Source organism: Micromys minutus (genome assembly GCF_963924665.1).
Source record: "Micromys minutus genome assembly, chromosome: 23".
NCBI lineage: Eukaryota > Metazoa > Chordata > Mammalia > Rodentia > Muridae > Micromys > Micromys minutus.
Window position 1 is genome coordinate 23912812 of NC_137958.1, and position 288358 is coordinate 24201169.

Consider the following 288358-nt stretch of genomic DNA (forward strand, 5'->3'; position numbering starts at 1 on the left):
CACTTTTATGACATAAATGTCTGAGTACTTTATAAAAATAAATTATGTTGATTATCAAATATTCAACCAGACACTTTGAGATTAATTTTTAAAATGTTCATATTTACGATAATGCCAAATTTGCATTATAAAGTATTTAAAGTATTGATGAAAGAATTTTGAGTCCCAGCATAAATACATATGGCAAAATGCATTATTTTCATAATTTATTAAGAAAAATCTTGAAGATATTATCAAATTTTAAAGGGATTCATTCATTTTCTGAAATCTAGTAATCCCTTTACTATTTATAAACTAAGAATTAATTTTATCAGTTAGACCATGTGATCATACTTTTAACATTGTTGGGAATAAATTCAGTTTTAAAGATAGATTATCTTACTATCTGGCCCTGTAGGTAGCATGGTATATGATATGTGTTGTACCAGTCAGAAAACTATTTAATTTCATTTCAGATAATCAAGAGAGTATACACAGAGGAAGTTTCCTTTAGGATGACAGAGGCCAGACATCTGCCTAACATCTGAAAGCATAATCATCAACATTAAACATCCATGACTTTTCTGTAGCTTAGATGTATCTTGGTAAAAAAAAACCAAAAAAAAAAACCAAAACAAAACAACAACAACAACAACAACAAAAAACCTTGTCCTAAAACTTGTCCTAAAAATGAGTACCTCTAGATTCAGTCTTCCACACCAGGAAACAAAACTGATTCTATTTCTAGCAGTTTATCTCCATCCCAGAAATATTTAATTATTATAAATAGAATCTTCAAACTTCACGTGTATTATCGACATATTTGTCATCAAACAATAATATGCAATCTTCAATGAAAAAAGTGCTACTTTCTTTCAGATATACAAAGTTGAGCCTATAAAATGGTACCTGCATATACTTCATGAAATTAGCATTCATTATTTTGAAAATAGATGTTTAAGACAGAATGTTTTCTTTGAGCCTAATATGGTATCAGGATGAACAGTAAGCATATGACACTTTGTAACAATGAGATTAATTTTCTATGTATGACGAATGTCATGTGTCAAGAAAATTCTAATCCATGTGAGCAAAGAAAGCCATCTCAAAATTTTCTGAAATACCAACATTGCCAGACTGGGGTTTCGGTAGAGCTTTAAACTCAAAGACTGGCATGTTTTTCTGATTTTATCTCTCAAAAGAAAAACTAGGGAAATGAATACTTATGATTGAATTAATAAAGACTGAATTCACCTAAGCAATAGAAACCCTCAGCCATATGATTCTGTTCTCCATCAGCTACAGCTTATTGCCTCTATAAATAAGGGTCCTCGTTAGACCGTTCCATCTAAACAATAACTTCCAGGAAATGATTCACAGATTATATTTCTGATTCATCATGGCAGAACTATATCCTGTGTCTATTTTTATCTCTCACAGGGGAAACTTCTAAATTGTTCTGGTTGGATGGTCTCTGGGCACAAAGGAAGAACAAACCCAGTATATACAATTGTGGCTTAAAACAGTGTAGAACAAGACTACCCTTGCAGCTACTCCTGTGCAAATGTAACCATTTAAATAAAATGTAGCTATCCTTTTAAAGCTTGCAGTGTAAGGCTACAACTGATTGAGAAAAGTGGAGCCAAACACCTAGAAATTCACATCTAACTTTTTAATAAAGTTGTCTTATTATGACTCAGAGAGTTTTGAAAGATGTTCAAGTGTAATTTTATTTAATCACTTTCATTTCTATGTCTTTATTATTCTTTGTCTTTACACATCTTCCAAGAAATAACCAATTTTGCTGAAATGGAACCTTTTCAAATCAATTCATTAACATGGAGCATTAGTGATGGTGAGAGTCAAGTGAACCATTCAGTCCTAGCAAAAGGTTTATGTCCAACAATTTCACAGCTCTAATTTTTATGATGAGATGGGAAGTATACATTAGAATATAAATTCAGCCTTGATGTTGATGCCCATTGGGTTTCCTAATTACAGCCATCTAATTTATAAACAATACTTGCCACAGTCCCTGAAAGAGAAATTGTTGTGAAACTGTATATGGCTCTCATGCAGCTACTTCTCATAGTGAGCATGCCAGCATTTCTGTCATCTCTGAAATGGTAACAGAGTGAAAAAAAAGTTTTTGAAATATGAGCATGGAGGTAATGAGATCAATAAATGTCAGCTAGAAAAAGTAATCACACCTCCTGAGACTCACTGACCTTTCAACAAATTCCAGAAATAATAGAGTAGCTTAGGGTGAAGAATTCTTTAACAATGAGAAACTGATACAATTATAAGAATAAAAGAAAGCAGAGATTGCCCTATGATATCAAAAACATTGCCTATAAAGGTAATTTTGACACAACAATTTATTCCCTCGATTTTTCTTCTAAGGTCACCACCAACATAGATCACAAATCTCTAGTCTTTATAGAGACATGGATTCCATTGGAGCCTCCTTAATACTGGTACCTGCTTTGTAAACCTTTGGTTTACTTCTAATGTTTATCATATAAAAACAGTTTAATAAGACATTTGGTTTATTAAAATGCCTTAGCTGAAAAATAATCTCTTTCTGGGACTTGTGAAATCCTCTATCAGTATCAGACTCTGATCTGAAAAGGCTCAATTTAAACAAGTATCATAAAGAGAATTTAATTAGTTTTTCTTTTTGAATTAGCAAACAAAGTAATTCATTATGGCATTTTTATTGTTAGCTCTTTGAAAATTCCATATCTGAATATAATTGTTACTTTCTCCCCAGAGTCTCCTTTGTCTCCCTCCCGCTGTCTTCACCCCACACTACCTGGTTTGTTTTCATTAGTTTTGGTTTTGTCCTGTGAACAAACACACATGCATTACAATTTAGGAACCGCATATGAACAAAAATGTGTTTTTCATTCAGAATATATTACATCATTTAAGTTAACTTCCACACTCATCTATATTTATACAAATTCCATTTTTCTTTATGTCCATACAAATTTAATCAATTTATTTAAACAGATGCACTTAACACTATATTGGTACTATTCATTGGAGCCCTGTGAGTTTATTAATTGATACACAACCAAAGACAGCTACTCTTCCTTTCCCTGATTCTATCCATATGAAGCAATGTATTAGTGAACGGTAGACCTGCCTTCATCTCTTTGTCCATTCTTGTCTAAATGTTGATCATTATTACATTTTTAATTGTCTCCATCCCCCAGTCCCCTTTCCAAGCCTCCTACCAAACCCTATACTGCATTCTCCAAGAATTCTTCACTTCATTTTTGTGCTACATATATTCTCTTACACTCTTACTTTTCTTCCCATGTTTAAGTTTATATTCTAGTTTTATGTCTAGTTTCTAGTTTCATGATCAGTATCTGAGTAAATTCTCTCTCTCTCTCTCTCTCTCTCTCTCTCTCTCTCTCTCTGTCTGTCTATCTATCTCTACTCTTTCTAAAATGTAAGCTTCAAAAACTAGACAAAAGCATCAAGTATTTTTAATTCAGAATATATTACCTCACTTATATTAAGTTCCAAATCTATCCATTTTCCTACAGATTTTCATAATATTATTTTTCTTCTTCCATATGCAAAAGTCCATTATGTTTCTAAAGAGCATTTTAATATATTCATCTGAGGATAAGCATCTAGTCTAGTCCAATTTCTGTGATTAAGACTTACAATGCCGAGGACGCAGAGCAGAGTCTGGCCCATCTGCTACCCGGAATGGCAGCTCATAGAGGCTGAGCAACTGGCGACTTCAGGACAACTACCTGAAGTAAGAGCTGAACAATGACAGAAATATTCATAATAATGTGGACTAGAAAAATCTAAGAAGACCTCAGTTCTATAGAAAGAACTACAGGCAATGAAACAATTCTGAGAACTGGAGAAAGTCTTCAGAGAGGAATGCACATATTGGTTATTGAATACCAAATGGTCATCCCTGAAAATATACAAATTGTGCCTGGTGTATTTAACTTTTTAGAAATATATATGTATATACATATACAATTAATGAAAAAAGAAAAAATAATTTTGAAAGAAAAAAAAAAGGACACATGGGAGGATGTGAAGGGAAGAAAGGGAAAAAGGAAATTAGGTAATTACAATATATAAAGAAATAATGAAAAATATATTTACTGGTGACTTGTATTTCTTCTTTGGAAACTGGCTGTACCTTTGTTGAAATTCTCTCTCTCTCTCTCTCTCTCTCTCTCTCTCTCTCTCTCTCTCTCTCTCTGTGTGTGTTTGTGTGTGTAGATTTTGCTGGTCTGTTTCAATTTTAGATTTTAAAACCTACATCAATTATTATTTTCTCTCATTCATTGTGATTTTTACTCTGATGATTGTTTCATTGTCGCTGTACAGAAGCATTTTAATTCATATCATTATATTTGACTATTATTGGAGTTACTTCCTGTGCTATTGGAGTCCTTTTCAGAGAATTTTTGCCTGGTCCTATGCTAAGTATTTTTTCTTGTTTCTCTCTTACCATTTCAGTTTTAAAACATACGTTGATGTTTTAGATTTATTTTAAATTGGTTTTTGTATAGAATAACAAATATGAAGCTAATGTCATTCTTCATGTAGATATTCAGTTTTGACAAAATCATGTGTTAAAGAAGCTATTTTTTTCCAATGCCAATTGTTAATCCTCTGTATCTTTCTATGCTTACGTCTAGGACTTCCATCCCATTCCACTGCAGCCATATCCATCACGGTGCCAGCTCCACACTGATTTTGCTACTAACGTGCTGTAGTATAATTTGAGGCATGCTATGTAATATTTACAACAGTGTTTCTTATTCTTAGGATAGCTTTGACTACTGTCGGCCTCTTTCATTCCCGTACAAACTTAAATATATTTTTCTGTTTTTTTCGTTTTTGGTTAGGAATGTCATTAGAATATTGATAGAAATTGCATTGAGTAGATTATCTTATGTAACATTAAATAGAGCGTAAAAGGAAACAGGATTAGGTATGGGGTGGTACAGGAGAGAAGTCCATCTCCTTTTCCCTTAGTAACTTTTTTCCCGTTTCCCCACTTAGGATCTATCTACTTTCCCTTTAGATAGCTTTCATAGGATACTTTTTTACTACTTAGTAATAAACATTATGGTCACTTTTCTAAGTGTCCTTTTTTTTTCTTCCTGCTATATCCAAAAAGGAAGAATGGATATATACAACAATATACACACAATAAAGGCTACAAACAACACCCCTCAGGTTCATAGCTATTATCCTTTATAAATCTTAATTCAATACGGGTCAAGGAATAGGGATGCTAAATATATGATAAAGAGAAAGTACAGAATAGGCTTGAACTCATAGGCACAAGAAAAGACTTTCTTAATATACCCTAAATAGCACAGACATTATGAGGAGTGATTAATATATGGGGCTTCATAAAGCTAAGAATCTTCCTATACAGTAAAGAACACCATCAATGACAACTATGAAAGCCAAAAGTATTTGTAGAAATTTAATCCAAGAATTATTAATTTGGGTCTATTTGTTTTCATTGGCTTCTTTTGAGAATATGTCATTATTGTCCATCTTTTCAAAGAATTAGCTCTAAGATTCTGTGGCACTTTTGTACCTTGACTTGTTCTGTTCCAATTTGTATTTCCTTGATCTCCTTTGGTTGTCTTATTGCACTAGCTAAAACTAGTTATGGCGAGCATTGACATCTTTGTTTTGTTCCCAATATTAGTGGGATTTCTTCAATTTCTCTATTTAATTTTATATTGGCCCTTGGTTTGCTGTAAATTCCTTTTATTATGTTTACATAAAGGTCTTGAATTCCTGATCTCTTCAATACTTTTAACAGCCTACTTTATTGTGGTAAATGATGGCTTTTGTCATTTCTTATATCATTACATTCTTTCCTCATTTTTTTGTTATTTATTCCTATCTGCTGGATTTCAGTTGAGTTTGTTCTCGTTTTTCAAAATTCTTGGAGTGTATCACAAAGTTATTTATGTTCTTTCTAATTATTTAATGTAGGTCAACTATATGATGTTATCTTGTATGGCTTTAGAACACATTTTGTTCACTGGAAGAACAGAATCAACACATATGCTTTTAAAGAGTTTATTAGGTCATCTTATACAATACAGTCTAGATAGTCTAACACTGTCTGTCATTTACCTGGAGAGTCCAAGACCCCAGGAGATGCTCAGTGCAGAAGCCTAGATGCCTCAGCAGTTATAATCTACCAAACGATTCTCAGCAAATTCTCAGAGACCTGCTAGTCTTCAGTGAACATCAGAAGTCTAAAGAAGCTAGATTCCAAGATCAGAAAAGAAAATTATTAGAGGTACTGCCAGTCACGTGCAACAGATGAAAGCAACTAGGCAAACTGGAAAATCTGTGCATTCAGACAGCCTTATATCTGGACTGTTGACGTTTAGCATGGAACTGATTGTTTTCACATTGCTATTGAAAAGAGTAATGAAGGTAACTCAAGAAGATATATCGGGCAGTTGATACTGTGCTGTGTTTTTAGTGTGTACATTTGTGGGGAAAGGCATGTATACATGAGTACAGGTATCTACAGAGGCCAGAGGCATCATATATTCAAATTACATAAACAAGAAAATAACCCCCATACACAGCCAGTGGTTAAACTAATCCAGATAATTTTAACTGTTCCCAGAGAGTGTCCTTTGAGATATTCCAGATTTCTTCAAGTTAACAATCAATATTAACTATTACCGAGTGTAAGGCATATAAATGTAAACAGACATATATAACAGAAATATAGCAGATATAACATAGAAAGTAAAACATTATAAGAATATTTATAAGCTGATTACTACCTGAAAGGAATAATCTCATCTCTGAGAATATATAGCAGTTTGTAGATATCACACACAAAAGTACAAATACCAAAAATATCTCTATTGTTTGTTCTGAAGACTAGAAGATAATGAAAGCTCAAACAAGATGAGAATTCAAGTATTACGCTAAAATAGTATGTTAAACTTAAAATTTACAGCAGAAACATAATAGAACAACAATAACAACAACAAAGCAAAAGCAGAAGCAAATAATATACTTAGATAATCTCAACATCAACCCTTTGCAGATTTTGCTAAATGTCAAGAGATTTAATGTGACAATTGCAAAGATGCTGTTACAGAAATGATCTGAAGGATCAAGCAGGGCCAAATATAAATTAGGTATAACAGATATGCCTTCAATAACAATGCAGAGAGTCTGAAGGTTAAGAGAAAAAATATGCAATACAAACAGTTAAGGAAAAAGTTGGTACAAGCTAAAGAGGATTTCCAGAGTTCAGAAACAGTTCATAAAATTTAGATGACCAACTCATCAAGAAGGCAGAACAGCTATCAATATGTTTCACATAATGATGAAGCTTTGAAGTAAATTAAGCCAGAAAGACTGGGACTCCAGAGAGAAACCTGAGATTGCACAATCATTGTAGGACATTTACCAGGCGTTTTGCAAACTGATTGCGTAATAAAACTGAGTCATAGGTGGTTAAAAAACACTGTTCAGCATGTTAACACGATTACTATGTATAAAGTGTTATACTTTATACCACAAAATAGCATTCCTTTAAAATATATAGAGTATTTGTTGAGATATATTCTCTTCTCTGGCATAAAATGAATCTCAAAGTTTGCAAGATTATGGGCTATCGGTGTAGGAGCTAAGATACCTTAATACAGCCATTAGCAGCCGGCTGACTTTGAACAATTTATATTCTCTCTCCAAGTGTCATAAGGACATCAGTATTGTCAAATACCCAAGTTTGTTTAGAGCATTGGATGGCAACAAAACTGAAAGACCTAGTTCTTGTCTTAAATTCAGAAAAAAAAAAAAACTATTAAGTTGTTAAAAACCAAAATTTGTTTTCCTTTTCCCAAATTGAGAAGCATTTTGTAAGCAGTAAGGGCATGCTAACTTGTAAACCAGGTCACCTTAAACTATATCTTTATAAAGCAACACATGTGGGAGATCAGGAAGATGTGCAAGAGGGTAATGGCATTTCATGCAAAGCCCGAAGACATAGATTTGAGTTCCAAGACATACATGATAGAAGGAATGGATTCCTTCAAGTTGCTCTGACCTACCCCCAACAATCAAGATACACACACACACACACACACACACACACAATCAAATATAATTATTGCATTTAAATTTCACTTAACAACCCATTTCTTTATATATTTCTCAGCTAAGGTATCTTGCAAATAAAACTTTACTATTAGTCACACCTGTTTCAGAAGCCAATGAAAGTGAATGCATTCAATATTGAAAGCTGCAGTTCCCAATGGCAAGACAGAAGCCAGTATGCCGCCAGCACCCTTTAAAGCATATAAAACAGATTTCTGCAAAATGTGTTTAAATTATAGCATTAGAGTTAGATCTGATCACTTGCTGATGCAAAGTATGAGAATTTGAGGCAACACCTAACACAAGTAATGACTTACAGTACAAAATATAAAATTTAGGCATGGCATGGAAGAGGTCTAGAGATTGCTTAGTGGCAAAGAATACTAGCTGCTTTTCCGTGGAGAAGAATTCAATTTAGATTACCCATCTCATGACTCACAATCATGGGTAATTCAAATTCCAATGGGTTTGACACCTTTAGGGCTCTCTTGGTAGATATTACATGCTTAAGAAACACAGACATACATACAGGCAAAATATCCTTTACCAAACAATTAATTATTTGTTTAAAAATGGAATAGAATAGAATAGAATAGAGCAAATACAAGGAGAGGAGACAAACAGACAGAGAAGAGAGGAGCAGGGACATGAGATACATACAAGATGTATGAGCGAAAAATAACACAAATATGTTTGTCTGAAAAGTAGTATTAGTTCATTGGTCTGTCCTGATGACTCAGTGGTTAAGAACACTAATTGCTCTTCTGGAAGAGAGAGCTCAATTCCCAGCACCCACATGAAAATTTACAACCATCTATAGATCAAATCCCAGGAGATACTAGGCCTTTCTGAACTTCATGGTTGTTGCACAAAATATGGTGCACACATAAACATTTAAACAAAAAATACCTATGTAAGTATAAAATAAAGAAATAACTGAAAAAATAAAGTTAATAACAACAAAATATTGAACATTATTGTACATTAAATAAAGTAACAGAACTAACTCAATAAAGAACTATATAAAAATCATAGTGTGTTTTATGCTACCATATGCATTGCTAAATATTTAAGAAAAATTATTTTGTTTCTAAATACATGCCTTCTTGACTATTATTTTTAAATTTCTAGATAACTCTCAAGACTGGAAATTGAGGTTTAAAAACACCTCTGCTGTCTTGACACTCTAAAACCTGAAAGCAAATTTAGAATTGTGATTTTTCAGAATCACAAAGAGCAAAGCATTGATCTTTCTGGGAAGAGCCACAAAATGCAACTCTACTTTCCAAAATTAATATTGTCGACCTAATGCATTTTTTTTTCTATTAAATGTGGTATGTGACATTTTCCTGCTTCACCTAGGGATCTACCCCATATGTAGCCACCAAACCCAAGCATTATTGCTGATGACAAGAAGTGATTACTGGCAGGAACCAGATATTAATGCCATCTCAAAGGCTCTGCCAGAGTCATACAGATAAGGTGAGGGTTTTTGCAGCAACCAATCAGACTGAACACAGGGACCCAAAGGAAGAAGCCAGAAAAAAAAACTAAAGGAGCTAAAAAGTGTTTGTAACCCCATGGAAAGTATATCAACCAACCAAACCTTCAATAGATTTCAGGATCTAAAACACCAACCAATGAGCACACATGGAGAGACCCATGGCTCCAGGTGCATATGTACCAGAGGATAGCATTTTCTGGCATCAATGGGAGGAGAGGCCTTTGGTACAGTAAAGGAACAATTTTCCCAGTGTGGGGAAATGCCAAGGTGCTGAGGTGAAGAGGGTAATTGGGAGAGGGAGTACCTTCATAGAACCATGGAGAGCGCAAGGAGAGATGGAAATCAAGAGAAAGGAGATACCATTTGAAATGTAGATATAAAGAATATCCAATTTAGAAAGAAAGAAAGAAAGAAAGAAAGAAGGAAGGAAAGAAAAAAGAAAGAAAGAAAAAAAGAAAGAAAGAAAGAAAGGAAGGAACGAAGGAAGGAAGGAAGGAAGGAAGGAAGAAAAGAAAAGTATAAGAAAAATCAGCATCAATTGAAAGGACACTAATGTTTTCACACCAATATTTTCTGATGTTTCTTAAAGTGTATAATAATTTTGCAAGGCCAATTACTAGGAAAAGCATAATTATATGACACATCTATGACCTCTAAAAGACTTAGTGAAAACATAGGGATCAAATTATTTTACTTTGATTTTCATATAGATCAAATTTCAATCCCCAATGTTTAAAAAGTGCAGATGACATTACTACCTGATTTGTTTGTATAACATACTTTAGGTATGATACAGGTTTCACTTGTGACTTAGAGAAAATGAATGCATATGATTTTGTTGTTTTTTTTTTTATATATATAATGTACCTGATTTAGCTATCCAAGTAGAAAATTCTTCCATACATAGGTTTTGAATGCATGTAACTGTAAATTTATCACCTAGAAGTTACAAAACACAGTTGTATAGGTTATAATCTCGAAGAGAATACTAATCTGTGTGTGCTTAGTATAGCTGCCATATGCTAACAACTGAAAGTTATTATAAAAAGCAATATTTAATCACTTATCAACCACTGGGATTTTCTGAGGCATAGATGTAGAATTACATTTTTAGAAACCATATTAAGAATACAAACAAATACCAAGAAGGCAATGTGATATTGTGTATGACATCTCTCAAGTAACTAAATATAATTTTTCATACATGTACTTGAATTTTTTATGAGCTTTAAAACCCATGCCTCACTTGAATTTTAGACATGGCTGCTGACACTTTTATGTGTATAATACCAGGTGTCTACACTGGCCCAAAGTAACAATGCATTTGGTGACTGTGTATGAGGATAAATAGTAAACTACATAAGGGGAAGTACCAGCAATACTCACACTTTTTCAATAAACCTAAAGGGCTGGGTTAGAAATTCCTCACTGAAAATTTCAATAGATTTGCATATGTTTTGAATATATTTATAAGCATTTTCTTTTTGGCAGGACAGTAGCAATGTTACAGATTGGATCTGAAATGACTGTCATAAACCACATTCTAAAGTCTTAAACTCACTGGTTTGCGGCATTTTAGAAACATGGTAAAGATTTTAGGAGAAGGGGCTAATATGGAGGATCTTTGGAGAATTGCGTTTGAAAGAAATATTGAAACTCTGTTCCTTTTTCTTTCTCTGCATCCAAGAGACATGACATCAGCATGTGATCACTGTGACCCCAGCCAGAGTTGACACAATCACAGAAACAATGGAGTCAAATGAGAATGGACTCAAATCTCTGTAAACGTGAGCCACTATAAACCTTTTCTTTTTTAAGTTGCTTATCTCAAGGTATTTGTCACAGAGATGGAGGGCCGGTTGTCATACAACATTTTACAACCTCAATTTAGAACTTGGAAGAAAGAGAGAAGAGGTTTAATACTTATCCAGTTCCACACAGGCATGAACAGTTGTATATTTCAAACTGTAACTGATGCAAGAGAACCACTTAGATTTTGAACTGTGATGCTTTGATATGTATAACTTTCTTTTCATTGCTTTAACTCAGTACATTTAAATGAGAAATGGTCAAAAGCATCTGGTTAAGAAAGAAAAAGAAGCACTGAGCTAGGACACTACTTTCCCTCCTAACAATTAGATCAATTTAGGCATCAAGTCTAAAGATTGTGCCCAGCCGACTCTGTTCATCAGCATTCCATTTTCCATGTCATGCTTTCATTGATACCTTAATTATTTTAATATTACATTTCTTTCTTTATATAGAACAGCATGTGTTTGAAGACAAATCACAACGTCCATGAGTCAGTTCTTTCCTTCCACCAATTAGGTTCTGGGTAGTGAACACAAAAATATGCCAGACTTGCTGATAGGCACTTTTATCCACTGAGTAATCTTGACAAATATATATTAATATCTTGACATTTTATTTGCAATTTTTTTCTTTACCTGACTTGGAAATGACAATATAAAAATAGAAACACATTGACAGCTATCAAAGACAAATGATTTTTAAAATAAGGGTACATAATAGAAGCAGGTATTTGTTTTGTATTTGGGAATAGTCACTAATAATGCCTCAAATGCAAGATAGTGTGTGTGTGTGTGTGTGTGTGTGTGTGTGTGTGTGTGTGTGTGTGTGTGATTCCAAGGCTTGGTTTATAACTTAGCTTCTTTAAAGTATTGTCACCTTATTATCACCATCTTGTCATCTCATTTCATCTTAAAACAACCATTGTAATTAATTCCCACTGGAAAACATACCACATGCAAAGCTGGTAAAAATATGATCACCATTTCTTCATCCATTAGCCAAATTCAATTGATATACATAACAGACTACAGCCACAACTTAGTATCTATAAAAATCTAAAACCTATAAGCAGTCTCAGTGTTATATAAATCCCCACTCAATGTATTTAAACACACCAGGAATCCTCATGAATCTATCTCCATAAAGGTAGAAAATCCACTGTTTGTCTTTTAGTACTTTTAGAAATTAGAGAATTTCATTTTATACTGATTCTTGAATTTCATAGAAAAATTTTATTTCTCTTGAGGAAAATGCATGATCTCCTTATGATTTAGGTGTTCAAGATAGCAAAGATACATACATGTGCCACCTGGCCTATGACTTAGACACTTCATCCCTATATGATGGCTTGCAGACTTAAAGAAAAAAGCTGGTGGCAACAATTCATGCTACAATTGGGCTTATTACTTGTATTGATATTGCTAATTTTCAAAACTGGAGCCTAAGTTTTTGCTTCACGTTACACCAGTCAAGTCCGGCAGGCATAGAATGCTCATGCCTGCTCTACATTTAGTCTGAAAATACAGTCAGAAGGCTAGAGGTCTGTCTATCTGGGATGGGATTTTTTTTGTTGACCCTAAAGGTATTACTCATTATAAGACTAGAAATAGATATTTACTTTTGTGTGACATGATCATGGGTAAGAATAAAAACCTAACCTACATCATTCATTAAAATTTCCAGATAATAATGATAGCTTTCAGTGTATTTTTAATTTTTTTTTAAATGACTTAACGGAAATGTGAAACATAAAGAAAATTTCCGAACAATTAATTTGAGAATTTTTTTGCATCAAACATTCCCTAATTATGTCCCCAAATTGCTAGTTTTATACAAGTAGTTTATACAAAAGCTCTACTGTAATAAACATAGGTTATACATGTCTTTGAAACTGGATAGATTTAATCAACAAGATTTGAAATTTTAGAAAAAAATATTGGACTAGAATTTTCAGCTGTACATGTCTGACTTTAACCTCTTAATTCAGAATAGTCTCCATTGTTAAAAAAATTGATGACATTAAACAATTTTATTGTTTGTAATTTATTATGATTTATTTAGGCGTAAAATAATTAACTATTGTGGGTCTGAAGGGTAAAAGATGGAAATTCAAGAGGTTGATGTCAGTTTAAGCCCAGATGGTTATGCAAATTACTGTTAACTGGTAGGTACATTCTGAACTCCCAATTATAAATCCACTTTTATCTGGACACACCACAACAGGGCAGATGTGCAAAACTCCTGGAACACCCCAAACTCCACCCCCAGAAGAGAAGGTGGCATAGACTCTAGCCAGATCAGCCACTCCCTAAGTCCCTCCCCTGTACACACACATAGCATTAGAAAAACAACTATGACCAATCTTAGAGGCAAAGGAATGGGAATCCAGTGGTTGTATCCTCAGCTGTTTAAAACAGAGCAGAGCAAAGGAGAGAAGTGCTGATTTGTGGTCCAGACTCCTTCCTTTTCTGTGAACACTTTAATTTCAGCACTCCACTAAGTATTGGCCTCTCCAGAGTTCACAGGCCTGGCAGCACCCTGCAAGGATTTGTTCCCATGCCTCCCAGCTTGAACTCAAGTGGGCCAGGTGGAGAGCCTCAGAAACTGCCTTCCCTTGGGACCTGCAGTGTGGAGCTACCTTCCCTCAGAGAAGCAGAGTGGGGCCCCCCTCATTTTCTTCCTCAGCTTCTTTCATCTACACTACTGAAACCTTTCCCACATGTTCAGTGATTTATTGGCCTTTTTCCTTCATTATTATTATATGCATAAATGTATGTATGTCTGTGTGTATAAAGACTGTATTTACATGTTTATATTCCTCCCCAAAATTTAAAAATTAAACACCCAGTCACCAAAATATTCTGCAGGTCTTACTGGCAGTTGGTATATAGGAAAATGAAAATAGATCCAGTTTTGTAACCTTGCACAGAGCTCAAGTCCAAATGGATCAAGGACATCAACATAAAACCAGATACACTGAATCTAACAAAAGAGAGCATGGGAAAGGGTCTTAAATTCATTGGCATGGGGAAAATTTCCTAAGCAAAACACCAATGACTCAGGCTCTAAGATGAAGAACTGAAAGTGGGACCTTTGAAACTAAAAAGCTTCTGTAAGGCAAAGGACATAATCAATAAGACAAATTGGCAAACTAGACACTAAAAAAATCTTCACTAACCTCATATATACAGGGTTAATGTGCAAATTATATAAAGAACTAAAGAAGCTAACCTCCAAATAACCCAAACAACCCAATCCAAAAATGGGGAGTAGAGCTAAACAACAATTTTACAACAGAGGAATTTCAATTTGTAGGGAAGCACATAAAGAAATGTCCAAAGTCCTTAGTGACCAGGGAAATCGAAATCATAATGACCCCAAGATTACAAATTACACCAATCAGAATGGATAAGATCAAAACCTCAGGTAATAGCACATGTTGGTGGGGATATAGAAAAAGAGAAACATTCCTCCACTGCTGGTGGGATTGCAAACTGGCACAATAACATTGGAAATCAATCTGAATGTTCCTTTGAAAATTGGAAATAGGTCTACCTGAAGACCCAGCTATAACACTCTTGGGTTTATACCCAAAAGTTGCCCCAACCATGCCACAGGGGCATATGCTTCACTGTGTTCATTGTGGCCTGACCTTTGACAGCCAGGAGCTGGAAACAAGTCAGATGCCCCTCTATGGAAGAATGGATAAAGAAAATATGGTTTATTTACACAATGGAAGACTATTTAGCTATTAAAAATGAGGACATCAAGTGTTATGCAGGCAAATTAATGGAGCTAGAAATGTTATACTGCATGTGGTAATTCAGACTGAAAAGTACATGCCTGGAATGTACTTACTAATATGTGGATATTGGCCAAAAAGTACAAAATACCCAGGCTAAAGTCAACAGAACTCACAAGGGTTAACAAGCTGAATGGCCCCAATGAGGATGCTTCAATCCCACTTTGAAGGGAGAAAGCAATCACTGGAGGCAGAGAAAGGGAGGAACCTTGGTGGGAGAGGGGAACAGGGAAGGAGAACATGATCAAGTATTGGGGGAACAGAAGGGAAACCCTAAGGGCCTGTAAAATGAATGGAAATTTGTAACCTTGGCTGGTGGAATGGGGACATCTCTAGAATGAGCCAGAGACCTGGGAGGTAACAGACTCTCAAGACACAAAGGGAGAAACTTTAGATGAAGTGCCCAACAGTGGGAAGAGGAAACTTGTAGAGCCCACCTCCAGTAGAAAGACAGGGCAACAAGTGGAGGGAAGAATTTCCTATCTGGCAGTCAAAGACTCTGATCCAGAACTGTTCCTTGTCTAAAAAAACTGCAAAAACAAAACTGGAGAAGAGACTGAGTGAAAGTAAATCCTGTGACTGGTCCAACATGGGATCCATCTCAAGGGGAGGCAGTTCCATGGCCTAACATAACTGATGCTACGGTGTGCTTACAGACTGGAGACTAGCATAACTGTCCTCTGAGAGGCTCTAAAAGCAGCTGACTGAGTTATGCAGATACTCATAGCCAACCCATGGACTGAAGTCAGAGATACCTGTGGTTCAACTAAGGAAAAGGTGGAAGAAGCTGTGGTGGAGGGTGACCCCATAGGAAAAACAGCAGGCTCAGCTAACCTTGACCCCTGACCTGAACCACGAACTGAACCACAAACCAGGCAGCATACATAAGGTGGTCCAAAGCCCAATTCTTATACAGTAGAGGACTGCCTGATCTGACCTCAGTTTAGAGAAGAAAGCCTAGACACTGAAAGCCTCAGGGAGTGGGGAGCTCTGGAGACAGGGGAATAATGGGGAAGACATCTTCTTGGATATAGAGGGAGGGGGAATATGATGAAGAATTGTGGGAGGGAAGAGATGGAGGGGAAGTTAATGACTGGATTGTTAAAAATAAAAGCAATTAAAAAATCTCATAATAGCAGTAGCAAAACTAACAAACAAACAAAACAAAAAAGCTGAGCTTGTGACAAAGAACTATGCCCATAGACAGTACATATCATATATGACATCATGAGTAAAATACATATTAATACTTTACAGTGCCAAAGTGAATAAAGTGATTATCACAAAAAGAAAAATAAGTTTTAATTGAACAGTGGACACTTAAATTTTCATTGGTTAAAATGCTTAATTCTTTCTCCAGTTAAGCATAATAAATATTCCCCTCCATATTTCCTTTCTGAACACTAACCCTAGAGGGGTTAATTAATTTCTCTCACTTTTAAATTTTATAAATGGCAACTGTAAAATCTAACAAGTTCTCTTGTAACTCAAATTATACAGCTTTTCAGTTTTAATAGTTAGATTTAAATAGAACATAATGTTTCCTTCTTTGTCAGTAACAAAACCTTCAAATATTAAAAGCATTTTTCCTTTAAGCAGAAATATTTATAAACTTTTCAGTTTTTAGATATTATCTTTAAACATGTTAACAACAATAGAGTATAAGAAAGTATCTAACAGTTTCAAGTGACTAGACAAAATAAAATTGAGACAGAGAGGATTCTACTTTAACATCTAAGTCTGAATCAGACATTCCAGACAGGACTATAGGTGGAAATTTGGGCTTTATCTGTATAGAATTCAATGAGTAAATGCAGACAATTATCCACCGAGAATACTAGCATGTAGTGTCTCCAACAGGTCAAGAAAGTGAACAAGTTTCTAGGAAATGGAGATCATGACATGACATCTTTCCATTAAAGTAAAACAATGAAAACAGTTTCAAGAAACACATAGCTAGAGTTTCCTCAAACTACAAAAGCACTCAGTGTAAGGAGGAGCTGGAACAGGAAGAGAGGTACACTAAAAATAATGAAATCAACTGAAGATCATACACAGAACAACTAGCATAGTTGCCCCAACACCACCACTATGTTTGCTCAGCACAAGCATCAAGCTATCTTCTTCCCCAATCTCCTTTATGTAAACAATACATATATTATTAGTAAAGTTAGAATAGAAGATACTTCCAGAATATTATTCTTTCCATATGCCACTTACGAGAGTCTACCACCTGAACTTCAGTTCTTCATTTGCTCATTCAGTCTGTCTGATGTTACAACAGAAATAGAAAACACACTAGACCCTTGGAGCAACAAAAAATAGGTGAAGGTAATTGGACATTATGAAAGCAATGGGCATAATGAAGTAGCAGAATCCATACTGGGCTTTCAAAAATAATTCATAATTCAAATGATGCACAAGTTTCTACTTCCACAGCAAATAAGGCTATGGTCACTAATGAAATAAAGCACAGAGATAAAGGATCAGAAAAAGGACTATTTCTCTTTGCTTATTAACAAAAATAATAAAAGTTCAGAGATCATTCATTCTTGCAAAGATTCCTACTTGTTTCGCAGGAAAAAGGCAAAGATGTGAAGAAGATGGCCTTTCTCTATACCATGCAAATTGAATTAACACCTAAAATATTGAGTGCTAGAAAGTTTAAAGGATACATAAGTCAAGTGTTTCCAGACAGTACAAAGTAAGGTTAAAAATGTTTACTGATGCTGACCCAAATTCATCTCCTACCGCATGAAACTCCTCATGCATTAGGACTCCATACCTCAACACACAGCCAAAATACAAAGAAGCACACATAGAAACAATAACATTTCTGTTGTAGTTCTCTTCAGCCCTCAACTGGACATAAGTCTTGTGAGAAGATGGAAACTCACCCAAGGAATTATTACTAAAAGATTGTCCTTTGGGGTTTTCCTTGGTATATATTAAAGATTTCTGATTGATGTAAGAGTGGATGGTGTCAGATCTAAGTAGGTGAACTTAGGTTGTAAAAAAATAAATCTAGCTAAGGAAACTAGTGAGCAGAATTTGTTAATGTGCTCTATGTTTCGGTCTTTGCTTGAGTTCCTTCAGTAACTCCTCCACCCCCCAAAGAATTCTAATCTGTAGGATAAAACAAACTATCTCCTTCCCAATTTTCTCTTGGTCATCCTGTTTATCACAGCAATAGAAAGTAAAGTAGTACAATCAATTCTAACATAACACAAACAGTTCTACAAACCTCTCTTCCTGGTCTACCACTTAATCATCATTAAGAAAAGGCAAAGATGGTTCTGGCCTCCATCTGTGCCCAGACCTAGAGCCGGCTCACCACCATTAGGACTTACAGCTTGCCCACAGAGAGCTGAGCACCCAGGAACCCCAGGAGAGCTCTCCCTCCAGAGCTCACAGGTGAGTCCCCATTTTTTATCCACTGACTATCCAAGGAGAGACTGACCAGTACTCTTGGAGCTTAGGTATCATTGTGCTGCCTGGGAACAGATTTTCAGGCCTCCATTTGGGCCCAGTGCAAGAGCTGACACACTACGATCATACTCACAGGCTGCCGACAGAGAGCTGAGTACCCTCCTGAGCCTACCAGTGTAACTCTACTTTCTCTCCATGGAATGTCCACGGAGAGACCTATAAGAACTCTCAGGGCACTGATATCACAGTGCTACCTGGGACCTGACCCTTCCTGACACCACCTGTACCCAAGATAGAGTCGGACCTCAAACATCAGAACTCACAGTCTGCTCGCAGAGAGCTGAACATTCTGGAGCAATCTCTCTCCTGAGTCCATGGACCCACAGACCCACAGGAGAGACAAGCTCCAGTCAGAGGCAACAAGACCAAATAGCATCACAGATAACAAGATGGCAAAAGGCAAGCATACCATGAGAATCTATGCAACAGAAACCAAGACAACCTGGCAACATCAGGACCCAGATTTCCCATCACAGACAGTAGTGGATACTGCAATACACCAGAAAAATAAGATTTGGTCTTAAAATCATACCTCATATTGATGATGGAGGGCCTCAAGAAGCACATGAATAACTCCCTTAAAAAAATAGAGGGGGACACAAGTAAACAAGTAGAAACCCTTAAAGAATTACAGGAAAGCATGAGCAAACAGGTGAAGAAATTGAACAAAACCATCCATATTCTAAAAACAGAAATAGAAACAAACAAAAAAAAAAAAAAAAACACAAAGAGAGAAAACACTAGATATAGAAAGCCTAAAAAAAAAAGAGATCAAGAGACATAGACTCAAGTATCACCAACAGAATAAAAGAGATGGAAAAGAAAATCTCAGGGGCAGAAGACAGCATAAGAAACATTAACACAACAGGCAGAGAAAATGCAAAAATCCGAAAGTTCCTAACACAAAACATCCAAGAATCCAGGACACAGTAAAAGACCAATCCTAAGGATCATACATAGGTGTAGAAGAGAGTGAAGACACCCAACTAAAAGGCCTAGGAAATATCTTCAACAAAATCGTGGAAGAAAACTTCCCTAACCTAAAGAAAGAGATGACCATGAACACACAAGAAGCCTACAGAACTTCAGATAGATTGGACCAGAAGAGAAATTCTTCCTGACATATAATAGTCAAAACACCAAATGTTCAAAAATATTAAAAGCAGTAAGAGAAATGTCAAGTAACACATCAAGGCAGACAGATCAGAATTATACCAAATTTCTCAATGGAGACTATAAATGCAAGAATATCCTAGTCAGACATCATACAGATCCTAAGAGCACACAAATGACAGCCCATGTTTCATATCCAGCAAAACTCTCAATTAACATAGATAGACCAAGACATTCTAGGACAAAACCAAATATACACAATATCTGTCCAAAAATCCAACCTTACAAAGGATAATGGATGGAAAACCCCAGCAAAAGGAGGAAAAGTATACCTTAGGAAAAGGAAGAATGTAATCTTCTTTTAACAAAACCAAAAGAAGAGAGGCAAACAAACATAATCTACATCTATCAACAAAAGTAACAAGAAGCAACAATCATTATTCGTTAAATACTCTTAACATCAATGGATTCAATTCCCCAATAAAAAGACATAGATCATCAGACTGCATACATAAATAGGACTCAGCATTTTGCTGAATACAGGAAACTCATTACAGTGACAAAGACAGACACTACTGCAGAGTTAACAGGCTGGAAAAAATTTTTCCAAGCAAATGATTCCAAGAAAGAAGCTGCAGTAGCCATTCTAATATCAAATAAATAGATTTTCAACCAAAAATTATCAAAAAATAAGGAAGGACACATTTTACTCATCAAACATAAAAATCTATCAAGATGAACACTCAATTCTAAACACCTATGCTCTAAATATAAGGGTACCCACATTCATAAACAAAACTCTACTAAAGCTCAAAGCAGTTATTGCATGGCACACAATAATAGTGAAACACATCAACACTCCTCTTTTATCAATGGACAGATCACAGAATCATAAACTGTACGGAGACACATTGAAACTGACAAATTATGATCAAAATGGATTTTACAGACATTGATAGAACATTTCATCCTAAAACAAAAGAATATACCTTCTCCTCAACCTCACAGTACCTTCTCCAAAATTGACCATATAGTTGCTTACATGTCAGGCCTCAACAGATACAGGAAGACCGAAATACTCCCATGCATTCTATCAAATCACCATGGATTAAGGCTGGTCTTCAATAAACAACAACAACAAAAACAACAAAAAAGCTCACATACACATGAAAGCTGAACAATGCTTTACTTGATGATAACTTGGTCAAGAAAGAAATAAAGAAAGAAATCAAAGACTTAGAATTTAATGCAAACAAAGCGCAACATACCCAAACCTATGGGATACAATGAATGTAATTCTAAGAGGAAAACTCACATCTCTGAGTGCCTCCAAAAAGAAACTGAAAAGAGCTAACAGCATGACAGCACACCTGAAAGCTCTAGGAAAAAAAAAAAAAAAGTAGATACACCCAAGAGGAGTAAGTGGCAGAAAATAATCAAACTCAGAGCTGAAATCTGCCAAGTAGAAACAAAAAGAACTGTACAAAGAATCAACAAAACCTGGTACTGGTTCTCTGAGAAAATTAAAAAGATCAATAAACCCTTACCCAGACTAACTAGAGGGCACAGAGAAAGTATCCAAATTATCAAAATAATAAATGAAACTCAGGAAATTCAAGAAGTCATCAGATCCTATTCCAAAAGCCTATACTCAGAGAAACTGTAAAATCTAGAGGAAATGAACAATTTTCTAGACAGAATTGAGGTACAAAATTCAAATTGAGTTCAATTAAACCATCTAAATAGTTCCACAACCCCTAAAGAAGTGGAAGCAGCCATCAAAAGTCTCCCAACCAAAAACAGCCCAGGACCAAATGGGTTTAGTGGAGAATTCTATTGAACATTTTTAAAAGACACAAAACAAAACTCTTCAAACCAGTCCACAAAATAGAGATGAACACTACCCATCTCCTTCGTCAAAGCCATAGTTATGCTCATCCATAAACCACAAAACAAAAATACAATGAGAGAGAACTCCAGACCCGTTTTCCTCATGAATATCAATGCATAAAGACTCAACAAAATTATTCAAAACCTAATCCAAGAACACATAAAAAGATCATTCAACATGTTCAAGTAGCCTTCATTCCAGGGATGCAAAATGGGTCAATATATAAAAATCTATCAAAGTAATCACTATATAAACAAACTCAAATGAAAAATCCACATCTCATAGATGCTAAGAAAGCATTTCTAAAAATTCAAGAACCCCTCATGTTAAAAGTCTTGGAAAGATCAGGAAATCCAGCTTCACACTTGAACATAGTAAGAACAATATACAGCAAACCAGTAGCAACCATAAAAAGAAATGGTGAAAAATTTGAAGCAATTCAGCTAAAATCAGAAACTAGACAAAGTTGCTCATTCTCCCCCTACATATTCAATATAGTACTGGAAGTACTAAACAGAGTAGTTAGACAGAAAAGGAAGTCAAAGGTTTATAAATTAGAAAAGAAAATGTCAAAATAACACTATTTGCATATGAAATGATAGTACTTAAGTAACCACCAAAGTAACAGCAGAAACTCCTACAGCTAAAAAGCACTTTAAGCAAACTGGTTGGATATAACATGAACTCAAACAAATCAGTAGCTTTCCTCTACTCAAAGGATCAATAGGCTGAGAAAGAAATTAAGGAATTGATAGCATTCACAATAGTCACGAATAATATAAAGGACCTTGATGTGACCGTAACCAAGCAAGCAAAAGATCATTATGACAGAAATGTCACATTTCTGAAGAAAGAATTTGAGAAAGATTTCAGAAGATGGAAATATCTCCCATAGTCATGGATTAAATAGAGTATTATAGTAAAAATGGCCATCTTGCCAAAAAAAAAAAAAAAATCTACAAATTCAATACAATTCCCTTCAAAACTCCAGCTCAATTCTTCATTGAGCTAGAAAGAGCAATTTTCAAATCCATTTTGAATAACATAAAAACTAGGATATTGAAAACTATACTCAACAATAAAAGCACTTCTGAGGGTCTCACCCTCCCTGACCTCAAGCTGTACTACAGATCAATCGTGATAAAAAATGCATGTTATTGGTACACTGACAAGCATGTAGATGAATGGAATACAATTGAAGACCCAGAAATGAACCCACACACCTATGGTCACTTGATCTTTGACAAAGGAACTAAAAACAGTCGATGAAAAAAAGACAGCATCTTCATCAATGGTGCTGGTTCAACTGGCAGTCAGTATGCAGAAGATTGTTAATCTATCCTTTCTGTTTTCCTTGTACTAAGCTCAAGTCCAAGTGAATAAAAATCCTCCACATGAACCAGGTACATTGAAACTAACTGAACAGAAAGTGTGGAAGAGCTTACAACACATAGGCACAGGAGAAATTTTCCTAAACAGAACAACAAAGGCTTATGCCCTAAGATCAAGAATTGGCAAATGGTACCTCATATAATTGCAAAGCTTCTGTAAAGCAAAGGACGCTTTCAATAGGACAAAATGGCAACCAAGAGATTGGGAAAGGATCTTAACCAAACCAATATCTGATAGAGGGCTAATATCCAATATATAAAAATAACTCAAAAAGGTAAACTCCAGGGAATCAAATAATCCTATTTTAAATGAGGTATGGAGCTAAAGAGGAATTCTCAACTGAGGAATACAGAATGACTGAGAAGCACCTAAAGAAATGCTCAACATTTCTAGTCATCACTGAAATGAAAATCAAAGCAACCCTGAGATTCTGTTCACACATTCAGGCAGAATAACTAAATCAAAAACTCAGGTGACAGCAGATGCTGACAAGGGTGTGGAGAAAGAGGAACATTCCTCCACTGTTTGTGGTGTTGGCTGGTACAACTGCTCTGGAAATTAGTCTGTTGGTTTGTCAGAAAATTAAACATAGTACTACCTAAAGACTCAGCAATTTCACTACTGAGTATATACCCCAAAGATGCTCCAACATATAATAAGGGCACATGCTCCACCATGTTCATAGCAGCCTTGTTTATAATAGTCAGAAGCTGGAAATAACCCAAATGTCCTTCATCAGAGGAATGGATAAAGAAATTGTGGTACACTTACACAGTGGAGTGCAACTTAGCTATTAGAAACAATGACTTCATGAAATTCTTAGGGAAATGGATACAATTAGAAGGTATAATCCTGAGTGAGATAACCCAGTCTTAGAAGAACACATATTTTTCAAATTGACTGATAAGCAGATATTAGCCCAAAATGCTCAGAATATCTGTAAAACAATCCACAGACCTTATGAAATTCAAAAAGAAGAAACATCATAATGTCCATGCCTCAGTCCTTCTTATAAGGGAGAAGAAAACACTTAAGAAAGGAAATACAGAGACAAGGAGAGGAGCAGGTATTAAAGAAAAGTGCATCTAGAGACTGCCTCATATAGGGATCTATCTCGTATGCAGCCACCAAACCCAAGTACTATTGCTGGTGCCAAGAAGTGCTTACTGGAAGAAGCTTGATATAAATGCTTCCTTAAAGGCTCTGCCAGAGCCGTACTGATATAGAAGATGTTTGCAGTTAACCAGAGGTCTGAACAGGGGACCCCAATGAAGGAGCTAGAGAAAGGACTGAAGGAACTGATAGGGTGTTCAACCTTATGGGCAGAACAATATTATCAACCAACCAAACCCTCCAGTCCTCTCATGGACTAAACCACCAATCAATATGTAGCAGAGGATGACATTGTCTAGCATCAGTGGGAAGATAGACCTAATGTCCTGTGAAGCCTCATTTTCCCAGTGTAGAGAAATGCCAAGGTGACAAATTGGGAGAGGGTGGTTGGGAGGGGAGCACCTCCATAGAAGCAAGGGTTGAGGGGATGGGAGTGGTGGGAAAGTGGATAACAATTGATATGTAAATACAAAGCATATCCAATAAAAAATTTAAAAATTTGAAAACTGTAAATAATAATCTAAAATTTTGGATATAGAGAATTCAAGGTATATAATAAAAGCTTAATGAAAGTGAATAACAAACAGACAATCTAAATTTTAAAAAACAAAAGGACAAGGAATATTTGATATAAAAACAGATATATGGAAAGAAAATGATAACTAAGTTATGAAAATAGGAAAGCTATTAGAAAGTGTTATCAGACAAGAAGAAACCATTTTCAGGATAGCTTCATTGAGTTACTCTGTATTCATTAAGTCTGAGAATCTTGGGAAAGGTACCATTGGCAGAGCAGGAAAGGATTTGAGAAATTTACACAGCTGTTAAATTAAATGGCAATAAAATCTTACAGTTTAGAGAAAAAGAAGAGTGAAGGAGACAGCATAAAGTTAATCTCAGAAGATACAGCCTCCAAATATTCAAAGCCACAGAAAACTAGAATCGCTCTAGTAGAGCACACAAGACTCTTGGGGAAAAGCCTTGGGAGAAGGGGAGCCTCACTTACAAGTAAGAAAAAGGTATAAATGTCAAAGTGCTGGAAACATTTCTCCTAGAAGCCAGAAGAGTCTTACTTTCTTTCTCTCTTTCTTTCTCATTCTTTCTTTCTTTCTTTCTTTCCTTTCTTTCTTTTCTTCTTTCTTTTGTTTTCATTAAATCATCACCTTTATTTAAATTCTGAAAGTAGCCCCTCTTACTGATCCCCCTCCCCAGTTTTTTACCCCATTCACCTACCCCCACCTCTGAGAAGCTCCTCTCTCACCTGCCTACCTATCTCCACCTTACCCAAGTTTCTACAGAATTAAGCACATTCTATCTAACTGAGGCTAGAAAAGGCAGTCCTCTGCTACACATGTACTCTGAGCCATGGAGCAGCCCACATATGCTTCTTGGTTGGCGTGGTCCCAGCTAGTTCTAAGATGTCTGGGTCAGTTGGCACTGTTGTTCTTTTGATGGGGTTACAGTTCCCCTCTGCTCCTTAAATCTTTCCCTAAATCTTCCATAGGAGTTCCTGACCTCAGTCTAATGGTTGAATTAAGTACCTACAGTTTTTCATTCAGTGCCAGGTGGAGACTCTCAGAAAATAGCATCAGTAATAGTGTTAGGGTTTGGTGTACACAAATGGAATGGATCCCTACTTAGGCAAAGTTCATGATGTCCTAATTTGTAACAGCTGAATAGCATTTCAAGTGTAAATGAATCACATTTTCTATATCCATTCTTTGAATGAGGGGCATCTGGGTTGTTTCCAGCTTCTGGTTATTACAAATAAAGCTGCTATGAACATAGTTACCCATGTGTCCTTGTAGTATTGTGAGGCATCTTTTGGGTATATGCCCAGGAGCATTATTGCTTGGTGTTACAGTAAATAATAAAGATGGCTTAATCTTCTATTGGCCCCGTCGGTCTAACTCCATGAATGCAGCTCTAGTGAGAAGCCAAGCACACACATGCGGTCCCCATACCACATGTCACTCCAGGTTGCCTTTAAGAACTCTGGTTCACACCACTGCCTCTTTGCTGTTTATGTCCTAGGTGGATTCGACAGCCCCAGAGTGTTGTTTTCCCTCACGTCCCCTTGGCATGTTGTCTCCAAGCCTTAGAAACACACATCCCAACTCTGTTGCAGGTTTTATGAGGTCTTCCAGCACCCCTTCTGAATTCAATCAAGTATTCACATCAAAGAACATAACAAGCTACTCTGATTCAACTGGCATAACGTAATTTATTAACCTTTAGAAGTAAAATCATTTTGTACAACTGTATCTCTTATAAAACATTCATAATAACCTTATTTATGAAGAGATGCACCAAGAGAAACATAAATGTCTGCCTCCATTTCCCCGGGAATCTCCTCCTCTTCCTGCCTTCAGTTCCACTCCTCCATCTTTCCATGCCTATCTAGCTCATACCCAATCATGTATTACATTAACATAAATCTAGAACTTGCTCTTCAGGTAGATCTATTTCCCATTCTCTGAAGAACTGCCAGATTGATTTGCAGTGTGGTTGTAACAATTTACAATCCCACCATCAATGGAGGAGTGTTTCTCTTTCTCTACATTCTCCCAAGCAGGTACTGGCACTTGAATTTTTAATCTTAGTCATTCTGCTTGGTGTAAGGTGGAATCTCAGGGTTGGTTTGATTTGATTTTCATTTCCCTGATCACTAAGAATGAGGAACAGTTCTGTAAGTGCTCTTCAGCCATTCAAGAGTCCTCTGTTTAGAATTCTGTTTAGTTCTGAACCCCAGTTTTAATTTGGTTATTGGTTTTTGGAAGTCACCAAAAGAAACTTAAAACAAAGAAAGAAAGACAGACAGATAGGAAGAAAGAAAGAAAATAGAAAGAAAGAAACAAACAAAGAAAGAAAGAATGAAAGGAAGGAAGGACGAAAAAAAGAAAGAAAGGAAGGAAGGAAGGAAGGAAGGAAGGAAGGAAGGAAGGAACTCAGACCTTGCTCATTCCTTGACAATGAGCATAATTTAGTTTTGTTTCTAGTTTTTCACTTTCAAAGTCAATCCGAAATCATAAAATACTCTTATGAGTGTGATTGGGGCTTTGTTTCAGTTAATTTTTACTTGTTTTGAGACAAGGTCTAGTCATGTAGCCCATGAACTCACAAAGCTAGTCATATACCAAGTTTTCGATCTATGATTATAGCTATGTAAGACTACTCCAGACTGAAAACAGTTTAAATGTTGGTCTAAATATATAAAATATCACTATTGTCATATACAAAAAATTACTGGCTGAATCTTGGCCACAGGCACTAGCCAACAACTTATCAGCACTCCAAGAAACCAGTAGTTTTATCAAAAGTAAGTGTATTTAAGCAGATTAACTTGTCTTTGATCCTGTTTGTCAGGAAAAAGAAAAGAACATGGGATATATGGTCACAATTTCAGAAAATAGATTATGTGTGTCAAAAATTTAACAACATAAAATTCAGGGAGACTAAGAGATGATCAAAACCAGAAAGCAGGCAGAGGTAGTGGAAGAAGTAGGTATTATCTTTTTATTTATGAGATAGTGAGTAAGTCATTATCTCATAAGTAGGGAACCTATTGTTTGTGGCAATTCTTATGGCAATAAAGACTATATACAATTTAAAAAATGATATATCAATATAGAATTGGAATTGCAGAAAAGAACACTGTGTTAACTTAATAAAAAAGTAGAAATATTTGCAAGGAATAAAAGGAAAAGTTAATGACATCATCTTCATAGTCCATACTCCATCAGTAATTACAAAATGTCTTCCCTTTTCCTTTGGTGCTGAGGATTCAGTCATGCCTACTGAACATATGGCAAGAAGCCTAGTTGAAGGCATCTCATTGTCATATGTCCTCTGTTACCTCTCTACAACAGTCATATTTGTTTTCTGACAGACTATTCTTCAAACCAGTGCCATAGTCTCACACATGAATTCTATAGTCCAAAGAGAGAAAAGATGGAGCTTTGGAGGTGGGCATCAGGAAACATTCAAATGAAACTGCATAGGACAGGATGATTTGTATGCAGAAGTAATAGAGAGATCCAGGTAGAAAGCCTGCTGCTTTCTGTAGGGCTCTTGGTGTGACCTAAAATCTCACTACCCTGGAAACTCATAGAGGGCATCTTCAAGGACAGGCTTATCAATGCAGCTGCTCAAGATCCTGCTAAGACACTGCCTTTGACAGACAGCACCGTAGCAACTGCCTCTGCTACAGACAGTCATAGCTCCTAAAATAAAGGAGCTCCTCATACTAAACTTCAGCTTGGCCAGCTCAAACCCATTTGAAGCACATAGCCCTTCAAAGTCATTTCAGCCCCAAATGACCCCTCTAGGTCATCTGACCCTGTATATAGATCAACATTGTGATACATTGGTTCTCAACCTCTTGCTTCTGCTTTAATGAAATAAGATAAAGCATAAGGCCACCTGTGTTATCCCCTAGGCTTCTCAGCAATAGTCTATGCAGTAAACTTATTCTCAACATCCTTGATGATGTATCGATGTCTGCTGATATTCTAATGGTATATACATATTTAAATGCTAGACAAGTGTCAGTGGTGTTTTGTTTTTGTAATGCACAAAACACAAATATTTTATCAGTGTAAAAGATCCATGATCTATCTATTCAGCAGCAGAATTCACATGGCCATTTTCCTAACAGGTTTCCTTTTCTCTTATTTCACTCTGCCTTCTTACTTTGTAATTTTTGCCACTGGAGGGTTACCTTTACTTAACATGTATCTCTAAATATGAGAACTCATATTGGCTTTTCATATATGGAAAGTACTGTCCTTAATTTACAGCCATGTCTGCTTTCTAGTAGTCATGTACTTTAATCTCATTTGTTTCTTTATAGTGTAATGGTACTATTGCTGACTAGGCAAAAAGACATACTCAAAAACAGGGCTATTGATTTGTAAAACATATACAACTTCTTAACAAATGATAATAAATTTTTCATACCTGTCATATTAATAAGATTATGATAACTAGCTTGCAAATATTATAGCACATACTCTTGGTATTTTGGTAATAAATATAGAAAATAAGCCTTTTTATTGCTCAGAATATGTCAACAGAGATAATTGCTTGAGTTTATTATCTAAATAACAGTTTTCTACACTTTATTTTTACAATCAATACCAATAAAAACAATAATTTATGGAACATCTCCTTCAAAGTGCTATCTTAAAATATTTAAAATATTTCTCACCAAGGCAGGGGGATGGGATCAGAAGATGCACTGTTAAAATGGTGGGCTACTCTCCTGGTACCACCTTGAGCAATCAATCAGTCAGCAGTGTATGGCAAGCACAAATCATATTTTTTGTGCTGCAAAATGAAAGCTGATCTTAAGTAAACTGCAATTGACTTTGACAGTAGAGCTCTACCTACAGAGCAATAATAACTAGTGCTTCCTGCACATGGATGTATTGGATATAATTGTCACCTGTGTCAATATCAAGCTCCCAGAGTTATAGTGAGGTTTAGTGCAGAAATATTAAAATCGGTAGTTCGTTGCTTAGCATTTGATGAAAACCCTATGGGATGTTGGGAAATGTAAATTTAACCCACAGGCTCAAGTGTTTTAACACTTGTCCCCCAACTAGAAAAGCTGTTCCGAGAAGCTGTACCAGATTAAGGACACAGTGTCCTTAAGAGAAGAAGTAGGATGCTTTGATGTTATAACTGCCTTATGTTCTGGTCTCATCTTGTTTCCTGGCCATCCACACTTTGAAGAGTACTACATAGACTTCTATTGCTATGCCTTCTGTAGAATCATGACTGAAATTCCTCTGAAATCATGAACAAAAACAATTAAATAGTAACTTTTTCATTAATTAATTTATTTATTCACTTTACATCCTGATCACTGCCCTCTTCCTCCTTTCCTCCCAGTCCCACCCTATCAAATTCCTCCTCGAGTACTCCCTCTACTTCTCCTCAGAGAAGGAGAAACCTGCCTTGAGTACTACCCTACCTTGTTATATCCAGTCCCAGCAGGCCTAAACACATCCTCTCCCACCGAGGTCCAACCAGGGAATTCAGTTAGGGAAAGGAAATCCAGTGGCAGGTAATAGAGTCGAAAGATCCCCCAGTATAATTGTTAAAGAACCCATATGAAGACCAAGCTGTACATCTGCTCCAAATGTGTAGCATGCCTAGGTCTATCCCCTGTATACTCTTTGGTTGATAGTTCAGTATCTGTGAGCTCACATGATCCCAGGTTATTTGATTATGTAGGAATTCTTGTAATGTCCTTGATCCCTCTGGCTCACTCAATCCTATCTGCCCACCCTCCTTCAAGACTCTCTGAGCTCTGCTTTTGTTTGACTGTAGACATCTGCATCTGTTTCCCTCTGCTACTGGATGAAGCCTTCCAGCAGACAACTATGCTAGGTTCTTGTCTGCAAGCACAGCAGAGTATCATTAATAATGCCAGGGGATGAATGTCTTTTTCACATGGAATGGGTCTCAAGTTGGGCCTGTTGGTTGCCCACTCCCTTAGTCTCTGATTCTTCTTTATCCCTGTGCAGATTGTATGCAGGACAAATTTTGGATTGAAGATTTTATGGCCTGATTGATGTTTCCCTCCTACAACTGAAAGTCCTTCTCAGCTAGGGTCACCCCCATTGATTCCCTGTAACCTGCCCTGTCTCAGGTCTCTAGCTAGTCCCTAAGATGTTCCCCACTAATTTCTATTCTCCCTCCTAGCCCTCTTTTGACCCTCCTTTGCCCATACATGACTGCCATCCCAGGTTACTTCTACATTCCCTCTCGCACCCAGTTCCATGTCTTCATCTACCCCCAATGAATAATTTGTTTCCCTTACCCATCTTCCTTTGTGACCTTGTTATTATTTAGGTTGATGTGGGGTCTGTGGATTATAGCATGGGATCCTGTACTTTATGGCTAATCTTTAATCATAAGTGAACACATACTGTCCATGTTTTCCTAGGTCTGGGTTACATTACTCAAGATTATATTTCTAGTTCTATCCATTTTCCTGCACATTTCATGATCTTCTTGTTTTCAATAGATTAATTTTCTGTATCCATTGCTCAGTTGAGGGGTGTTTGGGTTATTCCCGGTTTCTGGCTACTATGAATAAAGCTACTATGAACATAGTTGAGAAAATGTCCTTGTGCTAGAGTGGGACATCATTTGGGTATATGCCCAGGAGTTGTACAGGTAGTTCTTGAGTTAGAATTATTCTCAATTTTCTGAGAAACCATCAAATTTAATTCCAAAGTGGGTTTACAAGTTTGCCCTCTCAGCAGCAATGAAAGAGTATTCCCCTTGCTCCACATTCTTGTTAGCATGTGCTATCACTTGAGTTTTTGATCTTGACAATTTTGATAAGTTTAATGAGTTTTCATCATGTATTTTGCCACAGAAATGAGAAAAATAATAAATATAGTTCCAAGAGTGGGTTGTGATGGAATGTCTACCATAATGAATAAAAGGTTAAGTTATTAAAATTTCAGGTATTATGAATTCAAGTGTGAATGCCATGCTTGTGGGAACATCAATCTTGTTTAATTTTACGTCTATTTTCAGGAGATAGAGCTAGATTTAAGGTTTATGTTTTATGTTTAATATATATTTAAAAGGCAATTTAAAAAGCACTTCATGTGAGTCCATTAAGGTTATCCATGTCAAGGAGTCTGAATATGCTGCAATACCACAAAATAGTAGAAAGTAAAAAAGATCCTTTTTTTTTTTTTTTTTTTCCCTGTTACCTCAGGCACAAACCAATTTCATCACCAATAAGCAACAAATAACCACACTGTGAGGATTCCTAAACAAATGAACAAACAAATAAGAGTATACAAGCACACCTTCTTGATGATCTGCCTTGGCTTCCTTTGCTGTTGCTAGGGTAAAATTCTACCACAGAAACATCTTATGATTAAAAGATCTTCAGTTTGACCCACAGTTCATGAGGACACTCTATAACAGTGGGGAAGCCAACCTGGTCATATGCATGCAAAGTCAGGAACAGATAAAGAACAATACCTGCTGTTTCTCTGCTCCCTTTCTCTACTGAGACTACCCAACATCCCAAGCAGGGCGTGATTACACCTACAGAGGACCAGTCTTTCCAACCAAGTTAAGAAAATCAAGAAATTTGTCATCTAAGAATTGATAATAAATTTTTAAATGATTTATTCTCTCGAATATTACATCCTGACCACTGTTTCCCTCCACTCTCTGTCCTCTACATCCTTCATCCTTCCCCACTGCTCCCTCAAATCCTCTCTACCTCTATTTTTCTTGGAAAATGACAGAATCCCAGGAATAGCAACCAAACATGGCACATCATGTTGTAATATGATTGATTAGGCAGCGTTCTTAATATTAAAGATGGAATATATGACCCAGTAGGAGGGCAAACTTCTCTAAAGCAGGCAAAAGCATCAGAAAATTTTAAGTTGAAAATTAACACTAATAATTATGGATAACTTTCATCTAAGATTTTGTTTTTTGCTTCTATGTTGATGAACACCTCTGACATTGATTTCTCTTAAATACAAATACGATGAAATCCAGCTTTCTCAAATATATTGGCAAATCACAAAGTGCTTTCTTTTCTAACAAATATGCAATTGCCATGCCTATTGTTGCTCTGAGCAAACACTTGTCACTGCAGAAACCAGGGACAGAACAAACATACACTACTCACACAATTTGTATCTCTCAGAAACACAGAGAAATGCTAAACATTTCAAATGTATAAAAAATTATACATTACATTTCTTTAAGCCATAAAGCCATAATATCTCCAGGAGAAATAATCATTTTATCAAAACTTAGCTTTTCACTCATATTATTTAGTATTTTAAAGTTCATGAACTAACTATAGACATTTCACCTTTTCCCACAAATATGTTAATTTCTGCATATCACAAAATAATTTTACAGGCATCACTCTATAGTTTTCAAGTTTGTTTACTTGAAAAAAAGTGTGACCAGCTTTCGAGAGCCTGGCCCAACCACCAGCCGGAAAGGCGGCTCCAGCCAGAAAGGCGGCTCATACAGGCTGAGCTACTGAGACCTGGAACAGATCCTAGGAACTTCTGTTCCCACCCGGAGAGGACTTCAGGTCGCAGAGCAGAGCCTGGCCCAACCACCAGCCGGAAAGGCGGCTCCAGCCAGAAAGGCGGCTCCTACAGGCTGAGCAACTGGTGAGTGGGAAACCTAGGCTGCGGGGGAGCAGAGGGATCTCTGCGTAGTGCACACGGAAAGGGCACCCCCTGCCCTGACCTGCCCTGTCCTCCCCGATCCAGTAACCGGGAACAGATCTTAGGAACTTCTGTTCCCACCCGGAGAGGACTTCAGGTCGCAGAGGAGAGCCTGGCCCAACCAACCAGCCGGAAAGGCGGCTCGTACAGGCTGAGCTACTGTGACCAGGAACAAATCTTAGGAACATCTGTTCCCACCCAGAGGTGACTTCAGTACGCAGAGCAGAGCCTGGCCCAGCTGCCACCCGGAACCTGGGCTGCTGTGGAGTAAAGAGATCTCTGAGGAGTGCACACGGAAAGTGTACCAGGGACACAGACCAGATACAAGGGAAAGGCAAGAACATATCACTGACAACAAAATGGCAAGAGGAAAGAGAAAGAGTATATCCCAAGGAAACCAAGACAATCTAGCAACACCAGAACCCAGCTCTCCGATAGTAGCAAACATAGGAATTCCAAACACTCCAGAGAAAGAAGACACAGACCTGAAAACATGCCTCAAGACGCTGATAGAGTTACTTAAACAAGAAAGGGAGGAAAAGCAAAAAGATTCAGAAGCTTTTAAAGAAGAAACAAGAAAAACACTCAAAGAACTCAAAGAACGAGACGAAAACAGAACCAAGGAAATAAAGGAATGGAAGAGGGAAATTAAAACAGAAATTGACACAATAAAAAAAGCGCTAAAAGAGATAACCCTAGAGTCAGAACACCAAAAAAAGAAATCAGGAGTCACAGAAGCAAGCATTTCCAACAGATTACAAGATATCGAGGAGAGAATCTCGGGGGCAGAAGACAACATTGCAAACATAGACAAAACAGCCAGAGAAGATGCAAAAAACAAAAAGCTCCTAACCCAAAATGTCCAGGAAATACAAGACACAATGAGAAGACCGAACCTAAGGATAATAGGAATAGAAGAGGGAGAAGAGTATCAACTAAGAGGCACAGTAAATATCTTCAACAAAATCATAGAAGAAAACTTCCCTACCCTCAAGAATGAGATGACCACGAGCATAAAAGAAGCCTTCAGAACTCCAAATAGGTTGGACCAGAAAAGAAATACCTCCCGACACATAATAGTAAAAACATCAAGTGCCCAAAGTAAAGAAAGAATACTAAACGCAGTAAGGGAAAAATGTCAGGTAACATATAAAGGCAGACCAATCAGACTCACACCCGATTTCTCAACAGAGACTATGAAAGCTAGAAGAGCCTGGACAGACATCATGCACTCCTTAAGAGAGCACAAGTGCCAGCCCAAGCTGCTATACCCAGCAAAACTATCAATCACCATAGATGGAGAGACAAAGATATTTCAAGACAAATCAAAATTCACACAATATCTGACCACAAACCCAGCACTACAACGAATTATAGGTGGAAAACCCAATACAAGGAGGGAAAATACAGCCTAGTAAAAACAAGAAAACTCCTAAACAAAAAAACTAAAAGAAGAAAAAAAAAAACACGGACACAACTCAACCAAAAAAAGCAAAAATGGCAGGATACAGAAACTACTATTCCTTGATATCTATTAACATAAATGGGCTCAACTCCCCAATAAAGAGACACAGACTATCAGACTGGATACATAAACAAAATCCAGCCTTTTGCTGCATACAGGAAACTCATCTCAGAGACAGAGACAGACACTATCTCACAGTAAAAGGGTGGGAAAAAAACTTCCAAGCAAACAGCTCCAAGAAGCAAGCTGGAGTGGCTATTCTAATATCGAATAAAGTAAATTTCCAACCAAAAGTTATCAAAGAAGATAAAGAAGGACACTTTTTACTCATTACCGGGGAAATCTGTCAGGAGGCACTCTCAATCCTTAACATATATGCTCCAAATAAAAAAATCACCCACATTCATAAAAGAAACTCTACTAAAGCTCAAAAAATACATCTCACCCCACACAATAATAGTGGGAGACTTTAACACCCCACTCTCACCAATGGACAGATCAGGAAAACAAAAACTGAACAAGGACACTGCAAAACTAACAGAGACTTTGAACCAACTAGAATTAATAGATATATAAAGAACATACTATCCTAAAGTAAAGGAATACACCTTCTTCTCACCACCCCATGGCACCTTCTCGAAAATTGACCACATAATTGGACACAGAACCAGCCTTCATCGATATAAGAAGATTGAAATACTCCCATGCATCCTCTCAGATCACCATGGTCTACGGCTGGTCTTTAACAACAACAAAGACAACAAAATGCCCACATACACATGGAAACTAAACAACACTCTGCTAAAGGATAGCAGGGTCAAAGAAGAAATAAAGAAAGAAATTAAGAATTTTCTAGAATTCAACGAAAACGAAAACACAACATACCCAAACCTATGGGATGCAATGAAAGCAGTATTGAGAGGAAAACTCATTGCCCTAAGTGCTTCCAAGAAGAAACTGGAGAGAGCTCACATCAGCAACCTGACAGCACAGCTAAAAGCCCTAGAACAAAAGGAAGCAGATTTACCCAAAAGAAGTAGACGGCAAGAAATAATCAAAATTAGGGCAGAAATAGACCAAATAGAAACAAAAAAAAACCATTGAAAAAATCAACAAAACAAAGAGTTGGTTCTTTGAGAAAATCAACAAGATTGATAAACCCCTAGCCAGACTAACTAAAGGGCAAAGAGAGAGTATCCAAATTAACAAAATCAGAAAGGAAAGTGGTGACATAACAACTGAAACTAAGGAAATTCAAGAAATCATCAGATCCTACTACAAAAACTTATACTCTACAAAATTGGAAAATCTGGAGGAAATGGACGAATTCCTAGACAGATACAAGGTACCAAAGTTGAACCAGGACCAAGTAAACCATCTAAATAACCCTATAACACCTAAAGAAATAGAAGAAGTCATCAAAAGCCTCCCAACCAAAAAAAGCCCAGGTCCAGACGGGTTCAGTGCAGAATTTTATCAGACATTTATTGGGGATATAACACCAATATTCACCAAGCTATTCCAAAAGATAGAATCAGATGGAATATTACCCAACTCATTTTTTGAGGCTACAATAACCCTCGTACCTAAGCCACACAAAGACCCTACAAGGAAAGAGAACTTCAGACCAATCTCACTTATGAACATTGATGCAAAAATACTCAACAAAATCCTTGCAAACCGAATCCAAGAACACATCAAAACCATCATTCATCATGACCAAGTAGGCTTCATCCCTGGGATGCAGGGATGGTTTAACATAAGGAAATCCATCAATGTAATCCACCATATAAACATACTTAAAGACCAAAATCACATGGTCATCTCACTAGACTCTGAGAAAGCATTCGACAAAATCCAACACCCCTTCATGTTAAAAGTCCTGGAAAGAACAGGAATCCAAGGCCCATATTTAAACATAATAAAAGCAATATACAGCAAACCAACAGCCAACATCAAACTTAATGGCGAGAAACTTGAAGCAATCTCACTAAAATCAGGGACTCGACAAGGCTGCCCACTTTCTCCCTACCTATTCAACATAGTACTGGAAGTCCTGGCTGGAGCAATTAGACAGCAAAAGGAAATCAAGGGGATACAAATCGGAAAGGAAGAGATAAAAACATCACTCTTTGCCGATGACATGATAGTGTACTTGAGTGACCCCAAAAATTCCACCAGAGAACTCCTACAGCTGATAAACAAGTTCATCAAAGTGGCCGGATACAAAATTAACTCAAACAAATCAGTAGCCTTTCTATACTCAAAAAACAAACATGTGGAGAAAGAAATTGGGGAAAAGGTACCCTTCACAATAGTTACAAAAACTATGAAATACCTTGGTGTGACTCTAACTAAGGAAGTGAAGGACCTGTATGACAAGAACTTCAAACCTCTAAAGAAAGAAATTGAGGAAGATCTCAGAAAATGGAAAGATCTCCCATGCTCATGGATTGGAAATATCAACATCTTAAAAATGGCCATCCTACCAAAAGCAATCTACAGATTCAATGCAATCCCCATCAAAATTCCAACCCAGTTCTTCATGGAATTGGAAAGATCAATGTGCAATTTCATCTGGAATAACAAAAGACCTAGAATAGCGAAATCCATCCTCAACAACAAAAAAACATCTGCGGGAATCACTATCCCTGACCTCAAGCTATATTACAAGGCAATTGTGCTGAAAACTGCATGGTACTGGTACAGAAATAGGCAAGTGGATCAATGGAATAGAATAGAAGATCCAGAAATGAGCCCTCATGTATATGGTCACCTGATTTTTGACAAAGGAGCAGTAAACATTCAATGGAAAAAAGACAGCCTATTCAACAAATGGTGCTGGTCCAACTGGCACTCAACATGCAAAAGAATGAAAATAGACCCGTTCTTATCTCCTTGTACAAAGCTCAAGTGTAAGTGGATTAAAGATCTCCACATTAAACCTGATACACTGGAATTATTATATGAGAAAGTAGGGAAAACCTTAGAACACATAGGCACAGGAGAAAATTTCCTGAACAAAACACCAATGGCTCAAGCTCTAAGGTCAAAGATTAACAAATGGGACTTAATGAGATTGCAAAGTTTCTGTAAGGCTAAGGACATCGTCAAGAAAACAAAACGGCAACCAACAGAATGGGAAAAGATCTTTACCAACACCACATCAGATAGAGGCCTAATATCTAAGGTGTACAAGGAACTCAAAAAGCTCGACACCAGAGAATCAAATAACCCTATTAAAAAATGGGGTACAGAGCTAAACAAATCTTTCCAGTTGAGGAACTCCGAATGGCCGAAAAACATCTGAGGAAGTGCTCGACATCCTTAGCCATCAGAGAAATGCAAATCTAAACAACCCTAAGATTTCACCTCACTCCAGTCAGATTGGCCAAGATCCAAAACTCAGATGACAGCACATGCTGGCGAGGCTGCGGAGAAATAGGAACACTTCTCCACTGTTGGTGGGGTTGCAAGCTAATACAACCACTCTGGAAATCGGTCTGGCGATACCTCAGAAAATTGGATATAGTACTACCTGAAGACCCAGCTATTCCACTTCTGGGCATATACCCAAGAGACACTTTAATACACAACAAAGATATATGCACCACAATGTTCATAGCGGCTCTATTTATAATAGCCAGAAGCTGGAAGGAACTCAGATGTCCTTCAGAAGACGAATGGATACAAAAATTGTGGTACATATACACAATGGAATACTACTCAGCCACCAGAAACAATGACTTAACCAAATTCCTAAGAAAATGGCTGCATCTAGAGAAGATCATCCTAAGTGAGATAACCCAGTCACAAAAGAACAGACATAATATGCAGTCACTGATAGTGGGATGCTAACCCCAGAGGCTTGCACTCCCCCAGAAACAACTCACAGACTGTATGAAGTCCAAGAAATAAAGAAAACAAACACTATACATATATTCACAAAAAAAAAAAATAAAATAAATGGACTGACTCATGCATTGATGATAACAAGCTGAAGAGAAAAAAGAACAGAAGCAGGAGACCTACAAGGAATGTAGCCCAGGCTCTGGCCAGGCATGAGTCTTCATCAGTGATTGTGGAGAATGACCTGCCTGGAGAGAGGTTGTGTTTGTGAAATTAGTGACTCCCGCAGAGGAGAACCCACAACCAAAGGGAAGAAAATGTTAAAGGATGAAGGGAAAAAGTACTGACATTTTATATAAATGTTTATTAATCCTGAATGTACCCTGAGGGTGGCAGACAGGCAGACAGACAGGAAGACAAACAGGAATGATGCGCATTGTTATGCATGTTGCATATAGATGATGTGTCACTCATATAATAGAGTTCATGCTGAATTTATATGTTTACTAACCATAAAGTAATCTGTCAAATGAAAAAAATAAAAATAAAAAAAAAAATAAAAGGAAAAAAAGTGTGACCAGCTTTTTCTGATCCAATTAACCTTAGCGCAATCATTTTAATTCTCCTTGATCTCATCAGTATAATTTTTTCTAACACAGAGAGGTAGGAAATCCCTTCCAAGAATCTCCAAATTATTGATGTGGTTTAACTTAATTTTCCGTTTAGACGTCATGACTGAAAAACACATTTCCTAATGTGACACATTTCTTTGCATCTAAAATAATGATGTTAAACTCCTCAGAATCCAAGGCCTCACATTCACACAATTCCACTTTTATCTCTGTCACCATTTTGTCAAGCAATGTCCCCTCACTGTGTCATAATTAGAAATTGAGCTTTGTATTTTCTGAATGTGCTCTTTGTGAGTGCAAAGAAGAATTAAGAGAAGAGGAGCAGAAGAGAAGCAACACAGAGCAAGTGCCAGCATCAGCACACTGAGGGCGTCAAGTCCCCCTTCAAAATCTGCCAAATGGGTCTCCAGAAAATGTGGGCAGTATAATATTACAAGCCATATTTCAGGTGAAAATTTAGTATTGTTTACTAATATTAGCAAAATTAACCCTGTAATATTTAAAATTAACAGTCTATTAAAATGCCATTGCGATGCTTATTTCTTTGACCAAGCAATTGCCAGGGACAAAATGAAGAAGTTATGTTATTAACAAAGCTTGTGTATGTATCTAGTGAACACAAAGAAATGCTGACAATTTAAAGAATTTTACATAAGAATCCAAACAATGCAGTTTCTTCCAATTCTCATTCTCACTGTAATCTTACTTTTAGCTGAAATTCACAGAAATGTTTTGCCACACCAAGAGAATTGATAATGTTGCTACAAGTGGCTCAAATGAAAATACTGTTAAAATAAATTTCATTTTTTATTCAGCTAATATTTCCTAAAGGATAATATTAATTCAATATCTATCACAAATTATTTTATAATATTAATATAACCATACCAATTGATATCATGTCAAATGTGAAACAAGTCTTTAACATGATCTCAAGAAACATTTAAAACAAATATTCTGGAATTATAATCATGAGGGGGTAGGGAGAGAAGGGAGGAGAGAGAAGGGGAGGGGGAGTGGGAGAGGGAGAGGGATAAGGAGGAGGTAAAGGATGTATAAAGGAGAGTAGAAAGAGGAAGAAAGAGATGTTTTATTAAAATTTATATAAATGTACATGAGTTTATATATTCATATAAAAATTAATATTAACTTAAATAATATTTTAATAAATAAAAATAAATTGCCAGAAAATAATTAATTCTCATAATACAGACTCAAAATAAGAGACTACTTCAAAGAAGGAAAGGATTCAGTGGTAAAACTTGTCAAAGTTCACTGGTAGAAAAGTAATTTAGTTTCTGCTAGGATTGGGACACAGGGATTTAAGCAAGGATTACTCTAAGAGAAGCTGGTGAGATGAAAACTTTCCAAACCTTATTCAGGTCTGTATGACATGAAGTATAACCCCACTGCCCAAACAACGCTCACAAGGAAAGGGAAACCGAGCAATAACACTGGGGAATAGTAAGAGCAAGCACATGGGGAGGTAAAACTTGCTGGGGTTTCTCAAAGAGGCTGTGAAAATCACCAGCCTTCTGACACATGGAATCACACACAGTGCTGAGGCTCTTTCTGGTGGACATACGTGGCTTAATGTGGCTACTGCCAAGCTTTTGTTTCAGTTCAGAGTCAGTTACTGCAGTAGTTAGGAAGGGAAGACTCCAGATGCATGGGAGACCACAGTTCTGAAGTAGTCAGTGCTGTCATGCTCTCCTCTCCATCCTGTAATTCTTATTTACGAATAAACAAAAACCAGAATGTAAGTGAAAATTCTAATATTGTGTGTTATCTTTACACAGGGAGAGACGCTGGTGTTGAGCTAAAGAACAGAGCAGATTGCTCGGATCCATTGAGAAATGGTTCAGATAAGTCCTCGCAGTTCTAGTTACCTACCTACTTACCTATCTAACTACTTACATTTTATTTATTGTAATTCGAAATCCTTGCGTTTATCTTTGTGAGGGTTGAAGGGAAGTACGAGACAGAAATTTTTAAAAAGTTGGAAGGAATTAGTTCTTCTCAAGCTATGGAAGGTCCTAATAGAATGAGTTATGAAAAAGATGAATTGTTTTTCTTCAATAAAGAAATAATAAGCAAGGAGACTTAAGAGTGGGGAAACACAGACATAATATGCAGTCACTGATAGTGGGATGCTAACCCCAGAGGCTTGCACTACCCCAGAAACAATTCACAGACTGTATGAAGTCCAAGAAATAAAGAAAACAAAACAAAACAAAAAAATATTTACACAACAAGAAAACTTTAACTATTTCCATGTTACATTTTGTTTTACATGTACTTTAGCTCATTGTAACTATTAAGTTTTCAAGGCATAAAATCAAACCTTGAAAATAATCAAGTAATGACTAAAAAATATATTCATATAGTTTTATGTAAAAATTATGTTAAAATCTGAAAAAAAGTACTGACAGAAAATGTATAATTTTAAGCAAAAAAATGTTTAAAATCTGTACATTTATCTGTTTTGTAAAATAAAGTTGTTTAAAAAAATAAATAAATAAAACTTACTAAACTGTAAAAAAAAATTGCTGTCTAAAAGTAAAAAAAAAAAAAAAAAAAAAAAAAAAAAGAGTGGGGAAACAAAGAAATTCAACTAACATTCAAAACAATCTCTAACAAACAGTTGTTCATTCAGTTACCTCTCCCTTTTGGATCTGGGTTACCTCACTCAGGATGATGTTTTTTACTTTAATCCATTTGCTTGCATATTCTGTGAAGTCCTTGTTAATAAGTTGGTAGTTTTCCATTATGTAAATGAATATTGGCATCATCCGTTCTTCGGTTGTTTCTACCTTCTGGCCATTACATTATGAATAAAACTACTATGAACTTAGTGGTGCATGTTTTCTCGTGGTATGGTAGAGCATCTTTTGGGTATATGCTCAGGGTTGATACATCTTTGCCTTCAGGTAGAAATATTGCTAATTATATGAGAAACTGCCAGATTAAATTTCAAAGTGGTTGTACAAATTTGCAGTCCCATTAAGAATGATGGAGTGTTTTCCTTATTCCACAGCCTCTCTAGCATGTGCTATCACTGAGGTTTTTTATCTTAGCCATTCAGATAGGTATAAGAAATCTCAGTGTTGTGTTGGTTTGTTTGCCTGATGACTAAGGTTGTTGGACATCTAAATGCTTCTCTGCCATTAGAGATTTCTCTTTTAAGAATTCTCTCTTTAGCTCTGTAACTCATTCTTTGATTTAGTGATTTGGTTTGTTGGTGTCTAACTTCTTCAGTTGTTTATAAATTTGAATATTAGCCCTCTATTGGATGTAGGCATGATTTTTTTTTCCAATTCTGCAGGCTACAGTTTTATCCCACTGGCAGGGTGCTTTACAGAAGCTCTTCAGTTTCATGAGGTCCCATTTCTTATTTGTTGATCTTAGTACCTGAGCTGTCAGTGTTCTGTTCAGGAATTAGTCTCCTGTGCCAGTGTGTTCAAGGTTATTTAGGTTATTTCTCAAGTTCTCTTCTATTATATTTAGTGTTTCTGGCTTTAGGTGGAGGTGTTTGATTCACTTGAACTTGGGTTTTGTGTAGAGTGATAAATGTGAATCTCTTTGTATTCTTCTGCATGCAGACACCCAGTTAGATCAGCTCCATTTGTTGAAGATGCTTTCTTTTTTCCATTGTATATATGGTTTTGAGTTCGTTGCCAAAAAATCAAGTGTCTATAGGTGTGTGGGTTTATTTCAGGATCTCTGATTCAATGCAACCTGTCTGCTTCTGTACCAACACTTACTCATTTATATGTGGATATTAGTGATAAAGTACAGGACACCGAGGCTATAATAACAATGAACTCCCAAACGAGTATGCTTGAAACTCACTCACAATAGGAAATAAGACAGCCATACAACGCAGATGAAGGGAGGGAAGCAGGTGGGAAAGGGTATAGGGAGGAGAATAGGAGAGGAATCAGGATCAGGTGTGGATAGAGACAAGGAGAGCAGGCCCAAAGAGTGGATGAAAATCATGGTCTTCGGCGTGGGCAGAGGACATCTATGTAACATTCCAGAGATCTGGGATGGGGAGGCTCCCAGAAGCCTATGAGGTTGACTCCAGCAGAAGCTTCTAGCAGAGAAGGATATGTCTTGACCTCCCATATCCAGGTAGAACTCCCAATGGAAGTAAAAGACACCAACCTTCCCACAGAACCTTCTACTTGCAAATTGTCCTACCTACAAGGAGGATGGGGACAATGATAGAGCTGTGTAGCGGTGAGGTGCTGATTGTAAGATCTGATTCTCTAATTAGTTTTTGAATTTGTCAATCAAGAAGGCCGGGAGCCAATTGCTGGGCAGAAGAGACAAGTAGGCCCTCTGGGTCCCGGGAGAAAAAGGAGAAGCAGAAAAAGAATAGGGGCTTTTTCGCCAGGCTTTGGAACGAGGAGCAGGAAACAATCAGGTAAAATCTCGGGGAAGATAGAACCAGCAGCATTCAGTGGATAGCCAAGAAGGTTGTCTGAGGCTAGCTGATACAGGCTAGCTGATCGGGTTTAGGGCAGGAGATTCTGTGTGCTCAGCGATTGTGCTAGCCGACAGTTCTAAAGTAATAAAGCAGAGGATTCAAAGGCATCATGTGGGACTGGTACCCCTCCAGGAGCAAAGGCAGGTAAGAAAGAAGCCAGATCTGTGATGGTGGCTTGAAGAAGCTAAGCTGGGAAGAAAAAGGGAACCAACAGGGGCCATGGTGCAGATAGCAGCTCCAGGGTCTCAGTTCCCAGGCAAAGGCTTTGGCCAATGGAGAGCAACAGCTCCTGGGCCAGCCTGGAGAGGGGCTGGTGATAGCAGATCCCAGAGCTAAACCAGGAGGAACCAGAGCTTGAACTGCAGATTTTGGGAAAGGGGGTAACATGATTTTATTTTAAGTACCCACTGCAGAGCAGAGATTGGACAGCAGGAGGCACATGGGGAAGGGGCTGTTACCAACCATCCCATCCCATCCTATAGGCAAAACAAATCCCTGACAATATTAGTAATAATATGTTATGCTTACAGACAGGAGCCTAGCAAAACTGTCCTCTGAGAGGCTTTCACTCGGCAGCTGACTAAACCAGATGCAGAAACCCACAGCCAAACATTGTATTTAACTTGAGGAGTCCTGCGGAAGAATTGTGGGAAGGATTGAGGGACTCTGGGGGAGGGATTGGAAGTCCGCAGGAAGACCAACAAACACAATTGGCCTGGACCCTTGAAGGCTCCCAGAAATTGAACCATCTACCAAAGAGCATACATGGGCCAACCTAACCCCCACATCCCTGCTCTGCATATATGTAGCAGAAGCACAGCTTGTTATTTGTGTGGATCCCTAAATAATTGGAGCTGGGCGGGGTGGGGGTAGTTATCCCAAAAGCTGTTGCCTGTCTGTGATTCCTTTCTGTTAATGCTGAGCTGTCTCATCTGGCCTTAGTGGTCCTGCAGTGAGGTGATGTGCCAGGAAGGCTGATACCTAATGGAGGAGGGAGGGACAAAGGGAGGCACTGATAGGAAGGGAGACTGAGATCAGATGTAAAGTGAATAAATAAACATATTAATAGAAAAAAATAGTTAATTCTCCACAAAAATGAAACAAAACAAAACAACATAGCAACATGGCATACAAGAATGGAAGCCCTGGGGTTTGAGATGACTGAATACTTGGGAGTGCTTACCTTTATGCAGAATATCCTGCCTGGGTTCCCAGCACCCACATCACATTGTCTGGGAGCTCATAACTACCTTACCTCTAGCTCCAAGAGTTTCCAAAATTTCTGATATCACCAGACTTTCACATGCTCATACCCATGTATACATATGCACCTGTACACATAAATAAAAATGAGAAAAATTAATAATGTTTCTAGATTAAAGAAACAGAGAAGGAGAGAAACTGGCATTTTAGTCTTTAAAAATAACTTCAGTACCTTAGCTGCTTATATTCAATTTTCTGTAAAATTATTATTTTTTTCTTCAAGGAGACAGATTATAGAATAGATTTAAACCAGACAGAGAAATTTAAAAACAAAAATCCCCTGGTTGAGCAATAGCTGTGAGGCTCAAACTATATTTGAACAGAAGGAAGTCTTATTCGTACTTAGAGGTCTTGAATGACTGTGCCTTCATCTGTGTAAAGGTTAAGAAGTAACCTACTTTTTATGTGTTTTACCTGTCAGGGTCTGGAACAGCTGTCATCATTTGATGAAGAGATTTTTAATTATACTAAATCAAAATACTTTTATGTTGCTTCCTGGTCACATATTAGCGGTGACATCAGGAACGACTTTCTTTAATGGCATCTTTAGAAGTTCCCTCTCTCATAATGTTTGCCAAGGCTTTTTCTTTTCTTTTAGAATTTTTTTTTCTTTTTTTAAGCCTACAGGTCCTTTATGTAGATTTATATAGATTATCACTTTGTTTTTATGGGATTCCTTGGTGTCCAGACAAGGGCAACAGTAGCGATTTCCTATGCCCTTCTTTGGGCTCCTCTTCCTTTTTGTCTGCTTTGTTCTAGTCAGGTGTGTTTTGTTTGATTTGTCTTATTTATATTTGGAGAAAGGAAAGAGAAAATGAAATGCTATAGATGTATTATGATCTCGAAATATTTTTGAAGGCAAAAAAATCTAAAATAAATTTCGGTATCTTTGAGTCCTTTATTCTTTTTTTTTTTTTTTTTTTAATTTTTTTAAACGACTTTATTTTGCAAAACAAAGATAAATGTAAAGATGTTAAACATTTTTTGCTTAAAATTATACATTTTTGTCAGTACTGTCTTTCCAGACATTAAAATAAATTTTACATAAAACCATGTGAATATGTTTTTTAGTCAGTACTTGATTTTTTTCAAGGGCTTGACAGTATGCATTGAAAACATACTAGTTGCAATAAGCGTAAAGTACATGCAAAACAAAATGCAACATGGAAATAGTAAAAGTCTTCTTGTTTTGTGAATATATGTATATTTTTTGTTTTCTTTATTTCTTGGACTTCATACTGTCTGTGAGTTGTTTCTGGGGGAGTGCAAGCCTCTGGGGTTAGCATCCCACTATCAGTGACTGCATATTATGTCTGTTCTTTTGTGACTGGGTTATCTCACTCAGGATGATCTTCTCTAGATGCAGCCATTTTCTTAAGAATTTGGTTAAGTCATTGTTTCTGGTGGCTGAGTAGTATTCCATTGTGTATATGTACCACAATTTTTGTATCCATTCGTCTTCTGAAGGACATCTGGGTTCCTTCCAGCTTCTGGCTATTATAAATAGAGCCGCTATGAACATTGTGGTGCATTTATCTTTGTTGTGTATTAAGTGTCTCTGGGGTATATGCCCAGAAGTGGAATAGCTGGGTCTTCAGGTAGTACTATATCCAATTTTCTGAGGTATCGCCAGACAGATTTCCAGAGTGGTTGTATTAGCTTGCAACCCCACCAACAGTGGAGAAGTGTTCCTATTTCTCCCCAGCCTCGCCAGCATGTGCTGTCATCTGAGTTTTGGATCTTGGCCAATCTGACTGGTGTGAGGTGGAATCTTAGGGTTGTTTTGATTTGCATTTCCCTGATGGCTAAGGATGTCGAGCACTTCCTCAGATGTTTTTCGGCCATTCGGTGTTCCTCAACTGAAAATGATTTGTTTAGCTCTGTACCCCATTTTTTAATAGGGTTATTTGATTCTCTGGTGTCTAGCTTTTTGAGTTCCTTGTACACCTTGATATTAGGCCTCTATCTGATGTGGTGTTGGTAAAGATCTTTTCCCATTCTGTTGGTTGCCGTTTTGTTTTCTTGACGATGTCCTTAGCCTTACAGAAACTTTGCAATCTCATTAAGTCCCATTTGTTAATCTTTGACCTTAGAGCTTGAGCCATTGGTGTTTTGTTCAGGAAATTTTCTCCTGTGCCTATGTGTTCTAAGGTTTTCCCTACTTTCTCATCTAATAGTTCCAGTGTATCTGGTTTAATGTGGAGATCTTTAATCCACTTACACTTGAGCTTTGTACAAGGACATAAGAACGGGTCTATTTTCATTCTTGTGCATGTTGAGTGGCAGTTGGACCAGCACCATTTGTTGAATAGGCTGTCCTTTTTCTATTGAATGTTTACTGCTCCTTTGTCAAAAATCAGGTGACCATATACATGAGGGCTCATTTCTGGATCTTCTATTCTATTCCATTGATCCACTTGCCTATTTCTGTACCAGTACCATGCAGTTTTCAGCACAATTGCCTTGTAATATAGCTTGAGGTCAGGGATAGTGATTCCCGCAGATGTTTTTTTGTTGTTGAGGATGGATTTCGCTATTCTAGGTCTTTTGTTATTCCATATGAAATTGCACATTGATCTTTCCAATTCCATGAAGAACTGGGTTGGAATTTTGATGGGGATTGCATTGAATCTGTAGATTGCTTTTGGTAATATGTCCATTTTTAAGATGTTGATCTTTCCAATCCATGAGCATGGGAGATCTTTCCATTTTCTGAGATCCTCCTCAATTTCTTTCTTTAGAGGTTTGAAGTTCTTCTCATACAGGTCCTTAACTTCCTTAGTTAGAGTCACACCAAGGTATTTCATAGTTTTTGTAACGATTGTGAAGGGTACCTTTTCCCTAATTTCTTTCTCCACATGTTTGTCCTTTGAGTATAGGAAGGCTACTGATTTGTTTGAGTTAATTTTGTATCCGGCCACTTTGCTGAACTTGTTTATCAGCTGTAGGAGTTCTCTGGTGGAATTTTTGGGGTCACTCAAGTACACTATCATGTCATCGGCAAAGAGTGATGTTTTTATCTCTTCCTTTCTGATTTGTATCCACTTGATCTACTTTTGCTGTCTAATTGCTCCAGCCAGGACTTCCAGTACTATGTTGAATAGGTAGGGAGAGAGTGGGCAGCCTTGTCGAGTCCCTGATTTTAGTGGGATTGCTTCAAGTTTTTCGCCATTAAGTTTGATGTTGGCTGTTGGTTTGCTGCATATTGCTTTTATTATGTTTAAATATGGGCCTTAGATGCCTGTTCTTTCCAGGACTTTTAACATGAAGGGGTGTTGGATTTTGTCGAATGCTTTCTCAGCGTCTAGTGAGATGACCATGTGATTTTGGTCTTTAAGTTTGTTTATATGGTGTATTACATTGATGGATTTCCTTATGTTAAACCATCCCTGTATCCCAGGGATGAAGCCTACTTGGTCATGATGAATGATGGTTTTGATGTGTTCTTGGATTCGGTTTGCAAGGATTTTGTTGAGTATTTTTGCATCAATGTTCATAAGTGAGATTGGTCTGAAGTTCTCTTTCCTTGTAGGGTCTTTGTGTGGCTTAGGTATGAGGGTTATTGTAGCCTCAAAAAATGAGTTGGGTAATATTCCATCTGATTCTATCTTTTGGAATAATTTGGCGAATATTGGTGTTATATCCCCAATAAATGTCTGATAAAATTCTGCACTGAACCCGTCTGGACCTGGGCTTTTTTTGGTTGGGAGGCTTTTGATGACTTCTTCTATTTCTTTAGGTGTTATAGGGTTATTTAGATGGTTTACTTGGTCCTGGTTAAACTTTGGGACCTTGTATCTGTCTAGGAATTCGTCTATTTCCTCCAGATTTTCCAATTTTGTGGAGTATAAGTTTTTGTAGTAGGATCTGATGATTTCTTGAATTTCCTTAGTTTCAGTTGTTATGTCCCCACTTTCCTTTCTGATTTTGTTAATTTGGATACTCTCTCTTTGCCCTTTAGTTAGTCTGGCTAGGGGTTTATCAATCTTGTTGATTTTCTCAAAGAACCAACTCTTTGTTTTGTTGATTTTTTCAATGGTTTTTTTTGTTTCTATTTGGTCTATTTCTGCCCTAATTTTGATTATTCCTTGCCGTCTACTCTTTTTGGGTATATCTGCTTCCTTTTGTTCTACGGCTTTTAGCTGTGCTGTCAGGTTGCTAATGTGAGCTCTCTCCAGTTTCTATTTGGAAGCACTTAGGGCAATGAGTTTTCCTCTCAATACTGCTTTCATTGCTTCCCATAGGTTTGGGTATGTTGTGTTATCATTTTCCTTGAATTGTAGAAAGTCCTTTATTTCTTTCTTTATTTCTTCTTTGACCCTGCTATCCTTTAACAGAGCGTTGTTTAGTTTCCATGTGTATGTGGGCATTTTGTTGTCTTTGTTGTTGTTAAAGACCAGCCGTAGACCATGGTGATCTGAGAGGATGCATGGGAGTATTTCAATCTTCTTATATCGATGAAGGCTCGTTCTGTGTCCAATTATGTGGTCAATTTTCGAGAAGGTGCCATGGGGTGGTGAGAAGAAGGTGTATTCTTTTACTTTAGGATAGTATGTTCTGTATATATCTATTAATTCTAGTTGGTTCAAAGTCTCTGCTAGTTTTGCAGTGTCCTTGTTCAGTTTCTGTTTCCCTGATCTGTCCATTGGTGAGAGTGGGGTGTTAAAGTCTCCCACTATTATTGTGTGGGGTGAAATGTATTTTTTGAGCTTTAGTAGAGTTTCTTTTATGAATGTGGGTGATTTTTTTATTTGGAGCATATATGTTAAGGATTGAGAGTTCCTCCTGACAGATTTCCCCAGTAATGAGTAAAAAGTGTCCTTCTTTATCTTTTTTGATAACTTTTGGTTGGAAGTTTACTTTATTCGATATTAGAATAGCCACTCCAGCTTGCTTCTTAAAGCTGTTTGCTTGGAAGTTTTTTTCCCACCCTTTTACTCTGAGATAGTGTCTGTCTCTGTCTCTGAGATGAGTTTCCTGTATGCAGCAAAAGGCTGGATTTTGTTTATGTATCCAGTCTGATAGTCTATGTCTCTTTATTGGGGAGTTGAGACCATTTATGTTAATAGATATCAAGGAATAATTGTTTCTGTTTCCTGCCATTTTTGCTTTTTTGGGTTGAGTTGTGTCTGTGTTTTTTTCTTCTTTTAGTTTTCTTGTTTAGGAGTTTTCTTGTTTTTATTATGCTGTATTTTCCCTCCTTGAATTGGGTTTTCCACCTATAATTCGTTGTAGTGCTGGGTTTGTGGTCAGATATTGTGTGAATTTTAATTTGCCTTGAAATATCTTTGTCTCTCCATCGATGGTGATTGATAGTTTTGCTGGGTATAGCAGCTTGGGCTGGCATTTGTGCTCTCTTAAGGAGTGCATGATGTCTGTCCAGGCTCTTCTAGCTTTCATAGTCTCTGTTGAGAAATCGGGTGTGAGTCTGATTGGTCTGCCTTTATATGTTACCTGACATTTTTCCCTTACTGCTTTTAGTATTCTTTCTTTACTTTGGGCACTTGATGTTTTTACTATTATGAGTCGGGAGGTATTTCTTTTCTGGTCCAACCTATTTGGAGTTCTGAAGGCTTCTTTTATGCTCGTGGTCATCTCATTCTTGAGGGTAGGGAAGTTTTCTTCTATGATTTTGTTGAAGATATTTACTGTGCCTCTTAGTTGATACTCTTCTCCCTCTTCTATTCCTATTTTCCTTAGGTTCGGTCTTCTCATTGTGTCTTGTATTTCCTGGACGTTTTGGGTTAGGATCTTTTTGTTTTTTGCATCTTCTCTGGCTGTTTTGTCTATGTTTGCAATGTTGTCTTCTGCCCCCGAGATTCTCTCCTCGATCTCTTGTAATCTGTTGGAAATGCTTGCTTCTGTGACTCCTGATTTCTTTTTTTGGTGTTCTGACTCTAGGGTTATCTCTTTTAGCGCTTTCTTTATTGTGTCAATTTCTGTTTTAATTTCCCTCTTCAATTCCTTTATTTCTTTGGTTCTGTTTTCGTCTCGTTCTTTGAGTTCTTTGAGTGTTTTTCTTGTTTCTTCTTTAAAAGCTTCTGAATCTTTTTGCTTTTCCTCCCCTTCTTGTTTAAGTAACTCTATCAGCGTCTTGAGGCATGATTTCAGGTCTGTGTCTTCTTTCTCTGGAGTGTTTGGAATTCCGATGTTTGCTACTATCGGAGAGCTGGGTTCTGGTGTTGCTAGATTGTCTTGGTTTCCTTGGGATATACTCTTTCTCTTTCCTCTTGCCATTTTGTTGTCAGTGATATGTTCTTGCCTTTCCCTTGTATCTGGTCTGTGTCCCTGGTACACTTTCCGTGTGCACTCCGCAGAGATCTCTCTACTCTCCGGCAGCCCAGGTTCCGGGTGGCAGCTGGGCCAGGCTCCACTCTGCGTACTGAAGTTGCCTCCGGGTGGGAACAGACGTTCCTAAGATCTGTTCCTGGTCACAGATGCTCAGCCTCTCTGAGCCACCTTTCCGGCTGGCAGTTGGGCCAGGCTCTGCTCTGTGTCCTGAAGTCGTCTCAGGGTGGGAACAGAAATTCCTAAGATCTGTTCCCAGTCACTGGATCGGGGAGGACAGGCAGGTCAGGGCAGGGGGTGCCCTTTCCCTGTGCACTCCGCAGAGATCCCTCTGCTCCCCCGCAGTCTAGGTCTCCCACTCACCAGTTGCTCAGCCTGTTCGAGCCGCCTTTCCGGCTGGCTGTTGGGCCAGGCTCTGCTCTGTGTCCTGAAGTCGTCTCAGGGTGGGAACAGAAATTCCTAAGATCTGTTCCCAGTCACTGGATCGGGGATGACAGGGCAGGTCAGGGCAGGGGGTGCCCTTTCCGTGTTCACTCCGCAGAGATCCCTCTGCTCCCCCACAGTCTAGGTCTCCCACTCACCAGTTGCTCAGCCTTCTCGAGCCGCCTTTCCGGCTGGCTGTTGGGCCAGGCTCTGCTCTGTGTCCTGAAGTCGTCTCCGGGTGGGAACAGAAGTTCCTAAGATCTGTTCCTGGTCACTGGATCGGGGAGGACAGGGCAGGTCAGGGCAGGGGGTGCCCTTTCTGTGTGCACTCCGCAGAGATCCCTCTGATCCCCCGCAGCCTAGGTCTCCCACTCACCAGTTGCTCAGCCTGTACCAGCCGCCTTTCCGGCTGGCAGTTGGGCCAGGCTCCGCTCTGCGTCCTGAAGTCGTCTCCGGGTGGGAACAGAAGTTCCTAAGATCTGATCCAGGTCACAGTTGCTCAGCCTGTACGAGCCGGTTTCCAGCTGGCTGTTGGGCCAGGCTCTCCCTTTATTCTTAATGCAATTGTCTATTTAACAAAACTAGAATTTCTTGGTATACTATAGGGGGGAGATAGAGAAAACAAGCTGGAGGCATTTGAAGTATCACAACATATTAGGCACTCAAAGGAAAAAAGAAAAAGAAAACTCTAATAGAACCAGCTGAAAAGGCAAGGTAACTAATTCAGAAATGCCCCTAATGTTAAAAGTTGAGGTGACAAGATAAATAAAGCAGTGCTAGATTATAAGCCAAGTTCTAAAGTAAATATACACAAGACTGTGGTGGTTAAATAAATTCCCAAGGAGGTGTCGATGTCCCCTGCAAGAACATTACAGATAATGTGGAGAATGATCTCTGTTCAGGAAGACAGCAGTTTCACTGGGGGTAGTGCTTTTTTTAACTTACTTCAGATAACAGAGAATGAAATCGGGATATAGCAGCCTGCTTGACAGTAAAGAGCTTATAGCAAACATGACCTTAATCAAGTGCTGAAACACAATCAGAACTAACGGGTTGACATGAGTATCAATGAGAATGTCACTGAGCATCATGCTTGACATGATAAATAGTGGTGAAAAAGTCACATTGTCTCTGTAGACATACAGTCCTTGTCTAATGATGAGGATTAAGAAAATTTGTCTATCAGACAAATTCAAAATGCTGCACATTAATAAACTAGCTAATAAACTAGCTAGGCTGCATTCTTAAAATCCATCCAGGTCATCAAGAACAAGGAAAGGTTTGGTAAACATGTCAGAGGAGGCTACAGAGAAATGTAAGGACTATGTGAAATGTGATAACTTAGAACATTATCTGAAAAACTAGGAACATTCAAGTAAATGAAAAATTGAATAGAAACACAACAATGGTAGAACAGCATCCAGATAATATCATGTAGATTTTGTGACCCAGGAGAAGCCATCTGGCTGAGAGTTATGAAGACCTTGCTGAACCACCTACGCAATTCTTCCATAAACCTTTAATTACCACATATCGGAAGCCTGTCACATTGTTGTTTCTACTATTATCCCTCTTCCTCATATGACAAATACAGCATTATAATGATAATATATTTTAAATCAATTTTAGAAAAAGCATTTATAGAAAGAATTATGTTAACTGAAATACACAGTGTAAATCTTTAAAAAGAATATTGAATTGCATAAGGTTATAATATATCTCTGAAAGTTTGTGTCCAAATCTCACTTTCAAGACCACCTAAATAGTCTACACAGTGCCTTTATTACAGAGAAAAGCAAGATTTGTGCCAGAAATACACAGTTTTGCACAATGGCTTCAGATCCGATGCAGCACATTTTGAAAGTTTACATTGCTTACTATTTAGCATTCTCTCTCTTTGAAAAGACAAATTTCATGCTAATATCTTAATATTTAACAGCTCCTTAGACTATCTGTCTTCATCTAATTTTCCCAAAAGCCTAAAAGCTATTGGGATCACTTCAATATTTAAGGTTAAAGGGGGAGAGTCAAGAAAAAGGATGAGGATTAAACCTCTATGTCACCAAGCAGTACTAGCAGGAAGATCTGGAAAATACTGCTCAGAACTGTCAGCCTGGCATCTGCTAAATCCTTTCTGTGTAACTAACTGACTTGATAAACTGCAATTACATTTGCAGTAAAATGTCCTAGAGAGGAAAGGTATTGACCCTGTTAAAATGAAAAATTGCCAAGACACTTTTTGAAAGACATTTTTGGCCATCCTTAAATAATTAAAGTATGAGTGTAGCTCCTCTAACTGTGTAATTCTTGAAATCGTGTTTTAAGAACAAAAGTTTTTAAAGTAGATTAACATGTCTTCACTAAGGGCAAAGAAAACAGCTCAATAAATGTAAAATCAAACTGTACTATTAAAACAGCATCCTACTTCAAAAATTATGGTCAATAGAATTGATTGGATAATTCTAAAATTTTAACTTTTTTTCTTGTGATAATTAAGTTTATAAGCAATCACTAAAATTTTTAGTTCAAGGGGCTAAAGAGATAACTCTGGTGTAGTTTCCAGTATCTACATGGTGACCCCCAGCCCTCTGTATCTCCTGTTCATGGGATTTCAATATTTTTGTCTGGCTCCATGCTACCTGGCTTGAATATGTTGCAATATATCCAAAAAATAAAAAAAATAAAAAAGACATTTGTGTACTGTAATGAAATTATACACCTACTAAATACTTTACAATTAATTTAGTGTGTTTTTGAATCAAAATTACCCATGTATAAGTCTCTAGAGGCATATAAATATTCAGAGAAAAAGCAATAATTTCCTTCCTGACTGTAATCTTCTTTTCCCATTTAAAAACAATCAAGGTCAATTAATTTATCAGTTAGACTGATACTTTGATATGTAAGTCTAGGTTCTTGCAGGTGAGTGTATGTATTCTATCATAAAAGTAAACAATTTTGGATCAGAGGCAGAACTACCTCATGGTAGTATCTCTTACAGATCCAGGAGTATTTGTATTATAATAGAGGGTCACTACAATTATGAAGCATGTGGCTTATATAGGAGCTGCCTCATTCATGTTCTAGAGATGACTATAAAAGAAACAGAATCCAAGAGCTTCAGTTAGAGAAAGAGCTGTGCTATTAAAAACGGGGAGATTTCTTCTATCAAAACTAGACCATGTTCCTCTGTGGACTTTTAAGAAAAGGTGGTATTGTTACATCTTTAACTTGAGATAAAAGTAAATGGCTCTACCTAGAAAGTGAGGTACAAGTCTTACAGCCTAACAATATAAAGAGCAGATGTTGAGAAAATATTCTATATTTCTTTGTGGCATGCCAACTTCCATTCAGAGTGTCTTGCAGAAGTATCAAACATTCCCACTTGTCCTCTATACAGACTACATTTCAAAATGATGCATCATTGATGTTACAAATTCTAATGTAAAAATTTTAGTTACTGCTGACATATTCTTTCACCCTATCCCTATTTGCATATTGTACACATGTACAACTTCAAAGGTATTGTATCAAATTTTTAGTAGATATTTACAACTTATTTTTATGCTACATGTAAATGAACATGCTTATTAAGTAATATAACAAACAATATTATCTCACTATTTCTCCCTACTTTGGAGTTTTTTAGTTATCATGATTTAAAACCCACATTTTATCCTCACTTAATCATGACTTAAGTCAAAAAGTGAAAGTAAGGTTGGTGTGCCAGTGTAACCCTAAGACCCAATCATTCAGGAACTGAAAGCATGAAGATCTATGGAGAGTTGCAACATAATTTTGTGTCTCTCAAAAATACTTAGAGGGTAGAAAAGTAAAAACAGTCTATCCACTTCACCTTCGAAAGAACTCTTCAGAGATGTGATTTGTTTCAATCCCAGAAAGTGGTTCTGTAGGCTACAGTAGACATTTCCTTCCACTTCAGATTAGCAGATGGCACTACATTGAGGGCCTGATACTTACTCTGTCCTATAATCATTCTCAGTCTCTGTTCTCTTACCTTGGGGTCTTATCTTTCCTAATGCTATACAGAAATAAGGAGGAGATGTGTGTCAGAGTGGTGAACTACAAGGCTCACGGTACTGAATTACCAAACAATGCAGAAGGTTATCACTTCTCTATGACTTCTTGAAATATAAAACCAAAAAAAAGCATCTTAATATTTAGGCTATTTTTTTCTTTAAATTTCACCCATTTTTTTTTCATTTCAACTCATATCTGGCAGACAAAACATACCCAGGCAAGGTTGAGCCAGTCTGAATGGAAATTGGAAAGCCACAATGGGTTATAGAAACCCATTCCAACAGTAAATTCTCTTAACTACTACACAGGATATGTCCTCATCCCTTCACTTGAAACAAAGTTCCTTTTTAATGAATCCATTGTCTTTCACTTTTCTTCCCCTTTCTGAGTCTGTTTTCTGTGCTTGTTCCATTTATCTGTGTCCTGACTTACTCTTTCTTTGGAATTTTTAAGATACTGTCCCCTTCATTCTGGTTTCCATTAGTAGTTTGAGGATCATGGACATTCTGAGGCTTTATATTCCTAGCAAATTGATGTTACTCCTGCAAGGCTGCAAGATCATTTTGTCTTAAGTATTATATGAACAAAGTCCTTGTTTTCATAAGTCAAAAAACTGAAAAAAAAGTTCTAGAATTTTATATCAATTACTACATAATTGTATTTAATTATTTACTCTCTTTATTTTACCTTGTTTTGGAACTCCTTCATGAAGGAATTTGTTTAAGAAGCTCCTTAGTTCACTGTGATTTCTTTTTTAGTAGACATATGAATGGTTTGTTTGTTTGTTCAATGTTCTGTCATCTGAGATATGTATTCAAGTTTCTTCTTGATTTTTGACAGTCATTTTAACATGTATAGCACATTTCTGTCTTTTGAATCATAATTTTATGAAACCAAATAATATTTACTACATTATTTTTCTATTGTTATGATAAAATTCTCTGACCAAAAGCAACATAAGAAAGGTTTATATATATATTATTTGATATATATGTATATATGTAATGCTCTATATATATAATATATATATATATATATATATATATATATATATATATATATATATATATATAATTTTGTATTAAAATCCTAGAGAGTAAATTCTATCATAGTGGAGAAAGCATGAAATAATCAAATGGCCAAAGGAGCAGGAAGCTGTCTGATAACATTTTCTTTCACACACATGAAGCAGAGAAATAGAATCAGAAAACAGGAGGCTATGAGCCCTCAAAGCTGGTGCTCAGGAATCTATCATCTCTAGCAAGTCTTCATGATCTCAGGGTTTCATAGTCTCCTTGAAGATCACCACTAATGCCAGGGCAAGTGTTCAAATACCTGCACCTATGTGCCTTTTCCCAACCAAACCACCACATTTGTGGTGTCACCTTCTATCTCTCTCCATGAAGTAGGAAATTGGGGTAAAGGCAGGTTTTTTGTTTGGTTTGTATAATCTTGTCTTCTGTTTCCTTCATAAAGCCTCTTCCTCAAAGCAGTTGTTATAATCAACTTACTGTTAGAAACTAGGAAAACTCGTTAAGGTCCTCTTGTGAGCATGGAATTTTCTGTAATGTTAACATTTCTAGTCATTTGGCAAAGCCATTTTCCCTTGAACTGATTCAAATATACAAAGACTGCAAGGATGAAGTAAGGTTTAAGTTTGCAGGAAGAAGGAAGAGAATGTAGAAAACCCCAAACAGACATGGCAGGTTTCATCTCATACAAGATAAGTGGTGGCTCCAGATCTGCCTGCACATGATGAGGACATAGAATCTGGACACACTATTGATCGAGTTCAGAACACATGAACCTGAAGAGAACGGGCCACTTTTGAAACTGTATGGGTTTGTTGTTTCTTTTAACAGTTACTGGGTGTCTAGTGTAAGTGGCATCTGTTTGCTTCAGCAGATCCCCAATAGCAACTTTGAGCTCACTTTGACCCTTTAGTATCTAAAAAATAAATCTCCGGTTTTACTTTCAGTACAACTAATTCCAAAGTCTCTATTGTCTCATTTTATGCTATGCTGACTTTGTAAAACATTGTGACAGGTGTTATAAATGGATGATATGTGTATCATAAATTCATCTCAGATAAGTTATAAAATGTCGTCCATTATACTTTGGTTATGGGCTCATGTTGAATTGGTCTCAAAAGAGCTCAGTAACAATAGATGCTAAAGTCAAAAGGATAAATGTAGATATAGTGGTTGTCAGTCACCAAGTCTGTGATACACAGACCTGACCGTAAAATATGTTTAATATCTTTTGTGATATCTCATAAATCTATCCAAGACAATATAAAACTACCTCATTTGAAGCATACAGTTGCAACCCTGTATCTGGGGATTTTATATCTGTGGATTCAGATAAGAAAGAAGTTAATAAAAGAGTCTGTACTAAGAATGTACAGATAGTTTTCTCTATACTGATACAGCATGAAAACTATTCAAATAACACTTATACTTTATATGATAATGAAAGAAACGTAGATATGACTTAAAGCAAAGAGGAGGAATCATTTAAGCTATGTCAAATACTACACCAATTTATATAAGTATTAGTATGCCTGAATATTTTTCTGTGCACAGGGTCTCCTAGACCCAATCCTTTATGGATATCAGGGTACATCTGCACTACGACATAAGGCAATGGAAAATTGTGGATATAAAATATGGAAATCATAGATCCTTTTTCTTCTTGAAAGAGTCTATTTGAGAGGGCAAAAGTCTCATGAAATGTTCAAAATTAGTGCATTCTATTTTAAAAGGCTTGCATTAAATGCAAAACAGCCTAGCTCCAGGTGAGATATTTAGAAGAAGCTGGTTGGGTGCAGGAGGCTTGTCTCAAACACTGAAGAGTGACTCAGTTTTTAGAATGGCAGAAGAAATTAGAAAGCTTAATTCTTAGGTAGAGATCTCAATAGACCAAACCAATGCAATGATGCCCACAAGGTCATGACAGTGTCATAAGGAAGTGAAATGACAGGAAGACTTATGTGGCTTAGAACAAGGGCACATGAGATCTCTACATAGAGAAGAGATCAAGGTGGTTAAATGTTTTGGGTATGGATTCATACTAGAAATATCAGTGTGTGGAGACAGTTACAAAAGGGAGTGGGAAAACTGAAATGTCCTTGGAGAGATGGGCTGAGGATTATAGTATGAATGAAGCAATAAACTCTGAAAGCTAGAAAGGGTAATCAAAATGTGCTGTATAAGAAGTTGCTAAAAAGAAATGAAAATGGATGACAAGATGTCAACTAGAAAAAAGGCATAGGAACCTGGGCTTAACTTTATGTTTTCCTGGACACATGACAGTGGAGAAATAGAGAAAGGCATCTCCATAACATAAGAGAAAAATTGACAAGGTTTTACATCAAGTACATCACAGGGAGCTAAAAAGTCCTCAGATTTTTCGAACTAGTTTCAGGATTAGATTACCCAAAAACCATTTTAATTATCATTTGTCAATGCAATCTCTCTTCTAGCCCACCACACACCAGAAGAAGGGGAAAAGAAAGGTTTATAGAAAGCAGGGCTTGTGGATCTGTTTATAAATAGTGCTTTGTGGTGATTCCAATTTTTGTTGTCAGCAGTCCAGTCCACTAACCAAACATCACACATGAATCAGCAGCTGTGTCTATATCCAGGAGAAACCTTGAGGATCTGCCAATAGGCTTGTGTGGAAGTGGCGAGGAGTGGTGGGAATACCACCAGAAGTTCTTTAGGTCTTTCCTCTTTACAGTCACACAAGTGATAATCAGCAAAGAAAGCAAAGTGAACCAATGCAAGAATGTTGTCAGCAACAACCAGACTCAGTGACACTCAGCAATGACCATCAAAGAGTTGCAAGGCAAACCAATGCAAGAGCGTTGTCCACTATCAGTTGAGCTATACTTCAACTCTTTACAAACATCACATACCCACACTGTTTCCAGAAAACATAATGTGCCTGTTCTCATCAAAACCTCTTCATACCTGTCTGCTTCAGCAAAACATCTTCTCTTGAGTTACAGAAAAACATCACATGTCACAAATGAGCCTTCAACAAAACCAGAACTTTACACCCTGTTATGTCACCAGAAATATTTGTAAAGTTCCAAACCTAAGATACAAAATGTCTTAATCACTCTCATTAAACAGGTTACATACCTTGTTAAGTTGAATTTTCTTGCGTCTTACAAACTTAATGTTTCTATGTCATTTTATAAGGTATTTAGGGACTTGTCTAATCATTTTATTTTGATTAATATTTGTCTTAAGAAAACAACTTGAAAAACTAGACTCAGGCCTGTTTAGAACTAAAGAAATTTAATTAAGTACAGAAATAAATCTAATTACTTATAATTTTATCCTTCTAATGTTCAAAATAAAGAGCAGCCTCTCATAATTCAATAGAAAATAATAAGTAGGTACTTATGTATAATTCACTGCAATCGTAATAGAGTCATTCATAAAAATGTTGTGTACCTACTATTCACCAGGCACTAGACCAAATGCTGAAGACAGAAAGTAGTAAGACAGTCGCCCTTCCTCCAGATTAACAGATTGGACAAAGGGAGCAGTCAGATTACACAGCAACCTGTGTTACCTCTGTCAGTGAAGAAATGAATGAAGCAGGACTTGCCAAAAGTGGTATACTTATTATTTAAGTGAAATTAACTCTGGTCTTTTACTCCCAATTCATTTATTGCTTTTTTAAAAATTTTTTTCAAACCCAATATCTAATTCATTATCAAAGCTCATTGTCTTTGGTTTCACAACATATTTTGAACATGGCCGAGTCTCATTTATTCCAGTAACACAAAATGATTCAAATTCTAATCATGTCGCCCATGAAACCATTGCAACAGCTTTTTCTCTGATCTTCCTGCTTCCACCCCTGTGTTCTCGAAGCAATCGTGTGTTTTTAAAATTAAATAATATCACTTTTATCTTCTGATCAAAGCCTATGCCCACTTAGAGAGTGCAAACTTCTAATGATGACATAAGAAACGCTCCGTAGATTGTGTTCAGCTTCCCTTGTGTGAATCACATGCCGGACATTCTACAACCAAAATCACACTCATCATAGAATCCGACACTTTCTCTTCCCTTTGCTGTATGTAGGCCTCTAAGATTGCCTCTTCATTGGGGTCACATAGACATCCTTCAGTGCAATTTTTTTCTTTTCAAATAACCTATAAGAGGCATCTTGCCCCCCCCATCAATCTTCAATCATGTTTTACACTCTTTATTTGCTTATCATTAGTTTCTATGTGACAAAAAAACAAGCCAGAGCAGCAAAAATTTAGTAGATTTACTCACCTGTGACATTCATTCCTAGAATTGATATGCATAGGACACCTACAGTCAGTGAATTTGGCAGTAAAACATGACTGACAGCCTACTTAAGTGAGTCAATAAACAGGGTGAGTATTGAAGTGTTATCCACACCCTTGTTATACCCACTGAGTCTTCTGCATATAAACCTCTAAAGGCTTAAGAACTACATGTGTAACTATTTTTCATTCTAACCTTTAAGTAGGATTTTATAGAGATTTTGAATTGGAAAGGTTATGCAAATCATATTAGAATTTTTTAAGACAGAAGAGGGTGCTTTTATAAACTCACTGAGAACCTATTTTTTCTATACTTTTTACTGCTATCAGCTTCATGTAGATGCCATGTAAAATTTCATGCCCCATTTTCGTTCTTAATATTCACCTCTAAGTCATGTTACATATACCTCTCTAATGCACCAGTGTGTCTATGTAGGGGATTATATACATCCTGCTTTAGGCATGCTTTGTGATGTATTTTAGAAACACTTGTTCTGTCTGACCTCACACAGGCTGAAAGTTGAGAGGTACAGTGATAAGACTAGTCAGAAGCTCAGATTCTGCCAGGAAAGACTGCTTAGTTTTGAATGCTACCTTTCTCAGCTTGCTAGCTTTATGATCTAAAAACAGAAATCTCTTTCCAAATAGGAAGTGTTTCAGACTCCTATTTGGAAAAAGAAAATTATGGACACACAAATTTATGAGGCTTATTATGAGAAATAAATTAGAGGAATACAAATAAAATGCTTAAGACAATACTTCACAAAGTTTTGAACAAATATAAATGGTAGCTGTTAATAAATGAAAATAAAACTCAGATAGAATGCACATATGAACATTTCAAATGCTTAACAGTATGAGTAAAAAGTGGTAATTATTGCATTTCTTGATTATATTCTCTCTCTCTTTCTCTCTCTCTCTGTCTCTCTGTCTCTCTCTCTCTCTCTCTCTCTCTCTCTCTCTCTCTCTCTCTCTCTATCTCTCTCTCTCTCTCTCTCTCTCTCTCTCTCTGTGTGTGTGTGTGTGTCTGTGTCTCTGTCTGTGTGTCTGTGGTGTATGTACATGTACTCTCTGTGTATTACCAGTGGGTCCTTTTCTATAACTCTCAACGTTGTTGTCAAGAGTCAGGCTTTCTCACTACCTGGAAACTTTCCAGCCCAGCTAGGATACCCAGTCAGGTAATGCTCAGGACTTTTCATTCTGTCCCAGCTGGGATTATTGACACGTGGGGACAGGTTTTATGTAGGAATGAGACATTAAAACTCAGAACCTCACAATTACAGAGAAAGCACTCTTACTGATTGAGCCATCTCTGGACCTCCATGACTGGGTGATTTAAAATTTTTACATTATAAGCAGTACATTCAACTCCTTTATTTATTAATTAGAACAATCTATTATTTAAAATAGTTATTTGAATACTTACTAATGCTATTTCTTTAATGTTATAACTTTTATAAGACAATTATTTTATGCTATACAGATTTTATGGTACACATTTTTTTTTCATTTTGTATTTACCTATCAGTTTATGCTTTAACTATTTTCAGTCTATTTCTATACATTCTCTAGAATTTTACTTGAGATTCTACACTAATCCCATTTTCTAAAAATTACTTGGGTAGGTGGTGATATTTGAGAATTAACTTTGAGTATCTCTGGAATCTTTTTTCTCACTCTCATTTATTTAAATTTCCTTTCATATTTTCCTCTTTATGTTATTTCTTTCATACTGAATCTATATGTGTATGGTTGTAGAACTGGTGCATAAGTTAAGAGTGTTTACTGCTGTTGCAAAGGACCCAAGCTTGGTTCCTAGCACCCACATCAGATCCTTCCCAAGTGCCTGTAGCTTCACCCCTAAAGGATTAAAAAGGTCTCTGACGTCCACAGATCACACACACACACACACACACACACACACACACACACACACACACACACACGCACACACACACACACACATACACACACACACACATAAATGAAGTTTTACGGGAGAAAAACGAGTTCTGAAAATGACTGCCTCCTCTCTCAGAGTACCTGGGTTAGATGTCTGGGTTAGAGTCTCAGAGCAACCTGTAACTTCTATTCTAGGGGATCTGATACACTCTTCTGACTTCCACAGGTACCAGAAACACATAGCAACCAGAAATTCATGGATCAAACCATTCACACAATAAAAGTAAATAAAGATATAAATTAAAAAATATAAAGTTTCAATGTAAGCATATGACATATTTTATATGCAACTGCATACACATAATTACATAATTTTAAAATTTTAAATGAGCTAAATACGCTAAATTCATGGCAATGTTAAATATGTAAGCTTGTTAATATATTAATTATATATATATATATATATATATATATATGTATATATATATATATATATATATATATATATATATATATTTCAGTTGATTTGACTGTGAGGACAAAGACTGCCCAGGTATGGGCTTTTCCCCCAATTGGTCCGGCCAATTGAACCTAGAAATTTTCCACATATAATGATCCCAATTAAAAGCAGAAAGCACTGTGGAGAAGGCTCCTGCAGTGTTTGCTGCTGCAGATGATCTCACAACTCTATCAGCTTCATGCTCCAAGTGTGATTGTGCATGAGTCTGTTACTAATATCTCCACTCCAATAAGCCAGCAAGGTACAGAACAACAAGGGGACAATTAGAAATATCACAGAGTCAAGCAACTTGTGAAGTCTGATTTTCTTTAACCATCTAATGTGTTTTACCTCTGCTCGTTTTCAAAGCCTGCACTTTCATTAACACAGAAAGAATATAGGATTTTAAGAATTATACAAAGTCTAGCTGCTCATCGCTTGACCTCTCTGATGTTGATGAGCTTGAACTATTTGAGCCAAAATGAATTTAAGTATCATGTCTTGAGCCCTTCTTAAAGAAACTATCCAAATATTATTTTACACCTTTCTGTTGGTGTAGATGGTCAATGAACACTTGTATAGGTAGAAGAATGAACTTGCAGGAGCACCACTAAGAATTAACCTGTTTATGGGAACCCAAGAAAGATGTCAAGGCTAAGGCCAATGCTCCTTCTGAGGGCTGAAGAAATAGGTCAGAGATGAGGAGCACTGACTGCTGATGCAGAAGACCTGGGCTATACTTCCTGGGATCCTCATGGTGCCTCAAAACCATGAGAAACTGCAGTACTAGGGGATTCCCCCCTTCTGGCCTGCACTGACAATTGCACATGGTGCATATGAAAACATTCGGGCAATACATGCATGTAAACCGCTTTTAAAAAGCAAAAACAAAACACATAAAATATCATTTGGAACAGTATAGAAATCTCTGTGGGATATGCAAGCTTATAACAGTTTTTGTTTTGTTTTGTTTTGTTTTCATTTACTGAGCATTATCCATTTAAGTTCCTTTTGACAAAATTCTTCCTAGCCAAATCTACTATAGTGGCATAAGTCTATCTCATCATAAATTATCTTTTAATGACATATAAACACTAAACCTAAATTTCTGGTTTATATTTGTATTGAAATATTCAGAGGGTTTTGGTAAATTTTTGCCCACCGGTATGGACTGTTCATATTTTTATTTTCTTTCTGGTTTTGAGCTTTGAAAATATTTATAGCTGATCTTCTGATTTTGTTAGTAATGAGAATATTTAAAAATCTCCTTAGATTATCTTATGGAAATTCAATTTAATTGATGTTTTAAATAGAATTTCAATACTTTGGGGCTTTCAGAGCTGACCACTGTGTATGGACAACCAATAAGAGGGCTCATCTCTGCGACAGCCTAATTCTCCACCTTTCAGGAGTTACTAGTTGCCTATTGTTCTCTAAGAGTAGGACCCCATACAGTTTTTTTTTTTCTTCCTTGTAAATATATCCTCTAATAATTCAATTCTCTCTCTCTTTCTTGCTTATGTAGCCAGTGTGGCTGTGCTAGATAGTTGTATATCAGCTTGACCCAAACTAAAGTCATCTGAGAGGAAGGAACGTCAATTAAGAAAATGTCTCCATAATACACTAGGACCCTGACTCTTAAAGTCTTTCTGCCTATACTTCTATGATGCTCCCTTAGCCATGGATTCGAAAAAATAAAACCACAGACTATGCAAATTAATGGACCTAGAAAATATTATATTGAGAACTGAGATGTTATCTAGACCCAGAAAAGAAATGTTGCATGATGATTTTCTTCTGTAGTACCTAGTTCCAAATTCTCAGATATGGATATACAATTTGAAGTAACCATGGAAACCAGGAAATTCTAAAGGGGCTATAGGCATGCAGAAGAGGAGAATTTGACTTTGAGAAGGATTGAAGAACAGGGGTAATATAAAGAGGAAAAGAGAAAATGAAGAGGAGGCTACAATTGAATAGCAAGCAGGGTAAAGAGGTTAATACATATAAAGAAAGAAGGGATGAAGAAACATAAATAAAATTTAAATATGGAAGTTAAACCAGTTGATCTGACAACACTCTCCATATGAACTATAGATTAGCACAAACCCCAGTACCAGACATGAGAAATTATTTTTCTAAATTTTTGCGCAGAGTAATCCAAGTGATTCGCAAGCAATATAGATTATTCATGGAGTTCTTGGTTGCCCTCATGGATTGAGGGTGGGACCTTAATGCTGGAGAAATGGCATAGTTAATCCATAAGACTCAGATGATTAAAGCATCTTTCCTGTATTCTAGCCTTCAGGGTACCAAAAACTACTCTGCAAGGTGGCAGGAGAGGAAAGTGATTAAGCAGTCCTACCAAGCTGCAATGTCTGCAATACATATAAACCATGACAACAACCAGTGTTTCAAGATACACATTGAAATGTAATAACTCACATTCACAATTTGGTAATCAATAGCTCTCTAATTGGGTTTAAAGCCCACCCACAGGCAGAAAATCATGCTTAATAAAGAAAGCAATCAGCTTCCTGGACCTGGTGAGGGTCTATGAGAACTATCTAATGTCTGCATCAACCACTTTGCTAGGCCATAGTAATTACTTAATCCAATATAAATTTTATATTTATACCCACATGTAAGTGTAGCAGCAACTTATCATCAAGGAAGCCTTGCTTTACAGCAAATACAGACATAAAGAAACAATAAATCCCATATTTCATAAAAAAGAAATATGCTTTAGAACATAAGTATATATTAAATAAATTTAAATCAATATCTGACTTATTGACTAGGCATATTCAGTATCAAAGGGCAATATGAGAGACATATTTTCAATTTGTATTAAAGCACTTTGCTACATTATAGTTAAATAGTCTAGAAAATGTTATAAGAAAACAGATACTTTCTGTATATCTTCATCAGTTGACTATATTAAGAATATTCAAAATTTTATTTCAGCACTTCCATTGTTTCAGGTTTCACAGTGAGGTCTTTGGTTTATTTGATTGTAGTCAGTGTAATAGATATGAGTATAATTTCATATGTCTAATTGTGGACACTCAATTCCCCAAGCATCTTATTAAAGATATTGTCTTTCTTCAAGTTTGCATGTTTGGTATCTTTGTCAGGTATCAGGTGTGTGCTGACAAGTCTTAAGTCAACTTTAAAAACTAGAGTCAACTGATAAAAGGGAACTTTAATTGAAATAATGCATTAAGAAGATCCAGCTGTAGGACATTTTCTTAACTAATTATTGATAGATAAGGACCCAGCCCATTCTGGATGGTTCTACTCCTGGGCTGGAGCTTCTGGTTCTGTAAGAAATCAGGCTGATCAAGCTATAAAGAGCAAGCTAGTAAGCAGCACCTCTCCATGGAAACCCCTGTCTCAGGTTCCTGCTTGTTTGAGTTTCTCCCATGGCTTTCCTCAATGGACTCTAATTCAGGACATGGAAGACAAATAAACCCTCTCCTCCCCAAGTTGTTTTTTTTTATTATATTGTTTAATCACACCAGTAGTGAGCTCCTCCAACCCAAGGAGGTTATAAGTTTTGTGCCATTATATTTGTGTTTTCTATTTTGCTCCATTGATCTGCATGTCTATACCTCAGTACTATGGTGTTTTTTGGTTTTTTGTTTTTGTTTTTGTTTTTTTCTTACTGTTTTGCATTTTACTGGAACTCTGGCATGGTAATCCTGCTAGCATTGCACATTATGCTCAAGACTTCCTTGAACATATGAGGGTGTTTAGTGCTTCCATATGAACTTTAGGATTTTTTTCTATTTCTCTGAAGGTTATCAGGAGATTTTAAATCTGATTGCATTGATTATGCAAATTGATTTTGTTATTGTAAACATTCCTTAATGTTCACCTGTCAATTTATGAGCATAGGTCTTTTTATCTTTTAGATCTTTGCTTCTTTTCTAGTAGAGCTTTCATTTCTGTTTAGGTAGATTTATTGCTAGATGTATTATTGTATTGTATTGCAAGCTATTGTGAAGAAAGAGTATGCCCATGATCTTTCTCACAAATTTTTTATTGTAATAGGAAAACTACTAACTTTTTAAAGTTGATTTTGTACTCTGTAACTTTGGTGAAAGTGTTGATTATTTCTACAAGTTCTCTAGTAAAATTGTTAGGATCTTTTTTGTATAAAATTATAGCATCTACAAATTAGGATTTTTTTTCTTTTCCTATTTGTATATACCTTTAACTTACCCTTTTTTCTCACACATATGATAATATCAATTGATATGACAATATGCACAGTAGAAATCCAACATTGTTTCACAATTAGATGAAGACCATCCAACAGTCGATGCTATCTGAGAGGTACACTGTGAGATTTCTAGGTAGACTTCAGATCAAGTTCCGTAAAAGAAAGGTTTTCCTAGACCATATCAATCAAGTATTCTAGTTTTCTTAGAAGGAATGTAAGTTATCTATCATGCACAAATCTTCAAAAAACTTGTTATCAGGGCTTATTCACAGATAGTAAATTATCTCTCACCGAGATTCATTGCAAAGGTAAATAGTTCACATTTGAGTATCTGTTGTCTCCTATTTTTCACTATGTCAGCAGGGCTTTCTAGATTCTGAATATACTTTTTTATACTGATGAGATGCTAATTGTCAGAGTAATAAAATAGCATATATAAAAGAATACGATTCATAATGTCTGATAACGCACAACATTGGGAACTCAAGTGAAACCACAGAAGCCGAATTTTCTAATGCGATTTGACTTATCACTAGGGATTCTACAGACAGACAAGGCTACAGATACATTTTAACACACCTCATTGCTATCATCCAGTTAGCTGTCACAAGTCTTTCTGCCAACTCAAGGGTAGAACACAGGGTTTCAGATTTCTAGTTACTAGCCATAGGGAGAACTTAGGCTTTAAAAATAAAACTGGAAAGTGGATAGAGTATCATGTGTTCTTTAGAGATCTTTCTTTAGTAAAACCACTTAAAACTCAACAAGTAAACACAACTTAACAAGGCTCAGAAAATAAATGACTCGAAAGTCTATGGTAGTTCCCTAAAGCAACTAGATTCACAAAGCCTCTCTGCAATCTCATATAAGCAGTTACTAAAAGATATACGTGGAACTATTAATATGACTGTGAGTCTCGAGTTGTTACAGGGATGCAGTTTTCGTGAGTTATATCCTAGTCTGGGCTAGAGTTTACTGCCAACTCTCCAGAATTAAAGGGTACAAAAGTAGGTTTAAACAGGGTAACATGACAGAGGAATCTGTCTCAGAAATACAAATGATGGCGTTGCTCTCCCAGATTTTAAAATAAGAAGTACAAAAACATACTAAAGAAAGCATGCTCCTTTTTCAGCTCCAATACCATCAAACTACTTTATTGACGTCTGAAAAAAATATATCTTTGCATTATATTTTTGGCATAAAGACAAATTTAAGAATGGAAGAGGTTATAAATTTTAGAGTCTGCCAAACATATTGCAGTAAATATGAGCAAATTTTTCCCATTCTGATACATCATTCTACAGAAGTCTCTCAGAAGCCATTTTTCTTTGTATACAGTATAACATGCTAATACTTATTATAAACATTGAGCATGTTGGATGAATTTGATGATAGATTAAAGGAACTTAGCACAAAAATTCATTACTAATTCTTTATATTATATTCTCACAACAAAAAAATCTATGGATAATTAATAAGTACACTTTAGAATGTTCATTATATTGGTAAGAAAAACCTTTTATCCCTGCATGAATAGTTTATATTTATTTTCTGATAATTTTGGTCAAACCCACTTCAAATGCTGCAGAAGTTTGAGTCTGTTATTTTTTTTTTTTTTTTTTTTTTTTTTTTTGGATGAAGACATTGCTTGCCTGTAGTTGTACATGATCTGTGAAGACTACAGTGGAACTCTTTTCCAGGCCGATGCACCAACTCCAGGAGAAAGGGTAATAGCTGACATGTTCCTGCTGGCACATCGGAGGCAAAGGATTACTCTGCTCTAGTATATGGTTGGTCTTTATTCATTTCTACACCTTCTTTTCACACATCAGTGCCCCAATAAAGACATGCTTAAAGAAAACTGTGCCAACTACAAGGTGAGAATGAAGAGGAACCCTCCACCTAGCCCTCTCAGAACCACATAGAATACAGAGCAGAGAGATCATTGCCAGCCATTTTGGCTCACTGGAAATTAAAGTCTTACAAAAATGCAGATTTACTGAGAAATGAGATTGTTTTAATAATAAAATTTCTTGTCTTTGAAAACATTTATTTATTTATTTATTAGTTTATATGTGTTCATGTGCCTTTATAAGCTTGTAGTAACACATGCATGCCAGTCTTCATAGATGCTGGAAGAAAGAACTAGACTCCCAGTCACTGAGGTTATGAGCAGCCATTTGGGCAGTGGGAAGTAAATCTGGATACTTTCTAAGAGCATAAAATGGTCATAAGAGCTGAGCCATCTCTCCAGCTCCACAATAATATTTTCTAGATACTTATAATGTTACCATACAAACTCTGAACAACATAGTTTGATATCACCAAAGTCTTGGGATCTACCCTGAGAAACACTTTAACACATGATAGAAAATTATAAAATTATATTTATCAAATTTCACTGTGGATAAGTATTTTTGTATATTTACACAAGCTTAAAATGGTCAATCCTGTATTGTTGTACTTTAGAATATAAATATTACTTTTTACATATTCAATTTTTTTGGATATTTTTATTGATTTACATTTCAAATGTTAACCCCTTTCCCAGTCCCCCCCCACACAAAAAATCCCCTATTCCATCCTACCACTGCTTCTATGAGGTTGCTCTCCCACCTTTCACCTCTTCCCTCCTGGCATTCCCTTACACTGAGGCATCAAGCCTTCACAGGATCAAGGGCCTCTCCCAGTATTGGTGCCAGATAAGGCCATTCTATGTTACATATGCAACTGGAGCCATGTGTACTCTTTGGTTGGTAGTTTAGTCCTTGAGAGATCTGGCAGTGTGGAGCGGGGGGGTATAGGGCTGGGGGTTGAGGGTTCTAATTGGTTGATGATTGATATTGTTTTTCTTCCTTTGGGGTTGCAAACCCTTCAGTCCTATACTCTGATCTCTAACTACTCCACTAGGGTCCTAGTGCTCAGTCTAATGGGTTGGCTGAAAGCATCTGCCTCTGTATTTGTAAGACTCTGGCTTGTGTGTGGAATGATAATTCAAATATGTGTTTATTCAAATGGGTAAAATTCCAATGGACATTTTTTTCATATTACTTAAAGCAATGTTGAAGACACTTCGAATTTCCATTGTGATGTTAAAATGAAAACAATTATCATTTCTTTCATTAAGAGCAAAAAATCCAGACAAACTAAAAGTCAGTGATTTTTCTGAACCCTTCAATTACAAAAATCTAAGACAATTCACAACCTCAAACCTAAAGAGATACAGGTATTGCTACTAGCTTGGTCAAAAATTAATCTATTTTTATAAACATAAATTTGTAATGCCTTCTAAATATTATTTTCAGGAAAAAATTTTGAACCATGAATTACTAACAAAATTAGTAATATGATCTTTTTGTTATTAAATTAATTAGTTAAGTAATCTTTATGGACTAAATAGCTTTTGCAATAAGAAAATCAAAAAGTGAAAATTCTACTATTTGGAAATGAATAAATAAAGCATCTTTATTCAAATATGGCATGACTATCCCAGTTTATTTCTTCGATATCATGATAAGAGAGTGACCAAAAGCAAAACAGGGAGGAAGGATGGATTACATTTTACAAGTTATAGTACACCATCAAGGAAAGCTAGGACAGAAATGCAGGTAGAAATCTGGAGGCAGAATGTAAGCAAATACCATTCTTCCCTTCTTATGTTTACCTGAATTTCTTATGTCATACAGAACCATTTATCTAGGAATAGTATGACCCACAGTAGACTGGATCTTCTGAAAAATTGGTAATCAAGAAAAGGTACCACAGACAGGACAGGACTACAAAAAAAATGTAATTAAGTTTATCCCCTCCTATGGTGTGAAGTTGACAATTAAGATTATACATCACACTGTTTACACAATTAAAACACTGACAAAACTTACCTGAACCTAATAACACAGGATTATTAAAGTCATTGAAGTCAAGGTCAATTAATCACCTGGCTTTAAGATACCAACTTGACACAATTGTAATTTAAAATAAAAATAGTATAATATGAAAACCTGAAGCAACTAGCCACAGATACTTAAATAATCTATACAGAAAACTGAACATTTGTCAAGCAAATAAATGTATAAATAAGCTCTAAACTGTTCTGTATTCATGGTTTAGATGGTCTAATATTTTAAAAATATTTTTTTCATAGGCTTGAACTCATTGGCACAGAAAAAGACTTTTTGAAGAGAACACTGTTAGCAGAGGCACTAAGATCAATCATAAATGGAACTTCATAAAACTGAAAAGCCTCTGCATGGCAAAAGACACAATCATTTGTACAGTATGACACCCCAAAGAATAGGAAAATATTTATGTCAACAACATGTTTGATAAAGGGCTACTATCAAAAATATATAAATAAGTCAAGAATCTATACATCTAGTAAGAAATAACTCAAATTTTTTTAAGTGATGTACAGATCTAAACAGAAAATTCTCACAGAGGAATGTCAAATAACAGAGAACCAATTAAAGAAATTTGCAACATCCTTAGCCATTAGGGGAATGCAAATCAAAATTATTTTGAGATGTTATCCCTTTACCCTGACCTGCTCCCATCCCCCTCCCCTTCCAGTTGCTTTCACAAAGGTGCACTCTCTCCATATCACCCACTCCACCCCGTTGCCTTGGCATTCCCCTACATTGGAAACCATGCCCTCTCTGGAACAAAATCTTCTTCTCACATTGATGCCAGACACTGCTGTCTTCAGCTACCTACACAACTGGATCAATAGGTCTCTCAAAGTGCGCACAAAGGTTGGTGTTTTACTGCACTAGAGTTTTGGAGAGTTTGGGTGGTTGATAATGTTGTTATCTTCCCATGAGGTTGCAATCTCTTTCAGCTCCTTAGGTCCTCTCTTTTGAAACCTCATTTGGATCCCCAAGTTCAGAGTGATGGCTAACTGCAAACATGTTCAGCTGTATCTATATGACTCTAGCATAGTCCCTGAGGGGTCATCTCTGTCTGCTTCCTGCCAGTAAGTACTTCTTGGGATCAGCTATAGTGCTTGGATTTGGTGACTACATATGTGGTAGATCCCCAGGTGAGGCAGCTTCTGAGTGATCATTTCTTCAGTCCCTGTTCCTCTATTTGATCTTGCATTTCTTCCCATGAAAGTTTTATTCTCTTTTCTAAGAAGAACTGAGGCATTTCCATTTTGGCCTTCCTTCTTTTTGAGCTTCACAATGTCTGTGAATTCTTTCCTGGGTATTGGGTATTCAGAGCTTTCTGGAGCTAGTATCCACTTATCAGTGAGTGCATACAATAAGGGTGGTACATTTACACAATGGAATACTACTCAGCTATTAGAAACAATGAGTTCATGAAATCAGTAGGCAAGTGTATGGAACTAGAGACTATTATCCTGAGTGAGGTAACCCAGTCACTAAATATGTTTTCTAATACTGCACTTCAAAAAAAAAATGTGCAAGGGCTCTTAGAGAAATATATGATTCTAGGACCAGGGTAGAAAATACAAAACATAAACCCAGGGGTTACTGTGATGTAGAAAGTAAAGGATGTGGAGGGATTAAAGGAGCGAAAGAGGAGCAGTGGTTCTGATTCCTAAACGAGATCAGTGGTACCCAGGGGTCAGTGAAAGATGCTCCATAGGAAAGATAGAATAAGTTGAGCTATAAATACATTATTATGTGATCCTTGTTGAAAAGTGTAAGAAAAATACTTGAGTCCATACTGGTAAATGCAAATGATTGAATGAGATAAAATGGATAGTCATTCACACAGTTAAATTCAAATAATATATGGAGCTAGCATACCTTCATGAAGCAAGCACATCCCACCTTACTCCTTAAGCCTGAGTGGGGTATAGCTATAACTATCCAAAGTGTTTAACATAGAAAGATAGGAGGTGATGTCAGTTGTGGAGGTATCTACAGAATATAGTCTCAACCAACTGATTAAAATTAACATCAACAATCAAACATATTGTTAGTGTATGTACCCCGGTGTAGAATGAGAACACAGGTTACCTTCATGATCTCTTGACGAAAAGAAAATCGTGCACATGCATAGGAGTGCACACAAAATCTCATTTTAGGACATCATCAAATAAAACCAGGAAAGCAATACTGTATAAAGTATCATCTGATTAGGAATAATCAAAATGTTGAAATCCTCAAAAGTGAGACAAAAGAGTGTTGCAGTCACAAGGCGCAAAAGGCGTTGGTGGAGCAACAACAGCTGCAGAGAGTCTTAGAGAGCATGATGCTGAAGCACAAAAGACATCTGAGAGGAAAAGATCAGGAATCTAAGTAATGTATAAGCTTTTCTTAACAATGTATAGTGTTGGTGCAACAATATGGCAAATACAGTTCACTAAGCCATGATATTAACAATTAGGTGAAATATATAAGGTATCTCTATTTTACAAGACATTATTTTGAAAGTTTGGAACTACTCTAAATTTTAATGTATAAGAAAACATTGCACCACTAAAGCTTTTCTTGTAGCCTGTGTAGATTTCCCTATAAACATTTGTAAATAATTTATATTCGAGACTCAAATGCTCACTTAAGTATCCTTTAAAAGAATTTAAGTTAGAATTTGTAGTTAAATTTTGTCTATGGATACTTGCTTTATTAACATTTTTTTTTACTGTTCTTGCACTCCTCCGTTTGTTTTGGTTGTTTTATTTTCTACTAGGAAATATATTCTTGGAAAGCCAATTTCTTTACAACTCTCTCTCTCTCTCTCCCTCTCTCTCCCTCTCTCTCTCTCTCTCTCTCTCTCTCTCTCTCTCTCTCTCTCTCTCTCTCCACTCTCTCTCTCTCTCTCTCTCTCTCTCTCTCTGTGTGTGTGTGTGTGTGTGTGTGAGAGAGAGAGAGAGAGAGAGAGAGAGAGATATCACTTAAATCACAAACTCTTGATGCTTTTCTTAACAATCAGCCTGTTTCAGTATGAGGCACCAGAGTGTGATGTTATGATACCATTTTTAAATAAAAATGAAAATGGAATCAGTATATAACGTCTTATATTGTAATAGAATTGTCATTTTGACAGGATTTTTAAAGTGGATTCTAGAACATGAAGCAATTCTTCACCTGTAAGAAAATCCTGTGAATAGAAAAACATGTGGCTTCCATTTCAGAGATAGCAGTTTGAATCTAATTTGCCAGCTTTTACATTTCCCTGACATTGATGCTGTACCATCAACATACACATGTGCATTTTAAATACTATATAATTTCTTACAAAGTATTCATCTTCCATGTGAATGCTATCACCAAGAGTCAACTCCACTATATCTTTCTTTCTAATTACTGATCTTCAGCGTTTTTCTTTAGCAATTCTAAATAGACATAAGAAGCCCACTCCACTCCAAGGCTGCTCCCATGAAGGTGGTCCTCTTGAGCAGTACCTTTTGCTAGGTCACAGCAGAATAGCCCAAGCTTCCTCGTAGAAGAGATGCAGATGAGTACTAAATATACTCTGAGTTCTGTGAGAACGTCAAGGCAGTGGTAGCTTGGGGTCAGGAAGCAATGGATTTTTTCTCATGTGTCTACTTCCACAGGGCATGTGTCAGGTCATGAAACTAATAGTTTTCCAGGCGAAGGTCATATCAATAGGTAAGTGTAGATAAAACATGGGGTCTCTTATGAAATAAATCTATGACTGTGGGATTTGGCATATCTTCCAGGACATCAGAAAGTGTTTCTTCAGCTATGAGCTTTGTTCGAGCATTTCATCTCTAGCTTTGTTATTTCCCGTATGATTCTCCAGTCTTCCCTCAAATGGACATCCTCCAGATGCAAGTTTCTACTATAATCTTTAGATCCCAAGTGGCTATGTTTGGTCATATGGTCTTTCTTGTTTTATAATTTGGTTCAGTGTGAGTTACACAACTTGTTCCAGTGTCCACAAAATTTTATAGGAAGTAGCCAATAGCAAGTCTAGTGGAGGCTTAGCATGCATGTGAAGTAATCAAAAGGATTTGCACTATGTGCTAGTAATTTTACACATATGTGGTGATGACCCAACTTCAGCCAGAGATCAAAGTTTCCCTTATTGTACAATATTAGTGGTTTTAAAAGTAGTTTCTTGGAAAGGAGCTACTCCTTTGGATGACAGAGAATTACAGTTATGGTGTGCTCATCTTTAAGATAAAAATTATGTGCTCCTTGCTCCACTCTGGACTTTTCTCTGACATTATGTGCATTGCTCGAATCAAAAAAATATAATGGGTTATATGTCTATATATTAGTGTAATAAAAACAAAGACACAATAATACCTATACATAGCTCAATTCCACAAAATGGATAGCTCCTGACTGACCACTATATAGTATTTCTACCAAATCGACTTTTTGTACGGTGGTATAAACATGATTTATAAATCACAGATTCAAATATATATATATATATATATATATATATATATATATATATATATATATATATATATATTTATGTTTAGTTGCACAAAGCTATGTCCCAAAAAAGGAAATTAATGATATAAAATATTAAGAAGTATGAATGAGGATATCTTTTAGTGAAAAAAAAAAAAAAAAAAAAAAAAAAAAAAAACAGGATTAACAAGAAACCTGCAAAGCTACTCCATATAAGGAGGCAGTCATACTAAGTGAGAAATCTCCTGCCTTTTCTCCAAATTTAATCCCCCATTCTCACATCCAACTCTGTAGCAGATCACTTGCTGTAGTCTGCCCGACACCTTCCACCCTCAATTTTTAGTGAATCACTATGATCTTCTCTCCTAAACTTCCTTCTAACTCAGACAGCAATTCTAATCTCAATTTTATCAGGAATCCCATGAGAACCCTCCACCTATACCTACAAGAGAGTCAAGTGGGAATATGAAGCAGGTGGGTGAGCTTCAGATTTTTACTCTCCCTCCTCTCCTCCATATCCATTAACTCAGTCCCATCTCAAACTCTGTAGCAGACTAACTGTTGTAGCCTCTCCTTGATCTCTGTCCCAGTTCCCAGGGACTAAGCAGATCCTGGAGGAATACTCTCCTTTCCTCCATCCTGAGGAAAACCTTCAGCATGCCTCACAGTCCTAACCCATCCTTATTTTTAATTGTAAGCTTCCAATATCTAGAAAACACCTACAAAACAAAGGTAAGATTGGATATCAGCACCTGTAATAACAATCATTCCCCTTGCAGATGCCTAGACTCCAATGCAAAACCACAAAAGTCAGGACAGTAGTCTGCATGTGAACCACCAACCCTCTCATAATAGGCTCTAATAGCTGAAGCATATATATAAACCTTAAAATGGTCCTTAAGACTATGATAGAAGTCCTTAAAGAGGAGTTGAATAAATCTCTTAAATTAAAATATAAAAAGACAAAGAGCATAAGGAGATGAATAGAACCATTTAAGACCTGAAAATACACAAAGAATTAATAAAGAAAATCTGAACTGACAGAAATCAGGAAATGAGAAAAGTTAGCCTCACCCATAGAATACAAGAGGTAAATAAAAGAATCTCATGCATTGAAGATATTAACAACGAGATGGATACTTCAGTAAAAGAAAATGCTAAATGTAAATAAATAAATAAAACAATAAAAACTGGCACAAAATATCCAGGAATTCTGGGAATCTGGAACATTATGAAAAGTTTAATAATAGAATAATAAGAATAACAGAGGTGGAGTATAGATTAAAGGCACAGAAGATATCATCAAAAACATATAGAAGGCGTGCTAGAGTCACTGTCGCCAAGCTCTGGTTACGCTGCTGCTAGCCCGTCGCGACCCCATAGTGCACTAGTGGTCCCAAAAGACTCAGTCCAAGATGGCAACCCTCAAGGACCGGCTGATTGTGAATCTAGTTAAGGAAGAACAGGTTCCCCAGAATAAGAACCCAGTTGTTGGGGTTGGTGCTGTTGGCATGGCTTGTGCCATCAGTATCTTAACGAAGGACTTGGCAGATGAGCCTGCCCCTGTTGAAGTCATGGAAGACAAGCTCAAGGGAGAGATGATGGATCTCCAGCATGGCAACCTTTTCCTCAGAACACCAAAGATTGTCTCAAGCAAAGACTATAGTGTGACTGCAAATTTCAAGCTGGTCATTGTCACAGCGGGGGGCCGTCAGCAAGAGGGAGAGAGCCGACTCAATTTGGTCCAGCGAAACGTGAACATCTTCAAGTTTATCATTCTGAACATTGTGAAGTACAGTCCTCATGGCAATCTGCTTATTGTCTCAAATCCAGTGGACATCTTGACCTACGTGTCTTGGAAAATCAGTGGCTTTCCCAAAAGCCGAGTTATTGGAAGTGGTTGCAATCTGGATTCAGCTCATTTCCTTTACCTGATGGGGGAAAGGCTGGGAGTTCACCTGCTGAGCTGTCACAGGTGGGTCCTGGGAGAACACGGAGACTCCAGTGTGCCTGTGTGGAGCAGTGTGAAAGTGGCTGGCGTCTCCCTGAAGTCTCTGATCCCAGACATGGGCACTGCTGGGGATAAGGAGCAGTGGAAGGAGGTCCACAAGCAGGTGGTTGACAGTGCATATGAGGTGATCAAGCTGAAAGGTTACACATCCTGGGCCATTGGCCTCTCGGTGGCAGACTTGGCCGAGAGCATAATGAAGAACCTGAGGAGGGTGCATCCCATTTCCACCATGATCAAGGGTCTCTATGGGATCAACGATGACATCTTCCTCAGTGTCCCCTGTATCCTGGGACAAAATGGGATCTCGGACGTTGTGAAGGTGACACTGACCCCTGAGGAAGAGACCCACCTGAAGAAGTGTGCAGATACCCTCTGGGGAATCGAGAAGGAGCTGCAGTTCTAAAGTCTCCCCAGTGTCCTAGCCCTTCACTGTTCAGGCTGCAGCAGGGTTTCCATGGAGACCACACACTTCTCATCTGAGCTGTGGTTAGTACAGTTGTGTTGGAGGGCTCTGGGGAAGATCTCAGTTCCCATAGCTCTACCCTGCTGCTAAATGGTACTTGTGTAGTGGTAACCTGGTTAGTGTGACAGTCCTACTGTCTCCAAGACACACTGCCAACTGTGTGCAGGCCCCGGTTTATCCTGTGAGCCTGCTGCATTCCTGCCCTGCGCACCCTTGCCAAACAAGCCTAGGCCACTGAGTTCACAGTGTGTAAGTCCACTATGCATATCTTGTGCATACATGTTCGACAGGATATTTTGTGTATTATGTGGCTGTAGTGTACATTGCACCATTATATGAAATGTAAGATCTGCATATGGATGATGGAACCAACCACTCAAGTGTCATGCCAATGAGAACACCAAATAAACCTCGAACAGTGAAAAAAAAAAAAAAAAAAAAAAAAGCAAATAGAAGAAAATTTCTCTAACATAAAGAAGGAGTTACCTATGAAGTTATAATAAATACATAGAACATTAAATAGGTTGGAACAAGAGGATTAATTGAAGGAGGAAGAGAGATGGGGAAAGAAGGAGAAGGAGGAGAGAGAGAGAGAGAGAGAGAGAGAGTGAGAGAGAGAGAGAGAGATTGAGAGAGAAAGAAGGAGGGAGGAAAGGAGGAAGGGAGGGAGGGAGGGAGGGAGGGAGGGAGGGAGGGAGGAGTGAGAGAAACAGATTTGGAAACTTCAAACAGTTTAAATATTCTAGTTCATAAATTACCACAACCATACTCTACATTTCATTCTCACGTGTCTTCCTTTTAAATATGAGTTCAAGCAATTTCTTTAAGATCTCCCAAAATTACTCATGCTTTTCTGCAATGCTTTGGTTGAAACTGAAACCATTTATCCTGTGTATATATGCTGTTCAGGGTATGTCAACAGTGGCCTTCTCATAACACAGGATCCATGTTAAACAGGTCCCTACATACTAGCATACTCTCATCTCACCCTGCAACTAATAAGAATTTGAATAGGCTGCACATTATAGATTGTCTGTCCTTCAGTTCCCATGGCACAGAGACGTCCAGTCACTTTTGCTGGACAAAGGAATTGCATTTTGCACACCTCTTCTATCAGCTCACTCTTGTACCCAGGCTCATAACCAAGGGAACTTTTGAGCAGCAGTGGAGGAGCCACTGCAGGGACTACACAGGCAGGAAGGAGGCAAGGGAAAGAAATGTGAGATATTCATTCATTCATTCATTCATTCATTCATTCTCTTTATCCTCTCCCTAAATTTTTTCTTCCTTCCCCTTCACAGCAGTTCCTCATATGTTTCTATGACCTGCTGCAATTGAGCAGAAAGGAGACATTTTGGGAATGGAGGTAAGGTTCATAAGACACTAAGTTAAACCAAAAAAATCCTACAATATAAAAATTCCACCTAGTATGATAACTATAAAAAACAACAAATGTTGCTTTGTGGATTTTTTCCTATGTGAAAGTCACTTACTTTAGCAGGCTTTAAGGCAACTTGCAAAGCAATAATGATAAAATGAATTGGCAAATGGTCCTGTTTCTAAGCTTCAATTAATAGAGCTGGAAGTATAGAAGAAAGAGAAGAAGGGGAGGAGATAGAAAAGGAGAAAGAGGAAGAAGAAGGATAATGAGGAGGAAGAGGAGGAAGAGAAATTGCATTATGACACTAGTCACCAACTGTTTGCATTCATGTCATTTTTTATACTTGGGGAACATTGGGTAAAGAGAATACTTGCAAATGACCTGAAGGGAAAATGAGCCAAAGCAGACTTCAGAACACACTGGAACTTTAGATGTATATTGTCATGGAGAAGATTTCACCTTTGCCCCCTATGCCTACCTAAGCTACTTTAGATAGTAATCATGAATCTAGGACATTTCTAGCCACCAAGAGATTAAAAGAGTCCAAGAATCCTAGAGTTGAAATAGCCATAACAGAAATTTTAGCCTTAAGAGGAACTGAGAAACGGAATGCAAACAGCATCGATAATCACATACCTGATATTAAATTAATATTTAACTCTAAATTCTAACTTTCGGGGTTGCAATAATAGCTAAAGCCAATAATAAAAAGGATTGTTGAAATATTAAAATCAGTGTCAAGCTCTCCCTTTCTGTTGGATGAGAAAGTGATACAGACAAGTCTTACTTAAACTTGAAGGAAAAAATTCTGTTTACATACTTGTGAATTTAAAGAATCTAATACTAGCCACTAAAGGATATAGTCTCAGATATGCAAACCAGCAGTGGAAATTACACAGGACAGGAGGGATCCCTACCTGAACTGAAGGCAAAAAGGAACAAGAGAGCAACAAGTGCATCACAAACCGAAGAGAAGATGGGTGAGCACATCTAAGGCACCACATAGAGTGTAAAGGGACTGACCAATCACAGCCCTGAAAGGACAGAAGCTGCTACAGGAGCATCCCTCACAAGATGAATGAAACTGTCTTGTCTAACTTCCCTCCAGGGGAGGTCTTGACAGACAGGTGCAACTTCCCCATTACATTGTGTCAGCCAAGGGGGAAAGGCTGAGGGCTGTAGACATCAGAGGCAACAGAGTTAAGAAGTAACATGAATGCAGTGTTTTCCTTGGGACTACTTAGAAATATATCTATTTTTGGAGGGGTAAAAGGGCAACCTATTAATTAAGACCAATTATTCTCTTTCCAATTACTGGCAACCAAAATAACACATTTTAAATTTTGAAAGTGAATTGTTGTTGAGTAGTAGTTGTTACACACATGCCCGTGAGTTACTCACACACACACACACACACACACACACACACACACACACACAGAGAAAGAGAGAGAGAGAGAGAGAGAGAGAGAGAGAGAGAGAGAGAGAGAGATTTCTTTTTGAGTGTTGCTCTGGTTCATTTGTAAAAATTGTCAAATAATTATTTTTCTGAGCCCAGGTTCAATGGAAACTGTGTAATCACCTACCTCCTCTTCATCTTTTATACCTTCTCAGTACTGAGTTTGTGTAGAGAGCTGCGAGGTGCTGTGCCCCAAAGATGGCGCTGGTTTCTGCCTTCCACCTCCTTAACGGTGAGGGCTCTCAGTAGTAAACAACTCCTTATTTGGCTGTGCCTGTTCAGCCTGCCTGCTTCCGCATTGAAGCAGCCTATCTGCAGGGCCCACGTGGCTTACAGGGGTTGGTGGGCGCAAGGGGATTTAAGCCTGTGTGGGCGTTCCCCCGGGAATGGAGACCAAGGCAGAAACAGAAGCACAAGCTTGTTCAAGGATCCTGAATAAACTGCTTGAAGAAGATCTTCCCCCGGTCCTGTCTTCCTTGCTGGTCGAGGTGGGGCGTGACAACTGGTGCGGGAACCGGGAATCTCCGCTCAAGATCAGAACTTCAAGCAGTCAGGGCAGTGCTGGAAAGTTCCCAAGGTAAGGTGGGACGATAAGGACCTCGGAGAAAAGCAGCAATAACGTTCCCAAGGTAAGTTGGGAGGATAAGGACCTCAGAGAAAAGAGGCTATAAGGTCTTGGGTAGTGAGCAAGGAAGTTTGCAACAGTAGCAAACTGAAAGTGAAAGGCCTCTCATGCCAGTAGCTAATCGAAAGTGAAAGGGCTCTCCCTGCAGTAGCAAAACAAAAGTAAAAGATTAAGATGGGAACTTCTCAGTTTCATCCAATTTTTCTGGCTCTTCAAGAGCTACTCTTGTCAAAGTAAACCTCAAAATGAAGACGAGCACCCTAGAAAGGTTTTTGGATGAGTGTGATACCATTGCACCTTGGTTCACAGTCTACGGAAACCTAACAGTGGCATGCTGGGATAAATTAGGGAAAGATCTGGATTTCGCTTGCAAAAGGTAGAGATAAGATAATATTAAAACACTTAATGATTTTCATAAATTATTGGGAGATATCAATTGGATTAAGTGTTATTTAAAATTACCAAATTATGAATTAAAGCCATCCTATAATATTTTGGCTGGAGATTCTGCTCTCCCAGTCAATTGACTGCTGAAGCAAGGGAAGCTTTAAGGAAAGTTGAAAAGGAGTTACAAAATGCTACCTTAAATCGATGGAAAGAGATTGCAGATATTAAGCTCTGCATATTAGCCACTTATTTGCAACCTACAGGGCTGTTATGGCAGGATGGCCCTCTACTTTGGATATATCCAAAAACTTCCCCAGCTAAGTCAGTAGAGCACTACCCTATATCTGTTGCAGAACTAGCTGAGAGTGGAGTTCAACAGTGCATACAATTTTTTGGCACAACTCCTGCCTCCATTATAGTGCCTTATACCAGCCAGCAGGTGACAGTTTTATGTGGCACTGTTGATGACTGGGCCATTCTTTGTTGTGGATTCCCAGGAGAAATAGATAACCATTATCCAAAACATCCATTATTGATGTTTTTCAAGGAACATCCGGTAATTTTTCCAAAGGTTACCTCCACTATTCCCGTTAGTGGAGGCCCTAATATCTTTACTGATGGATCTAAGACAGGCTGCGGGGCCTACATGATAGAGCAACAAGAGCCTGTGTTATACCAATATCACCCAGGTTCTCCTCAAGTTGTTGAGTGTAAGAGTGTAATAGAAGTGTTCAAAAATTGTTTCTTTCCTTTTAATTTAATTTCAGATTCAGCCTATGCTGTTAATGCTGTTAAAATATTGGAAGTGGATGGATCAATTAAACCTAGCAGCACACTGAGTGCCCTCTTGTAGGAATTGCAAAATTTGATTTGGCATAGGGATCAGAAATTTTTTTTTCATTTGCAAAATTTCATTATAAAATTTTATTAATAAAAATTCACTTAGAAATAATATTACACTTAAATTTTAAGTAATTAAAATAACTAGTTTTTTTTTTCATAGACCATCTTTTATTGGTAAAAGGGTGCCTAGAAACAATAAAAACCACAATGGGGTTTTTTAGAAGAAACAATAGTACACAAAACATCTAAAGGAGAAGCACAGTGTTTCTAATACACAGAATTTAATCAAACTCTTTCCACATGGTAAATAAGGAAGTAAAGAATTTGCAGGCAACAGTCCCCTGGTTGTCCAAGACTTTAGAAAAACATTTTAGAGAGTTTAACAGAAAGAAAAGAATGTTGTAGAAAATATCAATCAATACAGATTTTTTTTTCCAGTGCTTGGCTTTTTTTTCTTTTTTTTCCAGTGAGCAAAACATATATGTAATACAGGGTGTAACCCGGAATTTGTCAATGTGTTCTTGGTGTGTAAGGATTGAGCATGACTTTTTTTGTTTGTTAGTTTTGTTTTGTTTTGTTTTTTTTTATTGGACATCACACTGTCTGTGAGTTGTGTCTGGGGCAGTGCGAACCTCTGGGGTTAGCATCCCACTATCAGTGACTGCATATTATGTCTGCTCTTTTGTGACTGGGTTATCTCACTCAGGATGATATTCTCTAGATGCAGCCATTTTCTTAAGAATTTGATCAAGTCATTGTTTCTGGTAGCTGAGTAGTATTCCATTGCGTAAATGTACCACAATTTTTGTATCCATTCATCTTCTGAAGGACATCTGGGTTCCTTCCAACTTCTGGCTATTATAAATAGAGCCCCTATGAACATTGGGGTGCATATATCTTTGTTGTGTACTAAGGTGTCTCTGGGGTATATGCCCAGAAGTGAAATAGCTGGGTCTTCAGGTAGTATTATGTCCAATTTTCAGAGAAAGTGTTTTTCTTTCTCCTCAACCTCACCAGCATCTGTTGTCACCTGAGTTTTGGATCTTGGCCAATCTGACTGGTGTGAGGTGGAATCTCAGGGTTGTTTTGGTTTGCATTTCCCTGATGGCTAAGGATGTCGAGCACTTCCTCAGATATTTCTCAGCCATTCGATATTCCTCAACTGCGAAAGTTGTGTTTAGTTCTGTACCCCATTTTTTAATAGGGTTATTTGATTCTCTGGTGTCTAGCTTTTTGAGTTCTTTGTATACCTTAGATATTAGGCCTCTATCTGATGTGGAGTTGATAAAGATCTTTTCCCATTCTGTTGGCTGCCTTTTTGTTTTCTTGACAATGTCCTTAGCCTTACAGAAACTTTGCAATCTCATTAAGTCCCATTTGTTAATCTTTAACCTTAGAGCTTGAGCCATTGGTGTTTTGTTCAGAAAATTTTCTCCTGTGCCTATATGTTGTAAAGTTCTCCCTACTTTCTCATCTAATATTTTCAGTGTATCTAGTGTAATGTGGAGATCTTTGATCCACTTACACTTGAGCTTTGTACAAGGAGATAAGAAAGGGTCTATTTTCATTCTTTTGCATGCTGAGTGCCAGTTGGACCAGCACCATTTGTTGAATAGGCTGTCTTTTTTCCACTGAATGTTTACGGCTCCTTTGTCGAAAATCAGGTGACCATATACATGAGGGATCATTTCTGGATCTTCTATTCTATTCCATTGATCCACATGCCTATTTCTGTACCAGTACCATGCAGTTTTCAGCACAATTGCCTTGTAATATAGCTTGAGGTCAGGGATAGTGATTCCCACAGATGTTTTCTTGTTGTTGAGGATGGATTTCGCTATTCTGGGTCTTTTGTTGTTCCATATGAAATTGCACATTGATCTTTCCAATTCCATGAAGGAATGTGATGGAATTTTGATGGGGATTGCCTTGAATCTGTAGATTGCTATTGGTAGGATGGCCATTTTTAAAATGTTGATCTTTCCAATCCATGAGCAAGGGAGATCTTTCCATTTTCTGAGATCCTCCTCAATTTCCTTCTTTAGAGGTTTGAAGTTCTTGTCGTACAGGTCCTTCACTTGCTTAGTTAGAGTCACACCAAGGTATTTCATAGTTTTTGTGACGATTGTGAAGGGTACCTTTTCCCTAATTTCTTTCTCCACATGTTTGTCCTTTGAGTATAGGAAGGCTACTGATTTCTTTGAGTTAATTTTGTATCCAGCCACTTTGCTGAACTTGTTTATCAGCTGTAGGAGTTCTCTGGTGGAATTTTTGGGGTCACTTAAGTACACTATCATGTCATCAGCAAAGAGTAATGTTTTTATCTCTTCCTTTCCGATTTGTATCGCCTTGATCTCCTTTTGCTGTCTAATTGCTCCAGCCAGGACTTCCAGTACTATGTTGAATAGGTAGGGGGAGAGTGGGCAGCCTTGTTGAGTCCCTGATTTTAGTGGGATTGCTTCAAGTTTCCCACCATTAAGTTTGATGTTGGCTGTTGGTTTGCTGTATATTGCTTTTATTATGTTTAAATATGGACCTTGGATTCCTGTTCTTTCCAGGACTTTTAGCATGAAGGGGTGTTGAATTTTGTCAAATGCTTTCTCAGCATCTAGTGAGATGACCATGTGATTTTGTTCTTCGAGTTTGTTTATATGGTGGATTACATTGATGGATTTCCTTATATTAAACCATCCCTGCATCCCATGAAGGGGTGTTGAATTTTGTTTCCCCAGTAATGAATAAAAAGTGTCCTTCCTTATCTTTGTTGATAACTTTTGGTTGGAAATTTACTTTATTCGATATTAGGATAGCCACTTCAGCTTGCTTCTTGGGGTTGTTTGCTTGGAAGTTTTTTTTCCACCCTTTTACTCTGAGATAGTGTCTGTCTTTGTCTCTGAGATGAGTTTCCTGTATGCAGCAAAAGGCTGGATTTTGTTTATGTATCCAGTCTGATAGCCTAAGTCGGCCAATCTGCCACCTGGACCAGTGGAGGTCCAGGGACACAGACCAGAAACAAGGGAAAGGCAAGAACATATCACTGACAACAAGATGGCAAGAGGAAAGCAAAAGAGTATATCCCAAGGAAACCAAGACAACCTGGCAACACCAGAACCCAGCTCTTCCATAACAGCAAACATTGGAATGCCAAACACTCCAGAAAAAGAAGACACAGACCTGAAATCATACCTCAAGACGCTGATAGAGATACTTAAACAAGAACGGGAGGAAAAGCAAAAAGAATCAGAAGCTTTTAAAAAGGAAACAAGAAAAACACTCAAAGAACTCAAAGAACTAGAGAAAAACAGAACCGAAGCGACGAAGGAATGGAAAAGTGAATTTAAAATGGAAATTGACACAATAATAAAAACACTAAAAGAGATAACTTTAGAGGTAGAACACCTAAAAAAGAAACCAGGAGTCATAGAAGCAAGCATTTCCAATAGACTACAAGAGATGGAAGAGAGAATCTCGGGGGGCAGAAGACAACATTGTAAACATAGACAAAACAGCCAGAAAAGATGTAAAAAACAAAAAGCTCCTAACACAAAATGTCCAGAAAATCCAGGACACAATGAGAAGACTGAACCTAAGGATAATAGGAATAGAAGAGGGAGAAGAATATCAACTAAGAGGCACAGTAAATATCTTCAACAAAATCGTAAAAGAAAACTTCCCTACCCTTAAGAATGAGATGACCATGAGCATAAAAGAAGCCTTCAGAACTCCAAATAGGTTGGACCAGAAAAGAAATTCCTCCTGACACATAATAGTCAAAACACCAAGTGCCCAAGGCAAAGAAAAAATACTAAAACAGTAAGGGAAAAAGGTCAGTTAACATATAATGGCAGACCAATCAGAATCACACCCTCTTTCTCAACAGAGACTATGAAAGCTAGAAGATCCTGGGCAGATGTCATGCACACCCTAAGAGAGCACAAGTCCCAGCCCAAGTTGCTATACCCAGCAAAACTATCAATCACCATAGATGGAGAGATGAAGATATTTCAAGACAAATCAAAATTCATACAATATCTGACCACAAACCCAGCACTACAACAAATTATAGGCGGAAAACCCAATACAATGAGGGAAAATACATCCTAGTAAAAACAAGAAAACCAAAAGAAGAAAAAGACACAGACACAACTCAACCCACCAAAGCAATAATAGCAGGAAACAGAAACAACTATTCCTTGATATCTATTAACATAAATGGACTCAACTCCCCAATAAAGATACATAGGCTATCAGACTGGATACATAAACAAAATCTAGCATTTTGCTGCATACAGAAAACTCATCTCAGAGACAAAGACAGACACTATCTCAGAGTAAAAGGGTGGGAAAAAAACTTCCAAGCAAACAGCCCCAAGAAGCAAGCTGAAGTGGCTATTCTAATATTGAATGAAGTAAATTTCCAACCAAAAGTTATCAAAAAAGATAAGGAAGAACACTTTTTACTCATTACCAGGGAAATCTGTCAGGAGGAACTCTCAATCCTTACCATATATACTCCAAATAAGAAAGCACCCACATTAATAAAAGAAACCCTACTAAAGCTCAAAAAATAATTTCACACCACACAATAATAATGGGAGACTTTAATACCCCACTCTCTCCAATGGACAGATCATGGAAACAGAAACTGAACAAGGACACTGTAAAACAAGCAGAGACTTTGAAACAACTGAAATTAACAGATATCTACACAACATATCATCCTAAAGTAAAAGAATACACCTTCTTCTCATCACCCCATGGCACCTTCTCAAAAATTGACCACATAATTGGACACAGAATGAGCCTCAATAGATATAAGAAGATTGAAATTCTCCCATGCATCCTCTCAGATCACCATGGTCTATGGCTGGTCTTTAACAACAACAAAGAGAACAAAAAGCTCACATACACATGGAAACTAAACAACGCTCTGTTAAACCACAGCAGGGTCAAAGAAGAAATAAAGAAAGGAATTAAGGATTTTCTAGAATTCAATGAAAAGGAAAACACAACATACCCAAACCTATGGGATGCAATGAAAGCAGTACTGAGAGGAAAACTCATAGCCCTAAGTGCTTCCAAAAAGAAACTGGAGAGAGCTTACATCAGCAACTTGACAGCACAGTTAAAGGCTCTAGCATAAATAAAAGTGAAAACAGAATACAGCAATCCACTTAGGAGATAATAAAAGCAATTCTAAAGGAAATGTTTATAGCCTAAGCAACTACATTAAAAAATTAAAAGACAACAAGTAAATGACTTAATGATGCACCTCAAGAATTTGAAGAGGTGAAAACAGGACAAACCTCAACCCAGCAGATTCCAAGAAACTTCAAAAATCGAAGCATATAAAGAAATGGAAACAAAGAGAAGAAGACAAATGTTTGGTGAATGTAAGAGCTGGTTCTTCAGGAAGATAGGCAAGATTGACAGATCACTGGTGCAACTAACCAAACGAGACAGAGAGAAAGAGAGAGAGAGAGAGAGAGAGAGAGAGAGAGAGAGAGAGAGAGAGAGCGAGAGAGAGAGAGAGAGAGAGAGACTGTGCAGCAGACCCCAAAGAAACACAGAATGCTCTAAGTGAATACTTCAGAAACCTTTATTCTATTAAGGTAGAAATTGGAAATAAATGAATGAATTTTTTGATTCTTCCAAATCACCAAAGTTATTGGAATAGGTGTGTGTGCATGTGCATGCTCGCTTGTACACACATGTGTGCCCATGTGTATGAAGCTCATAAAGTAGTCTTTTCCATACATCTTTACATCCATTCTTGGTATTAGTTATTTCTCTCCAAATGCTCTGCCTTATGTCTTCATATTTCTCCTCTATGAATCTCTCCATTACTCTTCAGAAAGAAGTCATATTTAAAGTTTATAGCATAACATACTTGTAGAGCCCTAAACATTACCTAACATGAATACACCAGCATGAGGATGTCAGAGAACAAAAGACAGATACAGAAAGTCATGTGAGTGTGGCTTGATCAAATGAATAGGTAGGTTGTTTCTAATCATTTTTCCAAATGAATCTGTGCCTTCGAGTTCATAAGCATGTTAGTTTGTTCCTGAAGAGTTAGTCTGTAAGAAATTCTATTCCCCCAGGCTGTCCTGAAGGACATCACAGTATCATTTACACACAGTCACTCAGTACTTTTAACTTCTTCGGAATCTATCTGCTGTTAAAATTTTTTCCTGATATTTACGTTTTATGAAATTTAGTTTGCTTAAAAATATTTCAACAAGGGCTGGAGAGGTGTCTCAGCGGTAAAGAGCACTGACTGCTCTCTTCCAGAGGTCCTGAGTTCAATTCCCATCTACCTCATGATGGCTCACAACCATCTGTAATGGGATTTGATGTTCTCTTCTGATGTGTCTGAAGAGACCAAAAGTGTACTCGTAAATATAAAATAATTAAAAATATTTCAACAAATATATGTTATGTTTGTTGATCATTTAATGTCCTGGAAAATATTTTGATTATAAGTAAGATCCAATTGTATTACTAAAAAAATATATTATAAATAAGAAGGACAATTCTAAAGGTTTTTGAAGATATTGTGTGTCATGATACTGCTAAATTTAAAAAAAAAGAATAATTATAAACAGTTGGAGAGGACGAATGGGAACAATTATCTTTGTTAGTGTACCCGTGTGAATTCTTTGGTGTCTTTTAAACAGTAAAAGCAACATATGGACACTGTGAGATTAGAATGTTAAAACTGGAAGGGATGTAAATATCATCTATTCTAGTCACCATTACATTTTTCATGGATGAGAAAGCTGGGGCCTGAGGAGATGAAAGGTCTACCCAATAATCACAACAAGATATGGGCAGATCCAAGAATAAACCCAGGGTGTCCCAGTTGCTAGCCTTGGTCTTTCAAGAGATAGCACAGTATGTGCTGTCCATGCACCACGTCCCATCCTACTCACTGAATAGGTAAACGTGGTGAAAGCCGAGTCTTTGCTGAGCTGAAACAAAACCATTCAGTGCCTGGAGCAGCAGTGAGCACTGGATGGGCATTCACATTCAGCCACTGGCATAGACCAGCTGCATAAGACAGAAGAAAATGTGGTCAAACATTATCCAGACCACGAAGTTCTAAAAAGAATCCTTCCCATGTTTTCTTCTCCACGTAATAGAAGTAGAGGTTTTCAGATATGCCATATTAGGAACTGCTGCAGGGGCTTGAGATAAAGCTCAGCGAAGAATGTTTGTCGAGGATGCACAGTGCATGCACATTGTTTTGGGCTCTCTCCTCCTAGGCCCCAGAAAAAGAAGAAAGAAAATGAGAAACAGTGAAAAAGAAAGGAACAGAAGGGGTAGGAAGGGTGAAGAAAGGGGAGAAGAGTGAGTTAGCCTTCAATCATGATCCAAAGAACTTACACAGAAACAGAAAATGTTTGGCATCATAAAGACAATTTATCATGTAACGTGGCAATATTAAACCTCATAAATTCTCAGAATGCAAATTATAAGTTTTAAAATATAGGCATCTGGTAGATAAATGTGAGGCTCACTCTAAGAAAAATTGACTGGTAAAGTTAAGCAGAGCCTCTAAGCTGGATCTCCATGCACAGTCAATGGCAGTTGAAAAGTCTAACGTGCATCTTACCTTCTGACTATACTGCCATATAATCTCACATTGCTACTAAATATGAGAATTCACGGTGAACATTGATGAACATTCAAAAGGCTCAACCAAAATTCAACCGTAGATCTCAATCTCATTGAAAAATCATGTGATTTAAAACTATAATTCTACCCATTGCATGCTCATACTTTAAAAATGTGGTGACTTCCTGTGTCCCAGGGTTTGAAAAATAGATGCTCTTTTATGGTTCGGTTAAGCCATTTAAAAAAAATTTTTTTATTCATTCTTTGTGAATTTCACATCATGTACCCTGGTTCCCTCATCTTCTTGTCCTATTGTATTTGCCCTCTGCCCATGCAGCCTCACCCCAAAATAAAACACACACAGATACACACACACACATACACATACAGAGAGAGAGAGACAGAGACAGAGAAAGAGAGAGACAAGAAAGAGGAAAAAGAGACAGAGAGGAGAGAGAGGAGAGAAGAGAGAGACAGAGACAGAGAGAGACAGAGAGAAGAAAGAGAATAAACAAAACAAAGCACAGTGTGTCCCACAGTGTGTCCCTCTGTCCACATTTTCACTTGCTAATGTTCACTGCAAAGTATCATTGGTTTGGTTTGAGGTCTTTGGCTTCTGTGATACCATTAATATTATAATCCTCACTGGGACTCCTCTCTGATATTGTTATTGCCCTACGTCATGGATGTCGTGCAACTCTGGATCAGCACGAGTAGCCCTTTGAGAAACCCCAATAGTTCAGAGATGATGTAGGTTTTGGAATGGGCGAACTCAAAGCTCTGGATCTGGGCCAGCCTAACAGATAAGCTGATCAGTATGCCATCTCTCCCTTATCCAAACCACAAGGAAAAGCTCTTCAGCACTACTCTGGGTAGGCTGCACAGTGCCACCATCTGCATGACATAGTCATCTGTTCCTCTCTCATGCCCTCAGACCAGCTCACCAGCACCCATGCCACCAGAGCCAGCTCAATTATGCTACCAGTCAAGGTGAGGGACCACTAGAGAGGGACTGGGTATTTAGTGTATAGTATAGTTGGTATAGTTAACTGTGGCCCAGAGACAATCAGCAAATGGGAACCTGGAGAGATGGCTCAGTTATCCTGCAAGTACAAGGACCTGAGTTCAATCCCCTGTTCTCATGTAAAAAGCTAATCACAGCATCATATTCTTGTAATCCTACCACTGGGGGCGAGGGAGAGAGAGAATGAATGAACAGATGAGGGATGGGGATAGGAACGATACATAATTTGCATTGTGTACCTTCTTTTTCCTTTAAATTTTGAAAATAATTTAAGTATCACTAACAAGAGCTAGATGGGTGGAACTTAACCAAAGAACTTGAATAAATTCAATCGGAGTTTCCCAAGAAGGCTGAGGTGGGTGTGAAACTAAGAGAGTTGTACAGGAGTCCTGGGTAGGTGAGTGGCTGTCAGCGTACTTGGATGACCACAGCAGTCCCAGAGAGATGAGAGGCAGATGCTGCCCAAAGCAAAAGCAATGAGTTCACAAGTGGGCCTGAGACTGACAGGAGAAAGGAGGGTGGTTGAACTCAGCCATTTTGAATTCTTGAGTTTCTCAAATGCATGTTGATATACAGAATCCGGATCTATAATAAAACTCGACGAGTCTTGAGAATACCTTTTGATCTTAGTGAACATCACACATGCTTTATGCCGATAAGGTGAGGTGATGATTGTAACTGGGTGTAAAAACTAGTGCAAATAGGTACCCCCTTAGGAACCAATACACAGACTCTTTCAGATGTGCCTAACTGTACTGTCAGAGAGCAAATGTTGTAGAATCTTCAACATATCTATTTCCAAGTAACTCCAGAGAAATGTAAACTTAACAAAAAACCGAAAAACTAAAAACTATTCATAGTTTGTTTACATCCAACTAACAATGTCAATCTTACACTTGGTTACTATTTTTAAAAAATGACATAGACAAAAAGATGGTCCCATAATTGTCTACTTCAATGGTTGGATGAACAAAGCATAGTTTCCTTCCCAAAGTTGTTGCCATAAATAGTTAGACATCTTCAGAGACTTCCAAGGCTGTTGACTACTTGCTTCTCTCTAAACCTAAATGCTATCTTCTGTTTGATATATAGTCAATATGAGAATTACGCAATTTACACTCCAGTTACTTTAACCATAATTTTGAAATTATACCTGTAAATCTTATGGGTCTGAAAGCAGAAGGGCCTTCAAATCACCCCCATTTCTCCCAATATGTTAATTAACTGGACTGCTGTGAGTTCTCAGGAGATCAGTGTGTTCTGGCTGCTGTCTACCAGAGAGATGGATAAACACATAACCAGCCTCTATGATGAGGCAGGGGTGTTTATAGCAAAGAGTACTGGTACATTTTGTTGGTTGACTTATTGGTGGTTTGGTTTGGTTGGAAACAGAGTGTGACTGTGCAGTTCAGTTGCTCTCAAACTCACCACACTTCTGCCTCAACCCTGGAAATACCGGGTAGGTGTCACCATTCCTGTCTCCACGGGTAAGTTTTGCTTTTTAAATTTTAGTACTTTGCACCTCGAAGGGGAGGTAGGGGAAACCCCTATAATGTGCCAGAGACCTCGGAGTTGAGAGACTCTCAAGACTCAAAGGGAGGGACCATAGATAAAATGTCCAACACAAGGGAGAGAACTTGGAGAGTCCATCTCCAGTAGAAAGACAGGGCATCAAGTGGAGGGATGGGGCTGCCATCCAACAGTCAAAAACGCTGACCCAGAACTGTTCTTGTCTAAAAGAACTGCAGGGACAAAAAATAGAGAAGAGACTGAGGGATAGGAGGTCCAGTGTCTAGCCCAATATGGGATCCATCTCAAGGGGAGGCTCCAAGGCGAGACTATTACTCATGCTATGGTTTGCTTACAGACAGGAGACTAGCAGGGTTGTCCTCTGAGAGGCTCAACAAGCAGCTGACTGAGAAAGACACAGATACTTACACTCAACCAATGGACTGGAGTCAGGGACCCCTTTGGTTGAATTTGGGAACGGCTGTAAGACACTGAGGAGGGGGGCAGCCCCATAGGAAGAAAAGCAGTCTCAACAAACCCAGACTCCTGAGATCTGTCAGACACAGGGCCACCAACCAGGCAGCAAACAGTAGCTGATCTGAGGCCCCTACACATATACATCCTCTTGGAGAAAGGGAGGAGGAGGGATGGAATGAGGAACTGGGGGAGGGTAGACCAGGATGGAGATAACAACTTGACTGTAAGAAACTAAAAGTAATTTTGAAAAAATTACACTATGCTTAACCAGTAAATCTCTTAGTATTCTAGGTCTTCACTAGAGGTGGGTTTTGACCCTCTACCAATCTAAGTACATGTGACACTTTGTTAAAAGATAGTGGGTTGTTGCAGCTTACAGGCAGCAGTATTGGAGGACTCCTGAACATCCAGTGGCTAAAAGGCAAAAATACTAAATACATCCCAGACAGAACAGCACCTGAAAAGAGAGCTATCTGACACCGAAAGTCAATAGCACTGAGTATAAAAAACCTCCACCCTGTGTTGTAGAGATAATTGTATTTACGTTTCTCAAATTAGATTTGGAATTCTGGCTAGAACCCACACAGGAAGAAAGCTTCTGTTATCATATCTATTCCAAAGCTTAATTACTCTTTTAAGTATATCTTGACTACAATGCATTAGAAAGGAAAAATGTGATCGTGGCTTTTTTTTTTTTTTTTTTAATGTGCTTGAGTTTAATGTGGTTTGCATCTTTTCTCTAAGAAGCAGTTTTGCTTGTTTGAACTTCTAAGTCAAAAGATAATGAAATTCTTAGCAACAAAAACTGCTCAAGAGTTTACAAATTCTTCTTCTCAGCTACAAATCGCAGCCAGAATCTGTCCTTAGCTGTGACATGCTTTTCTGTATTATTTGATTCCTTATTTGAGGTGATGCCCTAGAGGTTAGTGAGGTAAATTATAGCACAATTAAAACTGCCAGTCATTTTCGTCCTGGATGGTTCATGGTGTGAAGACACAGACCTCGCTGACAAATGTCCGTAATCTTATTACAACCCATCAGGGGAAGTGCAGCTGAACAAACCTACCAAACATTTTGAATTCATTGAATCTCTCCACCATTACACAGAATTTTCTGATTCATTTTTTTTAACCATTATAAAACAATCATGCTCTTTTCCAGACAATTTCTCTTGGGAAAAAAAAAAAAAAAACACCTTGACTAACAAATCTGAGTCAAATGGAAATAAAAAGTAAATAAAATCCTGCCAAGAGAATCCACTGACCCCCTTGAACACCCTGGGGAATCCAACTAAATGAAGCCAGTGGGAAACATAGCATGGGACAGTTCAGGACTTTAGACTTGGTGATCTAGGGAGTAGTGCCTTCGATAAAATACTGCATTCTACAAGCAACATTTCATTGTTATCTGGAAGGAAGAATAAGTAAGATTTCTATCTAAGTTTTTGTTCTAACATGGCAGTTATAAGTTTAGAAGAAAAACTTCACAATAATATGGCAGTGCCCTGAGTCAACGTATATCAGAATATACTTTTTATATCGGTGCCCATGCACATGAACTGTCACAAACTGGTTTGAAATACCTCTGTGGCCATGTGTGTGCTTAAGGCAGCTTTGTCTTCTCTGGGATTTGTGCCACAGAGTACACACTTCAATTGCCTTTGGGAAAAGACTCTCAGAAAGCATCCCTTTTTTTTTTCAGGTTACACTATCTGTTGGGTCTTTACCATGACTTCTTCACCTTTTAGATGTTGGTCCTGATGATCAGAGCTTCTAACATTTCAAACTAACTGCAGCCCTCTGCAGGTGCCCCTCCCCCCCCCCCCAACTACCTTGTAAATGACCCTCTCTGTCCAGGACACAGGCCTAGCATATCAACGAACCTGAGGTACACTCTTGCTTTTCTTACCCTCTGGTACAGCCTTTCGAGAGTAGATTCAGCTCAGAATATGTGGACTGGATTCTCTCTCAGAGCCAGAAAGGTATGAAAGCTAACAACAAAAACTTTAGAACAGGATGCCCTGTGTTATTTTGTTTTTATGTCCATTGAGATTTTCCTGGATTCAACATTAATGTTTCCTGCCCTTTACAAGACTCACTAGAACATGTGCATCCTTTAGCTACTAAGAAAAAAAAGAAGAAATTTTAAGAACAGTTATATCAAATCACTTTTTTTCTTGAATGTTTCCAGGATAAGCTTTTTAAATGTTTTATCCCTTAGCAGTCACATACACAATGAATTTTAATCAGCTTCACCCTCTAGCCTCTCTAATCAACATCCCTCTGCTGCTGAAAGCTTTCTTTCCAATAAGATATGCCCCCTCCTTACGTGTGTGTGTGCGTGTGTGTGCGTGTGTGTGCGTGTGTGTGTGTGTGTGTGTGTGACCAGTAACTATTAACTGCCAATAACCCCTTAGGGTCTCATAAGCCTCTTTTTATTCCATGATGAAAGAGTGTGCAGGTGTTATACAGGTAATCAGAGATGCTATGAGAACATAAAAGCAATGGCCATCTTGTAGGTAGAAGTCTTTTTGTTTTTTTTTTTTTTTTGTTTTGTTTTTTTTTTTTTTTTTTTTTTTTTTGCAGGCAACTCCCCATCATATAGCTCTTACATTTTTTTACCCCCACTCCTACAATGTTTGCTGATCATGGAGCAGTGACTGAGGTGTCTTGTTTGGGACTGATCCCCCAGCAGTCAGTCACAGTAGCTGGACCGGTTATGAGCCTCAGCATCGACCACCACCCACTGCTTCTCTGGCTAATTCCAAGAGCAGTGCAGATCTATGGATGTAAATGCGGGTGTTTAGAAGGCAGTTTGTCTGTGTGTCTACTTAACATAACAATAGTAGTAGTTCTGTCCCTAGGACCTATGACCTCTGCAACTTACTGGCTCTTTACCAAGTTTACTATATAAGGCATGAGGTCTTTCCTGTGGTCCAGAGAAAGCTAGGTCTATAGCAGTTGCACTACCATTGTGCCTGTGGGAACAACCCTGCTGGCAGGTCACCATTGAGTCACCTCATTCGTATCTAGATAAAACCACTACTGACTTTTATCCAAAAGGGTCCTGAATGGCACTTTCTACACTATGAGAGTAGTGATGTAACTTCCATCTCTCTATCTTGACTTCTCCATATGCTGTGACCAAAAAGTATGGTGGGCAGCTAACAGCAGCAGTGGAAATGGCATGCGGTGTTTGGACACCGCTGGACTCTTCTGTGACCAGTAAGGGAAGTTTTCAACCGTTAGCACTGGGATTTTGTAACATAACATATGGCTTCTGGGATGTGCTTTAGCCATCCATACAGAGTATTTCTATTCAAACTTTGTTTTGATTATATTTTTTTCAATAAGCTCATAAAATTGCTGTGTTCATATGGCACCTTTAGTGTTGTTCATCATTCCACCTGCTCTGGCCCTTAGGCCTTACTCTTTCTTACCCCACCCCACTTAACCATTTTCGTCCCAAGTATTCCCCCTTTTACAAATTTACTGTGTACAGAAGTAGAAGTTTCTGGATAAATCAGGCGATGCAGACTCACAGGGTGTTTTGCTGATACACACACTCATGGTGTTTTGCTAAGGCAAGAGCCATGGAGGACATGTGATGCTTGGAGAGAGTATTAATAAAACTCAGTGGATAGTTACCAATTGCTTGCATAGTTAACTTTGCAACACTTTGTTGGTCTCCCATCTTCATTGTCACTGATCTTCACTTTGTTGAGAGAGGCCTAGCGGAGAACTTCTTTTGGCATCCCAGCTGGTCCTGATTGCTCCCACTGACTCTTGCCAATTTGATGGAGGCCTGGTTGTTTCTGTTGAATGGTGCCATCACTGTTGATTTATGTTTGGTGTCCTGACACTACTATACTAGAAAAGAGTATACTATCTCTTGTTCTCTGTATTTTGTTTGCTTGTGGCTTTCTGTAATGGTCTCAATCTATTGCAAAGCAAAGTTTCTTTGATGGCAGGCAAGTACCACAGTAATCTGTGGGTTTAAAGATGAATATTTAGAATGTACTTAGAAATTATGCTGGCTTAGTAAAGTTGTAGGTTCTCCTGACAAAGAGAGATTAGGATAACCCCAAAGAATTATTTCTAGAAAGGTCCACATCCCTTTGTCCTATTTACCATCTGTCTTGGGGTTTTACTGATGTGATCAGACACCATGACCAAGGAAACTCTTATAAAGAACATTTAATTGGAAGTGCCTTACAGGTTCAGGGGTTCAGCCATTACCATCAAGGTGGGATTGTGGCAGCATCCAGGCAGACATGGGGTGAGAGGAGCTGAGAGTTTTACCTCTTGTTCTGAAGGCGGCTAGAAGACTGGCTTCCAGGCAGCTAGGGAGAGGATATTAAAGCCCACGCCCACAGTGACATACCTACTCCCACAAGGACACACCTCCTAACAGTGCTATGCCCTAGGCTAAGCATATACAAACCATCACACCATCATTTCTCCCCTACCTTTGGATGGTGAGCTAGAAGTGGGGTCAAAGCATTTGAGAACTACATTTTTTGTCTATCTTAGCTGTTGATGAACATCTAGGCTGGTTCCATTTCCTGGCTATTGTGAATACAGCAGCAATAAAATTAGATGACCATGTATGTTTGTATTAAGATACACAGTCTTTGCTGGGTGTGTCCCAAAGTATTATGCTATTTTTTAGCTTCCTGTGGGACTTTTACACTGATTTCCACATCAGACCAGTTTACACTCCCACCAAAAGTGAATAATTGTTTTCCTTTCCCCAGGTCCATAATGACATTTGTTGTCATTTGGGTTCTTAATTCTAACTAGGGTAAAATAAACCATCAAATACTTTTGATTTTCAGTTCCCTGCTGGGATGTTAAACACTTACTAAAATATTTATTAGCCATTTGTATTTTTCTTCTGAAAAATTCTTTTCAGCTCAACAGTTCATTTTTAATAGAGTTGTTTGGGTTTTATACTTATTTTTTAAACTCTTAGTATACTTTAGACACTAATCTTCTAGTAAAGATTGTCTAATGCTGAAGGCTGCCTGTTCACTTAATGGTTTTCTTTGATATACAGGGATGTTTTTGTTTCATAAGGTCCCACTTATCAACCGTTGGTCTCATTTTATTTCCTCAGTGACTAGGGTCCTGATGAAATAATCTTTACCTAGTCCTCTATCTTCATAATCTATGACCTACTTTTTCCTCTAGAATGTTCTGGCCTACCATGGAGACCTTTAGGAATTCTAGAAGCACCATTTTAGTAAGTTAGTCATTGCAAACTTTTAAATCAAACGTATAATTACCATATAAATTGCTCATTTTCTCATTGCTACCAGCATAATCAATGTTATTTCTGTTGTTATTTAAAAACCTCAAAATAAAGACTTAACATGAGAAAACCCAAGCCTGTACTTTATGTATGTCTTCTCTATATATTTCAAACTACCTTTACCTCTCTAAGGACATTTCTTCCCCTCAAGAAAGCTGACCTAAAGAAAGCATCTCTCAGAGCTACACAGAGAACTAAGCAAAACAGCATAAGTAGACATTTGGCATGTTCACAACCCTGCTTATTTGGAGCCACTTTTTAAATGAAGTTTGATGATCTAGTTTGGCTCAACATTTTTGGAAATGGGAACATTGTGACTCACAGGAATTAGGGGATTTGTCCACACATAAGTTAGTATGTAGAGCACAGCTGAATTTGAAGTTTTCAAAACAAATGCATGAGACAATCAGATCCTTCTTCACCCTACCCATCTTTTCCCAGGCAGAGCCCTTGCAACTGAAGGCTTTTTTGAAGCTGTAAGGGAGTTTAGCTTCACCCCTGCCTGGCCAAGATTCCCTTAGTCCTTGTAGGTACTGATCTCCAACACACTCCCACTCACAAGTCCCCCAGCCACAGTCTCTTACTCCAACCCTCCCAGATGCTAAAATTAAATTATGGTTTCCTATCTCCAAATTCCATGCTCTTGGCACACCACTGCATGTGAACACAAGGGAAATTTTCTTCACAATAAAGTTGTATCTGCCTGCCAAGTTATCAGAAAATCTTTTAAGAATGCAAAACAGAACCTGTAACTTTAGATCATTGCAGGACAGCCTCAGATCTAGAAGAACAGAGCCTGAAGCTAAATGAAACACATAAATACTCTCTTCAATTTCAAGTGAAGAGTTGCAAAAATGAGATAAAACCAGCTCCTGCTGGGAAGGACCCTGCAACCAAAATGCCTAGGAGATCAACTTTCAGTTGTGGGGGAGGGCAGGAGCAGGGGCTTCCTATCCAGAAGCTTCTGCTTTCGGGCTCTGGGGAATATTAGCAAAGCATTTTACGAAGCAAAACAATGTGGCCAATGTCCTCCCAACCATTTCACAAAATGTCACCTTTGCAGCCTTGCCATCAAGACCTGTTCTCTTGACACACAACCTCTCAGAGCAGGCAGGCTTCTGCTGTGATTGGTCTTCTGAGGACACCTAGGTTAAACTAAGCCTAACACATTCTTTCACCGGCTATCTGTATATTTGAATCATGGACTCAGAGACTGTTGATCTCAATAATCAGACAGTGCAGGGAAGGAACCATGCAATGTCTGCTGAGCCTTACAGCAACTATGCTTCCTGAGACCCAGATGTATCTTCCTTGAGCTTTTTCTTTTTTAATGAATAATTAATTTTTAAAGCGCCAAAGAAGTGGACTGGAGCAGTCTAAGTAGGATTCTGTCATATGAAACCAAAAGAACTAAAACTGGTACCCTCCCTGAAGTTTTCTAGTTAGCTCCAGAAATGTTAATTCTGGCTTTTGGCAGAATGAATATCTATATAGACTTCTTTTCCTTATGGAGATGTTGATAAAACCAAAAGAAAACTTAAGGAGGAAAGACTCCACCTGTCCCAGTTCCATACACTAGGACCACAAGATCATGGACATGAGAAAAGTCTGTATCTTCAACAGAGATAAGTCAGAAGCAATGTCACTTTTCCTTTTCTTATTTCAACAATTTCTGTATTTGAAATTAGAATGTAATTACATTGTCCTTGTTCATTTAATTCCACGGCAAATGAGAAGGAAACATTTGAACACAGCCCATATGCTATGATGTAATAAGACAATATATCTTATCATGAAATATAATCGCAGCACGGCACCTGCTGTCCTGAAGATTTATCATGGCTAAAACTGTGACTCAGAAAAGACCTGGCCTGATAAAGTGTGAGCCGGTGCAGCACAGTGTGTTCCTAGATGCAGTACCGGGCGGAAGCTTCAGTGTGTTCGTAGATGCAGTACCTGGCAGAAGCTGCAGTGTGTTCGTGGATGCAGTACCGGGCGGAAGCTGCAGTGTGTTCCTGGATGCAGTACCGGGCAGAAGCTGCAGTGTGTTCCTAGATGCAGTACCGGGCGGAAGCTCTTAGTTAAAGTACTGGGCGGAAGCTGCACGTTTCATACTGTCCTTTGCAGTTTCTGGAAGCTCGCTCCACTATGGGCCAAAAAAAAAAAAAAAAAAAAAAAAAAAAAGTTAAGTGTCTTGAACAGCAGAGTAAAATGTATGTGCTGTGCAAGGAAACAACTATAGAACGAGATTCATATCCTGTTTGTCCCATGAGCTTTGATGAGGATGTCACTTCAATGCTTATTGGCTGACTAAAAGTGACACACCAAGTTTGTCCTTCAGCCTCGCTGGCTGACTAAACCTCAAGCCACCTTTATTTTTGTTTTGTAATACCATACATTTGCACAAGAGCAGAATAGAAACTCCCCAGTGGATGAACCCCTCCCAGAAAACCACAAAGTCACCAGGCAGATTTTTCTCCATGAGCATCGGGTTCGACATAAAATTTCAGAAGCACAAAGGAGCAAGTGTGGGATCTAAGGCTACGGGATGCACCGCACAGTGCGTGTTGGATGGTTTTCTGGGAGATAAGTGGGGTCGGACAACTAGCTATTGCTTTTCTTTAGAGAAATGACGAGCCATCAGCATGGTCTTCCTCTGTTCTGGTTGTAGGACACAGTTCACTCCAAGGTCTAGCCTGAGGATTGCAGTCAAGCTAGGACAAGGTCAAGATAATCTTGCAAATACACAACTTTAGGCTCTCGGCTACCTAATTTCCTTTGTGAAATTTCATCCTAACCACCATTTCTGTGGGTAAAATATAACAATGCAATATTGAAAAAGTCAATATACAGAAGCTTTCTAACGGATCTTCAATTTGAACTATTACAACTATTCCTCTCCAGCCTTAAACTCTGATCCTGTTTTATTCAAGGGCCATACAAATTACAATAACAAGAGAAGGCTCTGCTCAAGACAGGGTTCCTCTGCATAGCCCAGATATCCTGGAACTTGCTTTGTAGACTGGGCTGGCCTCAAACTCAGATATCCACCTGCCTCTGCCCCCCTCTCCTACCCCAAGTGTTTGAATTAAAAGTGTGCACCATACATGCCTGGCTCCTCCTGAATAGTTTTTAAAATATTGGTTAAAAACTTTTATTTATGTATTATGTAATATAATAATATATTATAAAATATTTTAATAATATAAAAATAAAAACACACTTTATTATTGAGGGGAAAAAACAGAATGTAATTACATCACTCACCCCCTTCTCTTCTTCATTCACTCCCATGCAGCCCCCACAGCCACTTCTTGCTCTCAGATTCATAGCCTTATTTCTTTAATTGTTGTGACACACATATATGTGTGTTCATGTGTTTATTTATTCTAAATATATAAATATAACCTGCTCCAAAACGTAATCAGAGCTTCCCAGTATGTTTCCAATTGAATCCAGTCTTTTTCACTTCCATGCACATATACCGCTCTGGTTTTCCCCTCAAACACACGGCTACATCTGGGTCTTTGCATTTACAGATCCCTATTGCACATTTATAAAGCCTACAAATAGATTTAGAGTACAGATCTCATCCCTTCAGTTCATCTCCTCAGAAAAGCCTTCCCTGAACTCTTCCCTAGAAAAGCAATATTCCTATTTTATCCTCACATCCCAGTTCATTTTTCTTGGCATTAACATTGTAAGACTGTTGCATATTTTTCAATTGTCTGTTACCCCCCACCAATTACAGTTTCAATCATGATCATGAACTTGCATGCTTTTGCTTATTGTCATGTTTACAGTGTGAAATGTAGAAAGTCCTCACATTATTCATTGGATAAAACAAATCAACAATTGAAACATTTCCATTTGCAAGTGCTATATGCAAATTTGGACTGTGTAAACCTCCTATCTGGGGTTGTACAATAGTAGACACATCTATCCTTAGGGGAAGAGTCCTGGGGCAGTTTCAGTATGCAGGGTTCACCTACTTCAGTCCAGTCTCACACAGACTTGCTATGGACTAAGCACCAGAGCATCCCAGACTTTGTAAAGGGAAGAAAACCTGTGAGACACTAGTGGAGAGGCTTTAATGACTGTAGCTGGAGCAGCACAACTCTGAGGTCTAATAAAGGGCATCCTAAGCTTAGGTGCAGAAGAGGAAGGGTAGACTCAGACAGAGGCCAAAGGAAACAGACCAATTCGTTATCTTAAAACATCCACCCTGACAGTGTAGGTTTTTTCTACGTGTCTCTTTCCAGTGTTAAATGGTTTTAATAGCACTGTGATGAGTTTATCTAATGTTTCAAAAATGGATTGGTTTTCCCCACCCATGAGAAAAATACAAAAGCAGAGAAGGCTAAGTCTTAAACTCACCTAAGTCTCATTGAAATAAGAATTGTACGTACACACACACAAACACAAACACACTCAGACACAGAAAGTGAGTGAGAGAGAGGGAGAGAGAGATAGAGAGATAGAGAGAGAGAGAGAGAGAGAGAGAGAGAGAGAGAGAGAGAGAGAGAGAGAGAGAGAACACACCTGGAGATGAACTCAAAAAGGAGAGTGCCCAAGTCTTTGTCTGGGAGAGAGAATAGCAGCAGGAAGTCAGCCATCTTAAATGGCCAACTGAAAAGTACACTAATCTACCCAGAGCCACTTTTCCCTGCCTGTCAGTGGTCTGCCTATCCTCAGTCTATTTTTCCAAAAATTCTATACACCATCACCAAGTGTATTCCCTTACAAGTACCATATGGGATGGGGGAGGGTTTGGATCTGTCTCCTTCCCTAATCTCACACTGCAAGCTAGTTTCTCTTAGGATCAAATGGAAAGGCAACTTTTCACACATTACATTTTGTCTGTGAGTTTCCCAACCTTCAAGCTCACTTGTTAGCATCAGACTCTACCAAGACAGTTGTTCAACTGCCATGCCTACCCATGCCACTGGGTTCTTGACTTCCTTTGAACAAATGGGTGCAAAGGCAGGTAGATAAATAGATCTGTATTCCAACTAGTTTGAGGATCATACAGATCGAATTGTTTCACACAACAACAAAAACATGAAAGATGTATTCTGAAAGAATAAAAAAATGATTATAATCTCCAATGAACAAAATATATATCAAACAGCTTGAAAATGCACTGCTTTGCAACCTAACAGTTTTACTTCTGGAATTTCTGTAAAGGCACTAATCATAGATGTGCAGACAGATTCCACTAAAAGAATGTTCTGTTTGCATGTAATTATAATCATATAAAAATTGGAGATGACATTAATGTCACACAATAGGGGCTGAGTAGAATTCGCTGTGAACAAGCATGCAAAGGAGTACAATAGAGCCATTAATGGGATGTGACAATATTTAGGAGGTTGGGAAGTAATTATAGTATAACCTTCAAGTTAAAATGCATTCTACTTTTAATGTATCACAATGCAAATTTATTTTAAATAAATATGTATTTGCACTCAAAAGAAGTCCAGAGGGTAATATAATGAATGTTATGAGGTTGCCCTTAAGTATTTGAATTCTATATAATTTTTGAGTATATTTATACCTGTACTCCAAAATCCTCCATAAGGAATGCTTATTACCATTTAATAAAAATGCTATGTATTTCAACACTATATTTTAAAGAGTAAGTATGGCCTTTTACTTGCAGAAGACTGAAGAGAAAAACATCTATTTACACCATGACAGAGAATAGTTTGTGTAATACTTCTCAAAGATATGGTCCTGTCTTGCCACCTTGACATGATAATAAATAACAACCACCTTTACAATGAAGCAGTGTCAGAGGGCTGTAGGGGGGAACCAGAGTAATATTAATGGTCCACAAACCACACATGGAGCAAATGTGAACGTTCTCTATAGAAGGATGCTGAAAGAATACACAAGGATAACTAAGACGCTGTAGTAATGACACCTTCTGAGGCGGCACGCATGGGCTATGTTTTTGAGTATTAAGGTACTGCTTGGTGCACTGCTTTCTGAAACACGCCAATAAGTATTTTAAGATTTTGTGCAACTATATCTGCATAACAACATCACAGGTAGTTCACGAATAAAAAATTGGGAGACATTTCACATTTAAAATCTTATTTTTATCAAATAACGATTTATAAAGGCTTAAGATTTAGGGCTATACACAGCCAAAAATGTAACAGCTTTCCTCTTATTTCTCCTTATTACAACTTTGGCTGTTCCTCAATTTATTTTCTTCATCTCACTATCATACCAAAAACTACCTTTTTTCACTTTTACATAGTAAATTTATAGATCTCTCCTCACCCAGCTACAGTACAGCCCATGTTATCTATTTTTTGCTACCTGGGAGTGGGATCTAAAGGAAATTGAGTCTTTGACTCATAAAGCCCCTGGTAAGCTTATGAACTCCTTGTTATTTAAATCACATTGAGAAAAACTGATTAAAGCAGAAAGGAGTTTCATGGGCTTAGTCTCTGTTTCTGTCTCATTTGTTGCAGAGAGGAATGTGATTAGCTGCACTTCAGCTGAGCCAGGGAATAATGTTCCTGAGACCTAAAAGTTGACTGTACAGAGGAGAAAGCAAAACCTAGGCTTTGTGCTCAAACCTGGGAAACTTGGGAAAGCATTCCAACCAGAGAGACCATACAAGCTAATGGTGGTGGACTGTTCCGACAGATGCCAGGTTGTTTTTCTCTGCTTATTTAGAGTCTCTTAACAACCTACTGTTGGTATGTTTTACTGAAGAAATAGCTCCTGGACAAGAGTTTAAATAAATATTAATAGAGAGGCTCAGGAATCTCCAATAATAGAGTAGGGAAGGATACAGAAAGGGAAGGAAGCCAATGAAAAACATTAAGCCAGTGTTTTAGGTTTAATTGTGTAACAAACACTTAGTGACAAAAAAACAAACAAACTTGTAGACTCTCTCAGGCTTTTGTGAACCATACAGATACTACTGTCTGGGCCTGCTATGGAGACTTCTACTTTCAATTGGGAACTCTGGAAGATCTAATTGCTCTTCACTATCCAAACAGAGTGATTGGTCTTGGGTGTTTTGGTAAGAAATCCTCACCTTGATATCATCTTTCATCTTCCAACAGAATGACTTAGACCTATAGTTCTCAACCTTCTTAACTGTCTGATTCTTTAATACAGTTTCTCATGGTGTAGTGACCCCAATCATAAAGTTAAGCTTCATTGCTATTCCATAACTGTAATTTCACTACTGTTATGATTCATGATATAAATTATGTTATATGCATGATATCTAATATTCAACCAAACCCCCGCAAAGTGGTCACAACCCACAGTTGTGTACAGCTAGCTCAGACTCCCAGAAACACCCCTCCCCCCAAAATTAAAAAAAACAAACAAAAACTTAATCCACAAATACTTTTCAAGACTCTGATTGGGTTATGTCTGCTAATTGCCCAAGGACAATATAAGCCTTGCTGACCAGGCTACCCTGTCCAGTTAGGGATCTTCAACTGTGCAAGAATAGAACACAATTTATGACTAGTTGATAGCTACCACCACCTAACATAACAAGTGATTTGAATATAATCTGATAAGGGAATTCTGTGTTAAACTAAACTTTAGAATTAAACCATTCACCCCTTCGGCTATTTATACAGGAACTCTAAGGTACTAGAAGGTTTCTTCAGGATGGCAAGAGGCCAGTCATTGTAGCAGACATTGGCAATTAGATTCTCTTATGAAAACTGGGTCTAATAAGGTCACTCTCTGCACTGGTGTTTCCATAAGGTCTACGAGGCATGGCCTGTGGATGAGACCAAACGGGCCAGGACTTGGGCGCTTACCTGCAGTAGCACAGGCCTTTTGGGAGAAAGAACAGCCAGATGAACACAAGGCCTGTAATCAGATGAAGGAGAGCTGAGCACATTCACCCTGACTGCATTCAAACCACTACATGCACAAGTACCCTCAACCCAGAGACACCATCTTCAGTGGCCCGTCCGTGGAAGAGAACAAGCTGATCCTGTCCGAAGACACTTTGGAAGAGTTTCAAGGGATGATTAAAAGCACGTGGGGGAAACTTCAAGAGAAGTTTGCACCCACAAGGCCCGAGGAAAAGCAGAAAGTCTGGGTTCCAGTTCTGTCCATCCATAGACCTGACAACTGTGATCTTCTGATGCTCATCACTTAAACTGCCCAGTTTCTCACACCCACACCCCCAAAAAAAGAAGTCTCTTGGGACAACAAGAATTAGTAAGTCCCAAGTATAGTTATGGGACATAGTATAAACTATAAAACCACACAGATTTATTGTTCAGACCCATTTTGATATCTGAGGTAAGTAGTGTCAACTACTTTCTTTTTAATCTAACTCACCTTGCCTTCTTCTTGATGTATTTTCTTCCTTCCTTCCTTCCTTCCTTCCTTCCTTCCTTCTTTACTTGTTTCCTTTTAACTCAGGAGACAGTAAAATTCTAAAAGAGGCATTGATAGCCTTCACTTCTTTTTGTTTTTTAAAGGATGCCATAGTCCCCGATAAGATCCCATTACACACACCTGAGAATTCAAACTATAAGTCAACTTGGTTACTAGATACGCTGATGCCTATGTAGATTGTTCTTCACACAAACATGGAACTCTGAGTCTGACTTGGAACACAAGTCACACTGATTTTTTTCATGACCATGAACAAGGCAATTGCCCCCTGCCTGGAAGCATTGCCAAGAGTCCTGGTAATATTACAGCAAGCACAGTTGAAGCAGGCATCAACAGCTGACCGGTTTGGAATTAGAAATGTAGGTATTTCTGTTTTCAAAACTGCTTTACTTCATCATGGTTGAACTGTCAGGGTTATGAACTCTGAAGCCAGATGTGGGAGTTTATATCCTGACTGGCAACAGCCCAGTTCTTGGGGTCACACTTTTCCTTCTATAAAATAAGAGTGGGAATATTACAGAACCAAAGGACTGTGGTAAACACTGACAGTCTGAGAGAAGATTGCACAGTATGGTAAGTTCTCACAGTTTGGTGTAGGAAATTATTATTCCTGCGTAATGACTGCCAGTCTATTAGCTTGAGATACTACAGATTATTTTAGGAACAAAACAGTGGAGAATATGTAAATATGGTTTATTTATATCCAGATATTAGCTTGGGAAAGTTGACTGTAAAAATTGGAAACAAGTGGCATTGACCTCAGTGGAGTGTAACTTTTTTTAGTGACTCTGGAGTTAAAATTGCATTCTCTATGGTATTTTCCATTTTCCACTCTCTGGTATTTCAGTTTATTAAAACATTGGAATGAACATTATCTTCACTGTCTTGACCTTCTTGACAAAAATAACATGTAACCAAGTCTTTTAATTAGACAGTTACAGAGGGGAAATATGTGCGTGTCGTTTCTGGATAATCTTCATCCAATCCTACCCTGTAGTCAAACTCCTTTCAGTATGAAAGTAAATAAAGGCTACTCTTGCAAACCTACCTGCAGATTTGTAAACTCAACAGGCTACCCTATCACTAGTCTAGTTCCTTGCTACTCCGTAGTTCTTGGTACAGAACATGGGGATCAGTGCTCTTGTCTAGAAAAATAGAGCTTCCTTGCGCCTAATGTTCTCTTGTCCGTTGTGTACATGTGAGGCATGAGTCCAGAGCAAGGAAGAATTATTAATCTCTAGAGAACTGTGAAGAGCCTCCTTCAAGCCCTATCATAAAAATCATGACCCCCCTGCTGTTTTTTCTCATTTGTGGCTAAATCAGCATATGGTGCAGCATTTAAATTAGTGCTTGACAAAGTAGCATGTGACATGTTGGAGAGATATCAATGCAGGCTACATTAAGGATGCTTTTCTCTGATAAATGATACTTATGCCACATGAATTACTTGAAGTGTGGTTCATTTGTCTTTTCAACTGTTTCAACTCGTGGCAGCTGCGCATCAGAAAATTCTAGCCTTAGTCCTGATGTTTGCTTCTTATTTTTCTTAAATTAACTCTACTCTTGGATACCCACGCTTGATAACTTAGAGACCCCACAGGATGGCATTAAACAATGGAGATAGAGGGTAGCAGTTGCTCAGTAGATGTGGGTGAAGACTAAGGTGCCATTTACACAATCCCTCTCACCCTTCCTTCCCAACTGGGGCCAACCAGACTGGCTCCCGAAAGAAGAAGGGCCATTCTGCCATCAGTGAGGTGGTGACTCGAGAATACACCATCAACATTCACAAGCCCATCCGTGGAGTGAGCTTCAAGAAGCCTGATCCTGGGACACTCAAACAAATTTGGAAATTTGCCATGAAGGAAATGGAACTCCAGATGTGCACATTGACACCAGGCTCAATAAAGTCGTCTGGGCCAAGGATGCTTCATATACCATTTGGGTACATTTGCCCAGAAAATGTTATGGTAGGAGGATTCACCAAACAAGCTCTACAAATTGGTAACTTATGTGCTTGTTACCACATTCAGGAATCTAGAGACAATCAATATGGATGAGAACTAACCTGCTGAATGTCAAGTAAAGGTGCAGAACTGCCAAAAAATTAAAAAATGCCATTTACTTGTATATTGACAATGGTTAAAACATAAATGCCTGTGTATTTTATGCAATTTTAAAAAACAAAAATTTTAAAGTACCAAATGAAAGTAATTTTGAGGGTTCTGGAGACATGCTCAGTGGTTTAAAGTATTTGCCATTCTCAAAATGAATAGTGGTTTAGTTCCAAGCACCCGAGTGGTGGCTTACATCTACCTGTAACTCCAGTCCAAGTGGATCTGGAACCCTTTTCTGGCCTCTTCAGGTATCAGCCATGCATGTAGGACAGTTACATTAGGCTAATGCAGGCAAAAATAAAATAAGATGTTTATAAAATCCTTTAAGTTCTTTTGAATGTGTTCTTATGCTTTGTTTGAACCAAAATAATTAATTACAAAGAGGTGTCACATTTTCTAGTTGCTTATAAGAAATATTTATATAAATGTTCAAAATCTCTCCTGTCTCTACTTCCTGCCTTTTCCAAGTATGTGGATTGATCAACAGAAACACAAATACTGTCCCTCTTTCTCTCTTAATTAATCAAAGTTCCCGAGCATCTCTCCACTTACCAGTGGTAACATTTCCCTAACAAACATCACCCATAAGCAGACAGTCATTTTTACTCATTCTGGAATTTTGTGCAGAACCTTATTGACTTAATATGCAGCAGTCAAAAGTCGTAAAAATACCTGTAAAGAACAGGAATAAATGGAGGTGAGATGGAAAACCTGATCAACAATTTCTGCTTCATTGCACTTTGATCGAGTGAAGAAAGGAGATTTTACTTGGGTGCCTCTTTTAAATTGGGCGCAGTTTTAAAGCACAGGCTTGGTGGAAACTAATGTAGCAGCTCATTTAACATGTGTTTCTCGTTGACCTTGTGCGGCACACGTTTGGTTCACCCAGCACATCTTCAGAAAAGAATGCTACACATGAGTGTGCTTTTTTACCTTTGGGTGAATGTGTCCTTAGAAGGCGCTCAAGCTTCCCCTCTGTACTTAATGTGTCATGAGAATCTATTTCTAGCCATTCCAAAGGTAGTTCAGTTGAAGTTTTCAATTACCATAGTGCATGGACTTCCTTCCTGTTCTCACCCTATTACCTAGGCCATACATTTTGCTAGTAAGACCTAGGTTACTTTGTGGAAGACTTGCTTATAAAAAATTAACTTTGGGATTTTTATTCAGTCATTAAATATTGTCTTTAACATCATGGGCTAAATTTTTGTTCAGAAATCTCCCTCAGTCTAGCATAGTATTTTGCACCTTCCTTGTCCCTGTTGATCACCAAGTAATTGATTACATGAGAAGCCTAATACATCTAAAATAAAAGGCTAACTATTCTAGCACCTGTCCACACAACCCTACAAAGGACTCATCTGGCAAAACTAAACACATAAACTTAAGTGTACCTTGAGACGTTCACTTAATCTAGCACCAAAATAAGCTTCTAGATAAATATAGAAAATAGAAGTTTCTAGGAAAGAAAGAAGTCAAATAACACTATGTGAAAATGATATGATAGTACACATAAACCACCTCAAAAATTCTACCAGATACCACCTACAGCTAGTAAATAACCTCAACAAAGTGGCAGGATATAAAATTAATTCAAACAAATCAGTAGCCTTCCTTTATACAAATGATAAACAGGCTAAGAAAGAAATTAGGGAAACAACATCCTTCACAGTAACCACAAATAATATAAAATATCTTGGCATAAATCTTACCAAGTAAGTGAAAGATCTGTACAACAAGGATTTCAAACCCCTGAAGAAAAGAAATCAAAGATGACCTCTGAAGATGGAAAGATCTCCCATGCTCATGAATTCGTAGGATTAATACAGTGGGAAATGACCATCTTACCAAAAGCAATCTACAGAATTAATACAATACCCATCAAAATTCCAACACAATTTTTTGCTAACGTGTAAAGAGCAATTCATATGGAGAAACAAAACTCCAGAACAATTCTCAACAGTAGAAGATTCTGGGGAATCATCATCCCAGACCTCAAGCCGGACTGCAAAGCAGTAGTAATAAAGACAGTTGGTACAGAACAGACAGGTGGATCAATGGAATAGAATCAAAGACCCAGAAATAAATCAATATACATACGGACAGTTGATCTTTGATAAAGAAGCCAAAAACATACAATAAAAAGGATCTTCAATAAATAGTGCTGGTCCAAATGGCTGTCTGTATGTAGAAGAATGAAACTAGATCCATATTTATCACCCTGTACAAAGCTCAAGTCCAAGTGCATCAAGGGCCTCACCATAAAACCAGATACACTAAATCTTATAGAAGAGAAAATGGTAAACAACCTCAAACTCATTGGCAAATGGGGGAAACTTCCTGAACAGAACACCAATGGCTCCGGCTCCAAAATTAACAATTGAAAAATGGAATCTCATGAAGCTCAAAAGGTTCTGTAAGCTAAAAGGTCCCATCAATAGGACAAAATGGCAACCTACAGATTGGGGGAAAAATCTTCACTAACCCTTTATCTAATAGAGGGCTAATATCCAAAATATATAAAGAACTCAAGAAGTTAACGTCCAATAAAAAACCAAATAACCCAATTTTTAAAACGGAATACAAAGCTAAAGAGAGAATTCACAACAGAAAAATCTCAAATGGCCGAGAAGCATTTAAAGAAATGTTCAAAGTTCTTTGTCATCAGGAAAATGCAAATCAAAAAGACCTTCAGATTCTACCTTACACCTATCAGAACAGCTAAGATAAAAACTCAAGTGACAACACATGCTGGTGAGCATGTAAAGAAAGAGGAACACTCCTCTATTGCTGGTAGAATTGCAAGCTGGTACAACCACTCTGGAAATCAATCCAGTGACTGGGCCAATTTGGGATCCATCTCAAGGGGAGGCTCCAAGGCCTGACACTATTGCTGATGCTATGGTGTGCTTACAGACAGGACCCTAGCAGGGCTGTCCTCTAAGAGGCCCTATCAGCAGCTACCTGAGACAGAAACAGATACATATACTCAACCATTAGACTGAAATTGGAGAGCCCTATGGAGAAATTAGGAGAAGTATTGAAGAATCTGAAGGAGAGGGTAATCTCATAGAAAGACCAGCAGTCTCAACTAACCCGGATCTTTGGGAGCTCCTAAGATTGAGCCACCAACCAAGCAGCATACACAGGGTGGTCTGAGGGCCTACGTCTCCCCACCCCGAGTATGTCACAGAGGATTGCCTGGCCTTGCCTCAGTAGGAGAAGATGCTCCTAATCCTTGTCTAATCCAAGAAAGTCTACAGACCCCAGGGAAGGGGGATGCCTGGAGGGGAGGTGAATCCTCTTCTCTTCTGAAGGCAAGAAGAAGGAGAAATGGGATGAGGAACCATGGGAGGCAGGATCAGGAAGTCAGAAGCAACAGCTGGAATGTAAACAAATAAAATAATTGCAAAATGAAAAAAAAATCGTAGTTGTTGTACATAACTCCTATACCAGAAGGACTTGAGGAAGACAGTCAGATATATAGAAATGTCAAGAACAACACAATGGCTCAGGAAGTGGTGGCACACTCCTTTAATCACCAGCCTGATCTATGGAATGTGTTCCAGGACAACCATAGATACAAACAAAAGCCAGTTTCAAGAACAGAAGGAAGGAAGGAAGGACTGGAAGGAAGGACAGGAAGGAAGGACGGGAAGGAAGGGAAGAAGAAAGTAAAGAAAGAAAAAGAAGTGAAAAAGAAGAAAGTAAGACAAAAATATTAAGACAAGGCAAGCAGCCCTGAATGGTTAATTCTTACAAATACCAAATACCAAATGATAGACAACCACATTAATATGAAAATGGGGTGAGGATTATAAACACACACCTTCAAAAGTAAACCTTTTGGCAAATAAGGAACTGTGAACCTTTGAACCAACAATCTCTTTGAAAATAAGCAAGTTTAGATGGTCCAAAACATTGATGGGATTTCATTTGCACTAAGAAAAGGGAATGCAATAGCTAAGAAGGGTGAAATACTTTGGTTGCATTTTGTAAGCTGTCCATTCACAGCTTCTCATCTCTGGACTCCTGAAGCCTGTTGGGCCTGTATCCAGGAAACCATTCAGAGTGACTGACATATATGAAATTCTTATCACTATGGTAGACTATACAGCTTCATCAAGTGGCTTTCCGAAAATTACTATTTTCTCAATCCCAAACCTCACATGGATTGTCACAAAAAGAAAAAAAGGAAAGAAAATACTGCTAAAGTCAAAATACCTCATCACAGTCTTTTCTATTTCCTAAATAAACTATATATGGGGGCCGGATATTAACATTTTTTTCTAACAGTTATAACTACTATCATCTGAGGTTCTATTAAAAGGCAGGAATTGCTCTAAACACATTACAAATCTTGACAGTGCTTTGGTGCTGGGAGAAATATGGAAACTATGAAGGACTTAGGTCAGAGGGCACATTCAGAAAGGGATCAGTAAGGAGAGTCATTTGGGAACTGAGAAGGAGAACTGAGAACATGACAGAAAAAAACAATGCTGGGAAGGAAGGCTGGGAGTCACTTAGCATCCAGCCCAAGATGGGGAGATGGGAAGGAAAGATGTCAGTGATCATGGTAACAACAAATCTCCAAGAGACACATGGGGAGCAGAGAAATCCAGACAACAACATGGTGGTGGTGATGCTGACAAACTTGAAGGAAGTAGTGGGCAAGTTTTATGTACATCAGAGAGGTCTCAAGAATTGAAAACTGGAAAACAACCATTAAAATTTGAGATAGACCTGGAAATTCAAATATTAGTGAATTTCTCTCAGTGATTTTTGACAGAAGGAACCTCTTGGGGACAGAAGGGATAGTAGATAAAAGAAGATTCTAGGCAAAGGCGATGATCAACATATTTTATGTAGATGTATGAAACACATTATTTTATATAATTAATATATGTCCATACACACTTTAGAATACATAGCTGAGAACCTTCAGGAGAGATAGAATAAGTAATTAGGACCAAATAGGCAATGAGGCCAAATAAGTAGAAATTCTTTACATGACCATGCAGAAGGGGCGACTGATCTCGACTTTTGTTTTCTTTGCTTTTCCTCTGTATTTTTTTTCTCCTTTTCTTTCCTTTCCTTTCTTTTCCTTTCCTTTACTTTCCTTTATTTCTTAAATGCTTAAAGACTTAACTCTAGCAGTGGGAAATTAGGGAAGAAAAACAAAAGTCTAGAAGGGGCTAAGAAGCACACATGAGGCTTTGAGGGAAAATGTGATTTGGGCCAGAAGAGACAGAAGAGAAAGCCATGTGTTCCATGTCCCTGAGAGTTGAGGAGAGGGGTCCCTGAAGAAGTCATACAGGGAAGGAAACCCCTTAAAGTGATAAGAATGAAAACCCACTGCAGATTGACTTCAACCTAGGTCAGACTTCAGTGAATCTGATGTCAGGAAGTCCATTGATAGCATATTTAAGAAACAGTACAATTTGGAAAAAATGTTTCCAGACAACAATGAGCTCAATCAATCCAATACACTAAAGAAATTCCTTACAAAGTACCATGTGACCATGAGGATGGGTTCTATAGCCAAAAAGCCTAGAATCTAATGTAGTCTCTGACCAACAGCACAGAAGTCAGTAGGCCATGAAATATTTGTGACTTATATCATAAGGATGGGTAACGATATAGGAAGATAAGAGTCTGGAACAATCAATCCGAGGAATTACAGTGAGTTCTGTTTCCACAGAGAGCAAAAGGTCACCAGGTCATTAACCTCCTCCAGTCTCAACTTTCTGGATGGAATGCAGGTATTTGATTGTATTGCCTCCATTGAAGAGATACCACTGAATGATTAACATTTCCTGCTCTTTTAGTGCTTCTCTCTGAGGACAAAGACCTTTGTGCCCTCAACATTGCAGGTCTGCCTCTAGAGCTGACCACGTCCACAGCCCAGGCCTGAGGCATGGTCAACACTTAAATGATACTATGAATGAGTCAATGATTCTGCAGGACAAGATTATATGTACAAATGCACACATGTATATTTGGGGGGGGGGAGTTTAACTAGTTTGTAAAGAAATGGCATTCTACAGCCATCAGTCCTGAAGAAAGCCAAAAATAGCAATAAGCTTTGCTTACACTGAGCAGCTTAGAAGAGGTTCCTTACTGTGAAATATTGGTTCTTTTGGCCATAGTCAAAAAACCATGCCACCAGCAGAATAATCAGACACTGTGAAAACTGGAGTGATATAAACATAGAAAACATCGTTTCCATTGGGGGAAGAGAGCCCTAGACTATCTTTACAACATGATATTCTACTGCCAGAGTTCTACAAAATTCATCATGCTTAACATTACTCTTGTTCAGAGAGCAGAATACATTCTGTCTTCAGCAGCAGCAACAAAAACAACAACAACAAAACACACACACACACACACACACACACACACACACACACACATAAGACCAGGCAACCTATGAACAAGGCAGAGTTCAAATTCTCTTTTTTATCATTTTTATTGGATATTCTCTGTACTTACATTTCAAATGTCATCCCCTTTTCCCCTTCTTCCATCCCCTGCCCCGCCCCTTGTCTCCATGAAGGTGCTTCCACTCCCAACCACTCACTCCTACCTCATCACCTTGACATTCTCCTACACTGAGAAAATGAGCCTTCACTGGACCAAAGGCCTCTCCTCCCATTGATGCCAGACAATGCTATCCTCTGCTAAATATGCAACTGGAGCCATGGGTCTCTCGATGTGTGCTCATTGGTTAATGTTTTAGTCCCTGGGAGCTCTGGAGGGTTTGTTTGGCTAAGAATGTTGTTCTTCCCATGGGGTTACTAAACCTTTCAGCTCCTTCAGTCCTTTCTCTAGCTCTGCCATTGGGGTCCCTGTGCTGCAAGCATCCTCATCTGTATCAGTATGGCCCTGGCAGAGCCTGTGAGGAGGCATCCATATCAGGCTCCTGCCAGTAAGCACTTCTAGAGTTTAGATTCTCACAGGCAAAACTCAAATCAGAAACCCACTGATAAGCAGATTTCTAGTGATAAGCATTATAACCTATGTACCCTTTAGCAAAAAAAAAAAAAAAAAAGAAAGAAAAAGAAAAAGAAAAGAAACAAAATTTTTAAAAAGCAAAAAAAAATTGTGTTCACATTGATAGAGAGAAAAAATGAGTTGTTCCACAAAAATGTAAAGTAATTAAGGAACACGAATCCCAGATCTACTGAGGAAATGGGAATGTTAGTTACTGTAACTGCTCTATGCCCTTGAAGAGAAATAGAAGAAATAACTCAGTTTCTAAAGAAGCACATAGTTTTGCTTGAGGCTTTGGTTGTCTTTTTAAAAGTTAGCACTACTGTTAGCATTATCTGTGCCATATGCCTCCTTGGCAGTCTGGTGCATGCCTCAGAATTTTATTAAAAAAAAAAAAAAAAAAAAGGCTTACAAAAGCTACTGCAATTGGACTGCAGTTGACAAGCAACTGAGATACTATCTGAAGCCAGATGTGGCAGTACGCACCATAGTCCCAGCATTAAGGATGCTGAGGCAGAAAGACTGCCCACGTTCAAGGTCTGCCTTGGCTATGTAGTTGGTTTGAGGACAGTCAAGGATACTGAAGGAATTCTAGCCAGCTTGAGCAACCAATGCTCTGGCAAGACTTCCCTTCTCCCTTATCCCCTCTGCCTTGCTAAAAACTATTAGATTACATTTCTAAAGATAGCCACCATGGCCTAATATTCACTCATTTAGCCAATGCCTCTTCCTTCAGCAGACTACTAAGGCCCAACTATCAAAGTACTGAAGTCCAGCAATCAAAAGTCCACTTTGACTCATCTAATTAACATGCCTAATTAAAATTAAACTCCTTATTCTGGCAAGGGATTTCCAATTTTAATTTAAGCTGCCATTTGCCTAGGAGCTATGTCTGCCTCCTCTCTGTTGTAATGCGGTCCTTTGTCCCACTCTAGAACAAATACCACTTACCCCTCCTTTGTTCTTTTCCCTTCTCTCTCTGCCTCTATGTCCTGTCTTTGTCACTTATTCCCTGATCTTTGTTCTTCTGGGACAAATAAACCTTCTTTGTGCTAAGAATTTGGTATATGGGTGTCTTAAGCTGATACTTATCCCTTCAGATTCTGAATTGAAATGTGATATGCCATGTGTGTGTGTGTATGTGTGTGTGTGTGTGTGTGTGTGTGTGTGTGAATATTTTATATATATTCATATATATGTATATATGTATGTATGTATTACTGTGACTGCATTACAGGTATTTATTAGCACAACATAGTTCTCTGTGGCTTGTGACTTAGAGCCTAGTTTGTAGGTAAAGGAAATTTTCAGTTACAATTAGAGCTTAATAAAGATTCTCACTATCTGAAAACACAAATGCCAACTTGAGAGCATTAGTTGTTTGACCATGGTCAGTATTGGGTCCATTTTATGCTTAAGAGTTACAGAAGTGGTCTTGATGCCAGGTAAAGTCAACATTATATGACAAATATAATAAGAAACTGTCATAAGGTAATTGATGGCTGGCAATAGGAAGGGGGGTCTCCATGCCACGATTCAAAACATCCATCAAGTGTTTTCATCTCCTAGAGTTATTGTAACAAATTACGTAAAATAACATATTTACTCTTCTATGGTTCTAGAGGCCAGAAGTTCAAAGTCATGATATTATCATAAGGCAAGCAGATGTCTTTAACTCTGGCTTTTGAGAGGAAGAAGGCAGAAGATATAAATTCAACCTGACTAGGCTACCTCGTGAGTTCAAAGCCAACCTGTCTCAAAAAACAAGGGCCAATAAACTCATTCAACATTAGAGCATTTACTTGTGCATTTTTGCATCCACAAGTCCAATGTACCAGCAGGATTAACTCTCTCTGAAACCTAGAAAGAGAAATCTGTTCTATGCCACATCTCTGCCTTCTGATGACTTCAGACACCCAATGGCATTGTGCTTCCAAACCCCAAAAGCTACATAACTCCAGTACTATTGCTATATGCTCTTTTCTGTGTTTTTGTATTTCAGATATTTCTCTTCCTTATCATACAAGGATAAGTAACTTTACTTAGAGTCACTTGACTTCAGAATTACCTCTTCTCTGTTTCCTTAACTGCTTATTACATTCATAGCTCTTTCTAAATAAGGTCATTCACAGGTATCAGGTAATGGGAGCAAAATATATTTTAAATCTTGAAAGATGTAACACTCGCTATTACTACAAAAATTGAATTATATGCCAAACTACATAAACTTTGTAATAAAAGATGGCCAAAGGATTACAAAGATATGCCCAAATACTGGTATTAATTTTTGATCAAACACTCTTAACATATGCAAAATTTAAAGCCTGATACCAAGGTATGGTTGGAATGTTTTAGAAACATAGCCAATTTCATATGTTCTGTCTTCCAAATAGAAAGCATATTGTCATTGGACAATTAGAAGTTTGAGTGCAAAACATAATTTACCGCTCTATTTCTTCACTGTATTTGATTATATTACTCAGGTGTTTATAGATGTACAGTCATAGTTAGACTTCCTCAATAGAAAAATCTCATGTCTCTAAGAAGCTTGCCTGATCTTCTTTGACACACCCATGATGTCTAGGCCAATTCCTGGTAAACAGGAAATGCACCAAATACAGTAACTACCAGATTTCCTCGAACTCTCCATAAAATGGTCATCTTGTACATGACAATGTAGAAGAAATCCACGTCAAATAAATTTTGCTCCATATTTGTCTTCACCTAAGCAGCTATTCAGACTGTCTTTAGGGAGTTTAGTGAGCATGGTGCCTTAGTGTTTTGATTTGAAAACTGAAAATTCTAACTGTATCTGTTTGAGAGGGTAGTTCATTAAATACTAATAATGTCATTTGTAAGTTATTCTGAAAAAAAATCTTTATCAGTAGTGGTATTGAGGTTATTCTTGTTAAACATCCCTTCTTGTTGGCTGTGATGTTATATCCTTTTATTCCAGCTACTTGGGGGAGGAAAATACTAGAACAAAGATAACCTGAGCAACCTACCAAGACCATATCACAAACTTAAAAATTAAAAAAAACCCACAGCTTAGTGGTAGAGTACTATCTAACATATGAAGAGTCCCAAGTTTGATGCCAAACATCATCCCATAATCAGATAGACCCCTTCCTTCGGATTTTAGGAAGAAGTTTTTTCAAATCCAAGAACTTAAGTGAGTTAGCAGGGTCCCTTGTGTTTCTTTCTCATTGCTTCCTTTACTATGGGCAACTGAGTCTTTGTGAAGTGGACACTTGGGCTGGTATACTGTCACTTCCCACTGATAAGGATCATAACCTGTCAATCCTAGAAAGGAAATCTTGGTGAGATTTGATGAACTACTCCATTTAATTTTCTGGCGTTCAATTAAAATTCTTCACATCAAAACCTGTAATAAAAACTTCATTTGCTGTGAATGCTCCTTTTGGGGAATTGCTATTATGCTGCAAAGTCTGCTGAATGGAAGTCCAGTGTTAAAATGATTGTGATTTAGGGTTTTAAGTCACTGCGCCAAGCCTTGGAAACTATAACCCACATTGCCTCCAAAAATGTTTTCCCTTGTGGCCTTTCTCATGTATAAAATTTGCTGTAATCACAGATTACAAAATACAAGAAACTATGAAGGAAGAATATTTTCAAGGAATTCCTAAACAATAGCCCACTCAAAGCAGATACTGGAAGAAGGCTAGGAGAGTGAACCATTTATTTTTGTCTTCTTTCATTGTACTAAAAGTGCATTTTACTTCTATCAGTTGAGAGTGCATGTCTAGTCCCCTCTTCCTGCAGTCCTGTACAAAGAAGAGATGTCATAATAGAATCAGAGCTCTCTCCATAGCTGCTGTATTTATTCCATTGGAAGAGGGGATATGCTCATCTCTTCCACATAACGAATTATGCTCGGCATCCTTCCATAGCCTGTTTGCAACTGCTGACTGCCCAGATTTAGGGGAAAAACTCACTACTTAGGAGGGGAAAGCTCACTACAAAAATGCTTTCAGCAAGGAACGACCCAGGAAATCTATTGTTTCCACACAATGCTTTTGCAGACATAGGAGATACAGAGTTGAGAAAGAAGTATTTAAATGAAAAGGTTATAGATTTTTTTTTTTAAAGTCTGAAGAAAAAAAGAAAGCAGAACACTGGGAATAGCAGGATATAAAGTAACCAGAGGCATTTGGCCTTTTCTGAACAATTTTAGCACAAGAACTTTTGGCAATCAGAAGAGGTGGTTACTGCTTCTCGGGGTGAAGTGGGGCTTTAATTTCACCAGTGTGTTTTTTATTTAAATGAAAAGGCATCAATGTGTATGTTATTTTTACAGGTTTGTATCAAACCATTGCTACCTTTCTACTCATTCATTCTCTCCTGGACATGTATCAAGACCCTACAGTGTGCCAACCACCCTTCTACGTGTTTTATATGTGGCAAGATATAAACTGTATGGAAAATAAAATAAGCATTGATCTCAGGGCTCCAGACTGCCAGGAGTAAAGCAAGCAGCACAGCTGATAAGTTACTTACACTGTACTGAAAAGTAAGAGTGCTGTGCACACAGGTACAACAGGGTAAGGGTGCTGGGCACATGGGCTGCTCTGAGAACTGCAAGGTTGATGGGCTGACTACTAGACTGCCTTACTGTCTGCATACATGCTGTGTGTGTGTGTGTGTGTGTGTGTGTGTGTGTGTGTGTGTGTGTGTGTGTACTTGTGTGAGTATAAGGACCGACATAATAGAATGTAGGGGCCAGAGGTCACTGTCCTGCATCTGCTTCATGCACCCTCCACTTTTAATTATTTCTTCTTCATTTTTTATCTTATGTGTACGGGTGATTCTGCCTGTATGTGTCTGTGCACCACTTGCAAGCCTGGTACCTCTGGAGGCCAGAAGAGGGCATCAGATCACCTAGAACTGGAGTTATCTACAATGTTGTGGGGGCACTAAGAATCAAACCCAGGTGCTCTGCAAGAGCAACTAGTGTGTTGAACTGTTGAGCCATCTCTCCTTCCCTCCTTCACTTTATTTTTTGAAACTGCATCTTTCACTGAATCTCAAGCTCACCCATTAGCTAAGCTGGCTGGACAAGACTCTAGGATCCCCCTAGCCTTTCCAGTGCAGAGATTACAGACACATGCTGCCACACCCAGGTTTTTACACATTTTCAAGGGAATTGGTCTTAGGTCTTCATACTCAAGTAATTTTACCTAATGAGATGTTTCCATAGGTTCCTCAACTTGTGGGTTGTTGTTGTTTTTTTTTTTTTTTTTTTAATATTTGTGTATGTCCATACACCAGTATGAATGTTAGTGAGGTATGGGAATCATGGAAAAACCTCCAGTGTAGGTTCTTGTCTTTTACCTTATTTGGAAGAAATGTGTCCTATGTCCTGCTGAATATGTCCAGCTCCCTGATCTGCAAGATTCCAGAAATTCTCCTGTCTCTGCATCCACTGTGTTGTAGGCATGCTGGAACTGCAGATGCTCCCAGCATGTCCAGCTTTGCCTGGGCTGTAGGATCTGAATACCCATCCTCATGTTTGCAAAGCAAGTGCAATCTCCACTGAGCCATCTCCCCAACTTTCCACTAATATTTGTAAGAAATAAGTGCATACGCTTTTATTTGTGTTAAAATAACTCAATGAATACAGTGTCACCATGTTTTTCACATAAATAGGGGTATTCAGTATCTGGAAGAGAAGGCTTTCTAATTCTTAAAGAAATGTTCCTTTAAGTCTTGAAATTTTACAACTGTCCATAAGTTCACTAAACACATTACTACTTTTTTTAAATATTATAGACATAGAGACAAGCTGTAGTGGTTAAGTGTATTGTTTGAAAAATAATAAGAGTATAAAGGAATCATCAATATCTGTAATCAGACCAAAGACTGCCATTGGGAAAGCTGAAGTATTACCATTATCATTAAAGCCCCACACAAAAAATAACTCTCAGCAAGTGCACAGGAAAGACAGTCTGACACGGCCTCTGGACTGGCCAGTTGCCTGCCCTCCTCTGGGCTGTTTCATGCTAATTTCACCTTCCTGAAAGTTCATAGGACCACACTGGCCAGAGAGTACATTTTACTTTCTTTTGGTGTGGTTTAGCTTTCACCTCTTCTTTCGTATGTGAAAATCCAACCTTTGGTTACTGGCAAAAGGACAAACTGACTGAACTGGAATTGGCCCTACCAATGACAATAGTTCCAGTATAAGCAATGGCCACCAGCCAGACGGAGTCAAACGCCTCCAAGGAGTTGGAAGCATGGCTGTATACCAGGAGAGTGGGGCAGCACTGAATTGGCCTGCGTTCACGTTTCAAACTACTTAAAGAACACGTTGATTCATACCAACTTCATTTATCAAATAAGGAATGTAAATTTTTCCCTATCTCTACAAACTATTTTGAACAATTGTTCTTTGATCAGATCCTGACTCCCTTTGAGTTTATCCTTATTCTTTGTGCAACCTTCAGATTGTTGTTGGTGATGCCCAGCCCATTGGGCTGCCAGTGCTTCAGAAGCTTCCAAAGTTAATAGACCGCAAAACTGAGATGTCATAGACCCACACAAATGGGACAAGGCTCCACTCCCCCCTTTTAATCCAAAAAGTAGCTGTAGCTGCTTTCCACTTTAGGTTCTATCATTAAAGTAACACACATTCATTTACCACATGGGCTTAGTTGGTGTTCTTTTCTTCTCTTGTGCTATAGTCTAATTACTTGGGACATGTTTTATTTTTAAATTATTTGCTGCTCTTCCTGACTACCAACCAGCCCAGTGTCTGATACTGTCAGCGTCTGGCTTATTTTCCCACCAACACTTATTTTGGGTACAGGTGGGTGGCAAAATGTTTGGTTTTGCTTTCTGGTTGGCATTGGAGTAAGTCCCAGAATATGGTTACAGTTAGGTCAAAGGGCTAAATGTGTTACTACATCCTCTGCTGTTGTCAAATACCTCTTTGTCCCCTAGATTCCTAGTGAAGAGAGGACCCAGAGATGATGCAAACGCCATTTAAGGCTCCAATGAGAGTGTTAGGTTTAATATCTGTAAATTCCAAACACTCAAAGCCAATATACTACTGTTATACTCAATTTATTTTCTTATCTTTCTTGTCTGTCTTCTCTTGGTTCAAATCTTTATTATCCTGAATCTAATATTAATATGTTTGTACCTTAAATCAGGGCTCACAAAGCAAAGTTCAACATGTAACGTTAAGTTATTATTAATTTTTATCTAAGAACCAACACTTTTAATTTTTAACACAAATTTTGTTGCTCTATTTTTTCCTTTTTCCTTTTTTAAAAAATATTAGATATATTTAATTTCATTTCAACTGTCATTCCCTATCCTGGCTTCCCCACCACAAAAACCCTGTGTCCTGTGATCTTCCACTGATTAAAATAAATAATCACCCACCAACCCACACCATCCTCCCTCCATGCTCTAATATTACCATATACTGGGGCATCCAGCCTTGATAAAACCAAGCGATTCTCCTCCAATTGATACCCAACAAGGCCATTCTCCACTACATGTGGATCTAGAGTCATGGGTCAGTCCATGTATAAACTTAGAATAGTAGTTTAATCCCTGGGACTTTTGGTTGGTTGAAATCGTTGTGTAAGTGAAATTTTAACCCCCTTCAGCTTTTTCAATCCTTTCTCTGATGCCTCCATTGGGGACCCTATTCTCAGTTCAGTAGTTGTCTGTAAGCATCTGCCTCTGTATTTGGCATGATCTGGAAGATTATCTCAGGAGGCAAATTATACCAGACTCCTGTCAGCATGCACTTCCTGGCATCAGCAATATTGTCTGAGTTTAGTGGCTGTATTTAAGGTCCCCTTGATCATTAGGTGAAAAAATGACTTACAGCTGGACCTCATGGAGGCATTTCCTCAACTGAGGCTCCTTTCTCTGTGATAACTCCATCTTGTGTCACGTTGACACAGATCCAGCCTGTACAATGTTCATAGCTTTTTGACACGAATAAATCTCACCTGGGTTCAGCTGGTCTTGGGTAGCTCCATGTTGCTTCCAGCTCTTTCCTTCTTTAGACCTCTCACTTCTCTCTTATTCCCTCACCCTGCCCAATTACCATCGTTCCTTTATTTTACTAATTAAAATGGGAGTACTCAGTTGGAGTCATGTGACTAGCCAGCCCTTCTTGGGGATGTGGAATTAATGTTAAATTACAAACAACTTCAGGACAATCTACAAAAGACTCTCAATCATGAACATCTATGCTCCAAATACAAGGGCACCCACAATCATAAAAGAAACCTTACTAAAGATCAAAGCATGTGTGGCAGAATTCACAACAATAGTGGGAGACTTCAACACCTAAGTCTCATCCATGGAAAGATCATGGAAGCAGAAACTGAACAAATACCTAGTGAAACTAAAAGAAGTTTTGAGTCAAATAGATTTAACAGACATCTACAGAGTATTTTATCCTAAAACAAATGAATATACCTTCATATCAGCATCTCAGGTCATAATCTCCAAAAATTACCAACTAGTGGGCCACGTAACAGTCCTCAACTGATACAAGAACATGAAAATAATCTCATCTATCTTATCAGATCACCCAAATTCTCAATAGAGACTATCAATGCTAGATGTTCCTGGACAGACATCATGCAGACCCTAAGAGAACATAAGTGTCAGTCCAAGCTGCTATACCCAGAAAAACACTCAATCACCGTTGATGGAGAAAACAAGCTATTCCAGGACAAAAGTAAATATATACAATATCTGACCACAAACCCAGCAATGCAAGAAATTATAGGTGGAAAACCCAAGACAAGGAAGAAAACTACATCCAAGATAAAACAAAAAAAAAAACCTAAGCAAAAAAACCAAAAGAAGAAAGACACACAGGCACAATTTAACCTGTAAATGCAAAAATAGCAGAAAACAGCAGCCACTATTCCTTAATATCTGTAAACATAAATAGATTCAATTCCCACAAAGATATAGGCTAAAGGTCTGGATATATAAATAGAACACACATTTTGCTGCATACAGGAAACTCATGTCAGAGACAAAAATAGAAACTATCTCAGAGTAAAATGTTGGGAAAAAAAAAAAACATTCCAAGCAAATATCTCCAAAAAGAAAGCTGGAGTGGTCATTCTAACAATTAATAAAGGATATTTACAACCAAGAGTTATCAAAAAAGTTATTAAAAGCCTCTAACAAAGCAAGTGAAAAACCTGTATGACAAGAACTTCAAATCTACAAAGAAGGAAATCAAGGAAGATCTCAGAAAGTAGTAAGATCTGTCATGCTCATGGTTTGAAAGAATCAACATTTTAAAAATGGCCATCCTACCAAAAGCAATCTACAGATTCAGTGCAATCCCCATCAAAACTCCAACCCAGTTCTTCACTGAGTTGGAAAGAGTAATATGGAATTTCATCTGGAATAAAAAAAGACCTAGAATAGCAGAATCCATCCTCAACCACAAGAAAACATATTTGGGAATCACCATCCCTGACCTCAAGCTATATTACAAGGCAATTGTGCTAAAAACTGCATGGTACTGGTACAGAAACAGGCATGTGGATCAATGGAATAGAATAGAAGATCCAGAAATGAACCCTCACTTATATGGTCACCTGATTTTTGACTAAAGTGCTATAAATATTCAATGGAGAAAGGACAGCGTCTTCAATAAAGAGTGTTGGTCCAACTGATGCTCAGCATGCAGAAGAATGAAAATTGACCCTTTCTTATCTCCTTCTACAAAGATCAAGTGCAAGTGGATCAAAGATCTCCTCATTGAAACAGGTAGACTGAAACTATTAGAAGAGAGAGTAGGGAAAACCTTAGAACTCATAGACACAGGAGAAAATTTCCTGAACAGAACACCAATGGCTCGTGCTTTAAGGTCAAATATTGTAAATGGGACATAATGAGATTGTAAAGTTTCTGAAAGGCTAAGGAAAATGTCAAGAAAAGAAAACAGAAGCTATCAGATTGGGAAAAGATCATTACCAACCCCAATTCTAATAGAGGCCTGATATCAAAGGTATACAAAGAACTCAAGAAGCTAGAAACCAGAGAATCAAACAACCCTATTAAAAATGAGGTATGGTGCTAAATAAAATATTCTCAATTGAGGAATATGAAATGCCTGAAAATCATCTAAGGAAGTGCTTGACATCATTAGCCATCAGGGATATGAAAATCAAAACACACCTGAATTTCTACTTCACACCAACGAAAATAGCTAAGATCAAAAATTTTGAAGACAACACATGATGGCGAGGATCAGAGAAAAAAGAACACTCCTCCACTGTAACTGGAGTTCTAAACAGTCACAGCAAATCTGGAAATCAGTATGGCGGTTCCTCAGAAAATTGGACATAGTACTACATGAAGACCCAATTATTACACTTCTGGGCATATATGCCAGAGAAGTTACAATATACAACAAAGAGACATGCACCAAAATGTACATAGCAGCCCAACTTATAATAGCCAGAGGCAGGAAAGAACCCACTTGTCCTTCGGTAAAAGAATGGATACAGAAATTGTGGTATATTTACACAGTGCAGTACTACGCAGCTATCAGAAACAATTACTTTATGAAATTCTAAGAAAATGGATGCATCTAGAGAATATCATCCTGAATGAGATAACCCACTCAAAAAAGAACAGACATAATATGCAGTCACTGAAAATTGGATATTAACCCTAGAAATCTCTGAACACCCCAGAAACAATTCACAGACTATATTAAGTCAAAAAGAAAAAGAAAAAAAAAAAAAAACCCAAAGGCAGAAAACAAAAAAAAGAAGCAAAAAAATCAAAAAATTAACTGAAAAACCATTATGATTAGTGTTTACACACCTAGAAAAGTTTAACAATTTCCAGGTTACATCTTGTTTTATTGTACTTTTTGATCATTGTAACTAGTAAAATTTTAATGCATACTAGCAAATTTGAAAAAAATCAAGGTCTTTCAAAAAGTATTCATATACACTTATCCAAAAACGATGAAAATCTGTACCTTTATCTTTATTTGTTAAAATAAAGATGTTCAGTTCATGAAAAAAAAAAAAAAAAAAAAAAAACACTAAACAATAAAAAAGAAAGGAAGACGCAAAGAATGAACAGCAAAACAGGAGGTCTGATCAAGCTGACAAAATTTTAATTTTCATGCACTAATTTTATACAGGTAGAAGAAGGGAATAAAACATATGACTTAGGAACTTTCCAGCTAAAGAACTTTTCACAAAATCTTTGTGGAGAATTATATGGGAAGGGGGACTACTCAGGTGCAGATTACCATGTTCTGCAAAGTAGGATCTGTTGCCTGGGAGGCCTTTCTACTCAGAATCAGAGATCACCTGACTTATAGTCAGTCTCTACCACAGAAAACAGAAACCTAATCTGAGATATAAGTAATATGGTGTTACTTGGAATACTTCCTGCCCAAGGCCAGACCCGGCCCTGTTTCTTTCCCTACCATAGGTCCCTGGGAGCTTGGAAGAGCTGCAGGTGTGCTTTCCATCTTAAATAGAAGGGTGATTCAACTTCTTCTGCCCACATTCTATCCTGGAAGAGGCCAGCCAGAACACTTCATACACAGGCAGAGGTACTACCCAGGAGAGCACACTTACAATCAAAAGCAAGACTCAGCCCAAATACATCAAGACTGGTCTCTGTCATTGGAATTCACAATGTACCCTGAGAGAGGAACACCCAGAAAAAATCTTCCTCTAGAGATCATGGGCCCACCTACCTACAAGAGACATAAGCCCCAATACGAGACAAGAAGATCACCTAGCATCACATAGAACAAGATGGCAGGACTCTAAGAAACCAAAACGAAGATCACCAGGCAACATCAAAACTCAGTACTTCCACCACTGCAAATAGTGGATATGTTCAATAACCAGAAAAACAAGATTTAGACTTAAAATTATACTTAATGATGATGATGGAGAAGCTCAAAGGAGAAGAACATAAAGAACACATTCAAAAGTAAAGGAGAATACACACAAACAAGATGGAGCCCTTAAAGAGGAAACACAAAAAGCACTTAAATAGTTGAATGGAAGAATAACCAGGTGAAGGAACTGAAAACAGAAACAGAAACAATGAAGGAAAAGCTAAAGAAAACAAACTTGAAGTTAAAAAACTTAGGAAAGACATAAGGAGTCATAAATGCTAGAATCACCAACAGAATACAAGAGATATAAAAGAGAATCTCAAGAAGAAAACAGAACATCGAAATCATTGACACAACACTCAGAGAAACAGCAAAAATAAAAGAGATCCTTAGCAAAATATCATGAAAATCCAGGACACCATGAGAAGATCTAACCTAAGCATAATAGGTGTAGACAGGGTGTAGAATATGAACTGAAAGGCACAATAAATATCTTCATCCCTGGAATGAAAGGATGGTTTAATATAAAGAAATCCACCAATGTACTCCACCATATAAATAAACTCAAATTACAAAATCACATGGTCATCTCACTAGAGGCTGAGAAAGTATTTGACAAAATTCAACACCCCTTCATGTTAAAAGTCCTGGAAAAAACAGGAATCCAAGGTCCACACCTAAACATAATAAAAGCAATGTACAGAAAACCAACAGCCAACATCAAACTTAAGGGTGGAAAAAATGAAGCAATTCCACTAGAATCATGGACTCGACAAAGCTGCCCACTCTCTCCCTACTTATTCAACATAGTACTGGAAGTCCTGGCTGGAGCAATTAGACAGCAAAAGAAGATCAAGGAGATACAAATTGGAAAGGAAGAAGTAAAAACATCACTCTTTAGATGACATGATAGTGTACTTAAGTGACCCCACAAATTCCACCAGAGAACTCCTACAGCTGATAAACAATTTCAGCAAAGTGGCTGGATATAACATTAACTCAAAAAAGCAGTAGCCTTCCTATATTAAAAGGATAAACATGTGGAGAATGAAATTAGAGAAAATATAACCTTCACAATAGTCACAAAAACTATGAAATACATTCATGTGACTCTAAGCAAGTGAAGGACCTGAATGACAAGAACTTCAAACATCTAAAGAATTAAATCGAGGCAGATCTCAGAAAACAGAAAGATCTCCCATGCTCATGGATTGGAAGGATCAACATTTTAAAAGTGGACATCTTACTAAAATAATCTTGAGATTCAATGCAATCCCCATCAAAATTCCAACCCAGTTCTTCATTGAGTTGGAAAGACCAATGCGCAATTTCATCTGGAATGACAAAAGACCTAGAATAGAGAAATCCATCCTCAACAACAAGAAAATATCTGCGGAAATCACTATCCCTGACCTCAAGCTATATTACAAGGCACTTGTGCTGAAAACTGCATGGTACTGGTACAATAACAGGCATGTGTATCAATGGAATAGAATAGAAGATGCAGAAATGAGTCCTTACGGGGCTGAAAAACTGGTACCAGGAACAGAATTTTGGAACTTCTGTTTCCACCTGGCGGTGACTTCAGGGCGCAGAGCAGAGCCTGGCCCATCTGCCATGCGGACCACCAGCCCCTAAGGTTGAGAGACTGGTGAGTAGGAGATCTGAGCGCCCCGGGAGCAGAGAGATCTCTGCGGAGTGCACACATGGGGCGCACCTTTCGACCTGCCTGATCCGGGGACCAGGAATAGAACTTTGAAACCTCTATTCCCACCCGGCGACTCTGAGGCATAGAACAGGGCTGGGCCCATCTGCCACCTAGACCAGTGGAGATCCAGGGATACCCACCAGATTCATGGGAAAGGTGAGAACATATCACTGACAACAAAATGGCAAGAGGAAAGCGAAAATGTATATCCCAAGGAAACCAAGACAACCTGGCAACACCAGAACCCAGCTCTCCCATAACAGCAAACATCGGAATTCCAAACACTCCATTAAAAGAAGACGCAGACCTGAAATCATACCTCAAGATGCTGATAGAGATACTTAAACAAGAACGGGAGGAAAAGCAAAAAGATTCAGAAGCTTTTAAAGAGGAAACAAGAAAAACACTCCAAGAACTCAAAGAATTAGAGGAAAACAGAACCAAAGAAATGAAGGAATGGAAGAGGAAAATTAAAACGGAAATTGACACAATAAAGAAAACACTAAAAGAGATAACCCTAGAGGAAGAACACCAAAAAAAAAAAAAAAAACCAAAAAAAAAAAACCAAAAAAAAAAAAAAAAAAAACCATCAGGAATCACAGAAGCAAGCATTTCTAATAGATTACAAGAGAATATTGGGGGCAGAAGGCAATATTGCAAACAAAAACAAAACAGCCAGACAAGATGCAAAAAACAAAAAGCTCCTAACCCAAAATGTCCAGGAAATCCAAGACACAATGAGAAGACCGAACCTAAGGATAATAGGAATAGAAGAGGGAGAAGAGTATCAACTAAGATGCACAGGAAATATCTTCAACAAAATCACAGAAGAAGACTTCCCTAACCTCAAGAATGAGATGACCACGAGCATAAAAGAAGCCTAAAGAACTCCAAATAGGTTGGACCAGAAAAGAAATACCTCCCGACAAATAATAGTCAAAACATCAAGTGCCCAAAGCAAAGAAAGAATACTAAAAGCAGTAAGGGAAAAAGGTCAGGTAACATATAAAGGCAGGCCAATCAGAATCACACCCGATTTCTCAACAGAGACTATGAAAGCTAGAAGAGCCTGGACAGACATCATGCACACCCTAAGAGAGCACAAGTGCCAGCCCAAACTGCTATACCCAGCAAAACTCTCAATCACCATAGATGGAGAGATGAAAATATTTCAAGACAAATCTAAATTTACACACTATCTTACCACAAACCAAGCACTACAACGAATTATAGGTCGAAAACCCAATACAAAGAGGGGAAATACAGCCTAGTAAAAAAAAAGAAAACTCCTAAACAAGAAAACTAAAGGAAGAAAAAGACACAGACACAACTCAACCCACAAAAGCAATAATGGCAGGAAACAAAAAATTATTCCTTGATATCTATTAACATAAATGGACTCAACTCCCCAATAAAGAGACATAGACTATCAGACTGGTTACATAAACAAAATCCAGCCTTTTGCTGCATACAGGAAACTCATCTCTGAGCAAAGACAGACACTATCTCAAGTAAAAGGGTGGGGAAAAAACTTCCAAGTAAAAAGCCCCAAGAAGCAAGCTGGAGTGGCTTTACTAATATCGAATAAAGTAAATTTCCAACCAAAAGTTATCAAAAAAGATAAGGAAGGACACTTTTTACTCATTACCGGGGGAATCTGTCAGGAGAAACTCTCAATCCTTAACTTATATGGTCCAAATAAAAAATCACCCACATTCATAAAAGAAACCCTACTAAAGCTCATAAAAATATATTTCACCCCACACAATAATAGTGGGAGACTTTAATACCCCACTCTCACCAATGGACAGATCATGGAAACAGAAACTGAACAAGGACACTGCAAAACTAGCAGAGACTTTGAACCAACTAGAATTAATAGATATCTACAGAACATATCATCCTAAAGTAAAAGAATAAACCGTCTTCTCAGCACCCCATGGCACCTTCTCGAAAATTGACCACATAATTGGACTCAGAACGAGCCTCAATCGATATAAGAAGATTGAAATAATCTCATGCATCCTCTCAGATCACCATGGTCTAAGGCTGGTCTTTAACAACAACAAAGATAACAAAAAGCCCACGTACACATGGAAACTAAACCACGCTCTGTTAAATGATAGCAGGGTCAAAGAAGAAATAAAGAAAGAAATTAAGGACTTTCTAGAATTCAACGAAAACGAAAACACAACATACCCAAACCTATGGGATGCAATGAAAGCAGTACTGAGAGGAAAACTCATAGCCCTAAGTGCTTCCAAAAAGAAACTGGAGAGAGCTTACATCAGCAACCTGACAGCACAGCTAAAAGCCCTAGAAGTAAAGGAAGCAGATATACCCAAGAAGACTAGATGGCAAGAAATAATCAAAATTAGGGCAGAAATAGACCAAATAGAAACAAAAAGAAACATTGAAAAAATCAAAAAAACCAAGAGTTGGTTCTTTGAGTAAATCAACAAGATTGATAAACCCCGAGCCAGACTAACTAGAGGGCAAAGAGTGAGTATGCAAATTAAAAAAAATCAGAAAGTTAAGTGGAGACATAACAACTGAAACTGAGGAAATTCAAGAAATCATCAGATCTTACTACAAAAACTTATACTCCACTAATTGGAAAATCTGGAGGAAGTGGACAAATTTATAGACAGATACAAGATCCCAAAGTTAAACCAGGACCAATAAACTATCTAAATAACCCTATAACACCCAAAGAAATAGAAGAAGTCATCAAAGCCCACCAACCAAAAAAAAGCCCATGTTCAGACGGGTCCAGTGCAGAATTTTATCAAACATTTATTGCTGATATAACACCAATACTCTCCAAAGTATTCCAAAAGATAGAATCAGATGGAATACTACCCAACTCATTTTTTGAGGCTACAATAACCCTCGTACCTAAACCACACAAAGACCCTACAAGAAAAGAGAACTTCAGACCAATCTCACTTATGAACATTGACACAAAAATACTCAACAAAATCCTTGCAAACCGAATCCAAGAATACATCAAAATGATCATTCATCATGACTAAGTAGCCTTCATCTCTGGGATGCAGGGATGGTTTAATATGAGGAAATCCATCAATGTAATCCACCATATAAAAAAACTCAAAGAACAAAATCACATGGTCATCTCACTAGATGCTGAGAAAGCATTTGACAAAATTCAACACCTTTTCATGTTAAAAGTCCTGGAAAGAACAGGAATCCAAGGTACATACTTAAACATAATAAAAGCAATAGACAGCAAACCAACAGGCAACATCACACTTAATGGTGGGAAACTTGAAGCAATCCCACTAAAATCAGGGACTCGACAAGGCTGCCCACTCTCCCCCTACCTATTCAACATAGTACTGGAAGTCCTGGCTGGAGCAATTAGACAGCAAAAGGAGATCAAGGGGATACAAAACAGAAAGGAAGAGATAAAACCATCACTCTTTGCAGATGACATGATAGTGTACTTAAGTGACCCCAAAAACTCCACCAGAGAACTCCTACAGCTGATAAACAAGTTCAGCAAAGTGGCTGGATACAAAATCAACCCAAACCAATCAGTAGCCTTCCTATACTCAAAGGACAAACATTTGGAGAAGGAAATTAGGGAAAAGGTACCCTTCACAATTATCACAAAAACTATGGAATACCTTGGTGTGACTCTAACTAAGCAAGTGAAGGACCTGTATGACAAGAACTTCAAACCTCTAAAGAAGGAAATTGAGGAGGATCTCAGAAAATGGAAAGATCTCCCATGCTCATGGATTAGAAGAATCAACATTTTAAAAATGGCCATCCTACCAAAAGCAATCTACAGATTCAATGCAATCCCCATCAAAATTCCAACACAGTTCTTCATGGAATTGGAAAGATCAATGTGCAATTACATATGGAACAACAAAAGACCTAGAACAGGGAAATCCATCCTCAACAACAAGAAAACATCTGCAGGAATCACTATCCCTGACCTCAAGCTATATTACAAGGCACTTGTGCTGAAAACTGCATGGTACTGGTACAGAAATAGGCATGTGGATCAATGGAATAGAATAGAAGATCCAGAAATGAGCCCTCACATATATGGTCACCTGATTTTTGAAAAAGGAGCCATAAACATTCAATGGAAAAAGGACAGCCTATTCAACAAATGGTGCTGGTCCAACTGGCACTCAACATGCAAAAGAGTGAAAATAGATCCTTTCTTATCTACTTGTACAAAGCTCAAGTGTAAGTGAATCAAAGATCTCCACATTAAACCAGATACACTGAAACTATTAGATGAGAAAGTAGGGAAAACTTTAGAACATATAGGCACAGGAGAAAATTTTCTGAACAAAATACCAATGGCTATAGCTCTAAGGTCAAAGATTAACAAATGAGACTTAATGTGATTGGAAAGTTATTGTAAGGCTAAGGACATTGTCAAGGAAACAAAACAGCAGAAAACAGAATGCGAAAAGATTTTTACCAAATCAACATCAGATAGAGGCCTAATATCTAAGGTATACAAAGAACTCAAAAAGCTAGACACCAGAGAATCAAATAACCCTATTAAAAAATGGGGTACAGAGCTAAACAAAACGTTCTCAGTTGAGGAATATCGAATGGCTGAGAAATATCTGAGGAAGTGCTCAACATCCTTAGCCATCAGGGAAATGCAAATCAAAACAACCCTGAGATTCTACCTCACACCAGTCAGATTGTCCCAGATCCAAAACTCAGATGACAACAGATGCTGGCAACGTTGTGGAGAAAGAGAAACCCTTCTCCACTGTGGGTGGGGTTGCAAACTAACAAAACCACTCTGGAAATCAGTCTGGCGATACCTCAGAAAATTGCATCTAGAAAATATCATCCTGAGTGACATAACCGAGGCAGGAAAGAACAGACATAATATGCAGTCACTGATAGTGGGATGCTAAGCCCGGAGGCTCAGAGTGCCCCAGAAACAACTCACAGACTGTGTGAAGTTCAAGAAAAAAAGAAAAGAAACCAAAACAAACAAACAAAAAAAAGGCATTATGCTCAATCCTTACTCACCAAGAAAACTTTGACTAATTCCAGGTTACATCCTCTTTTACATGTACTTTTTGCTCATTGTAACTAGTAAGACCTTAATGAAGAGTATCAATCCTAAAAAAAAAAAAAAAAAAAAAAAAAAAGTCATGCACTGACCAAAATGTATTTGAATACATTTATGCAAAAATGTTTAAAGTTTTTTTCTTTTATCTTTGTTTTGTAAAATAATGTTTAAAAAAATGAATAAATAAATTATAGAAGAAAACTTTCCTAATCTAAAAAAAAGAGATGACCATTAACATAAAAGAAGCCTACTGAACCTTCAAAAGACTGGACCAGAAAAGTAATTTTTGCTGATAAACAGTAGTCAAAACAACAAGTGCTCAAAACAAAGAAAGAATCACAGAAGCAGTAAGAGAAAAAGGGCAGGTAATGTATAAGTCAGACTGATAAGAAATGCAATAACCTGTTCAACAGAGACTTTTAAAGGTAGAAGATCCTAGACTGACCTCATACAGGCCCTGAGGTTACTATATCCAGATAAAACTCTCAATCATTATAGGTGTAGAAACCAAGATGATCCAAGATAAATACAAATTTATACAATATCTCTCCATAAATACAGCCTTTCAAAGGATAGTAGATGAAAACAAACTCCACAAAGAGGGAAACTTCACCTTAACATAATCAAGAAACTAATCCTCTTGCAACACACAACAAAGAAGTAGGGCACACAAGCATAACTTTATCTCTCACAGCAAAAATATCAGGAAAAAAATCACTATTTTGTAAGATACCTTAAGTTCCCTTAACATCAGTGAAACCAATTCTCCAATAAAAGGACATTGACAAATTGTCTGGATATTCAAATAGGATCCAGCATTTTGCTGCATACAGGAAACTCATCTCAACAAAAAGACAGGCACTATCTCACAGTAAAGGGTTGGGAAAAAAAACTTTACAAGCAAATGGTCATCAAAAAACAAGCTCTAGTAGCCATCCTAATATCAAATAAAATAGATTTTCAACCAACTGTCATCAAAACTGAAAAGGAAAGGCACTCTTTACATATCAGTGGCATAATTTGTAAAGAGGAAGTCTCAATCCTCACAATCAATGCTCCAAATAAAAGAGCACACTCGTTCATAAAAGAAAGTCTACTGAAGCTTAGAGCATATATTATACCACACTCTATAATAGAGGATGACTTCAACAGTCCACTCTCATCAATGGATAAATCAGGGATGCAAAAAATGAAAAGAGACACAGTAAAACTAACATAAGTTATAAACCAAATGGATTTAACAGACTCTATAGCATATTTCATCCTAAAACAAAAGCATCTCAGGGCATACTCTACAAAATTTACCATACAGTCACTCACAAAACAGGCCTCAACAGATACAAGAACATCAAAAAATCCCATGCATCCTATCGGATCACATGGACTAAGGCTGGGCTACAATAACAATAAAAACAACAAAACCCCATATACACATGGAAGCTAAACCATTCACTACTCAAGAACCACATGGTCAAGGAAGAAATAAAGAAAGAAATCAAAGACTTTTTAAAATTAAACAAAAAAGAAGGGACAACACACCTGAAACTTATGTGATACAATGACAGCAGTTTTAAGAAGAAAATTCATAGTCCTGAGCACCTCTAAATGACAAGTGGAGAGATCACACACTAACAGCTTGACAGCACAGCTGAAAGCTCTAGAACAAAAAGAATCAGATACACCCAGGAGGAGCAGACAGCAGGAAATACTAAAAGTCAGAGCTGAAATCGACCAAATAGAAACAAAAAGAACCTCACAAAGTATCAGCAAAACCAAGAGCTATTTCTTTGAGGAAATCAAGATGGATAAACATTTGGGCAGACTAACTAGTGGACACAGAGAAAGTATCTCAATTAACAAAATCAAAAATGATGGGGGGGACATAAAAGCACAAACTGAGGAAATACAAGAAATCATTGTAAACTTCTAAAAAAGCCCATACTGAACAAATTGGGAAAATCTAGTGGAAATACAGATTTTTTTTTAGAAAGATACCAATTCCCAAAGTCAAATCATGATTAGCTAAACCATCTAAACAGACACAAAACTTATAGAGAAATAGAAGCAGCCATCAAAATCCTCCCTTGCAATAAAAACATGAATTATAAAGATATTTTTATACATTGTAGACTTAATGGTAGATTTTAAACTATTTAACTACCATTGTAGCCCACCACACACCTGAGGGAGAGGAAAACCAAACATAATGGGGAAATAGACAAGTTGAAAAAGTTGTTTTCCTTTTTATTATTTTTAGTCTTCAATTTTCAGTCCAGTCACTACCCCACAACTGTCCATTCTCTGACTTTCCCTCATCCCATAGCACCTACCCGCTGCCCACTTCCACGGAAATGTCCCCAACCATAAACCCCAAGTCACCAGTCAAGCAACAGTCTCTGGGCCCTCAAGTCTCCCTAGGGTTAAATGCATGATCTGAACGTGTCCAGACCAGTCAGTCCCCTTATGGATATGTCCAGGGCCACACATCAGGAAGCATTTGCTGTCTGTTTGGTGGTTCAGTTTCTAAAAGATCTTGTGGTCAAATAGCTGAGACTAGTGCTCTTCCTATGAGGTTGCCATGCCTCTCAGCTTCTTCCACCTTTTTCTGATTCAACCACATGGGTCCCCGACTTCTGTACATCGTTTGGGTGAAAGGTAACTGCATGCAACACTTCAAGCTCTTAGTTGGGCATCTCAGAGGGCAGCCGAGCAAGTCTCCTGTCTGTAAGCACAGCAAATGCTTCCTCCAAGCACCTTCTGTGTGGGCTGTCTAGTAACCGGAAGTTCAGTTTCCACGAAGGCACTGCAACCCAATTCACTAGCAAACACTCCAGGCATCCACCAGCAGTTCATTTCTGTAAGAGATGGGAAAGCAAAGAGACATCAGGGGTTGTGGGACTTCCTAGAAGAGACAGCCAGAGACAGCCAGGCCTCAGACTGGGCAAGTCTCATCCGGAAGAAACAAGAGGAGCACCTGGAATCGTTCTCAGCAGTGCTCCTCTCAGATAATGGAAGATCAGATCAGAAGCCTCAAGACCCAGGAGCGTTGCAGACCTAACACATATGGAAGCCTAGTTCCTCCAGTATCACTGTTCCTCAACTTCTCTTTATAGCCCTCAAAGCATCACCTGTGGTCTACAGGTCTAAACTTGGCCAATGTCTCAGCTGAAACTACTCTGCCTATCAGCCCAAACCCAGAAGCTTTAAGAATCCGCATCCTACCATCGGCACCTTTTGGTGCACTTCCGTTTATGGAGTCCACTAAATGCAGCTCAAAAGAGCAATGTAAATCAGAACAATATATACCTGTCACAAGCAAAGAAAATTTGATCACTATCGGTTGTCCTTTTGTTTGCCTGCCTTTAGGTGCGCCATATTCTCTGATGTGTTCCTTAGCCTATCTGTGCCAGCAAAACACCATCCAAACGATTTTCCATAGAAACCTCAAGTTTCTACTTCAGCTAGTCAGCATCCTTCAGTCTCTTTCAGGGAGTACTCCTCTCACAATTCTATCAGACCTTCATAAAGGACCTAATATCAATACTCTCCAAACTACTCCACAAAATAGAAATGGAGGGAACTCATTCTTCGAAGCCACAATAACACTTACTCCTAAACTACACAAAGATACTACAATGAAAGACAACTTTACACCAATTTCTGTCATGAACACTGATGCAAAAATAATCCATAAAATTCTTGCGAAATGAATCCAAGAACACATCAAAGTGATCATTCACAGGGATCATGTGGGTTTCATCCCAGGGATGCAAGGATGGTTAAATATATGGAAATCCATCAATGTCATCCACTATATAAACAAACTCAAAGACAAAATATCACATGATTATCTCTCAAGACGCTGAGAAAGCACTCTACAAAAATCAACACCCATTCATGTTAAAATTCTTCAAAAGGTCAGGTAATCAAGGCTCATACTTAAATATAGTAAAAGCAATACACAGCAAACCAGTAACCAGCATCAAAGTAAATGGTGAGAAACTTAAAGTAATCCCACTAAAATCAGGGTGTAAATAAGGCTGTCCACTCTCTCCATTCCTATTTAATATAGTACTTAAATACTATGCAGAGCAATAAGACAACAAAACTAGATCAAAGGGATACAAATTGAAAAGGAAGAAGTCAAAATATCACTCTTTGTAGATGATAGGATAGTATAATTAAGTGACCATAAAAATTCAACCAGGGAACTTTAACTGCTAATAAACACCTACAGCAAATTGGCTGGATATAAAATTAATTCAAATGGACACTGTTAATATGTTGGTTTCAGGATGGATTGAAGCTTCAGTGGTGTTTTTTTTAAGAATCAGTGTGACCTTGTGTTTGCCGCAGAGAAGTGAAGAGTCATGATGTCTTCTTGGACATTTTTCCTTTGATGAAAATGAAATCTCTCACATACCTATAGATTAAATATGGCTAAAAATCTTTTATATACTTTTCATTCTACTCAAGTTTACTAAATGGGTCAATTAAAAAAATTAGCAGACATTTAATTTGAAGCTGTACTATCTTTATTGGTTAGAAATGGTTCTTGAATGCAATAGATTGATGGAAATTGTTTTTGTATGCAACCTCTTAGCTGGTGCTTTTTCTTGCTCAACCTAGTCTGATGATATTGAAAGATATTAATGACAAATAACTGTCAAATCCTCTTATTTAGTAAGGTTTGCTGTAGTGATGATGGTGTAAAGAGCTGTGTATGTGTGTGTGTGTGTGTGTGCGTTCGTGTGTGTGTGTGTGTGTGTGTGTGTGTGTGTGTATGATTGTGTGTGTATGTGTGTGTGTATGTGTTTTATTTCTTTTTTTACTCCTGTAGTGATATTATTACTTGTCTTTTCTTGAATATAGTAAACCATGATCAGTTAGATATTTGCACATAATATATTTGTAGGTCTGGGTTTAGGGATAGAAAGTTAAATTTGAGTTTGGCAAGGAAATTTCTTTTCTTCATCAATAGTGATTGATGGTTTTTCTTTGTAAACCAGTGTCAGTTGGCATCTGAGTTTTCTTGATAAGTTTAAGATATCTGTATGAGATCCTTTGTCTTTTAGATTCTCTGTTTATAAGTCAGATGTAATTCTAAGTCAGGAAGAGTGAGGTAATACAGACATGAGACCTATTCCCTCTAAGTGGGTATTTTTAGTAAATTAGACATAAAGAAGTGAGTCTTTCTACAGGTCAATCTGTCTTACCCCTGTCTTGCTTTTTCTCCCTTCAACATGTCTCTAGAAATTGCTCTTAAAATAAGAGGTCTTTCCTCTCCTTTTTATTTTTTTTGTAGTCATTTTATTTAATTAGCTTACCTCTTTTATCAGTTCTCCCGCGCTTTGGGCAATTGTTCTCCTGTCAGAGGTTTCATTGAAACATCACAAGGTGTGCTTCTCAATGAGACATCATTTTTAAACCCTGGTGCTACCTTCTACAAACTAACCTTCAGTGTTTTGAATTAAATGTATGTATTAAGAGCATTCTTTCTTTCTAGACAGAGAAAAAAGGTTTGTGTTAAGAAGGAGGCATACCAGAGCTACACCATATTTTTGCAATAACAACACAATGTGTGAGTTCACAGTAACATCCAGTATCAAGCAACAGTTCTGTGCAATAAGAATGTGTGTCTGTGTCTTGCCAGTCTCATGGGGTTGAGGAACATATATTTTCATCTTTCCTAATAGTTACTTGTTGCATGGTAGACATCAAATCTCCTTCTTTCTTTCTCGTCTAGTACTTATGTGTTTTGAGTTGATTTATTTGTATTGTATTTGATTTCTATGTGTCATAGACATACAACAGCTTTGGTCTCTAATCCATGTACCTGGATAAAGAGAAGACTGCCAAATCTTCTCCTCAGATTATAGAGGAAATTTTATCCAGGAACACAGCTCTCCAGAACAAATCAAGGGAACTTCAAGGTCAGCGTGACCCTGGGGGATTCCAGACACACCCTTAGCACACACCTGTAATCCCAAAGGAGATCATCTAATTAAGAGACATGGGAAAGTGACCAATCAGATCTCACAGCGTGTGTGAGAAACAGGAATCACACCCCTCTCTTTAGAAACACTATATAAGCACCACAAAGAAGGAAAAACTATGTTCTGTCTGGACAGTTGTGAGTACATTTGATGAGTGTACTGGAGTGCACTTGAGCTCCTTTGTGAGTCTGTGCGGAGACAGTTGGACAGAGAATAAGAAGGAGTAAGCAGATAAGAAGAACTGACTACTTTAATTTCAGCAATTGCCTGAAGATTTTGGAGAGGCTTGATTGAATCTGTCATCGTGGAGAGGTAGAGTTGACACAGTCTTCCAGAATTCTGGAGGAACCAGAACCTCACCAAAAGTCAACCTCAGAAAAATTTCTTCTGGCAAAGAAAGGATACATCTGGTGTATTTGGTTGGCTGACGTCTGGTGCCAAGAAAGCCTGGTGGGATACCAAGATCCCCAACATTAAGAGTAGCAGGGTACAGGGGTCCTCTAACAGAACCATCAAGAAGAGAAATTCACCAGGGCTGTCTCCACAGGAAGAATTAGTTCCTCACATTGGGCACGGTGCCCAGAGACATTCCTGAACTCTTGACCCACAACCCTCACACCCACAGCAAGGAACGAAGCCTGTAAGAAGGTGAGACAGAGGAAATCAAGAGGAAAGAACATTTCAGTTGTATAGGTGGACTCTGACTGCAGACCACCACAAATGGCAGACCCCAGGCCGGATCCCTCACCAACAAGGGTAAGGGTTGAAGACCTACCCATGATACTGAAGGAGTTCTTCAACTTGGTGATGGAGTTTGTGGTTGCTGGGGTATACGTCTCGCAATTCTCATTTGGAATCTTCCTAAATTTCCTCTCAAAAGAACTCGAAAAAAGAAGTGTACAACTCGAAACGGTGTCCAAAAAGGTTGAACAGCTAGCTGTGCAACAAGAAGAAATTGGAGTCCTCCGAGAACAAGTAGCCCTGATATTCAAAAGGCTAGAGGGGCAGACAGCAGAGGCAGTAAGAGAAGTGGAAGTCCATATTTGCGAACCTGTGGTGACTGATAAAACGGAGGATCACCACAGACAGCCCATTGGAAATGCTGCACTTCCTCCTAAGGACACAGAGGCAAGTCCATGGTCCACACTATCTTTGCCAGGGAGCCCGGAACAGACGGCGGAGAATGATTTTCAACAGCAAGCAGAAACTTCACGTCCAAATAGTAGGAAGCCTGAGTGTGAACAACCTTCTAGCTGTTGCAGCTCTCCTCAACTCAAGCCAAAGGATCCCCACTTCTACCCACCGCTGCAGCCCTACGGATTGGCAGGATCCTCTTATCACACCTATTCCTCAGTTACCGTGGAGCAAAGATTTCGAGATATCCTGAAAAGACCGTTCCAGCTGGACTTAAGAAATGCACCAGCGAGAGGAGATTTGAAGCCTATTGTTATAGATGGCAGTAATGTTGCAATGGCCCACGGCCTGAGAAAGTTCTTTAGTTGCCGTGGCATAGCGATCGCAGTTGAATATTTTTGGAAGCTCGGCATCAGAGACATCACTGTGTTTGTCCCACAGTGGAGAACAAGCCGGAATGCTAAGGCCACAGAACAGCACTTCTTAAGCCAGCTCCATGAGGTTGGGATATTAGCTTTAACACCTTCTCGGAAGGTCTTTCAACGAAGAATTGCTTCTCATGATGACAGGTTCCTGCTAGAGTTAGCAGAGACGAATGGGGGTATCATTGTGACTAATGATAACTTGAGAGAGTTTGTGACAGAGTCCGTGTCCTGGAGAGAAATTATTACAACGAGACTGCTTCAGTACACTTTTGTGGGGGACATATTTATGGTTCCTCAAGACCCTCTGGGAAGAAATGGACCCCGGCTAGACAAATTTCTTCAAAAGGAAGACTTTCTTCGAGACAGGCAGCCAAGACCCAATGCTCAGCCTGGTATGGGCATATTTGACCTTGCATTCCCGAGGAACAAAACCGATGGAGCCAAAGAAAGCCCCGAGGCTCCATCCCGGATCCATGGAGCCACTGTGAACCCTAGTCTTCCTCGGCATCCCTCATCTGCATCCCTGGATACGCTTCCCACACTTCCAACATTGCAGCAGAACGTTCCAGTGCCGGCAAAGAGATCTTTTGCCGAGACAATCAAGCTGAGAGACGGGTTGCTGAACATCTTCCCTGGATCTGAGCAGAAACTTAAGATCGACGAGATTCTGGAAGCTCATCCCGATGTGAGTGACCTGAATGTCCTCGCTGCCCTGGTGTTGGAGTGCATGCTGGGATGAGGACCCAGTGACTGGATGCTCTGAGTGGAGGTAGGTACTGGGCACTGGGGGAGGTGCCGTAATGTAAGAATTGAAGAATGAAAACTGTTCTGTTATAAAAGAAGTATGAAGGAGATGTGTCGTTTTTAAAAGGTGAGATGCTCAGTCAAAAGAAGGGGGAGAAGAGTCCTCCCTGAAAGAGACTGAAGTATGCTGACTAGCTGCGGTACATACTTGAGGTTTCTATGGAAATTCGTTTGGATGGTGTTTTGCTGGCACAAATAGGCTAAGGAACACATCAGAGAGTATGGTGTGCTAAAAGGCAGGCAAACAAAAGGACAAGCGATAGTGATCAAAGTTTCTTTGCTTGTGACAGGCATGTATTGTTCTGATTTACATTGCTCTGTTGAGCTGCATTTTTGTGGACTCCATAAACGGAAGTGCACCAAAACGTGCAGATGGTGGGATGTGGATTCTTACAGCTTCTGGTTTTGGACTGATAGGCAGAGTAGTGTCACCTGAGACACTATTTGTTTTTCTGGTTATTGAAGATATCCACTATTTTCTGTGGTGGGAGAACTGGGTACTCATGTCGCCAGGTTGTCTGGATATTTGTTTCTTAGAGTCTTGTGCTTGCCTCTTGCCATCTTGTTATTCATGATGCTAGGTGATCTTGTTGTCTCTTACTGGAGCTTGTCTCTCTTGTGGGTCAGAGGGCACCTGATATTTATAGGAAGATTGATTCTGGGTATTCCTCTCTCTGGGTAGGTTGTGAATTCCTATGGCAGAGCCCAGTCTTGATGTACTTGGGCTGGGTCTGACCTTGGCTTGAAAGTGTGTTCTCCCAGGTAGTCTCTGCCTGTGCCTGGAGAGTTCTGGGTGGCCTCTCCCGGGATAGAATGTGGGTAGAAGAAGTTAACTCACTCTTCTACTTAGGATGGAAAGCACACCTGCAGCACTTCCAAGCTCCCAGTTACCTGTGGGAGGTGAAGAATCTGGGATGGGCCTGGCCTTTGGCAGGAAGTGTGCCTAGTAACACCATTTTACATATATCTCAGCCTATGTTTTTGTTTTCCATGATTGAGGTTATTTCCAGAAGTCAGGTGATCTCTGATTCTGAGTAGGTAGTTCTCCCAGGTGACATACCCTGCTCTGCAGAACATTCTCTTCTACACATGAGTAGTCCCCATCCCCATGTTATTCTCCACAAAGGGGACTGTGAATAGTCCTGTAACAGGAAAGATCCTTAGTCATATGTTTTATTTCCTTCATCAACCTGTATAAAACTCGTGTATGAAAAATAAAATTTGTCAGCTTGATCAGACCTCCTGTCTTGCTGTCTGTTCTTTTTATCTCTTGTCTTTCATTCTCTTTTTGGTGATCCTGGGTTCCCCTTGACTATCTTGCAGGTCAGGGCAGGCAGACAAAGACTCAAAATCAACTTAGTTCTGAATGTCATGTGTTCCTGAAAGTTCATAACTTTATTGCCTTGTTTGAGACATGAAAGGGAGAAAGGAGAGAGAGAGAGAGTGAGGAGAGTCTTAGTTAGGTGTTGTGGATTGACTGAAGAGATCTATGGAGAGAGTGGAGGAAGAGAAACAGAGAGTGGGGATCCAACCCAACTCACCTTTCTAATAACCTGCCAAGATGATAATATAGTTACTGCTAACTATTATAATGGCAGAAACTCAAAGGATAATTTAGTATTACATCCTCAATTCTGCTGCATTACTTATTAAGCTTCTATACTCGAACACAGGTAAACATTGAACCCAAACCCAGGTCTCAAGAAATATCTATTACTATTACTCCTCCTTCCTGTTGATACAGTTCAAACTAGTAAAATAGAAATGAAAGTACTTACTGGAAGGAACCAGACAAAGATGCCCCCTCAGGCTACATGCTAGAGTCATGAAGATACAGCTAATCATGCTTGCTGGTAACCATTCATCTGAATTCAGGGATCCTAATGAGGTTGTTAAAGAAAGGACCTAAGGAGCTGAAAGGGGTTGCAACCTCATGTGGAGGACAATATTACCATCCAACCAAACCCTCCAAAATTTTCATGGAGTAAACACCAATCTCTGTCCATTTTTTGAGAGACTTATTAATCCAGTTGGGTATATAACTGAAGCAACAGTGTATTTCATCAAAGTGAGAAGAGGCTCTTGTTCCAGAGAGGGTAGGTTGACCCAATACAGAGGAATGACAAGGCAATGGGGTGGAGATGGGGATCAGAAGAGATTGCACTTTTGAAGGCAACTGCATGTGGAGGGGAATGGGAGCAGGGCAGGGGAAAATGTACATACAGAGTATCTAATTTTAAAAACTGCAGATATGGAATTTATTCACAAAATAAGTATAATCAAAAAATTAGAAATGGTGATGAATGACCTACTAATCTCAGAATAGACAAAAGAGGAACACTAGTGCAACTGCAGGAGAATCAGGCTTGTATGCAGTGAACAAGGCAAATATCTACTATTTCTTAACCATCTACTATTACTAAGTAAAAATACAGATACAATCATATTTACCTTATGTAAGAAGACAGACAGAGAGGGGGGGGAGAGGGAGAGACAGATACATAGAGAGACAGAGAGAGAGAGAATTGAGTAATATTTTGTAAATAAACATGATTTCATTGCAATCTTTGAGAAAGTTAGTAAAATTTGAATACCATTTCCCCAAATATCTATGAAGTAATTTCAAATAAAGTCTTCTTTTACTGATTTTAGGTGGTAGTAGTGGTGGGCTCACTTGGCTATGTTCAGGTATTAAAAATTGTTTCAAGAATTTGATTTGTCTAAGCACAGAGTAGGAAAACAAAATCCTGGAGTGTGAAACAAAGACAGTGTTGTGTTTTCAATAGGTATGGCCCCCATAATTTCATGAGTTTAAATGCTAAGTATACTGGAAGTAAAAATATTTGGATATGTGGCCTCGATGGTTTAGATTTGCCTTTATTTGAGGAAGTGCATCACTGTCCTTCAATGTTTGAGGTCTCTGATGTTTAGGCTACTCAGAGTGTGTGGCACACAGTTCCTCTCTGCTGCCTGTGGATGAAGAAATAGAAACCACTCTCAGCTCTTTCCCGAGCATCATGTCTACCTGGATGCAGCCATGTTTCCCACCATAATGATAACAGACTGAATCTCTGAAAATATAAGGCAGCCCTAACTCCTTTAAATGGTTTCCTTCCTAAGAATTGTCTAAGACATGGGGTTTATTCACTATAATAAAACTCTAAGACACAATGTTTTTTCAACTTGCATCATGATATGAATACTAAAAGCACAAGGCTGTTCTTCTAGAGGTTACTGATGAATACCTTACCATGAGTCATGGAGCTGACATATTATATTTCTTACCATTCAGTCTCCTTTTCAATTGCTGCTTCTTTGGAGTTAAGATACTATTCTATCAAAGTCTTAAACTCCTTCATTAGTGAGTTTATCAGAAACCATCTCTGCTCACTACTCATTTTCACTCTAATGGCTAACACATCAAAGTTGTTTTTTGTTTCAATCATGAACTTGTTCAACTGTGCAACTTTACCTTTCAGCAAAGCCCTTAAAGAAGCCACTCCCACTCCTCAGAATCTTTTCTGAGATCTCAGTCAACTGCTCTTGCCTATAGATGTTTGTCCAAGCTTGGGTAAAGTTTTGATGCAGTCATTGACGTTATACTAAATTAAAATTGTGCATTTGTGTCTTCTGGGTCTTTCTTAGTTACTGTCTGATCAAAGGTCTCCTTCGAGTAACAGGCCTTAACAGCATTTTAACAACTCATTGAATGGGAAAGGTAATGGTTAGATGGAAAGCATCACATTATCATTTTGGGATAAAGAGCAAGATCAGTAGGAATATATGAGTAAAGATTAGCAGCTCTTAGCTGGACCATGGAAGAAAGTGATGTTTACAAGCAGAATCAGTAGCACTATTCTTGGTTTAAATTACTTTTCTATTACCTTGAATTATACTATGCCATGAAAACTTAACAGAAGAGAGGGTTTATTGGGGACTTGCTTACAGTTTCAGGGAGTGAGAGTCCATGGCTGTCACAGGGGGAAGCAGGACAGCAGGCAGGCAGACATGATGTCTGAAGCAGTAGCTAAGAGCTTTCTAGCTCTCCACAAGTATGAAGCAAAAATTGGAGGAGGTGGGAAAAGGAGAGACAGACAGACAGACAGACAGATAGACAGACAGACAATGAGTAAAAGAACAAGAGAACTAGATTAGCATACATGGGTTTCTGAAACCTCAATTTCACACCATCATCAAATCTCCTTCAGTAATGGCATGCCTCTTAATATTTCCCAAACAGTTACACTAGAATCAAACATTCAAATCTCTTAGTCCATTGCGCCATTCTCATTAAAACTACTAGGTTCTGCTCTCAACCTACATTGCAATGTGTATTTATCCCAACTTCAATACAAGATATACAGGTTAAAATGTCAAAGTTTCTTATTAGAGTTAAGACAATCTCTTAGTTGTACCCTGCTGTAAAATAAAAAAGCAAAATAAGTACTTCAAAAATTGCAAATAATGAAACCCCTATATAATATGTTAATTATATGTAATAAATAATTGATTATAATTATTAATATAATGGTTCTGCTGTTGCCTTCTGATAAAATCTACCCCATCTTTTAAGTTTTCGAACTTTATTTTGTTGTTGATTTATAGGATCACATAATTCTTTAGTTTTTCTTTTTCACTGGTTCATGGTTATTTGCACTGGGGCCTGTTCCCAAGGAACCACTTCTTGTGTACATTTTTTCTTTTCTTTTTTCCCACAGGTTGTGGCTCTACCATTAAATTCCTTGTGTTCCAGTGTCCCACTTTTTCCAATCAGACTACAGTTCCTAAAACTTCCCTAACAGTTCCATGTACTGTGTCTTGATTTCAAACAAATATTACACAGCCTTATATTTCATTTTTTTCTCTAAAAGGAGTAAGTTCAGTACAGAGAAATTTAATTTTCTATAGAAAAAAAGTGTGCTAAAATCAATTTATTCATCATCAGCATCTTCTTCATTTTCCTTATCCTCTTCCTCCTCCTCGTAGTCACCCTCATCATTCTCCTCCTCATCTTTCTCTTCCTTATTTTTATTGCTCTTATCACCCTTGACCACCCATGTTTTTGCAGCATCGGGTTTTCCTTCAGCTCTTGTACTTATTCTTCAGCTTGTGGGAGCATCTTCTCATAGGGTTGCTTGTCATCTGCAGCAGTGTTATTCCACATCTCTACTAGATTCTTTGCGACATCACCAATGGATAAGCCATGATGGTCAGTTTTGACTTTTGGGTAAGACTCAGAAAAGAACCAGAAGAAGGCCAAAGTAGGCCTCTTTGGTTTGTTGGGATCCTTGAACTTCTTCTTGATCTCCATTTTAAGAGGGATGTTTGCATTTCTCCATCATAATGAGGCTTGCCAGCCTTTGCCATATCTTCACATTTCCCTTTTCTTTAGCAGACATGGTCTTCCAACTCTGAGCACTTCTTGGAGAGCTCTGAGATGTTGACAGACGTATCTTCTTGTGCTCCTCCTGGCAGGTTTGCACAAAGAATGCATACGAGGACATTTTGCTTCTCGACTTCTTAGAATCTCCTTTGCCCATGTTTAGTTGATTTTCCTCTGAAGGCAGAGCGACCCAGTGTATTTCAGATCTCACTTACAACGGTGCTCTCTCTGTGGAGCTCAATGTACTACAATGTGTCTGAAAGCTGGAGCCAGACAACCAATTTATATTTTTACAATACTTGTATTATGATGTGTTCTGATGTCCCTCCCCACTTCTAGTTCTGGCTGTTCCAGGTTCGTTTCCTCCTTTAAAAAGGGTTTTTGTAGAGTTGGTACTTTGCCTATAGTTATCTTCCAGATATTATCCCACTTCCTTTTCTTTGATTTTTATTTTATTCTCTCTTTTGGGATATCTCTAGATATACATGTGCCCCTATAAATTTCTTTCCTCTCACTTCTGCTCTGTACTCTTACCTCTTAAAACATATAGTGATTTTAATTTGTTAAAAAATTCTTATCCAGCAACATGGCTGCTCTGACAAGAGATCTCAATCAAAATCCTCCTAGTCGTTGTTTCATCTTCCCTGACTGTAGACATGCCATGGATTACAGAATGATTTAGGTAGAACAGAAAATCCCTTAGTACAAATATTTAATTTCTAAAGTAAAAGGCAGTTCAGCCTAGGTAAGTGGAATTCATTTCAGTGCCCTGACAGATGAGTTCTGTGAGTGCAATGGAGTTGATATCATTTTCATGTTCATGTAAAAGCAGTTGATACCAGATAATAAGAAAGACCTTGTCAGATATTAGAACATGTTGCCAAAAGTTGTTTTGTCCAAACAGATAAATTCAGTCAGAATTCAAGAGAATATAGTTTGAATGATTTTGTTTGGAGAACAATGAAGGATAGAACAACTTATTTGAGGACGTCTCCTAGAGATAAGAAAGTGTAAGAGTGACCATATCCAGCAACAATCCTCTGAGACAACAATTAAATCTAGTGAGTAATAGTTAAATTAGAGTAGACAATATTGTTACAAATACAATTACAGATAATTGAATTTGTTTTTTTATTTGTAATCTAAGGAAAGTTTGCTGGTAAAAGACTGAATGAAAATTCACCTTTCAAACTGTTATGGTTTGCAGATCATTGCAGAAACCACTCAGAGACCAGTCTTACTCATCTGGAATGAATGACCCTAAGATAGATTGTTCAAGACAATATGAGAGACTTGACAGCTGGCTGTCATTACCAATTTGAATTACATACCAATTTTAAGCCAGGGATCCACAATTATCATTGTGTAGGTATCTGACAGGGGATTTCCTTAGGAACCTGTCCTTGATGTACATGTATTCAACTTCAATTTCGGAGTCAATTTAAGTATGGCAGCACACTTGTCTCCCCTAACACTTATGTCTTAACATGTTAACCAAGATATTAGTTACCCATGTACATATGATTCTCCCAAGCAGAATGTCAGTTCACAGGTAAGTGTTGGAAATTTAAACCTCCCTCAATCCTACTCAAAATGGAAGTCTTGCTTCAAATAGCTTCTTACATTGGTAGAGGTGTCTGTCCTGTGTTGGCATACATGCTAAGGGCAGCTTATTAAATGAAAAGCACAAAAATTCATAGAGAAGCATAGGAAATGTTGCTTCATGTTTGGGTAGGGTCCAAGCTTATTGTGGCTACTACACATGCTTTACTTTATATTTTTACTTTTTATTTTCTTACTTTACTTCTGTTGTTATGGGTTTACAGGAACACCAAACCACCAAAAATAACAGAATTTTCTATTCCTTAGGGCATGAGAGTGTGCATATATATATTTATACAATTATAGATAATTGAATTTGTTTTGTTATTAGTAATCCAAGAAACATTTCCTGGTACAAAACTGAATGAATAAGTATATATATATATATATATATATATATATATATATATATATATATATATATATATACTTATTATATATATATATATATATATCTTTAAACCATTTGTAACATCACTAAATGCAAAGATAGACAGACAATTTTTATGTAAGCACTAACTTCTCATCTAGGCCTTAACATTCTCCTCCTCTTGGAGCAGTTTCTAGAAGTCAAATCTTAGATTCATAATTATCTGTATGCAGGGGATAAGTCAATTCCTAAATATCGTAAGATTATTAGTGCAATACACTGCATCAAAAGAAACTAGATGATTAATTTTGTAACATTCAGAGAGAGTTGCAGCAAGAGTCATAAATGACTAAGAAAACTAATTGTCAATGAGATTACCCAAAGACAACTTTTACATTGACTTTTGTTTTTTTTTGTTTTATTTTATTCAAGTGTATATTAGTGTAAGTTGGTGTCTCAGTTTCTCTTAATATATGTAAGACATCTGTACAGATCCTAACAGATTTTAAAGTCTTTGTTGCACAGTAAGGTCTAATTCTAAGAAACCATGAGTGAGATAACACCAACCAATGAACATTCATGGTATCTATTCCTTAATAAGTGGATATCATCAGTAAATTAGAAGATACACAGAATTATATCTATATCCACCAAAGCTGCATATCATTGAGGGAAGAGAGAAGATGATTGAATCCTTCTCAAAGGGGAAATAAAATAGATAATAAGGACAAATAGATGAAAATAACTAAGTGTAGGGTAAGTAGGACATGTTAGGGGATCAGGGGATTAAATGTGCCAAAATCAAACTTATTATGGACTACGCTTGCTACTCTATTTTTTTAATGGGTCAGTTTTATTGGAATTTCTTTTAGCGGGCAAATAATTTGAAGCTGCACTATCTTTGTTTGTGAGGTGTGTTTCTTGTATGTAGCAGATTGAAGAATATTGTTTTTGTATGCTGTCGCTTAATTAGAGCTTTTTTCTTGCTCAGCCTAGTCTGTTGATATTGATTAATGCTAATGACAAATAACTTTCAAATCCAGTTATTTTGGTACTGATTTTGGTGGTGATGAAGGTTCGTATTTCTATGTGTGTGTGTGTATGTTCCACTTATTTTCTTTGTGCGGTACTGAAATTATTTCCTGTATATTCCTGAGTATGGTTAACCATGACCAGTTGGATATTTCCTCCTAATATATTTTGGAGGGCTGGTTTTGAGGATAGAAGTTTAAAGTCGAGTTTGACAAGGAAATATTTTTATCTTCAACAATTTTGAGTGAAGTTTTTTGTTTTTAGTAGTGTAAATTGTTATCTGTGTTCTCTTAATGACTGTAAGTCATGTATCTGCATGAGACATTTATCTTTCAGACTCTGTTGAGAAGTCAGGTGTAATTCTAAATCAGCAAGAGTGAGGTAACACAGACATGAGACCTATGCGTTCTAAGTGGGTCTCATCAGTAAAATAGAAGATAAAGAAGATACTAGCCACAGAAATACCAAAGCAAAATAACAAGGAGTAAATAGGTAGAATGATTGACTCATTCTCAGAAAGAGAATTCAAGTAGATATTGAGGGTGGATGGACTGAACACACTGTGTTGTTGGTTAGTAAGTCAGGGTATGGGATCAGAGGTAAGAAAGAAGTGAATTCATGTGGGGACATCTCTAGTACTGAATGGATAGACCTTGAAACGGGGGCTGGGGGGATGACCCAGGTTAGCCTGTGGGCAACTTTTTTTTCCTTGTTGAATTAGTCATCTTTATTTACAAGACGATGGGGAAGGAATTGTTGACTGCAGCACAAGGGATTCAGACACTGTTATTTTCCTAAAACAGGAAATCAATATTTCATAAGAATTATGAGTTTAATAAGAATAAGAATCTTCAAGGAGACTTTACATCAGTTGATGTCTTTATTTTATAGAGAAAATGTAGTCTTGGAGGCTCAATGAATCCAGTATGCTTTTTAAAGTATCATTTGACTGAATTTGTTTATTTGAATTAAATATCATGCTGTCAGTTTTATTAGGTATAGGGAGCTCTGTTTTCCCTTTGAAATCAGTAATTTCTGTTGCCGTGAGAGTGTTACACAAGACTATGTAGTTCTGGCTTCCCTCTTGTCTTCATCTTGCAACTTTTGAGAAGGAACAAGTAAAAGTTTAAGGAAAACTTTTCTATATTGTGATATTTTAGAGTTTCTCCCACAAAACAATTGACCTTCTCTAATATTTGAATATTTCACCAAGGTTTTCACATTTTTTTTCTAATCAAACAAGTTGTCTAGTGGGGAACCTCAAGTGCTGCAAAAATACATCCTGATTGAAAAATATGCCAAATTGTTTCTTCGGATAATATTTTCACCAGAAAACATTTGCAAATGGTTTCTTTGGCCTGAAATGCAGTCGTACATATTTCTCCATTCACTACATCTCTGAAGATTGTCAGCTGTAATATACTTTGAACTCACATTCAAAGAGATAAACCAAAAGAAAGCACTGACAACGTCAATACACTTAAAAGTTTTCTCCCCAGTAAATATTCTCTAATGACTTTTTAGCAAACTTCTGTAGGTAAAAATTGTCTCATTCACTTAATTTACGATGTTTTTCTACTGTATGCAATCAATCAGACTGACATTATACTTAATGCATTTGTCATAAACATGACATTTCGAAATTTTATCTCATGTATGAATTCTCTTATGCCTTTTCAGACTAACTTGGTGAGTAAAGCATTTGTCATATTTACTGCATTTGTAAGGTATCTCTCGGGGAATGATTGTCTGATGATGTTGCAAACTGTACTTGTACTTAAAGCACTTGTGACATTCTTTCCATTTGTAAGGTTTCTCTCCCATATATTCTCTCATGTAAATGAAGACTGCCTTTTTGGGTGAAACATTTGTCACATCCACTACATTAATAAGGTTTCTCTCATGGATGAATTCTCTGATGAATTCTAAGTCAGGACTGTAGGCTAAAAGATTTCTCACGTTTACTACATGTGTAAGGTTTAGTTCCTGTATAAATGGTCTGATTTATATAAGAGTGCCTTTGTGTTCCAAGCATTTGTCACATTTACTGCATTTGTAAGGTTCCTCTTCAGTATTAATTCTTTGATGAATTCTCAGTCTTATTTTGTGAGCAAAACATTTTTTACATTCAATACATTTGTAAGGTTTCTCTCCTGTATGAATTCTCTGATGACTACTAAGATGGTATTGTCAGCCAAAGCATTTGTAACATTCACTGAATTTATTTGGTTTCTCTCGTACATGAATTTTTCAATGATTACTAAGATGAGATAGTTGGCCAAAATATTTGTTAACTTTCACTGCATTTCTAAGGTTTTTCTTCTGTATGGATTCTCTGATGACTAATAAGATCATATTGCTGGCCAAAACATTTGTCATATTTACTGCATTTGTAAGTTTTATCTCCTGTGTGAATTCTTTGATGAGCTCTAGATTACTTTTGTAGGTAAATGATCTGTGTGGATTCCTGCATTTACACTAGAGGTAGTACATTCATTTGAAATCATTATGCAGTTTTTATATTTACAAACAACTCTGGTTTTTACAGTTTTCCATCTTTTTAGATTTGAGGATCGATGAGAGTCATATTGGTGATTAGTTTGACAAAATATACTTTGGGTGGATTCAAGAGTGATTTTCCTAATTTCATCCCATTTAGAAAACTGCTCTTGGACATTCACATGGTCAAGGAATTTATCCACGACCTTACCATGTGTTCCAGATATGAGATGATTTTTCAAAAACAATAAATTATTGCAATTCTCCAATGCCACATCCTTGTACAGTGTCCTCTGAGCAGAACATAGACATTCCCATTCCTCTAGTGTTAAGTCCATAGGCACATCCCTGAAAGTACAAGACCCTGTACAGTATTTACAAGAGGCACACTCATTTTTTTGATGTTCTCCCAGCTTCAAGTATTGGAAGGCTTCTGGATTCCTTGTTAAAATCGGCTTGGCCTTTATCATCCAGGACAATTAGAGTTGGTTTACATATATGAAACTTTGAGTTAGAATATGGAATCCTGGCAGGAGATGGGACCAACTCTGAATGTCATAGGAGGACAGCTCAGCAACTGCAGCTTTAGGATGTTCTCTGGTTCCTCGGACACTTAGGACTAGCATCCCACCACAACTTCCTGACCATGAGACAGCAGAGGTGCAGTGAGAACAGTGGAATGGTGGAACTTCCTGTCACTAAGTTGTGGGAATCTCTTATTGAATTCCCAGCAATGAGGGGTTTGGTCCCTGAAAGGGCCAGTTCTTAAAACCTGGCAATATGGTCTAATATGCTGGCTTCTTTTTCATTCCATAGCTCCTATCTTCTTCTTGTTTTGTTTGTACTCTCTTCAGTTTGAGTCTGAAAATTGCTCTTGGAAAAAGCCTTGTCCTCTCTCTTTTTATTTCTTTGTAGTGTTTTATTTTTAGTGTCCTATGACTTCTCTGTTCACATGAGAGTTGGGGAATTCTTTTGTCAGTTGTTTCACTGATTCATCACAATATGCGCTTCTCAATTAGACAACATTTTTTAACAACATTATTTTAACGAACAAAGATAAATTTACAGATTTTAAGCATTTTTTGCATAAAAGTATATAATACATTTTTGCCAGTACTTGTTTTTTTTTTTTTTTTTTTTTTTTGAAGGTTTGATAGTGTGATCAAGATACCACCAGTTACAATGAGCAAAAAGTACATGTAAAGCAATATGCAACCTGAAAACAGTCAAAGTTTTCTTGGTGTGTAAAGATATTTTTTTAACAATGAGCAACAGTACATGTAATACATGGTACAACCCGGAATTTGTCAATGTATTCTTGGTAGGTAAGGATTGAGCATGACAATTTTTTTGTTCTGTTTTCTTTTTTCTTAGACTTCAGACAGTCTGTGAGATGTGTCTGGCGCAGTTTGAACCTTTGGGGTTAGCTTCCCACTATCAGTGACCGCATATTATGTCTGTTCTTTTGTGACTGGGTTATCCCAATTAGGATGATATTTTCTAGATGCAGCCATTTTCTTAAGAATTTGGTTAAGTCGTAGTTTCTGGTGGCTGAGTAGTATTCCATTGTGTAAATGTACCACAATTCTTGTATCCATTCGTCTTCTGAAGGACATCTGGGTTCTTTCCAGCTTCTGGCTATTTAAATAAAGCTGCTATGAACATTGTGGTGCATATATCTTAGTTATGTACTAAAGTGTCTCTGGGGTATATGCCCAGAAGTGGAATAGCTGGGTCTTCAGGTGGTAGTATGTCCAATTTTCTGAGGGATCACCAGACTGATATCCAGAGTGGTTGTATCAGTTTGCAATTCCACCAACAGTGGATAAGTGTTCCTCTTTCTCTACAACCTCACCAGCATCTGCTGTCATCTGAGTTTTGGATCTTGGCCAATCTGACTGGTGTGAGGTGGAATCTCAGGGTTGTTTTGATTTGCATTTCTGTGATGGCTAAAGATGTGGAGCACTTCCTCAGATGTTTCTCATCCATTCGATTTTCCTCAGCTGAGTATGTTTTGTTTAGCTCTGTACACCATTTTTAATAGGGTTGTTTGATTCTCTAGTGTCTAGCTTTTTGTGTTCTTTTTATACCTTGGATATTAGGTCTCTATGTGCTTTGGAGTTGGTAAAGACCTTTTCCCATTCAGTTGGCTGCCATTTTGTTTTCCTGACAATGTCCTTAGCCTTACAGAAACTTTGCAATCTAATTAAGTCCCATTTGTTAATCTTTGACCTTAGAGCTTGAGACATTGGTCTTTTGTTCAGAAAATTTTCTCCTGTGCCTATGTGTTCTAAGGTTTTCCCTACTTTCTCATCTAATAGTATCAGTGTTTCTGGTTTAATGTGGAGATCTTTGATCCACTTACACTTGAACATTGGACAAGGAGATAAGAAAGGGTTTATTTTCATTCTTTTGCATGCTGAGTTCCAGTTGGACCAGCACCATTTGTTGAATAAGCTGTCCTTTTTCCATTGAATGTTTATTGCTCTTTTGTCCAAAATCAGGTGACCATATACCTAAGGACTAATTTCTGGATTTTTTTCTATTCCATTGATCTACATGCCTATTTCTGTACCAGGACCATGCAGTATCAGCACAATTGCCTTGTAATATAGCTTGAGGTCAGGGATAGTGATTCAAGCAGATGTATTCTCATTGTTGAGAATGGATTTCGCTATTCTAGTTCTTTTTTTATTTCATATTAAATTGCACATTGATCTTTCCAATTCAATGAAGTACTGGGTTGGAATTTTGATGGGGATTGCATTGAATCTGTAGATTGCTTTTGGTTGATGGCCATTTTTAAAATGTTGATCCTTCCAATCCATGGGCATAAGAGATCTTTCCATTTTCAGAGATCATCCTCAATTTCCTTCTTTAGAGGTTTGAAGTTCTTGTCATACAGGTCCTTCACTTGCTTAGTTAGAGTCACACCAAGGTATTCCATAGTAATTGTGATGACTGTGTAGGGTACCTTTTCCCTAATTTCTTTCTCCACATGTTTTTCCTTTGAGTATAGGAAGGCTACTGATTTATTTGAGATAATTTTGTATCCAGCTACTGTGCTGGACTTAACAGCTGTAGGAGTTCTCTGGTGGAATTTTTGGGGTCACTTAAGTACACTATCATGTCATCGGCAAAGAGTGATGTTTTTATCTCTTTCTTTCCTATGTGTATTCCCTTGATCTCCTTTTGCTGTCTAATTGCTCAGGCCCGGAATTCCAGTACTATGTTAAATAGGTAGGGGGAGAGTGGGCAGCCTAGTCCAGTCCCTGACTTTAGTGGGATTACATCAAGTTTCCCACCATTAAGTTTGATGTTGGCTGTTGGTTTGCTGTATATTGCTTTTATTATGTTTAGGTATGGACCATGGATTTCTGTTCTTTCCAGGAATTTTAAAATGAGGGGGTGTTGAATTTTGTCGAACGCTTTCTCAGCATCTAATAAGATGATTATGTGATTTTTTTCTTTGAGTTTGTTTATATGGTAGATTACATTGATGGATTTCCTTATATTAAACCATCCCTGCATTCTGGGGATGAAGCCTACTTGGTCATGATGAATGATCATTTTGATGTGTTCTTGGATTTGGTTTGCAAGGATTTTGTTGAGTATTTTTGCATCCATGTTAATAAGTGAGATTGGTCTGAAGTTCTCTTTCCTTGTAGGGTTTTATTGTGGTTTAGGTATGAGGGTTATTGTAGCCTCAAAAAATGAGTTAGGTAGTATTCCATCTGATTCTATCTTGTAGAATAGTTTGGATAGTACTGGAGTTATATCCGCAATAAATGTCTGATAAAATTCTGCACTGAACTGCTCTGGACCTGGGCTTTTTTTGGTTGGGAGGCTTTTGATGACTCCTTCTATTTCTTTAGGTGTTATGGGATTATTTAGATGGTTTACTTGGTCCTGTCTAGGATATTATCCATTTCCTCCAGATTTTCCAATTTTGTGGAGTTTAAGTTTATGTAGTAGGATCTGATGATTTCTTGAATTTCCTCAGTTTCAGTTGTTATGTCTCCACTTTCTTTTCTGATTCTGTTGATTTGGATACTCCCTCTTTGCCATCTAGTTAGTCTGGCTAGGGTTTTATCAATCTTTTTGATATTCTCAAAGTACCAACTCTTAGTTTTGTTGATTTTTTCAATGGTTCTTTTTGTTTCTATTTGGTCTATTTCTGTCCTAATTTTGAATATTTCTTGCCCTCTACTCTTCTTGGGTATATCTGCTTCATTTTGTTCTAGGGATTTTAGCTGTGCTGTCAGTTTCTTGATGTAAGCTCTCTCCAGTTTCTTTTTGGAAGCACTTAAGGCTATGAGTTTTCCTCTCATTACTGGTTTCATTGCATCCCATTGGTTTGAGTATGCTGTTTTTCCATTTTTGTTGGATTCTAGAAATTCCTTAATTTCTTTCTTTATTTCTTCTTTGACCCTGCTATCCTTTAATAGAGTGTTGTTTAGTTTCCATGTGTATGTGGGCTTTTTGTTGTCTTTGATGTTGTTAAAGGCCAGCCTTAGACCATGGTGATCTGAGAGGATGCATGGGAGTATTTCAATCTTCTTATATCGATTGAGGCTTGTTCAGTGTCCAATTATGTGGTCAATTTTCGAGAAGGTTCCATGGGGTGATGAGAAGAAGGTGTATTCTTTTACTTAAAGATGATATGTCCTGTAGATATCTATTAATTCTGGTTGGTTCAAAGTCTCTGCTAGTTTTGCTGTGTCCTTGTTCAGTTTCTGTTTCCATGATCTGTCCATTCGCGAGAGTGTGGTTTTAAGATCTTCCACTATTATTATGTGGGGTAAATGTGTTTTTTTAGCTTTAGTAGGGTTTCTTTTATTAATGTGGGTGCTTTTTTATTTGGAGCATATATGTTAGGGATTGAGAGTTCCTCCTGACAGATTTCCCCGGTAATGAGTAAAAAGTGTCCTTCCTTATCTTTTTGGATAACTTTTGGTTGGAAATTTACTTTATTCGATATTAGAATAGCCACTCCAGTTTGCTTCTTGGGACTGTTTCTTTGGACGTTTTTTTTTCCCACCCTTTAACTCTGAGATAGTGTCTGTCTTTGTCTCTGAGATGAGTTTCCTGTATGCAATAAAAGGCTGGATTTTGTTTATGTATCCAGTCTGATAGCCTATGTCTCTTTATTGGGGAGTTGAGCTATTTCTGTTAATAGATATCAAGGAATAGTGTTTTCTGTTATCTGCTATTATTGCCTTTGTAGGTTGAGTTTTGTCTGTGTCTTTTTCTTCTTTTGGTTTTCCTGCTTAGGAGTTTTCTTGTTTTTACTAGGATGTAGTTCCCCTCTTTGTATTGGGTTTTCCATCTATAATTCGTTGTAGTGCTGGATTTGTGGTCAGATAGTGTGTAAATTTAGATTTGTCTTGAAATATCTTCATCTCTCCATCTATGGTGATTGATAGTTTTGCTGGGTATAGCAGCTTCTGCTGGCACTTGTGCTCCCTTAGGGTGTGCATGATGTCTGTCCAGGCTCTTCTAGCTTTCATAGTCTCTGTTAAGAAATCGGGTATGATTCTGATTGGTCTGCCTTTATATGTTACCTGACCTTTTTCCTTTACTGCTTTTAGTATTCTTTCTTTGCTTTGGGTACTTGGTGTTTTGACTATTATGTGTCGGGAGGTATTTCTTTTCTGATCCAACCAATTTGGAGTTCTGAAGGCCTCTTTTATGTTCGTGGTCATCTCATTCTTGAGGTTAGGGAAGTCTTCTTCTATGATTTTGTTGAAGATAATTACTGTGCCTCTTAGTTTGTACTTTTCTCCCTCTTCTATTCCTATTATCCTTAGGTTCAGTCTTCTCATTGTGTCCTGGATTTCCTGGACAATTTGGGTTAGGAGGTTTTTGTTTTTTGCATCTTCTCTGGCTGTTTTGTCTATGTTTACAATGTTGTCTTCTGCCCCCGAGATTCTCTCTTCCATCTCTTGTAATCTATTGGAAATGCTTGCTTTTGTGAATCCTGGTTTCTTTTTTAGGTGTTCTATATCTAGGGTTATCTCTTTTAGTTTTTTCTTTATTGTGTCAATTTCCGTTTTAATTTCTCTGTTCCATTCCTTCATCTCTTTGGTTTTGTTTTCCTCTAGTTCTTTGAGTTCTTTGAGTGTTTTTCTTGTTTCCTCTTTAAAAGCTTCTGAACCTTTTTGCTTTTCCTCCAGTTCTTGTTTAAGTATCACTATCAACACCTTGAGTTATGATTTCATGTCTGCATCTTCTTTTTCTGGAGTGTTTGCCATTTCAATGTTTGCTGTTATGGGAGAGCTGGGTTCTGGTATTGCCAGGTTTTCTTGGTTTCCTTGGGAAAAACTCTTTCGCTTTCATCTTGCCATCTTGTTGTCAGTGATATGTTCTTGCCTTTCCATTGTATCTGGTCTGTGTCCCTGGATCACCACTGATCCAGGCGTCAGATTGTCTGGTCCCTGTTCTGCGCCCTGAAGTCTCTGCCGGGTGGGTACAGAAGTTCCAAAGTTTTGTTCCTTTCCCTGATTCAGGCAGGGATGGGGGTGCTCTTACCGTGTGCACTCTGCAGAGTTCTCTCTGCTCCCTGGCTGCCCAGATCTCCTACTCACCAGTCTTTAAAGCTTTAGGAGCTGCTGATCCGGGTGGCAGATCTAGACATCATTTTTAAGCCCTGATGCTACCTTCTACAAGCTAACCTTCAATGTTTTGAATTAAATGTACGCATTAAGAGCATGCATTTTTCTAGACTGTGAAATGACAGGTTTGTGTTAATAATGAGGCATAGCACACCTACATTTTTTTTCTTATATAAATATAATGTGTGGGTTCACAGTAACATCTAGTATCCACCAACAGTTTTATGCAATAGGCATGTGTGTCTATATCTTGCCTATCCCATGGGTTGAGGGAAGTATATTTTCATCTTTCCCTTTAGCCACCTGTGGTATGGTAGATCTCAAATCACATTTTCTCTTTCTCCTCTAGTATTTACATATTTTGAGTTGATTTAATTGTACTGTATTTGATGTCTATGTGTCATTGACATACAATAGCTTTGGTCAAGAATCCATGTACCTGGAAAAAGAAAACCCTTCCCAATCTTCAACACAGATGATAGAGGAAATTTGATCCAGCAACATAATTGCTCTGATCCAATCAATGGAATTTGAATGTCTGTGTGACCCTGGGGGACTCTGGATACACCCTTAGGACACACCTGTAAAACCCAGAGAAGATCATCGAATTACAAGACAGGAAAAGTGAACAATCAGATCTCACACAATGTATCAGAGACAGGAAACACACACCTCTCTGCAGAAACACTATACAAGTAAAGCAAAAGAAGGAAAAATTATGTTCTGTCTATAGAGTTGTGAGTACATTTGATGAGTGTAGTCGTGTGCAATTGAGCTCCCTTTGTGAGTTTGGGCAGAGACAGTTGGACATTGAGAAGAAGACAGAATCACCTGTAAGAACAACTGACAACTTTAACCTCAGCAATTTAAATTCAGAGTTTTAGAGCAGAGGGAAACTCCAGAGAATACACAAGTGATCAAATTTACATGCTGCTTTACCAAAAATTAGCAAGTATGGTAAGTACATTCTTTTTTGCAATTGTCCAATAAATACAAAAGCATGAATAGAGGCTTATTTTAAATCTTGTGTTTTGGATAATGATTATTCATTTGGCCAGAAAGTTTTGCACATGCAACAGGCCAAATACCAGTATTCTGCATAAACGGACTTAATTGATGTTATTGTATGGACTAGATTTTTCTTCAGATTCTTTGCAAAAATACTTTCTTGATTCTAACATACAATTCTGTAGTAACACAGCAACATCTTCAGAACAGGGTGTTAAATCATTCTTTGCCAATAAAGAAAGTGGAATTCACACCAATATTTCCCATTGCCAAAGAACTGCTGTGTGTACAAGAAAGTAGGAAGAACCAAACAGCCAAACGTTAACCAAAGTCTACTAAATGTATCTCTTGTTGACTAATAGTTTCCCCTACTTTCTGCAAAGCTATTAGTCCCTCAGCTGTTAATATCCCAGGAGAATTAGAATTTGCATCTTTCTTGAGAACATCAAACAGAATCTTAAAAATCTCCTGGGTTGAGCTTTAAGTGAGGTCTTAGTCAATTACCATTTCCTAGAGAGATTAGGAAATAATTTAATGGAAGTAACCTGTCTATTCTTATTTGAAGTTTCTGTGCCATATTTTGTTTAGAATATAACTGGTGTCCCCAATATTAAAAAGAATATTGTCTTTGAATATTTTCTAGAGCAACCCACTACTCCCCATAATCTTAGAACTTGTTGCATAAGCCAAATTCTAGTAGTATATATCCTTCACTGGGATCAGATAATAAAATCTCCATAGAAGAAATGATATTCACTAAAAGATTCAAAGTCCCAATGCATTGTATTGAAGTAGCAGCACATTTTTTAATCCAAACAGGATTATTAGCAATTCCCTGAAACAAAACATTCCAATGGTATAGTTTCATGGGTTCTTTAAAATTACAAGCAGACATGCTAAATTCAAGCATTTTAGAATCATTAAGATGCAAAGAAATAATATAAAATCAGTTTTTAAATCTATAATAATTGATAGTGTGAAGTCCTGAAAAGTTGCTAGTGTATGCTGTCTCCTGAGTCTTTTTGGAAGGACTCAGAGCTATGAGTTTTCCTCTCAGTACTGCTTTCATTTAATCCAATAGGTTTGGGTATTTTGTGTTTATTTTTTCATTAAATTCTAGAAACATTGGATTGTGGTAGTTCCAGGTTGTCTTGGTTTCCCTGGGGTACATTCTTTCACTTTCCTCTTGCCATCTTGTTGTTTGTGATTATATGTGGTCTTGTTGTCAGTGAATGGTTCTAGTCTCTCCTGTGTACCTGGCCTGTGTTCCTGAATCTCTGATGTTCCTGATGGCAGATTGCCTGAGCACCTGTTCTGCACGGATAGCCCAATGGGTGGAAACAGAGGTCCTTAGTTAGAGTTCCTGGTCTGCTGAAGGAATCAGGAGGGGGCCACATTCTGAGAGGAAGGCACAGACTTCTCTGCTCCTGACTACTCAGAACGACTTCTCACAGGAGGTTCTAGTTTCTCTGTGTCCCTGGATCTCTGCTGTTCCTGGTGGCGAATTACCTGTTCTGAACCCTAAATAGAACCTTCTTATCCCTTGGACAAAGCTCAAGTGCAAGTAGACTAAACATCTCCACATTAAACCAGGTACACTGAAACTATTAGATGAGAAAGTAGGGAAAACCTTACAGCTCATATGCACAGGAGAAAACTTTCTGAACAGAACACCAATGGCTCATGCTCTAAGATCAAAGATTGATAAATGGGACTTAATGAGATTGCAATGTTTTTGTAAGGGTAAGGAAACTGTGAAGATAACCAAATGTCTAGACAACAGATTGGGAAAAAATCTTTACCAACCCCAAATCAGATATAGGCATAATATCCAAGGTATAAAAAAAATCTCGAGAAGCTAGACACCAGAGAATTAAACAACCCTATTAAAAACGGGGTACAGAGCTAAGCAAAAGTTATCAATTCAGGAATATTGAATGGCTGAGAAGCATGGAAGGAAGTGCTCGACATAATTAGCCATCAGGGAAATGCAAATCAAAACAACCCTAAGATTCCACTTCACATCAGTCAGAAGGGCAAAGATCAACAATTCAGATGACAGCAGATGCTGGCAAGGATGCAGAGAAAGAGGAACACTTCTCCTCTGTAGGTGGGGTTCTAAACTGGTACAACAACTCTGGAAATCAATCAGGCGATTCCTCAGAAAATAGGACATAATTCTCCCTGAAGAGCCAGTTCTTCCACGTCTGGGCATATACCCCATAGAAGCTCTAATATACAACAAAGACACCTGGAGCATAATGTTCATAGCAGCCCTATTTATAATAGAGAGAAGCTGGAAAGAACCCAGATGTCGTTCAGTAGATGAACGGATACCAAAATTGTGGTATATTATACAATGGATTTCTACTCAACTATCAGAAACAATGACTTTATGAAATTCTTAAGAAAATCAATGCATCTAAAGAATACCATCCAGAGTGTGATTACCCAGTCACAAATGAACAGACATAATGTGCAGTCACTGATAATTGTATACTAACCCCAGAAAGCACAGAACACCCTGGAAACAACTCACAGACTATACAACGTTAAAGAAAAATAAAGAAAGTGAAAAACCATTAAGATTAACTTCTACACACCAAAAAAACTTTGACTTATTCGATGTTACACCTTGGTTTACATGTATTTAAGCTCATTGTAAGTAGAAAGATCTTAATGCTCCCTATCAAATATTTAAAATAAACCAAATAGTGACAGAAATATATTAGTATAATTTCATGTAAAAATGCTTTAAATCTGTAAAAAAAAAGAAAAAGAAAAAGAAAAAAAAGTACGAAAAAGAAAAAAAAAATTAATGCCTTCCTATTTTCTTTCAACATGGTTACAGGAAATAAATAATAAATTATAAGTGTCTAATGTCTCAGAGTAAAAAAAAATACTTCTAAGTAAATTACATTGTATCCAGGTATTTTATTCATTCTTTTGTATATTATACTGCTAATTCATCTGAAATGGGTTCTAGTAGCTAAGAGTCTCTTTTATTGATCCTCACAAAGTGTGAATCTCTGTGTAGCACAAGCTGGTGCATCAGTGGAGCCTAGGTGCCCTTCCCTTTGCTTCCCTTTTCCTATTGACTATTCTCCTTCACGCCCTTAAGGAAACTGTCTCTGATTTTTGAGTGCTTGATGTGCTCAATTTGCACACTGATCCTCTTGTTTACAATCTTGCCATTAACTTGCTTGTTTGTTTACATGCATTCCCAGGGGAACACTTATAGGGCATTTCTTTTTGAACACTGCCTGTTCTATTGATGGTTAGAATATCACCCTCCTTGTAGTTTCCTATGATGTGGCCAAGTAACACCTCCATGTTTCATAAGAAATCCTAGAAAACACAAAGCAAGCACCCCTTCTCTTTCCCTTTCAGATGGCCATTTTGGTGAAGAACCTGAGAAGATGCTTTAGACTAAAGTAATGTGAGGAATAGAAACTAAGGTTTCTAAATGATCACAAAATTCTTACACCACTTATTCCCTTCACTACTAAGTCAGTGAAGGTCAAGGTGTACTTGGTCCCCTCCTGCTCTTTTGCATGGATAAACATCCACAGGAAACCTACTGAGAGTCATTAGCTTCTTTCCCTTGCAGTGACATGTCCAGAGCAATTAAGATATAATGATATTGGCTCACTAGTTCCACTGGTTACAGTTTAATTGTTACAGAAAAGTCGTTCTAATGCTTTGAGATTGCCTTATTCTTCTAAATTCGTGTGGTAAAGTACAAAGGAATGGCTCATGGTCTAGCGGTTAGGGATGACATTGAGTTTACTTTGTAGTCAGTCTATGCAGGCAGCCAAAAGAAAGGAAGTGGCTGGGTTGGGCTTCAGATATCTCTTCAGTTGGAAGAGCAGACAGAGTCTAAATCCAGTCAAATACCTATTTGTGCACTACATTTCTAGAGAAGAGAGGACCCACAAATGATGCAAATGCTATTTCAAGCATCAATGAGATTGTAAATATCAGTATCAATATCAGTAAATCCCAAACACTCAAAGCCAATATTCTAGTGACATACTCAATTTATTTTCTTATCTTTCTTGTCTGTCTTCTCTTGGTTCAAATCTTTATTATCCTTAATCTAATATTAATATGTTTGTACCTTAAATCAGTGCTCACAAAGGAAAGTTCAAGATGTAACTATAAGTTATTATTAATTTTTATCTAAGAACTAACACTTCTAATTTTTAACACAAATTTTGATACTCTATTTTTTCCTTTTTTCCTTTTTAAAAAAAATATTGGAAATATTTAATTTACATTTCAACTGTCATTCCCTATCCTATCTTCCCCTCCATAAACACCCTATGTCATGTGTTCTTTCCCTGATTCAATGAATTAATCACCCACCAACCCACACCATCCTCCCTCCCTGCTCTAATATTACCATATTCTGGGGCATCCAGCCTTGCTAGAACCAAGGGCTTCTCCTCCAATTGATGCCCAACAAGGCCATTCTCTGCTACATGTGCAGCTGGAGCCATGGGTCAGTCCATGTATACACTTAGAATAGTAGTTTAATCCCTGAGACTTCTGGTTGGTTGAAATTGTTGTGTAAGTGAAATTTTAACCCCCTTCAGGTTTTTCAATCCTTTCTCTGATGCCTCCATGGGGGACCCTGTTCTTAGTTCAGTAGTTGGCTCTAAGCATCTACCTCTGTATTTGGCATGATCTGGAAGATTACCTCAGGAGGCAAACTATTCCAAACCCCTGTCAGCATGCACTTCTTGGCATCAGCAATATCGTCTGAGTTTAGTGGCTGTATTTAAGGTCCCCTTGATCATTAGTTGAAAAAATGCTTTACAGCTGGACCTCATGGAGGCATTTCCTCAACTGAGGCTCCTTTCTCTATGATAACTCCATCTTGTGTCACGTTGACACAAAATCAGCCAGTACAATGTTCATAGCTTTTTAACACCAATAAATCTCACCTGGGTCCAGCTAGTCTTGGGTAGCTCCATGTTGCTTCCAGCTCTTTCCTTCTTCAGACCTCTCACCTCTCTCTTATTCCCTCACCCTGCCCAATTACCTTAATTCCTTTATTTTACTAATTAAAATGGGAATACTCAGTTGGAGTCATGTGACTAGCCAGCCTTTCTTGGGGACGTGGAATTAATGTAAAATTACAAACAACTTCAGGAAAATCTAAAAAGACTCTTAATCCTGAACATCTATGCTCCAAAACAAGGGCACCCATATTCATAAAAGAAACCTTACTAAAAATAAAAGCATGTGTGGCAGAATTCACAACAATAGTGGGAGACTTCAACACCTAAGTCTCATCAATGGAAAGATCATGGAAGCAGAAACTGAACAGAGACATAGTGAAACTAAAAGAAGTTTTGAATCAAATAGATTTAACAGACATCTACAGAGTATTTTATACTAAAACAAATGAATATACCTTCATATCAGCATCTCAGGACATAATCTCCAAAATGACCAACTAGTGGGTCACATAACTGTCCTCAACTGATACAAGAACATGAAAATAATCCCATGTAACCTATCAGATCACCCAAATTCTCAATAGAGACTATCAATGCTAAATGATCCTGGACAGACATCATGCAGACCCTAAGAGAATATAAGTGTCAGCCCAAATTGCTATACCCAGAAAACACTCAATCACCGTAGATGGATAAAGCAAGCTTTCCAGGACAAAAGTAAATATACACAATATCTGACCACAAACCCAGCAATACAAGAAATTATAGGTGGAAAACCCAAGACAAGGAGGAAAACTACATCCTAGATAAAACAAGAAAAATCCTAAGCAACAAAACCAAAAGGAGAAAGACACACAGGCACAATTCTTCCTCTAAAAGAAAAAATAACATGAAACAGCAACCACTATTCCTTAATATCTGTAAACATAAATAGATTCAATTCCCTAACATAAAAACATAGGCTACCAGTCTGGATATATAAATAGAACACACATTTTGCTGCATACAAGAAACTCATATCAGAGTCAAAGAAGACACTAACTCTGAGTCAAAATTTCGAAAAAAAATTCCAAGCAAACGGCCCCAAAAAGCAAGCTGGAGTGGCCATTATAATATCCAATTAAGTAGATTTACAAGTAAAAGTTATCAAAAAAGATAAGAAAGAACTCTAACTAAGCAAGTGAAAGACCTGTATGACTAGAACTTCAAATCAACAAAGAAGGAAGTCAAAGAAGATCTCAGAAAATAATAAGACCTCTCATGCTCATAAATTAGAAGGGTCAACATTTTAAAAAAGGATATCTTACCAAAAGCAATCAAAAGATTAAATGCAATTCACATCAAAACTCTCACCCAGTTCTTCACTTAGTTGGAAGAAGCAATGTGGAATTTCATCTGGAATAACAAAAGACCAAGAATAGCAGAATCCATCCTCAACAACAAGAAAACATATGCAGGAATCACCATCCCTGACCTCCAGCTATGTTACAAGCCAATTTTGCAAAAAACTGCATGGTCATGGTACAGAAACAGGCATGTGGATCAATAGAATAAAATAAAAGATCCAGAAATGAACCATCACATATATGGCCACCTGATTTTTGTCTAAAGTGCTGTAAACATTCAATGGAAAAAGAAAAGGCTCTTCAACAAATAGTGTTGGTCCAACTGACACTCAGCATGCAGAAGAATGAAAATAGACACTTTCTTATCTTTTTCTACAAAGATCAAGTGCAAGTGGATCAAAGATCTCCTCATTGAACCAGTAAACTGAAACTGTTAGAAGAGAAAGTAGGGAAAACCTTAAAACTCATAGGCACAGGAGAAAATTTCCTGAACAGAAAACCAATGGCTTGTGCTTTAAGGTCAAATATTGTCAAATGGGACATAATGAGATTGCCAAGTTTCTGTAAGGCTAAGGACAATGTCAAGAAAACAAAATGGAAGCCACCAGATTGGGAAAAGGTCATTACCAACCCGAATTCTAAAAGAGGCCTGATATCAAAGGTATACAAAGAACTCAGGAAGCTAGACACCAGAGAATCAAACAACCCTATTAAAAAATGAGGTATGGTACTAAATAAAATATTCTCAATTGAGGAATATCAAATGCCTGAAAATCATCTAAGGAAGTGCTTGACATCATTAGCCATTAGGGAAATGCAAATCAAAACAAACCTGACATTCCACTTCACACCAATGAGTATAGCTAAGATCAAAAATTTTGAAGAGAACAGATAACGGTGAGGATGCAGAGAAAGAGGAACACTCCTCCACTGTAACTGTAGTTCTAAACAGCTATGGCAAATCTGGAAATCAGTATGGCGGTTCCTCAGAAAATTCGACATTGTAATACATGAAGAACCAATTATTACACGTCTTGCCATATACACCAGAGAAGTTACAAAATACAACTAAGACACATGCACCAACATGTTCATAGCAGCCCAATTATAATAGCCAGAGGCTGGAAAGAACCAAGATGTTTTTCTGTAGATGAATGGATACAGAAATTGTGGTATATTTACTCAGTGGAGTACTACTCAGCTATCAGAAACAATGACTTTTTGAAATTCTAAAGAAAATGGATGCATCTAGAGAATATCATCCTGAATGCCATAATATGCAGTCACTGTTAATTGGATAGTAACCCCAGAAATCTCTTAACACCCCAGAACAATTCACAGACTATATGAAGTATAAAAAAAAAACAAAAAAACAAACAAACAAAAAAAAAAAAAACAAAGGCAGAAAACAAAAAAAAGAAGCAAAACAAAATAACTAAAAACTATTATGCTTAATGTTTCCACACCAAGAAAACTTTAACTATTTCCAGGTTACATCTTCTTTTACATGTACTTTTTGATCATTGTTACTAGTAAAATTTTAATGCATACTAGCAAACTTGAAGATAATCAAGTACTTACAAAAAGTATTCATATACTCTTTATCCATAAATGCTTAAAATATGTACATTATGTTTGTTTGTTAAAATAAAGATGTTCAATTCATGAAAAAAAATCCTAAAAATTAAAGAAGACAAGAGACAAAAAGAAAGGACAGCAAGACAGGAGGTCTGATCAAGCTGACAATATTTTAATTTCCATGCACTAATTTTATACAGGTAGATGAAGGGAATAAAACATATGACTTAGGAACTTTCCAGCTAAACTACTTTTCACAAACTCTTTGTGGAGAATTATGTGGGAAGAGGGTTTTACTCAGGTGCAGAATATGATGTTCTGCAAAGTAGGATCTGTTGCCTAAGAGGCCTTTTTACTCAGAATCAGAGTTCACATAACTTATAGTCAGTCTCTACTACAAAAAACAGAAACCTAGCCTGAGATATAAGTAATATGATGTTACTTGGAACACTTCCTGCCAAAGGCCAGACTCAGCCCTATTTCTTCCCCTACCATAGGTCCCTGGGAGCTTGGAAGAGCTGCAGGTGTGCTTTCCACCTTAAATAGAAGGGTGAGTCAAATTCTTCTGCCAACATTCTATCCTGGGAGAGGCCAGCCAGAATACTTCATACACGGACAGAGGTACTACCCAGGAGAGCACACTTACAATCAAAAGCAAGACCCAGCCCAAGTAAATCAAGACTGGGCTTGGCCATTGGAATTTGCAATGTACCCAGAGAGAGGAACTCCCAGAAACCATCATCCTCTAGAGATCATAGGCCCACCTACCCACAAGAGATATAATAAGCTCCAGTAAGAGACAAGATCATCACCTAGCATCACATAGAATAAGATGGCAAGAGCTAAGCACAAGCCTTAAGAAACCAAAACGAAGATCAGATGGCAACATCAAAACTAAGTTCCTCTACCACTGCAAATAGTGGATATCTTCAAAAACCACAAAAACAAGATTTAGACTTAAAATTATACTTCATGATGATGATGGAGAAGCTCAAAGGAGAAGAACATAAAGAACACATTAAAAAGTAAAGGAGAATACACACAAACAAGATGGAGCCCTTAAAGAGGAAACACAAAAAGCACTTAAATAGTTAAAGGAAAGCATACATAGGTGAAGGAATTGAAAACAGAAACAGAAACAATGAAGGAAAAACTGAAGGAAACAAACTTGAAGTTGGAAAACTTAGAAAAGACATAAGGAGTCATAAACGCTAGAGTCACCAACAGATTACAAGAGATTGAAAAGAGAATCTCAAAGAAATACAGAACATCGAAATCATTGACACAACACTCAGAGAAAATGCAAAAATAAAACAGGTTCTTAGCAAAACATCACAAAAATACAGGACACCATGAGAAGGTCTAACCTATGGATAATAAGTGTAGACTGTGTCAAGAATATGAACTGAAAGGCACAGTAAATATCTTCATCCCTGGAATGCAGGGGTGGTTTAATATAAGGAAATACATCAATGTAATCCACTATATAAACAAAGTCAAAGAACAAAATCACATGGTCATCTCACAAGATGCTGGGAAATCATTTGACAAAATACAATACCCCTTCATGTTAAAAGTCCTGGAAAGAATAGGAGTCCAAGGTCCATTACTAAACATAATAAAAGCAATATACAGCAAACCAACAGCAAACATCAAACTTAACAGTGGGAAATTTGAAGCAATCCCACTAAAATCAGGGACTCAACAAGGTTGCCCACTCTCCCCCTACCTATTCAACATAGTACTGGAAGTCCTGACTACAGCAATTAAACAGCATAAGGAGATCAAGGGGATACAAATGGAAAAGAAGAAGAAAAACATCACTCTTTGCAGATGGCATGATAGTATACTTAAGTGACCCACAAATTTCACCTGAGAACTCCTACAGCTGATAAACAAGTTCAGCAAAGTGGCTGGATACATAATCAACTCAAACAAATCGGTAGCCTTCCTATACTCAAAGGACAAACATGTGGAGAAAAAAATTAGAGAAAGGATACCCTTCACAATAGTCACATAAACTATGAAATACCTAGGTGTGACTCTAAGCAAGTGAAGGATCTGTATGACAACAACTTCAAACCTCTGAAGAAGGAAAACGAGGAGGATCTCAGAAAATGGAAAGATCTCCCATGCTCATGGATTGGAAGGATAAACATTTTCAAAATGGCCATCCTACCAAAAGCAATCTGCAGATACAATGCAATCCCCATCAAAATTTCAACTCAGTTCTTCATTGAGTTGAAAAGATCAACGTGCAATTTCATCTGGAATAACAAAAGACCTAGAATAGAAAAATCCATTCTCAACAACAAGAAAACATCTTCGGGAATCACTATCCCTGACCTCAAGCTATATTACAAGGCAATTGTGCTGAAAGCTGCATGGTATTGGTACAGAAATAGGCACTCGGATCAATGGAATAGAATAAAAGATCCAGAAATGAGCCCTCATGTATATGTTCACCTGATTTTTGACAAAGGAGCAGTAAACATTCAATGGAAAAAGAACAAGCTATTCAGCAAATTGTGCTGGTCCAACTGGCACTCAGCATGCAAAAGAATGAAAATAGACCCTTTCTTATCTCCTGGTACAACGCTCAAGTGTAAGTGGGTCAAAGATCTCCACATTAAACCAGATATATGGAAATTATTAAATGAGAAAGTAGGGAAACATTAGAACTCATAGGCACAGGAGAAAATTTTCTGAACAAAACTCCAATGGCTCAAGTTCTAAGATCCATGATAATGAAATGGGACTTTATTGGATTGCAAAGTTTCTATAAGGCTAAGGACATTGTCAAGAAAACAAAACAGCAGACAACAGAATGGGAAAAGATCTTTACCAAATCCACATCAGATAGAGGCCTAATATCCCAGGTATACAAAGGACTCAAAAAGCTAGACAGCAGAGAATCAAATAACCCTATGGAAAAATGGGGTACAGAGCTAAACTAAACTTTCTCACTGAGGAATATCGAATGGATGAGAAACATCTAAGGAAATGCTCAACATCCTTAGTTATTAGGGAAATGCAAATGAAAAAAAAACCCTGAGATTCCACCTCACACCAGTCAGTTTGGCCAAGATCCAAAACCCAGATGACAACATATGCTGGCCAGGTTGCGGAGAAAGAGGAACACTTCTCCACTGTTGGTGGGGTTGTAAACTGATACAACCACTTTGGAAATCAGTCTGGCAATTCCTCAGAAAATTGGACATAGTCCTACCTGAAGATCCAGCTATTCCACTTCTGAGCATATACCCCATTGATACTCCAATGTACATCATAGATACATGCACCACAATGTTCTGAGCAGCTCTATTTATAATAGCCAGAAGCTGGAAAGAGCACAGATGTCCTTCATTAGATGAATGGATACAAAAATTGTGGTACATTTACACAATGGTATACTACTCAGGCATCAGAAACAATGACGTAACCAAATTCTTAAGAAAACAGTTGCATCTAGAGAAGATCATCCAGAGTGAGATAACCCAGTCACAAAAGAACAGACATAATATACAGTCACTGATATTGAGATGCTTACCCCAGAGGCTAGGACTGCCCCAGAAACAACTCACAGACTGTGTGAAGTTTAAGAAAAAAAGAAAAAAAATACATAACAACAACAACAACAAAATAAGTCAAGCTCAGTCCTTACCCACCAAGAAAATGTTGACTAATCTGGGTTGCCTCCTGTTTTACATGTACTTTTTGCTCATTGTATCTAGTAAGAACTTTATGCAGAGTATCAAACCATAAGAAAAAGAAAAAAAATGCCAAGCCTGACACAATTGTATTTGTATACATTCATGCAAAAATGTTTAAAATTTTATTTCTTTTATATTTTTTTTTAAATAAAGTTTAAAAAAAGAAAGAGAGAAAAGAGGAAAATGGTTGCATCTAGAAAATATCATCCTGCGTGAGATAATCCAGGCACAAAAGAACAGGCATAATATGCAGTCACTGATAGTGGGATGCTAACCCCGGAGGCTCAGACTGCCCCAGAAACAACTCACAGACTGTGTGAAGTTCAAGAAAAAAAGAAACCAAAACAAACAAACAAAAAAAAAGACATTATGCTCAATCTTTCTTCACCAAGAAAACTTACACTAATTCCGGGTTACATCTTGTTTTACATGTAGTTTTTGCTCACTGTAATTAATAAGACCTTAATGCAGAGAATCAACCTTAAAAAAATTCAAGCACTGACAAAAATGAAATTGAATACATTTATGCAAACATGTTTAATTTTTTTTCCTTTTATTTTTGTTTTGTAAAATAAAGTTTAAAAACTAAATAAATAAATTATAAAAGAACACTTTCCCAATCTAAAAAAGAGATGACCATTAACATAAATGAAGCCTACTGAACCCTAGATATACTGGATCAGAAAAGTAATTTTTGCCGATACACAGTAGTCAAAACAACAAGTGCTCAAAAAAAGAAAGAATCATAGAAGCAGTAAGAGAAATAGGGCAGGTAATGTATAAGTCAGACTGATGATAAATGTAAGAAATTTTTTAACAGACTATGAAAGCTAGAAGATCCTAGAGTGACCTCATACATGCCCTGAGGTTACTATATCCAGATAAAACTCTCAATCATTATAGGTGTAGAAACCAAGATGATCCAAGATAAATACAAATTTATACAACATCTCTCCAAAAATACAGTCTTTCAAAGCATAGTAGATGAAAACCAACTCCACAAAGAGGGAAACTTCACCTTAACACAATCAAGAAACTAATCCTCTTGCAACACACAATAAAGAAGTAGGGCACACAAGCATAACTTTATGTTGCACAGCAAAAATATCAGGAAAAAAATCACTATACTGTAAGATACCTTAAGTTCTCTTAAAATAAGTGAAACCGATTCTCAAATAAAAGGACATAGACTAATTGTCTGGATATTCAAATAGGATCCAGCATTTTGCAGCATAAAGGAAACTTATCTAAACAAGAAGACAGGCACTATCTCACAGTAAAGGGTTGCAAAAAAACTTTAAAAGCAAATGGTCATGAAGAAACAAGCTTTAGTAGCCATCCTAATATCAAATAAAATAGATTTTCAACCAACTGTCATCAAAAAAGACAAGGAAGGGCACTCTTGACACATCAGTAGAATAATTTGTAAAGAGCAATTCTCAATCCTTTAATCAATGCTCCAAATTAAAGAGCACACTCATTAATAAAAGAAAATCTACTAAAGCTCAGAGCATATATTATATCACACTCTATAATAGAGGGAGACTTCAACAGTCCACTCTCGACAATGGATAAATCAGGGATGCAAAAAATGAACACAGACACAGTAAAACTAACATAAGTTATAAACCAAATGGATTTAACAGACATCTATAGTATATTTCATCCTCTAACAAAAGCATCTAGGGCATCCTCTACAAAATTTACCATATAGTCGGTCACAAAATGGGCCTCAACAGATACAAGAACATCAAAAAATCCCATGCATCCTATCGGATCATATGGACTAAGTCTGGGCTACAATAACAATAAAAAAACAAAAAAAAAAAAAAAAAACAAAAACAAAACCCCACATACACATGGAAGCTAAACAGTGCACTACTTTAGAACAGCTTGGTCAAGGAAGAAATAACGAAAGAAAACAAAGACTTTTTAAAATTTAACAAAAATAAAGGGACAAAACCTGAAACTTATGTGATACAATGAGATCAGGTTTAAGAAGAAAATTCATAGTCCTGAGCACCTCTAAATGAACACTAGAGAGATCACACACTAATAGCTTGACAGCACAGCTGAAATCTCTAGAACAAAAAGAATCAGATACACCCAAGAGGAGCAGACAGCAGGAAATAATAAAACGCAGAGCTGAAATCAACCAGGTAGAAACAAAATGAACTTCACAAAGTATCAGCAAAACCAAGAGCTAGTTCTTTGAGGAAATCAAGATGGATAAACATTTGGGCAGACTAACTAGAGGACACAGAGAAAGTATTTAAATTAACAAAATAGGAACAAAAAAAAAAAAAAAAAAAAAAACAGGGGAGACATAAAAGCATAAACTGAGGAAATACAAGAAATCATTGTAAACTTCTAAAAAAGCCTATACTCAACAAATCGGGAAAATCTAGTGGAAATATAGAATTCTTTTTAGAAAGATTCCAGTTCCCAAAGTTAAATCAGGATTGGATAAACCATCTCAACAGACCCAAAACTTATAGAGAAATAGAAGCAGCCATCAAAATCCTCCCTTGCAATAAAAAATGTGAATTATAAAGATATTTTTATACATTGTAGACTTAATGGTAGATTTTAAACTATTTAACCTCCATTGTAGCCCACCACACACATGAGGGAGAGGAAAACCAAAGATAATGGGGAAATAGACAAGTTGAGAAAGACTGTATTCCTTTTCTTATTTTTAGTCTTAAATTTACAATACAGTCACTACCCCACAACTGTCCGTTCCCCGAAATTGCCTCATCCCATAGGACCTACCTCCTGCCCAAATCCACGGAAATTTCCCCAACTATAAACCCCAAGTCACCAGTTGAGAAACAGTCTATGGGCCCTCAAGTCTCCCTAAGATTAAATGCATGATCTGAACATGTCCAGAACAGTCAGTCCACTTGTGGATATGTCCGGGGCCACACATCAGGAAGCATTTGCTGTCTGTTTGGTGGTTCAGAGTCTAAGAGATCTTGTGGTCTAATAGCTGAGACTACTGCTCTACCTATGTGGTTGCCATGCCTCTCAGCTTCTTCCACCTTTTCCTGACTCAACCACATGGGTCCCCGAACTCTGTACATCGTTTGGGTGAAAGGTAACTGCATGCAACACTTCAAGCTCGTAGTTGGGCATCTCAGAGGGCAGCCGTGCAAGTCTCCTGTCTGTAAGCACAACAAATGCTTCCACTAGCACCTTCGGTGTGGGCTGTCTGTTTACCGGAAGTTCAGTTTCCAGGAAAGCACTGCAACCTAATTCATTAGCAAACACTCCAGGCATCCATCAGCAGTTCATTTCTGTAAGAGTTGGGAAAGCAAAGAGACATTGGGGGTTGTGGGACTTCCTAGAAGAGACAGCCAGAGACAGCCATGCCTCAGACTGGGCAAGTCTCATCAGGAAGAAACAAAAGGAGCACCTGGAATCGTTCTCAGCGGTGCTCCTCTCAGATAATGGAAGATCAGAACAGAAGCCTCAAGACCCAGGAGCATTACACACCTAACACATATGGAAGCCTAGTTCCTCCAGTATCACTGTTCCTCAACTTCTCTTTATAGCCCTCAAAGCATCACCTGTGGTCTACAGGTCTAAACTTGGCCAATGTCTCAGCTGAAACTACTCTGCCTATCAGCCCAAACCCAGAAGCTGTAAGAATCCGCATCCTACCATTGACACCTTTTGGTGCACTTCCGTTTATGGTGTCCACTAAAGGCAGCTCAAAAGAGCAATGTAAATCAGAACAATATATACCTGTCACAAGCAAAGAATATTTAATCACTATTGCTTGTCATTTTGTTTACCTGCCTTTAGGTGTGCCATACTCTGATGTGTTCCTTAGCCCATCTGTGGCAGCAAAACACCATCCAAAAGATTTTCCATAGAAACCTCAAGTCTCTACTTCAGCTACTCAGCATCCTTCAGTCTCTTTCAGTGAGTACTCCTCTTCAATTCTATCAGACCTTCATAGAAGAACTAATACCAATACTCTCCAAACTACTCCACAAAATAGAAACAGAGGGAACTCATTCTTCGAAGCCACAATAACACTTACTCCTAAACTACACAAAGATACTACAATGAAAGAAAACTTTACACCAATTTCTGTCATGAACACTGATGCAAAAATAATCCTTAAAATTCTTACGAAATGAATCCAAGAACACATCAAAGTGATCATTCACAGGGATCATGTGGGTTTCATCCCAGGGATGCAAAGATGGTTAAATATACAGAAATCCATCAATGTCATCCACTATATAACCAAACTCAAAGACAAAATATCACATGATTATCTCTCAAGATGCTGAGAAAGCACTCGACAAAAATCAACATGCCTTCATGTTAAAATTCTTCAAAAGATCAGGTAATCAAGGCTCATACTTAAATATAGTAAAAGCAATACACAGCAAACCAGTAACCAGCATCAAAGTAACTGGTGAGAAACTTAAAGCAATCCCACTAAAATCAGGGATTAAATAAGGCTGTCCACTCTCTCCCTTCCTATTTAAGATAGTACTTGAAGTACTATGCAGAGCAATAAGACAACAAAAAGAGGTCAAAGGGATTCAAATTGAAAAGGAAGAAGTCAAAATATCACTCTTTGTAGATGATAGGATAGTATAATTAAGTGACCTTAAAAATTCAACCAGGGAACTTTAACTGCTAAAAAACACCTACAGCAAATTGGCTGGATATAAAATTAATTCAAATGGACACTGTTAATATGTTGGTTTCAGGATGGATTGAAGCTTTAGTGGTGTTTCTTTTAAGAATCAGTGTGTCCTTGTTTTTGCCCCAGAGAAGTGAAGAGTCATGATGTATTCTTGGACATTTGTCGTTTGATGAACATGAAATCTCTCACATACCTATAGATTAAATATGCCTAAAAATCTTTTATATACTTTTCATTCTACTCCAGTTTACTATATGGGTCAATTAAAAAAATTTAGCAGACATTTAATTTGAAGCTGTACTATCTTTATTGGTGAGATATGGTTCTTGAATGTAATAGATTGATGGAAATTGTTTTTGTATGCAATCTCTTAACTGGTGCTTTTTCTTGCTCAAACTAGTCTGATGATATTGAAAGATATTAATGACAAATAACTGTCAAATCCTCTTATTTTGTAAGGTTTGCTGTAGTGATGATGGTGTATAGCACTGTGTGTGTGTGTGTGTGTGTTCGTGTGTGTGTGTGTGTGTGTGTGTGTGTGTGTGTGTTTATGATTGTGTGTGAGTATGTGTTTCATTTCTTTTTTTACCCCTGGAGTGATATTATAACTTGTCTTTTCTTGAAAATAGCAACCCATGTTCACTTAGATATTTGCACCTAATATATTTGTAGGTCTGGGTTTAGGGATAGAAAGTTAAATTTGAGTTTGGCAAGGAAATTTCTTTTCTTCATCAATAGTGATTGATGGTTTTTCTTTGTAAACCAGTGTCAGTTGTCATCTGAGTTTTCTTGATAAGTTTAAGATATCTGTATGAGATCTTTTGCCTTTTAGATTCTCTGTTTAGAAGTCAGATGTAATTCTAAGTCAGGAAGAGTGAGGTAACACAGACATGAGACCTGTTCCCTCTAAGTGGGTATTTTCAGTAAATTAGACATAAAGAAGTGAGTCTTTCTACAGGTCATTCTGACTTAACCCTGTCTTGCTTTTTCTCCATTCAACATGTCTCTAGAAATTGCTCTTAAAATAAGAGGTGTCTTCTCTCCTTTTTATTTCTTTTAGTCATTTTATATAATTAGTTTTCGTCTTTTATCTGTTCTCCTGTGCTTTGGGCAATTGTTCTCCTGGCAGAGGTTTCGTTTATACATCACAAGGTGTGCTTCTCAATGAGACATCATTTTTAAACCCTGGTGCTACCTTCTACAAACTAACCTTCAATGTTTTGAATTAAATGTATGCATTAAGAGCATTCTTTCTTTCTAGACAGAGAAATGAAATTTTTGTGTTAAGAAGTAGGCATACCACAACTACACTATATTTTTTCCAATAACAACACAATGTGTGAGTTCACAGTAACATCCAGTATCAAGCAACAGTTCTGTGCAATAGGAATGTGTGTCTGTGTCTTGCCAGTCCCATGGGGCTGAAGGACATATGTTTTCATCTTTCCTAATAGTCACTTGTGGCATGGTAGACATCAAATCTCCTTCTTTCTTTCTCGTCTTGTACTTATGTGTTTTGAGTTGATTTATTTGTACTGTATTTGATTTCTATGTGTCATAGTCATACAACAGCTTTGGTCTGTAATCCATGTACCTGGATAAAGAGAAGACTGCCAAATCTTCTACTCAGATTATAGAGGAAATTTGATCCAGGAACACAGCTCTCTAGAACACATCAAGGGAACTTCAAGGTCAGCGTGACCCTGGGGGATTCCAGACACACCCTTAGCACACACCCGTAATCCCAAAGAAGATTATCTAATTAAGAGACAGGAAAAGTGACCAATCAGATCTCATAGGGTGTGTGAGAAACAGGAATCACACCCCTCTCTTTAGAAACACTATATAAGCACCACAAAGAAGGAAAAACTATGTTCTGTCTGGACAGTTGTGAGTACATTTGATGAGTGTACTGGAGTGCACTTGAGCTCCTTTGTGAGTCTGTGCGGAGAGAGTTGGACAGAGAATAAGAAGGAGTAAGCAGATAAGAAGAACTGACTACTTTAATTTGAGCAATTGCCTGAAGATTTTGGAGAGGCTTGATTGAATCTGTAATCTTGGAGAGGTAGAGTTGACACAGTCTTCCAGAATTCTGGAGGAACCAGAACCTCACCAAAAGTCAACCTCAGAAAAATTTCTTCTGGCAAAGAAAGGATACATCTGGTGTATTTGGTTGGCTGACGTCTGGTGCCAAGAAAGCCTGGTGGGATACCAAGATCCCCAACATTAAGAGTAGCAGGGTACAGGGGTCCTCTAACAGAACCATCAAGAAGAGAAATTCACCAGGGCTGTCTCCACAGGAAGAATTAGTTCCTCACATTTGGCACGGTGCCCAGAGACATTCCTGAACTCTTGACCCACAACCCTCACACCCACAGCAAGGAACAAAGCCTGTAAGAAGGTGAGACAGAGGAAACCAAGAGGAAAGAACATTTCAGTTGTATAGGTGGACTCTGACTGCAGACCACCACAAATGGCAGACACAAGGCCGGATCCCTCACCAACAAGGGTAAGGGTTGAAGACCTACCCATGATACTGAAGGAGTTCTTCAACTTGGTGATGGAGTTTGTGGTTGCTGGGGTATACGTCTCGCAATTCTCATTTGGAATCTTCCTAAATTTCCTCTCAAAAGAACTCGAAAAAAGAAGTGTACAAATCGAAACGGTGTCCAAAAAGGTTGAACAGCTAGCTGTGCAACAAGAAGAAATTGGAGTCCTCCGAGAACAAGTAGCCCTGATATTCAAAAGGCTAGAGGGGCAGACAGCAGAGACAGTAAGAGAAGTGGAAGTCCATATTTGCGAACCTGTGGTGACTGATAAAACGGAGGATCACCACAGACAGCCCATTGGAAATGCTGCACTTCCTCCCAAGGACACAGAGGCAAGTCCATGGTCCACACTATCTTTGCCAGGGAGCCCGGAACAGACGGCGGAGAATGATTTTCAACAGCAAGCAGAAACTTCACGTCCAAATAGTAGGAAGCCTGAGTGTGAACAACCTTCTAGCTGTTGCAGCTCTCCTCAACTCAAGCCAAAGGATCCCCACTTCTACCCACCGCTGCGGCCCTACGGATTGGCAGGATCCTCTTATCACACCTATTCCTCAGTTACCGTGGAGCAAAGATTTCGAGATATCCTGAAAAGACCGTTCCAGCTGGACTTAAGTAATGCACCAGCGAGAGGATATTTGAAGCCTATTGTTATAGATGGCAGTAATGTTGCAATGGCCCACAGCCTGAGAAAGTTCTTTAGTTGCCGTGGCATAGCGATCGCAGTTGAATATTTTTGGAAGCTCGGTATCAGAGACATCACTGTGTTTGTCCCACAGTGGAGAACAAGCCGGAATGCTAAGGCCACAGAACAGCACTTCTTAAGCCAGCTCCATGAGGTTGGGATATTAGCTTTAACACCTTCCCGGAAGGTCTTTCAACAAAGAATTGCTTCTCATGATGACAGGTTCCTGCTAGAGTTAGCAGAGACGAATGGGGTTATCATTGTGACTAATGATAACTTGAGAGAGTTTGTGACAGAGTCAGTGTCCTGGAGAGAAATTATTACAACGAGACTGCTTCAGTACACTTTTGTGGGGGACATATTTATGGTTCCTCAAGACCCTCTGGGAAGAAATGGACCCCGGCTAGACAAATTTCTTCAAAAGGAAGACTTTCTTCGAGACAGGCAGCCAAGACCCAATGCTCAGCCTGGTATGGGCATATTTGACCTTGCATTCCCGAGGAACAAAACCGATGGAGCCAAAGAAAGCCCCGAGGCTCCATCCCGGATGCATGGAGCCACTGTGAACCCTAGTCTTCCTCGGCATCCCTCATCTGCATCCCTGGATACGCTTCCCACACTTCCAACTTTGCAGCAGGACGTTCCAGTTCCAGCAAAGAGATCTTTTGCTGAGACAATCAAGCTGAGAGACGGGTTGCTGAACATCTTCCCTGGATCTGAGCAGAAACTTAAGATCGACGAGATTCTGGAAGCACATCCCGATGTGAGTGACCTGAATGTCCTCGCTTCCCTTGTTTTGGAGTGCATGCAGGGATGAGGACCCAGTGACTGGATGCTCTGAGTGAGAGGTAGGTACTGGGCACTGAGGGAGGTGCCGTAATGTTAAGAATTGAAGAATGAAAACTGTTCAGTTATCAAAGAAGTTTGAAGGAGATTTGACGTTTTTAAAAGGTGAGATGCTCAGTCAAAAGAAGGGGGAGAAGAGTCCTCCCTGAAAGAGACTGAAGTATGCTGACTAGCTGCGGTACATACTTGAAGTTTCTATGGAAATTCGTTTGGATGGTGTTTTGCTGGAACAAATAGGCTAAGGAACACATCAGAGAGTATGGTTTGCTAAAAGGCAGGCAAACAAAAGGACAAGCGATAGTGATCAAAGATTCTTTGCTTGTGACAGGCATGTGTTGTTCTGATTTACATTGCTCTGTTGAGCTGCATTTTTGTGGACTCCATAAACGGAAGTGCACCAAAACGTGCAGATGGTGGGATGTGGATTCTTACAGCTTCTGGTTTTGGACTGATAGGCAGAGTAGTGTCACCTGAGACACTATTTGTTTTTCTGGTTATTGAAGATATCCACTATTTGCTGTGGTGGGAGAACTGGGTACCCATGTCGCCAGGTTGTCTGGATATTTGTTTCTTAGAGTCTTGTGATTGCCTCTTGCCATCTTGTTATTCATGATGCTAGGTGATCTTGTTGTCTCTTACTGGAGCTTGTCTCTCTTGTGGGTCAGAGGGCACATGATATTTATAGGAAGATTGATTCTTGGAATTCCTCTCTCTGGGGAGGTTGTGAATTCCTATGGCAGAGCCCAGTCTTGATGTACTTGGGCTGGGTCTGACCTTGGCTTGAAAGTGTGTTCTCCCGGGTAGTCTCTGCCTGTGCCTGGAGAGTTCTGGGTGGCCTCTCCCAGGATAGAATGTGGGTAGAAGAAGTTAACTCACTCTTCTACTTAGGATGGAAAGCACACCTGCAGCACTTCCAAGCTCCCAGTTACCTGTGGGAGGTGAAGAATCTGGGATGGGCCTGGCCTTTGGCAGGAAGTGTGCCTAGTAACACCATTTTACATATATCTCAGCCTATGCTTTTGTTTTCCATGATTTAGGCTATTTCCAGAAGTCAGGTGATCTCTGATTCTGAGTAGGTAGTTCTCCCAGGTGACACACCCTGCTCTGCAGAACATTCTCTTCTACACATGAGTAGTCCCCATCCCCATGTTATTCTTTACAAAGGGGACTGTGAAAAGTCCTGTAACAGGAAAAATTTTTAGTCATATGTTTTATTTCCTTCATCAAACTGTATAAAACTCATGTATGAAAAATAAAATTTGTCAGCTTGATCAGATCTCCTGTCTTGCTGTCTGTTCCTTTTATCTCTTGTCTTTCATTCTCTTTTTGGTGATCCTGGGTTCCCCTTGACTATCCTGCAGGTCAGGGCAGGCAGACACAGACTCAAAATCAACTTAGTTCTGAATGTCATGTGTTCCTGAAAGTTCATAACTTTGTTGCCTTGTTTGAGACATGAAAGGGAGAAAGGAGAGAGAGAGAGAGTGAGGAGAGTCTTAGTTAGGTGTTGTGGATTGACTGAAGAGATCTATGGAGAGAGTGGAGGAAGAGAAACAGAGAGTGGGGATCCAACCAAACTCACCTTTCTAATAACCTGCCAAGATGATAATATAGTTACTGCTAACTATTATAATGGCAGAAACTCAAAGGATAATTTAGTATTACATCCTCAATTCTGCTGCATTACTTATTAAGCTTCTATACTCGAACACAGGTAAACATTGAACCCAAACCCAGGTCTCAAGAAATATCTATTACTATTACTCCTCCTTCCTGTTGATACAGTTCAAACTAGTAAAATAGAAATGAAAGTACTTACTGGCAGGAACAAGACAAAGATGCCCCCTCAGGCTACATGCTAGAGTCATGAAGATACAGCTAATCATGCTTGCTGGTAACCATTCATCTGAATTCAGGGATCCTAATGAGGTTGTTAAAGAAAGGATGTAAGGAGCTGAAAGGGGTTGCAAACTCATGTGAAGGACAACATTACCATCCAATCAAACCCTCCAAAATTTTCATGGAGTAAACACTAATCTCTGTCCATTCTTTGAGAGACTTATTAATCCAGTTGGGTATATAACTGAAGCAACAGTGTATTTCATCAAAGTGAGAAGAGGCTCTTGTTCCAGAGAGGGTAGGTTGACCCAATACAGAGGAATGACAAGGCAATGTGGTGGAGATGGGGATCAGAAGAGATTGCACTTTTGAAGGCAACTGCATGTGGAGGAGAATGGGAGCAGGGCAGGGGAAAATGTACATAAATAGTATCTAATTTTAAAAAACTGCAGATATGGAATTTATTCACAAAATAAAGATAATCAAAAAATTAGAAATGGTGATGAATGACCTACTAATCTCAGAATAGACAAAAGAGGAACACCAGTGCAACTGCAGGAGAATCAGGCTTGTATGCAGTGAACAAGGCAAATATCTACTATTTCTTAACCATCTACTATTACTAAGTAAAAATACAGATACAATCATATTTACCTTATGTAAGAAGACAGACAGAGAGAGGGGGGGAGAGGGAGAGACAGATACATAGAGAGACAGAGAGAGAGAGTATTGAGAAATATTTTGTAAATAAACACGATTTCATTGCAATCTTTGAGAACGTTAGTAAAATTTGAATACCATTTCCCCAAATATCTAAGAAGAAATTTCAAATAAAGTCTTCTTTTACTGATTTTAGGTGGTAGTAGTGGTGGGCTCACTTGGCTATGTTCAGGTGTTAAAAATTGTTTCAAGAATTTGATTTGTCTAAGCACAGAGTAGGAAAACAAAATCCTGGAGTGTGAAACAAAGACTGTTGTGTTTTCAATAGGTATGGCCCCCATAGTTTCATGAGTTTAAATGCTAAGTATACTGGAAGTGAAAATATTTGGATATGTGGCCTCGATGGTTTAGATTTGCCTTTATTTGAGGAAGTTCATCACTGTCCTTCAAGGTTTGAGGTCTCTGATGTTTAGGCTACTCAGAGTGTGGCACACAGTTCCTCTCTGCTGCCTGTGGATTAAGAAATAGAAACCACTCTCAGCTCTTTCCGGAGCATCATGTCTACCTGGATGCAGCCATGTTTCCCACCATAATGATAACAGACTGAATCTCTGAAAATATAAGGCAGCCCTAACTCCTTTAAATGGTTTCCTTCCTAAGAATTGTCTAAGACATTGGGTTTACTCACAGTAATAAAACTCTAAGACACAATGTTTTTTCAACTTGCATCATGATATGAATATTAAAAGATCAAGGCTGTTCTTCTAGAGGTTACTGATGAATACCTTACCATGAGTCATGGAGCTGACATATTATATTTCTTACCATTCAGTCTCCTTTTCAATTGCTGCTTCTTTGGAGTTAAGGTATTATTCTATCAAAGTCTTAAACTCCCTCATTAGAGAGTTTATCAGAAACCATCTCTGCTCACTACTCATTTTCACTCTTATGGCTAACACATCAAAGTTGTTTTTTGTTCCAATCATGACCTTGTTCAACTGTGCAACTTTACCTGTCAGCAAAGCCCTTAAAGAAGCCACTCCCACTCCTCAGCATCTTTTCTGAGATCTCAGTCAACTGCTCTTGCCTATAGATGTTTGTCCAAGCTTGGGTAAAGTTTTGATGCAGTCATGGACGTTATACTTAATTAAAATTGTGCATTTGTGTCCTCTGTGTCTTTCTTGGTTACTGTCTGATCAAAGGTCTCCATCGAGTAACAGGCATTAACAGCATTTTAACAAACCATTGAATGGGAAAGGTAATGGTTAGATGGAAAGCATCACATTATCATTTTGGGATAAAGAGCAAGATCAATAGGAATATATGAGTAAAGATTAGCAGCTCTTAGCTGGACCATGGAAGAAAGTGATGTTTACAAGCAGAATCAGTAGCACTATTCTTGGTTTAAATTACTTTTCTATTACCTTGAATTATACTATGCCAAGGAAACTTAACAGGAGAGAGGGTTTATTAAGGACTTGCTTATAGTTTCAGAGAGTGAGAGTCCATGGCTGTCACAGGGGGAAGCAGGACAGCAGGCAGGCAGACATGATGTCTGAAGCAGTAGCTAAGAGCTTTCTAACTCTCCACAAGTATGAAGCAGAGATTGGAGGAGGTGGGGGAAGGAGAGACAGACACACAGACAGACAGACAGACAGACAGACAGACAGACAATGAGTAAAAGAACAAGAGAACTAGATTAGCATACATGGGTTTCTGAAACCTCAATTTCACACCATCATCAAATCTCCTTCAGTAATGGCATGCCTCTTAATATTTCCCAAACAGTAACACTAGAATCAAACAATCAAATCTCTTTGTCCATGGCGCCATTCTCATTAAAACTACTAGGTTCAGCTCCCAACCTACATTGCAAAGTGTATTTATCCCAACTTCAATACAAGATATACAGGTTAAAATGTCAAAGTTTCTTATTAGAGTTAAGACAATCTCTTAGTTGCACCCTGCTGTAAAATAAAAAAGCCAAGTAAGTACTTCAAAAATTGCAAATAATGAAACCCCTATATAATATGTTAATTATATGTAATAAATAATTGATTATAATTATTAATATAATGGTTCTGCTGTTGCCTTCTGATAAAATCTACCCCATCTTTTAAGTTTTCGAACTTTATTTTGTTGTTGATTTATAGGATCACATAATTCTTTAGTTCTTCTTTTTCACAGGTTCATGGTTATTTGCACTGGGGCCTGTTCCCAAGGAACCACTTCTTGTCTACACTTTTTCTTTTCCTTTTTTTCACAAGTTGTGGCTCTACCATTAAATTCCTTGTGTTCCTGTGTCCCACTTTTTCCAATCAGACTACAGTTCCTAAAACTTCCCTAACAGTTCCATGTACCGTGTCTTGATTTCAAACAAATATTACACAGCCTTATACTTCATTTTTTTCTCTAAGAGGAGTGAGTTCTGTACAGAGAAATTAAATTCTTTATAGAAAAAAAGTGTGCTAAAACCAATTTATTCATCATCAGCATCTTCTTCATTTTCCTTATCCTCTTCCTCCTCCTTGTAGTCACCCTCATCATTCTCCTCATCTTTCTCTTCCTTCTTTTTCTTGCTCTTATCACCCTTGACCACCCCTGTTTTTGCAGCATCGGGTTTTTCTTCAGCTCTTGTACTTATCCTTCAGCTTGGGGGAACATCTTCTCATAGGGTTGCTTGTCATCTGCAACACTGTTGTTCCACATCTCTACTAGTTTCTTTGCGACATCACCAATGGATAAGCCAGGATGGTCAGTTTTGACTTTTGGGTAGGACTCAGAAAAGAACAAGAAGAAGGCCAAAGTAGGCCTCTTTGGTTTGTTGGGATCCTTGAACTTCTTCTTGATCTCCATTTTAAGAGGGATGTTTGCATTTCTCCATCATAATGAGGCTTGCCAGCCTTAGCTATATCTTCACATTTCCCTTTTCTTTAGCAGACATGGTCTTCAAACTCTGAGCACTTCTTGGAGAGCTCTGAGATGTTGACAGAAGTATCTTCTTGTGCTCCTCCTTGCAGGTTTGCACAAAGAATGCATACGAGGACATTTTGCTTCTTGACTTTTTAGAATCTCCTTTGCCCATGTTTAGTTGATTTTCCTCTGAAGGCAGAGCGACCCAGTGTATTTCAGATCTCACTTACAACGGTGCTCTCTCTGTGGAGCTCAATGTACCACAATGCGTCTGAAAGCTGGAGCCAGACAACCAATTTATATTTTTACAATACTTGTATTATGATGTGTTCTTTTGTCCCTCCCCACTTCTAGTTCTGGCTGTTCCAGGTTCCTTTCCTCCTTTAAAAAGGGTTTTTGTAGAGTTGGTACTTTGCCTATAGTTATCTTCCAGATAATATCCCACTTCCTTTTCTTTGATTTTTATTTTCTTCTCTCTGTTGGGATATCTCAAGATATACATGTGCCCCTATAAAAATTTCTTTCCTCTCACTTCTGCTGAGTACTCTTACCTATTAAAACCTACAGTGATTTTCATTTGTTAAAAAATTCTTATCCAGCAACATGGCTGCTCTGACAAGAGATCTCAATCAAAATCCTTCTAGTCGTTATTTCATTTTCCCTGACTATAGACATGCCATGGATTACAGAATGATTTAGGTAGAACAGAAAATCCCTTAGTGCAAATATTTAATTTCTAAAGTAAAAGGCAGTTCAGCCTAGGTAAGGTAAGTGGAATTCATTTCAGTGCCCTGACACTCAGATGAGTTCTGTGAGTGCAATGGAGTTGATATCATTTGCAAGTTCATGTAAAAGCAGTTGATACCAGATAATAAGAAAGACCTTGTCAGATATTAGAACATGTTGCCAAAAGTTGTTTTGGCCAAACAGACAAATTCAGTCAGAATTCAAGAGAATATAGTTTGAATGATTTTGTTTGGAGAACAATGAAGGATAGAACAACTTATTTGAGGAAGTCTCCTAGAGATAAGAAAGAGTAAGAGAGACCTTATCCAGCAACAAACTTCTGAGACAACAATTAAATCTAGTGAGTAATAGTTAAATTAGAGTAGACAATATTGTTACAAATACAATTACAGATAATTGAATTTGTTTTGTTATTTGTAATCTAAGGAAAGTTTGCTGGTAAAAGACTGAATGAAAATTCACCTTTCAAACTGTTATGGTTTGCAGATCATTGCAGAAACCACTCAGAGACCAGTCTTACTCATCTGGGATGAATGACCCTAAGATAGATTGATCAAGACAATATAAGAGACTTGACAGCTGGCTGTCATCACCAATTAGAATTACATACCAATTTTAAGCCAGGAATCCACAATTATCATTGGGTAGGTATCTGACAAATTAATGTTTTGTGACACGGGATTTCCTTAGGAACCTGTCCTTGATGTACATGTATTCAACTTCAATTTCGGAGTCAATTTAAGTATGGCAGCACACTTGTCTCGCCTAACACTTATGTCTTAACATGTTAACCAAGATATTAGTTACCCATGTACATATGATTCTCCCAAGCAGAATGTCAGTTCAAAGGTAAGTGTTGGAAATTTAAACCTCCCTCAATCCTACTCAAAATGGAAGTCTTGCTTCAAATAGCTTCTTACATTGGTAGAGGTGTCTGTCCTGTGTTGGTGTACATGATAGGAGCAGCTTATTAAAGGAAAAGCATAAAAGTTCATAGAGAAGCATAGGAAATGTTGCTTCATGTTTGGGTAGGGTCCAAGCTTATTGTGGCTACTATACATACTTTACTTTATATTTTTACTTTTTATTTTCTTACTTTACTTCTGTTGTTATGGGTTTACAAGAACACTAAACCACCAAAAATAACTGAATTTTTTATTCCTTAGGGCATGAGAGGGTGCATATATATATTTATACAATTATAGATAATTGAATGTGTGTTGTTATTAGTAATCCAAGGAACATTTGCTGGTACAAAACTGAATGAATAAGTATATATATATATATATATATATATATATATATATATATATCTTTACACCATTTGTAACATCACTAAATGAAAAGATAGACAGATAATTTTCATGTAAGCACTAACTTCTCATCTAGGCCTTAACATTCTCCTCCTCTTGGAGCAGTTTCTAGAAGTCAAGTCTTAGATTCGTAATTATCTGAAGGCAGGGGATAAGTATATTCCTAAATATCGTAAGATTATTAGTGCAATACACTGCTTCAAAAGAAACTAGATGATTAATTTTGTAACATTCAGAGAGAGTTGCAGCAAGAGTCATAAATGACTAAGAAAACTAATTGTCAATGAGATTACCCAAAGACAACTGTTACATTGACTTCTGTTTTCTTTTGTTTTATTTTATTCAAGTGTATATTAGTGTAAGTTGGTGTCTCACTTTCTCTTAATATCTGTAAGACATCTGTACAGATCCTAACAGCTGTTAAAGTCTTTGTTGCACAGTCAGGTCTAATTCTAAGAAACCATGAGTGAGATAACACCAACCAATGAACATTCATGGTATCTATTCCCTAATAAGTGGATATCATCAGTAAATTAGAAGATACACAGAATTATATCTATATCCACCAAAGCTGCATATCATTGAGGGAAAAGAGAAGATGATTGAATCCTTCTCAAAGGGGAAATTAAATAGATAATAAATACAAATAGATGAAAATAACTAAGTGTAGGGTAAGTAGGACATGTTAGGGGATCAGGGGATTAAATGTGCCAAATTCTAACTTATTATGGACTAGGCTTCATACTGCACTTTTTAATGGGTCAGTTTTAATTGGAATTTATTTTAACGGGCAAATAATTTGAAGCTGCACTATCTTTGTTTGTGAGGTGTGTTTCTTGTATGTAGCAGATTGAAGGATCTTGTTTTTGTATGCTGTCGCTTAATTAGAGCTATTTTCTTGCTCAGCCTAGTCTGTTGATATTGATTAATGCTAATGACAAATAACTTTCAAATCCAGTTATTTTTGTACTGGTTTTGGTGGTGATGAAGGTTTGTATTTCAATGTGTGTGTGTGTATGTTTGACTTATTTTCTTTGTGCGGTACTGAAATTATTTCCTGTATATTCCTGAGTATGGTTAACCATGTCCAGTTGGATATTTCCTCCTAATATATTTTGGAGGGCTGGGTTTGAGGATAGAAGTTTAAAGTCGAGTTTGACAAGGAAATATTTTTATCTTCAACAATTGTGAGTGAAGGTTTTTGTTTTTAGTAGTGTAAATTGTCATCTGTGTTCTCTTAATGACTGTTAAGTCATGTATCTGCATGAGACATTTATCTTTCAGACTCTGTTGAGAAGTCAGGTGTAATTCTAAATCAGCAAGAGTGAGGTAACACAGACATGAGACCTATGCGTTCTAAGTTGGTCTCATCAGTAAAATAGAAGATAAAGAAGATACTAGCCACAGAAATACCAAAGCAAAATAACAAGGAGTAAATAGGTAGAATGATTGACTCATTCTCAGAAAGAGAATTCAAGTAGATATTGAGGGTGGATGGACTGAACACACTGTGTTGTTGGTGAGTCAGTCAGGGTATGGGATCAGAGGTAAGAAAGAAGTGAATTCATGATGGGGACATCTCTAGTACTGAATGGATAGACCTTGAAAGGGGGTGGAAGGGATGACCCAGTTTAGTCTGTGGGCAACTTTTTTTTTCCTTGTTGAATTAGTCATCTTTATTTACAAGACAATAAGGAAGGAATTGTTGATTGCAGCACAAGGGACTCAGACACTGTTATTTTCCTAAAACAGGAAATCAATATTTCATAAGAATTATGAGTTTAATAAGAATAAGAATCTTCAAGGAGACTTTACATCAGTTGATGTCTTTGTTTTATAGAGAAAATGTAGTCTTGGAGGCTCAATGAATCCAGTATGCTTTTTAAAGTATCATTTGACTGAATTTGATTATTTGAATTAAATATCATGCTGTCAGTTTTATTAGGTATAGGGAGCTCCGTTTTCCCTTTGAAATCAGTAATTTCTGTTGCCGTGAGAGTGTTACAAAAGACTATGTACTTCTGGCTTCCCTCTTGTCTTCATCTTGCAACTTTTGAGAAGGAACAAGTAAAAGTTTAAAGAAAACTTTTCTATATTGTGATATTTTATAGTTTCTCCCACAAAACTATTGACCTTCTCTAACATTTGAGTATTTCACCAAGGTTTTCACAATTTTTTTCTAATCAAAAAAGTTGTCTAGTGGGGAACCTCAAGTGCTGCAAAAATACATCCTGATTGAAAAATATGCCAAATTGTTTCTTCGGATAATATTTTCACCAGAAAACATTTGCAAATGGTTTCTTTGGCCTGAAATGCAGTCGTACATATTTCTCCATTCACTACATCTCTGAAGATTGTCATTTGTAATATACTTTGAACTCACATTCAAAGAGATAAACCAAAAGAAAGCACTGACAACTTCAATACACTTAAAAGTTTTCTCCCCAGTAAATATTCTCTAATGACTTTTTAGAAAACTTCTGTAGGTAAAAATTGTCTCATTCACTTAATTTACGATGTTTTTCTACTGTATGCAATCAATCAGACTGACATTATACTTAATGCATTTGTCATAAACATGACATTTCGAAATTTTATCTCATGTATGAATTCTCTTATGCCATTTCAGACTAACTTGGTGAGTAAAGCATTTGTCATATTTACTGCATTTGTAAGGTATCTCTCGGGGAATGATTGTCTGATGATGTTGCAAACTGTACTTGTACTTAAAGCACTTGTGACATTCTTTCCATTTGTAAGGTTTCTCTCCCATATATTCTCTCATGTAAATGAAGACTGCCTTTTTGGGTGAAGCATTTGTCACATCTACTACATTACTAAGGTTTCTTTCATGTATGAATTCTCTGATGAATCCTAAGTCAGGACTGTAGGCTAAAGGATTTCTCACATTTACTACATGTGTAAGGTTTAGTTCCTGTATAAATGTTCTGATTTATATAAGAGTGCTTTTGTGTTCCAAGCATTTGTCACATTCACTGCATTTGTAAGGTTCCTCTCCAGTATTAATTCTTTGATGAATTCTCTGGTGTGTGGTGGAATCTCAGGGTTGTTTTGATTTGCATTTCTGTGATGGCTAAAGTTGTGGAGCACTTCCTCAGATGTTTCTCATCCATTCGATTTTCCTCAGCTGAGTATGTTTTGTTTAGCTCTGTACACCATTTTTTAATAGGGTTGTTTGATTCTCTGGTGTCTAGCTTTTTGTCTTCTTTTTATACCTTGGATATTAGGTCTTTATCTGCTGTGGAGTTGGTAAAGATCTTTTCCCATTCTGTTGGCTGCCATTTTGTTTCCCTGAAAATGTCCTTAGCCTTACAGAAACTTTGCAATCTCATTAAGTCCCATTTCTTAATCTTTGACCTTAGAGCTTGAGACATTGGTCTTTTGTTCAGAAAATTTTCTCCTGTGCCTATGTGTTCTAAGGTTTTCCCTACTTTCTCATCTAATAGTTTCAGTGTATCTGGTTTAATGTGGAGATCTTTGATCCACTTACACTTGAGCTTTGTACAAGGAGATAAAAAAGGGTCTATTTTCATTCTTTTGCATGCTGAGTTCCAGTTGGACCAGCACCATTTGTTGAATAATCTGTCCTTTTCCCATTGAATGTTTATGGCTCTTTTGTCCAAAATCAGGTGACCATATACCTGAGGGCTAATTTCTGGATTTCTACTCTATTCCATTGATCTACATGCCTATTTCTGTACCAGGACCATGCAGTATTAAGCACAATTGCCTTGTAATATAGCTTGACGTCAGGGATAGAGATTCTTGCAGATGTTTTCTCATTGTTGAGAATGGATTTTGCTATTCTAGTTCTTTTTTTATTCCATATGAAATTGCACATTGATCTTTCCAATTCATTGAAGTACTGGGTTGGAATTTTGATGGGGATTGCATTGAATCTATAGATTGCTTTTGGTTGATGGCTATTTTCAAAATGTTGATCTTTCCAATCCATGGGCATAAGAGATCTTTCCATTTTCAGAGATCATCCTCAATTTCCTTCTTTAGAGGTTTGAAGTTCTTGTCATACAGGTCCTTCACTTGCTTAGTTAGAGTCACACCAAGGTATTCCATAGTAATTGTGATGACTGTGTAGGGTACCTTTTCCCTAATTTATTTCTCCACATGTTTTTCCTTTGAGTATAGGAAGGCTACTGATTTATTTGAGAGAATTTTATAACCAGCTACTTTGCTGAACTTAACAGCTGTAGGAGTTCTCTGGTGGAATTTTTGGGGTCACTTAAGTACACTATCATGTCATCAGCAAAGAGTGATGTTTTTCTCTCTTTCTTTCTTATTTGTATTCCCTTGATCTCCTTTTGCTGTCTAATTGCTCCAGCCAGGAATTCCAGTACTATATTAAATAGGTAGGGGGAGAGTGAGCAGCCTAGTCCAGTCCCTGACTTTAGTGGGATTACTTCAAGTTTCCCACCATTAAGTTTGATGTTGGCTGTTGGTTTGCTGTATATTGCTTTTATTATGTTTAGGTATGGACCTTGGATTGCTGTTCTTTCCAGAAATTTTAAAAAGAGGGGGTGATGCATTTTGTCGAATGCTTTCTCAGCATCTAGTAAGATGATTATGTGATTTTTTTTCTTTGAGTTTGTTTATATGGTAGATTACATTGATGGATTTCCTTATATTAAACCATCCATGCATTCTGGGGATGAAGCCTACTTGGTCATGATGAATGATCTTTTTGATGTTTTCTTGGATTTGGTTTGCAAGGATTTTGTTGAGTATTTTTGCATCAATGTTAATAAGTGAGATTGATCTGAAGTTTTCTTTCCTTGTAGGGACTTATTGTGGTTTAGGTATGAGGGTTATTGTAGCCTCAAAAAATGAGTTAGGTAGTATTCCATCTGATTCTATCTTGTGAAATAGTTTGGATAGTACTGGAGTTATATCCGCAACAAATGTCTGATAAAATTCTGCATTGAACCCGTCTGGACCTGTGCTTTTTATGGTTGGGAGGCTTTTGATGACTCCTTCTATTTCTTTAGGTGTTATGGGATTATTTAGATGGTTTACTTGGTCCTGTCTAGGAATTTAACCATTTCTTCCAGATTTTCCAATTTTGTGGAGTTTAAGTTTTTGTAGTAGGATCTGATGATTTCTTGAATTTCCTGTTTCAGTTGTTATGTCTCCACTTTCTTTTCTGATTCTGTTAATTTGGATACTCCCTCTTTGCCATCTAGTTAGTCTGGCTAGGGGTTTATCAATCTTTTTGATATTCTCAAAGTACCAACTCTTGGTTTAGTTGATTTTTTCAATGGTTCTTTTTGTTTCTATTTGGTCTATTTCTGCCCTAATTTTGATTATTTCTTGCCGACTACTCTTCTTGGGTATATCTGCTTCCTTCTGTTCTAGGGATTTTAGCTGTGCTGTCAGTTTCTTGATGCAAGCTCTCTCCAGTTTCTTTTCGGAAGCACATAGGGCTATGAGTTTTCCTCTCATTACTGGTTTCATTGCATCCCATTGGTTTGAGTATGCTGTGTTTTCATTTTCGTTGGATTCTAGAAATTCCTTAATTTCTTTCTTTATTTCTTCTTTGACCCTGCTATCCTTTAATAGAGTGTTGTTTAGTTTCTTTGTGTATGTGGGCTTTTTGTTGTCTTTGATGTTGTTAAAGACCAGCCTTAGACCATGGTGATCTGAGAGGATGCATGGGAGTATTTCAATCTTCTTATATTGATTGAGGCTTGTTCGGTGTCCGAGTATGTGGTCAATTTTCGAGAAGGTGCCATGGGGTGATGAGAAGAAGGTGTAATCTTTTACTTTAGGATGATATGTTCTTTAGATATCTATTAATTCTGTTTGGTTTAAAGTCTCTGCTAGTTTTGCAGTGTCCTTGTTCAGTTTCTGTTTCCATGATCTGTCCATTTGCGAGAGTGGGGTGTTAAGATCTTCCACTATTATTATGTGGGGTGAAATGTATTTTTTGAGCTTTAGTAGAGTTTCTTTTATGAATGTGGGTGCTTTTTTATTTGGAGCATGTATGTTAAGAATTGAGAGTTCCTCCTGACAGATTTCCCCGGTAATGAGTAAAAAGTGTCCTTCCTTATCTTTTTTGATAACTTTTGGTTGGAAATTTACTTTATTCGACATAAGAATAGGCACTCCAGCTTGCTTCTTGGGACTGTTTTCTTGGACGTTTTTTTTCAACCTTTAACTCTGACATAGTGTCTGCCTTTGTCTCTGAGATGAGTTTTCTGTATGCAGTAAAAGGCTGGATTTTGTTTATGTATCCAGTCTGATAGCCTATGTGTCTTTATTGGGGAGTTGAGTCCATTTATGTTAATAGATATCAAGGAATAGTGGTTTCTGTTTCCTGCTATTATTGCCTTTGTAGGTTGAGTTTTGTCTGTGTCTTTTTCTTCTTTTGGTTTTCTTGCTTAGGAGTTTTCTTGCTTTTACTAGGATGTAGTTCCCCTCTTTGTATTGGGTTTTCCACCTATAGTTCCTTGCAGTGCTGGATTTGTGATCAGATAGTGTGTAAATTTAGATTTGTCTTGAAATATCTTCATCTCTCCATCTATGGTGATTGATAGTTTTGCTGGGTATAGCAGCTTGGGCTGGCACTTGTGCTCTCTTAGGGTGTGCATGATGTCTGTCCAGGCTCTTCTAGCTTTCATAGTCTCTGTTAAGAAATCGGGTGTGATTCTGATTGGTCTGCCTTTATATGTTACCTGACCGTTTTCCTTTACTGCTTTTAGTATTCTTTTTTTGCTTTGGGTACTTGGTGTTTTGACTATTATGTGTCGGGAGGTATTTCTTTTCTGGTCCAACCTATTTGGAGTTCTGAAGGCTTCTTTTATGTTCGTGGTCATCTCATTCTTGAGGGTAGGGAAGTCTACTTCTATGATTTTGTTGAAGATAATTACTGTGCCCCTTAGTTGATACTCTTCTCCCTCTCCTATTACTATTATCCTTAGGTTCAGTCTTCTCATTGTGTGCTGGATTTCCTGGACATTTTGGGTTAGGAGCTTTTTGTTTTTTACATCTTCTATGGTTGTTTTGTCTATGTTTACAATGTTGTCTTCTGCCCCCGAGATTCTCTCTTCCACCTCTTGTAGTCTATTGGAAATGCTTGCTTTTGTGACTCCTGGTTTCTTTTTTAGGTGTTCTACATCTAGGGTTATCTCTTTTAGTGTTTTCTTTATTGTGTCAATTTCCGTTTTAAATTCCCTGTTCCATTTCTTCATCTCTTTAGTTCTGTTTTCCTCTACTTCTTTGAGTTCTTTGAGTGTTTTTCTTGTTTCCTCTTTAAAAGCTTCTGAATCTTTTTGCTTTTCCTCCAGTTCTTGTTTCACTATCACTATCAACACCTTGAGTTATGATTTCATGTCTGCATCTTCTTTTTCTGGAGTGTTTGGCATTTCAATGTTTGCTGTTATGGGAGAGCTGGGTTCTGGTATTGCCAGTTTGTCTTGGTTTCCTTGGGACAAACTCTTTCGCTTTCATCTTGCCATCTTGTTGTCAGTGATATGTTCTTGCCTTTCCCTTGTATCTGGTCTGTGTCCCTGAATCACCACTGATCCAGGTGTCAGATTGTCTGGTCCCTGTTCTGCGCCCTGAAGTCTCTGCCGGGTGGATCCAGAAGTTCCAAAGTTGTGTTTCTTTCCCTGATTCAGGCAGGGATGGGGGTGCTCTTACCATGTGCACTCTGCAGAGATATCTCTGTCCCTGGCTGCCCAGATCTCCTACTCACCAGTCTTTAAAGCTTTAGGAGCTGCTGATCCGGGTGGCAGATCTAGACATCATTTTTAAGCCCTGATGCTACCTTCTACAAGCTAACCTTCAATGTTTTGAATTAAGTGTACGCATTAAGAGCATGCATTTTTCTAGACTGTGAAATGACAGGTTTGTGTTAATAATGAGGCATAGCACACCTACATTTTTTTCTTTTATAAACATAATGTGTGGGTTCACAATTACATCCAATATCCAGCAACAGTTTTATGCAATAGGCATGTGTGTCTATATCTTGCCAATCCCATGGGTTGAGGGAAGTATATTTTCATCTTTCCCCTTAGCCACCTGTGGTATGGTAGATCTCAAATCACATTTTCTCTTTCTCCTCTAGTATTTACATATTTTGAGTTGATTTAATTGTACTGTATTTGATGTCTATGTGTCATTGACATACAATAGCTTTGGTCAAGAATCCATGTACCTGGAAAAAGAAAACCCTTCCCAATCTTCAACACAGACGATAAAGGAAATTTGATCCAGCAACATAATTTCTCTGATCCAATCAATGGAATTTGAATGTCTGTGTGACCCTGGGGGACTCTGGATACACCCTTAGGACACACCTGTAAAACCCAGAGAAGATCATCGAATTACAAGACAGGAAAAGTGAACAATCAGATCTCACACAATGTATCAGAGACAGGAAACACACACCTCTCTGCAGAAACACTATACAAGTAAAGCAAAAGAAGGACAAATTATGTTCTGTCTATGGAGTTGTGAGTACATTTGATGAGTGTAGTCGTGTGCAATTGAGCTCCCTTTGTGAGTTTGGGCAGAGACAGTTGGACATTGAGAAGAAGACAGAATCACCTGTAAGAACTACTGACAACTTTAACCTCAGCAATTTAAATTCAGAGTTTTAGAGCAGAGGGAAACTCCAGAGAATACACAAGTGATCCAAATTTACATGCTGCTTTACCAAAAATTAGCAAGTATGGTAAGTACATTCTTTTTTGCAATTGTCCGAGAAATACAAAAACATGAATAGAGGCTTATTTTAAATCTAGTCTTTTGGATAATGATTATTCATTTGGCCAGAAAGTTTTGCACATGCAACAGGCCAAATACCAGTATTCTGCATAAACGGACTTAATTGATGTTATTGTATGGACTAGCTTTTTCTTCAGATTCTTTGCAAAAATACTTTCTTGATTCTAACACATAATTCTGTAGTAACACAGCAACATCTTTAGAACAGGGTGTTAAATCATTCTTTGCCAATAAAGAAAGTGGAATCCACACCAATAGTTCCCATTGCCAAAGAACTGCTGTGTGTACAAGAAAGTAGGAAGAACCAAACAGCCAAAGGTTAACCAAAGTCTACTAAATGTATCTCTTGTTGACTAATAGTTTCCCCTACTTTCTGCAAAGCTATTAGTCCCTCAGCTGTTAATATCCCAGGAGAATTAGAATTTCCATCCTTCTTGAGAACATCAAACAGAATCTTAAAAATCTCCTGGGTTGAGCTTTAGGTGAGGTCTTAGTCAATTACCATTTCCTAGAGAGATTAGGAAATAATTTAATGGAAGTAACCTGTCTTTTCTTATTTGAAGTTTCTGTGCCATATTTTGTTTAGAATATAACTGGTGTCCCCAATATTAAAAAGAATATTGTCTTTGAATATTTTCTAGAGCAGCCCACTACTCCCCAAAATCTTAGAACTTGTTGCATAAGCCAAATTCTTGTAGTATATATTCTTCAGTGGGATCAGATAATAATATCTCCATAGAAGAAATAATATTCACTATAAGATTCAAAGTCCCAATGCATTGTATTGAAGTAGCAGCACATTTTTTAATCCAAAAAGGGCTATTAGCAATTCCCTGAAACAAAACATTCTAATGGTATAGTTTCATGGGTTCTTTAAAATTACAAGCAGACATGCTAAATTCAAACATTTTAGAATCATTAAGATGCAAATAAATAATATAAAATCAGTTTTTAAATCTATAATATTTGATAGTGTGAAGTGCTGACAAGTTGCTAGTGTATGCTGTCTCCTGAGTCTTTTTGGAAGGACTCAGAGCTATGAGTTTTCCTCTCAGTACTGCTTTCATTTAATCCAATAGGTTTGGGTATTTTGTGTTTATTTTTTCATTAAATTTTAGAAACATTGGATTGTGGTAGTTCCAGGTTGTCTTGGTTTCCCTGGGGTACATTCTTTCACTTTCCTCTTGCCATCTTGTTCTGTGTGATTATATGTGGTCTTGTTGTCAGTGAATGGTTCTAGTCTCTCCTGTATACCTGGCCTGTGTTCCTGAATCTCTGATGTTCCTGATGGCAGATTGCCTGAGCACCTGTTCTGCACGGATAGCCCAATGGGTGGAAACAGAGGTCCTTAGTTAGAGTTCCTGGTCTGCTGAAGGAATCAGGAGGGGGCCACATTCTGAGAGGAAGGCACAGACTTCTCTGCTCCTGACTACTCAGAACGACTTCTCACAGGAGGTTCTAGTTTCTCTGTGTCCCTGGATCTCTGCTGTTCCTGGTGGCGAATTACCTGTTCTGAACCCTAAATAGAACCTTCTTATCCCTTGGACAAAGCTCAAGTGCAAGTAGACTAAACATCTCCACATTAAACCAGGTACACTGAAACTATTAGATGAGAAAGTAGGGAAAACCTTACAGCTCATATGCACAGGAGAAAACTTTCTGAACAGAACACCAATGGCTCATGCTCTAAGATCAAAGATTGATAAATGGGACTTAATGAGATTGCAATGTTTTTGTAAGGGTAAGGAAACTGTGAAGATAACCAAATGTCTAGACAACAGATTGGGAAAAAATCTTTACCAACCCCAAATCAGATATAGGCATAATATCCAAGGTATAAAAAAAATCTCGAGAAGCTAGACACCAGAGAATTAAACAACCCTATTAAAAACGGGGTACAGAGCTAAGCAAAAGTTATCAATTCAGGAATATTGAATGGCTGAGAAGCATGGAAGGAAGTGCTCGACATAATTAGCCATCAGGGAAATGCAAATCAAAACAACCCTAAAATTCCACTTCACATCAGTCAGAAGGGCAAAGATCAACAATTCAGATGACAGCAGATGCTGGCAAGGATGCAAAGAAAGAGGAAACCTCCTCCTCTGTAGGTGGGGTTCTAAACTGGTAGAACAACTCTGGAAATCAATCTGGTGATTCCTCAGCAAATAGGACATAATTCTCCCTGAAGATCCAGTTCTTCCATGTCTGGGCATATACCCCATAGAAGCTCTAATATACAACAAAGACACCTGGACCATAATGTTCATAGCAGCCCTATTTATAATAGACAGAAGCTGGAAAGAACCCAGATGTCCTTCAGTAGATGAACGGATACCAAATTTGTGGTATATTATACAATGGATTTGTACTCAACTATCAGAAACAATGACTTTATGAAATTCTTAATAAAATCAATGCATCTAAAGAATACCATCCAGAGTGTGATTACCCAGTCACAAAGGAACAGACATAATGTGCAGTCACTGATAATTGTATACTAACCCCAGAAAGCACAGAACACCCTGGAAACAACTCACAGACTATACAACGTTAAAGAAAAATAAAGAAAGTGAAAAACCATTAAGATTAACTTCTACACACCAAAAAAACTTTGACTTATTCGATGTTACACCTTGGTTTACATGTATTTAAGCTCATTGTAAGTAGAAAGATCTTAATGCTCCCTATCAAATATTTAAAATAAACCAAATAGTGACAGAAATATATTAGTATAATTTCATGTAAAAATGCTTTAAATCTGTAAAAAAGAAAAAAGAAAAAGAAAAAGTAAGTACGAAAAAAAAAAACGAAAAAATTTAATGCCTTCCTATTTTCTTTCCACATGGTTACAGGAAATAAATAATAAATTATAAGTGTCTAATGTCTCAGAGTAAAAAAAAATACTTCTAAGTAAATTACATTGTATCCAGGTATTTTATTCATTCTTTTGTATATTATACTGCTAATTCATCTGAAATGGGTTCTAGTAGCTAAGAGTCTCTTTTATTGATCCTCACAAAGTGTGAATCTCTGTGTAGCACAAGCTGGTGCATCAGTGGAGCCTAGGTGCCCTTCCCTTTGCTTCCCTTTTCCTATTGACTATTCTCCTTCACGCCCTTAAGGAAACTGTCTCTGATTTTTGAGTGCTTGATGTGCTCAATTTGCACACTGATCCTCTTGTTTACAATCTTGCCATTAACTTGCTTGTTTGTTTACATGCATTCCCAGGGGAACACTTATAGGGCATTTCTTTTTGAACACTGCCTGTTCTATTGATGGTTAGAATATCACCCTCCTTGTAGTTTCCTATGATGTGGCCAAGTAACACCTCCATGTTTCATAAGAAAGCCTAGAAAACACAAAGCAAGCACCCCTTCTCTTTCCCTTTCAGATGGCCATTTTGGTGAAGAACCTGAGAAGATGCTTTAGACTAAAGTAATGTGAGAACTAGAAACTAAGGTTTCTAAATGATCACAAAATTCTTACACCACTTATTCCCTCCACTACTAAGTCAGTGAAGGTCAAGGTGTACTTGGTCCCCTCCTGCTCTTTTGCATGGATAAACATCCACAGCAAACCTACTGAGAGTCATTAGCTTCTTTCCCTTGCAGTGACATGTCCAGAGCAAATAAGATATAATGTTATTGGCTCACTAGTTCCACTGGTTACAGTTTAATTGTTACAGAAAAGTCGTTCTAATGCTTTGAGATTGCCTTATTCTTCTAAATTCGTGTGGTAAAGTACAAAGGAATGGCTCATGGTCTAGCAGTTAGGGATGACATTGAGTTTACTTTGTAGTCAGTCTATGCAGGCAGCCAAAAGAAAGGAAGTGGCTGGGTTGGGCTTCAGATATCTCTTCAGTTGGAAGAGCAGACAGTCTTAATACAGTCAAATACCTATTTGTGCACTACATTTCTAGAGAAGAGAGGACCCACAAATGATGCAAATGCTATTTCAAGCATCAATGAGATTGTTAGGTTCAATATCAGTAAATCTCAAACACTCAAAGCCAATATTCTAGTGACATACTCAATTTATTTTCTTATCTATCTTGTCTGTCTTCTCTTGGTTCAAATCTTTATTATCCTTAATCTAATATTAATATGTCTGTACCTTAAATCAGGGCTCACAAAGGAAAGTTCAAGATATAACTATGTTATTATTAATTTTTATCTAAGAATCAACACTTTTAATTTTTAACACAAATTTTGATACTCTATTTTTTCCTTTTTTCCTTTTTTGAAAAATATTGGATATATTTAATTTACATTTCAACTGTCATTCCTTATCCTATCTTCTCCTCCATAAACACCCTATGTCATGTGTTCTTCCCCTGATTCAATGAATTAATCACCAACCAACCCACACCATCCTCCCTCCCTGCTCTAATATTACCATATTCTGGGGCATCCAGCCTTGCTAGAACCAAGGGCTTCTCCTCCAATTGATGCCCAACAAGGCCATTCTCTGCTACATGTGCAGCTGGAGCCCTGGGTCAGTCCATGTATACACTTAGAATAGTAGTTTAATCCCTGGGACTTCTGGTTGGTTGAAATTGTTGTGTAAGTGAAATTTTAACCCCCTTCAGGTTTTTCAATCCTTTCTCTGATGCCTCCATGGGGGACCCTGTTCTCAGTTCAGTAGTTGGCTCTAAGCATCTGCCTCTGTATTTGGCATGATCTGGAAGATTACCTCAGGAGGCAAACTATACCAGACTCCTGTCAGCATGCACTTCTTGGCATCAGAAATATTGTCTGAGTTTAGTGGCTGTATTTAAAGTCCCCTTGATCATTTGTTGAAAAAATGCCTTACAGCTGGACCTCATAGAGGCATTTCCTCAACTGAGGCTCCTTTCTCTGTGATAACTCCATCTTGTGTCACATTGACAAAAAATCAGCCAGTACAATGTTCATAGCTTTTTAACACCAATAAATCTCACCTGGGTTCAGCTGGTCTTGGGTAGCTCCATGTTGCTTCCAGCTCTTTCCTTCTTCAGACCTCTCACCTCTCTCGTATTCCCTCACCCCGCCCAATTACCTTCATTCCTTTATTTTACTAATTAAAATGGGAATACTCAGTTGGAGTCATGTGACTAGCCAGCCCTTCTTGAGGATGTGGAATTAATGTTAAATTACAAACAACTTCAGGAAATCTACAAAAGACTCTCAATCCTGAACATCTATGCTCCAAATACAAGGGCACACACATTCATAAAAGAAACCTTACTAAAGATCAAAGCATGTGTGGCAGAATTCACAACAATAGTGGGAGACTTCAACACCTAAGTCTCATCAATGGAAAGATCATGGAAGCAGAAACTGAACAGAGACATAGTGAAACTATAAGAAGTTTTGAATCAAATAGATTTAACAGAAATATACAGAGATTTTATTCTAAAACAAATGAATATACATTCATATCAGCATCTCAAGACATAATCTCCAAAATGACCAACTAGTGGGTCACATAACTGTCCTTAACTGATACAAGAACTTGAAAATAATCCCATGTATTCTATCAGATCAACCAAATTCTCAATAGAGACTATCAATGCTAGATGATCCTGGACAGACATCATGCAGACCCTAAGAGGATATAAGTGTCAGCCCAAATTGCTATACCCAGAAAACACTCAATCACCATAGATGGAAAAAACAAGATTTCCAGGACAAAAGTAAATATACACAATATCTGACCACAAACCAAGCAATACAAGAAATTATAGGTGGAAAAGACAAGACAAGGAGGAAAACTACATCCTAGATAAAACAAGAAAAATCCTAAGCAACAAAACCAAAAGAAGAAAGACACACAGGCACAATTCTTCCTCTAAAAGCAAAAATAGCATGAAACAGCAACCACTATTCCTTAATATCTGTAAATGTAAATAGATTCAATTCCCCAACATAAAAACATAGGCTACCAGTCTGGATATATAAATAGAACACACATTTTGCTGCATACAAGAAACTCATATCACAGTCAAAGAAGACACTAACTCTGAGTCAAATTTTGGAAAAAAAAATTCCAAGCAAAAGGCCCCAAAAAGCAAGCTGGAAGGGCCATTATAATATCTAATTAAGAAGATTTACAAGTAAAAGTTATCAAAAAAGATAAGAAAGAACTCTAACTAAGCAAGTGAAAGACCTGTATGACTAGAACTTCAAATCAACAAAGAAGGAAGTCAAAAAGATCTCAGAAAATAATAAGACCTCTCATGCTCATGGATTAGAAGGGTCAACATTTTTAAAAAGGGTATCTTACCAAAAGCAATCAAAAGATTAAATGCAATTCACATCAAAACTCTAACCCAGTTCTTCACTGAGTTGGAAGGAGCAATGTGGAATTTCATCTGGAATAACAAAAGACCAAGAATAGCAGAATCCATCCTCAACAACAAGAAAACATATGCAGGAATCACCATCCCTGACCTCCAGCTATGTTACAAGCCAATTTTGCTAAAAACTGCATGGTCCTGGTACAGAAACAGGCATGTGGATCAATGGAATAGAATAAAAGATCCAGAAATGAACCCTCACATATATGGTCACCTGATTTTTGTCTAAAGTGCTGTAAACATTCAATGGAAAAAGAAAAGACTCTTCAACAAATAGTGTTGGTCCAACTGACACTCAGCATGCAGAAGAATGAAAATAGACCCTTTCTTATCTTTTTCTACAAAGATCAAGTGCAAGTGGATCAAAGATCTCCTCATTGAACCAGGTACACTGAAACTGTTAGAAGAGAAAGTAGGGAAAACCTTAGAACTCATAGGCACAGGAGAAAATTTCCTGAACAGAAAATCAATGGCTTGTGCTTTAAGGTCAAATATTGTCAAATGGGACATAATGAGATTGCCAAGTTTCTTTAAGGCTAAGGACAATGTCAAGAAAACAAAATGGAAGCCATCAGATTGGGAAAAGGTCATTACCAACCCGAATTCTAAAAGAGGCCTGATATCAAAGGTATACAAAGAACTCAAGAAGCTAGACACCAGAGAATCAAACAACCCTATTAAAAAATGAGGTATGGTACTAAATAAAATATTCTCAATTGAGGAATATCAAATGCCTGAAAATCATCTAAGGAAGTGCTTGACATCATTAGCCATCAGGGAAATGCAAATCAAAACAAACCTGACATTCCACTTCACACCAACGAGAATAGCTAAAATCAAATATTTTGAAGAGAACAGATGACAGTGAGGATGCAGAGAAAGAGGAACACTCCTCCATTGTAACTGGAGTTCTAAATGGCTATGGCAAATCTGGAAATCAGTATTGCGGTTTTTCAGAAAATTCGACATTGTAATACCTGAAGAACCAATTATTACACTTCTGGGCATATACACCAGAGAAGTTACAACATACAACAAAGACACATGCACCAACATGTTCATAGCAGCCCAATTATAATAGCCAGAGGCTGGAAAGAACCAAGATGTCCTTCTGTAGATGAATGGATACAGAAATTGTGGTATATTTACTCAGTGGAGTACTACTCAGATATCAGAAACAATGACTTTTTGAAATTCTTAAGAAAATGGATGCATCTAGAGAACATCATCCTGAATGACATAATATGCAGTCACTGTTAATTGGATATTAACCCCAGAAATCTCTTAACACCCCAGAACAATTCACAGACTATATGAAGTAAAAAAAAAAAAAAAAAAAAAAAAAAAAAAAAAAAAAAGGCAGAAAACAAAAAAAAAAAGCGAAAAAAATAAAAAAATAACTAAAAACCTATTATGCTTAGTGTTTACACACCAAGAAAACTTTAACTATTTCCAGGTTACATCTTGTTTTACATGTACTTTTTGATCATTGCTACTAGTAAAATTTTAATGCATACTAGCATACTTGAAGAAAATCAAGTACTTACAAAAAGTATTCATATACTCTTTATCCATAAATGCTTAAAATCTGTACATTATGTTGGTTTGTTAAAATAAAGATGTTCAATTCATGAAAAATCTTTAAAAATTAAAGAAGACAAGAGACAAAAAGAAAGGACAGCAAGACAGGAGGTCTGATCAAGCTGACAATATTTTAATTTCCATGCACTAATTTTATACAGGTAGATGAAGGGAATAAAACATATGACTTAGGAACTTTCCAGCTAAACTACTTTTCACAAACTCTTTGTGGAGAATTATGTGGGAAGAGGGTTTTACTCAGGTGCAGAATATGATGTTCTGCAAAGTAGGATCTGTTGCCTAAGAGGCCTTTCTACTCAGAATCAGAGTTCACATAACTTATGGTCAGTCTCTACCACAGAAAACAGAAACCTAGCCTGAGATATAAGTAATATGATGTTACTTGGAACACTTCCTGCCAAAGGCCAGACTCAGCCCTATTTCTTCCCCTACCATAGGTCCCTGGGAGCTTGGAAGAGCTGCAGGTGTGCTTTCCACCTTAAATAGAAGGGTGAGTCAAATTCTTCTGCCAACATTCTATCCTGGGAGAGGCCAGCCAGAATACTTCATACACGGACAGAGGTACTACCCAGGGGAGCACACTTACAATCAAAAGCCAGACCCAGCCCAAGTAAATCAAGACTGGGCTTGGCCATTGGAATTCGCAATATTCCCAGAGAGAGGAACTCCCAGAAACCATCATCCTCTAGAGATCATAGGCCCACCTACCCACAAGAGATATAATAAGCTCCAGTAAGAGACAAGATGATCACCTAGCATCACATAGAATAAGATTGCAAGAGCTAAGCACAAGCCTAAAGAAACCAAAACGAAGATCAGATGGCAACATCAAAACTAAGTTCCTCTACCACTGCAAATAGTGGATATCTTCAATAACCACAAAAACAAGATTTAGACTTAAAAGTATACTTCATGATGATGATGGAGAAGCTCAAAGGAGAAGAACATAAAGAACACATTAAAAAGTAAAGGAGAATACACACAAACAAGATGGAGCCCTTAAAGAGGAAACACAAAAAGCACTTAAATAGTTAAAGGAAAGCATACATAGGTGAAGGAATTGAAAACAGAAACAGAAACAATGAAGGAAAAACTGAAGGAAACAAACTTGAAGTTGGAAAACTTAGGAAAGACATAAAGAGTCATAAACGCTAGAGTCACCAACAGATTACAAGAGATTGAAAAGAGAATCTCAAGAGGAATACAGAACATTGAAATCATTGACACAACACTCAGAAAAAATGCAAAAATAAAAAAGGTTCTTAGCAAAACATCCCGAAAATACAGGACACCATGAGAATATCTAACCTAAGGATAATAAGTGTACACTGGGTCAAGAATATTAACTGAAAGGCACAGTAAATATCTTCATCCCTGGAATGCAGGGATGGTTTAATATAAGGAAATACATCAATGTAATAGACTATATAAACAAAGTCAAAGAACAAAATCACATGGTCATCTCACAAGATGCTGGGAAATCATTTGACAAAATACAATACCCCTTCATGTTAAAAGTCCTGGAAAGAATAGGAGTCCAAGGTCCATTACTAAACATAATAAAAGCAATATACAGCAAACCAACAGCCAACATCAAACTTAACAGTGGGAAATTTGAAGCAATCCCACTAAAATCAGGGACTCGACAAGGCTGCCCACTCTCCCCCTACCTATTCAACATAGTACTGGAAGTCCTGGCTGGAGCAATTAGACAGCAAAAGGAGATCAAGGGGATACAAATCGGAAAGGAAGAAGAAAAACATCACTCTTTGCAGATGACATGATAGATTACTTAAGTGACCCACAAATTTTACCTGAGGACTCCTACAGCTGATAAACAAGTTCAGCAAAGTGGCTGGATACATAATCAACTCAAACAAATCAGTAACCTTCCTATACTCAAAGGACAAACATGTGGAGAAAAAAATTAGAGAAAAGATACCCTTCACAATAGTCACATAAACTATGAAATACCTAGATGTGACTCTAAGCAAGTGAAGGATCTGTATGACAACAACTTCAAACCTCTAAAGAAGGAAAACGAGGAGGATCTCAGAAAATGGAAAGATTTCCCATGCTCATGGATTGGAAGGATAAACATTTTCAAAATGGCCATCCTACCAAAAGCAATCTGCAGATACAATGCAATCCCCATCAAAATTTCAACTCAGTTCTTCATTGAGTTGGAAAGATCAATGTGCAATTTCATCTGGAATAACAAAAGACCTAAAATATAAAAATCCATCCTCAACAACAAGAAAACATCTTTGGGAATCACTATCCCTGACCTCAAGCTATATTACAAGGCAATTGTGCTGAAAACTGCATGGTATTGGTACATAAATAGGTACTTGGATCAATGGAATAGAATAAAAGATCCAGAAATGAGCCCTCATGTATATGTTCACCTGATTTTTGACAAAGGATCAGTAAACATTCAATGGAAAAAGGACAGGCTATTCAACAAATTGTGCTGGTCCAACTGGCACTCAGCATGCAAAAGAATGAAAATAGACCCTTTCTTATCTCCTGGAACAAGGCTCAAGTTTAAGTGGGTCAAAGATCTCCACATTAAACCAGATATATGGAAATTATTAAATGAGAAAGTAGGGAAACCTTAGAAAACATAGGCACAGGAGAAAATTTCTGAACAAAATTCGAATGGCTCAAGTTCTAAGATCCATTATAATGAAATGGGACTTTATTGGATTGCAAAGTTCTATAAGGCTAAGGACATTGTCAAGAAAACAAAACAGCAGCCAACAGAATAGGAAAAGATCTTTACCAAATCCACATCAGATAGAGGCCTAATATCCAAGGTATACAAAAGAACTCAAAAAGCTATACAGCAGAGAATCAAATATCCCTATGAAAAAATGGGGTACAGAGCTAAACTAAACTTTCTCAATGGAGGAATATCGAATGGATGAGAAACATCTAAGGAAATGCTCAACATCCTTAGTTATTAGGGAAATGCAAATCAAAAAAACCCTGAGATTCCACCTCACATTAGTCAGATTGGCCAAGATCCAAAACTCAGATGACAACAGATGCTGGCGAGGTTGCAGAGAAAGAGGAACACTTCTCCACTGTTGGTGGGGTTGTATACTGATACAACCAGTTTGGAAATCAGTCTGGCGATTCCTCAGAAAATTGGACATAGTTCTACCTGAAGATCCAGCTATTCCACATCTGGGCATATACCCCACTGATACTCCAATATACAACAAAGATACATGCACCACAATGTTTTGAGCAGCTCTATTTATAATAGCCAGAAGCTGGAAAGAGCACAGATGTCTTTCATTAGATGAATGGATACAAAAATTGTGGTACATTTACACAATGGTGTACTACTCAGGCATCAGAAACAATGATGTAACCAAATTCTTAAGAAAACGGTTGCATCTAGAGAAGATCATCCAGAGTGAGATAACCCAGTCACAAAAGAACAGACATAATATACAGTCACTGATATTGAGATGCTAACCCCAGAGGCTAGGACTGCCCCAGAAACAACTCACAGACTGTGTGAAGTTTAAGAAAAAAAGAGAAAAAATACATACATACAACAACAACAAAATAAGTCATGCTCAGTCCTTACCCACCAAGAAAATGTTGACTAATCTGGGTTGCCTCCTGTTTTACAGTGAGTACTCCTCTTCAATTCTATCAGACCTTCATAGAAGAACTAATACCAATACTCTCCAAACTACTCCACAAAATAGAAACAGAGGGAACTCATTCTTCGAAGCCACAATAACACTTACTCCTAATCTACACAAAGATACCACAATGAAAGAAAACTTTACACCAATTTCTGTCATGAACACTGATGCAAAAATAATCCATAAAATTCTTACGAAATGAATCCAAGAACACATCAAAGTGATCATTCACAGGGATCATGTGGGTTTCATCCCAGGGATGCAAGGATGGTTAAATATACAGAAATCCATCAATGTCATCCACTATATAAACAAACTCTAAGACAAAATATCACATGATTATCTCTCAAGATGCTGAGAAAGCACTCAACAAAAATCAACACCCATTCATGTTAAAATTCTTCAAAAGGTCAGGTAATCAAGGCTCATACTTAAATATAGTAAAAGCAATACACAGCAAACCAGTAACCAGCATCAAAGTAAATGGTGAGAAACTTAAAGCAATCCCACTAAAATCAGGGATTAAATAAGGCTGACCACTCTCTCCCTTTCTATTTAAGATAGTACTTAAAGTACTATGCAGAGCAATAAGACAACAAAAAGAGGTCAAAGGGATACAAATTGAAAAGGAAGAAGTCAAAATATCACCCTTTGTAGATGATAGGATAGTACAATTAAGTGATCATAAAAATTCAACCAGGGAACTTTAACTGCTAATAAACACCTACAGCAAATTGGCTGGATATAAAATTAATTCAAATTGGCACTGTTAATATGTTGGTTTCTGGATGGATTGAAGCTTTAGTGGTGTTTCTTTTAAGAATCAGTGTGTCCTTGTGTTTGCCGCAGAGAAGTGAAGAGTCATGATGTCTTCTTGGACATTTTTCCTTTGATGAACATGAAATCTCTCACATACCTATAGATTAAATATGGCTAAAAATCTTTTATATACTTTTCATTCTACTCCAGTTTACTATATGGGTCAATTAAAAAAATTTAGCAGACATTTCATTTGAAGCTGTACTATCTTTATTGGTGAGATATGGTTCTTGAATGTAATAGACTGATGGAAATTGTTTTTGTATGCAATCCCTTAACTGGTGCTTTTTCTTGCTCAACCTAGTCTGATGATATTGAAAGATATTAATGACAAATTACTGTCAAATCCTCTTATTTGTAAGGTTTTCTGTAGTGATGATGGTGTATAGTGCTGTGTGTGTGTGTGTGTGTGTGTGTGTGTGTGTGTGTGTGTATGTGTGTTCGTGTGTGTGTGTGTGTGTGTGTTTGTGTGTGTGTGTGTGTGTGTGTTTATGATTGTGTGTGTGTATGTGTTTCATTTCTTTTTTTACTCCTGGAGTGATATTATTACTTGTCTTTTCTTGAATATAGTAAACCATGATCAGTTAGATATTTTCACCTAATATATTTGTAGGTCTGGGTTTAGGGATAGAAAGTTAAATTTGAGTTTGGCAAGGAAATTTCTTTTCTTCATCAATAGTGATTGATGGTTTTACTTTGTAAACCAGTGTCAGTTGGCATCTGAGTTTTCTTGATAAGTTTAAGATATCTGTATGAGATCTTTTGCCTTTTAGATTCTCTGTTTAGAAGTCAGATGTAATTCTAAGTCAGGAAGAGTGAGGTAACACAGACATGAGACCTATTACCTCTAAGTGGGTATTTTGAGTAAATTAGACATAAAGAAGTGAGTCTTTCTACAGGTCATCTGTCTTACCCCTGTATTGCTTTTTCTCCCTTCAACATGTCTCTAGAAATTGCTCTTAAAATAAGAGGTGTTTGCTCTCCTTTTTATTTCTTTGTAGTCATTTTATTTAATTAGTTTTCATCTTTTATCTGTTCTCCTGTGCTTTGGGCAATTGTTCTCCTGGCAGAGGTTTCGTTGATACATCACAAGGTGTTCTTCTCAATGAGACATCATTTTTAAACCCTGGTGCTACCTTCTACAAACTAACCTTCAATGTTTTGAATTAAATGTATGCATTAAGAGCATTCTTTCTTTCTAGACAGAGAAATGAAAGGTTTGTGTTAAGAAGGAGGCATACCACAGGTACACTATATTTTTTCCAATAACAACACAATGTGTGAGTTCACAGTAACATCCAGTATCAAGCAACAGTTCTGTGCAATAGGAATGTGTGTCTGTGTCTTGCCAGTCCCATGGGGTTGAAGGACATATATTTTCATCTTTCCTAATAGTCACTTGTGGCATGGTAGACATCAAATCTCCTTCTTTCTTTCTCGTCTAGTACTTATGTGTTTTGAGTTGATTTATTTGTATTGTATTTGATTTCTATGTGTCATAGACATACAACAGCTTTGGTCTCTAATCCATGTACCTGGATAAAGAGAAGACTGCCAAATCTTCTCCTCAGATTATAGAGGATATTTGATCCAGGAACACAGCTCTCCAGAACACATCAAAGGAACTTCAAGGTCAGCGTGACCCTGGGGGTTCCAGACACACCCTTAGCACACACCTGTCATCCCATAGGAGATCATCTAATTAAGAGACAGGAAAAGTGACCAATCAGATCTCTCAGGGTGTGTGAGAAACAGGAATCACACCCCTCTCTTTAGAAACACTATATAAACACCACAAAAAAGGAAAAACTATGTTCTGTCTGGACAGTTGTGAGTACATTTGATGAGTGTACTGGAGTGCACTTGAGCTCCTTTGTGAGTCTGTGCGGAGACAGTTGGACAGAGAATAAGAAGGAGTAAGCAGATAAGAAGAACTGACTACTTTAATTTGAGCAATTGCCTGAAGATTTTGGAGAGGCTTGATTGAATCTGTCATCGTGGAGAGGTAGAGTTGACACAGTCTTCCAGAATTCTGGAGGAACCAGAACCTCACCAAAAGTCAACCTCAGAAAAATTTCTTCTGGCGAGGAAAGGATACATCTGGTGTATTTGGTTGGCTGACGTCTGGTGCCAAGAAATCCTGGTGGGATACCAAGATTCCCAACATTAAGAGTAGCAGGGTACAGGGGTCCTCTAACAGAACCATCAAGAAGAGAAATTCACTAATGACTTTTTAGAAAACTTTTGTCGGTACAAATTGTCTCATTCTCTTAATTTATGATGTATCTCTACTGTAATCAATCAATCAGACTGGCATTATACTTAATGCCTTTTTCATAAACATGACATTTTGAAAATTTATCTCATGTATGAATTCTCTGATGCCTTTTCAGACTAACTTGGTGAGTAAATCCTTTGTCATATTCACTGCATTTGTAAGGTTTCTCTCCAGTATGTGTTCTCTGATGAATTCTCAGTCTTATTTTGTGAGCAAAACATTTTTTACATTCAATACATTTGTAAGGTTTCTTTCCTGTATGAATTCTCTGATGACTACCAAGATGGTATTGTCAGCCAAAGCATTTGTAACATTCACTGCATTTATTTGGTTTCTCTTGTCCATGAATTTTTTGATGATTACTAAGATGAGATAGTTGGCCAAAATATTTGTTAACTTTCAGAGCATTTGTAAGGTTTTTCTTCTGTATGGATTCTCTGATGACTAATAAGATCATATTGCTGGCCAAAACATTTGTCATATTTACTGCATTTGTAAGTTTTATCTCCTGTATGAATTCTCTGATGAGCTCTAGATTACTTTTGTAGGTAAATGATCTGTGTGGATTCCTGCATTTACACTAGAGATAGTACATTCATTTGAAATTATTATGCAGTTTTTATATTTACAAACACCTCTGGTTTTTACAGTTTTCCAGCTTTTTAGATTTGAGAATTGATGAGAGTCATCTTGGTGATTAGTTTGACAAGGTGTACTTTGGGTGGATTCAAGAGGCATTTAACTAATTTTATCCCATTTAGAAAACTGCTCTTGCACATTCACATGGTCATGGAATTTATCCACAACCTTACCATGTATTCCAGATATGAGATGATTTTCCACAAACAATAGACTATTGCAATTATCCAATGCCACATCCTTGTTTAGTGTCCTATGAGCAGAACATAGACATTCCCATTCCTCTAGTGTGAAGTCCATTGGCATATCCCTGAAGGTACAAGACCCTGTACAGTTTTTACAAGAGGCACTCTCATTCTTTTTGATGTTCTCCCAGCTTCAAGTATTGGAAGGCTTCTGGATTCCTTGTTAAAATCGGCTTGGCCTTTATCATCCAGGACAATTAGAGTTGATTTACATATATGAAACTTTGAGTTAGAATATGGAATCCTGGCAGGAGATGGGACCAACTCTGAATGTCATAGGAGGACAGCTCAGCAACTGCAGCTTTAGGATGTTCTCTGGTTCCTCGGACACTTAGGACTAGCATCCCACCACAACGTCCTGACCATGAGACAGCAGAGGTGCAGTGAGAACAGTGGAATGGTGGAACTTCCTGTCACTAAGTTGTGGGAAACTCTTATTGAATTCCCAGCAATGAGGGGTTTGGTCCCTGAAGGGGCCAGTTCTTAAAACCTGGCAATATGGTCTAATATGCTGGCTTCTTTTTCATTCCCTAGCTCTTGTCTTCTTCTTGTTTTGTTTGTACTCTCTTCAGTGTGCGTCTGAAAATTGCTGTTGGAAATTGCCTTGTCCTCTCTCTTTTTTATTTCTTTGTGGTGTTTTATTTTAAGTGTCCTATGACTTCTCTGTTCACATGAGAGTTGGGGAATTCTTTTGTCAGATGTTTCACTGATTCATCACAATATGTGCTTCTCAATTAGACATCATTTTTAAGCCCTGATGCTACCTTCTACAAATTAACCTTGAATGTTTGGAATTAAATGTACGCATTAAGAGCATGCATTTTTCTAGACTGTGAAATGACAGGTTCCTGTTAATAATGAGGCATACCACACCTCCAATTCTTTATCCGATAAAAACACAATGTGTGGCTTCACAGTAACATCCAATATCCAGCCAGAGTTTTATGCCATAGGCATGTGTGTCTATATCTTGCCTATCCCATGGGTCTTGGGAAGTATATTTTCATCTTTCCCAAAAGCCACCTGTGGTTTGGTAGATATCAAATCACATTCTCTATTTCTCCTCTAGTATTTATATATTATGAGCTGATTCAATTGTATTGTATTTGATTTCTATGTGTTATCGACATACAATAGCTTTGGTCAAGAATCCAGGTACCTGGAAAAAGAAAAGCCTTCCCACTCTTCTACCCAGATTAAAGAATACATTACATCCATGTTTTTTATTCATTTTCTTATATATTAGACAGTTGATTCATCAGGAACAGTCCCAGCAGCTCAGAGTCTCTTCCATTGATCCTCACAAAGTGTGTGTCTCTGGGTAGCACAGGCTGGTAAATCAGTGGACCCCAGGAGCCCTTCCCTTTGCTTCCCTTTTCTTATTGACTATTCTGCTTCACCCCCTTCAGAAACTGTCTCTGATTTTTGAGTGCTTGATGTGCTCAATCCACACATTGATCCTCTTGTCCACAATCTTGCCATTAACTTGCTTGTTTGTTTACAAGCATGCCCAAGGCATGCTGCATGGCATTGTAGACTCTTCCCACTTTGCCATGGGAACACTTATAGGGCATTCCTTTTTGAACAGTGCCTGTTCCTTTGATGGTTAGAATATCACCCCCCTTGTAGATTCCTATGATGTGGCCAAGTAACACCTCCATGTTTCATAAGAAAGCCTAGAAAACACAAAGCAAACACCCCTTCTCTTTCCCTTTTAGTTGGCCATTTTGATTAAGAACCTGAGAAGATGCTTTACACTAAAGTAATGTAAGAAACAGAAAATAAGATTTGTAAATGATTACAAAATTCTTACACCTCTCTATTCCCTCCACTACTAAGTCAGTGAAGGTCAAGGTGTACTTGGTCACTTATTGCTCTTTTGCATGGATAAACATCCACAGCAAACCTACTGAGAGTCATTACCTTCTTGCCCTTGCAGTGACATGTCCAGAGAAAATAAGATATAATGTTATTGGCTCACTAGTTCCACTGGTTACAATCTAATTGTTAGAGAAAAGTGGTTCTACTGCTTTGAGTTTGCCTTATTCTTCTAAATTTGTGTGGTAAAGTACAAAGGAATGTCTCATGGCCTAGAGGTTAGGGATGACATAGAGTTTACTTTGTAGTCACTCTATGCAGGCAGCCAAAAAAAAAAAAAGTGGCTGGGGTGGGCTTCAGATATCTCTTCAGTTGGAAGAGCAGACACAGTCTAAATCCAGTCAAATACCTCTTTGTCCCCTAGATTCCTAGTGAAGAGAGGACCCAGAGATGATGCAAACGCTATTTAAGGCACCAATGAGAGTGTTAGGTTTAATATCTGTAAATTCCAAACACTCAAAGCCAATATACTACTGACATACTCAATTTATTTTCTTATCTTTCTTGTCTGTCTTCTCTTGGTTCAAATCTTTATTATCCTGAATCTAATATTAATATGTTTGTACCTTAAATCAGGGCTCACAAAGGAAATTTCAAGATGTAACGTTAAGTTATTATTAATTTTTATCTAAGAACCAACACTTTTAATTTTTAACACAAATTTTGTTGCTCTATTTTTTTCCTTTTTCCTTTTTTAAAAAATATTGGATATATTTAATTTCATTTCAACTGTCATTCCCTATCCTGGCTTCCCCACCACAAACACCCTGTGTCATGTGATCTTCCACTGATTAAAATAAATAATCACCCACCAACCCACACCATCCTCCCTCCCTGCTCTAATATTACCATATACTGGGGCATCCAGCCTTGCTAGAACCAAGGGCTTCTCCTCCAATTGATGCCCAACAAGGCCATTCTCTGCTACATGTGCAGCTGGAGCCCTGGGTCAGTCCATGTATACACTTAGAATAGTAGTTTAATCCCTGAGACTTCTGGTTGGTTGAAATTGTTGTGTAAGTGAAATTTTAACACCCTTCAGGTTTTTCAATCCTTTCTCTGATGCCTCCATTGGGGACCCTGTTCTCAGTTCAGTAGTTGTCTGTAAGCATCTGCCTCCGTATTTGGCATGATCTGGAAGATTACCTCAGGAGGCAAACTATTCCAGACCCCTGTCAGCATGCACTTCTTGGCATCAGCAATATTGTCTGAGTTTAGTGGCTGTATTTAAGGTCCCCTTGATCATTAGGTGAAAAAATGACTTACAGCTGGACCTCATGGAGGCATTTCCTCAACTGAGGCTCCTTTCTCTAAGATAACTCGATCTTGTGTCACGTTGACACAAAATCAGCCAGTACAATGTTCATAGCTTTTTAACACCAATAAATCTCACCTGGGTCCAGCTGGTCTTGGGTAGCTCCATGTTGCTTCCAGCTCTTTCCTTCTTCAGACATCTCACCTCTCTCTTATTCCCTCACCCTGCCCAATTACCTTATTTCCTTTATTTTACTAATTAAAATGGGAATACTCAGTTGGAGTCATGTGACTAGCCAGCCTTTCTTGGGGACGTGGAATTAATGTTAAATTACAAACAACTTCAGGAAAATCTACAAAAGACTCTTAATCCTGAACATCTATTCTCCAAAACAAGGGCACCCATATTCATAAAAGAAACCTTACTAAAAATAAAAGCATGTGTGGCAGAATTCACAATAGTGGGAGACTTCAACACCTAAGTCTCATCAATGGAAAGATCATGGAAGCAGAAACTGAACAGAGACATAGTGAAACTAAAAGAAGTTTTGAGTCAAATAGATTTAACAGACATCTACAGAGTATTTTATACTAAAACAAATGAATATACCTTCATATCAGCATCTCAGGACATAATCTCCAAAATGACCAACTAGTGGGTCACATAACTGTCCTCAACTGATACAAGAACATGAAAATAATCCCATGTATCCTATCAGATCACCCAAATTCTCAATAGAGACTATCAATGCTAGATGATCCTGGACAGACATCATGCAGACCCTAAGAGAATATAAGTGTCAGCCCAAATTGCTATACCCAGAAAACACTCAATCACCGTAGATGGATAAAGCAAGCTTTCCAGGACAAAAGTAAATATACACAATATCTGACCACAAACCCAGCAATACAAGAAATTATAGGGGGAAAACCCAAGACAAGGAGGAAAACTACATCCTAGATAAAACAAGAAAAAACCTAAGCAAAAAAACCAAAAGAAGAAAGACACACAGGCACAATTCTTCCTCTAAAAGAAAAAATAGCAGGAAACAGCAACCACTATTCCTTAATATCTGTAAACATAAATAGATTCAATTCCCCAACATAAAAACATAGGCTACCAGTCTGGATATATAAATAGAACACACATTTTGCTGCATACAAGAAACTCATATCAGAGTCAAAGAAGACACTAACTCTGAGTCAAATTTTGGAAAAAAAATTCCAAGCAAACGGCCCCAAAAAGCAAGCTGGAGTGGCCATTATAATATCTAATTAAGAAGATTTACAAGTAAAAGTTATCAAAAAAGATAAGAAAGAACTCTAACTAAGCAAGTGAAAGACCTGTATGACTAGAACTTCAAATCAACAAAGAAGGAAGTCAAGGAAGATCTCAGAAAATAATAAGACCTCTCATGCTCATGGATTAGAAGGGTCAACATTTTAAAAAAGGATATCTTACCAAAAGCAATCAAAAGATTAAATGCAACTCACATCAAAACTCCAACCCAGTTCTTCACTGAGTTGGAAGGAGCAATGTGGAATTTCATCTGGAATAACAAAAGACCAAGAATAGCAGAATCCATCCTCAACAACAAGAAAACATATGCAGGAATCACCATCCCTGACCTCCAGCTATATTACAAGCCAATTTTGCTAAAAACTGCATGGTACTGGTACAGAAACAGGCATGTGGATCAATGGAATAAAATAAAAGATCCAGAAATGAACCATCACATATATGGCCACCTGATTTTTGTCTAAAGTGCTGTAAACATTCAATGGAAAAAGAAAAGACTCTTCAACAAATAGTGTTGGTCCAACTGACACTCAGCATGCAGAAGAATGAAAATAGACCCTTTCTTATCTTTTTCTACAAAGATCAAGTGCAAGTGGATCAAAGATCTCCTCATTGAACCAGGTACACTGAAACTGTTAGAAGAGAAAGTAGGGAAAACCTTAGAACTCATAGGCACAGGAGAAAATTTCCTGAACAGAAAACCAATGGCTTGTGCTTTAAGGTCAAATATTGTCAAATGGGACATAATGAGATTGCCAAGTTTCTGTAAGGCTAAGGACAATGTCAAGAAAACAAAATGGAAGCCATCAGATTGGGAAAAGGTCATTACCAACCCGAATTCTAAAAGAGGCCTGATATCAAAGGTATACAAAGAACTCAGGAAGCTAGACACCAGAGAATCAAACAACCCTATTAAAAAATGAGGTATGGTACTAAATAAAATATTCTCAATTGAGGAATATCAAATGCCTGAAAATCATCTAAGGAAGTGCTTGACATCATTAGCCATCAGGGAAATGCAAATCAAAACAAACCTGACATTCCACTTCACACCAATGAGTATAGCTAAGATCAAAAATTTTGAAGAGAACAGATAACGGTGAGGATGCAGAGAAAGAGGAACACTCCTCCACTGTAACTGTAGTTCTAAACAGCTATGGCAAATCTGGAAATCAGTATGGCGGTTCCTCAGAAAATTTGACATTGTAATACATGAAGAACCAATTATTACACTTCTTGCCATATACACCAGAGAAGTTACAACATACAACTAAGACACATGCACCAACATGTTCATAGCAGCCCAATTATAATAGCCAGAGGCTGGAATGAACCAAGATGTCCTTCTTTAGATGAATGGATACAGAAATTGTGGTATATTTACTCAGTGGAGTACTACTCAGCTATCAGAAACAATGACTTTTTGAAATTCTTAAGAAAATGGATGCATCTAGAGAATATCATCCTGTATGCCATAATATGCAGTCACTGTTAATTGGATATTAACCCCAGAAATCTCTTAACACCCCAGAACAATTCACAGACTATATGAAGTAAAAAAAAAAAAAAAAAAAAAAAAAAAAAAAAAAAAAAAAAAAAAACAAAACAACAAAAACAAAAAAAAAAAAAAAAAACAAAGGCAGAAAACAAAAAAAAAAAAAGAAGCAAAACAAAATAACTAAAAACCTATTATGCTTAATGTTTCCACACCAAGGAAACTTTAACTATTTCCAGGTTACATCTTTTACATGTACTTTTTGATCATTGCTACTAGTAAAATTTTAATGCATACTAGCAAACTTGAAGATAATCAAGTACTTACAAAAAGTATTCATATACTCTTTATCCATAAATGCTTAAAATCTGTACATTATGTTTGTTTGTTAAAATAAAGATGTTCAATTCATGAAAAAAAATCCTAAAAATTAAAGAAGACAAGAGACAAAAAGAAAGGACAGCAAGACAGGAGGTCTGATCAAGCTGACAATATTTTAATTTCCATGCACTAATTTTATACAGGTAGATGAAGGGAATAAAACATATGACTTAGGAACTTTCCAGCTAAACTACTTTTCACAAACTCTTTGTGGAGAATTATGTGGGAAGAGGGTTTTACTCAGGTGCAGAATATGATGTTCTGCAAAGTAGGATCTGTTGCCTGGGAGGCCTTTCTACTCAGAATCAGAGTTCACATAACTTATAGTCAGTCTCTACTACAGAAAACAGAAACCTAGCCTGAGATATAAGTAATATGATGTTACTTGGAACACTTCCTGCCAAAGGCCAGACCCAGCCCTGTTTCTTTCCCTACCATAGGTCCCTGGGAGCTTGGAAGAGCTGCAGGTGTGCTTTCCACCTTAAATAGAAGGGTGAGTCAACTTCTTCTGCCCACATTCTATCCTGGAAGAGGCCAGCCAGAACACTTCATACACAGGCAGAGGTACTACCCAGGAGAGCACACTTACAATCAAAAGCAAGACCCAGCCCAAGTAAATCAAGACTGGGCTTGGCCATTGGAATTTGCAATGTACCCAGAGAGAGGAACTCCCAGAAACCATCATCCTCTAGAGATCATAGGCCCACCTACCCACAAGAGATATAATAAGCTCCAGTAAGAGACAAGATGATCACCTAGCATCACATAGAATAAGATGGCAAGAGCTAAGCACAAGCCTTAAGAAACCAAAACGAAAATCAGATGGCAACATCAAAACGAAGTTCCTCTACCTCTGCAAATAGTGGATATCTTCAATAACCACAAAAACAAGATTTAGACTTAAAATTATACTTCATGATGATGATGGAGAAGCTCAAAGGAGAAGAACAAAAAGAACACATTCAAAAGTAAAGGAGAATACACACAAACAAGATGGAGCCCTTAAAGAGGAAATACAAAAAGCACTTAAATAGTTAAAGGAAAGCATACATAGGTGAAGGAATTGAAAACAGAAACAGAAACAATGAAGGAAAAACTGAAGGAAACAAACTTGAAGTTGGAAAACTTAGGAAAGACATAAGGAGTCATAAACGCTAGAGTCACCAACAGATTACAAGAGATTGAAAAGAGAATCTCAAAGGAATACAGAACATCGAAATCATTGACACAACACTCAGAGAAAATGCAAAAATAAAACAGGTTCTTAGCAAAACATCACAAAAATACAGGACACCATTAGAAGGTCTAACCTAAGGATAGTAAGTGTAGACTATGTCAAGAATATGAACTGAAAGGCACAGTAAATATCTTCATCCCTGGAATGCAGGGGTGGTTTAATATAAGGAAATACATCAATGTAATCCACTATATAAAGAAAGTCAAAGAACAAAATCACACGGTCATCTCACTAGATGCTGGGAAATGATTTGACAAAATACAATACCCCTTCATGTTAAAAGTCCTGGAAAGAATAGGAGTCCAAGGTCCATTACTAAACATAATAAAAGCAATATACAGCAAACCAACAGCCAACATCAAACTTAACAGTGGGAAATTTGAAGCAATCCAACTAAAATCAGAAACTCAACAAGGTTGCCCACTCTCCCCCTACCTATTCAACATAGTACTGGACGTCCTGGCTACAGCAATTAGACAGCAAAAGGAGATCAAGGGGATACAAATGGAAAAGAAGAAGAAAAACATCACTCTTTGCAGATGGCATGATAGTATACTTAAGTGACCCACAAATTTCACCTGAGAACTCCTACAGCTGATAAACAAGTTCAGCAAAGTGGCTGGATACATAATCAACTCAAACAAATCGGTAGCCTTCCTATACTCAAAGGACAAACATGTGGAGAAAAAAATTAGAGAAAGGATACCCTTCACAATAGTCACATAAACTATGAAATACCTAGGTGTGGCTCTAAGCAAGTGAAGGATCTGTATGACAACAACTTCCAACCTCTGAACAAGGAAAACGAGGAGGATCTCAGAAAATGGAAAGATCTCCCATGCTCATGGATTGGAAGGATAAACATTTTCAAAATGGCCATCCTACCAAAAGCAATCTGCAGATACAATGCAATCCCCATCAAAATTTCAACTCAGTTCTTCATTGAGTTGGAAAGATCAATGTGCAATTTCATCTGGAATAACAAAAGACCTAGAATAGAAAAATCCATTCTCAACAACAAGAAAACATCTTCGGGAATCACTATCCCTGACCTCAAGCTATAATACAAGGCAATTGTGCTGAAAGCTGCATGGTATTGGTACAGAAATAGGCACTCGGATCAATGGAATAGAATAAAAGATCCAGAAATGAGCCCTCATGTATATGTTCACCTGATTTTTGACAAAGGAGCAGTAAACATTCAATGGAAAAAGAACAAGCTATTCAGCAAATTGTGCTGGTCCAACTGGCACTCAGCATGCAAAAGAATGAAAATAGACCCTTTCTTATCTCCTGGTACAACGCTCAAGTGTAAGTGGGTCAAAGATCTCCACATTAAACCAGATATATGGAAATTATTAAATGAGAAAGTAGGGAAACATTAGAACTCATAGGCACAGGAGAAAATTTTCTGAACAAAACTCCAATGGCTCAAGTTCTAAGATCTATGATAATGAAATGGGACTTTATTGGATTGCAAAGTTTCTATAAGGCTAAGGACATTGTCAAGAAAACAAAACAGCAGACAACAGAATGGGAAAAGATCTTTACCAAATCCACATCAGATAGAGGCCTAATATCCCAGGTATACAAAGGACTCAAAAAGCTAGACAGCAGAGAATCAAATAACCCTATGAAAAAATGGGGTACAGAGCTAAACTAAACTTTCTCACTGAGGAATATCAAATGGATGAGAACATCTAAGGAAATTCTCAACATCCTTAGTTATTAGGGAAATGCAAATGAAAAAAAAACCCTGAGATTCCACCTCACTCAAGTCAGTTTGGCCAAGATCCAAAACTCAGATGACAACAGATGCTGGCCAGGTTGGGGAGAAAGAGGAACACTTCTCCACTGTTGGTGGGGTTGTAAACTGATACAACCACTTTGGAAATCAGTCTGGCAATTCCTCAGAAAATTGGACATAGTCCTACCTGAAGATCCAGCTATTCCACTTCTGCGCATATACCCCATTGATACTCCAATATACATCATAGATACATGCACCACAATGTTCTGAGCAGCTCTATTTATAATAGCCAGAAGCTGGAAAGAGCACAGATGTCCTTCATTAGATGAATGGATACAAAAATTGTGGTACATTTACACAATGGTATACTACTCAGGCATCAGAAACAATGATGTAACCAAATTCTTAAGAAAACAGTTGCATCTAGAGAAGATCATCCAGAGTGAGATAACCCAGTCACAAAAGAACAGACATAATATACAGTCACTGATATTGAGATGCTTACCCCAGAGGCTAGGACTGCCCCAGAAACAACTCACAGACTGTGTGAAGTTTAAGAAAAAAAGAAAAAAAAATACATAACAACAACAACAACAAAATAAGTCAAGCTCAGTCCTTACCCACCAAGAAAATGTTGACTAATCTGGGTTGCCTCCTGTTTTACATGTACTTTTTGCTCATTGTATCTAGTAAGAACTTTATGCAGAGTATCAAACCATAAGAAAAAGAAAAAAAATGCCAAGCCTGACACAATTGTATTTGTATACATTAATGCAAAAATGTTTAAAATTTTATTTCTTTTATATTTGTTTTTTAAAATAAAGTTTAAAAAAAGAAAGAGAGAAAAGAGGAAAATGGTTGCATCTAGAAAATATCATCCTGAGTGAGATAATCCAGGCACAAAAGAACAGGCATAATATGCAGTCACTGATAGTGGGATGCTAACCCCGGAGGCTCAGACTGCCCCAGAAACAACTCACAGACTGTGTGAAGTTCAAGAAAAAAAGAAAAGAAACCAAAACAAACAAACAAAAAAAAAGACATTATGCTCAATCCTTCTTCACCAAGAAAACTTACACTAATTCCGGGTTACATCTTGTTTTACATGTAATTTTTGCTCACTGTAATTAATAAGACCTTAATGCAGAGAATCAACCTTAAAAAAAATCAAGCACTGACAAAAATGAAATTGAATACATTTATGCAAACATGTTTAATTTTTTTTCTTTTTATCTTTGTTTTGTAAAATAAAGTTTAAAAACTAAATAAATAAATTATAAAAGAACACTTTCCTAATCTAAAAAAGAGATGACCATTAACATAAATGAAGCCTACTGAACCCTAGATAGACTGGACCAGAAAAGTAATTTTTGCCGATACACAGTAGTCAAAACAACAAGTGCTCAAAAAAAGAAAGAATCATAGAAGCAGTAAGAGAAATAGGGCAGGTAATGTATAAGTCAGACTGATGATAAATGTAAGAAATTTTTCAACAGACTATAAAAGCTAGAAGATCCTAGACTGACCTCATACATGCCCTGAGGTTACTATATCCAGATAAAACTCTCAATCATTATAGGTGTAGAAACCAAGATGATCCAAGATAAATACAAATTTATACAACATCTCTCCAAAAATACAGTCTTTCAAAGCATAGTAGATGAAAACCAACTTCACAAAGAGGGAAACTTCACCTTAACACAATCAAGAAACTAATCCTCTTGCAACACACAACAAAAAAGTAGGGCACACAAGCATAACTTTATGTTGCACAGCAAAAATATCATGGAAAAAAAATCACTATACTGTAAGATACCTTAAGTTCCCTTAAAATAAGTGAAACCGATTCTCCAATAAAAGGACATAGACTAATTGTCTGGATATTCAAATAGGATTCAGCATTTTGCTGCATAAAGGAAACTCATCTAAACAAAAAGACAGGCACTATCTCACAGTAAAGGGTTGCAAAAAAACTTTAAAAGCAAATGGTCATGAAGAAACAAGATTTAGTAGCCATCCTAATAAAAAATAAAATAGATTTTCAACCTAATTGTCATCAAATAAGACAAGGAAGGGCACTCTTGACACATCAGTGGAATAATTTGTAAGGAGCAATTCTCAATTTTTTAATCAATGCTCCAAATTAAAGAGCACACTCATTAATAAAAGAAAATCTACTAAAGCTCAGAGCATATATTATACCACACTCTATAATAGAGGGAGACTTCAACAGTCCACTCTCGACAATGGATAAATCAGGGATGCAAAAAATGAACACAGACACAGTAAAACTAACATAAGTTATAAACCAAATGGATTTAACAGACATCTATAGTATATTATATCCTCTAACAAAAGCATCTAGGGCATCCTCTACAAAATTTACCATATAGTCGGTCACAAAATGGGCCTCAACAGATACAAGAACATCAAAAAATCCCATGCATCCTATCGGATCATATGGACTAAGTCTGGGCTACAATAACAATAAAAAAACAAAAAAAAAAAAAAAAAAAAAAAAAAAACAAAACCCCACATACACATGGAAGCTAAACAGTGCACTACTTTAGAACAGCTTGGTCAAGGAAGAAATAACGAAAGAAAACAAAGACTTTTTTAAAATTTAACAAAAATAAAGGGACAAAACCTGAAACTTATGTGATACAGTGAGAGCAGTTTTAAGAAGAAAATTCATAGTCCTGAGCACCTCTAAATGAACACTGGAGAGATCACACACTAACAGCTTTACAGCACAGCTGAAATCTCTAGAACAAAAAGAATCAGATACACCCAAGAGGAGCAGACAGCAGGAAATAATAAAACGCAGAGCTGAAATCAACCAGGTAGAAACAAAATGAACTTCACAAAGTATCAGCAAAACCAAGAGCTAGTTCTTTGAGGAAATCAAGATGGATAAACATTTGGGCAGACTAACTAGAGGACACAGAGAAAGTATTTAAATTAACAAAATAGGAAAAAAAAACAGGGGAGACATAAAAGCATAAACTGAGGAAATACAAGAAATCATTGTAAACTTCTAAAAAAGCCTATACTCAACAAATCGGGAAAATCGAGTGGAAATATAGAATTCTTTTTAGAAAGATTCCAGTTCCCAAAGTTAAATCAGGATTGGATAAACCATCTAAACAGACCCAAAACTTATAGAGAAATAGAAGCAGCCATCAAAATCCTCCCTTGCAATAAAAAATGTGAATTATGAAGATATTTTTATACATTGTAGACTTAATGGTAGATTTTAAACTATTTAACCTCCATTGTAGCCCACCACACACATGAGGGAGAGGAAAACCAAAGATAATGGGGAAATAGACAAGTTGAGAAAGACTGTATTCCTTTTCTTATTTTTAGTCTTAAATTTACAATACAGTCACTACCCCACAACTGTCCGTTCCCCGAAATTGCCTCATCCCATAGGACCTACCTCCTGCCCAAATCCACGGAAATTTCCCCAACTATAAACCCCAAGTCACCAGTTGAGAAACAGTCTATGGGCCCTCAAGTCTCCCTAAGATTAAATGCATGATCTGAACATGTCCAGAACAGTCAGTCCACTTGTGGATATGTCCGGGGCCACACATCAGGAAGCATTTGCTGTCTGTTTGGTGGTTCAGAGTCTAAGAGATCTTGTGGTCTAATAGCTGAGACTACTGCTCTACCTATGTGGTTGCCATGCCTCTCAGCTTCTTCCACCTTTTCCTGACTCAACCACATGGGTCCCCGAACTCTGTACATCGTTTGGGTGAAAGGTAACTGCATGCAACACTTCAAGCACTTAGTTGGGCATCTCAGAGGGCAGCCGTGCAAGTCTCCTGTCTGTAAGCACAACAAATGCTTCCACTAGCACCTTCGGTGTGGGCTGTCTATTTACAGGAAGTTCAGTTTCCAGGAAAGCACTGCAACCTAATTCATTAGCAAACACTCCATGCATCCATCAGCAGTTCATTTCCGTAAGTAATGGGGAAAGGCATTTGGTTGTTTTTTTTTTTTTTTTTTTTTTTTTTTGTTACTTCCCCATAAGGTAGGCAAGAAGCAGGAAAAAAAAAGTTTACTCTTTACTGAGACAGGAAATTAAATTGCAGCTGTACGGGAAGTAGCTGAGAATGTTCTTCCACAGAAATCAGCTGTTTACTCGAGCTTCAACTCAACTAGAGGCAAAATAAGAAAGGATAATTTGAGTTGCTGTTGTTCTGAACAACAAATGTCTCCCTCATACTGACCACGTGTTATGTTGACCCCATCTCAATGGGAACACGGTCTACGATCAGAGAAAATAATTGAGCCCATCCAAGGTCCATCCTACCTAGTCAACTTTAGAAGCCCAGACTAAATAACAGAGTCACATTTTTAAAAAATAATAAGTAAACCGAGGGTGGAGCTGGAGAGATAGCCCAATAGTTAAGTGTTCTTCCAGAGGACAAGGTTTCAATACTCCACTATCTACCTGAGAAAATCCACAACTATTATTAACTCTAGTCCCAGGAAATGTAGACGCCTCTTCTGGTTCCCACAAGCACTTGCATGTATGCTGTGCTCATACCTACACACAGGTACAAAGTACCCTTTAAGCACAAAGCCCCAACAATCTAGAAATTGGTCTCTCTCTCCATCCTTGACCCTGCTTCAGGTAAGCAGCTCTTTTCTTGGATTCAAGTTTTGCTAACAGTGACCTGGAATCATAATCTAACAACAACAAAGAGTGTGTTGCTTCCGGGGCATTCCAGGAAAGACTTGATCTACCCTCTTGGGTCACGTCCCATCAGAGAACCCACAGGTGTGGGCAATGCTCTATGCTTTGGTGCATGAGCCTAACTCCTAGTAACTGTGTCAGTTCAGTATGACCCACAAGGATCAAGAATGTGCCGGGATAATCATGATTGGAAATTAAGATACATGAAATAAAAAAATAATGGAAACAAGACAAGAAATGGGAAAAGAGAGTTTACTGAGACAGAAATATTGTTTTAGGTTTTCAATTTTTAAAATATTTTTAAGGAACAGATAAAGTCTGAAGTGAAGAATGGCTGCAGAATGGCTGCTTCTGCTTCTGAGAACTGAAATGACAAAAGAAGGCTTGTCCTCTGCAGAGCCTGGACTGCAAGAGACCCGGTAAGGTGCCAAAAGGTAAGAACACTAAGCAATAAAAAAGAAGAGTCATTACATCCAGATGCGAAAATATTTCCAGAGGACGTGAGTTTCACACTAGTCAGAGAGTCATTTCCTTGAGTTAGGCAGAAATACCTCCAGTGGTACTTTTTGTTTCTTTTCCTTCTTTTCTCCCTTACTTCAAAAACAGATAGAGGTTATTTAAGTGTTCGTGTTTCCCACACGTGTTAATGATAGACTACCCTCTCCAATGCTGGAAACAGAAATGACTCCAGGCACAGTGAACATGGAAATCCCTAAGCAGGAGCTCTTTGTTGGAGTACAGCATCTGGAAGGCTTATCAAAAGATCTGATGATGCAGCCACAGGAAGAAGAATGAATCCTGCCAACACCAAATCCTTGGGTATTCAGGATGCTGGCATCTTTTGGAAACTTAATTTTCCCTTACAGCTAGGATTTAAAGAAAAACTAGGAGAGTTATGAATTGTGTGTGCCTCCTAGGCCTAAAGGGATAATCAATCTTTTAACCACAAGATAAATAAGTCAAGTGCCTCTCAAGTTTAATACTAATAAAGGCAATTTCTTCCATCCTTCATATCCCAGTAATTTAATCTTTCTTTCCTGGGACTCTGGATGCCCTCAGCAAACAAAAGGCCTTACATAACTAAAATATATTTGCCTCTCATAACAATAAAATTGAAAAAAATTTTTTCATCTTCCTAATAATGATAAAATGCCACTAGTTAGAGAATTTGAGAAGGTGATTGTCCTTAGTATCAGTACGCGATGGGGTGAGTAAAACCTGGTATAGAAACCAAATGTCCTACTCCACTGATCCAGTTGTCTGTTCCAAGTGGTAGACAGGCCTTTACCAAGAAGAGTTTAGTTAATCAGTCTCCATACTAGTAAGCCATCATCTCTTGTGCCAACGCGTGTAGATCAGGAGACAAGAGAAAATTCATAAAGACCTGAGACGAAATAGTTGGGAGTCTGAGAAGAGGAAAAAGCTCTGCTTCCTCTTGTTTGTGTTTTGTTTTCGTTCGTTTGTTTGTTTGCTTGCTTCATTGCTTGCTTGCTTTTTTTTAAGACAAAATCTCACTATGTAGCCCAGGCTGACTCAGAGCTCATGATCCTCTTGGCCTCAGACTCTAAGTGTCAGGATTTAAGACCTGCACCACCATGGGGAAAAAAAGTTTAACTTTCCTTTATAGCAAGGGCTTAAGGAAAAACCAAGGAGTTATGAATTGTGTGTCCTTCCTAGACCTAAGGGGAAATCAATCTTTAAACCTGTTGATGTAAGTACCAAGTCTATACAGAAAAAAGCAAATAGTTTATTCCAAGCCCAGTATGAGCAACCATAACCTGGGGACCCAGATTCCGTGTTCTGCCTCAGAAAAGGTTACAGGGGAAAAGGCCATAAATCAATGTGTTTACAAACTACAGCCATGGGGTCTTCTGGTAGGCAGGCTGTCAAATATCTGTGAAATCTGTGGATTTCAATGTGGTCTTTACACATCCTCGCTTTGGGGTTGGTGAGCCTAAGTGTGTCAAACTTGGGGAACAATTTCAGGAGTTTATTTCAAAGTCAATAATGTTAGGGGAGATAAGTAAATGACTAGACAATGGATGTTGATCAAGGCTAAAGATAGCCCAAGATGATTTGGGTTCTTAATCTACACAATGAAAACATTCTATTTAGCCAACATCAAGTGGTCTTCAGGATCATTGACACAGTTGTAGCTCTCTAAAGGGACTATAACTCACAAGCCACAAGATGAATGAGTGAAGTGCTTATCTGTTTAGTACTTGGCTATTTATTACTATTACTTACTATTGTAATCTATGTCATCATAAACATTACAGATTCTCTTAATTAGAATCAGTAACTCACTGAATCTCACAGCTTACTTCACCATAACTGAGCCTCCTGCTGCACATAACATGAAATGCCCAGAAGAAAAGAATGCAGTGGTCAGAATGTCTGCTGCCCTTAGCAACTGTCTTTTTACAGTAACTGGTATTCCACTGGCAACTAATAAATCTGAATTCTACATGTGAATAGCAGGGTCACCAGGTTAAGAGTGGGTCTCTTTATCAACAAGGCTTAAGCTGGATGCTACCCATAGCAAATCACCAGGACAAAGCACTTAAGCCCTCCTTAACTCTCTAAAACCCCAGTCTTCCCAATCTCTCACCCAGCTATCAAGTTCGCCAATTGTGAGTGTTCTTAGAGATGCAGCTGGATTGCAGCTAGATGTCTTCTTCCCTAGACACATACCTATCTCTCACCTCTGAGTCTTCAAACCCAGAAAACTTAATGTCACAAAATCAATAGGCGCTTTTTGATTTTTTTAAATTATATATGTTCTTTTCTGGCCTACACAAATATTATCAGATGAACACTTTGCCAAACACAAGAATGGCGAGGAGGTTTATCAACAAGTACCGTAGTAAATATTCTCGATGTGGTACCACATTAGATGTGATGAAAAACTGCCCATGGAGAGCTACAAATGTAGTAAGTCTCTTAGGGGATGAGATGCCCTAACCAAGACATTAAAAAAAGAAGTTATTTAATCACACCTAGTTGTCAGAACAAGACTTTTGGGGAGATACTGAGGTCTCCACTGACTCCTCAGGACATGTGAAGAGAGTTGTAATCAAAGCAAAGTAAAGAGTCTGGTTCCTAATTTCTGAGAACACACTCCCCTTAGACTGAATCTCAGCTTTGGCAAGAGTATGATGGAAGTTAAACCAGATGGATGGGAGAAAGACAGACTTAAGAATTCTGTACTTTAAACTGTAAAAACAGTACTGTAGAGATGCTCTTTCCTTCAAGTTCTCATGTTTCTTTATGTCTTAAAGTGTCATGACAGTGGATTTGGATGTTTCTGTAGAAAGATACACCTATGCAATTTTATAGGTGGTCAGCCCTTCACATCCATGGGTTTTTCATCTGTAGTTTCAACCAACTATAAATCAAAACTATTTAGAAAAAAACATATTTTCATCTTTTCTGCCTTTGTGGTCTGATTGTTGTCTTTCTTTCACAAACAATAAAGTGCGGTATCCATTTAGGTAACGTTTGTATTGCATTGTTACCTGTAGGGATGAAATAAACAGGCAGAGATGCATTCCTTATACAAGAGGCTTCCTTCCAACTTCCTGAATATACAACAACCTTGGAGCCCTGCAGTATCCCTGTGAACATAGAGATACATATGCATTTGTAATGAAGACCTGAAAACTTTTCATCTTTCAGACTCTGGTTCTGTTAAGAATCAGGGCACCTGGTCGGAGAAAGATCCCACTATTTCGTAAGAACAGAGGCAACTAGGAGGAATGCCCAAGTCCTTTCCCGTGTACAGTTTTCTGACCTACTCAGAGTCCTTTAGCTCCAACAGAAAAGTTGTTATCTTTCTGCTCCTCGGGGCTGCAAGCTGGCTTGGGATGCCCCATCCCCAAGGGTTCAGGGAAAACCCCCTTTTAACCCCACTTGCCAGCGGAGAATGGCTACATCTGCGAACCAGAGCTGCACAAAAAGTTCTGCTCCATTCAGCTGCGCGGGATTCCCAGGTTGAACTCTTCCTGGAAACTTTGCTTCACAAGCTCCTCTTGCGAAATCAAGCGGGGCCCTCCCTCCGCTCTTTGGCTGGCTTAAAGGAGAGAGCCTGGAGCCAGCGCAGAGCACAAGCTGGCTCCCTGCTCTGCAAGCCTAAAGGGCAGAGCCCACCACAGCTACCTAGCTCTGCAATCCTAAAGGGCAGAGCCCACAGCAGCTGTGCCAGACCAACGCCACTCCGGGCGCCTCTCCCTCAGGTGGGTCACTTTACTGGCTCTTTTGCCTTGTCACTTTCTCCAGTGGCTGAGGTCCCTTTTCTGTCAACCCACCTCCAGTCCTTCTTTTCTGGACTCTACTTTCCAGCCAGCTGATACTGAGATGTAGGTAAACTCGCCCCATAGCCTTCTCATAAAAATGTCACCCAAGGCTGCGTCTAGATCAGTTAAGCCATTCAGCCAATCGTTACCTTCCAGGGTTGTATTACTCAGAGGACTCCCAATAAGAAAGACCCAGGACTAGATTCTTCCTCTGTCTAACTGGTCTCTTAACTACAAATATGAAGCGCCCATGAGAACAGAGCATGGAATAACTTATGTGTGCAGTCCGGCAGTATAACCCTGAATCTAAGGACTTCTTCACACAGAGCTGAAACTGGGCGGGCAGTCTTCCTTGATCTTCATTTAAATATCCTTAAGCAGCTTAGGGATTGCTTTTCTAGAGGCATACTGCCTGTCATGCAGTTGGCTGCAGGAGGGAAAGAAAGCCAGTCCAGAGGCAGATGGTAGGTGGTTTGGGATTCCCCCCCCCCCCGCTTTATTATTTGTCCCTGCACAGCGCTTCAAAACATGAATGGTGGGTCCCGGAAAGTAAGTTGCCTGAACCACGAAGTCGAGGTGTTTAGAATTCCATTCTTACTTCTAGCTTCAGTTTCACAGATCTAAGTTGAAAGCCTATTGGTCCAAGATGATCCACACAATGCAGCTCTACCAAGGTAATAAAAAAAAAAAAAAAAAAAAAAAAACTTATGACTTAAGGTGCTGCTGAGAAAGGTGTTGAAAGTCTTGTTAAGCTCCAGGTTTGACTGAGTAATTACTTTCCATATTAACACAAGCTTGGTTTTTACAAAGAAACTACCGAGTCGTTCTCCCAGGAGCATCTAAAAGTTCCATTCACCACATTTATCATTCAGAGACTACTCTAGGCTTTCAAACCATTCCTCAGCCTTGCTGTGGGAGAATGTCCAATTCTGTATAAATGGTAGACATATAAATGTCACTCACATGAAAGAACCCTCCCCCCGATACAGTAGGTGTAATTTTATAAAATGGCACATTTATTTGAAGCAGTAACTTTTTGGAAATAAGGCCTTTGCAAGGCCCTGAGTTTTTCAGAACACTGTGATTTAGCACGGTGTGAAATCCTACCAACAAGCATTTTACCTGCATGGCAAACACCGCCAGCCCAGAGAACAGGAATGGAGCACTCTTGAGTGTCGGAACCTCAAGGTTATAAAGTAAATGGTGCATGTGTACATCAAAACCGGGTCACTACACTTTCTCCATCTGGCAACATTGATGGTTCTGCTGAAATTCACACAACAATAGGCAGTTCAGAAACCAGCCTTCCCTAGGCCAAACCTCTGACTGGAGCATGTTTTACAGACGTCTGCCTTTCATAAGCTTACTAACTGCTGTTTAGGGAAAAAAATAGATTTCTATGACCTTTTGTAAAAAAAGAAAAACTAAAAATACTTAGCTCTGCAGTGTGTTGCAAGCAACTTTAGAGAAATAGGTTTGTATAGAACATAAAGTGTCTAATCACTCCAAGCTGCTTTGTCTCATGAAGGGTTACCCTTAAATTACCTGTGCCATCAAATGCCAGTATTTAAATGATACAGATTTCACTTTCAAAAAAATGCACAGCTGATTCGGCTGTCACAAAAACACATGTCAGTTTTCTGTGGTCTTCACTCTCTATTTCCCTTTCATAATAAATTTAAGGACTGAAGAGATGGTTAGTAGGTAGGATTCTTACCCCCAAATCATGAGGACCCAAGTTCAAGTCCTCAGCACTCTCATAAAAACGGGTTGCCATGGTATATACCTGTAAGCTCAGCACCAAGGTAGCTCCAGGGAGAACCTCTGAAGCCTTGTTAGATTGGTGAGCTCCAGGAGTAGTGAGACTCACTAGATAAGAAGGGGGCTGGATAGAAAGGAGTATTAGCAGGTGTGGGATGGGTCAAGTAAGATTAATGAGGGAGGGATGCATATGTGTGAAATGCATCATGCACATGAATAAAGATGTTATAATTAAACCCATTATCATGTATAATTAATGCATGCTAATGAAAACATAGGATGGGAAGCAATCCAGGAAGATAGCCAGCATTGGCCTCTGGCCTCCACACACATGTTCTCACACACACACACACACACACACACACACACAAACACACACACAAATGGGTACGTGTCCATATACCCCATGCATACAATTAAATTTAGGTATGTTTTATCAGGTGGTGTAAAAATTATTTCCTTAGAGATCTTGAAAAGACTGACAAACTCCTGGTGAGAGGGAAACAATGCCCACATAGTCACCATTTAAAGCTGGGGGGGGGGGGAGCTTGTTCAGGTGCCCAGTGGAGTCCAGTTCCTAGGAGGCCACTTGTTAAGTGCCTACAGCTTTCCTACCCATAATTCTCACCACAAGATGGAGGAATGGGCCATGCATATTTAATCTTCCAGCTGGGCTTTAGATCAGACTAGATAATAATAGAAATGAAATTTACAAAGACAAGACCTCTGATGTTACCTGTGTCTGTTCACATCCAAGAAGGACGGCTTATTAGTTCATTACAAAGACTTCTTGAGCAGTTCTCCGAGATATGTTAAACCCATGTCAGATGGTTCTCCATGACTGTTAGGTCATTTCCAAAATGGTTTTAATTAACACTTGTTCTTTTGTTAAGAAAAAAAAAAAAAGCAGCACTGCAATGAGTCAAATTCAGTAAATAACCAAAGGATAATGAATACTTAAGGAGTTATTTGATAAGAAAATTATTTGGCCTATACAGAAATAAGTTTTCTTCCAAATTTGTTGGAGAATAAATCATGAGGAATGCTTATGCCGTTTGAAGATTGTCTTTTAGGAACACGGTATGGCAAAACGGAATGCCTTGGACTACATATATTTTTTTCCACTGTAATTAAGCAGGCAGGACCTTGACATCCTGATCTAAATTGTAAGTTCTGCACCATGTTTAAAGTTTATTCAGCCATGTATGAAGAGGTCTTCTTACACTGCACTTTGTCAGAAGTGTATTTGAGAGATGTATCTTTTAAATTTAAAGTACATCATCATTCCTTACATCAGAATAAAGTTCACTTTTTTTCTGAAAAGCAAAGAAAATATACGGGAAGGGTAATTTTGAAAAGTTAAGAGCTGTAATTCTGAATTAAAAGAAGACTAAGGAGTAACAATCTAATTATATAGCACAGCTCTGAAAAGAGTTATTTAGCAGAGCTGGAGAGATACTTCTGAAGTTAGAAACCTGCACAGCACACTTGAGGAGGACCTGAGTTAACTTTCCATCAGCCATGTCGAGAGATTCACAACCTCTTATAACTCCTGCTCTGGGGTGATTCAGTGCCTCTGGCATTCATGGGTACCAGCACACAAACAGACAGACACACACCCACACACACACACACACACACACTTGTTTGATTTCGGCACCCAATATTAAGATCAAATACATTAAGAAGGAAGTTGTATCTCCTAGCACACTGTTATCTGGCAAAGCTGTGGATTTAGAGACTAGAGAGATAATTAATGCTCAGTGGGAAACATCTTTCATCTACACATGCTCTTTGTACAATGTGGAAACACTGAACTCAGCTTTCAACCTAAATAAAATGGTATCTGAGGAAACTCTGGCAGGCTTTAATAAATGTTCTCCCCCTGCCTCCTCGCAGACCAGTGTCCCTCAGGTGGACTCCCAGTACCTGCACATCCCTGTGCTTGACCCTCACACATGCCCTAGTGGTTTGGCCCTGAGACCTAAGCTCCCCAGTGACCAGGACTTTCTGATGCCCCACTTCGTCCTTTTGCCTAACACAATGCCTGGCACAAAAAAGCTATTGTAAAATCCTGGAAATTTGAAATTTTACCAAGCCACTCCTGGTAACACTGATTTCTGAGTTGGAAAGATGTCGCCCAAGGATGGACATAGTCAATGAGAATGAATGATCTATTGTTTTCAGTTAACATGATCCAAGTGGAGAATTTAAGCCTGCCATTTGGAGAGAACTTGAAGATTCTTTTATTTACATAGAAATAGTCAAAGCTTATTGTAACTGCTTAGTTAATAGAAGACAGTATAGAAGTGGTGTTTGCTTTACTTTCTTTTTAATAACATTATGGTACATTCCGGGACCACCTTGAAATGTAAAGCCCCTGACGAGTTCAAAAGATTCTTTTTATACTGCATTCTTATATGCGTGCACACACACACACACACACACACACACACACACACACACACAGAGAGAGAGAGAGAGAGAGAGAGAGAGAGAGAGAGAGAGAGAGAGAGAGTACTGTCTTTCTAGTTAATTCTTCAATGCACAAGTTCAAAGGTGGTTTGTTTATCATGCTCAATTCTGTGATGTAGAAATAGGAAAAAATGGTTTAAGAAATGGGCAGAGGCGGAGACAGCAATGGTCTGGGGAATGGGAAGATGCTGAGGTGTAGTTGCTCAGTTAGCAGTCGCAATGACAGCCGCTTCTACACTGAGATCCAACACTCTCCTGGCTGTATTTCTGTGTCACGTCTAGAAAGCTGGACTGTATTTTTGGCGGAGCAGGTACACAAATACTCCTTTTGAGAAGCGAGAGTCCAAGGGTATTAGCTTTAGCGCCTAAACCATGTTGGCCTGATGTGTGAGGAAGACAGAGTATGCGGTGTTATTGCTGTGCTGGGAATCACACGGGTTATTTCCGAGATGAACCTGGGAGCCTTTGGGGACGGGATGCCCCTAAGCAAAGATTTAGACATAAAATACAACCAGGGTAAGAAACGTGGTTTCAGCTCTCCACCCACTTGCTTTCCCAAGTGCATGAGCACGGGCCATATTTGGGAGAGGAGGAGGTGAGAGGTAAGGAAGGGGCCTACACTATGATAAGAAAGATACTCTGGGGAAAGCCAGTCCTAATGTTCAGCATTTGGTGATTTCCACAGTGAAAAAACCTGTCTGCTTTCCAGCTTCTACCAAGCAAGCCAGCTCCAGCCGCTAGAGGGAGCCCAGATTAACAGCCGGGATATTAAAAAGGGAAAGCTGTTTTCTAGAAGCAATTACCAACTAACACTGCTCAGAAGCTGTGTATCAGAGCATAACCAAGGGGTGGGAATGGGAGGTCTGTGTTCTTCTGCTGCTTCTGTTAGAGACACTGGGACCCATCCCTCAGGGAGTCAGTTTACAAATGAAGGCAAATGTTATCCAAAAAGATGAAAGACTAAGCAATCCCCAGAAACTTCTAAAAAGGGCAAGATATTTTAAAACACAGTGGAAGGCCCTATGAGAAGGGTTTCTGAGGAGGCAGGAAGATCTGATACACAACAAATTCTGTCTCGTGACTGATTTAGCAGTTATCAATATCTAGATAATAATTCCCAGGGACATGAATGACTGACTGTTTTATTTGAACAAAGTTCCTTGACAACTGAAATTACTAAATCATGTCCTAAACATCTCAAAAAGCTGAAGCCATCAACTAATGCTAAGTGTTTGGTGAGTTTCTGGAGATGCCAAATTAAGCCAATGATCATAGAATGCACAGATAGCCTGCAGTTTACTCGCAAGAGAGAATGCACTGTCTGCTAGTAGTGACCTCAGAGGCCTCATCCTACCACACTACTGATGAACTACAGATGTGTAAGTTGATCCAGATTGAAAATCCCAGTAGTTGTCGAGGTAAATTAACCAAGGCATAACTGTATCTCTAGCCAACCCTTGTACTCCAGGCCTCAAGCAAATGATCTTTTCAGCCTAGGCAGCAGACACTGAACCTACATGGATAAGAAATCACAAGACTATCTTAACTTACCCCGACAAATAGTGCTGAGATAACACTGTAGCGCCATGCACCCGTGTGATGCTCAGATGAGCTGCAATATCAGCAAAGAACTTATCACAAGTAATTTGTCTCTATACTGGAATTAAGATATATAAGTGGCCTACATTACTATGTAATCATTCATCTCTGGAAGGGAGTGAGGATTCTGCCTCCTGACAGGCTCACTCAAGTTCAGCTACCAATTAGCAGTTCATGTCGAAGTATATAAACCACACAACATTAATTGGAAGGTTATCTCTCAATATATTCTTATGACTTTGTCAGTTTGTACAGTAGATTTTGTGTGTCATTCTGTTGGCTAATAGGGGAACACACAGATTAGTCGAATAGGTTTCCCTGAGATGAACAGCATTTCTCACAAAGAAGTATTTCTACAATCTATTTTTTTATCAACAACTAACCCACAGTTGTATTAATGAGGAGTGTCAGGGTACTCAATTTCTGGATAAACTTTGTGGCACACACCTGTTAGCACCCAGAGTTTCAGCACAGGAGAGCCATAAGTGTAAGGCCAACCTTGGCTACATAGCAAGTCCTAAGCCAGCCTGGACAGCAAGACAAAACTATTTAAGAAAAACAACAAAATATCTGTGAATATATATTAGTAATTTTAGTTACCAGAAGATTTTTTTTTTGTAAATTACAAAATGGTGACTTATCCTATACATGTTTGCTATAATTTTTACTTCCACTGGCATATTAGCAAGAGAATGGGCAACGCCATGTACCTGTGAGAAGTATGAACATCTCAGATGAGGATGCAGCTCAAGTGAAATAGTGTTTGCAGAGGCTGGAATCCTAGCCTGCCCTGGTAACCCAAAACTCAGAAGGTGGGGCAAGAGAATCAGAAGTTCAAGGCCACCCTCAGCTATAGGATGAGTAAAACTTCCCTGAACCATATGACATCCTGTCTCCCCAAGACACACACACACACACACACACACACACACACACACACAGGCACACACAAAGTTACACATTTTAGATGGAGGGTCTGAAAATTAGTTTTCATAAGTTCTAAATTTCTGTGAAGTCCCCCTTTATTTCAGAGGGTTTTCTTTACTGTTAATAACTATATGTTTTGGGTGCTGAGCAATGGCATTTTCCCTCTCTTCTCCTCAGAATGGTTCACTGTAGTTTTATGAGCGGAATTCAGTTAAAGATGGAGACTGTGAACAGACTTGAGGTTTCCACTCAGAACTCCATCATATTCTTCAGTCATCTCTCAATCACAGAGATCCGCAAACACATAAAAGCATCCGGTAGCCTTTCATACACACAGCAGAGAAACTGGCCAGGAGGTGCCAAATACCCTGTTAAGCTAGTACACGTGCTCTTGCTCTTTTGAGTCAGGGTCTTCCTGTGTTACCCTGGCTGGCCTGGCACTCCTCCGGAGTCTAGGCATTGGCCTGACATTCAGAACAATTCTCCTGCATCACTGCCCTGAGTACCAGGACTAATTAAACTACTTTAAGTGACGATGTTGTAAAGACAGCGCTTTATACCACCACAGATAACATACACATGCTTCCTGTCCCCTCTGACTACAAGGGATATCAGACAAAATGTACCATCCGGGTCACTCCTGAATTTCATAGTATAAATGTTTTAGTGTGAATGCGCTTCGGACTTTGCAAAGGATATAGTTGCTCTGAAAATGACTCATGAGCTGAAATTCAAATTTCATTGGTATCATGTGTTTCTATTTATTAAATTTGGCAATCCTCATTTACCTGCACCTCCTCGCAGAGACAATCGCTGACCAGCATTCAAATTTTTACTGCTCCTCTCCCATAGCAATGTTTATTCCGAAACCCTGTTCAGTATGCTCTGGAGCATTTTCCGCCTTCTAACTCAGCCTATTTATTATTAATTGTACATTGTCCAATTTTCTATAATAAGACACGGACAGGTTTTGAAGCATACAGATTCAGAGTTTTGACTTTCTTCTTCCAGGGAGTCGAAACACTTTTAAAGATGTCTGTTTTCTTTGCCTCTTCATCCTCAATGGGCCTGTGGGCTTGTGGTGTGTGTATGAGTGTGTGTCCAGGGTGGTTAATTTCTGAAGAACTCAGATGTTTGAAGCATCATTTCAGAATCTGAAGCTGAATTCACAAGTGGAGAAAAAGACAGCATGACTCTAAAGAGTGTTTCAGCTATATGACTAACCAGCTGGTGCTTACCTGTGTGGTGCTCTAGAAACCCCAGTAGCGACTTGGTGGTTTTCTCAGTTTGGGTAGCAGCTCTGTAAAAGCTACCTGCATTCTGACATTCTTGGACTCTGTCCTTTGTGAGATTCATACACTTGTGCCTCATTCAGCCTTTGGTTTTTCATAAATAGAGAAATTCTAGTCTTCAGTCAAGACTACGGGGAAAAAAACTCATGAAGAAGATGGACTGTATCAAGAGTTTTTGTACAAGCTTTCAACCTGATTTGAACGTTCCGTGGGAACAGAGACATACTAATTCTCATCATAACACTTTACAGAAATGTGTGGTTATTCGCAGTCCTTAGTGATCCCAAGAAATCTTTAATAACTAATGTCAGGAACGTGTGATTCCTGTCTGTACTCCAGAGGTGGCCTTTCCTCCTCACTCCCCCAAGATCTCTCTGGGTGGGTTCTCCCGCCCACTGGCGAGCTCCCCGCCCACCTATGAGCTCCCTGCCCACCTATGAGCTCCCCGCCCACGTATGAGCTCCCCGCCCACCTATGAGCTCCCCGCCCACCTATGAGCAGCCCCATGTTGTTCCTTCCTGAAACTGAAAGCTATGTGTTGTGTCCATAGCAATTTTCTCTTTAGATTTCCTTTGATCGCCTTCAAACGTTTTCACTTGAAATTTATTTTTGCATTTTTACTTTGCATATATTCATAAAATTGGGTTAGTTGATAAATAAGGCAACTCTAGCTGTGTGTAAATAGCTGACAGCCAGAGTTTATGTAAATAATTTGAATTTCCTTTAGATTTTTTTTTTTTTTTTTTTTAGAATTAAAGATGACAGAGAAAGTCATGGTGGCTACTGATTTTTTTTAAAATTATCTGCATGAGACAGAGAGGTTTTCTTTCCTTTCCCTTCTAGAAATGACATTACATATATCAATATTTACATTTTTTCTCTTTATTCACAAAATTTTGGGGTGAAACAAATGGCCCATATTCTAATCTCAAGGGAAGAAAGTACCGAGTTTAGGAAGAGCTATGATTAGTCACTGACATTCTTAGTAAAAGGCCTGACAAAGGTGTTCTCCCCCAAAGTTCTGACAGTGGTAAAATGTGCCATTTAATGCCAGGGTTCTAGTATACAAATAACTGTGAGTTTTGAGGTATCTTCTAAATGAAGTATATGTTATCACCTATCACATAACCTGAAACTTTTTTCTATTCATTAGCTATCTACATGGAAGAGAGAGCACGCACATGCACACAGGAACATGTGTGTGGAGGCTTCATATCCTTGAAGAGCATAGTTAAATAGGAGACATCCACCCTTGGAATTTCATGAGACAAGATCTCACCATTTCCTCCTGTTCACCAATTAGGCCAGATCTGGAGATTTCCTTATTCTCCCTCCCTTCCCTGGGATTACAAGCATACACCACGCCTGGCTTTTCACATGAGCGTTAGGTCCTCAGGATTACATCGAGCAAGCACTTTCTCAACTGAAATGTCATCATCTTTGCAGCCCAATCAATTAATATTTTTAACACAGCTCTTGTATTTAAGCCCCTAAAATAGTGTTTAATCTGTGTTTTAAATTTTAAGTTTTTAAAACACTGATTTTTTAAGTATATAAACCCTTAAAGGAAAATTTTGTGAATATGCAAGATTATTATACAAATTCCATGGAGAAAGGAGTAAGACTAGCTATAATAATTTTTCAAAAAATACATTAGATAAAACAACTGTCAATTTTTAGACACATGTGTATATGTCTAAATATTATATATATATACATACACATACAGATACATACATAATTATAGCTATCAATATTGTATGGTATAGACAAAAAACAGATCCATCAATAAGTGTGTGGAGCAGGATAGAGACCCCAGAAAATGACCCATGCTTACATGGATTATTGATTTGTAACAAAGGTACAAAAGCAATTAATCAAAAAGGATGTTATTTCAACAAATGAGGGATAAACATTTAGTTAATTTCTATAGGCAACATACATACACACCTACCCAAGCCTTAAACTTTGTAAAGATGAGCTAAAAATAGATCATAGTTCTATTTTTACACTTTCAGAAAAATATCTAGAACCCATGGCTTCATGATGAATGTTTAGATATCAAAAGAATAATCTACTAAAAAAGAGTCAATAAATTAATGTCATGAAATTCTAAAATTCTTTTTCAATGAAGACCCTGTAGAACATGGAAAAGAAAAAGAAATCAGGTTAGGAGAAAATACTGATAAATCACATATCTAACATGTCTATACATATATGTGAAATATATTGTCTAACTAGAAAATAGGCAAAAAGATGAGTATAATACCTCATATCCATAATCCCAGAACTTAGGATGGTCGGGCAGAATGACTGAGACTACCCCGGACTATATAGATGTCTAAACCAGCCTAGGGTGGAGTAAAACTTTATCTTTGGAAATAAAGGGAGAGTGAGTGGAAGATATGAAGGAAGGAACAGAGGGAGAGAGGGAGAAAAGAAGGCAGCGAGGGAGGGAAAGGAAGGCAGTTCCAGAGGGAGAGGGAGAAAGGGGGAAGGGAGAGAGAGAATGGGCAAAACACACGAAACAATGTCTCACCAAGGATGATATACAGATGCCAAGTAAGTACATAGCAAGACGCTCAATATCATCAGTCATTGGAGACATGCTAATTAAAACCACCCTGAAATGACAAACTAATCAAAATAAAAAATACTGGAACTCATAAATTTCTAAGAAGAAATGTGGAACCATGTGGCCACTGGACATTAGTCAAGAAGCTCATATAAAGCTGAGCAGAAATTTGCCATATGTAATTGCACTGGAGAGAGCCTTTGTCCCACACAAATGGAAACTTAATGTCATGCCAAACCTCGCACATGAATGTTTATTGCAGTGGGTCAAGTTAGAGACAACTAAAAGGTCCTACCTTAGATGAAGATAACTCTAAGACTGAGGGTATAACTAAGTGGTATATTGTATGTTTGTCATGTACAAGCTTTGGAGTTGGTCTCCAGAAAAAAAAAAAAAAAAAAACTTTTAAGTGAAATTGTAATACATCTCTTCCATGGAATACTACTCAGAAATAACATGGGAATGCTGATAAACAAACCAACTTGGATGAACCTCAGGGGCATTGTACTGAGTGAGAAACAAACAAGGGGAAAACAGAGGGTTATCAGCTTGTTTATATAGAGTGTGATGTCATTTCTGTAACATTCTCAGAAAGACAAAACTATAGAGAGCCAGTTAATGGATTCTAAATCAGAACCCACTCTGGAGAGAGTTAGTGTGAGTAAGCGGCTGAGATGCCCATGGCTGGAATGGTCTGCATCTCTTTGTCATTTCCTGACACAACTCTCATTCTCCTGGGAGGCTTCTGTGGGAGAGTCTCCAAAGGCTGGGGTTCCCAATGCCTAGGGTGGAATGCACAGACAGAGGAACAAGATAGACCAGATTCCTCTTCACCTCAGTGACAGCTGCCTCTGTGACCATCAAAGTTACCTTTGTCACATTTTAGACATTCCTGTGTGATCAGTTCACCTCCCTCTTTAAGAAAGGTGCTGTCATAGGAATTACTTCTCCAAGCTTGGAAATTCCTGTTCTTTCTAGTTACACAGCTGATGGTGTGTGGTGCCCACAAGGCTAGGAAAAACAAGGAAACACGGTTGTTGCAACCCTTCAACCCATTATACCTCCGGTAAATACTCTTTCTGTTTGTTTTTCTTACGATTTCCTGTTTTCCTGTATTTTTTATATCTAGGTGAAGGCTAGGAATTTTGAAAATCCTGAGCAAGAAACCACTTTCACGAACCCAAGTTTTCATGTAGCTATTTTGAGGTATAAATATGTCTGACGTGGGTGTGGTCCTCTTTGTGAAGCACTTATTGTAAAACACACCCTGTGCATGCATTCTATTTCTGTGAACATCTATGATTATAATATTTTTCCAAGAGCTCAGAATCAAGTCTCCAAAGAATTGCTAACTTTTTCCCACATTACTTATTTTTATCGTTATTCTGAGTAATCTTGCAAGCAGATGCATAACAAAGGATTGGGTGCCAATTACTTATTAGAGACCCGATTCTGGGGAACCGGAAGGAAGGACAAAGGGCAGGGCCAGGGAACATGAGAAAGAGTGCAAAAGCAAGGAAGGTTAACCATGGACACAGATAATGAGTGTTCTGGTCCTTTGGGGCCATGTGAGGAGCCTTAAGAAATATGTCAGATTGAGCGCCAGAAGACAAAGGAGTCACAAAGGAAAGACAGGGTTCACAGAGCTGCCCCTTGCTGTTTTATGGTGCCCCCATGTACCCTGTATATCTGAATGTCAAGCAGACATGGTTCTTAGAGAAGCCCTATGACAAGAAGAAAGAAGTACAGATGGAACACCCAAAGTGAAGTTAATAGTGGACGGTGTTTACTCAGCAGAGCTAAGATTCTGTCTGGAGACCAAAAATAGAACCAGGAAAATTTAAAGGGAGTCTCAAATTGTGGTCCTAAAGTGTGACCTTAGAGTGACTGCCACAGCCATTAAGAAGTGCTCAGGGAATAAGTAAGCTGCATATCCTTTTATTGGGTCAGTCTGTAATATTTTAATATTCCTTTACCAGTTTTTATATCTGCCATTTACCCAGAAACATCTCTGAACTTTTGAAAGTGAAAACAAATTTTAATAGTTGGAGGAACCAACATCTCAAGGATGTTACCTTAAACCGCTAAGGTATATCTTAAGAGGTAATAAATTAAAGTATGAAAAAGTACAAATAGGAGAAACTTATACTCTGTCCATTTGTACACCTGTGTTTTGATATGTTCTACGGTCAATAGCCCTTTTATATAGGTTGTTGTTTATTTAAAGATAAGTGGAGAAAGTTGGCACATTCTAATCTCTGATTCAGACTATTTCATAGACTGAAAACAATCACAATTATGAAGCATGATTGCTGCTCAAATTATATGTTTTATATAGATATTAGTTAAGTAATTAGTGGGTTACATTCCTTAGATAATAAAAAGATAAATAAACTGCTAATGATATACTAGTGTTCATGCCTCAAGAGCTGTTTCAATTTAAGAGTCAGTACCTCATAACCAGATACTATCTCTCATCTTAAACATGACAAAACTGAGTTTGAATAACCTGTCAAAGGCCAGCTTGCTAGTAATTCAGTATAAATGTGGTCTGAAGAGATGGCTTAGTCAGTAATGTGTTTTACTGACAATCACAAGGACCTCAATTGGATTCTGAGACACATATAAAACTTCTAAGCATGGGGGGTTATAATGTCAGAGCTCAAGAACTGGATACAAATGGATGCCTGGATTCACTGGCCTACTTGCCTAGCCTTGCATCAGCCCATAGGAGACAGTCTCTCAAAGAAGGTAGAGAGCTTTGAATGATATCCAAAGTTCTTCTTGGTCTCCACAAACATGCACATATATACACCTGCACACATGCACATGTACACGTACTCATGTTGCACTAATTTCCAACCCCAATAATTTTTTATATGTATAAGCTTAATTTTGCAGAACTGCACAGAAAGTCAGAACGCATCAACTCATGGTTGTCAAATGGCCAGAATCACCTGGAATTGCTGTGTTTTTAACAATCAGTGAGAACATTGCTACAAAGAAGTTAGTCTCTTCTTGCTGGTGAACTCACCCACCCATTCTATAATTTCTGCAGATAGTGATCACAACCTCAGATAGTTCCCCACGTGTGTTCATGCCGTTCCTAATAATGGCTGAGGGCATCTCCAGATAGTTTGGACGATGATTCAGTTATGTGGATTAGTCATAGTTTCTGCAGTGGTACAGGTAGGTCCTGTATTTCTTGTCTCTCTCGTGACTCCTGTCTGAGTGCAAAGGCCTGCACGGCCTGTGTGTGCTTCGATTGCACAATTCAGTCAGGTGCAACTGAGATGACAGGGCTTTGTCTTAAGATAAACAAAAAAGGAAAATGTCCAGAGCTCCCTTTAAAAAAAATAAGTGCAGGTAGGTATGTGTGTGTGTGTGTGTGTGTGTGTGTGTGTGTGTGTGTGATGATGATTGATAGGAAAGCTACAGTGTAAGGACCAACACCATTATAGAGTGTGAAAGTGCACATCTGGCTCACTGTTTTACTGTCAACCCACTTGAATGAGAAGAATTCCTGTCTTTGGCAACATCCTCTCCTGTGGTTTCTCTCTCCCCTGTGTGTTGGTTAATGTTAATTATTCAGCCTCCTCCTCTGACTGCACCCTGTGCCTGCAATGCAGGGAGGACCCGGCCCCTTCTGTCCCTTACATTCTATCCTGCTCATGCTTAACAAATATTTGCTAACTATCTAGGCCCTTGGTAGACAGTGCATTTCTCAGCATGAAAAAATAAACCATTAAAAATCAGAGCCATTCCCCATCCCCACCCCACCCCCAAAAAGCCTCCTCTACATTAGCTGGCAGTTTTAAGTAGAATTTGAGAAAATTTATCCTGAAAGAAGCCATACTATTCACCTAAAGAATAGAGAATGAGATAGATTACTGTGTGAAGTTGTTAAAAGAAAGAAGAAAAGAAAAAAAAAAAAAAAAAAAAAAAAAAAAAAAAAAAAAAAAAAAAAAACCAGCTTCTGGACACCAACTGTGGCTGGGTTCCCTTGACACTTTTTCTCTTACTGTCTTGGGGTATCTGGGTTACAAGCTGATGATCTATAAGTCCTTTTACATTTCTACACCTCTAATTTCTTTTGTTTGCTTTTTCAGTAATGGAGACAGCGTGTGCAGATGTGTTACCTCTCACTACGGATCCCTCAGAAAAGCTAGGGAATGTCTGCATTTTTGGAACAGGGGATTTCGGGAAATCGCTGGGGTTGAAAATGCTTCAGTGTGGCTATTCCGTTGTTTTTGGGAGTCGGAATCCCCAGGTGTCCAGCCTTCTGCCCAGGGGAGCAGAGGTCCTGGACAATTCGGAAGCAGCATCGAAGTCTGACGTCATCTTCCTGGCCATACACAGAGAGCATTACGATTTCCTCACAGAACTAGCTGATTCTCTCAAAGGAAAAGTGTTGGTAGATGTCAGTAACAACCGCAAAATCAATCAGTATCCAGAATCAAATGCTGAGTACCTGGCTCAGCTGGTGCCAGGAGCCCACGTGGTCAAAGCGTTTAACACCATCTCAGCCTAGGCTCTCCAGTCAGGAACACTAGATGCAAGTCGGCAGGTAAGATTAAACGAACTTACATCCCGCCATTTTAATGTAAATGTTTTAATATGTCCTTATCTAAATACAGCTCTAAAAAGAATCCCTATTAAGTATTCCTAATTGTTCTAACGACAACTTTCTCGGGTTTCATGAGAAGGGTAGTCTATTGTGGTTCATGTGCATTACTAGTTTGATGGAACCAAATGATGTCAGAATCTGGAGTTCTCTTGCCAGACTAGAAACTAATCGTTTGTTGGTTCTGTTTCCACTTGTGTGGAAACTGGGTGCACACTCCGAGATTAGCCACAGCCATGAATGATGCGCTGCCCACTTTCAAGAGAAAGATAAGACTATTCGTGCTGAGGAGAACCTCATCTTACAGCAACAATATGTGCCAAACATCACCCTCATCCAAAAGCTAGGTCTTTCCCCGTCCAGCACTCCTGTGCCAGTTCAAAGCGTCATCTTGCTAGATAAAGCGCTATTATCTCCGTTCTGAAAATAGTTTATGGTAGTATTTTTATGGGGTGCCGATCTATAGCTTAATGATAATTATTAAATAAAGGAAGTAACCACCATGGAATTAATTGTTTTACCTCAGGTGTTCGTCTGTGGAAATGACAGCAAAGCCAAGCACAGAGTGATGGACATTGCTTGCACTCTTGGACTCACCCCACTGGACCAAGGGTCTCTCATGGCAGCCAATGAAATTGAAAACTGCCCTCTGCAACTGTTTCCAATGTGGAGGTTTCCTTTCTACTTGTCCTCTGTGTTTTGCATCTTCTTCTTTGTGTACTGTGCTATCCGGGAAGTGATATATGCCTACGTGAATGGGAAGACAGATGCTATGTTCCGCCTGGCTATTTCCATCCCGAATCGTGTCTTCCCCATCACAGCACTTACCCTGCTTGCTCTGGTCTACCTCCCTGGTATTCTTGCTGCCATTCTCCAGCTCTACCGAGGCACAAAGTACCAACGCTTCCCAAACTGGCTTGACCATTGGATGCTTTGCAGAAAGCAGCTGGGACTGGTAGCTCTGGGATTTGCCTTCCTGCACGTCATCTACACTCTTGTGATTCCCATCCGTTACTATGTTCGATGGAGACTGAGAAACGCAACTGTTACCCAGGTAAATTTTCTCTCCTAGGCATTTCCTGGCTCCTTAAATCAAGACATAGTCTCGTTCTACACCAATCTATTTCACAACTGAGGAACATTGTTCCCCAAAGTTTGTCCTCTGTTCTGTTTTGTGCTTTAAACAGTTTATTATTTAGGCCTAGCTGACCTCAAACTCATGACTTTGTGGCCTTGATCTCCCATCCACCCAGCCTCTTCACTTTTTTAAGTATTAATAATCATAAACCTTACCCTGGGGCTTGTGAATGAATCCAGTTTGTGATCACATGGAACTAATGAGAATAAAAAATTAGAGTCCAGACTCACGTGACTCTAGAGTCATAATCCTGGGCTCATGGAGACACTGACAACCTGACAGGTTTAGGTAGGAGTCACTAACCACACACCCTTATGTCTCAAGCTTCTGTTTTTGAAGTATAAAACAACTACTCTCCACAAAGTATGAAGTCTGACCAAACATGTGCCACTACCCTACAAACAAATTCACAAAAGTGTGCAGAAAAATCTATTAATGTTTGACTTGTGAGAGGTGGTCCTCAACAAGTGGAAAAAATCAAATGATTCTGAACATGTATCAAATACCAACTAATGAATACCCAAAGATGAAATTATCTCAAGTAGTCTCTCAGCATTTACAGCAGAGATGCTACAAGTCTGGTCTGGTTTAGAAATTACTGGTCTTGATATATCTTTCGACATTCTCAAAGGCCATTAGTTAATAACTCACCCACACTGTGTCTGCAAGTACTCTCACACATCCCCCCAACAAAACTTTCTTGAGAAAGGATCACACTACATGGCCTGGTTCTTATCACACTGTGATGTGAAAGGTTTAATGCTGTATTATGACATAATCAATATAAAAGGCCTGTACTTGTGTGTGTGTGTGTGTGTGTGTGTGTGTGTGTGTGTGTAAGAGAGGAAGAGAGACAGGGAAAGAATAAACATAATATAAAAACCAAATTTTGATGTGGTTGTTTAATACCGCTATGTTTTTGTTTGAGAAACAGAAAGCCATGAACTAAAGAAAACTTGCACAAATATTGACTTTGTTTTAAGATATAGAGGGTAAATTAAAACTGTCTATGTGATGCCTAGAATTATAACAGAACCACAGAAGAATCAATTACCTTTTCTGCTCAAAACATTCAGATGTGGTTTTCCAAAGCTGTTCCTAAGTGACCAATAAGAAATGATACAGAGTTTGCTTTGTGCAAGTAACATGAGAGAGGTGTGTTTCAGCCCTTCTGAAAGAGTTGAGTTTCAGAAACATCCATTTTAATTGTTCTAATATTTTCATTTTTCATAGGCCCTAGCTAATAAAGACAGCCCTTTTAGCACCTCTGTTGCCTGGCTTAATGACTCCTATTTGGCACTGGGAATCCTGGGATTTTTTCTTTTTCTTCTCCTGGGAATCACTTCCTTGCCATCTGTGAGCAACATGGTGAACTGGAGAGAGTTCCGGTTTGTCCAGGTAAGTGCAACAGGTTTTAATGTCTTGATATTTCAAAAGAAATAGAGCTTTTAGCCAGTGTTCTAGTTTTACTCTTGTATCGAGCCTAAGTTTCCATTGGCTCCCTTACTTCCCTAGTTGTATCATTAGTATCACCGCCAGTTGGCTCAGAAAAAGGAGCTCAGACATTGACAGGCAGAGTCGATCAGGGTAGGGTTTCCTGCTTGGGACAGCTTGCCAAGACTCCTGAGCATCCACAGAGCCATTGCCCATACGTCAGAGTAAAAATCACCAAGCAGCTATTAACTATGTGTAGAGGCACCAAGCAGAAAAGCGAAAAAGGACCCAAAGGCAAAGTTAAGTCTTATAATCTGAACATATTGATAGGAAAAGGGAGATTCACCATAAAGCTGAAAATTCAATGAAAATGTACTAAGCATCATCGCTCTAGACTTACGCCTGGCCTGCATGAGAGATATTCCTTTCTTTTCCATGTATCAACCACCAGACACCTCATTAAAGGAAGTACCTATTCCAGGAGACCAGTGGTCCTCATAGTATTTATCACATGCAGAGAAGCAGCGAAAGCATCTCCCAGGGACCTTGTTAGGACACAAAGCCCCATTCCCCACCCATTTGGAGCAAGGAGAGGCTCTGAAGATGGAGCCCAACAATGTGTTTTAACAAGCCCTCCAGATAATTCCCATGTGTGATTCCTACCCACCACTATAACAAAGCAGACCATTAGTAATTAAAATTAGATTTGGTTATCAAATCCAGCAGTTTCTCCAAGGGGCCAAATGGAGGCAAATTAAAGGAATTAAGACAGGAAGGAGAACTGAGCTTCAGAACTCCATGCCTCCATAAGCCCAGCAATTCTTTCTTACTGCCATAGAAATAGAGTAGCCTGGGGCTGTGACCAGTAAGGGAGAAGAATGCAGAGCTTGGAGAAGCCATTCCCTCCTGAACCACTGATAACAAAACCAATAGTAGGAGTTCCCTCTGTGCACAGAGCTGGGCATTCATGTCTCCTAACTTAAAAGAGTTTTGTGTATTCAAAGATCATTATGCTTAATCTATACTCACCAAGAACACTGACTGTTTCCATGTTACGTTCTGTCCTACATGTACTTTATGCTTATGGTAACTAGTAAGATTTCAATGGATACTATCAAACCTCTAAAAGAATTACGTACTGACAAAAATATTTATATAGTGTTATGCCAAAATGCCTTTAAAAATCTGTAAATGTATCCCCTTTTTTAAAAAATAAAATGTAAGAGAGGGAAAACAAAGAGTTTACTCCTAGGATATTTTTCTTTATCATCCAGGCTAATATAAAACTAGCCTGTCATCAATAAACAAATCTCTTTACATTTCTAATGAAATATTTACCATCCTGAAGAAAGCGTATAGTTTTGTTTTCTCTAAATTCAGCAATGTTCTACTATAACAGTATCATGAATGTGTGGTTGTAGACAAGTAAACTTCATCGGCATGCAGTGTTTCCCTGTAAGTTGCAAATGATGTTGACTTCTATGGTTTTTTTGCTTGTTTGTCTATAGTCCAAACTGGGTTATCTGACCCTGGTCCTGTGCACAGCCCACACTTTGGTTTATGGTGGAAAGAGTTTCCTCAGCCCTTCGATTCTAAGGTGGAGCCTTCCTTCGGCCTATATTTTGGCACTCATCATCCCCTGCACAGTTTTGGTGATGAAGGTTATAATTATTATACCGTGCATAGACAAGACCCTCACACGCATCCGCCAGGGATGGGAAAGGAACTCAAAGAGCCCATAATCTGCACTGAACGGAAAATCAGACATTTAAACTACAGTCGAATTTGCCGGGATTTCTGTACTATTGTAGTGAATGTTTAGAGCATAATGTGTCCAGTTACAAGAAAGCGTTTTCTCTTGTCACGGTCCTAACTTTATCGTCACAGAAGAAAATGTTGCCTGGCTTTGAAAGACCTGAATAGCAAGGGAGCCACTCAGTCATGTGATGACTCTCCACAGGCCTCCCTCACTTCCTTTCCCAGAAACCCCAGAGATGCCACTGTGATTAGATTTGCAGTTTCACATTAGGAAGCTTCTTGCTTTGGGCAACATGCATGATGTAATGTTTTGCAGAGTTCTGGAAGAGCGTGTGCAACTTCCTTCTCTAATTCAAGGGTTGATGTACTTGAAAAAGCAACAGTGTGGTCATACTAAAGGTTTTGCTTAGCGTGTTTAAAGAAAAGCCCCAAGGGAAGTAGACAGAAAGAGGGCTTTTTTGTTCTCTGGAGGGAGTGGTGCTCAGTGTCATACCGATCTGCGGGTATTTGGGTGTTGGCTGTAGTGTTGAGTTCAAACCTAGGGCCTTATGGATGCTAATTACATGCTATGTCACTAAGCTACATACACCCCAGCCCTGCCAAAGTAAACATGTAGTCATGTGTACCCCTTGATTTTGCTTTTTAAGCAATATGGATATTCACTATGGGGACATATTTTATACTGCAACAAAATGAAATAACCATTCTTTGGATATAGGGAAAACTATGTAATCGTCACAAGATTCTTCCTCTACAAGGGACGTTTTGAGAGGAGATGGGGCAAGAGTAAAATGTCCATTGGGATTTTCAAGTGCCATAAGCAGAGAAGGGTTGATGATGTCCTTGTACAAAAATGCCAGATAACCCAAAATTTTAGCTAGTAAGCTAAGCAAATACTATACAATTTCACTATGCTGTTTGGCAATATTTAGGGGCTGTGGTGTGCTTTCTGCATTATGTATTTCAAATACTGTTCAGTATTAAACATCTGTGAAATTAAGAACTGGTATAAACACGTAGCTTCCATAATACGTCTTTGTTACCACTGCAAGTGGTGCAGTTAACAGGGGTCATCTGTAATTGTCAGTGTGGGGAAGGACAGCTGAGCGAACTGTGGAATGCTGGGAAGAGGCCAGCAGCAGTGAGTAGGATGCAACCTGCTCTGGCTTCCTGTGGTTAGTGCCTTTCTCAAGGTGACCTTTAGCAGGCTGAGCATCCCTAGCTCTAGCCTGGAGCTAAAAGGAGATTTTTGCACAGTCTTCCTACGTGTCACTGAAATAAGTAAAAAAGCATTGGGTTTGACATTTTTCTGCCTAATCAACAAAAGCTGTTTTATTTTTCATTTTGCTAACTTTTATATCACATCAGGCATTGCTCCCAATCCAGGGTTTTCATATATAACACAAACATCTCTTTTACTATTGCCCTAATAGAACTTGCAAACCATATTCATATTTTACTAAGAGGACAGTTGAGGTAATGCCTTTGCTACTAACAAAATATTCCTGTATTTTCAATTGTTTCCTTAGACTATTTTCTAAGAGCTAATAATATGAAATTAAAGAATATTTGATAACATTTGCTGTGGTGCTTGTTCTTAATATGATTTTCTCACTTCCCTTGATACAGCATTTTTGATTTGGAATTTTACTTCAATTGTGATTTCTAATAAATAGCTGTAAGGATCTGAAGAATGTGCTTCTGTAAGTTACCTTTGATGAAGCCAGGCAAGGATTCCAAGAACAGGAGAACTCTGGGCAGAGCAAGGGTATTCGGATGGGCAGAGCAGACCCTGGAACATCAGTACCAATGGGGAAAAATATGGCCAGTACCCCATGTTGGACAGAGCATCCAATTATACTGGGCTGATTTAGGCTGAATACCATAAGTTTAATCTAGGGAGGCATTTGGAGTCAAGCACATTCCCCATTTCAGTAAGTGCCAACAGAAATTAAAAATGAATAAATAAATAAGATAGACAATGCCATACCTGAGTACAGCACATAGAGTGAAAATTCTACTCTCCTCTTTATAATCTGGTGAAAACAGTCTAACTTGGTACTTAATACATGCAGTTAGCAAGCCTGAAGTAAGAGAGATCCAGTGGTTTTGGGCACAACAGTTCCTAATTTTGTGCTGTGACTAAGGCTCCACCAGAAAGGAGCTACTGCTCTTCCTTCCCTCTCTCCATTCCAACACCATCGCCCATGGTTCAAAACTGTGGACAAACCTGACCATGTTAATGGGGAGAAAGTTAGGTCAGATGGCAAATCAGTGTTTTGAGCAAACTATACTTATTTTAACATAGAAATGTTATACTGAGAGGGGTGTATTAGCCGAAGCAGTACTTGCAAGGTATAGGAAGAACAAGACTTCAAGCATTCAAAGTCCACTGGAAAAAAAGTAGATGGAACCCTTAGAATGAAAGTCTCAGGGAGAAATAGAAAAATTTTTACCTGGAATTTTCTTTTAAAGAATATAGGATGGAGAAAAATGATATTATCTTTTATCAAGACAGAGTATTGGACAACCCTGAAAGTGCTGGCACATAATCTCACCTCAGAGAAGGGAAAACCACACCATAACATCTCCCATCTCCCCATTGTTTATGGGGAGTGAAAATTGAAGGTCACCCTAGCCTATATGTCAACAACTCTAAAAATGAATAGATTTGAACAACAAAAACAAATGTGTGTGAGAGAAAGAGGGGGGATAGAGAGGGGAGAGTGAGAGAGAGAAAGAGAGAGAGAGAAAGAGAGAGAGAGAGGGAGAGAGAGAGAGAAACTAAACTTCTTTTTTACCTGTGTGTTTCCTGTATTCCAGAAAAAGAAATTTAACAAATTCATAAACATGCATTTTATATGCTTTTTCCATTTGAATGAATGATTAAGAAGGCAAAGTCCTAAGAGGTATGAACAGAAAACAAGAGAGGAGAAGCAGGAAGAAAACCTGGCTGCAGTCCAACCAAGACTGAAACATCCACTACTACTTCCTGCTACAAGGGAACCTTGGAAGGTGTTGTGAGATGTTTCTCACATAGTATTATGAGCAAATCCTGTGCTGATATGCCATGCTCTCTTATTTCTCCATATAATGATGCTCTGAAATACTCTAATTGACACTGTTTTTCATAAACAGGCTGAACCCTGCCTGCATTCACACAGCTAGTGGGGAGCTGAATTCCCTCAAAGGCCAGGACATGACCCAGAATCCTCTCTTAACACCATTTAGACCTCCCAGATTTTCTCATGAATCCACAAAATAGGCTGCCAACTACTAATAACTCTGTACTGAAATGTTTTTTGGTTGGCTTTTGTCTGAGTTGAAATTTCCATTGCTGTGAAGAGATACCATGACCACAGCAACTCTTATAAAGGAAGTCATTTAATTGAGGTTGGCTTAAAATTTTAGAAGTCTAGTCCATCAGTACCATGACATGCAAGTAGACATGGTACTAAAGAAGAAGCTGAGAGTTCTACATCCTGAATCAGAAGCAGCAGAAGTATCTGTAGACCACACTGGGCATAGCTTGAGCATGTGAGACTCTTAAGTCCACCCACAGTGACATACTTCCTCCAAGGCCACACCTACACCAACAGGGCCACACATCCTATTAGAGCCACTCCTTATGGGCCTATGGGGGTCATTTTCTTTCAAGCAACCACTGCATGTTTTTTATTGAATGTTTATTTATTTAGGGAAAACACACACATGCCAGGTAAGGTGAAAGTCAGAAGACAATTTCTAAGAGTCATTTCTCCCTACTATTAAGTGGATCTAGAGGGATTGAACTCTGGTCTCTAGGCTTGGTGGCAAGTGCTTCTACCCACTGAGCCATCTCCTAGGCCCCTGAAATGTTCTTTAAAATGTAAAGCTCATTAAGATTTTAGGCATTCCTAACTGTGTCTTCTCCAAGTTTCCTTATGTGACTTTTAAGACATCCTACCATGCTCCAGTAACATAGAATCTATAAGTTGTTTTGTTGGTGGTTCTATTTTTTTGTTTTGTTTGGTTTGTTTGCCCAGAGTGACTACCATCTTGATCCAAACTCAAACCTATCTGTCATGGTTTGAATATGTTTGGCCTAGAAAGTGGCACTATCTGAAGGTGTAGCCTTTTGGGAATAGGTGCGTCACTGTGAGAATGGGCTTTTAGACCCTCATCCTAGCTGCCTGAAAGTCAAAATTCTGCTAGCATCCTTCAGATGATGATGTAGAACTCTCACCTTCTCCTGTACCATGCCTGTCTGGATACTGCCATACTCCAGCCTTGATAAGAATGAACTGAGCCTCTGAACCTCTGAGCCAGCCCCAATTAAATGTTTTTATCAGATTTGCATTGATTACGGTGTCTGTTCTCAGCAGTAAGACCATAACTAAGATACCATCTGTAGGTTCCAGAACTCCACAAGGGGTCTGAGGCAGCAGCAGATGGGAGGATCCCCTGAGGGCAATCCACTGCTCCTCACAGGGTTTGAAGGCAGATATTCCCACGTTGCTCCTGTCCCCGTTATTACCTTCTGCTTTGTGCTGTATGATCCTATTTTTCCTGCAACTTGGTGATCTATAGGAAATTTTTTAATACCCCTCATCTAACGTGTTAATACTTCCTAGGGAAGCTCAGTATTAATAGCAGTCGTGAAGGTAAAACCTTAGTCTGACTCCCTGAACCTACAAAGGCCAGCCTCTTGGTTTTGTTCAGATGAAGAACTATTACTATTTACTGTGTAAAAAGCTTCAGAACACAGCCAACCAGAATCTAACTCTTCCCCTTGCTTTGGACGCACACACCCAGTGCACTGGGTTTGGTTACACTAATCTTTTCTTGCACTCCTGCAAGAGAGTGAAAAAGAAAGAGAACGTGTATACCTACCTGGTCACTAAGCAGAGCAGTAGGCCCTGGGTCAAAGGGTTGTCTGCAGGAAAACAGTTGCCGCACAGACTGACCTCCATGATGCAAGGGTTCCAAGCTCTGCCAGGAGGAAGGAAATTGCTTCCATTTCTATGGCTCTTGGGCAAGTACTAGAAAATCTCATTTGTAGCTAAGCATGTTTTCCTGTTTGTGCTGCCAACTATTTTTCTCAGTGCTATTGTTTAATTTAAAAAAGGGCAAGGGGTGTATTTTGCCTTATTTTCCCCCAGATCTCACATTGATGTGTCTAAGGAAATAAAAGATTCCTACACTTTAATACTATGGCAACATCAAATTTTAACCAAAAAAAAAAAAAAAAAAAAAAAAGATTCTAAACTGTTTCTGTCTTTATCACAGCAGCAATCACCCCACAAAGGTGTGGTGTGCAAGACCAGCCATGAGACAGTACTCAGAGGGGCCCAGCATGGCTCCAGCTTCTCCAGGGAATTCTCCTTAAACAAGGACTCATTGGACATGGCTCATTCTGGAAGTGAAATCATCAGGTACTTGGAAGAGAGCACAAAAGAAACAGAAGGTAAGGAACAGAGTTCGAGGTTTCAAGTCAGTCACTCTGGTCAGACGGGAACCCCGTACTAGATCGACTTTATCTTGTCTAGGTGGGCGGTTTACATCTTTATTAATTGGCAGTGAATTTATCCTTTGGATATATTGTGGATTGAGAATTGAACATATAAATCTAATTGCTAAATTACAAGTTTCTCGGACCTTTTTCCTGGGCTGTGGAGGACAGTGCGTGAAAGCGATGGCTGAGAGGCAGCTGGAGCGTGCGGATCCAGCTCCTTTGCCCGTGCTGAGTGAAGAATGCATGGAGCCCAAGGAACAATGTATGTGTGCCAGGCACGGTAACTACTCGCCTAGGGGACCATGCGGCAAATAGCAGCCGGGGCAAGTGGATCTGGCTTAGTGGCCTGAGGTTCCACGAGGGAACTGACAGCTGATGATCTTCTTTTATTTACTTCACCAGTTTTCATGATGAGAGAGCACTGTAAATGCAGAACATGGGAGGCCGTCTGAGCTTTTCCCCTATGGATCTAACTAAGCAAACCATGGTTATTTTACCAGACAGGACTCAAAGCAGTTATTCAAGACCAATGAGAGGCCTTAAGAATTTATATATCGATAGATAGATAGATAGATAGATAGATAGATAGATATAGGTATATAAATATATAAATATATAGAGATATATATTGAAATGTATCCAAAATGTGCATTAAGTTTCTTTATTTTTTATTTTCCTTTTGGCTACTTTATTTAATTTTTGAATTTGAGGTAGCTTTGAGACATGAGAGAATTTGTGTATGACACAATTTAATACAATAATCAAGAATTTGCATACATTAAATAAATAAATCTTAAAAAAGAATTCAGAAGAGAAATGGGAACCTATGAATTAAGTGGTTTTATACATTATTGTCCTCTTTTGACAAATGAAAAAGAGAAGGTCTACATCAAAGCAATCGGGATTGTGTGGTTTTGGTGACTAATGAATTAAACATGCAAGACTTGGACCACCAAATCATCTGAAAGTTAACAAGAGACTTTAAAATGTATGGAACTCTATCCTAATGGTTAAACTTTATTGTCAGATTGGTAAGATCTAAATCAATGTGAGTGATAATGTTCTGGTCATACCCAGGAATGCTTACCTACTTTAGATGAGTAGAAATGACATGCATTCATTGAGATTTGCAACACAATGTGCTGGAGTCCTGAGGTTCATTAAAATTAAAATAATAATAAGAAGATAAGTACCAACTTTCCCCTTTCTCTGACTCCAGGCTCAGAGGCAGTGGGAACCATTCTAGCTTCCATGTCTTCCCCATGATGGGCGGTGCCCACAAACTGTGACCATGAGCATTCATTCGCTCTCTCCTTACACTGCTTCCACCAGGATCCTGTAACAGAAGCAAGAAAAAGAGCAAACACACAAAATATTATGTAAGCCATGGTATAAAAGTCATGGTTGTTAGGGGAAGGATGAAGAGAGTGGAGGACATATGGCCCATGGAGGTGCAGCAAGGCCTGGGGACAGGGTAGATGCCTCTGGGAGGCCCATGTTGGGAATACCTTTCCCCTGAGGGACCAGCCACAGGATGGTATAGTACAGAATAGAGTTTATTCAGGTCATGAGAGAGGTAAGAGGATAGTAGAGGCAGAGAGAGAGAGAGAGACAGAGACAGAGAGACAGAGAGAAAAGTAGAGGCCGGCCATGAGCACATGGAGGGAGAGAGGGAAGGGAAGGGGAAGAGGAGGGATAGGGGAGGAAGAGCAAACTGACCAGGAGGCAAGAGAAGCCAAAAGAGAGAGGAGGGGACAAGCAGCCCTTTTTGTAGTGTCAGGTCACTGGGGCAGAACATACCTGGCTACTGCCAGGTAATTGAGGGGTGCGGTTTACAGAATCCCAACAATGATGGTATTTGCATTTCTTTTTATTTCAGAAACATTTTGTGAGGTTTGATTGGTGTGTTTGTGTGCTGCTTGCTTATTTTATTGAAAATAGATTACTTTTCACACGATATATTCACATATATATACATATATAATATGATATCATATAATTAATATACTATGCATATTAAAGTTTTCCCTCCACCCACTCTTTCCAATTCCTCCCTACCTTCTCTCCCCTCCAGATACACTCTCTTTCTGTGTCTCATTAAAAAAGAACAGGCTTCCAAGAGACAACACTCAAACATTACAAATTAAAATGTAAGATGAAGCAAAAACTATCATACCAAAGTTGTACATGGCAACCCAACAAGAGGAAAAGTGTCCTAAGAGCAGGCACAAGAGTCAGAGATCCACTTGTTCTCATGGTCATGAGTCCCATAAAAATACTAAGCTATTAGCTATATTATACACATAGAGGACCTGGTGCAGACCCATATAGGCTGTGCTTTCTGGTTGAGTCTCTCTGAGCTCATATGTGCCTTACTTAGTTCATTCAGAGAGCCTTGGTATCCTGGTATCCTCCATCCCTACAATCTTTCTGCCACCTCTTTGACAGAATTTCCTGAGCTCTAAGGTGACAGATTTGAAGGAGTCCTCCCATTTAGAGCCAAATGTTCCAAGGACAATATCCATACAGTTCATTGAACATGGAGAAGCTGAACTGATAAAAATTTTATTATATGTAACAATAAAAACATAAGGTTAATATACTATGATTAATATCATTAATTAAAATAATATAATTTATGTATAATAATACATTTACTGTTCTATATAATAATTTTATACTCTATATTATATAGTATATGTTATATATAGTAAAGACCAGTAGTGTTTGGTTTTATGCTAGGTCTCTGGGCTATCTCTGGTTCTTGGTTACTCAAGCAATGAGGTATGAGGTCCTTCTTGTAGATCAGACCATAAGTCAAATCAGACATTGGTTGTCTATTCCCTCAAGTTCTATACCACCACTGCCCTAGCATTCTTAGCAGGCAGGTAAGATAGTAGGTCAAAGGTTTTGTGGCTGAGTTGGTGCCCACAATTCTTTTTCAGTAGCCTGCAGAGTACCTTCCCTCAACAAAGAGACTAGAACATAGATGTGAAGGCTCCACAAAGGATAAACTTCTCCATGTTCAATGAGGTGTGTGGATGGTGCCCTCAGCAATGGGACCCTGCTGTCAGTTTGCAGAAAGCAACCCATTGTCTTTGCAACACCCTGAATTGTTTGGGAGTTCTTATGAGATCTCCTCAGCCAAACACTCAGTTAAAAGAAATCCGTCCATTCACTTGAAGCCTCACCTGGCAAACCAGAGATGCCCTCTGAGACAGTGTCTCCCATACGAGTAGCCCTCATTAGAATCAACTTCATAGACTACAGGAAGCTTCCACACACACATACCCCAAAGATTCCCTAATTCCAGATATTAGAGACAAAGAAGAGGCCCTTTTTAAGCATATTTATTTGGAGATGTATCCAAAATTATACATTAAGGTTAAAATGGTACAAAGTGGTCCTACAGTGTGCTTCTTTCTGTATTGTGCATCTTCTTCTTCTTTGTATTTTTTGTTTGTTTTTTTTAGACAGTGTCAGGCCTCAAACTTGCCACAATCTTATAATCTGCTTGAATTGCTGAGAGAAACCTGCAAAAATTGAAGAGTCATATCCAAGCGGCTGGACACGGGAATAGAACAGAGGACAGGGTGTTGTTTGTGTCACTTTAGTTTCATAATTATATGATTGTCAAACACCTCATCTAGTTCTTAATCTAACTTAAGGCCTGGAGGTGGTGGAGCTTGCCATGAATCTCAGCCCTTGCGGGAGAGAGGTAAGTAGACCTCTGAGTTTGGGGCCAGACCATGCTACAGAGCCGGTTCCTGGACAGCCAGGGCTACACTGGAAGACTCTGCCTCAAATAAAACAAAACAAAGAAGCAAAGGAAGAATTTAAAAAGTCATTTGCATCTGTCTCTCACTTTGTCTTTCTTTCCATTCACACTAATCCTTTGGTTCAGTCCTCCTCCCAAAAGTCAAAGGGACAGAGGGATGGGAACAGCCTTCCTCCAGTAACATAACTCCCAGATCTGTCCTTTGAATGGGCCCTATGCTTCCGGTCTCCCACAAACATGTCTGTGTGCATGTAAAATACGGTTCTGGGACTAGCAAGTGACTCAACAGACAAAGCTGCTTGCCATCAAACCAGATTACCTGAGTTTAATCTCTGGGACACACAGGGTGGGAAAGAACTGATTCCCATTGGTGGTCTTCTGGCTTCCACACCCCTGACCTGTGTTGCATACACACACACACACACACACACACACACACACACACACTAGATAAATAGATACATACATACATACATACATACATACATACGTACATACATACATACATACATACATACATACATACTTACATACATACATAGACGTATAGTTATAAACTAAAAGAGTCTATTTAAATGAAACATAATTGAATGAACCAAAACTTGAAGTCTAAATGAGATGTAGCCACATCATAGTGCAATCCAATTGTGGCTTCCCTTACCCTGAGTGATGTCTGGATTTACAGAGACTGACCTCTCACTAGTGTTCTTGATTTGATATTGTTTTTATACTAGATAGTCACATGTTATCAGGACTTCATCGACTAAAATGCCTAAATGCTTTTCATGTTAGTGTTAGTCTATTTCCTTGACAATTGTCCCATCATCTCACCTCTACCTCCTTCTACCACAAATACCACCCAACTACAGGGACCATCATTAATATTTTCAAACTTCAATGCAAAGCATGAATGAATAATAACACTATTACTTTTGCAATAACTCAACAAATACAAAATTGTTCTAAAATATGAAGTTTAATGTAAAAATATTTACCCCATGAATATTGAGCCTTATGTCATGGAAATCAAACATTTAGCCTAGATCATTGCAGAAAACGTCCTATTAATTCAGTTTTTCTAAATATGTATTATTGAAACATTTCCTTCATATGATCACGGCGTTTTTATTTCCAGTTTGATAGCAAATGTAGAGACGTTTTTATCCATAATATCTAACTTCAACTGCAATATTCCATATTGTGGATGAATCCCGGAGACTGTCGGCTCTTACCCTATCCTTGGGCGGGGACACTGAAGCTTGATGGGATAAAGCAGTTCCCTCAGGGTCTAACAAAGCAGAATTAGGCTGCAGGTGACTTGCTTTCCCAGCTAAGGGCTTTTTGTGGTCCTTTTGGAACTAGGTGATTCCATTTAAAACAAATTGGTTGAAGATCAAACATCAAAAGGGTCAAAAGGGCACAGGTGTCAGAAACAGATATACCCAGTCAAGGAGGAAGTGACTCCGTGATGTGTCTGAGTTGTGGTTACTGAATTGTTATTGATGAATGACCATTTTAATTTCCTTTACATTCTCTAATTAAAATAACATATATATTCCTAGTAGATGTTTGAGAACTGGTCAACATAAAAGCATCAACTATTTCATCAGTGTTAGAATATTTTCTCCACAGGAAGAACAGATTTAATACAAAAAAAGTTATAAAATGGTTTTTACATAAAAACTGGCTAAATTTAGCAGGCAGGAATCAGTAACACTCATAGAAGGTGACCTGCTTAGGTGTGACTTCAAGAGGTCCTGATATGAGAGAGTATGACTGATTGACAACCTCCAACCACTGCACTTTGGAGTGACCCAGATCACTCATGAGCCACATTGTCCCTGGGCTTCCTGTGCAAGGGACAGTGATGTCTGCAAGGCTGGAATCAAGCCAGCCCAGTCTCCTGCAAACCTCGAAGGAGCAACTTTGCCTATGTGTTTCCAGATGCCCAGACCACAGTTTCTCACAACTGCACTGAAATGCAAAGTCTGTCCTGCCCAACCTCCCTTGCTTTTTGATTTTGTGGATTTAGGACCCTCATTATGAAAGAAAGCTCCTGCCCATTTTTTGGGGATGCATCTTTGTGACAAAGTGTGAGAGAGTGCCTGAGTTCTACTGCCCAAAACACTGCCAAACACTGTCCTAAAGAGGATGCTGCTTGTGCAATAATGTTTGAACATGTACAGAGTTTTGTATGAATTAAAACCAATTTTTCTCTTTTTTATTAGATATTCTGTATTTGCATTTGAGATGTTATCCCTTTACCCCGCTCCGCTCCCATCCCCTCCCTCCATTTACCTTCACAAAGGTGCTCTCCCTACTGATCCCCCTCTCCACCCCATTGCCTTGGCGTTCCCCTACACTGGGAAAACTTGCCCTCTCTGGAACAAAGGCCTCTTCTCACATTGTTGACAGACACTGCTGTCTTCAGCTACATACTCAACAGGATCAATAGGTCTCTCAAAGTGCACACAAAGGTTGGTGTTTTACTCCATGGGAGTTTTTGGAGTGTTTGGTTGGTTGATAGTGTTGGTCTCTTCCCATGAGGTTGCAACCCCTTTCAGCTCCTTAGTTCCTTTCTTTAGCAACCTCATTGGGATCCCCGAGTTCAGACCAATGGTTATCTGCAAGCATGCTCAAGCATAGTCCCTGAGGGGGCATCTCTGTCTGGTTCCTGCCAGTAAGTACTTGGGACCAGCTATAGTGCTTGGATTTGGTGACTGCATATGTGCAGGACCCGAAGGTGAGGCGGCTTGTGAGTGATTTTTCTTCAATCCCTGCTCCTCTATTTGACCTTGCAGATCCTCCCATGAGACTTTTGCTCTCTTTTCTAAGAAGGACTGAAGCATCTCTTTTGGCCTTCCTTCTTTTTGAGCTTCATAAAGTCTGTGAGTTGTTTCCTGGGTATTGGGTATTCAGAGCTTTCTGGGGCTAGTATCCGCTTATCAGTGAGTGCATACCATGAGTGTTCTTTTGTGACTGGGTTACCTCACTCAGGATGATAGTCTCTAGTTCCATTCATTTGTCTAAGAATTTCATGAAGTCATTGTTTCTAAAAGCTGAGTAGTACTACATTGTGTAAATGTACCACACTTTCTGTATCCATTCATCTGTTGATGGACCAATTTTAAAACAAAACTGAACACAACCATCATAAACTGGGATCAAAAGAAAATTAATTTGTGAAATTAAGAGGTCAACAGAATACATACTACAGTGCTGATAACACTTGGGAGAGTCTTTTCAACTGAACGAGAATGATCATAATTTAAGAATATTATTCCGGTTTTACAAAATTTCCCTGTTTTCAACAGATTGTGCCCTGTCTCATCTGCTGCTGAGGAATAATGGTTTCTGATTAGAGAGGAGGCTGCCTAGAAGCCAGTTGGCAAGTCCTTAGATCTTATGCATGACCTCAGACCATCTGAGTCTGTTTTATGCTTAAATCAAAGTGCAAAACATTCCAGAGGCTTTGGTTTTGTGACCTACTCTTGTGTTGAAGAGGTGGATGCTGCAATGTGTGCTTGGCTGCATGAGGTTGATTGGCGTGTGGTAGAACCAAAGAAAGCTGTTTCTGGAGAGTCTGTAAATCCTGGTGTCCATTTAATGGTGAAGAAAATTTTTGTTGGTGGTATTACAGAGGATACAGAAGAATATAATCTGAAAGACTATTTTGAAAAGTATGGCAAGATTGAAACCACAGACGTTATGGAAGACAGGCAGAGTGGGAAAAAGAGAGGATTTGCTTTTGTAACTTATGATGATCATGACACACTTGATAAAAGTGTTGTTCAGAAATACCACACTATTCATGGGCATAACTGCGAAGTGAATAGGGCCCTTTCTAAACAAGAGTTGCAGTCTGCTGGATCTCAGAGAGGTCATGGAGGTGGATCTAGCAACTTTATGGGTCGTGGAGGAAACTTTGGAAGTGGTGGAGGAAACTTTGGTCGTGGAGGAGACTTTGGTGGAAGAGGAGGCTGTGGTGGTGGAGGTGGTGGCAGCAGGGGTAGTTATGGAGGTGCTGGTGATGGATATAGTGGATTTGGAGGTGATGGTGCAGCTATGGTGGTCTTGTTACAGTAGCAGAGGAGGCTATGGAGGTGGTGGACCAGGTTATGGAAACCAAGGTGGTGGATACGGTGGAGGAGGAGGAGGAAGGTGTCATGTTTACAGTGAAGGAGGACATTTTGGTGGAAGTAACTATGGTGGTGGTGGGAACTACAACGACATTGGAAATGATAGTGGACAGCAACCATCAAATTATGGACCCATGGGGGCAGTTTGGGTGGAAGAAACTCAAGCGTCCCTGTGGATCTGAAGGTGGAAGTGGTGGGTACGGAAGCAGAAGGTTTTAAAGTAAAACATAAATGGCTATAATTCTTAGCAGGAGAGAGAGTGAGGGGTCATCGGGAAGGCTGCAGGTTACTCTGAGACAGTCGTCCTAAATGCACTAGAGGAACTGTAAAAATCTGCCGCAGGAGGAACAATGACCCACAGTCAGAAAAGTTACTGCAGCTTCAACAGGAAACCCTTCCTGTTCAGGACTGTCACAGCCATGGTTTGCAAAACGTGCAGCTATTGATTAGTGCAATGTGGTGTCAATTACAAGTACATTCCTGAGGTCTTTTATCTGTTGCAGCTTTGCCTTTTCCTTTCCCTTTTCATTATATCAGGTATATTGATTTCCCTGTAAATTGTGGTAGTGGTGCCAGAAAAAAAAAAAAAAAAAGCAATTTTTAACTTTAAAAAACAAAAAAAATCCACAAAGTGCTTTAATCAAATGCATAATCTATATGTATTTGTTACAATCTGTATTAAAAGAATCACAAGTGCAAATAAAAGGTCATTTATCATTTATTTAACAGAAAGAAAAAGAGAAAAAAGAAAAAAACAACAACCAAACAAAACCTTCTCACCCTATCTTACTGTTTGTTTGCTTTCTTGAGTTTCAGAAGATATGGTGGTTTGAAAAGGAATGCCCCCTTTTTCCCAGTGCACATGAAGCAGAGGATAGCATTCTCTGTCATCCATGAGAGGGGAGGAGTTTGATTCAGAGAAGGGTCATTCTCCCAGTGTAGGGGAATGCCAAGGTGGGGAGGTGGAAGAGGGTGGTTGGAAGAGGGAGCATCTTCATGGAGGCAATGGGAGGGGGAAGAGAGATGGGATTAGTGGAAAGGGGATAACATCTGAAATGTCTATAGAGAGAATATCCAATTTTAAAAGAGAGAGAGAGAGAGAGAGAGAGAGAGAGAGAGAGAGAGAGAGAGAGAGAGAGAGAGAGAGAGAGAGAAAGCAAAGAAAACTGCCACCTCCCTCCACCCTGTAGGCTCTGAAAGCTTAGTCACCAGGGAGTGGTGTTGCTTGAGAGAGATTAAGGGGTGGAGCCTTGTTGAAGGAAGTACATCACAGGATTGGGCTTTGAGATTTCAGAAGCTCAAGCCAGGCTCACTGGCTTTTCTCTTCCTGATGCCTGCAGATCTGGATGTAAAACTCTCAGTTACTCTTCCAGCACCAAGTCTGCCTGCAGGTCCTCACATTCCCTGCCATGATGATAATAGACTAAACCTAAGAATGGTCGTGGTCACGGCACCTCTTCATAGCACTGGAGTCTCAAGACAAAAGCTTTGGCAAAGCAGCCATTGATCACAGAGAACCTGAAAAAAAATTTCACCATTTGTTATACATTCACCTATATATATCTCTCTACAGTCAGACTAAAGGTTGTGCACTAAGATGGCTGCCAAAAACAAGTGAAGAGCCATCTAATTCAGAGCATCAGGAGAGCACACCCCTCTCAAGCTCTAGTGACTTTCCTACTCACTGAAGACAAATGGCCCTCCTCTCTCCTCATGACCTGGAGATACTTAGCACCTTGACATTTAATCAAAAGACAGTGTAGAAACTGCTGATAGTCTTAAAGAAGACAAAACATAGCACATAACGAACTAAAGAAGGGTTGGTGTTTGGACAACTGAAGTGGATCATAGTTGACTCTGAAGATGGGTTTTCACAGCTCCCAATCTGAAACTGGCAGAGAAAGGGGGTGGGGGCCAATGTGTCAAAGTACAGTCAAAAGAATAGCCTATGGATGGTGAGAAATGTCTTGCAGAACCGTGAGAGTGGCTCTAGGGGAAAAGGCAGAGGACCATTTACCTGAGATGCATTTTGTTCCCTGGGTTCTTCTTGGACATGATTCTCATGCCTCCTGTGTTAAACATTTATAAAACATGCTTTTCTTGGCCAGTATTTAATTAACGCTTGCTTCAAATTTGGCTCAAAATCATGGTAATGATCTTATTCTTGCCCTGTGGGAGTAACAGTAAGTGTCATTGTGGAGACATGAGACATTTTAAAATGTGACCCCTCCACCAACGAAGATAATGAGAACTTCATGTGAGCATGTTTCCTGAGCTTTCTGAAGTTTGACTATGTGTGGCAAGAAGGAAGTCAAACTGTCAAGCTAGACAATACCACACAAAGCTTACAAAATATTGAACATAAATGAAACAATCCATGGACAAGCAAGACCACGAAAGAAGTCCTGGCGTCTTTGAGGCAGTTCCAGTCTGGGGCAGAAAACACGGAAGTAACATCTTAAAGACATATGCTAACATCTTAACACCTTCAAAGATTTTAACATTTTTAAGTAGTAAGAAAATATGTTCTCAAGATTTTACACCTAGCCAGTCTATTCTTCAGATGTGAAAACACAAAAGCCGGAGAACACAGGGCAGCTCAGGACATGCTCCGGCGAGCCCTTCCTGAATGAGCTACTAGAGAGCAAACCAGAACCGGAAAGACTACTGTAAATGCTTTAGGTTGATTCCTAGTGAGCAGTAAATGCCTTCAGTTATGGAGCAAAGACTAAAGGTTTAGACTGAGGGGCAGAATGTCAGTTTCAGATGATCTAACTTGGTGTGGCTTGCAGATTAGCAACAATGGGAAAGGAGAAAACTCAGACCCTTCACAAGGCAGCTACACCCTCCCAGTCACACCATTTGAGGATGACTATGCATGAAGGGTGAAGTCAACAGAGGCCTTGTGAAATGCTGCCCTGGTTCTCAGTGTGAGGCAGGATGGTTTTCTGTTTGTTATTCTGCTAAATAAACAGTTGATTTAATTTTTCTAAATGCGATCTAAGGAGCTAGCTTTGAAACTGACAAATTAGTCATAATTGCAAGGTCTTTCAGAGACTTCCCACCCAGGGATCCATCCCATATACAGGCACCAAACCCCGACAATATTGTGGATGCCAAGAAGTGCATGCTGACAGGAGCCTGATGTAGCTGTCTCCTGAGAGGCTCTGCCAGAGCAGGACAAATACACAGTCATATGCTCTCAACCAACCACTGGACTGAAAACGGGGTCCTGAATGGAGGAGTTAGATGAACTGAAGGAGCTGAAGGGGTTTGCAACCCCATAGGAAGAACAGCAGCAACCAACCAGACTCCCAGAGCTCCCAGAGACTAAACCACCAACCAAAGAGTATACACGGAGGAAGCCAAGGCTCCAGACGCAGAGGATGGCCTTGAGCATCAAGGAGAAGAAGAGGTCCTTGGTCCTGTGAAGGCTCGATGCCCAGTGAAGGGGAATGCCAGGATGGGGAGATGAGAGGGAATAGGTGGGTAGGTGGGGGAGCACTCTCAAAGAGGCAGGGGGAGGGGAGACGGGATAGGGGGATTCCAGAGGGGAAAGCATTTCAGGTTTGAAATGTAAGTAAATATTCAATTAAAAAAGAGAGAGAGAGTCTAAAGGTTAAGGACAGAGCTACTCAATAAAACTAAGTGGGTACAACAGAGAAAAGAAGTAAACGTTTTTTCATTTTGGTTTTGTCTTGTTTTGTTGTTGTTGTTTTGTTGTTTTATTTTCTGAAACTGGGCTTCTCTGTGTAGTCATAGCTCTTCTGGAACTCTCTCTCTCTCTCTCTCTCTCTCTCTCTCTCTCTCTCTCTCTCTCTCTCTCTCTTGAAGTAACTATTTTAAGTGCTCTTATATCTTTTCTGACCTTATGATTTAGGTGATTAAGACGTAGGCTGATGTTGTGTTCACACAGACACTAGAAAATCATAGTGGAGGGTGTCAGGCGTGGAACTGGTCACCAGAAAAGACATGAAGAGCGTCCTGACCAATCAGAACAGCCTTTGTGAGTCCCTGTATTGGAAAGAGTGTCCTGACCAATCAGAAAGCCTCCCTGAGTCCCTGTATTGGAAAGGGACAGTTATATTATCTCCAAGATGTCTCTGAGCCAAAAAGTCTATGAAAATTCACCGATGTCATGGTCCAGGCGATAATTGATTTTTTATATAAAAAGGCTGCTCATCATAAACCTATTCTTTCTAAAGTCTGGACACACCACTAGGATATGAAAACATAAGTAAGCCTATGCGTTTACAGCTTTCTCTCCCCCGGGTTCTCATCCACATCTGTACGAAGGAGCCTCTTAACAATGGAAAGGACACAGGTTAGATTTTTCTCCTACTGAGCAACAGTATCTTGGAAAACGCCAAGTCAAGATTCCAGGTGAATGTTCTTTCTCTACAGGACCAGAGTCTTTATGATTCAGACAGAAAGCTGGTTCCGGTGGAGGAATAGTGTCTGAACCCTAGGGAGAAAATAGGCGTTGAAAGCAACTCTGATGAGGGGCAGATATTCTCACGGATTATTATTCGGTGTCATAGTCAGTGAAGGGCGTGAGAGGTAGCCACAGTTTCCTTCCTTGTGCTTGAGATTTCTTCAGCTAGCCAGTGTGGTTTTTGGTTTCCTCATACATGTGGAAGTGTTTTCTCATATATGTATGAAATAGAGACCGCGCTAAATAAGTAGGGTCTCTGGGACAGAACATGTTCATCTTGAACAGTCTTGGTTGTTCCAAACCATGCATGTGAGATGTCTCTCCATTAGTGTGTGTGTGTGTGTGTGTGTGTGTGTGTGTGTGTGTTGTCTGTGTGCATATGTGAGTATGTAGTTATGTGAGTGTATGTATGCATATGTTCATGGTATCTCTGTGTGTGTATGTGTTTGTGGCATCTATGTGTGTGAGTGTGTATGTGTGTGTATGTAAGGGTGTGTTATATGTGAGTGTGTGTTGTATGAGGTGTGATTGTATATGAGTGTGTATTCGTGTGTGTTTGTGTTTATGTGTAGTGTGGTGTGTGTGAGGGTACATGTGTGTGCTGTGTGTATATGCATGTGAATGTGTGTGGTGTATATGATATGTGTATGTGTGGCATGTCTGTGTATGTATATGTGTGTGGTGTACTATGTGTGTGTGGTTTGTGTGAGAATGCATGTGTATGTGGTATGTGTTTGTATGTATATAAGTGTGTGGTGTATGTGTGTGACTGTGTATGTAGTGGGGGGATATGATGTCTGTGTGGTCTGTGTGAATGTGTGTGTATGTGTGAGTGTGTATTGTATGAGTGTGTATGTGTGAGTATGTGTGTATGTATGGGTGTGTATGTGTGAGTATGAGTTTAAGTGTGTATGTGTATGTGAATGTGATATGTGTATGTGTGAGTGTGTATGTGTGAGTATGTATGAGTGTGTATGTGTGAGTATGTATGTGTATGTATCCTCTTCAAATCTTTCATCAGTACTTTATAATTTCATTACAAAGCTCTTTTTACTTTTTAAAATAAATTTATCCCAAGTACTTTATTTACTTAGTTTTGACTTCTTTTTCGATTAAATCATAGAAATGCTACTGGTTGTTCTGTGTTGATCTTATAATCTGTAATCTAACTGAATTTAGCAATTCTAATGGTGTCTTAATTGAATCTTCAGGAATGTATACATATAAGGCCATGTCGTCTATACACAGCGATAGATGCTTTCCAGTGTGAATAACCCATGTTTGCTTGTAAAATTATTCACTCACTGTTACTGTGTGAGTGTGTGTGTGTCTGTGTCTCGGGGCTGTGTGGCGTTCTCTCTGTCCATCGTCCATCCTTAGGTGGGTTCTGAGGCTCAAACTCGTGTCCCGGCTTCACCAGCTGAGTCTCTCGGTAGTTTAAGTGCTGTTTCTATATCCGTCTGCACACGGGAGTAGGACTCGCTGCCTGTGTCGATGAAAGTGATACTGGCTCACTCTTGTCTTTTGCAGCTTAATGTTTAAAAAGATAATCTGTCAATTTTTCCTCAGTTATACCAGAACCCCAGCCACCATACCTGAATCATGTGACAGACATACTCGCTTCTGTCAGCACCCAGCCTCCTCTTTCCTCCTCAGGCCTGCGCTGGGACTTCACAGCCTGCATTTCCCAGACGCCCCTGCCCTCTGCCTTCCTATTTCACTCTGTTGCTAGGGGCTCAACAAAGGAGCAAAGTATTCCTTCCAGTTTTCCAGTTCTGGTCAACACTGATAACACATCAGCATTACATTAGCCCTCTACTTTTCAAGGAACACTTTTCTTCAGTTCAAATGCTTCCACTACACAAGCATCAGCTACCCCTGACACAGAAAAATTCAAGTTACAACCTCCTGCAGAGGAGGAGGAGGAGGACGAGAACGAGGAGGAGGAGGAGGGGAGGAGGAAGAAGAGGAGGAGGAGGGGAGGAGGACGAGGAGGAGGGTGGAAGGAGGGGAGGAGGAGGAGGAGGAGGAGGACGGGGAAGGAGGGGATGAGGGACAAGGAGGAGGAGGAGGATGAGGGGTAAGGAGGGGAGGAGGAGGAAGAGGAGGAGGAGGAGGAGGAGGAGGAGGAAGGAGGGGAGGAGGGAGAAGAAAGAGGAGGAGGGGGAGGTGGAGGAGGAGGAGGAAGAGAAGGAGGAGGAGAGGAGGAGGGGGAGGAGGAGGAGGAAGAGGAGGAGGAGGAGGGGAGGAGGAAGAGGAAGAGGAGGAGGAGGAGGGGAGGAGGAGGAAGAGGAGGAGGAGGAGGGGAGGAGTAGGAGGAGGAGGAAAGAAAGAAAAAATTAAAAAGAAGAAAGGTATGCGGACTCAACTCAAATATGGTGTTCTCCTGCCACCTAGTGTGCAAAATTCATAACTGCAACACCAGCAGCTCAAGCTTTAGGGGGATTTCAAATTCACTAAAGTTTACTTCAAAAGCCTGTTCTCCACAATATTGGAAAAGTCTTAATGAAGTGGATGATTTTCTAGACATATGCCACTTACTAAAGTTAAATCATAGTCAGTTAAACTATTGAAACAGCCCAATAACCCTAGAAAATAGAAGGGATAATTAAAAGTCTCCCAACCAAAAACATAAAAGCCCAGGGCCAGATGGTTTTAGCATAGAATTCGCCCAGATTTTCAAATAAGAGCTAATAGCAAAACTCCTCAAAGTTATTACACTAAATAGAAACATTAAAAAAAAATCTGCCAAACTCATTATATGAAGTCACGGCCACCCTGATACCCAAACTACACAAAGTCTCAACAAAGAAAGAGAATTTAACCCAATTAAAAAATGGAGTACAGTGTTAATGAGGAATTCTCAAGAGAGAAACTGGAATAACCAAGAAGCACTTAAAGAAATGTTTAATGACCTTTGTCATCAGTGCACTGCAAATACTATTGGCCCTGAGAGTCCAACTTATATCTGTCAAAATGGCTAAGATCAAAAATTCAAGTGACAATGTGGAGCAAGAGGAACACTCCCACATTTCTGAGGGGAGTGCAAATTTTTACAAACACTTTGGAAATCAATCCCCACTTTTTTCTTTAGCCCAGCAACTGGCTCTGTCATCTTTATTGACACAATCAAGAATTAGGGAAATGATACCTCCACCTACAACCATCCATACATTTTTCTAGTGACTCCAAATTTTCTGCTTCTAAAATAACCATATTTAAATAACCTTGCTACTTGTGATATTTGTGCCAGATGTTGCTTTAGCAGAATTTAATCACTTTCATGTTTCAAACAGATATGGAAATGAATTGAATAAACCTTGTTTCAAAATAGAAGACACTTGATTTGAGACAAGGAGCAAATTACTTCAGATTAGGTATCAGCATAGCCATCTGTAGAGTGAGGAATTAGAGTCTGTATAAAAATAGTCAGTAGCTTAATGCTTCTCAGGTCATGGGGTAAGAGTGTGCAACACCAAACACACTTGAGTTCTTTATCTGGGTCACACACTGTAGAAAGACAACTGACTCCCAGTGTCCTCTAGCATAGAAACACACACGCACACACACACACACACACATCACCACACACATACACACAGCACCACAAACACACACACTCATCACCACACACATACACACAGCACCACACACACACACACACACACACACATCACCACCACCATCATACACACAAAACACACAAACACACACACACATCACCACACACACAGCATCACACACACACACACACACCACAACCACCATACACACAAAACACACACATACACACAGGAACACACACACACACACACACACACATACACACACATCACCACCACCTCCACCACACAAACACACAAACACACATACTTATGTTGTGGATTGCCCTGATGTGATTTGTGTTCTGATGCTAATTCTGCTTCATCAGAGGGGTTGCCCCCCAAACCTCCCCCAGCAGCTGATCACATACTCAGGTGATCTCGTGTGAATCTTTTCTCCATTTTAACTGGTCGACTAAAGGCTGGAGCCTGTGATTGGGCAGTAGAAGGAAAGGGTGGGACAGGAGACTTTGGAGAGTGGGGGCTGGTAGGAGGGGGAAGAGAAGGAAGGAAAGAGACAGAGGAAGAGGAGAAAGTGAAGATGGAGCGGAACCATGTGCACAGGAGAACCTGCAACTAGCAAAGAATCTCATAGCCGGGGTACGTTAGTGTAGTGCAGATCTGCCCATAGCTTTATAATTATGACAACCGGATTGTGTGTTTTTATACAGGCTCACTGGGGTTGGAAATTACTGCAAAAATAAATTCATTAAAAATAAATGCGCATAGAAACGTTTGGGTTATGTGACATTTGTAAAGCACTATGCATACAGTCATCACGAGTTTACAGGTTTGTACACACACAAATAAATAAATGCACATGAAAACTTGTAAATTATGTAACAGCTGTAACCATTATACAGATACCAGAAATTGAAGTAATGTACCCACATGGAATTTAGGTTTCTTTTTTAGTTTTAGGTTTTTGGTGTGTGTGTGTGTGTGTGTGTGTAAGTGTCAGTGTGTGTAAGTGTGAGTGTGCATATAAGTGTGAGAGTGTGTGTATAAGTGGGAGTGTGTATATGAGTATAAGTGTGAGTGTGTGTGTAAGTGTGAGTGTGTGTGTGTAAGTGTGAGTGTGTGTGAGTGTGTGAGTGAGGGTGAGTGTGTGTGTGTGTGAGTGAGTGTAAGTGTGTGTGTGCTTCGAGAAAGGGTGTTATTATGTAGCCCTGGCTTGGATGCAAACTGTCTAAACTGAGTTGGCCTTGACCTTGTAGTGACCTTTGCTACCTGCTTTAAATGCTAGGATTACAGGTGCACATCACCAAGACTGGCCAACATTCAGTATTTTCATTACAATAATCTACTTACATTAGAATTTTAACTAGAATTATTGTAAAACAGCCCTTGAAATCATTCTCAAATCTTGCTCATTAGCCTCATTCCTTTTCTTGTTGCCTAAGCAACTGAAATTTGTCAATGGAAATTTTAACAAGCCTCAGAACTACCACCCACTTCTCTCTGCCATTCAAGGAAATGCAGGGTTAAAAAAAAAAAAAATCTTCCTATCTGAAGATCTGAACCTGTGCCCTGAGCACCATTCCCTCAACACTCAGAGAAAGCCTGACTCCCATGTGCTCTAACACACCCAGGACCACAAGGATCACATCATCTGCCCCAACACCCAGAGTAACTGGGTCTTCCAGGATCCAGGAACTCAGTAACCTCCACCCAGCCAGAAGTATGATTCTTTCCAGTCTGAATCTGCACCCAGAGCAGACCTGGGGTACTGGTTCTGCATCCATTCTTACAATCACAGGATCACAGAGGAAGCTCAACTTCCTGGACACACCCAGGAGCACTGGAGCTCTGACACACTGGAGATCACAGTTGAGGCCACAACATCTTTCCCAACACCCAGAGTAACTGGGATCCCCCACAGGAAACAGAGAAACAGAAACACCCACCTAGCCAAAGGCAGTGGTTCCTTCCTGCTTACACCTGTGCCTGGAACAAACTCAGGGCTATGGCTCTCCACCCACTCCTGCAACAACCAGAGAAAGCTTGACTCCCAGGAGCTCTGATACACCCAGGATCTCGGGATCATGGGATCACAGAAAAACTAACAGAATTTATGAACCAAATGGATCTAACAGACATGTATAGAACATTTCATCTGAAAACATCCTGACTACTTTTAAGTGGCTACTGAATCACCAGGTTGTTGGCCACTGGCCCATGAGGAGGACGGAAGCAGAGTCATCAAACACGGGCCCTGAAGACTACATGCTGTTCTGGGGTTCTGTTCTGCTTGCTGCTACCACAGCCCTCTTAATCTAAGAATCATATGAAAACTTTAAGGGGGCTTCCAGCCCCTCACTAGGCAGCATTTCTGGTACTCACAGTAACAATGCTTGGGTTCCTGCAGGCATTGCTGCTGGAGCAGATTAATGATAAATGATTCGATCACCACCCTAGGAAAGAACATAGAGATGCAGATTGTCAGCGATGACCAACATGCTTAGAAAGCATTTGAAAGAATAAAAATCATTAGTGAAGCTAGGTTGAGATGTTTTTATTACTGTTGTGCTATGTAGTAAATCTTAAGGAACAGTTTGAAGTCCAGAAAGGCACCCTCTTATTAGTTAAGCTAGGGACCCTTTATGGTCAGGGAACAGAAACAATGGCAGCACTGGCTGAAGTAACCCTCACTGAGGCTGGACCAGTGATCAATATATCTTATACCAACTTTTGCCCCCAGCTTCCTCATGTGAATTATTAAGAATTGATGACGAGTTGATATGCAAGATAGAGATGACTAATTTTTATATATTTTTTATTATTACAAGATTACTTTTAAAGATAAATAATAAAATAATTACTCCTTTCTTTGTAATCACACATTACTGCCTGCCAATAAAAGAAAACTGGCTGAGAAAACTACCTTCCTTGCTTACACTTTGTTAATCTATAACAAATTGCTTAGTTACAAATGTACATGGGTTCCTGGGAATAATTTGTTTTGTTACCTGTACTTTATAGTGTTAACTCTTGTAAAGGTCTTGGGGAACACACTGTTTTTTCACAGTCATTCACTAGAAGAAAGCTGAAACAGTCACATTGTAATTCTATACCAATTAAAAGATTTTGCTGGGATATGTAAGCGGTGGAAGAAATGTGAACTGTTAACTGTTCTGCCTCCACCCAACACACACCGTGCCTGTGCTTCTGTTCCCAACACAATGCAGTAGAGAGCAGTCTTACGAGACCATCACACATAGACAGTTTCATTCTGTTTGTGTAAATGTGTAGAATTTCCTGTTACTACACAGGACATTCTAACCAGTCAGAGAAAAAGTCTCCTAACAGGTCTAACACATGGTGCAACAGGTCAGAACTGGCTCCTATCCGTGTGTACTTCTACATCTTTAACATCCATTAGCTTACTTACACCTTCCGGGGGTTGCATGAGACAAGGGATATCTCAAGTAAATCACTTGGAGAGTCGTGACAGCAATGCAATCAAGTGATTAGAAATAGAACTGGGGTTTTAAATGGGAGAAGAGGTCTTTGGTCCAGCGAAGGCATGTTTTCCCAGTGCAGGGAAATGCCAAGGCACTGAGGTGGAGAGAGTGGTTGGGAGAGGGAGCACCTTCAGGGAAGGAAGTGGAAGGGGAGAAGATGGGAAGGGGGAGGGGATAACATCTGAAATGTAAATACAGAGAATATCCAAAAAAAAAAAAAAAAAGGAACTGGAAGTCCAACCAGGTCAACCCATCTCTGAAGTTAGTACCTAGAGGAATTTCTAAAGAGTTAGTGGAGGGATGCTTTCTCTAGCTATAATAAAAGAAGGGAGATGTTTTATACTTCCACTTTAAGAGAGAAGGGCAAGTTAATAATATAGGGCAAACTACAATCACCTACAAACTACTGACATTTCTGTCCAGAGGCAACCACATAAAAAGCAGTGCACCTCAAGGTTAGCATGCACCTGTGCAGATCTCCACAAAATTAATTTGCAACCCTTCTCCCACTGAAAGAAAGAGATCATTCATCATGAATATACTATACAAGTAACTAGATTAATAATGTTTCAGCTCTGAACTTTATTTTCTTGTTTTTGAAGTATTTCCATTAATATAATTCTGCGAATGTTCATAAAACCTCATTGTTACATAGATCATTTGACACAACAAAAATGAAGTAACAAGAACTAAAGTCAGGACAACTGAACAATGCTGTTCATCTCTGTTGGAAGAGTAAAAGTTATGTCTGTTTACTTGACACAATTTAATTGCTCATTACACAGCCTACATTACAGAGTCTTTCATGGTTGTCTCTCTGCATATTCTTGTCCAAGTCCCATACCAGGGTTAGGTCCTGCCAGAGGATGTGTCCTGGAATACCTCCACTAGTTCTTCATAGCTCTGATCAGACATAACAAACACTTGGAAAATTTTCGGCAACTCTATGGCTAGTGTGATTGTTTGAATGGAAATGGCCCACAAAGGCTCATACAGAGTGGCATTGTTTTGAAAAGATTAAGACTTGTGATCTTGTTGGAGGAACTGTGTCACCAGGAAATTCTAGATGCTCAAACAATACTTGGTTCTATTCTCTAATGCTGCTGTCTTAGGAGCCAGATGTTGGACTCTCAGCTACCTCTCCAGCACCGTGTCTGCCCCAATGCTGCCATGCTCCCGACTGTGATAATGGACTAAACATCTCAACTGTTGCCTAGTCCAAATTAAATCATGATGTCTCTAAGATAACTAGGAAAGGTCAAACTGTTGCCTCTCCTGACCCCCATCTTTCTCCCACATCAGTTACCGTTTCTTCATGGGGCTAGTCTATTTATAGCGTAGTGGGAAATACATTTTTCAGTAAGCTCCACTCCTAGACCACCATCTCCTTTAAGGCAGATTTTGTGCTTGACATGTATTAAGGATCCTCAAATAGACAGTGGCAGCCTAAGATCTAAATTCTGCCATCTCTGAAGTGAAGCCATATTGGCTTGGGAGTTCTCTCCTGAGTACTTGGGTAGCACATGCCCTTTGTCCAAGTAGGGCAGCACAGTGCTCTCCCAGGCAGTGACATCCTTTCCAGTCCTCACCAATAAGAATTTCATCTTTGTAGTGCCCATTTTCCGGGGTGCTTTAATTTAACTTGCATCCATCACTCCCCACCAGTCCCTGCATTATTCTCTCAAATGGCCTCCATTTGCTTCGTGACACTAAAGGCTAATGCATTTGGCTAAGAGAAGAAGCATTACATGTTCCTTTATTTATATTGAAAAGTGAATCACAGTATGAGGATGTGCTTCTTGTGTCTGTTCATATCTAGTGGTATCTGGATGGAAAGCTTTTACTTTATCTGATAATGATGGAGACTTGACATAAGTGGCACAATTTTCCTTATGAATAAGACTTTGGTTTGGTTTGGTTTGCTTTGGTTTGCTTTGGTTTGCTTGTTTTGTAGAAGTCTATGATCTTTCACTGTTAAAAACCTTTTTCTTTAGAGAAAGTGCTTCTGCACATGTCACTTTGCCAGGTTTCTAAAATTTCCTGTGAATGAGATACTATAGCTTTAAAAAGTCTTAAAATGTATTAGTCAGTGGCTTACAAATATAATAGAAACCATTTTACGACCACTGCTCTTCACACCATTCTTCGACTACAGCACTCATCAATATCAGAAATTTAGCGGAACAGCGGCTTGTAGAGGCTGAGCAACTGGTGGGTGGGAGACCTGGGCTGCCAAGGAGGAGAAAGATCTCTGCAGAGTGCACACAGAAAGTTCACACCTTGCCTTGCCCTGCCCTGCCGGGCCTGATCCAGCGACCGGGAACAGAACGTTGGAATTTCTGTTTCCACGTGGCGGTGACTTCAGAGCACAGAGCAGAGCCTGGCCCATCTGCCACCCGGAACATCGGCTCGTAGAGGCTGAGGAACTGGTGGGTGGGAGACCTCAGCTGCCAGGGAGAAGAGAGATTGCTGCTGAGTGCACACGGAAAGTGCACTCCCTGCCTTGCCCTGCCCTGCCCTGCCTGATCCAGCGACCGGGAACAGAACTTTGGAACTTCTGTTCCCACCCGGCGACTCTGAGGCATAGAACAGGGCTCGGCCCATCTGACACCTGGACCAGTGGAGATCCAGGGACACAGACCAGACACAAGGGAAAGGCAAGAACATATCACTGACAACAAAATGGCAAGAGGAAAGTGAAAGAGTATATCCCAAGGAAACCAAGACAATCTTGCAACACCAGAACCCAGCTCTCCCATAACAGCAAACTTGGGAATTCCAAACACTCCAGAAAAAGAAGACACAGACCTGAAATCATACCTCAAGATGCTGATAGAGATACTTAAACAAGAAAGGGAGGAAAAGCAACAAGATTCAGAAGCTTTTAAAGAGGAAACAAGAAAAACACTCAAAGAACTCAAAGAGCTAGAGGAAAACAGAATCAAAGAGATGAAGGAATGGAAGAGGGAATTTAAAACGGAAATTGACACAATAAAGAAAACACAAAAAAAGATAACCCTAGAGGTAGAACACCTAAAAAAGAAATCAGGAATCACAGAAGCAAGCAATTCCAATAGATTACAAGAGATGGAAGAGAAAATCTCGGGGGCAGAAGACAACATTGTAAACATAGACAAAACAGCCAGAGAAGATGCGAAAAACAAAAAGATCCTAACCCAAAATGTCCAGAAAATCCAGGACACAATGAGAAGACCTAACCTAAGGATAATAAGAATAGAAGAGGGAGAAGAGTATCAACTAAAAGGCACAGAAAATATCTTCAACAAAATCATAGAAAAAAACTTCCCTATTCTCAAGAATGAGATTACCACGAGCATAAAAGAAGCCTTCAGAACTCCAAATAGGTTGGACCAGAAAAGAAATACCTCCCGACACATAATAGTAAAAAGATCAAGTGCCCGAAGCAAAGAAAGAATACTAAAAGCAGTAAGGGAAAAACGTCAGGTAACATATAAAGGCAGGCCAATCAGACTCACACCCAATTTCTCAACAGAGACTATGAAAGCTAAAAGAGCCTGGACAGACATCATGCACACCCTAAGAGAGCACAAGAGCCAGCCCAAGCTGCTATACCCAGCAAAACTATCAATCACCATCAATGGAGAGATGAAGATATTTCAAGACAAATCAAAATTTACACAATATCTGATCACAAACCCAGCACTACAACGAATAATAGGTGGAAAACCCAATACAATGAGGGAAAATACAGCCTAGTAAAAACAAGAAAACTCCTAAACAAGAAAACTAAAAAAAGAAAAAAACACAGACACAACTCACCCCAAAAAGCAATAATGGCAGGAAACAGAAAGAATTATTCCTTGATATCTATTAACATAAATGGACTCAACTCCCCAATAAAGAGAAATAGACTATCAGACTGGATACATAAACAAAATCCAGCCTTTTGCTGTAAACAGGAAACTCATCTCAGAGACAGAGAGAGACACTATCTCAGAGTAAAAGGGTGGGAAAAAAACTTCCAAGAAAACAGCTCCAAGAAGCAAGCTGGAGTGGCTATTCTAATATCGAATAAAGTAAATTTCCAACCAAAAGTTATCAAAAAAGATAAGGAAGGAAACTTTTTACTTATTACCGGGGAAATCTGTCAGGAGGAACTCTCAATCCTTAACATATATGCTCCAAATAAAAAAGCAGCCACATTCATAAAAGAAACCCTACTAAAGCTCAAAAAATACATTTCACCCCACACAATAATAGTGGGAGACTTTAATACCCCACTCGCACCAATGGACAGATCATGGAAACAGTAACAGAACAAGGACACTGCAAAACTAGCAGAGACTTTGAACCAACTAGAATTAATAGATATATACAGAACATACTATCCTAAAGTAAAAGAATACACCTTCTTCTCATCACCCCATGGCACCTTTTCGAAAATTGACCACATAATTGGACACAGAACGAGCCTCCATCGATATAAGAAGATTCAAATACTCCCATGTATCCTCTCAGATCACCATGGTCTACGGCTGGTCTTTAACAACAGCAAAGACAACAAAAAGCCCACATACACATGGAAACTAAACAATGCTCTGTTAAAGGATAGCAGGGTCAAAGAAGAAATAAAGAAAGAAATTAAGGATTTTCTAGAATTCAACGAAAACGAAAACACAACATACCCAAACCTATGGAATGCAATGAAAGCAGTATTGAGAGGAAAACTCATAGCGCTAAGTGCTTCCAAAAAGAAACTGGAGAGAGCTTACATCAGCAACCTTACAGAACAGCTAAAATCCCTAGAACAAAAGGAAGCAGATATACCCAAAAAGAGTAGATGGTAAGAGATAATCAAAATTAGGGCAGAAATAGACCAAATAGAAACAAAAAGACCATTGAAAAAATCAACAAAACCAAGAGTTAGTTCTTTGAGAAAATCAACAAGATTGATAAACCCCTAGCCAGACTAACTAGAGGGCAAAGAGAGAGTATCCAAATTAACAAAATCAGAAAGTGGCGACATAACAACTGAAACTGAGGAAATTCAAGAAATCATCAGATCCTACTACAAAAACGTATACTCCACAAAATTGTAAAATCTGGAGAAAATGGATGAATTCCTAGACAGATACAATATTTAAAAGTTAAACCAGGACCAAGTAAACCATCTAAATAACCCTATAACACCTAAAGAAATAGAAGAATTCATCAAAAGCCTCCCAACCAAAAAAAGCCCAGGTCCAGACGGGCTCAGTGCAGAATTTTATCAGACATTTATTGGGGATATAACACCAATACTCTCCAAACTATTCCAAAAGATAGAATCAAATGGAATATTACCCAACTCATTTTTTGAAGCTACAATAACCCTCGTACCTAAACCACACAAAGACCCTACAAGGAAAGAGAACTTCAGACCAATCTCACTTATGAACATTGATGCAAAGATACTGAACAAAATCCTTGCAAACCGAATCCAAGAACACATCAAAACGATCATTCATCATGACCAAGTAGGCTTCATCCCTGGGATGCAGGAATGGTTTAATATATGGAAATCCATCAATGTAATCCACCATATAAACAAACTTAAAGACCAAAATCACATGGTCATCTCACTAGATTCTGAGAAAGCACTTGACAAAATTCAACACTCCTTCATGTTAAAAGTCCTGGAAAGAACAGGAATCCAAGGTCCATACTTAAACATAATAAAAGCAATATACAGCAAACCAAAAGCCAACATCAAACTTAATGGTGGGAAACTTGAAGCAATCCCACTAAAATCAGGGACTCGACAAGGCTGCCCACTCTCCCCCTACCTATTCAACATAGTACTGGAAGTCCTGGCTGGAGCAATTAGACAGCAAAAGGAGATCAAGGGGATACAAATCAGAAAGGAAGAGATAAAAAACATCACTCTTTGCTGATGACATGATAGTGTACTTGAGTGACCCCAAAAATTCCACCAGAGAATTTCTACAGCTGATAAACAAGTTCAGCAAAGTATCTGGATACAAAATTAACTCAAACAAATCAGTAGCCTTCCTATACTCAAAGGACAAACATGTGGAGAAAGAAATTAGGGAAAAGGTACCCTTCACAATTGTCACAAAAACTATGAAATACCTTGGTGTGACTCTAACTAAGCAAGTCAAGGACCTGTATGACAAGAACTTCAAACCTCTAAAGAAAGAAATTGAGGAGGATCTCAGAAAATGGAAAGATCTCCCATGCTCATGGATTGGAAAAATCAACATCTTAAAAATGGCCATCCTACCAAAAGCAATCTACAGATTCAATGCAATCCCCATCAAAATTCCAAACCAGTCCTTCATGGAATTGGAAAGATCAATGTGCAATTTCATATGAAATAACAAAAGACCTAGAATAGCAAAATCCATCCCCAACAACAAAAAAACATCTGCGGGAATCACTATCCCTGACCTCAAGCTATATTACAAGGCAATTGTGCTAAAAACTGCATGGTACTGGTACAGAAATAGGCATGTGGATCAATGGAATAGAATAGAAGATCCAGAAAAGAGCCCTCATGTATATAGTCACTTGATTTTTGACAAAGGTGCAGTAAACATTCAATGGAAAAAGGACAGCCTATTCAACAAATGGTTCTGGTCCAACTGGCACTCAGCATGCAAAAGAATGAAAATAGACCCTTTCTTATCTCCTTGTACAAAGCTCAAGTGTAAGTGGATCAAAGATCTCCACATTAAACCAGATAAACTGAAACTATTAGATGGGAAAGTAGGGAAAACCTTAAAACACATAGGCACAGGAGAAAATTTTCTGAACAAAACAACAATGGCTCAAGCTCTAAGGTCAAAGATTAACAAATGGGACTTAATGAGATTGCAAAGTTTCTGTAAGGCTAAGGACATCGTCAAGAAAACAAAATGGCAACCAACAGAATGGGAAAAGATCTTTACCAACACCACATCAGATAGAGGCTTAATATCCAAGGTGTACCAGGAACTCAAAAAGCTAGACACCAGAGAATCAAATAACCTCATTAAAAAATGGGGTACAGAGCTAAACAAAACGTTTTCAGTTGAGGAACACCGAATGGCCGAGAAACATCTGAGGAATTGCTCGACATCCTTAGCCATCAGGAAAAAGCAAATCAAAACAACCCTGAGATTCCACCTCACACCAGTCAGATTGGCCAAGATCCAAAACTCAAATGACAGCAGATGCTGGCGAGGCTGCGGAGAAAGAGGAAAACTTCTCCACTGTTGGTGGGGTTGCAAGCTAATACAACCACTCTGGAAATCTGTCTGGCGATACCTCAGAAAATTGGATATAGTACTACCTGAAGACCCAGCTATTCCACTTCTGGGCATATACCCCAGAGACCCTTTAATACACAACAAAGTTATATGCACCACAATGTTCATAGTGGCTCTATTTATACTAGCCAGAAGCTGGAAGGAACCCAGATGTCCTTCAGAAGATGAATGGATACAAAATTGTGGTACATATACACAATGGAATACTACTCAGACACCAGAAACAATTACTTAACCAAATTCTTAAGAAAATGGCTGCATCTAGAGAATATCATCCTGAGTGAGATAACCCAGTCACAAAAGAACAGACATAATATGCAGTCACTGATAGTGGGATGCTAACCCCAGAGGCTTGCAGTCCCCCAGAAACAACTCACAGACTGTATGAAGTCCAAGAAATAAAGAAAAAAAAACAAAACAAAAAAAATATTTACAAAACAAGAAAACTTTAACTATTTCCATGTTACATTTTTTTTACATGTACTTTATGCTCATTGTAACTATTAATTTTTCACGGCATACTATCAAACCTTGAAAAAAATCAAGTACTGACTAAAAAATATATTCATATAGTTTTATGTAAAAACTATGTTAAAATCGGAAAAAAGTACTGACAAAAATGTATAATTTTAAGCAATAAATGTTTAAAATCTGAACATTTATCTTTGTTTTGTAAAATAAAGTTGTTTTAAAAAAATAAAAAATAAAAAAAATAGAAAATTCCTTGTTCAGAAACATCAAGGTGTCCATCATTTCTTGAATAACATCTCTCATTTCTGGATATACATTTGTAATTATACAAAAGGAAGTGAAAAGAGTTGGATGTGTTTTGTGTACAAACCTTCTAGTTACACTAGGTGATTTAGACAAATGTAGAACCCAGGATAAGACTGTTAGATGTAAAACTATTCAAGGACCATAGTATAAGCAATTAACACTTGAAAGGTTCTCCTCCACAGGGTACTTTAGGTATCAAAGCAGGCTTTTCTGTTCCTCTTGAATTTTAACTATATTGTGCCCAAGAAGAAATCCAGACTTGTAACTCACTCTAATTTAAAGGAGAGTTATGATGAAGTATATAAAATAGGTTAAATACACAGCGATGATTAGTCACTAATGGATCAAGTACAAGAATTTATGTCTTACTATTAATCACATGTAGATTAAGCAATACATAAAAAGAGACACTGAAATTTATGTAAAGTTTAGATGATACTTCAGAGTACATAAACATAACTAAGAATCAATTGAAGAGTATATTTATGCTCCTGGGAGGATGTCATTTTATTGAATTCAAACATAGCGATAAAGTTTTAAGATTTTCTTAATGGATCCTACAATTAACCAAGAATGTAACCAAATTATACATGCTTGGTGGCTAAAAAGAACTATAATATATAGGTAGGTGTACTTCTTGAACATAGTCAGGCACATGTATCTGGATACCTATCTAGCTTATGAGTATGTGCAGCTAATACTGGCTCTTACAGGCATTACACAATTACAGTAGTTTAACGTTGAGAAAATATAGAAGATAAACATCTTAAAATTTAGAATAGTATTTGTTTTAAATTGACTTATACATTAAACATCAAACACACTATTATGTTATCTGTATCTTTAGTGAGTTTAGAGAAACATAAGCCATCACAAATCAACTATTCACATGATCATTAGAATGAAAACACAATTTTCTATTTTTTTTCATGCAGAACAAACAGATCATAAGATACTTCTGTGTTAACTTTCAAGCTAGTAAAAGAATTCCACTCTAGGATTTTCAGTTTACTAATCTGTCAGCATTTTTATGGGACAAAACACTTCATTGCTTTAAATATCAATTAATTATTTCATATTTATTTTGATGAAACTTGAGGTTTTATAAATGAAAACTCTTAAAGTTATATATATATGTATGTGCATATATATGTATGTGTGTGTGTATAGGTGTGTGTGTGTATGTCTTTATAACTAACTCTCTTTTGTACTTTGAGTTTATTAGCTGTTTTTACCATTATACAGAGATATAGCTTGACTATAAGAAATTTGCACAATTACTTTTAAATATCTGGAGACTCAACCATATTATATATTAAACAGCAAAATACCAAAATTATATTTTACAGGTATAATTATAGAAAAAATTAAAAATGAAATGTATTAAGCTAAATAGTAATTGTTACCTTTCTCCTTTCAACAACAGAATACAAAATATTCTCATTTAGGAACTGTACCTTAGTGAATGTTAAGTGATGTCCAACTTTTAAATAGCTCTGCTGACAACAACTGTGTGGAATAAATAGAGAGAGGGAGGTTAAAAACGTGAGGCTAAACATTCAGCACTGGGAGACTTGGTGAAAATTTGTTATCAGCTAACATCCCAGTCTGCCATTCTAGGTAAATAGAAGCTTGGGAAGTTCCAATATGAGGGAACATCCAGTTTCAAATCATTCTAGAAATTAAGTTGGACATGTATTTTAATGGTAGGTAACTATTTCAAAACTGTCAATTATCATACTTAATTGTTATATGATTGATGAGATTAATATATTGACGGCATATGAGTACTTAAATGTCAACATGACTATAACTTAGAAGCTATTGTTGAATATAAAAATAAGTACATATATATATTATTTTTAATTTGATGCTTTACAACCTGTTGATCGAAATGGCAGGCACACACTCTAGAGCCTAGGAAGTAGGGACTTATTTTGCCTTAGAGAGAAAGACATCATGCCATAGGAAGAGAATTTAAACCAAATAAAGAGTTCTCTCAACAATTCAATGGGGACAAAGAAGAGATGAATGACACATAACCCAGTTTATATAAAAGACTGGTCAAAGTCTTTCCTTTTATGAATTCCTGGTAAAATGTGAATTTCAAAAGCAAAAACAAAAAAACAAAAAAACAAAAAACAAAAAAAAAACAAAAGAAGAAATGGGTTTGCATAGCACACTTGAAAGGTATTTTACTTTTTTCTAAAATAGCTCATACACCATTTCAGTAAGCATCCAATGAGTCAAACTGAAGTGACTTTTACAACAAAGTAAGCAAATTAGCACAGTAATTGAATCAGTCAAGTACACTATACAAATAGTACACCATAGGTGTGCAGCTATACCCTGGACAACCTATGCACCCATATGAATGGAAGGCTGGTGTCTGTCATCTACATTTACACGTCCAGTCTGTATGAGGTAAGCCAAGCTTTGGGGACATGAGCAACCAGAGAGGCACACAAATATCCTTAACCAAAGTACAGAAATTATCTTTTTAAACAACTGGAAAATTTAGTTCAACATCATATTCTAGTATCCTTAAATAGAATTCAAATATGTAGATATGATGAGAAATTTCTTGCATTCCAAGACTGAGACATACATACTAGAACACAGTATTTCAACTCAGGAAGGTTATGGAGACAACCACGGGGCTTAGCAACACACTAACAAAGAATGCCAGCTTTAAAAAAAATGGAGCATTCTAGGTTTGCAAGACAACATGTGCTTAAGGAAGAACTTGGAGGAAAGGTTTGCCCTGAGGAAAATGCTTCTGACAGTTGAACACTGTAATAGTTTGCTGAGGCTGCAGAAACCCAAATCCTCAAAATCTTTAAAGCAGGCAAGACTCAGACCCCACTGCCTAGGCTGACTGTGGGCTA

General features: G+C 38.2%; 1 protein-coding gene and 1 pseudogene across 3 annotated transcripts; both read left to right on the forward strand.

Moving 5' to 3' along the window:
* Positions 1-77665: 77665 nt before the first annotated feature.
* On the forward strand, positions 77666-78664 carry LOC308435589 (L-lactate dehydrogenase A chain-like; the record flags this gene model as incomplete). 2 transcript variants are annotated; one of them, XM_080936322.1, is made up of 2 exons in its annotated part: positions 77666-77915; positions 78084-78664. In XM_080936322.1, the coding sequence occupies 2 exons, from the start codon at positions 77666-77668 to the stop codon at positions 78662-78664; spliced, it is 831 nt and encodes a 276-aa protein (XP_080792448.1). The 2 variants fall into 2 exon arrangements, with proteins under 2 accessions (XP_080792448.1, XP_080792447.1); XM_080936321.1 differs by having other exon boundaries at positions 77666-78664.
* A 168982-nt stretch (positions 78665-247646) lies between these two features.
* LOC308435507 (metalloreductase STEAP4-like) lies at positions 247647-252503 on the forward strand (annotated as a pseudogene). Its single transcript has 4 exons — positions 247647-248102; positions 248686-249213; positions 250531-250695; positions 252240-252503. The product of its transcript is annotated as a metalloreductase STEAP4-like (transcript).
* Positions 252504-288358: the final 35855 nt, after the last annotated feature.